Consider the following 288,358-nt stretch of genomic DNA (forward strand, 5'->3'; position numbering starts at 1 on the left):
GACTCAGAAAAACATGATGCTTATAAGATGGAAGAAGTTTGCAGGGGATGGTAAGAGGGGAAAAAAGGAAGAGGTCAAGTTGAGAGTAGAAACTAGAAGTTTGGTGGAGTGCAGTGAGGTATATATACACACCAAGATATGAACCTATTTCTGCAAGACATACAAAGTATTGTGAACCCATGGTGAATCAATAATAACTTTAATTCATTTTGGGAAATGGGTGGTTAGGGGCACATCCAATAGTGTTCTGGGACTTTTTCTGACTCAGTGCTTAGGGTTTACTTCTGAGTGGGGCTTAAGGGACAACAAGCATTGCTGAGGATTGAATAGACTGCATGCAAAGCAAGTATCTTAACCCTTGTCCTATATGTGCAACTCCAAACCTAAAGTAAAATATAAAGTATAAATATCATTGATAATGATAAAACTGAACTTTGAGAAGATGGGGAGCACAACCTTTGTCAGCTCCCTCACTGAAATTCTCTGAATATCTCAGATGAAAACTGGTCACAAGAAACAAAAGACATTAGATAATGTCTTTTACCTTGTACACGCTAAGCCAGGTTCCATTCCAGGCACCACATATAGTCCCTACAGAACTGCCAGGAGAGATCCCTGAGCACAGAGCTAGGAGTCAGCCCTGAGCAACATTAGGTAGTCCAACATGCCCCCTACCAAAAAAAGGAAAGAAAGAAAAGTCCTTCCCTGCTCTAAGAGAAGAATCAATGCCTTCGAGTCTGACCTTTTAGATAAGGTTGTTTGCTCAGCAGCCACAACTGGCTCTATGAAGCAAAAACCACAATGATGTTTGAAAGGAACAGAACCCAGAAAAGCCCAGTTACTCAAGCGCAGGAAGTGTCTCTGATTGCGAATAAACAAGCCCTTTTCTAAAATCTTCAATTCCATAGTAACTAGAATGGTGAACTTCTTGCTAATAGAGTTGGACCATATTTAAAGTGTCAATGGAAATAACACCAGAGAGAGTGTTATGAAAGATTTCACAGTGCTTCTTGATTAATTGGCTATAAGGAAATGGGACAGAATAAGTTCAGCAGAATGTTGTGAATACATAAATATATATATATTTGCCCAAACTAAAAACTGCTTATTTTTCTTTTTGGGTCACACTCGGAGATGCTTAGGGTTTACTCCTGGCTCTGCACTCAGGAATTACTCCTGGCGGTACTTTGGAGGACCATATGGGATTGGCTGTGTGCAAGCAAACGTCCTACCCACTGTGCTATTGCTCCAGCCCCTTCTTTTTTTTTCCAAACTAAAAAATACTTTACAAAGTGTAAATGCATATCATAAGTCTCTGATTCTTAAGGCAGGCTCTGAAGGATAAGTGAAAAATGTGTGAAATGTGGAATGAGAAAAATAGTACAGAGTATAGGGGGTTTTCTTTGCACACGGCCTTCTGACAGCCCATGTGGTCTTCTGAGCTCTGCAGCAGTGACTCCTGAGCACAGAGTACGAGTAAGGCCTGAGAGCTGTCAGGGGTGGCCCTAACCTCCCCCCTAAAAAGAGAAAAGAAAACAGAAAAAAAGCACTAAATGTAAAATAAATTTCTTACGAGTTTGTTAGATGTTGAATTTGGTCCATTCTTGCCCTCACCTATGAAATTTCTAAGGCTATACAATACATAGACATGCTAGCAAGTACAAGACCAAGTGTTAGAAGTAATCAGATTGATATTCAAACATTAACTTCACAACTTTACTTTATGACTTTAAAAAAGTTTTTTTTAATTAATTTATTCTTTTATTGAATCACCATGTGGAAAGTTACAAAGCTTTCAGGTTTAAGTGTCAGCCATACAATGCTCGAACACCCATCCCTTCACCAGTGCACATATTCCACCACCAAGAATCACAGTATACCTCCCTGCCTCCCCCCCTAAAAAAGTTTTTTTTTAATTTTATTTTTTTATTGAATCACCATGTGGAAAGTCACAAAAGTTTCAGGTTTAAGTCTCAGTTATACAATGCTCAAACACCCATCCCTTCACCAGTGCACATATTCCACCACCAAGAATCACGGTATACCTCCCCCCTTCCCCCCACCTCCCCAGCCCCCTACCCCGCATGTGTAACTGGTAAATTTCAATTTACTTTCACTTTACTTTGATTACATTCAATATTTCAACAAAAAATTCACTATTGTTGATTTGGAGTTCCTCCCCCCTAAAGTCGACCTGCTGAAAAGAAAGCAATTGGTAATTTGTTTTCCATTGCTGAGAATGAAGAGATATGAGGTCAGGAGGCCGCACTAGCAGCCGCACAGTTTTGGATTTCTGTATTTCAGTATTTTAGTAACTAAGTCCAGAGAAATATCTGCCAGAAATCGCAACATTGTGAGCTTGTATCTCTCAGCTACTTTATATTCCACATATGAGTGCGATCTTTCTATGTCTGTCTCTTTCTTTCTGACTCATTTCACTCAGCATGATACTTTCCATGTTGATCCACTTATATGCAAATTTCATGACTTCATGTTTTCTGACAGCTACGAAATATTCCATTGTGTAAATATACCAGAGTTTCTTTAGCCAATCATCTGTTTTCAGGCACTCTTTTTTTCCATATTGTGGCTATTGTAAACAGAGCGGCAATGAACATGGAAATGCAGATGTCATCTCTACTATACCTTTTTGCCTCTCCGGGATATATTCCCAGGAGTGGTATTGCTGGGTCAAATGGGAGCTCAATTTCTAACTTTTTGAGAATTGTCCATATTGTTTTCCAAAAGGGCTGAACGAGTCAGCATTCCCACCAGCAGTGAAGGAGAGTCCCTTTCTCCCCACATCCACGCCAACACCGGTTGCTTTTGTTATTTGGGATGTGGGCCAGTCTCTGTGGTGTGAGATGATATCTCATTGTTGTTTTGATTTGCATCTCCCTGATGATTAGTGATGTTGAACATTTTCTCATGTGCCTCTCAGCCATTCGGATTTCTTCTTTGGGAAAGTTTCTGTTCATTTCCTCACCCTTTTTTTGATCGGGTTGGCAGTTTTCTTCTTGTGGAGTTCAACCAGTGCATTGTATATCCTTGTTATTCAACCCTTTATCAGATGGGTACTGCGTAAATATCCTTTCCCATTCTGTAGATTGTCTTTGTATTTTGTTCACTGTTTCTTTTGAGGTGCAGAAGCTTCTTAGTTTGAGATAGTCCCATTTATTTATCTTTGTTTTCACTTGCTTGGCCAGTGGCGTGTCAGCTTTGAAGATACCTTTGGTTTCAATGTCGTGGAGGGTTTTGCCGACCTTGTGTTCAATGTAAAAAAGTTTTTTAAATGATCTGTGCTTCTGGAATAGAGAAGGGACACTAAGTAAATGATGCTTGGAGGGCTCGCTCGGGAGGGGAGATGCATGCTGAAAGTAGACTATGGACCAAACATGATGGCCACTTAATACCTGTATTGCAAACCATAACACCCAAAAAGAGAGAGAAAGAAGGAATGTGCCTGCCATGGAGGTAAGGGATGGGGTGGGGATGGCAGGAGGAATACTGGGAACATTGGTGGTGGAGAAGTGGCACTAGTGGAGGGATGGGTGTTTTCGATCATTGTATGACTGAAAAGTAATCACGAATGTTTGTAAATCTGTAACTGTATTTCATGGTGGTTCATTAAAAATTTTTTCTTGAGTGTAAAAAAATGATCTCTGCTTGTTCTTATGGGGGAAAATTGTAATACCTAAGAGCTAGGATGCTCTGAGGAATATTGAGAAAATGTATTTTAGTCACATAACACTATCTCTGACATACAGAAATAAACAATCCCTATTACTATAGCTAAATAAACAATCCCTATTACTATATAAATAAATAAACAATCCCTATTACTATAGTGTTAAGGAAGTATTATAGAAAAACAGAGGGAAAAATATTGATATGCCCAATGTGTTCCTCATGTTCTAGAAATAACATGTATGCTTTCCCAACAATTGGAGGCTCTTTCAGAGTCAGGGGAATGAGACCTGTTATTGTTACTGTTTTTGGCATATCGAATATGCCACGGGGAACTTGCCAGGTTCTTGCTGTGAGGGTGGGATACTCTTGGAAGCTTGCTGGGCTCTCTGAGAGGCATATATATATTTTCCTCTATGATTTCATGGAAAATGGATAGGGTGTGTCTTATGATGTGTCAAATTATGCCAGGAATATGTTCACTCATGCGTGAGGCTCGGCCTGAGTTTGTGGAAAGCAGCCTGGAGTGTGGTGGCAGTTGGGTAGTGGAGGTGGGCTACCAGGACTGGGTCCCTTGGGACAAGGAGGGCTCTCGCCCACCCACTCTGGGGCGTCCCAAGTGGAAACAGCCTCTGGTGTGAAGTCCTCTGTTCATATTATTTATTTTAAATTAAGTACATAAATCTAAGTATCCTGAATGTAAAAGTGCAATACAGTATCATAAAAGAAATAGATGACATAAATATAGTCAATTGATATTTTACTTTTAGAGAGGAATGTTATCAAAAGACCTTAGGCTTTCTGGATCTCATGCAACTACAAGACCTTTAGCCAACTCTAACACAGAACTATATAGGGAAATAAAAAAATAAATATTCACCCAGCTATGTCCATAAATGCCAAAACTAGAGAACCTAGATGAATAAAGCAGGGAAAAGAATTTTGGGAAATATAGTTCTGAGCTGAAAGAAATTCACAGAGAAATCTAATACAATAGAGCAGTTTATTAGTGAAATGAAAAAGTTTAAACATATTCCCTTTTTGTTTGAAAAAGTATTATCAACATGATTCAGATTTTATAAGCTTGTTATAAGATGTAAGCAAATACCCATACTGTGTCATCACTTCGCCAAATTCTCTGTCTGTCTGTCTCTGTCTGTCTGTCTGTCTGTCTCCCTCTCTTTCTCTCACACAGATACATCCACAAAGAGGAGTTTAGACAGATCTGGGACTTTACTCACAGTGTGCAAATTGTACAATTAGAAACAATACTGTGTAACTGTTAGGACAAATATCAAAAGTTTCTGTCCTTGGCTTTGACATTGCAAATTTTTGTTGATACCAAACTTTCAGGGGTGTTGTAATGATTAATGTGATAATATATGTACAGCACCTGGGGTTAAGAAAATAGAATGTTTAATTTAGGAATGATAGAAAATAAGTATTAGTGAGATTCCTTATGTCTATAAATAGAATTTTTAAAAATATTCTTGCTGAATCAGAATGGTTTAAATTAGTTACACATTTTAACTTGCTTAGTATTTTAATTTTTATCAAAATATTTATATCTGACATTACTTAATAACATGCACATAACTAAATAAGTTATAAACATAATCCTATATATAAAATGTTCAATTTTCTTAAACTTTTAAATTAAAATACATGGTCATTAGTTGACATAATGCCAAATAACTGAATAAAAGATTCTTAAACAATAAAGTTAAAGAAAGCATCTTATATTTTAAGAACAAAAATTAAGACAGCATTCTATTCCCCTCTATATAGTTAAATCTATATGTCGGCATACAATTCCTGTTAACTTCAGCTTTAAAATATGGAACTTTGCCTAAAGTTAATGTCAACACAGAAGGCTTTCTCTTCATTATTTCTTGATAATTAATTATGGTCTTCTGCCTCTGGCTATTCCTTTATTGACATTTGTCCTATATGGGACAATCATTCATCTTGCTACAATAAGTAAGATCCTGCAAATCATTGACCTGTCTCTCAAGTTATCTGGCATGACTTACCATTGTTCAGTTTTACACTCCCTCCTGTTTCTCTTTTTAACTAAAGTCCTGATTAAAATGAAACTCTTTTCTCCAGATCATTTATAAGATAGTTTAAAAGGAAAAATGCTGGGCACTAAATAGTTTGATAAGCATAAATGGCGTGCATATAAATTCACACTGAATATAAGGTACTTGTTGTCCTTAAAATTATTCTGATCAGAACGATTCACATTGGAATGTGATTTAACCTAATAAACTGAGTATAAATTCACTTACCAGAAATTTTTTTAACTTCGCAGTCATTCTGTTTGTACACATGGAGATATAGAAATATTGGTTGATTCTGTGTAGCTCATTTTAAAACATGACTCATATTTATTCATTTATATTACTCATCAAAGTGTAATGAGATTTAGGTTATCAATAGTTAAATATTTCATAAAAGGACAGAAGGTATCTGCCTACAACTTTCTTATAACTTGGGTAAGTCCTAAGCAGTTAATCAAGGGCTACCCAGTTTAAAAAGAAATTAATTGATACATATATGAATTATATAATTCAAGAAAGCAACATCAGTTAGCTAGTGTCAGTATGAGCTAAGATGTTCTGCTCTTTAGTTATAATAGCACTGTATCACTGTTGGCTACAGTTCATCGATTTGCTTGAGCAGGCACCAGTAACCATTGTGAAACTTATTGTTACTATTTTTGGCAAATTGAATAGCCATGGGTAGCTAGCCAGGGTCTACTCTCGGTAGCTTTTGAACCTGGGTCGGCTGCGTGCTTAGTTACAGTAGCCAGGGTAATAGGCCTGAAGCACAATTTTTCTGAAGCAATGCCATATGTGGGCAGTAGATGGCGCTCGTGACTGTTCAATAAACAAAGAGACAGAATCTTAGTGTAATTATTCGTCTTCCCGGGAAACATTAGATAAGTTCATTTTTGATCAGTGGAAGGGAAAAATAAATGGCCAAATGCTTAGAATTTTTTACCATATCCCAATTGCCTCTTAATATAAATCTGCTATTTATCTGAGTAGAAAGTTAGCACAATTGTTTTCTAACAATTTCTGTTTGAAGTCAGGAAATGTACCATTCATTTGACACAGATTGAGATAAATCATGAAAGCAGCTCTTGACTGGTAGTATTGAGGTCCAAAGGGACCACAAAGTGAAATATGCTAGCTGTATTTCCAGAAAAAAATACAGGATTCAAAATGCAATAGCTTGTAGTACTCATCCATTCTGCTAAAAAAACAACCACCACCCCCCCCCAAAAAAAAAAAAAACCAGTTGAAAAACAACCTAGAGTTCAAAATGCAAGGTTTAAATAGCAGATATTCTGGCTAGAAATAAAAAACTAAATCATAATTGCTTGAATTTTCTAGAAAATGCCTTGGTACAATTAAATCTTGTGTTATAAGCTGTTAAGATAAACATGTTTCCATGGGCATAAGGAGCAACTCCTGTTCTTTTAGATGTAAGAAGTCAAAGAGAGCTACTCCTGGGATTTAAATAATCTACCACCTGTTACTACCTCACTTCATTGGATGTAGTAAATACAGGTCTGCCCTTAAGAAAATATAATCAGTATAAAGTTGCTGTTCAAGCAGATCAGAAACCTTGAGCATGAGAGGTAAAAGATGAAAGTCATTCAAGAACCTATCAAAAAAGTGTAAGAAGCACCTGCAAGGAAAATCTTCATTGAGAGAGAAGAATATTTGAAAAAAGAGTCAGTGAAAAATAATTAGAGGCAAATTCAAGTGTCTTCTACAGAAAATTGGCAATGGTTTAGGAGTAGCCAGGACCTTATGAAAGTCAGCTCCTAGAAGACAGGTGTCTGTTCTCTGCTCTCCAGAGGGTAACAGTAAGCTTTCTACAGCAGTAATTCCAATTCCACATTAATAGTCTTAGAAACTCAGGACAGCAGATCCAGTGTCCCAAATTGGATACATAGCTTCAGATGTTTCAGCAGCTAGATGAGCACATCTTTCTGAAGTAGTTGTTGGACTTGATTGAGTTCTACTTGTGCACCTACAACCAAAAATACCTTAATAATATGCAGAGGGAAGGCAGGGGTTCACTATAATCTCTTTACATACAAAATTTCTATCTTCTCTTTACTGGAAACGTAAGCACGCACACACAAATTGGAAATTTTCCATTTGTTTATCAACAGAGCTCTATTAATGTGTTTTTCCAGTACTGTTCCTTTTTGGGGGCTGGAGTGATAGCACAGCGGTAGGGTGTTCGCCTTGCACAAGGCTGACCCAGGTTCGATTCCTCCACCCCTCTCAGAGAGCCTGGCAAGCTACCGAGAGTATCTCGCCCGCATGGCAGAGTCTGGCAAGCTACCTGTGGTGTATTCGACATGCCAAAAACAGTAACAACAAGTCTCACAAGGGAGACGTTACTGGTGCCCGCTAGAGCAAATTGATGAGCAACGGGATGACAGTGACAGTGACAGTTCCTTTCTGAATCATTGTGGACAAAATAACAGTCACACCACAGTTCAACATAGTCCATAGTGAGCACAGAAGATTAAAAGAGTCAGTCATCCACCTCGATCTTTATGTCTACATGACATTGAGAGCATTATTTTCTCTTTTGGTCCCAATTTATCCAAGCACAAACTAAGAACTTAGGCAAAATATTTTGTTCTGACCTTCATTGTCTCTGTCCATCTACTTTCTTTTTATATAAAGCAGCATCCAAAGCAGGAAAAGTAATCTCCCAGTAATGACATCCATCATATTTGTCATACAGGTAGAAAAGGTGATTTTTCAGTTAAACAATCACTTACACATTTACACAGTATGGGAAAACATAGATGATTAAAGGTTTAAAGGCAGGAACAAGCTTCTCCCTAATATCGTATATGTACCAAATTAAACTGATTTTTATAAACCATTAACCAGTCTAATTTGTAAAATTCAGTGTAATTTGATAGATACAAAGTATCAGCACTCACAATTTAATTGCCTACTCCTACAGCACCCACTAACCTGCCTCTCTTTCCTTCTCTCTAGTTTTTATTCTTGGATGCTGTATCATCAACCACTAAAAATTGTATGGTAGAAACTTTTATTATACATATAATGAGATGGTGAAAAGATTATTCTGCAGTTACCAATCTTGAGGCAAAACCAATTTCATTATTGAGCAATATTTTGTATTTGAACCTGGAGTTAGTATAATAAAACTTGGATGTTCGCCTTTCACGTGGCCTACCCGAGTTCGATTCCTCCGCCCCTCTTAGAGAGCCTGGCAAGCTACCGAGAGTATCGAGCCCACGCGGCAGAGCCTGGCAAGCTACCCGTGCATAGTGGATATGCCAAAAACAGTAACAATAAGTCTCTCAATGAGAGATGTTACTAGTGCCCGCTCGAACAAATTGATGAGCAATGGGATCCCTCAACCATGCTCAAATATCTACAAAGAAAATTTCTTGTTCTGCCTGGCAAGCTACCCATGGCGTATTTGATATGCCAAAAACAGTAACAATAAGTCTCACAATAGAGATGTTACTGGTGCCCGCTCGAGCAAATCGATGAGCAACGGGATGACAGTGATACAGTGATTTTATAAAAAATCCTAGTAAAATTCTATGAGTAGTTTATAATATTATTCTATTAATGTCTCAGAGAATCCCAATTGAAGGAAATATAATTGGGAAGCTGGCACCATTGGAAAGGACGAGTAAAAGGAGTCTTCTAAAATCTCACGGCTAGGACAAATGGAGATGTTACTGAGACTGCTTGAGAAATTCGACGATCAACAGGATGATGATGGTGATGATAACTGGAAAGAAGGAAGGGAAGAATAAAAGAAGGAATGGGTGCATTGAAAGGGAGGGGAGGAAGGAGAGAAAAAATTGGAGGTAGAACAGTAGGCCTCAAACACAACTAATGTTGAAGTCTTCCAGATGAAAAGTATCAGGCCAAAGAGATATTACAACAGGTAGGGCACTAGTCTTGCATGCAGCAGCCAAGGGTTCAATCCCAGAACTTCATATTGTCCCTATATGTAGCAATCCTTGAGTGCAGAGCCAGAAATAAGCCCTGAGCAACACTGGGTGTGGCCCAAAAAACACATAGGAAAGAAAAAGAGAAAGAAAGAAAGAAAGAAAGAAAGAAAGAAAGAAAGAAAGAAAGAAAGAAAGAAAGAAAGAAAGAAAGAAAGAAAAAGAGAAAGAAAGAGAGAAAGAGAGAGAGAAAGAAAGAGAAAGAAAGTAAGAAATGAGGAAGGAAAGAAGAAAGAAAGAAATGAGGAAGGAAGGAAGGAAGGAAGGAAGGAAGGAAGGAAGGAAGGAAGGAAGGAAGGAAGGAAGGAAACATTATTAAGAATCAAGTCTGCTTTAACAGATGTTAAAGTTTTCCATGATACTCTGCAATCAGAGTTGAATGTCAATATAATATAGCATCAACTTTTAAAAATTGATAACAATCTATCAATTGGAATCTAGAGATTCAAGAATAGTTTATGACTTCCAGAGAATTTCCTCCATCATTGGGGAAAATGGTGCCATGATCTTGAGTTCAAAAATCACACTTCTCTGAGAGTGGCCTGGATTCTCTTTATCAAATCATTCTCCTCTTTCACCTTCTAAACATATTACCAGGTTAAGGTTTTGGACTTAGTACAATCAAACCTTTTTCCTAATAATAAGATTGACCCTGAGTCTTTTAGCATCTGGAGATCATTCCCACAGCTCTTAGTAGATAAAGCTTTATTCCTTCACTATATGAAAAACTTTATAACTCCTGGCTAGTTAAAAAATACCCGAGGCAGAGTAATGAGTTGGAAATAGTACTGCACTGAGAATCTAAGGCACTGAATTAAGTTTCAGGTTTGCCTATTTTTACAGATGACCTGAAGCAAGTCACATAACCTTCAGAACTTCCATTTCCTTAAATGTAAAGTGAGAAAGTCGGTGAATGTTTAATATCGATGGCAATTCTTGAGATGCTATGCTGCATATTATCTTCCTATCTACTTTCTGGTAACAATGTTAATGGAGAGTAATGGATGAGAAAGTTAATGCAGAGCTAAAGCACAAGAAAAAAATGTTAATGATGCAGATGAGGAACAAGTTGCTTTCAAAGCATTGAAAATATCCTAAATTTCGTTTTTAAGAGTAAGATGACATCCTATGGCAGTAAAATTTGTAGGTTCTGCTTTCTGCTACTTCTCTGTAACAAAAGACCATTTTCACTCCCCTCACAGTGTGAAAACATTCTTACAAAATGAGGAAGTAATGATTTGGTTCTTTAGTTGTTAATTTTTTTCTAAGAAAATGATGAGATTTTAAAAGATTGTTTAATATGCCATGAATGTAGATATAATTGAATGAATGAAAGAGCTATGTTTGGAGTATCACATTTTACTCAAGTGAGAGAAGGAATCTGGAGTTCTGACCTCTGTTGACGATCAAGAATCAGGGACACTGTCGCTGTCTCGTTTGCCAACATGTCAAAGATCAGATAGGTCAGGCACGCAATGTGATTTAGAGATGACCTCTGGACTAGAGCTGTTACCAACTGGATTCCATGGGATGTCAAAAGACCACGTGGCCGCCCACCTATGAGATAGTCGGATTTCTTCATCAAAACCCTGAAGGAATGGTTTGAGACTCTTTGTGTTCCTGGAGCAACAGATACCATTGGGCTATACTAGCAAGCGACAGGGATGAATGGAGATGTTACTGGTGCCTGCTTGAGCAAATCGAAGATCAATGGAATGACAAGTGACACAAGTGTGAAGTGATACAATATGCCATGAAAGTTTTAAAATATTCCTACTTGGGGACAGAGAGATAGTATAGGAGTTAAGGCATTGCCTTGCACACAGATAACCTACATTCCATGCACTGGCACAACTTATGATCTCAGAGCACTGCCAAGAGTGATTCGTGAGCACAGAGCCAGGAGAAGGTCTGATCACAGCCAGGTCTGATTCTCAAAGAAATAAGTTAGTTTTTTAAAAAGAAATCCAAAGTTCAATTCACTGCTTATTATAGTTTTAGGACTTAAGTTGTCCCATGTTCCTTTCCTTACAACTGTTATGATCATTCCCTGTGCCCTCCTGAATTTCATCTTGCTTGTTATCACTACAAATATCTTTATGTCTCTTTATGTGGATTTTCTTTCATTTTCCCCAGAGTTTATGATGCTTTACTTCCTTGAGTGTAAATCTAGGGTGTTTGTCCTGGCATTCCCAGATTGCTACACCTTAGTGCAAAATTTACCTTTCCTCTCAATTGTGCTGAACATATTTCCTCTAGCCAATCCATTCCGCTTACAGTCCATCCCTTACTTATGTCTTAGGGAGTTCCTTAACTTCACTCTGCCTTTGCTCATGCCATTCTTCTCCTTGGGAATAACTTCCCCATTTTCTCCTAGGAAGACTAGTCTAGGCTATTCTCAGAAGCTGAGCAAGCTCACACTCCATGAATGATTCATACTGGCCAGTAATAATCTTTTCTTTCTCCAATTGTACCAGTCAGCGCTTAAAACTATACTTTCTCCTTATTGTCCAATTTGCTTTAATTATTTTATGCTTCCTGGTCAGACTGAATATTATAATGGACTGAGTCAATAAATTAAGTGTGTCCATGTATTTTTATGTTTGTCTCTTCACCTTCTTGTATCCCTCACACTTGTTTTCTTCCTTTGTCTTCCTCATACTACATACAACAAAATTCAGAGAGTAGAGTAACTTGTGTATTCCTAAACAGATCATACCAGACTTTACTCAATAGGGTCTGAGTGGTGTTTGGTGTTTCTCCTAGCTTTTGGCTTGGAACTCAATATCCCTTACTATACTTCTTTGTGAGAGTATTTGATTCTACTAGGACACACACTCAAGTTTAGCTCCCACTTATAAATTTTGCTTAAATTTCCCCAAAGTAGAAAAATATTTCAAGAAATATGAACAAATTGTGAAATATTCCAAAAATTAAGTCACTTAATGCTTTATTTTTATAGTGTGATAAGATATGCACACTTCATTTAGAGGGGTAGTGAGTGATAATACAATTGGAAACCACTAAATCAAGAAGAACTTCACCTTCTGGTTCTACACATGAATCAGCCAAGGCTTCCCAGAAACAGCATCTAAATAAGGTACTTCATCCTGCAAAGCTATTTGTCTTCCTTTCTCTTCTGACAGCACCTCTCCAAAAAGGAGTTCTGCTCTATCTTCCAGGAAGCCCCTCTTGTTTTGCAAAGATTGTCCATAAACAAAATACAATCCCAGGGGCCTGAAGTGGATCAAAACTTCTACTCTCAAATCTGTCCTCAGTATTTGGAAATTGTCTCATTTATGCTTTCAGAATAAAATAAAAATGGGCTTCACATCTCGGTAAAGAGAACTTTTATAGAGGTGAGGGATAGGATGAATGAGTTTTAGATTTAGAGAAACAAGTTGTGAATTTTTTTGTATTTAAGAATTGTCTTTGTTATTTGTATCAAGAAATAACAAAGTTTGAGGACTAGGAAAAAATAGGCCATTGCTGGTGCTTCCTATCCCAGAAGGTCCTATAAACTTGAATCCCAAACCCTACAACTTAGGCTCCCCTGCCTTGACACGGCTCGGAAGGGTGTGTGGCCCACCGTGGCCTGTCTCCCTACGCACAGGGAATGGAGTTGTATTCTGAGAGATCCTACACTTAAAGGACCAATATCCCAAGTCATGCTGGGAGCCTAGAATACTCTAGAATAACTTTCCTCCTGTTCTGTATCATCTTGGCTCACCTTGGGCAAGAAAAGATGGAAGCCTGCTATGTGATGGGATAGAGACCCATGTGCTTCAAGGGTCCATTTATTATCCCTGGACCTTTCCCCCCAACAACCCTTCATGCCTTTTCTGGATCAGAAGATTGTAAGAGAAGAAAAGATTCTTGCCTTATAACCCCAATCCAAACTTCACTTTGGGTTGTCTTTTTTTTAACAACAGTCAATCAGAATTCTAGCCTCAAGATGTTTTTCTTCCGGAAGTGGAACCTTTGCGTTTAGGGATGTGGGAGACAGTTTTGCCCTGCATGTTATGTTTAGCAGTTGCCCCAGGGTCATCCCTGGAGAATCAGTCCTCCCTGAATCCCTGAGTTCACCCCTCTAGACTTTCAAACTCCCATCTAGTCAATGAGTTGATCGACGACCTATATAAATTCTCATCCAGCTTAAATGTTGCGGGTGTTGACTGCCCAATTGCCCTTTGATTTGTCCACTCTGAGTGTTCCATAGGGAGGCAGCCAAAGGTGAAGGATCTCTCCAAGGGTGTTGTTAGCATGAGGACGAGGTTTATGGACAGCAGTCTTGCTGCCTCAGCAGAGAAGGAACCTCTTCTCAAGATTTCCCCATCGGGAGGCTCTGGCGGGGTTCTCCAATCTTTATTCCTCTGTCACCCGCGCCCGGGTGGAGGCTCCCCGCAATCTCATCTCTGTGGGCCTCCGGGACACAGACACCCCAGGTGTCTATTCCATCCTCCCGCCCGAGGAGGCCAGGACCACCAAAGCTCGCTGGGTTTCCCACAGCCCAGCTTTCACCCCTCCTGGAGATCCCTCTCAGCGCCCACTACTTTCCCTCTCATCCTAAGCCTCCCAGTCGCGCCGGCCCCACTTTGCGCTTTTTGCTGCCGCTGAATCGGGGGCTCTCTGGCAGGTATCGGGGGTCCTATCGCACCTCGCACCCCAGCCTTTCCTTTCCCCACACCCCTCACCCTCTATCTCAGGACCCTTCCCCTGCATCCACACTGGGGTCTCCCCCAGCGCACACCCTCCCGCACTCTTGCAGAGGAGACACACTCTCCGGATCCCCCACCTCCCCAGCCAGACGGAAGCAGGTCTGGGTGCGGGGCGCCCCAGCCCACCCACCCCAACCAGCCGGGCCGGCTTTTTGTGGGGCGGTGATCGAGGAGCCACCGGACCTCTCCGTGCTCCGACTCGCAGCTGCTCGGCGCGAGGGGGTCAAGAACGCTCCAGCGACTTCGTCCCTGGAACCCCGTCCGCCAGTGGCTGGCGTCGCAGTCGGAGCCCGGGACGCTGAGCGGGCGCTGGAGCTAGTCGCTTCAGGGTCGGTGCGCCCGCGGCCCAGCCGCACGTTCCTTCCCGGCCCCCTCCAGGAGGGGCGCGCGGGGACCGCCCCGGCACCTCCCGCCCGCCCTCATCGCGCCGCACTCGGATTCTGAGAGGGCAGCAGCGCGCGCGGTGTCCCCGGCGTCCTCAGTCCTGTCCCCCGAAGTGGAGATGATCGAGAGGCAGGCGAGGGCGCGCAGCTCGTGAGCCCCGTGGCAGCCGGCACCATGCGCCTGCGGCCGCTGCCCCTTGTCGTGGTCCCCGGCTTGCTGCAGCTGGTGAGTGGGGGGCCGGCCAGAGGCTGCACGGTGGCGGGGCGCGAGAGGTTGGGTGGTAGGCTCGGAATAAAGGGCCACTTCGGGCAGGTGAGGGGCGTAGCCGGGATCGGGGTCGGGGGCGAGCGCAAGTCGCAGAAAAGTGCTGCGGGAGAGGTACCGGGCAGGAGGAAGCAGCGTTTATTCGGAGCGATCAGGCACGGGTAAAGGGGGTCGCGGGAAGAGAGGGGAGCCCCGGAACCAAGGCGCCAGCCCTGACTTGGGGTGGTTTTTTTTTTTTTCACTTGCTGATTCGATCAGATGTCAACACTTCTGCCCCAGAGCCGCAGCGTCGCTTTCCCGTTCCCAGAGCTAACGAGGGACGTCCCTGTTTGGAGAAAACTTAGGCAGAGGCCCATCTTAGGGGGCGAGTGGGTTTCTGTTCGCTCTGCCAGTGTCGCTGGGTACAGGGAGGGGTTTTTCGAGTGGCGGGAACGCAGGGAGTAACTTTCGCGCCAGGGTCTGCTTGAAGGAGCTCCTTCCTGGCATCTCTAAGCGGTAGGTTCCCCCCGCCGGGTCCGGACCGTCCCGAGTCTGAGGACTGAGAAGGGGATTAGATGATGCTTGCGGATTCGCCAAAGACACCTGGGATAGAAGGGCCTTGTTCGCCTTTGGAACTCTTCTGGGGTCGCTTTTCCCGCGAGGAGCCGTGCTCTCCGCCTTCTGATATACACCACTATATTGCATACTTTGCTGGCTAATGTTTGAGGGATGCCCGAAGTAAGTCCATCAAGAAATAACTTTCAAAGTAAAATTGAAGAATGGGACTGCTTAGCTCAGTCGGCTGTGTGATGGATCTGACTGCTGGATCTGACTGCTCTCTTTTGGCACCTATTGATATGGCGCTGCTCAGAGAATTTTCTGCAGATGCGAGGGTTTCTGTGGTCCTCCACTTAACATTACTCAATTCACCCTAGGCTGCTAAAATAAGACTTAAAATCTAAGCATTATAGGATGGCAATCACTGTCTTCCTTCCTTCCTTCCTTCCTTCCTTCCTTCCTTCCTTCCTTCCTTCCTTCCTTCCTTCCTTCCTTCCTTCCTTCCTTCCTTCCTTCCTTCCTTCCTTCCTTCCTTCCTTCCCTCCCTCCCTCCCTCCCTCCTTCCCTCCTTCCCTCCTTCCCTCCTTCCCTCCCTCCCTCCTTCCCTCCTTCCCTCCTTCCTTCCTTCCTTCCTTCCTTCCTTCCTTCCTTCCTTCCTTCCTTCCTTCCTTCCTTCCTTCCTTCCTTCCTTCCTTCCTTCCTTCCTTCCTTCCTTCTTTCGTCCCCCCTATTTTTTTTAGTGTGTGCGTGGGTGGGGGGAGGGGATAAAGAAACTTATAAAAGTCACTTTTACTTAAATGATATTGTAAAGCCAGAGTAATTCACAAATTTTTATGATGGAAGGGACTCTAAAGGGTCTGAGTGAAGGGGAGAGGACACCCAAGGTCCAGTCCATTCTTGCGACAAGTAGAGGTAAGCCTTACCTGCACATTAATAAATTCTTCACTGTACCAAGAAGGAAATGCAGTGTTTCCACGTGCCCTTGAATTAGCCAGCACATACTAGCTATATACTCCAATTAAAAATAAAATTTGCATTTAAGGCATTATGCGTGCAAAAGATATGTAGGCACATAATGTTTACTATTACTTGAGTTTACAATGTTTAATCTGACTTCCAAGAAAAGGTAATCTGATTAAGCAGCATTTGTATGTCATGTGTAAGCACAAAATTCTGCATGGGAAGGGAAGAGAATGTTGGTGAAATCAGGTACAGGGGTTGAGAGGGAGCGTTATCTTCTAAATATCTTTTGGTTCATTTGTTTAATATCGTGCTTAGTTATCATGAACTGTATATCTGTTCCATAAGCATTATGTTAGTTACTTATAGAAGCCATTTATTCGGGCACATATTAGGAAAAAGTTCTATCCGCTGCTTGTTGGTAAGGATAAAATTTTTTTTCACACCATATACTCAAAAGGAATGAGAAACCCATCTTGAAAGGATTGTATACCCTCTTTAAGAGCTCAACTCTAATATTACAGCCAACACAGGTTGATTGATTTAAGGAAGTGTATGTCAAATTCTAATCCATTTTTGGATTGTGCTTGGGTTGTAATGTTTTTGTTGTTGTTTTTTCCCCCGGAGCACTTTATCATTGTAAGTGAGGTGGAGAGCTGTGGCTGTGTGATAAGCACACATTCCTCTCACTGCCATCCTTTTGAACAATGAAAGGCTGTTTACATTCTCCACATTCCTAGAGCTGTTTCCAATTTTATAACACAGGGGTTTAGGGTGTGAAAGGACAGCAGAGAAGATAAGCCAGACAGCCATCCCCCAATCTCACTGGGCACCCTACTTCAGCAGAAATCAAAATAGGTAGATCATAATTTGGCCCTGTGGATGGCTCAGTTTTGTTTTACCTTTCAAAAATCTGACATTGGACTTCTTTGTCAAAACTCAATTGCAAATTAATGAAATACTTTCTAGGAACCAGTCTTAATTTCCTAGTGTGTACTTAATACATTTGCCCCTTGGTAAAGGACTGGGAGGTTGGAAAAGAGAAGTTTGGATGTTGTCAAAATTAGATCTTATTTTTCCATCTAAACTTCCAGCCTGAACAATGTACTTTAAAAATTATCAATACATAGTACATTCATTTGAAAATAATAAAATTTTAAACTTTAGGAAACTTTCCCACTTTATCTGAAGGTGAGTTGGGTGAAAATAAGCTATTAATACATAACAATGACACATAACTATAACATGTTACAAGATATATCTATAACATGTTACAAGAAAATAGTAAGTTGTGTTAGTAAATCTTTTAAGTAGCTAATGAGGTAGGGATGTTTGTAATTTATGCTTGCCCAGTTTTTCTGGCCTTGTTCAGTGTTTATGACAGGTCACTACATCTATTTAATAGAAATAGTGGGCATTTGCACAATTTAATATCAATTCAAATATATTATGTTATTTGAAATTCTTACTTGGCAATGTATTTTTTATAAAATGCGTTAATAGTATTATTATGTTTTTTCTACAGTCCAATGAAGATAAAATTAACATTTGAAATTAATATAACATAATTAGTATTATTTCATGAAATCATGCAATGTAAAGACTTTGCCAGTTGATAACTTTGTACAAATTTGCTTGATAATTTATTTCTGTTGTAAGTGTGATTTTTGCCTTAAAGTAAAATGCAAATTATAAAATGATTAAATTTTAATTTAAATAAAGATTAGCTTGAGTTTAAGATTAAAATAGGGATGATTTTTAAAACAGGTGTATTATGCATTTTTCTTGTTTTTCTGTGACATAATCAATTTACAGAGTAAAATATAAAAGCAATGCTAGTTAGAAAACTTTTAGAATCTTATGCAATTAGAGTACTTGTGATGCAAGTAGAATTTTCTTTGGTTTTTTAGTTTTACAGTTATAAATTCATTCTCATTGTGTATTATATTCTCACATGAATTTATAATGGTCTCTCTGCTCATCTTATATTAATTTTAATATTGTTTAATACTGTATTCATCATATATATTTACTGCAAATTCTGAATTAAAGAAAGCGATTGCTCATAGCTATCTTCCATTCAAAAATTACAATTTTCTTTATACAGTGTGATCAATAAACATCAGAACAGTATTTCCTAGGCTAAGATCAATAATTGTCTGTTGGCTGGATGACAATATAGAGAAAAATATCCACTATTTTTTAGATCTGACTTGATTTGGCTGGGCTTGAAAATGAACTCATTAGATGCATTATTATCTTGTGCTTTTTTAAAAGTATGAATTAGAATTAGACAATTATGCCCTCTGTTTGAACCACTTATCTCCCAGTAAAAGTTGTGTACCCTTGGCCTATTCTGAGATTGTGTTATTTGGTTTAATTTCAGATGCCTTCCACACAAGAAGCCAATTTCTTTTGGGAACTTATTTTATAGCTTAACACTTATAAATGGAAAAGAAAGGCTTCTTAGCTGTCGTTCTCTATTTCTTTTCCTTAATTTTTGATTAGTGATAAAAATGTAAAATAAAGCAGAAGACTTTTTTTGGAAAGGTTTTTAAAGGTTTAACACTGTCAATTTAAAATGTATAGCTCTTGCAAATTGAATTAATTAAGAAATGTTGATTTTTCTAACATGTTACCCACCTTTTATCTATTAAAGAGCTAATCAATACATTTTGAATTATTTGGTAATTTAGTAGTAGTAATGAAGGAGGAATATAAATGTCTCACAGATTTGTGATTTTGTTAAGGCTCTGGGATTGTTTCTTACTGTTTATATATTCTATAGACTTCTTTACCTGAAGCAAAGCTTCAGGTAAAGAAGTCTATAGAGTAAGAGACTCTAGAGGTAAGATTTGAAAAAAGAATTATAGCCACATAATCAAGTGCCTACAGTTACTGCTGCATCAGCATTTCTGTTAAGAATCTCATTTCTATCTTAGCCATAAGCATTATTGTCACTTAAATGTTGGCATTTAGTATCTTTATTTTGGAACCAATCATTTTAAAGCTGCTACAAAAATTTAATCCGGATAATTTTGAACATTTATTATGTGAGATTATAGTATACAGAATGACAGTTTGGCAAATAAGTGTCTACGTTATTCTTTTGTAATTGAAATTGTAATATGTCCAAATCATTTTCAGTAACTTTTCATCAATTAACCTATTTATTGCTCTGCTGTAAAATTTTGTAACAACATTGCATTGCATTTTTAACTGTGTCAAATTCACATACTCTCGTCAGTGTTTGTTTGAATCTTAAATTTTTTTTGTTATCGAATGCCCAGTTGTGTTGATTACAACTCCATTCTTTATTTCAAAATCCTGTTAGATAAAAAAAGAATTCTAATGAACACAAAGTATGGATATTTATGTAATCTAAAAGAGATATTAGCTAAAAATAATTTTAAATTGAAAATTTCTATTTTACATTATTTTAATCTATGAAAACATGTATTAACCCACTCAAATAAGTGTTCAATTAATATGCATGATCCAAACATAATTTGGATTCCCTTGTAGAACTACCTTTAAAAATGGAAATTTTGTTACTTAACCCAAAAGCTATAGAAAGCGTTATCCTTTTTCCTAACCAGTTCATTAAGGAAATTTAAATAATTGTGTTCAAAATTGCCATTTTTATCAATTTTTCTTTCTAGATATATGGATATATTTATAGGGAAAGTACATTTTATGAGCTTTGACTGTAATAATAGCTATATAAATATATTTTAGATGTGTACTGCTACCTGTTTTCAAGTTTCTTAACAGTTTAGTCCATTCCATTCTCCCTATTACACTACAACAGAGAGGACATTTTAAATGAACTAGAAAAATAATTTAATATCAAAAGAACTGGATTATTTTAAAGTAAATTTCACATTGAACATATCTATAAACAGTTTTGACCTAGATTTTTCACTGATATTAAAGCAGAACAAGGACACATAAGCAAATAAAATAGAACAGGTAGAGAATGTGAATATGTGAGTGTGTTCAGGTGTGCAGGTATGTGTCTTCGGTAAGTCATGAAATAGCCTCAAATACCTCATCTACAAATGAAGTCATTAATGAAGTGTATAGACACTGCTTTTAATATCCCATTCCTTTATTAATATACCATAATAATGACTGATTTTTCTTTTTATGGTTTGCATCTCTGGATACTTTCACATAATAATAATAATAATTATTATTATTATTTGATTTGTAGCCTGCCATTTTATTTTACTATTTTTTTAATTTATTATTTTTATTAATGAATCACTGTGGGGGTACAGATACAGGTTTACATATTCTCATGCTTGTGTTTCAGTCGTATACAGCTTGAGTATCTATCCCTCCACCAGTGCCCGTCCTCCGCTGATGACCCCATCATCCCTCCCACCCACTCCCACCCCATCCTCCTCCCCACCCCGCCTCTTTGGCAGGTCATTCCCCTCTGTTCCCTCTCCCCATTTGGGCGTTGTGGTTAGTAATGCAGGTCTTGGGTGGCCAATGTATTCGGTCTATAGTCTGCTCTAAGCACGCCTCTCCCATCTCGAATGGGTCCTCCCACCACATTTTTGCTTGGTATTCCCTTCTCTATCTGAGCTGCCCTTTCCCCCAGCACCACATAAGTATTTTTAAGTATGTCACATTTGATGTATATATTTAGGAGTAGATTAAGAATACTAAAAGACTGCTTAACACATGCAATCAACAAAATCAATAAAATTTAAAAGAAAATGGTGCATTTAAGTTCTTTTCCCTCTACGCCATTTTAAAATTGTAGACTATTAGTACCTAGAACCTACTCATTGCTTTAATGTAAATAAAATGTAAATTGGCTTTCAGGTAAATTCTAATTTTATTACAATAGCGTTATTGTTTAGCTTTGTGCATTTTAGTAGATTCTACCCTATATAAATAAGTAACAGTTGTGTCAATGGTACAAAAAAAAATTAAAAGAAAACAAAACTTTGATATGTGAGACCTATCAAAAAAAGGAGAAACTGTTAATGGTACTAAAGTTAAGAGACAAGCCAACTTGAAACAAACTGTAATGAGTTCTATGGTTTGGTTCAATTAGACAATGTAAATGTTCCGGAAAATAAAACCTGACCTTGTGATACAGGTGTCTGTTTTATCTTTTTTTGTTGAAAAAAGTGATTCTCAGATTATAAAAATACTGGTAGTTTGCTCTTTCTGAAGGAATATGGGTGATTATGATTTTCAAGTACTGTCACATGTTCACGAATCATGAAATCAAATATAAAAAAATCACCGATTTCTCGGGCGGGCTCAGTAACATCTCATTTTATCCTTTCCCTGAGATCTTAGAAGTCCATCTCTACTGGCCCTCCTAACGATGTTGCACTGGGGGCTCTTTCAGGGTCAGGGGAATGAGATCCAGCTTGTTACTGGATTATGCATAGGAATACACCATGGGAAGCTTGCAAGGCTGTCCCATGTGGGCAGGAAACTCTCAGAAGCTTGCCAGTTTCTCCCAGAGGAAGAAGAAGGCTACAAGCGGCCGAGCGCGAGCGCGCTTCTGAGAGCTTGCTTTAAGTCTCTCTCTGGATGTCGGCCGTTAATAGGATTACACACACCTGGGTTCCTTTGCCAGTACCTTCATGCATGAGGCCTGTCCGAATGTGTGGAGAGGGGCCTCCAGCATGGCTGTAGCTAGGTTCCGGTGGTCTTCGGCTGCCAGAAGCTCTGCTCGGGGTGGGGAGGGAAGCTGGAGCCCATCCCCTCGGAGGGGCCCCAGGGATGACAGCCAGGCATGCATCAAGAAACACTCTGCATCACTCTGAGAGCTTGCTTTTAAATCTCTCTCTGGATGTTGGCCAATGATGGGATTACACACACCTGGGTTCCTCTGACCTTCATGCGTGTCACATTGACAAAAAAAAATTAAAATGTCACCAGTTATGTCTTAATTACGGACATCTTTATTTCTTCACTCAAAACCAGGAAGTATTTTAGGAAATAATAGATTATTTGATGGGAGAACCTCTAGGAGTACTGTGTAAGACTGTTAAAATTTCAGTTAATTTTGAGGCTGGAGCCATAGTACAACCAGATTTGATCCCTAGAACCTACATGGTACTCCAAATTTACCAGAAGTGATCCCTGAACATAGAGCCAGGAATAACTTTGATCACCCTTGGTGTGACCCCACAAAACAAAACAAACAAAAAAAGTTGGGTAATTATTTTACCAGAATTTTCTCTCTTTAGACCATCAAATTAGTCAAAATGGTTGATGGAGTACAATTAATGGGTTTTGTTGTTTTGCTATATATTTTTGGTACCAGGACTTGAACCCATAATATCAAACTAACTTGTACATTATTTTGAAAGGCATATCTATCTATCTAGATCTATTGTCTACCTGTATCTCTATCTATATTCTATGTATCTGTATATATCTGTATGTATATGTATCTGTATATATCCATATCTCTCTATATATGAGACTTGGGGATGTAGAAGAATCATTTGATATTTTGTAGTAATAATTTTTTGTAGTTATAAATGTTCCTATTTGTGTAACTCAATCTGAGGACAATTACAAGTGGTAAAAGGGAGATTCCTGTGAATGTACCATTTTCATTTACTACAGAAATGAAAAAAGGGATACAATTCTCAAGGCATGCTTTCCATAGTCATAAATTTACCTATTGTTCACTCCCTTGGTCACCCCCAAATTTGTTTCTCTGTTCCCTGAAAACCACTGATACGGTTTCAAGTCCATGTCTGCATAGTTTACTGTTCATTTTGACTTGGATATTTTACTAACCACTCATTCAACCTGCCCAAAGAACCAATGAGGCCAGAGAGATAGTACAGCAAGTAAGGGGCTTGCCTTGCCTGTGGCCAACCTGCTTTTGATCCCTCTCACCCCATATGGTCACCTGAGCCCTGCCAGGTGTGATCCCTGAGTGCGAGAGCTAGGAATAACACTTGAGTACCATGATGTGTGGCCACAAAACAATAAATAAATAAAATTATTTTTTAAAAGGTGGGGCTGGAGCAATAGTATAGCAGGTAGGGAATTTGCCTTGCATACAGCAGACCTGGTTTTGATCCCAGGTGTCCTATAGGGTTCTCATAGCTCCATCAGGAGTGATCTCTACATAGAGAGCCAGGAGAAAGTCCTAAGCACTGTGAGGTGTGGACCTCCCCACAACCTCCCCCCAAAACCCCAAAATAAACAAACAAATAAACAAACAAACAAACAAACAAGAAAGTCCTAAGTACGTGTCATTCAACATCCATGGTATCACATCTTGAAGCTCTCTCCCCTCTTCTCTTCTTTTAATAGGTTATTTTTCTGTGCAGGCAACTGACTACCTGGTTTACAAACTTCTTTCATGAAACTGGTCTCACGTTCTATCTTCACATCAGCTTTGTGAGATAAACTGAACAATAGTAGCACTGTAGCACTGTCATCTCATTGTACATTGATGTGCTGGAGTGGGCACCAGTAACCTCTCCATTGTAAGACTTGTTACTGTTTTTGGCATATCAAATTGCATCCAAACAAAACAAAGCAAATCAAAATAAAACAAACAACAACAAAACAATTGGTAGTTTCAAAGACTGTAGACCACATGAAACTGAAACTTGACTGCCCACCCAGCCCAGCCCTCAGATTATGGCAACATTCTTTTTGTAGAAGATTGTGAGAACCATCATTAATAGTTAGAAAGATGGGCATGAGGTACATTCCCAGAAAACATTCTTCTCAGTCATTCTATTTTCAGCTTTTCAGTAGAAAACAGAAAATTTCCAGTTGGAAAATACTTAGAAAATTTTAGCACGAGGTCAAACGAGTTAAACAGAATAAATGTTCTTGAATAATGTCACAATTGAAAAGTCCTGTTTAGAATTAAATCTCACAGTATAGTTGCCAAGTTCTTCAGCTTTTATGATGCTGTTAGGATTAAGTTGATGACAGAGTAATATTCTGAGTAATGCCTATGTAGTAACTGGGAGGATTTGAGTGATACTCTAATTTCTCAAGATCTCAATCTGTTACACTCAAATTACAAAAATAAAGATGAAAGAGAAAGGACCCCTTTGATCCTGGTTTCCTAATAAGAGTATAAGGTGTGGAACAATTGAGTTGTTAGGGAGGCGGTGTAAGGGAGAACCATTGTCATGTCCTTGGTGAAGGATAGGATGTACACTGGTGATGAGTATGTTGCTAGAATTATGTGCATGGGAAACCATTACTAACAGTACTGTAAACCACATCATCTCAATTAAAAGTGTGTGTGTGTGTGTGTGTACATATGTATAGTGTGTGGGGTGGGATGCTATTACAGAATATTGACTCTTAAATTTAAGCACATTTTTATATGTTTTGCTTTACTACTTGCATACTTACTCTTGCTCCCTCCTTTCCTTACTTATGTAAAAAAATATGAAGGGAACATACTGCAATAGAGGTAGTTGATTTTCCACCAAAGAAACTCTGAGTTTCTCTTCAGGGTTTCTATATCCCCAATCCCTATTTGTTTTCCATTCTAACACCACCAGGGATTAGAATAAAAACCAGCTTGTAACTATCCTTAAGAAATTCTCCCCGGGGGCTGGAGCAATAGGGTGTTTGCCTTGCGCGCAACTGACCCGGGATCGATCCCCAGCATCCCATATAGTCCCCTGAGCACCGCCAGGAGTAATTCCTGAGTGCAGAGCCAGGAGTAACCCCTGTGCATTGCCAGGTGCGACCCAAAAGCCAAAAAAAAAAAAAATTCTTTCCGATGTTGCCATTGGGAGACACTCAGAGCCAGGGTGCTGTTTGCTTTCCCTGAGAAGTTCTTAAGAAGTACTAGAAAGGAGTATGCACAGTTCAGTTCCTCACTGTATGAGGGAATCCTGTGGAACTGGCTAAAGCTGCCCTCTTCAGGACTCTGCCTGAGATCATATATATCCATAGATTTATTTTCTCTGACCTGCTGTCCCACTGTCAGTTTTTTCCCTTGACACTTCCGTACAAATCACTTGAAATCAAATACTTGTCTTAGCTTCTATTCCTGCAAACTCAACCTGAAATTTCAGTATAAATTTAAAAATAATAATTTAAACCTATTTTTAAATATGAAATGAAAGTTTCAGATTTTTAATATAAAATGATTTAAAGTAGCCATAGCCTGTTTTTCTGTCTTCTCACAGTAAAGGAAAATCACTATTAGGAGTCTACTATGAGCCTAATGTGCCTCTTCCCAGAAATGATGTTTGTGCTGTTATTTTAATGATAGCAAGCACTAACATTACTATACAAGCATTATCTATATAAGCATTATTATATACTATAACCTGCTTTGTAAAACTGCAATAATATAATGTGGACATTTTATATATTAAATACTTGTATTTTTCAGAATTCATAGTATTTTGTGGCTTTACTGTGTCATAATATATTTAGTAGTATTATGCAATATTTTTGTTATTTTGAAAAATTAAAATATTTGAGGTTATATCTAACTGAAAATGCTGGAAATGTACAATACAAATTTTGATAGATAAATTAGTATAATACCAATTAAAATACAGAACTAGTCACAATTTTGGTGCATGACTGTCTCCCTGCCCAGATATGATATATTTAAACTTTGGCAAATCTATTAGAAATAAAGCACCTTTTTTATATGTTACTTGTCAGGAAAGTGAAATACATCTTTATATTGAATAACTATTTTATTTCCTACTTTGTGATGTTCCTCTTTACTAAGTAATTGGTTGGTTTGCAGACCATATTCCGTGGTGCCACATAGTACCAACAAATTATAATAGATGTGGTGCTAGGGAATCTAACTGGGCCTCAGCATAAAGCATGAATTCAGCCCCAATTTTCCTTTTAAAATAATTCTCTATTTTCTAATTTTTTTCTATAGCCTTTTAACATTTTGCCAATTTCTCTTGCACAATTGCTTATCTTTCATTCTTGGATATTTCATTTTTATGAGGTTTATTGAGTGTATCATTCTTTTGTTATTTAAAAATGTATTTTGAGGGGCTGGAGCAATAGCATAGCAGGTAGGGCGTTTGTCTTACACGCGGCCAGTCTGGGTTCAATTCTCAGCATCCCTTATGATCCCCTAAGCACCGCCAGGGGTAATTCCTGAGCGCAGAGCCAGGAGTAACCCTGTGCATCGCCAGGTGTGACCCAAAAAGAAAAAAAAATATTTTGATATATTTATGCTTTTATCAGTTCTATTTTTGAAGTGCATTAGTAGTTTAAAAAATTTATGTGCTTTTCTTGAATTTTTTGGTGTATATTATCATATAATCTATAAATGATATTTCATTTGGTTCCTATTGAACTTTCATGCTTTTAAATTAAAATGTATTTGTGTGTATTGGGTAAAGCTTTCAGGCAATTTTTGAGTAACAGTAAAAACAAGAATTCATTTTCTTATTCCTATTACACTTCCTATTTCCTATTACACTTAAATGTACTTTGCTAAATATAATTTTTATGTCTAGATTTTAATTTTCTAACAAAATAATTTTTAGTTTATGACAATTAATTATAAAATTAATAGTATAGTAGTTTCATATTTAATATGAAAATAAATTTATGTAAATAGTAGATGTTTTCAGCTCCATGTTTAGAATCTGTCAAAGTTACATGTTTTTTATAAATGTTAACCTGTTTTTGTTTCTTATTTATGAGCATACTCCCTAGTACTTCTGTTGTTAAAACATAACTAAGTTGCCCATATATTAGTTTGCCAATATGTGTTTTTTAGTTAGAGTTTTTTTCAGGATACATGACTATATTAATATCTAAAATATTAAAAAATTAAACGTGACAACTTTACATGAGAATTTTTCTATGGTCATAATTATTAAGACTTCATGTCATCTTTGTAGTTTTAAGAGAAGTTTGAATTACTGAAAATTATTTTTGCCATGGAATATGTTGAGAATTATTTTTATCCTTCTGAGCCTGTTTGTTTTTAGGAGAGGAGATCATTTGAAAACTATTTGCTTCTTTATCATTGCTTATCTATCCCTGTTTTTTTTAACTTTTTATTAAATTCTTTTTATAATTTTCAGGTATTTCATTTTCTTTATTTAAGATATCATATTTGAGAGAACCAGAGTCAGAACCACAACTAATTTCTATTTGATTTGGTCAAGTTCTTTGGTTTGGAAAATATGCAGAACAGTTTGAAGAGCAGTTTCACACATCCTGTATAATCTATCTTTATATTCCTGTTAGAGAATTTGCAATCAACACGGCTGCAGAAGTTAGAGCCTCATTAATCAAAGAAATTCAGACACCTATAAACAGTCCGTTCCAGACCTTCATATTTATCAACATGAGTCTTTCACTCATTAAAAGACATACACAAAAAATGAGACTTTTAAGAGAAGTCATAGCAAATATTTAAATTAAAAAGAAGGACAAAAAGAAACAGAACTTACCCTGAAGAAAACATAAGACAGGAACAAATTACAGTTTTGAAGATCCCTAATTTAATATTCTCAGAAAGATAAGAGAATATTGCATCCAGCAAATAAAAGTAGGTTTATGTGAAGAAAAATTAGGTAACGTGAAATAATTATTAGAAATGGAATATATAATTGACAAATTAATGAGTCAGGAACAAGAGAATAGGCATAACGATACTGTTGCTGAAATAGGAAGGCCTAGGGAAGGTCTAGAAATTTTCCCTTGCTAGAGTCAAAAGGAGGAAAAACGGGAAATATAAGCAACTAGTGATACAGAGGATGCATTTGGAATGTCCAATAAGGAGGTCTAGAAACACATAACAGTCAATATGGAGAAGGAGGAGAAGCAAGTACTGTTGATTGTGCTAGTGAAAAGAAATATTGTGGTGTATTTTTTAGTCAAGGGAGAAAATAGATAATTCTAAGAACTCTGAGAAGAATCAGCTTGATTATTAAAAAAAAAAAACCTCCTATCTCATTAACCACTCTCAATGTTAGAAGCAATAGTAGACCTTCAGAGTTCTGATGAAAGAGTTATTACAGAAACATGAGAAAAGGAAAAATTAAGAGAGAATTTTAAAAAGAAATTTTAAAAAGAAATCTGGGATATGCAATGATCTTTTAGAATTTTATGCATTTCAAATAATAATTTCTCAGGGGAGCTTCAGTGAAAAAGGAATCTGGAACATACCTAGAATAGCCCCCAAATTACAAAACCATTAATTTGAAAAATAATATGCACGCTGGTATTCATTGCAGAGCTTAGTATGATAACTAATATATGTAAACAACCAAATGCCCAACCACAGATAAATGAATCAAGAAGTTGTGCTAGGGGCTGGAGTGATAGTAGAGGGGGTAGGGCGTTTGCCTTGCATGTGGCCAATCCGGGTTCGATTCCCAGCAGCATGCCAGCAGTAGGAGTAATTCCTGAGTTCAGAGCCAGGAGTAATCCCTGTGCATCGCCAGGTGTGACCCAAAAAGCAAAAAAAAAGAAAAGAGAAAAAAAAAAGAAAAAAGTTGTGCTGTATGTGTGTGTGTGTGTAAACAAAAGAATACTATGCAGGGGCTGGAGAGATAGCACAGTGAGTAGGGCGTTTGCCTTGCACGCGGCCAACCCGGGTTCAAATCCCAGCATCCCATATGGTCCCCTGAGCACGGCCAGGGGTAATTCCTGAGTGCAGAGCCAGGAGTAACCCCTGTGCATCGCCAGGTGTGACCCAAAAAGAAAAAAAAAAGAATACTATGCAGCTCTAAAATAGAAGAAAATAATTCAATTTGCTGTTACAAGGATGGAACAAGAGGATGTCATGTTGAGTCAAGTCCACAAGAATGAAGGGGATAAACACAAAAAGATATGTGAAACTTTAAGACTCACAGTAAAGGAGAAACAGGGGCTGGAGTGTTAGCACAGTGGGTAGGGAGTTTGCCTTGCAAAGTTTGCCTTGCAGCTGACCTGGGTTTGATTCTCAGCATCCCATATAGTCCCCCGAACACCGCCAGGAGTAATTCCTGGATGCATGAGCCAGGAGTAACTCCTGTACATCGCTGGGTGTGACCCAAAAAGAGAAGAAAAAACGGGAGAAACAAATGACATATTCAAGAGAAATGAAGAGTTTATTAATAGAACTCAGTTTATGGTATAAGAGGGTAGAATGGAAGGGAAATTTGGGACCTTGATAAGGGAAGTAGTTACCCCGGTAGTGGTGTCAAAATGATGTATGCAGGAGAATACCATTAACATTATTGCAACTAACAAGAATGAAAAATAAAACAAAGGGATAGCAAAGGGAAGACTAAAGGATAATAATGACAAAAGTTGCAGAGGCATCTGAGCATGACTCAGTAATGCAGCTAGAGAATGACCTGATAAGACTTACTTGAGAAAGTCAAGCTTTCATTTCTTTTCTGTGAACTTCACATTATGGCTCCTGAGAGAAATCCATTTTAGTTCATTCAACAGATTTTTAGAAAAAGAAATAGTAATGAAATTAATATGATTCAGTGGCAAAGCTAGTACAAGAGGTGAAGACAGGCAACAGGTGAAGAGATGGTAGCATTTTTTTTAATCTTTCTAATAAGAACATAGAACTATTTAATGCTAATACGATAAAAGCTCGAGCCCATCCCCTCCAGGGGACCCGGGGAAGACAGCCAGGTGCGCGGGTGAGAGACTGTTTGCATTGCTCTCTTCCAGGAGCTTTTTTTTTTTTTTACATCATATGAAAAATTTTAATACTTAAATTATATAAGGGACTTCATTTTTTTTCAGAGTATTATGGGAACTTTAATTTTTTTATGTTTACATAATTCTTTTTAAAAAATTTTATTTATTTTTTTAATTAGTGAGTCACAGTGAGGATACAGTTACAGATTCACATATTTTCGTGCTTGTTTTTCCCTCATGCAATGTTCAAGAGCCCATCCCTCCACCAGTGTCCATTCTCCGCCACCAATGAACCCAGTATTCCCCCCATACCAGCCCGCCTCTGTGGCAGGGCATTCCAGTTTGTTCTCTCTCTCTCCTTTTGGGTGTTGTGGTTTGCAGTAGGGGTATTGAGTGGCCATCATGTTCAGTCTCTAGTCTACTTACGGCATGCATCTCCCTCCCCGCGCAGGATTTCCAACCACATTTTACTCGGTGTTCCCTTCTCTATCTGGGATGACTTTTCCCCAGCATGCGAGACCAGCCTCCAAGCCATGGAGCCAACCTCCTGGTATTATATATTACTATTCTTGGGCATTAGTCTCCTACTCTGTTATTTTATATTCCACAGATGAGTGCAATCTTTCTATGTCTGTCCCTCTCTTTCTGGCTCATTTCGCTTAGCATGATACTTTCCATGTTGATCCACTTATATGCAAAGTTCATGACTTCATCTTTTCTAACAGCTGCGTAGTATTCCATTGCATATATGTACCAAAGTTTCTTTAACCAGTCATCTGTTATTGGGCACTCGGGTTTTTTCCAGATTCTGGCTATTATAAACAGTGCTGCGATGAACAAATTAGTGCAGATGTCATTTCGACTATACTTTTTTGTTTCTCCGGGATATATTCCCAGAAGTGGTATTGCTGGATCAAATGGAAGAGGAGCTTGTTTTTAAGTCTCTAGATGTTGGCTGTTGATGGGATTTCATGGCGCTGGGGAAGTCCCTGGGTGTGACCGCCTAGCTCCTGGAAAATGGGAAATCTGGGCAGAAGAGGCCCAGTGCCAGTCCGAGCAGGCTTGGAGGTCTCAGCCCCCGGCCCCATACACCTGGGTTCCTCTGCCAGTACCTTCATGCGTGAGGCTCGTTCGAATGTGTGGAGAGGGGCCTTGAGCATGGCTGTGGCTAGGCTTCTGAGGTCTTCGGCCACTGGGAGCTCTGAGGGCGTGGAGGGGAGCTGGAGCCCATCCTCTCCAAGGGGCCCCAGGAAGACAGCTAGGTGCAAGAGCCAAAGACCTCCGGAGCCTAGCAATTTTGGGTGCATATCTTCATATATATACATATATATTACTTAAGTAAATGAAATCCCTCCCTATGTGGGAATCATATATCTGCCATATCATATCCAACCACAGAGTAGGCATTCATTAAATAAGTAAATAAATGAGTGAATGAGGAAGTATGGAGAGAAAATCAGTTTAAGCAAGGGTAAATGAAAGCAGTAAGTTGAAATTGGAGAAAAAAGAGGAAAGTTGATATCCACAAATGTATTTTATGAGTAGTTGACATATAATTTTGAGGGTAGATTTGGTTTAAGTCAATCAAAGAAAGGTTCACTCCTCAAGCACTAGTTCCTGGCTGCACACAGCCAGTTTACCTGATTTTAGATGAAAGGTCCTAATATGCACTATCTTCTGTGTATGTGGTGAGACCGATGATCCTTACCTGACCCTCACGATCAGGATCACGATCACGAAATCCCGTTAATCGTACATTTCTCGAGTGGGCTCAGTAACCTCTCATTTGTCCTTTCCCTGAGATCTTAGAAGTCTCTCTCGACTTGGCCCTCCCAACGATGTCTCACTGGGGGCTCTTTCAGGGTCAGGGGAATGAGATCCAGCTTGTTACTGAATTTAGCATATGAATACACCATGGGAAGCTTGCAAGGGTGTCCCATGTGGGCAGGAAACTCTCAGAAGCTTGCCAGTTTCTCCCAGAGGGAGAAGTAGGCTACAAGATATCGCATGGCTACGCACTTCTGGGAGCTTGCTTTTAAGTCTCTGGATGTTGGCTGTTGATGGGATTACACACACTGTTAGGGTGGAGCAGATCTCTACCCACGGGAGGCGTGGAGGAACAGGCCAAGACAACTCTTTCTGCAACAGCAAGGGGATTTATTCAGACCAGCATGCTGGGGCTCTCACTCAGCTCTCACTCCTATGCAGAGGAGGGTTAGAGAGAGAGAAAGAGAGCCCCTTACACAGAATTCAGGCTCTTTTTATAAACCTCAGTAAATAAGATTACTTTGATCATTATTCCCATTTTTTTCATTTTTCCAAGGTTACTTTGATCAACATTTTCATTTTTCCCAGGTCACTGTGATCAACATCCTTATTTTTCAGGATCAAGGGAGGTATGACCATGTCTTTCCTGGACATTACCAGGCATCTGGTCAGTTTCATTTCCTGAAACAGGTTCTTGTTTTGTGTAGCTTAGATCATACTGCAAGGTATTGTTTTACAGAAAGTGATCAAGCAAGCTAGCAAGTTACAGAAAGCAATCAAGCAAGTTAGCAAAACATTAACCCTATCCTTTGCTGCTACATGGCCCAAACCGTTCAACACCTGGGTTCCTTTGCCGGTACCTTTGTGCGTGAGGACTGTCCGAATGTGTGGAGAGGGGCCTCCAGCATGGCTGTAGCTAGGTTCCAGTGGTTTTTGACCACCAGGAGCTCTGCTCGGGGTGGGAAGGGAAGCTGGAGCCCATCCCCTCCGAGGAGCCCCGGGGAAGACAGCCAGGCATGGGGGAAAGAGACTCTCTGATGATAAAATTATGATATTCAGTGCTTTTCTCCATTAATCTTGTTTGTACTCACACATGTTTGTGAAAGAACAAATTTAGCTTGTTGGTATTAATAGACTAAAAGCATTGTATTAACATAGCTTCATTGACTGTCTTTTTAAGTTGTAATCACTATCAGATTTTTATCTAGAATTATTTCATGATTAAGGTTAAAAATTGTTGGGATCTTGGGCTGGAGAGATAGTACATGAGTAGATCATTTTCTTTGCAAATCTGAACTGGGTTTGATCCTCAGCACTCCATTTGGTCTCCTGCCAGTAGTGATCCCTGAGTAAGCCCAGGAGTAAGCCCTGAGCACCACAGAGTGTGCCCCCCCAAATTTTTGAGACCTTTTTCATTTTAATAGTCATCACTATAAATAGCAAAAAAGCACTGTGACTTTAAAAAAAGAAAAATATTGAGCTATTATCAAACTTTTCATCTTATTTGTAAATAAATGTAGAATAACATAATGATGCATAAGATTAGGGAAGATGATACCTGAAAAACTAAGCAGGAGTTTATAAAGGTGCTTCTTCTTGTTCTACAAAACAAGCATATTTCTGGTAAATAAGAAAACTAGATCTATTATTGAAAGGTGTTTGTTTGATAAAGGTTTCCTCTACTTATTGACAGCATTCCAGCATAGACTTTTGGGGAAAGTGCTTGTTTATTTTCACCCAAGATCATCTTTCTCTGTGTTCATAACAGCAAAAAATGTAGATTATGATAAGTCTTTTTAAAATATTTACACTTGTTAGTAAAATATCCTTGACATAGCAAAGACAGGTGACCAGGTAATTAAGCAATTCTTTTCCTAAAGTTTGGTTTTGATTTGTTCAGCTGTGGGTGTAGAATGAGGTTGTTACATAAAATGTTTGCAATCAAAGGATAGTATTTTAAATATCTCTGAAGAAGGCAAAAACTGCCATCTCTGAATGTGATTAATGAAATACTTGAAGACTTTTATTTAAGAATTCCAGAATGCTAGAGGTTTCTGGGTGAAATGCAAGCTATGAGCAGACATGTGCCAGTGTTGGTGTGAAATCTAGTTCCTTTCATGATGTAATAGCTACAATGGCTTGTGGACTACTATTGTGTCAAGTTGAACTTATTAATGACATGAGAGTATAGGTCAAACTTCTCATCTCTAGCTATGCCTGTGATAGGCTACAGGATATGTTATGAAAGAAGCAAAAGTTAGAATTTTGTATTCACATCTACTACCTTATTCCTAGACATAACTTCTGCTTTGATCTGCTTTGGACAGAAATTCCTGCTATGCTCTTTCTGTGTGAGCTCACAATGTCCTGGCCTCTTCTTCCACAATATATTACGTTTCTCTGATCCAAGAAAGAAATGCTAAATTTAAGTGTGTCTTGTTCTACTCTGTATTTTAACATACCTAATTTAGGATCTTCACTTCTTATTCTCTGAATTATGACAGTGTTTTGTATGTTTAGTACTACTCCCATGACATCCTTTTTGAACACTTCCAAATGCTTTAAATGGTTAGCTTCAGAAGCATGGCTTTTAATTATCTAAAGCTCAGAGCGGTTGGGGTTCTTTTTAGTTGCATCTGCTAGCCTTCCTTTTTATTTTCAAATAATACTTACATTTGAATGTGTACAATGTATTTTGCTTCAGAAATATACTTGAATTGGAATCTTTGAAAGTTAAAGATACTTAGCAAGCAGCTGGCTATAAGAACTTTATTTATACAAATTTTATTTTAGTGAACTCTGAGTTTGAGAGTGGAGGGAAATGTACTTGGTTGGGCTCTAGAGCCAGGATCCTCCTTTATCAGCTTCGAATGGCACAGGAAATCCCCTTTTGATTTCCAACATAGTCTCAGAATAGTATCCACTCTGTGCCACAGAAGTGGTTCCTTGCTGAAAACCAACAGGAAGCATGGCAGATGTATTAGTAAATCATAGAAATTTCAAAACCATAAAGGATTTTAGTCAAATACTATTAAATGTCTCTATGTATAAATGAGAATAGAGAGGGCAATGTTCCCTGACATTAGCCAAGAAACCAAGTGTCAGTATTTCCTTGTGGCTTAAAGTAATGACAGCCTGAGGTTGCTGAGATGCCCTGTAGGGATAAGAGAAAATGTTGTCATAGGGGTTAGCCAACAGCAGCTTTACATCCGTTTCGAGATTACACTGGTCAAACAATTAATCGAATTAGGCAGAAGAGAGGAAGATAAGTCTGCAGTGGCTGGTTTAGGCTCAAATGGAGGAGGGGTGGAAACAGAAGTTTGAATAGGCCATTTATTAGGACAAAACTGTGGAGTTTTGTAGATGTCTGAGTTTCAGGTAGATCTAGCTTCATAATCTTGAAAATCCCTTTAGGATAGTTGTTTTCCTGACAGGGGTATTAATCAGTTGGAGGCTTGTATACACGTAGTTGTGTTGAATCAGAGAGCTGACCTTAAATGGATATTTGTGCTTGAAAAGAGAGCCCAGGTCTTTGTTCAGACCTCATTTCTGAAAAAGAATTGAAATTATTGTTCTTCCACTAGCATTTAGCTTCAGAAGGAAGGTCTAATTTGCCTCTGAGGGAGAGTTTAGTATGGGTGTAATAGGGTTCAAATGACAAGCAAAACCAGATAGTACCTATCTACCAGATAGATAGTAGATACATATACATATACATATATGTATAAATATATATGTATATATATACATACCTATATATAAACACACATGCATACACATATATACACATAAATATGTACATACACACAAGTATAGATAGATTGATAGATGAGAGAGGTATTTTATCTTTTATGTGAATCTGTTTGTATATATGTAAATGGAATCCTTATGAATTTACTGTCTTTAGAGTAAATTTGAGAACTCATTGTATACTCAATTCATAAATCTGTTATATTAATCTAAGAACATAGTTCTAAGTTTTACTTTGCAGCAACCCGGGAAGAATACTTATAATGCTAAAAATTCTCTGGAGGCATCCTGGGTGATAGACTGGGTGTTTAAGGTATTTAAGCCAGGAGACTGAACTTAAATATATTTAAAGGTTTTTTATCTCAGTGCTTAGAGAGGCTTTGAGAAATTGTATCCTGAAAGGATCCAATTCTACTTTTCTTTAGAAAATATTCTTCTATATATTTTATTATTTTAATGATAGAATATTACCTAAGAATTCTGATGTATTACTTCTCCAGATCAGGAAACAAAATCTTGGTGCGTGGAGCAGATGAAGTTCCCGTTTTCTCTATAATATATCAGGATTTAATCATTGGAGAGCTTATTGTTAACAGTTATTTCTGTTTGAAAGGGTCACACTGAATTGATAATTTCCTACCAGTAGTTGTAGTTCTTATTGCAGATTTGTCTAGATATTGGCTACATTTTTAAGAGTATAATTGGGATTGTTAATTTTGAGTTTTATTTGAAAATGAGCACTTCATACTTGAAGAAAAACTTAACTTTTGGATTTGGAAAAATGTTATGAATGGACTATGAATTTGAAGCTTTAAAAGAGCATTATTGTAGAAATACTATAAAATAGTGGTATTTTCTGACTCACAATTGCTAGGTAACATGTTTACTCTTTCTAGAGGTTTAGTTCAAGGTGTCATTAAAGACAAGTATTTAATTATAATTAATAATTAATTAATTAATAATTACAAGTATTTAATGGCATTGAGTGGAACTTTGCCACATGCTACTTCCAGGCAATTCTTTTATTTGTAGTTAAAAATAAGGATAAATTTGTCTATAGTGCCTTTTGCCCTTTTATCCTTTGTCCCTTTTAGATTAATGACTAATGGAACAACAGTCATCCAATAAACAAGAGGCATTATGACGACTGAGGGTCTCCTCTTGAGGATGGTAGGGCATAGTAAAGTAAAACATGGGGCCTATGACTTTGTCTAGCCTCTAAACAAGTCCTAGTTTGGTCTTTTTTTTTATGAGATATTTATTCTAGATTTATAAGATGATAGAAAAATTACCTAAAAATTTGAGTTTGAAAGCCTTATCTATTTCTCCCTGGTTCATTCTGTGTTTCTTTAATTCTGTCATCATACAGCTTGTTGGAAGTTTCATCTTGGTAATGATACTGCTAGGTCTACCATTTCTCTTACTTAGAAGCTTGACTCTGATGAGCTAAATATATTCATAGCTTTCTAAAGATGAACTCACAATACTACACACAAATGTACACATATATGCATAAGATATGCATATATATGTACAGATGAATATGTATAATATGTGTGATATATTTATATTTGTGTATAACAAATAAAATTATTATCGGAATTTGACTTTATTCAGTCAGTTGGTTGTAAGATTGTTGTTTCTGTATTTTAATGATGGAACTTGAAGTCCATGGGTGAGATTGTTAGAGAAGGTATCATTAGCAGGTTAGAACTAACAGGCATGAGCTACAATCCTGTAGCAGTAGAATGGAACCTTCCTTTCCTAATGTTGACTTTGACTTTGTTTACAAGGGTGTCCTGCAGACTCCACGAGTCTTTGTCATGGAAATAAGTGCACTAATGTGCGAGCATGCAAACACACACACACACACATACACACACACACACACACACCTGACAGAGGAGTCAGAAAAATTGGACAAGAACCCAAGAGAAGAAGAAATGGTTACATGTCCACTTACTAAACATGTCAGTGCATCAGATAAACAGCATTACAAAGAGTTATAAAATAGCTGCTTCCTATCTTCTTAGTCTTAACAATATATTTTGTGGCTCATATAAATTAAGATAAAATAAAGAAATTTCTGAATAATATAATTCATTCTAGCCAAATTTACCTGTTATACAACCAACATGATGGGGAATATGAAAAGAATGGAGTAGTTCTTGCCTCATATAATTTTGTAGATTGCATAAAAAAATGGGAGATCTCTATAAAAAGTGCTCACTATAATTTTTTGAACTATTAGTACTCTTCCCAAGATAATCTTATACTGGACTCAAACTTCCACAAAATGAAAAAAATTCTGTACTGCTAAAGAAAATAACCAGAATTAAAAGATGCCCCGAAGACTGGGAGAAAATATTTGTCTATCACTCTTCCTACAAAGAGTTAATATTCAAGATATATAAAATACTTTTAAATGTTAGAAACTCAGACCCTTTTCTCACACTGTGAACAAAAGTCATTTCAAAATGGGTTGATGACAGTCCTGAATCCATCAAGTATAATAAGAAAAATATATGCATAATTCTTCCTGATACTGAATCTTGAGGCATCTTCAACAATTTACTGTCATTGGCAAAGAAAGCAGAAGCAAATATAAATATGTGAGACTATAGTATTTGCAGTGGGGAACTTATCTGAAGTCTCAAGAGGCAACCCAGAAGTATTTCAAGTCAGGGTGGTCAGCATGGTTTTACCCAGAAAGATATGAAGACAGAAACCATCACCTCCCTAACAAGTGTGTCTGATTGAGTACAGACATCCACTCAGACTTAGAGAGAAGAACTTATTCAAGAAATAAAAGCTGGATCCATTGTACATAACTGCCCAATTCCAAGGACTAGTATCACAGGCCAAGTTTAGTTACCATAAACTATGAAAATGGAGAAGCTATGCTGGTTTGTACTGAAAATCTCAGCAATGGCCAGAAGCAACACAAACTCAGATTCATAGGCTCTGGGTAGAATTAGTGAAGAAGAGTTCTAAGCTGTCACTCAGGTCTGCCCAAAACCAGACCTTCACTCCCTTCCTCCAAAGAGAAATAGTTTGGGGGTTAAGGTGCTTGACTTGCAAATTCTGCATCACATATGATCCTCCCAAGGAACCCCGGAAGTGATACCTAAGAACACAGCAAAGAGTAGCACTGAGTGCTACTGCCAGAACTTGCCCCAAAACCCACCCCTCAAATTAAATGAACAAAATATAGCACTCATTATTGAAGACATACAGATCACCAAATATGAGAAGATACTCAAAGTTGTTTGTCATTTGGGAAACCCAAATTAAACCAATTATATGATAACTTCTTACACATATATCAGAATGCCTAGAATTTAAATCTCCGTGACAATTTCTGGTAACGTAGAATAATAAGAGCTCTCATTATGGCTTACAGGAATTCAAAATGGTGTAGACACATTAAAGAGGACTTCAGCAATTTCTTATAGCATTTAATACATTCATATTATATGATTCAAAAATTGATTTAGAATTTACTCTGAAAACTTAAGAAACTTCCTTGCATACAGAGACCAGCAAACAAGTGTCTAACATTGTTATGTGTAATCATCCCACACTGTAAGCACAATTTCCTTCAGTAAATGAAAAATTCAAATATAGCACATCTATATAGTAGAATATAATTTAATGATTAAGAAAGTGATTATTTTAGGTGGTTGTCCTGCATGTGACCAACCCAGGTTTGGTCTCCAGTAATGCAGATAGCTCTGTGAGTACCATCAGGATGATGTCTGAGCACAGTCAGGAATAAGCTCTGGACACTGCTGAGTGTGACACCAAAACAAAAAAGAAAAGAGAAAGAAAAGGAAAGAGAATGATAAGGGGAAAAATGAGATGCATAGAGGATAGTACAGGGGTTATTTCATACACCTTGCATGCTTCCAATTCTTGTTTATTCCCTTGTTACAGCACATGGTCTGCTGAACATTGTCAAGGTAAACCTGGCCATCCCCAGCACCACCAGACCGCAACAGTATCTCATCTTCCCTACTGTCCATAAGGCTAAAAATTATTGGAAAGGACACTTAGACCTCCTGAACACTGCTTGGGGAGCACCAAAGTTTTACTTGAATTACTAAATTATGAAATACATTATTTTAGAGATTGCACGTCCTTCTCTCATGGAAGTGAGCATAACATGATGCTCACCATAACCATGCCACTGGACCCTGTGCCAGACTGTTTCACTCGGGTGCCCTGGAGGGGGGCGGGTGAAACCCCTCCCTGCCCCAAGAGACCCAGCTCTGAGAGCTGCAAACCTCCAGAACCCAGCCACTGCATGCTCATGGCCTCTCTCCACACACTCGAGCAGAGCATCACCCAGGAGTGAATCTACTCCTGGACCAATACTTCAAATCATACACCCTACTCATACTCCAAGATTACTGTGCCACAGTTGATAGGTTCAAAGTAAGAGGCAACCCATTTTAGAGGAAAATATACATTTTTTACAGATAGAAATATAAAAAGCACACAAGGCTCAACCTTTAACAACACGTAAGTGATCTCTTATAGAATGGCTTAATGGCCCCTGAGTGAAATTCAACAATCTCCACACTCTTCCCTCTTTTTGTAGCATTTTTAGCAGTTTTTCGTAACAAACAATACAAAATATATTATTTCAGTTCTGCTCTGGAGCTGGGATTGTGGTTCGGGATGGAAATATCAGAAATATGGTGGTGGGAAGGTGTAATGGTTGTGGGATTGGTTTTTGAATATTAAATGTAATGAAATATTGTAAACTACTTTAAAAAACAAAAAAAAATAAAATATATTATTTTAAATATATGTTCCAAGTGAAAAATGAGGGAGCAGGAATTGACTTTAATGGAAAAATCCTGGCAAACATTCTCTCAAATTATCAAAGCTTCATTCAGCATTAATATCATGTTGGCGTTATATTAGTTTCTTGATATAATAAAATGAAAATGTCACTTAAACTCCATGATCTTCTTGAAAATTGTTGTCTAATGGTGAGAAAAACATCAGGCAAACCTCAGCGGAAGTATGGTGTATCACAAAATGTCCAATTAGGCCCCCATAAAATGGCCTGGGTCATCAAAAATGCAGAAAGCCTGAGAACTTATCACAGTCAAGGGGAAATTAAAGAGACCTGACAGTAAATGTACTGTATATCCTGCTTGAATCCTAAAGGAAAAGCAAGCAACTATTAACAACATTGGGCTTTGTCTAATCATATTGTATTATTATTCATTGCATAATTATAACATATATGCATAATTGAAATATGATGAAATATGTTAATAATAGGAATATGATGTTACTGAAATATGATGTTAATAATAGGAAATATGATGTTAACAGTGGGAGAAATCAGTTGGGATTGGGATTTAAAAGTTCACGGTTTTCTGTAAAATGTAAACAGATTTTGGTTGCACGAAACGATCATTAATAATACTGTATATCATAGTACCTGAGTAAAGAGAAAATAACTAAGTAAAATGTTTATAAAAACATCCAAGTCATATGCAATATGTAATGTGCTTGTCTTGGATAGAGATGTGTTGTTCTGAACTGAGATCAGCTTAATCTCAGTAGATAACAGACCATCTCCTGATATCTCTGCCATTAATTCAGTATGGGGAATTCCACAGATGCCTTACTTTTATTATCTCATCCAGTTCTTACCAGAGCCCCACAGGGATAGTGTTTTCCTTCCAATCTCTGAATAAGGAGACTGATACTGTGAGAAAATATGGGCTTGTCAGAATTCTGGATGTCTCGTAATAAGATTTGAGTGGAGAAGAAATCATATGTTTACATCTTCTCTTTACAATTCATTTTCACATTGCTATATACAGGAGGACTTTTAAACCTGTTTTTAGCTAGAATTGAATCATTTTTTATTGCTCGATTTTTAAAATTTATTTCTAATTCCTTCAGGCCTTCACTCCATAGTTTAATATATCTTTGAGACCAAACTCAAAGTAATTTAGGCACCTGAAATATTCCTAAGGTTATCTCCTCACAATCTCATTGATGTCTCTTACTCAATTTAGTAATGTGTTTTTCATGTCGAGTATTCAATTTAATATTTACTATTGCCATTTAAATTCAGTATTCCTCAGAACCTTTCAAGTAAGAATGTAAGATGGCCTAGAAAGAAAAATACAGTAAATTGATTTGAAAAAATATGAATAGAATTATGAGAAGATAAACAAATATTTTAATCATAAAAGTTTTATAGCTGTTAGATTTAATTATGAAACCTGCTACTATTTTATCTGGTAGCCCAGAAAAAAAAAACAGGGAAATTTGATAAATTTTATATCATCTTTGAAGAGGGAACATACCAATTTCTTTTTTTTTTGTTTTCACATTTTATTTTTATTTTTTTAAATTTATTTTTTTAATTAGTGAGTCACAGTGAGGGTATAGTTACAGATTTGCACATTTTTGTGTTTGTTTTCCCCTCATGCAATGTTTAAGAGCCCATCCCTCCACCAGTGTCCATTTTCCACCACCCATGAACCCAATATCCCTCCCACCCCCCCAGTCCCATCCCCCACCCCACCCCGTCTCTGTAGCGGGGCATTCCAATTTGATATCTCTCTTTCCTTTTGGGTGTTGTGGTTCCAAATAAGGGTATTGAGTGGTCATCCTGTTCAGTCTCTAGTCTACTTTCAGCACGCATCTCCCTTCCTGTGCAGGATCTCCAATCGCATATTACTTGGTGTTTCCCTCTCTATCTAGGATGACTTTCCCCCAGCATGTGAGGCCAGCTTCCAAGCTATGGAGCCAACATCCTGGTATTATATACTATTATTCTTGGGTATTAGTCTCCTACTCTGTTGTTCTATATTCCACAGATGAGTGCAATCTTTCTAGGAACATACCAATTTCTTTGAGAGACAAAACTTTCCCTTGTGCCATATTCTGAAAGAATAATTTAAGATAATTCAAGGTGGTAAAAATAGTTGTTAACAATAGTTTTAAGACCAATATGGAAACAAATTTTGTCGGCTGTACATCACAAAGACTAAAGGATTGAAACTATAATAAGAAATGTCAATTCAATTCAATCAGATATTTGAAATAACATAGTAACATAGTTTACATATACCACAGAATATTCCACATTCTCATTCACTTTAAGAATATATTAAGACAACTAAGAATAGTAATATAGCTTGAATTATTCTAGAATTAGCTTTCTAAGTATTATCTTTTTATATAAATATCTGGCTTTCTGTGACAGCATGGTATATTTCCTAACATGTGATCTACACTGATTCCTTTTTTAAAAAATTTTTTATTAGTGAATCACCGTCAGCTACAGTTACATACTTAAAAACTTTCGTGCTTGCGTTTCAGTCATACATTGATCTACTCATTGATTCCTTGTGCAAATATTTTTCTCAAGTGCTTTCTTTGTCCTAAGTTATTCTAGTTCATTTGGCAAATATACCTGCTCTTATGAGCATATGTTCTAATGGGGAAACTGAAAATAACAAATAAATAAACCATCAGGAGATTGTCACACAGTAAAATGAGCAATGCAGGAAAAATAAAAAAATAGAATAATGAAAAGGGGGCTGGATACTTGGCCAAGGGTCAGGTTTTACAGAAAGTAGTAACAAAAGACCTTTCCTAATAGCCCTTCAAACTGAGACCAGACTAAAGAGAAGTCAGACAAAAACTACCTACGGAAAAATCATCTGTTTCTCGGAAGAAGGAATCGAAGGTGTACTGATGTCCCCCTTTGCTTTTTAAAAAACTGTTTCAGGTGTCAGTCAGTGTGATAGCAATGTTAGAATAGTGTGATAGAACTTTTAAAAGAAAGATGTTAAGACTTCAAATAACTGGAAAATTATTTTTCTGTTGTTTCAGAAGCACACAGATAACCAAACAAGGTTTACATTTTTTTGAAGTGAATAATTTTATTTTATTTTATTTTTAAATTAATAGTTTATTTTTAATTAATGAGTCAACGTGAGGGTACAGTTACAGATTTATACATTTTTGTGCTCATGTTTCTCCCTTACAAAGTTCGATAACCCGTCCCTTCACCAGTGCCCATTCTCCACCACCAGTAAACCCAACATCCCTCCCCACTCCCCAGTCCCATCTCCCCCCACCCCACACTGCCACTATGGCAGGGTATTCCCTTTTGTTCTCTCTCTCTGATTAGGTGTTGTGGTTTGCAAAAAAGGTGTTGAGTGGCCATTGTGTTCAGTCTCTAGTCTATATTCGGCCCGCATCATCTTTCCCCCACATGACCTCCAACCACATTTTACTGGTGTTCCCTTCTCTGAGTTGCCCAGAATGAGAGACCAGCCTCCAAGCCATGGAGACAACCTCCTGGTACTTATTTCTACTATTCTTGGGTGTTAGTCTTATAGTCTATTATTCTATATTCCACAGATGAGTCCAATTTTTCTATGTCTGTCTCTTTTTTTTTTTTTTTTTGCTTTTTGGGTCACACCCAGCGATGCTCAGGGGTTACTCCTGGCTCTGCACTCAGGAATTACTCCTGGCGGTGCTTGGGGGACCATATGGGATGCCGGGGATCGAACCCGGGTCGGCTGCGTGCAAGGCAAACGCCCTACCCGCTGTGCTATCACTCCGGCCCCTGTCTCTCTCTTTCTGACTCATTTCACTTAGCATGATACTTTCCATGCTGATCCACTTACATGCAAACGTCATGACCTCATTCTTTCTAACAGCTGCATAGTATTCCATTGTATAGATGTACCAGAGTTTCTTCAACCAGTCATCTGTTCTAGGGCACTCGGGTTTTTTTTCCAGATTCTGGCTATTGTAAACAGTGCTGCGATGAACATATAAGTGCAGATGTCATTTTGACTATACTTTTTGGCTTTTCTGGGATATATTCCCAGCAGTGGTATTGCTGGGTCAAATGGGAGCTCAACCTCTAGTTTTTTGAGAATCGTCCATATTGTTTTCCAAAAGGGCTGAACTAGCCAGCATTCCCATCAGCAGTGTAGAAGGGTCCCTTTTTCCCCACATCCTCTCCAACAGCGGTTGCTTTTGTTCTTTTGGATGTGTGCTAGTCTCTGTGGTGTGAGGTGGTATCTCATGGTTGTTTTGATCTGCATCTCTCTGATGATAGTGATGTAGAGCACTTTTTCATGTGCCTTTTGGCCATTCGTATCTCTTCCTCAAACAAGGTTTACATTAAACAAATAATTAATTCATTAAAGATTTTATTTTATTTATTTTATTTTATTTTATTTTTTTTTTTTTTTTTGGTTTTTGGATCACACCCAACGATGCACAGGGGTTATTCCTGGCTCTTCACTCAGGAATTACCCCTGGCGGTGCTCAGGGGACCATATGGGATGCTGGGATTAGAACCCGGGTCGGCCGCGTGCAAGGCAAACGCCCTACCCGCTGTGCTATCACTCCAGCCCCTCATTAAAGATTTTAAAGAAATATTTTCTTACTTTCTTACTTGATTTTTTATGAGAGGTACACCAGTGTGTCATTTAATAGTAGGTTAAGTGTGGCACAACACAATTACATTATTTAACATTAGATCGTTCAGAAAGAACCTTATTTTCCCCCGATGAAAAGAGGATGGCAGTGTTAATACAGTGTAACTTTTCAACAAATACTTTCATAAAATAATTAATTGAATAATATCAATTATATGTAAAAAAGTAAAGCACGCCAAGAGGCATGTGCACTCGCGGGCTCTCCGGGCGGCTCTGTCTCACCACCCATGTTCGGTGCTCTGGGACCGCTGTGTTTGGGCTGAATTGGGATGGCCGGTGGTCAAGGACAGGCGAAGGAAGAATGAGGACCAAGCTGGTTGCTGATTAGTTACCCTTTATTCAATCTTCCATCTCTCTCATCTCCTGTACTCCCAGCTCTGGCCTCTCTCTGGATCTACTGCAGCCTGCACTCCATCTCTCTCCTCCCTTTTTCCTCTCTAGCCCTTGCCCCTAAGTTACACACTGCCAGGTAGCAAAATCAACATAATAAAGCCCTTCCTGAGGGCTGTCAGGTTCAAAGGGAACACAACCTAGGGGCATTCCAAAGCCCTTCCTGACTGCCTATAGGCAAAATACCTCTTAAGTGTTTTTTCTCCTCTCCCCATTCCAAACACTCACTAACATCTTAATACTAGTTATTTTTGTATGGACATAGCAAGAGAAACATTGAGGCTTGCAAGGCAGCTCTCCTGAGAACATCTTGCCACAGGCTCAGACCACAGCACTCAGGCCAGATTAATCACTCCTAACCCTAGCAGGGTCCAAATCTAGTTATCACTGTTTGGATCATGACAACATTTGTCCATGATCAAGCTCTTAACTTATAGTTAAGCATTAGGCACTTTGGCCAGGCCCATCTCGATGCCAGGGTAGCACGCAACTCACTGCTTGGCCTGAGTCCGTCTCATCCCTCGTCAGGACCCGGCTTTTGGAGGTGCTAGGAAGTAAGGGCAGCTGAGGCTTAGGTTGAGAGAACAGATGCCCAGGAGGAAAATATCATGTAGAGTCAAATGACTCCCAGGTTACAAAAGCATAACATTTGCTAAGTCTTCCTGTGCCCATACAAAAAGGACATGGCTCTGAATAAACTATGCAAAGGACTCAAGAAGAAGAGAAAAACAATATTTACAAGTCAACAAAACACTAAGAAAGAAGCTACAAATAAACACAGAGAAATGGGAGCACCATAATGGGAGTAACCCAATAAACCTAAACTACCTGAGGCTATGTTATCCTACAATTATAGTTATCATTTTCCTACTTTATCTTTATAACATAAGGTTTTAATCTGGCTTCTTACAGAAGTGCAGTGGAAGCACTTATCTTTCATATGCCTGACCCTGGTTCAATCGTCAGCACTGCATGCGATTTCTATGAGCACTGCTAGGAGTATGTGTCTTCCCTGAGAAGAAAGCTCTAAATACTGCTGGGTATGACACTCCCTAACCCCCACCCCCAAATATATGTCCATATAAGAAAATATATTAACATGAAAGCTATTTAAAATTAACTAAAAGGCCACCTAATAGTTTTGTGCCTACTATATTATTCCTCTGTATTCCCTGTAGTTCAAAAGTATATCCTAGGCCTCTTGATTTCAACCTGACTTCTAAGAATCTTTTTTTTTTAAATTTTTATTAGTAAATCACTGTGAGGTACAGTTACAAACTTATGAACTTTCATGTTTGTATTTGGTTTATATCCCTCCACCAGTGCCCATTCTCCTCCACCAATGGTCCCAGTATCCCACTCACCACCCCCACCCCAACCCCCACCATCTCACCTTGCCTCTGTGGCAGGGCGTTCCCTTTTGTTCTCTCTCCTGTTGGATGTTGTCATTTGCAATAGAGGTATCGAGTGGTCATCATGTTCCGTCTATAGTCTATTTTTGGTATTCAGCTTTCAATCCAAGTGGGTCCTCCCAACATTCTCTACTAGGTGTTCCCTTCTTTGATATGATACTATACTTAGAGAACCCTAAAACCTCTACCAAGAAACTCCTAGAAACAATAGACTTGTATAGTAAAGTTGCAGGCTATAAAATCAATACCCAAAAGTCCATGGCTTTCCTATACGCAAATAATGAGAGAGAAGAAAGCAACATGATAAATGCAATCCCGTTCACAATTATGCCTCAAAAGATCAAGTACCTCGGAATCAGCTTAACTAAGGAGGTAAAAGGATTTATATAAAGAAAACTACAAAATGCTACTTCAGGAAATAAAAGAGGACACGAGGAAATGGAAAGATATCCCCTGCTCATGGATTGTAAGAATTAATATTGTCAAAATGGCAATATTCCCCAAAGCATTGTCCAAATTCAATGCAATCCCTATAAGGACACCCTTGACTTTTTTCAAAGAAATAGAGCAAGCACTCCTGAAATTCATATGGAACAATAAGCCTCCATGAATAGCTAAAGCAATTCTTGGGAAAAAGAAAATGGGAGGCATCACCCTCCCCAACTTCAAACTCTACTACAAAGTGGTAGTAATTAAAACAGCATGGTACTGGAACAAAGGCAGAGACGCAGACCAATGGAACAGGGTTGAATATTCTGACACCCCCCCCCCCCCAAATATATGATCATCTAATCTTTGATAAGGGATCAAGAAATGTGAATTGGAGCAAGGAAAGCCTCTTTAACAAGTGATGTTGGCAAAACTGGGCAGCTACATGCAAAAAAAATTTGGCTCAGATCTCCACCTATCACCATGTACAAAAGTCAGATCAAAATGGATTAATGACCTCAACATCAGACCAGAATCCCTAAGGTACATTGAAGACAAGGTCAGCAAAACCCTCCACGACATTGAAGCCAATGGTATCTTCAAAGATGACTTCTAAGAATCTTAAAATATTTCACAACACGGGTGCTGGAGCAATAACACAGTGGGTAGGGCATTTGCCTTGCACGCCGTTGACAGAGGCACAGAGGTTTGATTCCCAGCATCCCCATACGGTCCCATGAGCACTGCCAGGAGTGATTCCTGAGTTTATGAGCCAGGAGTAACCCCTGTGCATTGCCAGGTGTGACCCAAAAAGAAAAACACACACACACACAAATTTCACAACAGTGGAATTTATTTTCCATTTTAGTTTTAGAATTTATTTGTCACAATTACAAAAATTATAATCATTTATTAACTTCTTGTAATTTTAAATGATAAATTTTCTCTCTATTTTAAACAGTTTTTCTCAAAATTGCAAATGTCTTTAGATTTTTATTTAAGAGAAGAAGTGGATCAAAGATTGTGTAGGAAAACCTCTAGTGCTTTAACTTACATCAAGTATTTTGCTTTTTAAAATAAAGTATTTCTTTAAAATTTGTTCAGGAGTCATCATTATAAATTTTGTATGAACTTTGATAATAAATTTATAAAGTAATTTTCTAAATATAAATACATATGTATTATCATTAATAATAACTTTCCTGATCAAACCTGAAAATTTAGGGCTGGATGAACAAACTGCTGCTATTGGTAAAAGAAGTAAAGGAATTAGAAACAAGAAGACAAAACTGCTTTTACTATAGCCCACTGTTTTCTAATACTTTACTTTCTATACTCATTCCTTTCACTGTATATTGATTCCTCTAATTCTTAGCTTTGCAGTAGTATGCCATCTTTGATTTCTAAAAGAAATCCAATAGGAAATACAAGTTCCTCTTTCCACTATTTAAATGCAACAATTTCTTCCTTCTCTCATAATAAGTACATTTTCCCACAACACTTTAGTATTTGTGTCTGTGAAATTGAAAAAAAATTGCAAACATATTTTTATTTCTAGTCCAGTCCAATTTCAGTTATAAATTTTTCTAGCTGTTACCATAATTTTTGTATGCTTTATTGTCATTTTTATTGCATTTCTTGCCCAAAGATTAAGCCATGAGAAAGAGGCAGATGCCTCATTGTGGTGCTGACATATTGAGGATGTTCTTTTTTTTTTTTTTCTTTGTGTGTTTATTACTCTTAATAGCAACATAGATTTTCAGTGTACAAGCCGCTTACATCCCTGTTAAGTTAATCCTTGAGCAAGTTTTTTTTTTTTTTATAATTTATTTATTTTTAATTAGAGAATCACCGTGAGGGTACAGTTACAGATTTATACACTTTTGTGCTTATACTTCCCTCATACAAAGTTCGGGAACCCATCCCTTCACCAGTGCCCATTCTCCACCACCCGTAAACCCGGCGTCCCTCCCACCCTCCCCAATCCCATCTCCCCCCCACCCCACCCTGCCACTGTGGCAGGGCATTCCCTTCTGTTCTCTCTCTCTAATTAGCTGTTGTGGTTTGCAATAAAGGTGTTGAGTGGCCGCTGTGCTCAGTCTCTAGCCCTCATTCAGCCCGCAACTCCCTTCCCCCACATGGCCTTCAACTACAATGTAGTTGGTGATCGCTTCTCTGAGTTGCCCTTTCCCCGGAACGTGAGGCCAGCCGCGAAGCCATGGGGTCAACCTCCTGGTACTTATTTCTACAGTTCTTGGGTATTAGTCTCCCACTCTGATATCCTAAATACCATAGATGAGTGCAGTCTTTCTATGTCTGTCTCTCTCTTTCTGACTCATTTCACTCAGCATGAAACTTTTCATGCCCATCCACTTAACTACAAAATTCTTGACTTCCTTTTTTCTAACAGCTGCATAGTATTCCATTGTATAGATGTACCAAAGTTTCCTCAACCAGTCATCCGTTTTGGGGCATTCGGGTTTTTTTCCAGATTCTGGCTATTGTAAACAGTGCTGCGATGAACATACATGTGCAGATGTTGTTTCGATTGTACTTTTTTGCCTCTCTGGGATATATTCCCAGCAGTGGTATTGCTGGGTCAAATGGGAGCTCAACCTCTAGTTTTCTGAGAATTGTCCATACTGTTTTCCAAAAGGGCTGAACTAGCCGGCATTCCCACCAGCAGTGAAGAAGGGTCCCTTTCTCCCCACATCCTCTCCAACAGCGGTTGCTTTTGTTCTTTTGGATGTGTGCCAGTCTCTGTGGTGTGAGGTGGTATCTCATGGTTGTTTTGATCTGCATCTCTCTGATGATTAGTGATGCAGAGCACTTTTTCATGTGCCTTTTGGCCATTCGTATTTCTTCCTTGGTAAAGTTTCTGTTCATTTCTTCGCCCCATTTTTTGATGGGGTTGGATGTTTTCTTTTTGTAGAGTTCAACCAGTGCTTTATATACCATTGATATCAACCCCTTATCTGATGGGTATTGTGTAAATATCCTTTCCCATTCTGTGGATAGTCTTTGTATTCTGGTCACTGTATATCTTGCGGTGCAGAAGCTTTTTAGTTTAATGTAGTCCCATTTGTTGATCTCTGTTTTTACTAGATTGCTTAGTTCCGTGTCACCTTTGAAGATACCTTTATCTTCAATATCGTGGAGGGATTTGCCGACCTTGTCTTCAATGTACCTTCTGGTTTGTGGTCTAATGTTGAGGTCTTTAATCCATTTTGATCTGACTTTTGTGCATGGTGTCAGAGGATGTTCTTGATGACTCTATGCTAATGATAAATGAGCTCTCACTCTCAAACACTGTGAGAAGAGTTTTATAACTAGTCTCACAATAGTCCTCTAAGATTAATAGAACAATCTCACTTTTGCATTTCAGGTAAGCATTTTGATGTTAGCAAGGATAATCAGATGTAAATTGTTCATCATTCCTCCTCCTTCCTCTGACAACCAGTACTATCATTTGTATTTAATGCAGCATATCTAAAATACTTGTGGAATACATACCTGAGTAACCTTGTCCTAGCAAATTACAAAGCCAGTTGAGGAGACTATAATATTTGAATCTAGACTTGTTCTCTAACTTCAAAAATCATGTAAAAGAGATTCAAATCATTTTAGAGAAATGACTGATACTGATACTGAACTGATACTGAAACAAGAAGACTCTTGACAGCAAGAAGATTAAAAGCTTGAGGAAGTATGGAGAGAAAATCAGCTTAAACAAGGGTAAACGAAAGCAGTAAGTTGAAATTGGAGAAAAAAGAGGAAAGTTGATATCCACAAATGTATTTTATGAGTAGTTGACATATAATTTTGAGGGTAGATTTGGTTTAAGTCAATCAAAGAAAGGTTCACTCCTCAAGCACTAGTTCCTGGCTGCACACAGCCAGTTTACCTGATTTTAGATGAAAGGTCCTAATATGCACTATCTTCTGTGTATGTGGTGAGACCGATGATCCTTACCTGACCCTCACGATCAGGATCACGATCACGAAATCCCGTTAATCGTACATTTCTCGAGTGGGCTCAGTAACCTCTCATTTGTCCTTTCCCTGAGATCTTAGAAGTCTCTCTCGACTTGGCCCTCCCAACGATGTCTCACTGGGGGCTCTTTCAGGGTCAGGGGAATGAGATCCAGGCTGGAGTGATAGCATAGCGGGTAGGGCATTTGCCTTGCACGTGGCCGACCCGGGTTCAAATCCCAGCATCCCATATGGTCCCCTGAGCACCGCCAAGGAGTAATTCCTGAGTGCAGAGCCAGGAGTAACCCCTGTGCATCACCAGGTGTGACCCAAAAACCAAAAAAAAAAAAAAAAAAAAAGGGGAATGAGATCCAGCTTGTTACTGAATTTAGCATATGAATACACCATGGGAAGCTTGCAAGGGTGCCCCATGTGGGCAGGAAACTCTCAGAAGCTTGCCAGTTTCTCTCAGAGGGAGAAGTAGGCTACAAGATATCACATGGCTACACACTTCTGGGAGCTTGCTTTTAAGTCTCTGGATGTTGGCTGTTGATGGGATTACACACACCTGGGTTCCTCTGCTGGTACCTGACCCTAATGGTTACAAAAGAGGACATTGCAGGACCTCTAATATCCCAGTGGTACCATAATCCTGAGAGAATCCATCAATACCTCCATGGTCTCACAACTGTGGGAAAGAGTAAAGGTCACAATCATGAGCCAAACATACCATGTAGGGCACCTCAGCATTCAGAGTTATTGTGGTACCTGTCGTGTTTCACACATTAGTCAATTGCAGTCTCAGAACTGCCCTCTATATCTCTCTGAGTGGGTCTCCTAATAAACTAGTAGCTCCTTGATCTCTGCCAAACAGTAATCAGCCCTTGGAGGTTATTTCAACAAGGTTCGCCAGGTAAGGGCAGATTTTCTCTTAGAGACAGTTTTATCAGCCTTAATGGGGACTAAATTGTCATAATCAGCTAACCCTGTGAACATTAGGTAAATGTTCATGAGGATTCATCACGAGACAGTTTATGATAGTAAATAATTAAGAGAAAAATGAATGTGTATCAATGGGAGAATATGCATATAAATCTCCACAGTCGAATATTTAACCCTGAGTGAACAGGAAATATCATTTACTGATGAAGTTTTCTATTTCACCTATATTTTTGCAAGGTCTAAACAAAATAAATTATGCAGGCAAGACACCACATCTTTTATATAGTCACTTGTCTTTGGTGTTGCCTAGTATAAAAATACTGGTTTGTCTTTGTTTTTATTCTGTAGGCTGTTAACTTGGAGGGAAAATAAAAATATGTGGTTTTGCTAGGACTTTTTGTGGAATAAAAATAATACTAAACACATAACTCTATTGCAAAATTGATTTTGGAAATTATTCAGTGATATGTCATCTTGATATTTTAAGTAAGCAAGTTCAGGGAAAGGTAACATATGAACAAATAGTCTTTCTTCCCTTTTGTTAATTGAAGTAGTTTTTAAAAAGAATGCCAAATTTCAAAGGATTAGTAAATTTCTAGGCCAAGGCCAGCCTTGACGGGGTGGTTAGCTGAGCTTACTGGGCAGTACTTGGCTATCAGAACTTACTCAGTGACGCTCTGATTTGTCTCCAAGCTGCCATTAAGGGACTCTCAACTTAGATACAGGAGATCAACTGGATGCAGTGAGAAAGTCTTGGCCATTTTTTCCTTAAGGAAATCTTAGAAATATCCCAGGAATTTTCAGACAAAGTGAATGACCTCTGACAGTACGACAGTACATGAGTGCCTCTTCTGCCTACAGGATTGGTTTTCTCGTGGTTCTTGATAGGGATAAGCAAGGGCAGATATCAGAGGGATTTTTAGGGGCCATGAAGCCATGAAGGTTTCTCTATCGGTTGCCAGAGGCATCACAGTTATTATGTCACAATGAACTAGACTGGAAAATTTGGAGGGTTTGTCTGCCACAACAGGTATTTTGTGCGATATACTCTTAGTTCTTCCAAAAATTAGCCCCAGGTGTCAGCTTAGCCCATTTAGGCATCCACACAAGGAGGAAGTCAGTTGTGTGATTTCACTTTCTGGGTTACCTCCTAGCTCTGTAGTTCTCAGCACCACTACAGAATTTCAGAATGTATATGTGACAACTTGACTATCTTTTGCCACTGACTGTCCTATTTGGGTAGAATGCCATCAGTTGTGAACCCACTTGTAAACTTGCTCATTTTGTAATTATAAAGTTTATAAAAGTTATTAAATAAAACATTATATATAAAAAGTTTTCTCCTCCTACCCTTACCTCCCCGCCTTGGGGCTCGAGTGATAGCACAGTGGGTAGGACATTTTCCTTGCACAAGGCCAACCCAGGTTCGATTTCTCTGCCCCTCTTGGAGAGCCTGGTAAGCTACCAAGAGTATCCCACTCACACGGCAGAACCTGGCAAGCTACCCGTGGCATATTTGATATGCCAAAAACTGTAGCAACAAGTCTCACAATGGAGACATTACTGGTGCCCGTTCGAGCAAATAGATGAGCAACGGGATGATAGTGATGACAGTGATGACTCCTAGCCTCAACTTTGTATTTTAGTTCCTTGTTACTCTATTTCCTATCTCAGATGTAATATCTTTGAAGTTGTAGAATAACTTTGCTTGGTGTATTCTGTCTTAATACATAAAATACACTTAGAATATTTAGGAGTGTTTTAGTCCCTGTATTAAAAAATGTACATAAACCACACACTAAACATCAATTTGAAAACTTAATGTTTGACCCTGTTTAGATCTCCAAATATTTTCTATTTTACTGTTAAAGTTGGTACTACTATTTTAATATGTTCTAATTTTGTTAACTATTCTCTTATAGATACATTTTCATGTTTCTCTTAAGCATTTTACAATTAACATATTTGCTTAAGTATTATTTTATTTTATTATAAGTTATTTACTTACAATGAAAGAAAGATAAAATTAACACACTTGTATAAAATGTTAAATCATAAAAAGTTCCAATTTAGTTTTTTTAAAAAAACAATGCATGTACATAGTGCAAAATAATAGAAATTTCAACACATTTGAAAGTATACACAACCTCACTAGTAGCCACTGCTAAATATTCTGTTCCATTTTCCTCTGTGCTAGAATATTATGTAAGTAGACACTATGCACAACCAGTGAAGTTATAAATTAGAATAACTTTAGAAGGCAATATAATGTTATCAAACACAAACACTATGATCTTCCTGGTTCTGTTTTATCAAATAAGCTCCACTCAACTCCTTTATAATGTAAAACAAGACAAGAATCATTATTCATTCCCTTTTTTCCCCAGTACTTTGCATCCTTGGCTTACCTAGTAACTAATCAATGAGAAGGGCAGTCATCAAGTGTTCTATGTTCATCTTTGAAACAGTAAGAGGTCATGTAATTTTCACAGCAGCTGCAATTTTCATAGTTTTTTCAGCTATACCTAGAAAGGTGACAGCTGAATGAATGTCTCTACATTGCACCTAAAAGCTGACATCGAAGAAGGAAGTCAAGAAAAGATGCCAGCAATTTTAGAGCATCAGTAACTGGGGGTGATCAGGTGGAGATAGACATCTCCCCTTCTCAAGGCACTAAGCTAAGCAAATTAATAGTGATCTTGGACATCAGCAAGAATAGGTTAGAAAAATCCTTTAATGTGAATTAGCAGGACCAGTACTAAATATGACAGTAAGTTACTGTCTATTTTTAACCTGAACTCCAGAAAGTCTTTCCTTCTCAATTTTTTATTCTTTAAAAAGAACATACAGACTAAGACTTAAGCCTGAAAGCATTGTAATTTTCCACATGGTGATTCAATAAAATAAAATTTTAAAAAATAACAATAATAAAAAAAAATTTAAAAAAAAGCAAAAAAAAAAATAAAAAGAACATACAAAAATTGATCCATATTAAGCCAATCATCAATTCACAAAAAATAGTGACCTATTTATGGAGACAAAATTATTTTTATAAACAACTTCTAATAGTCACAATAAATCTATATTTTATATAGTTAAATATTAAAAATAATTAATATTTAGCATGGCCAAGTTATTCCTCTACTAAGAATGTTAATTTAAAAAGTAGTATACAAAGATATGCTAAAAAATAACAAGATAGAAGATAATGTCACATTTTATGACAATGTTACTGATATAATTCATAGATAATAAGCCTTTTTTTGAATTCTACCATTTTAGTATATTGTAGTGTACTTATTGACTAATGCAATCATCAATGCTAATTTTATAATGATTTACATAAGGCCCACAGAAACAATGTTTGTAAGTGATTACTGTATTCTCCCTCCACATTTTAGACTCAAACAATCCTAACTTATTTTTTCATAAATTTGAACTTTATACTAATGGGACTATATTGTTCTCATTGATAATAGAAATAATATGTAGTTACTTTTGACTGATGTTCCTTCCTTAGCATTATCTTCTCAAGATAATGTTGTAAAATAATGTTGTAAAAAGATAATGTTGTAAAATTTATCAGTAGTTAATTTTTATGATCTACAATATCCTATGGTATGGATACTCCTCATATTTTGTTCATCCATTCACAAGTTGATTAGTTTGTCTCTTGAAATAAGATATGAGTCCTGCTCAGATGTCCATGCCCTCAAATCAATGTGATGTATATATGAATTATTTATATAAATTATAATAAAATGGATTATATATAATTAATACATACCACAAGTTGGGTGATATATCACATTCCTTGTCCTCAGAAAATCTATTTAATCAATGCAAGTTAATTTTGTCACAGTTGAAAGGACTATTTTGACACTATTATAACCCTCTTAAATAAATTTGGATAATGTATTTCAAAACAAATTCTTTTAGCAAACGTGAAATATGAGTCACACATAATCACTTTAAGGAATAACCCTGCAAGTAAAATCCACACATATCACGAATTTTGTAATGAAAATTTAAGATGAAATTTACTCTGTTTGCCATATCCAAGATCAAGCAACATTGCCATATCTCAACTGTGATATAGAGATAGCACATTCTGCTCAAGAAACTCAGTACTGCTCAAGATCAGTTACTATGTCTCCTAGATAGACACCTTTGGAACTTGATCTTCGAAACACTTAATTAAGGTTATAAGTCTTGATTCAGAATTTAAAATTTGGTCAGTTTCTTTTTTATCTGATTTCATAAAATAACAGAGGATTGCTTTGAATGCCTGCTTGTTGTGGCATTCAGAGTTTATATTGTCTAAATCTATATTCACAATATAGATTTAGACATTTGAGGAATTTGTATTGCTTATCTATGTGTTCTGGTTTCTTCCACTGTAGTACTACTCACTCATCATGGGATCCACTGTTGGATAGTCATTGCATGCCTAGGAATCTGCAGAAGAAATCTTACATTCCATTGTATCTGATGCTACAGTGATCCCAGGGATTTTTGAAATGAATTAGTGAGAAAATTAAATGATGCTTTCCCATTAAAAACATCCTCTTATCAAGAATCTATCACTCTTTTATTCAGTATGCTCTATTCAAATGTCCTCACATCATCCCAGGATTCCTCAATATTTCAGGTTTTTAAAAATTCCACTCCCCCTTCTAGAATACAGCCCCTTGCCACAGAAAGCAATAGAAGTTAGAGTCCATCCAGTATTACCGCAGAGGCATCTCATATCTGTGAAACTGTCAGATACCTTGTTATGAAGTTATTAGGGATAAATGGAAGTCTAAATTCTGAGAGCAAGACTGATTATTCCAAGAATTAATACCTTTGTAATGAACTGGTTCCTTTCCAGTCACATTTTGTGTTGATGTCTTTCATTTGGAATATTGACAGTTGTGGCAGTTATGGAAAAATGATAACATGAGATTAACCTTGCAAGTCCACTGAATAGAGAGCAATATGCACAAGCTTTTGATGAAGTTGGAGCCATGTGGTAGTGTGTCTTACTGTCATTCTCTCTACTCAAACCCGAATTGAGTGACAGGTGATGGGCTTTCTATGCTATGTGATCTTTTACTTCTGTCTGTTCTGCTTCTGTCTAATCATATAAGGCAGGAAAGAGAAGAAAGGAAATGTAGTTGATGTAACTTGTTTATAGTAATTTGCGACAATCTAAGAAGGAATTAAATGTGTTCACTATAGAAGTACATAGTGAACTTTCTCATTATGTTGCTTTCTCATTATTTTTTTGCTACCTTTGTTGCTTTAATCCATTATTTGTCTAATTAATCAGACCATTAGCATCTAGGTTATTTTATTTTAGAATTTTCTGCTTAAAGAAAAATCAATTAAATTACATGTGAAAATCAGATTATTTGTGTATCTTTTCCAGAAAGCTAGAAAACTGGAGCATTTAGTTATACCATTTTAGAATATTTTCTAAACCTTTTGAATGAGAAATATGAAAAATAAAAAGCAGGGATGCTTTACTGGTTTTTTAGAATTCTCATAAATCCCTTCAAAGAAGAGGCAAGCACTCATAAAATAATCTGGGAAATTCTATTCCAATAAATAATTGATGTAATAGTCAAACAAGGTGAGTAAATATGTAAAAGAGACTAAGAGGAAACATTATTAATGTGACCAAGGTTAAGAAAACAACATTTTACAATGAATTAAATTGAATTGAACTATGTTATGGGTAAGAGGTAGGAGAGGGAAAGAGGGAAAGGAAAAGAGAAGAGATATTTAAATGGAATACAGTGGAATGGAATATAGCTGGAATGCAGATGGAATATAGATGGAATATAAATGGAATATAGATATCTATTTAAATGGAATACAGAAGACCTATTCATGGGAAAATTGGAATGCTATATAATAGACCTGATTTATAAACAACACACACGTACATACACACACATTAAACACAACCATTTATTCATGGCACTCTTTAGAAACCTTATACATTTCATGATAATTTTAAGCCTAATGATTTTACTTCAAACAAAAGAAAAACAATAAACAAAGATAGTTCTTAGGGATTCCACTTTTTTAGCTGCCCAATATCAGCCATTTCTTACTAGCTGACTAAATGATTATTGGCAAAGCTGTGCACTGTTTCTTGGGCCAATGCTTTCCCTTTCTCTGCCAACTTTGTCTTACCCAGAGATAATGACTCCCACTGAACATCACATAGCTGTGGACTATTTTCCTTGCAAGCTTCATTCATTCCTGTTTACAACAAAGCAAAAACAACATTCATCAAGAATCAAGCCAAGTTGTTCAAATTCAAAGGTTTTTTCATTCTCTTTTTTCAGGAATCCTAAGGGAATTTCTGTTCTGTTATATTTTATTTTATTGTTTGTTTTGGTTTTGGGGCCACATTTGGCAATACTCTGGGCTAACTCCTGGCTCTAAACTCAGAAATCACTTTTTGAGGTGCTCAGATGACCATATGGGATACCAGGGATTGAATCTGAATGGGCTGCGTACTAGGCAAAAACCTTACCTGATGTACTATATCTCTGGTCCCGTTTTCTGTTACATTTTAAAACTTCTCACTGGAAGTTGACGAAATGCCTGTGACTTGCAAGGAAAATATTGAGGAGGAGGCAGGAAGCGTGAGGGTCTTCACAACATACTTCTCCATTTAAAACATCTATCTCAAGCTGTACTTTTCCCCATCCAGTACTCATTCACATCTCTTCATACATTGACAGTTACAAAGTTACAGGAAGAATCAAAGCTTGTTTCTAACACTGTTTCTAACAGAATTTGCAGTTTGGCATCATGCTTATCAATCACTTCAGGTTCATAGCCTCCCTCTCTCTCCTAAACCCCTTTATGAACTAACTCTTCCTATAATCTATAAAGCAAGCAAGAGACTTTAAATTTTACAATACAATAAGAATTAAAATTTTGGATGATAAAAGTTACTACACATGAGTGAGTTTGTCTCTCCAAATCAGGAAAGCAAATTAGGTTCCCTACTTTGTAGCATATGGTATCCTCAGAATTGCCTTCATATAATTATAACTCTGTTTATTAAAAAGAATTATGTAACAATATGGTTGATTTATTCTGATGTGATTGGCTTAGTAGCTTAATTGGATTAAGCAATATACCCAAGATAAAATTAATTTAATTAGCTGATTCAGTTCAGGATGACTACAGCCCCTCATCACACTTTGATTGGCTTCCGAAAAGGTGAACAAGCAAACAAGCAAAGTTCAGGAACAATTAACCACCTGTCTGGCATACTGATTAAGAGGAGGGAAAAAACAATATGTGCCATATCGTTGAAAAAGGCTTTAACTCAAGCAGCTCTTTTTTGCAGGGAAAGGCACGCTGCCATTCCTAGACCTTACTTCAGGATCTGTGCTGAGAAACAACTCCTGGAAATGCTCAAAGGAATTGAACCCAGTGTCAGGAATTGAACCCAGATTGCACAATGTATGCAAGAGCTCTACCTATTGTACCCTCTCTCCAACTCACAGTTAATTCTTAAAAAATGAACTTTTTTCAAAGATTTTAGTAGTTTTATGACTATCTTTCTTCTTAAGGTAACTATGACCAAATAACTTAAAGAAACTAATTCCTGACCCTTTTCTATATTTTCTACTGTGGTATTTCTATAACACTTTTTAGCTGGTTTATGTTCTCAGGTCTCTAACATAAAGCCCTGAGTATCAACTTGAACACAGAATTAGCCAACTTCTATGATTTGTATGATTCTCTATTCTGAATATAGAATTCCCTTGTGCATTGGGTCATTTCACACAACAGGATTTGTGTGTGTGTGTGTGTGTGTGTGTGTGTGAATAGATTAAGATGGATTATGGTACCATTACCACAACTGTTCTGAAAAAAAACTAAGAGTTCAAATTATCTAGAATCAAAACTTCAATTTTTTCACCAAATTCTACCTTTTATTTTTTTAAATTTTTCTATTCTAAAATATTTTGTATGAAGTCTAATGGATAGTTTATTTATGCATTTCTGATTTCTCTGTGTAAACATTTGGATCCTGCCTTACTCCAAGAAAAAAGGGCCTGAGGCAGATGCACCACTTTATTTTTAAATTTTGTACTGCATCTTTGATCATATGTCATATCCCTACTTGAGAGCAGATGGCTTTCGTTAACTAAACTGCAGAGAAAAGTCACAATTCCTCAACCTGGCATCCAAGTTCCTTTTGTAACCAACTTCTACCATGACTAACTTGTCCCACTATGAGTGCCCTTGTAGGCAGACACATTGTTCAATTGTTAACACATTGTCTTGCATTTCCTCCATCAGCCATTTTCTTCCTCTTTCTGGGTATTCTCCATACCTTAACTCATCCCGTATTCTATTCCCAGAACAGTTATCACCCTATTTTATCACTTATTTTTTCCTGATCATCATAGACAACAATCATTATTTTGTATTCTGAATGTGTGTACATATGAAATTTTAGTTTCAAATATTGGTATAAACTCTCTGCTAGATTCATTTACACATGTGCAGTAAAATTCCTTTACCCCCTTCACCCATCACACCTACTAATAGAACAGTCTTTTTTTTTAAATTTTTCAATTGAATCACCATGTGGAAAGTTACAAAGCTTTCAGGCTTAAGTCTCAGTTATACAATGCTGAAACACCCATCCCTTCACCAGTGCACATATTCCACCCACGAACCCCAGTATAACTGCCTCTCCCGTCCCCAAAGCCCCGCCTGTGTAGCTGATAAATTTCACTTTACTTTGCTCTTTACTTTGACTACATTCAGTATTTCAACAAAAAACTCACTATTATTGTTTGGAGTTTCCCCCCCAAAGTCAAACCTGTTGAAAAGGAAGCATTTGATAATTTGTTTTCTATTGCTGACAATGAAGAGTTATGAGATTTTGGATTTCTGTATTTTACTAAGTAAGTCCAGGGAAATTTCTGCCAGAAATTGCATCACTGCAAGCTCGTACCTCCCTTTTGTGGTCATCATAAGATGGCGGCCGGGGCTCAGTTCACAGTCTAGAGACATTTCTGCAAGAAGCTGCTGGTGCACAAAGTCGTTTAGCTGGCCTCTGGTGGTGCAGCAGCGGAGAGCCTAATAGAACAGTCTTGAATGGAGTCTAAGATGGGATTTAATGATTTCTTGGTACATGAGTGAAAGAATGTAATTAATAACATAATCACTGTTATTGTTGTTGTGGTGGTGGTAGTCGTTGTGCTTAGTCTTACTGTCACCCCTGTTTTTTTTTTTTTATTTTTTATTAATAGTTTATTTTTAATTAGTGAGTCAACGTGAGGGTACAGTTACAGATTTATACATTTTTGTGCTCATGTTTCTCCCTTACAAAGTTTGATAACCCATCCCTTCACCAGTGCCCATTCTCTACCACCAGTAAACCCAACATCCCACCCCCCCTTCCCAGTCCCGTCTCCCCCCACCCCACCCTGCCACTATGGCAGGGAATTCCCTTTTGTTCTCTCTCTCTGGTTAGGTGTTGTGGTTTGCAATAAAGGTGTTGAGTGGCCATTGCGTTCAGTCTCTAGTCTATATTTGGCCCACATCATCTTTCCCCCACATGACCAACAACCACATTTTGCTTGCTGTTCCCTTCTCTGAGTTGCCCAGAATGAGAGAACAGCCTCCAAGCCATGGTGACAACCTCCTGGTACTTATTTCTACTATTCTTGGGTGTTCGTCTTATAGTCTATTATTCTATATTCCACAGATGAGTGCAATCTTTCTATGTCTGTCTCTCTCTTTCTGACTCATTTCACTTAGCATGATACTTTCCATGTAGATCCACTTATATGCAAACGTCATGACCTCATTTTTTCTAACAGCTGCATAGTATTCCATTGTATATATGTACCAGAGTTTCTTCAACCAGTCATCTGTTCTAGGGCACTCGGGTTTTTTCCAGATTCTGCCTATTGTAAACAGTGCTGCGGTGAACATATAAGTGCATATGTCACTTCGACTATACTTTTTGGCTTTTCTGGGATATATTCCCAGCAGTGGTATTGCTGGGTCAAATGGGAGCTCAACCTCAAGTTTTTTGAGAGTCGTCCATACTGTTTTCCAAAAGGGCTGAACTAGCCGGCATTCCCACCAGCAGTGTAGAAGGGTCCCTTTCTCCCCACATCCTCTCCAACAGCGGTTGCTTTTGTTCTTTTGGATGTGTCACCCCTGTTTTTAATCACTGATCAAAGCTTTATAATTTCTGCCTTGTAGCAATAAAATATCAGCTTTGGTAGCAAAAATTCCAGTCTTTTTTTTTGTTTTTTTTTTGTTTTTGGGTCACACCCAGCGGTGCACAGGGGTTACTCCTGGCTCTTCACTCAGGAATTACCCCTGGCAGTGCTCAGGGGACCATATGGGATGCTGGGATTAGAACCCGGGTCGGCCGCGTGCAAGGCAAATGCCTTACCCGCTGTGCTATCGCTCCCGTCCCCAAAATTCCAGTCTTATTAACCAAAGTAATAATGTGGACTTTAACCTGCTGTTTTAAGAAGTTTCTCCTCTTTAAAAAATAGGTAATTTCCCAGGAGTTAAGTAATTATTGGAGACAAAGTGTGTCTATGAGTTGTAAGGAGACCAGATCTCTAGGATAATGTTATATAGGTCTGTTCACCCCAATGACCTTATGAGTAACAGAATTCCATTTCACCTAATGCTGCTCCTTTGATATTGCAGCACATGCTGTATGAGTGATAACATACTTCCCACAAACAGCAATAACTTGGAAAAGCAGAGAAGCAAATTTAAACAATATCCTCAATCTGACTCTTTGTTTCAGTTAGTTAGATCAGTGTTATACTGCATCACATTGAACTTCGGTGCTTTGATTTTCTTTGTTGTAGGAATAAAACTGCAAAGGAGAGAATAGAACAGAGGTGCTCTATAATGAGTATTGAAGTGACCAAGGAAATCTATATTGGACAAAAGGCCCATTTGTCAGTGCCATGACAATCCTCTGAATAACCACAGTATTTTTCTTTAAAATCTTTTGTCCTGTAGATAAAGGTAATAGGTATACTTCTGAAGATGAAAGGTTTTTGTACACAATGAGCAGAGATGAAAATATGCTTTACAAAATAAAATTAGAAATAGTAACTACTGTTTTCAGGTGAGTCCATTATGCTATCATTTACTTCAAGTGTTTTTTTCTTTATAATTATTTAAATTATAATGATGACGCTAGAAGCTACATAGTTTTCCCCATTTTATAGACAAATAAGTTTTAAAAACTAATTAATTTATATTTGGAACCCCAAACATAATCCAAAACCTGATTTATTTTCCTACTGGACTGTCATCTTATGTATTGGGTGTGCGCACTCGCGGGCTCTTCAGGCGGCTCTGTCTCACTGCCCGTGTTCAGTGCTCTGGAACTGCTGTGTATGGGCTGGATCAGGATGACTCTTAGCCAAGGACAGGTGAAGTAAGAATGAGGACCAACCGGGTGATTGATCAGTTGCCATTTATTCCATCTTCCATCTCCCACACTCCTAGCTCAGTCCCCTCTCTGGATCTACTGCAGCCCCCTCTCCTGTCTCTCTCTCCTCTTTCTCTCTCTCCCCCCTTGCCCCTAGGCTACACACAGCCAGGTAGCAAAATCAACATAAGAAAGCCCTTCCTGAGGGCTGTCAGGTTGAAAGGGAACACAAGTTAGGAGCATTCCAAAGCCCTTCCTAACTGCCAGTAGGAAAATACCTCTTAAAGGGTTTTTCTCCTTTCCTTAGTCCAAACACTCATTAACATCTTATCACAAATCACGAATCACAAAATCCCGTTAATCATCAATTTCTCCAGCAGGCTCAGTAACGTCTCAGTTGTCCTTTCCCTGAGATCTTAGAAATCTATCTCTACTCCGCCCTCCCAAAGATGTTGCACTGGGGGCTCTTTCAGGGTCAGGGGAATGAGATCCAGCTGGTTACTGAATTTAGCATATGAATACACCATGGGAAGCTTGCAAGGCTGTCCCATGTGGGCAGGAAACTCTCAGAAGCTTGCCAGTTTCTCTCAGAGGGAGAAGCTGAGGGAGAAGCAGGCTACAAGATATTGCATGGCTACACGCTTCTGGGAGCTTGCTTTAAAGTCTCTGGATGTTAGCTTTGTTGGGATTACACACACCTGGGTTCCTTTGCTGGTACCTTCATGCATGAGGCCTCTCTGAATGTGTGGAGAGGGGACTCATGTAGCTAGGTTCCAGTGGTCTTGGGCCACCAGGAGCTCTGCTCAGGGTGGGGAGGGAAGCTGGAGCCCATCCCCTCCGAGGAGCCCCAGGGAAGACAGCCAGGCATGCGGGCAAGAGAGTCTTTGTGGCGGGCCTCCCCTGAGAGTAAACTGCAGCCCCTCCTCAGGACAGCGTTAACATCTTAATACGAGTTATTTTTGTATGGACATAGCAAGAAATACATTGAGGCTTTCTAGGCAGCTTTCCTGGCAACATCTTGCCACAGACTCAAGACTACAGCACTCAGGCCAGATTAATCATTGCTAACCCTAGCAGGGTCTGAATGTAGTTATTACTTTTTGGATCATAACTGCATTTGTCCATGACCAAGCTCTTAACTTATAGTTACGCATTAGGTGCTTTGGCCAAGCCCATGTTGATGCCAGGGTAGCACACAACTCACTGCTTGGACTGGGTCCTTCTCATCCCTATTCAGGACCCTGCTTTTGGGGGTGCTAGGAAGTAAGGGCAGCTGAGGCTTAGGTCGAGAGAACAGATGCCCAGGAGGAAAATATCATGTAGAGTCAAATGACTCCCAGCTTACAAAAGCATAGCATTTGCTAAGTCTTCCTATGTCCATACAGAAGGACATGGCTCTGAATAAACTATGCAAAGGACTCAAGGAGAAGAAAAAAACAATATTTATAAGTTAACAGAACACAAAGAAAGAAGTTACAAATAAACACAGAGGAATGGGAGCACTGTGATGGGAGTAACACAATAAACCTAAACTACCTGAGGCTATGTTATCCTACACTGGGCTGCAACTGTATACAATAAAATGGAATAACTCTTGTATTGATCATAGGGTTATTTGCCACAAATTCAACTGGTGTTCTCTTTCAAATGATGACTCCCAACATAATGATAAGAAGTGTTCTGATTTTTATTTATCTGAAATCATGTAGGCATTTTATAGATGCTGAGTGGGATACCAATTTCAGAGACTTTAGAGTTCATCCTCTCTGACTAATCCTACACACCACTCTTCATTTGAGAATGTCCTAGAGAAGCCAAGGCTTTTCTTTTTTGCTTTATTTATTTTTGCTCTTTTGGGTTTTTTTGGGGGGTGACATCAAGTGATACTCAGGGGTTACTCCTGGCTCTGTGCTCAGGAATAACTCCTGGAAGTGCTTGGGGGACCATATTGGATGCTGGAGATTGAACCCAGGTTGGCTGCATGCAAGGCAAACACCCTACGTGCTCTACTATCGCTCTGGCTCCAAAGCTGAGGCATTTAGAGACGAGTTGACACATGAAAACATGTAGGGATTAGAGCCAAGCAAATATTAAAAACGTTTAGATGTTCTGAGATACATAGAAGGATCTAAAATGTTCTATATAGCTGTAGAGATAGCATAGTAGGAAGAGTGCTTGCCTGCCCTGAGGCGGATCTATCTGAGTTTGATTCCCATATGGTTCTACAGGACTCACTAAGTGTGATCCCTGGGCACAGATCCAGGAGTAAACCCTGAGTATAGCTGAGTGTGTCCCGAAAATAAAAATAAAAACATAAAATAAAGCTTCCTATAAAAAACAGCTTCAACTTTCAGCTACTTTCATGTTTACATAATCATGAAAATAATGACTTTTTAAGACATTATGAACCATTATTACATATTTTTTCAGAACAGTATGTTTATGTTTAAACAAACAAAGCCCTTTTGCAGTTCTCATATCAAGCTACTGACTTCACAGTTATATTGCCATTTAACTTTATGAAATATACGCTGCCACACTGCAAATAATATCACTCATAAGGTAACCCCAAAATGTACATCTCTGACCTTGAACATTTTTCTGATAACCTTCCTTCCTTCCTTCCTTCCTTCCTTCCTTCCTTCCTTCCTTCCTTCCTTCCTTCCTTCCTTCCTTCCTTCCTTCCTTCCTTCCTTCCTTCCTTCCTTCCTTCCTTCCTTCCTTCCTTCCTTCCCTCCTTCCTTCCTCCTTCCTTTCCTTCCTTGCCACACCAGTCAGTGTCAGGAGTTGCTATCAACTCTGTACTCAGGGTTCATTGCTGCTGATACATAAAGATCTATAAAGGAATAATGATCCAGCTGGGGTCAACCCCATGCAAATGTCTTAACACCTGTACTGTCTTTCTCTTTACCCCAAACTAAATTATCAGTCTTCACTTACCTCTGAAACTCCTCACTTACCTGATTGTCACTATTTGGTAATGGAAACTTAATCAAACAGAAACCCAAGTACAAATCCCTAGTATCATCCCAGATAATTTTTCTTCCACCCTTACCTTTCACTGTTAGTCATCAAACCGTATCATTCTACATCTTTATATAACCCCAAATTACTGTTATTTCCCTTTGGCTCATTCTGTCACCTCCCCAATGGATAGTCACTCCTTCTATTTCATATTCTATTCTACCATAAGTATATACTATAAGTAGACACTGAATTTTTATAATAAGCTTAATAATACTTTGTAGAACTTTGCCTAGTCTTACCATTTTGTCTGCTCTATCCCCAGAGCACATTAATTAGTCTAAAAAAGGTCATTATACTCTAAAATAGAAGTTCACAAGTATAGAATGAGCTTTATTTATCTTGTAATTCTATTTCTTAAAGATTATAGAAATTAAGATTTTATTACTGAATTTAATGTCCTTACATTTGTTTTACCAAATGATTTCCATGCATTTCATTCTTAACTTTTCAAACTATCCAAAGTATCTCATTCTTCTTTAAGTTGATATATATATATATATTTTTTTGCTTTTTTTTTTTTCGGTCACACCCAGCGATGCTCAGGGGTTACTCCTGGCTTTGCAGTCAGGAATTACTCCTGGCATGCTTGGGGGACCATATGGGATGCCGGGGATTGAACCCGGGTCAGCCGCGTGCAAAGCAAACGCCCTACACGCTGTGCTATCACTCTGGCCCCTAAGTTGATATTTTTTAAAAATTTACAAAAAGAAAATAAAAAAAAGAAAAGAAAAAAAGAAAGAAAAAAAAAACAAAACAAACAAAAAATAAGTAAAAATTTACAAAGGACATACTCCATACTTTTTAATAAAATAACCATTTTCGCAAAATTATTTTTCTAAATTTAACTATAATTTAAATACATAATTTTTCTCAATTTCAATTCTTTATTTCCTGTCTTCCAAGACTATTTCGACTCTTGGTTCTGAAATTCGATATATATCATGTCCTCGATGTTGGATATCATTGGTTTGTCCTTTCCCCCTTGCCACTAGGAGCTTAGGTTTATCAGTCACACCCATCAAAGTGCTCCCGAGTCACTCCCATTCCTTTGTTTATCTGTAACCATTTCTACCAGTTTATCTGCTCTTCCCTTAATCAAACTCTGTTAATTGGTAAGGTCAGAACTTCCTAGGACACTGAATATTATAACATTGCCTTTCTCTCCTCTTTATGCCTTTTGAATAATTTACTTTAAAGCTATGTCTTTTTTGTATAGACACAAGAAGACAATATTATGTTTTTATAACTTAAGACTTAATTGGCCTCGAATATTATTCCCTCCTGGGCATCTGCTTTCTCCACTTAAGCCTCAGTTGCCCTCAGTTCCTAGCACCCCAAAGTAGGGTCCCCGACGTGGGACAGGAAGGATCCAGGGCAAGCGGTGAGTTATGTGCTACCCTGGCATCGAGATGGGCCTGGCCAAAGTGCCCAATTCTTAACTATAAGTTAAGAGCTTGATCATAGACAAATGCTGTCATGATCCAATAGTAATTATGAGACTGGGACCCTGCCAGGGATAGGAAAGACTGATCTGGCCTGAGCACTGTAGTCTGAGATTGAGATGGCCCCAGGAGAGCAATTCTATAAGCTTTAATGCATCTCTTATTGTGTCCATACAAAATAATTAATATTATGAATTCTTATATGTTTGCTGGCTGAGGAGAAGAGAAACACATTCATGGGACTCTGCCCTTGGGTGGATCCTCCTGCTGGAAGAGAATTAAGTCCTAGGAGAAGCATCCCCTGAGGGAAAAGAACCTTACCCTATTGCTAGGTGTATGCCCCAACCCCCTCATGCTGTGGAGATTTAACTAGGCTGTAAGAGTGGGTTGGGGGCCAGATCCACGGGGCCAGATCCACGGGGGCCAGATCCACAGATCGAGAGAGAGACCGAGAGCCGGGAGAGAGGCAGAGAGAGAGAGAATGAAGTAGGAAGGGGGAGAAAGAAGCAGGAGGAGAATCAGAGGAGAATGGAAATGGACATGAAATAAACCGATCGAGCAACCAGTTTGGCCTTCTTCCTTCCTTTGCCTGCCTCGCTGCCTGCGTGCCCTTTCTTTTTATTTTTGTGCTTTACACACTCATTGTTGTGGTTTTGTTCAGTCATTACTTTATAGCGTTGTTGAATAAAAATAAATGTTGAAAAACTTTGAACACAATTGGTCTAAGGACCTATTTTGATTAACAGTTGTTTGACCTAAAGTTTCGGGAACCTCTGGATGATTTGGATTACAATTTGAGGATTTGCCATATTTACATTGTCCCCAGTCCAGTCCTGTCTGAAGTGATAGCACATCGGGTAGGGTGTTGGCCTTGCACGAGGCCGACCCAGGTTATATTTCTCTGTCTCTCTAGGAGAGCCTGACAAGCTACCAAGAGTATCTTGCCTGTACATCAGAGCCTGGCAAGCAACCCATGGCATATACAATATGCCAAATACAGTAACAACAAGTCTCACAATGGAGATATTACTGGTGCCCACTCTAGCAAATCGATGAACAATGGGAAGACAGTGCTACAGTGCTACATTGTCCCCAGCTTTAAGTTCACCTGCAGATTTAAAAACTTCATTTTGATTGATTTATCATCAGTTTATAATATTGTGGAAGTTCAAGGGCATAGCTTTATAGCTCAATGTTTGTTTAATTCTCACCACCACCACTGCCAAACTTCAAGTCTTATCATACTACCACTAAAAAATAAAGCCCCTCTACTCATTCTCCCTTTCCCTCTGCTCACCATCATAATTTTCACTGAGTCTAGGAGTTAATTTTGTTCCTTTTTGACAGTTTGCTTGATTCAGTTATATTTTGCATATGATTGAAAACATGGTTACTATTGCTTGTTTTTATTTCATTTAGCCTTGTCACCCTAAGATAAATCCACTTTAGGTCCAAAATAAGATGGCATATTTTATAAAAGAAAAGTATTCCATTCCATTAATGTATATAACATAGCAGTTTCTTCACCAAGTTATCTGTTCATGTATAAGTTACTTGAATACATAATTTGTATATGTATGGGCAGAGGTGACTTCCTCTGTAGCTTGAGAGGTTACAGGGCTCAGACAGTTGAGAGTGTGCCAATGAGCAAACCAAGGGTGTTGCAGGCATAAACATCCATGGAAGGGATCATGTTTGGTTTGTGTGAATAATGCTACTATGAAGATAGAGATGAAAATGTCTTGATAAATTCAAATTTTCATATCCTTGAGATAAAATTTTTATATCCTTGAGATAAATACCTAAGAGTTCACTTTCAGATTTATACAGCAATAAAATATATTTATATAATCTATATAATCTATATTTATACAGCAATAAAATATTATATATTTATCTATATTTATATCAATAAAATATTTTAATTTTAATTTTATTGAATCGCCATAAGATAGTTACAAGTTTTCATGTTTGGGTCGCAATCACACATGATCAAACACCCATCCCTCCACCAGTGCACATTCCCCACCACCAATATCCCAGTATACCGCCCCCTTTTCGAACCCTCCCCCTGTTCCATGGCAGCCAATATTCCCCATACTCTCTCTCTACTTTTGGGCATTATGGCTTGCAACACAGACACTGAGGGGTCTGAGTGTGGAAAGTAGATAATGTTTGGTCCATTATCTACTTTCCGCACATATGTCCCATCCTGACTGATTCCTCTAGCCATCATTTTCTTAGTGATCCCTTCTCTATTCCATCTACCTTCTCCCTTCTGCTCATGCAGCAGGCTTCCAGCTACGGGACAATCCTCCTGGCCCTGGTATCTTCTGTCCTTGGGTGTCAGCCTCCTGTGATCTTATTCTATACTCCACAAATGAATGCAGTCCTTCTATGTCTGTCCCTCTCTTTCTGACTCATCTCACTTAGCATGATACTCTCCATGTCTATCCATTTATAAGCAAATCTCATGACATCATCTCTCCTAACAGCTGCATAGTATTCCATTGTGTAGATGTTCCAAAGTTTCTTTAACCAGTCATCTGTTTCATCTGTTCTAGGGCACTTGGGTTTTTTCCATATTTTGGTTATTGTGAACAGTGCTGCAATGAATATATAGGAACAGATGTCATTTCTACTGTGCTTTTTTGCATTCTTGGGATATATTCCCAGAAGTGGTATGCGGGATCATATGGAAACTCAATTTCTAGTTTTGGAAGGACTGTCTATATTGTTTTCCAGAAGGGCTGGACTAGTCGGCATTCCCACCAACAGTAAAAGAGCATCCCCTTTTTCCCACACCCATGCCAGCACTGGTTGCTTTTGTTCTTTTGAATATGTGCCAGTTTCTGTGGTGTGAGATGATATCTCACTGCTTTGATTTGCAACTACCTGATGACTAGTGATGTGGAGTATTTTTTCATGTGCTTTTGGGACATTTGTATTTCTTCTTTGAGGAAACTTCTGTTCATTTCTTCTCCCCATTTTTTGATGAGGTTGGAGTTTTTTTCTTATACAATTCTACAAGTGTCTTGTATATCCTGGATATTCTACAAGTGTCTTGTATATCCTGGATATTAATCTGTTGCGTGAACGTTCGTGCGGTTGGAGGTGCTGAGATAAGGCACGCAGAAGAAATGTGTCTCATGGAGGACTAAGGCTCTCTCTGGCTCTTAGCAAAGGCAGAGGGCCTCCTGGATCTCCTTTTATTGATCATGGCACTTCTAAAGGGTGCAATACATTGACTTCATTAAAGGCACCAAAAGATGTTACAGGAAGAACATTGAGGCAACATTATTTCCTTGTATCTGCAGGCCAGTAATCTAGGCCTCCAGAAAGAAGATACAAAACCAAAACAGAAACCTTCCTTGGGCTTAAAGCACTTGGATTTACATCCCAAAGACTAGGCTGGGCTGCCACAGGAAATCTACATGTCAATTACAAACTAGGCAGCACCTGAAATCTATATCCCAAAGACTTGGCTGGGCCAGAGCCTATAATTTACAATATCAAAGGTCAGGCCTGGCTAACACCTGAGATCTGCATGTCAAAGACCAGCCAGGCTTTGTGAGAAAAGGAAAAACTGCCTCTTTCAATATACTGAAATTATTTTCTGAAGGCAGTTTGAAGGGGGAAAATGTTCCTGTCTGTAGTACAGTCTATGTGGGCTCGCCCTGGTAGCTCAGTCCATCCCCAACATTAATCCCTTATCAGATAAGTATTGGGTAAATATTCTTTCCCATTATTTGGGTTCTTTCTATATTTTAGTCACTGTTTCTTTTGAAGAATGTGTATTCAGCTTTTTTAGGATGAAGTGTCCCGTATATATCTACTAAGTCTCTTTCTTCTATTTCTTCCTTCAGATGAAGTATGTCCTTGCTAAGCTTGAATCTGGTTGATCTATGAAGAAGTGATAAAGTGGTGTTGAAGTCTCCCATTAGTATTGTGTTGTTATTGATGTCTTTCTTCAAGTCTATGAAGTTTTAAGTACTTTGCTGGTCTCTCATTAGGTACATATACATTTAATATTGTTAGTTCTGCCTGTTGTAGAGATCCGTTGATCAATAAGAAATGACCTTCACTGTCTCCTGTGACCTTCTTCAGTCTGAAATCAATGTGGTCTGATACTAGGATGGCTATCCCAACGTTTTTATGGGAGTTGTTTGCCTGTAGGATTGTTTTCCAGCCTTTGACTTTGAGCCTGTGTTTGCTCTGACTGTTGAGATGTGTTTCTTGCAGGCAGCAGAATGATGGGTTCAATTTTCTAATCTATCCTGCCACTTTGTGTCTTTTACTTTGTGCATTTAGCCCATTGATGTTGAGCGAGATTATTGTTATGGGGTTTTGTCCCATTTTTCTGCTGAAATTTGGTGTATTTGAGGGATCTGTCTTGTTTTAAAGTAGCCCATTCAGTTGTTCTTGTAACCATGGTTTTGAGTCTTTGAAGTTCCTGAACTGTTGTTTATTCGTGAAACTGTGCTGTTCCTTCTGTTATGAATGAGAGTCTAGCTGGGTAAAGTATTTTTGGTGAGGCATGTATTTCATTGAGTTTTTTTCACTATATCCCACCACTGCTTTTGGGCCGTGAGGGCTTCATCAGACAAGTAGGCTGTAAATCTTATGGATGCTGTTTTATAGGCAATTTCTTTCTTTGATCTTGCTGCTTTCAGAATTTTGTCTCTATCTAAGGTTTTGGCCATTTTTATCAGGATGTATCTTGGGGTATTTTTATTTGGACTTCTATCTAGTACCCTTCGGGACTCCTAAGTGTGGTCGTATGTTTTCTTCAGCTCTGGGAACGTCGTAGCAATGATCTTTGACAATTTCTTCTTCATCAGGGTTTTTTTCCTGTCCCTCTGGACTCCAATAATTCTTATGTTATTCATCTTGCCTTCATCACAATCTTCTCTTGCCATCTGTTTTTGGAGTGTGAGTCTCTTTTCCATTTTCTAATCTTTTCTGAGAGTCTCTGGACTTCATCGAGCTCACTGATTCTGTCCTCAACAGCTGTTACTCTGCTGACTTCCACTGAGTTTTAAAAACCTACCAGAGCCAAAATGTGATCCCGGGGGCCACACGCGTATGCGGCCTCTCTGCAGTTGCACGAGCATGACTCCAGATGCCAGCTAAATTTTTCAGCATGGGCAGCTCCTCACAGAATGTCTCCAGACTGAGAACTAAGCCACGGCCCGATACCTGCCCAGGAGGGGAAAGGTATTTCTCTCTTTCGCCTCTTCCTTGCCAGGAGTGAAGGGCGTGGTGACCGCCATATTATGAGGACCACAGATGGGATTTACGACTGCAGCAATAGGACTCGAGGGTGCTTTTGGGAAGGTCGGTGGCACCGGCTCCTCCTGCCGCCAAGATGTGATCCCGGGGGCCGCACGTGTGTGCGGCCTCTCCACAGCTGCATGAGTGTGACTCCAGACGCCAGCTAAATTTTTCGGCATGGGCAGCTCCTTGCAGAATGTCTCCAGACTGAGAATTAAGCTGCAGCCCGATGCCCGCCCAGGAGGGGAAAGGTATTTCTCTCTTTTGCCTCTTCCTTGCCGGGGGTGAAGGGCGTGGTGACCGCCATATTATGACGACCACAGACGGGGTTTACAAGCTTGCAATGATCCAATATCTGGAAGAAATCTCCCTGGATTTAGTTGCTAAAGTACAGAAATCCAAAACCTCATATCTCTTCACAACAGGTCTGACTCTAATGGGGTACTCCTAATGATAATAGTGAGGTTTGTGTTGAAATATTGAATGTAACCAAAGTAAATAGAAAGTAAAGTGAAATTTATCAGTTACATGGCGGGGGGGTGCGGGGGGGCAGGATGGGAGGTGTACTTTTTTTTGTTTGTTTGTTTGTGTTTTTTGGTGGTGGGATATGGGCACTGGTGAAGGAATGGTTGTTTCAGCATTGTATAACTGAGACTTAAGCCTGAAAGCATTGTAATTTTCCACATGGTGATTCAATAAAATAAAATTCTTAATAAATAAATAAATAAATAAAAACCTACCAGATTTTTCAGGTCTAACATTTCCTTTTGTAATTTTGTTTGCATTTTCCACATTTCTACCTTCAAATATTCTTGTATCTTATTGGCATTGCTTTCCATTGTTTCTTTTAGCTCCCTAAGCATCCTCAGTATCTCCCTTCTAAATTCCCTGTCAGAGAGGTTGTCTAGCACTTTATTGCTGTTGGGGGGTCTTCTGAGCTAGCCTCTTCAATAAGTAAGATTGGTGGGGTTCTGTGTGGCTTTACCATTATGACCTTTGTGGTTTAACCCTTCACTCTCACTGTTACTATTCTACTTATGATGCTGTATTAATTGAGGTGGGCTTAATGAGTTGTTGGCTAATGTGTTTCTGGTGGTTAAGCCAACCTAGTGAAAGTTCAAAGTAAGAGGGTAACTTATGTTTGGATATGGAGGGGATATGGAGGGGAAAATAACTCGGCTGCAGCTCCAGGAAGGAGCCCTGACATCGGGCGGGTACCTGGATGGAATGAGCAGAGGGTGCCTGGAACGTTGCAGCTTTGTTTGGGTGCATGCTGTTTGCCTCAATTCCCATCCCCACAGATCAAGGATGAAAACTGGCTGCCCTGGGGTTTAGTTAAGCAGCTCCAGGATGGAGCCCTAACACTTGCCAGATACCTGGATGGGATGAAGCAATAAAATATTTCAATATTCATTTGGTCTCTGCTGGTCAGAGTCTGTTTTCAAGTATCTGTAACTTTCCATTAATTTTGTTTCAGTACCCCAGCTAACTAAATTCCCTTTTATTTATCTTGATTTCTTTACAAAATGGACCCCTTTTAACTTGAGTTTTTATCATTGTATCATTCATTCTGAAGAATCTTGTTAAGTTTTATAACCAATAAAAATATTTTAAGGGAATTCTTTCTTCAGATAAGTTTATTATAGGCAATATGTATAGGGAATGAGAAAAATATTTTTAACATATACCATAGCTTACTTTTATAAATTTACTTTTCTCAAGTTCTCAAAGAGACAAAAAATATCCACTGTACAATATTTGAGTGATTTATGCTTGTCCAGCATTTAAATGATTTGTGCATGTCTAGCATGACTATAGATAATTTAACAGTGAAAGACACACACACATACACACATATTCACACACTCACACACATAAGGGGATGGTGTGAGTTTCTTATAAGTTTACTTTGTACTATACTGAATACTGCCTCAGAATTTTTTCTTTGAATATGGGGATTTTAGCTTTAAGTCAACTGTACGATGATCTATACAATAAGTGACAGTGAATTAAATTCTAAAATAAAATATAAAAATTATTTAGCAGAATCAGGGCCAGGCATTTGTTATTTGGCTCCAAGTTAAAAATTGGACAGACCGAAGAGTGCCAGCAAAAAGAGACCCAAATAAAAAGACTCCAAGGCATATCATAGTCAGAATGGCGGATGCTGTAGATAGAGACACAATTCTACAAGTAGCAAGGTCAAAGAGGGAAATCACATACAAAGGAGCACCCCTCAGATTTACGGCCGATCTGTCAGAAGAAACCCTCCGAGCCCGAAGACAATGGTGGGACATAGTGAAAAAACTCAACGAAATGAATGCCTCACCAAGAATACTTTATCCGGCTAAACTCTCACTCAAACTCGAAGGAACCATACACTACTTCTCGGATAAACAACAGCTCAGGTCCTTCATAGACTCAAAACCAATCTTGAAAGAAGGTCTAAAGGGGCTACTGTAAGACAAGGAGGAGCCCCATAAGAACAACAAATCCCACAGAAAGATGACACAAAACCACATCACAATAATCTCTCTCAATGTCAATGGCCTAAATGCACCTATCAAGAGACACAGAGTGGCTAAAAGGATCCGGAAATTAAACCCAACATTCTGTTGCCTGCAAGAAACACACCTGAACAAACAGAGTAAACATAGACTCAAAGTCAAAGGATGGAAAACAATCCTCCAAGCAAACAACCCCCTTAAAAAAGCTGGAGTGGCCATCCTGGTATCCGACAACATAGATTTCAGGATGAAAAAGATCAAAAGGGACAGCGAAGGTCATTTTCTGTTTATCAAGGGATATGTACAACAGGAAGAAATCACACTCTTAAACGTATATGCTCCTAACAAACGACCGGCTAAATATTTAAAACGACTCCTAACAGACTTCAAAGAGGACATCACTAACAGCACAATTGTAGTCGGAGACTTCAATACGGCCTTATCACCTCTAGATAGATCCACAAGAACAAAACTCAACAAGGAAACACTGACCCTGAATGAAGAAATTGAAGAGAGAGGCCTAATAGACCTATATAGGGCCTTACACCCCAAAAAGAAAGAATACACATTCTTTTCCAGTGCACATGGAACATTTTCAAAAATAGACCATGTACTGGGCCCCAGAACATACCTCAATCGAATCGGAAAAATAGAAATTGTATCAACCATCTTTTCAGACCACGATGCGCTGAAGATAGAAGCTAACCACCCACAAATACGGAAAATCAAATCAAACACCTGGAAATTAAACAATTCCATGTTGAACAATGAGTGGGTCAAGAAGGAAATCAAGGAAGAAATCAAAAGATACTTAGAAACAAATGAGAATGAAGACACGAGCTACCAAAACCTATGGGACGCAGCTAAAGCCGTGTTAAGGGGAAAATTTATAGCTCTCCAAGCATTCCTCAGGAAGGAAGAAAGGACCCACATAGATAGCTTGACTTCACGACTCAAGACCCTAGAAAAGGACCAGAAAAAGGACCCCAAACCAGACCGAAGGAAAGAAATAATAAAAATTAGAGCAGAAATTAATGACATCGAAACCAAAAAAACAATCCGAAAGATCAATGAAACAAAGAGTTGGTTCTTTGAGAAAATAAATAAGATTGATAAACCGCTAGCAAGTCTCACAAAGAAAGAAAGAGAGAAAACTCTAATAAATCGAATCAGAAATGAAAAGGGGGACATCATAACAGAAACCAGTGAGATTCAAAAGATCATTAGAGACTACTTTGAAAGTCTTTACGCCACAAAAAAGGAGAACCTAAAAGAAATGGATGGATTCCTTGATTCCTACAATCTCCCAAGACTGAAGAAAGAAGGCCTGGAATACCTGAATAGACCCATCAATGTTAAGGAAATTGAAACGGTAATCAAAAACCTCCCCAAAAACAAAAGCCCAGGCCCAGATGGTTTCACTGGCGAATTCTTCCAAACATTTAAAGAAGACCTATTGCCTGTTTTCCTCAAACTTTTCCAGGAAATTGAAAAAAACAGGAACTCTCCCAAACAGTTTCTATGAAGCACATATCTCCCTAATACCAAAAGCAAACAAAGACACCACTAAGAAAGAAAATTACAGACCAATTTCCCTGATGAACACCGATGCGAAGATCGTCAACAAAATACTAGCAAATAGGATCCAACAACTCATCAAAAAGATCATACATCACGACCAAGTGGGATTCATCCCAGGGATGCAAGGATGGTTTAACATTCGGAAATCAATCAACATAATCCAGCATATCAACAAAAGTAAAGATAAAAACCATATGATCATATCAATAGATGCAGAGAAAGCATTTGACAAGATCCAACATCCTTTCATGATGAAAACCCTCGCCAAAATGGGGTTTGGAGGAACTTTCCTCAAGATAGTCGAAGCCATCTATCACAAGCCTACGGCAAGCATTATCCTCAACGGGGAAAAACTAAGGGCCTTTCCTCTGAGATCAGGCACAAGACAAGGATGCCCACTCTCACCACTCCTCTTCAATATAGTACTGGAAGTACTTGCGATAGCTATTAGACAAGAAAAAGAGATTAAGGGCATCCAGATAGGAAGGGAAGAAATCAAACTCTCACTATTTGCAGACGACATGATACTATATCTAGAGAAGCCTAAAACCTCTACTAAGAAACTCTTAGAAACAATAGACTTATACAGTAAAGTTGCAGGCTACAAAATCAATACCCAAAAATCCATGGCCTTCATATATGCAAACAATGAGGCAGAGGAAAGGGACATGAAAAAAGCAATCCCATTCACAATCGTGCCCCAGAAAATCAGGTACCTCGGAATCAGCTTAACCAAGGAAGTAAAAGACCTTTACAAAGAAAACTACATAACGCTACTCCATGAAATCAAAGAGGACATGAGGAAATGGAAACATATAACCTGCTCGTGGATAGGGAGAATCAATGTTGTCAAAATGGCAATACTCCCTAAAGCATTATACAGATTCAATGCGATCCCTATAAATATACCCATGACATTCTTCAAAGAAATGGATCAAGCAATCCTAAAATTCATATGGAATAACAAACGTCCAAGGATAGCTAAAACAATTCTTGGGAAAAAGATGATGGGAGGCATCACCATCCCCAACCTCAAACTTTACTACAAAGCAGTAACAATTAAAACAGCATGGTACTGGAACAAAGGCAGAGCCGTAGACCAATGGAACAGGGTGGAATATCCCTACACACAACCCCAAATGTATGACCATCTAATCTTTGATAAGGGAGCAAGAGATGTGAAGTGGAGCAAGGAAAGCCTCTTTAACAAATGGTGCTGGCACAACTGGACAACCACATGCAAAAAAATGGGTTTAGACCTTGACCTGACACCATGCACAAAAGTCAGATCAAAATGGATTAAAGACCTCAACATTAGACCACAAACCAGAAGGTACATTGAAGACAAGGTCGGCGAAACCCTCCACGATATTGAAGATAAAGGTATCTTCAAAGGTGACACGGAACTAAGCAATCTAGTAAAAACAGAGATCAACAAATGGGACTACATTAAACTAAAAAGCTTCTGCACCGCAAGAGATACAGTGACCAGAATACAAAGACTATCCACAGAATGGGAAAGGATATTTACACAATACCCATCAGATAAGGGGTTGATATCAATGGTATATAAAGCACTGGTTGAACTCTACAAGAAGAAAACATCCACCCCCATCAAAAAATGGGGCGAAGAAATGAACAGAAACTTTACCAAGGAAGAAATACGAATGGCCAAAAGGCACATGAAAAAGTGCTCTACATCACTAATCATCAGAGAGATGCAGATCAAAACAACCATGAGATACCACCTCACACCACAGAGACTAGCACACATCCAAAAGAACAAAAGCAACCGCTGTTGGAGAGGATGTGGGGAGAAAGGGACCCTTCTTCACTGCTGGTGGGAATGCCGACTGGTTCAGCCCTTCTGGAAAACAATTTGGACGACTCTCAAAAAATTAGATATTGAATTCCCATTTGACCCAGCAATACCACTGCTGGGAATATATCCCAGAGAGGCAAAAAAGTACAATCGAAACAACATCTGCACATGTATGTTCATCGCAGCACTGTTTACAATAGCCAGAATCTGGAAAAAACCCGAATGCCCCAGAACGGATGACTGGTTGAGGAAACTTTGGTACATCTATACAATGGAATACTATGCAGCTGTTAGAAAAAAGGAGGTCACGAATTTTGTAGTTAAGTGGATGGGCATGAAAAGTTTCATGCTGAGTGAAATGAGTCAGAAAGAGAGAGACAGACATAGAAAGATTGCACTCATCTATGGTATATAGAATAACAGAGTGGGAGACTAACACCCAAGAACTGTAGAAATAAGTACCAGGAGGTTGACTCCATGGCTTCGAGGCTGGCCTCACGTTCCGGGGAAAGGTCAACTCAGAGAAGCGATCACCAACTACATTGTAGTCGAAGGCCATGTGGGGGAAGGGAGTTGCGGGCTGAATGAGGGCTAGAGACTGAGCACAGCGGCCACTCAACACCTTTATTGCAAACCACAACAGCTAATTAGAGAGAGAAAACAGAAGGGAATGCCTTGCCACAGTGGCAGGGTGGGGTGGGGGGGAGATGGGATTGGGGAGGGTGGGAGGGACACTGGGTTTACGGGTGGTGGAGAATGGGCACTGGTGAAGGGATGGGTTCCCAAACTTTGTATGAGGGAAGTATAAGCACAAAAGTGTATAAATCTGTAACTGTACCCTCACGGTGATTCTCTAATTAAAAATAAATAAATTAAAAAAAAAATTGGACAGAAACTTTGGAAGGCCCCTAACTCAGAAAAATGAGTCATAAAGAATTCAGCATAAGCTTGCAAAGCCAAGATTACAAGTCAGGAGAGAGAAGGGGGACCTAATGTGAAGGTTTGAAGCACAGTAAGTAGAAGGCTGAAACACATGTCTGAGATGTCCAGTTGATCTCTCCTGAATTAGAATAATAATACATAGCATTATAGGAGTGCCTGTGATGGAGCATCCACCTTAATAGTATAATACAGTGTTTTAACTGTTCACACTTATCTATATATTTTTCTGCCATTTGGGTGGGGCAATCAGAGCTGATAGTGCTTGGGAGCCAATGGTTATACTGTTCGTACCTAGAATTAAATCCTGGGCTCCCAAATGTTAAGACATATGCTCTAGTTTATTAAGCCATGTAGTTCTCGTCTATTAAATCATCCGTGTGGTTATCTTTAATTTTTTACTGAAAAACAAAATAAAGTATATTCATTGTTAAATGTCTATAAAATCCACATATAAGTTAGTGAAAATTTTGGGATAATTGCTTTTCTCAGAGATATCTAATGCAGTGATTTTTATAACTTGGTTTTATTCAGTGAAAAGCAGATGTGCACATTATCCCCTACCCCCACTTTTAAAAATCAGCATTCAACGTTATTTCATCGTCTTTTAATATTTTAATATTTGGTATCCTGGAAATATTAATCATGTCAGCTGGATTTCTTAAGGTGTTTAAATTAATCTTATTGTTTTATTCTTTAACTTATATGACTTCCATTGTTTCTGTAAGTAGGATTTTTTAATAACTTGTTATGCAGCACGATGATTATAGCTGCATAAAAGGTCTTACATTTAAGTAGTTCCTGACACAATGTTTTCCTTTTTCTGATTTGTGTGGGCCTGGAGCAATAGCACAGCAGGTAGGGTGTTAGCCTTGCATGCAGCCGACCCGGGTTCATTCCTCTGTACCTCTTGGAGAGTCCGGCAAGCTACCGAGAATATTCCACCCACACGTCCGAGCCTGGCAAGCTACCCGTGGTGTATTCAATATGCCAAAAACAGTAACAACAAGTCTCACAATAGAGACGTTACTGGTGCCTGCTCGAGAAAATCAATGAACTATGGGACAACAGTGCTATGACAGTGCTAAAGTGCTACAGTTTTTCATTTTCTCATGCATTGACAGGTAAGAAAAGGCTTAAGATATATATCTGTTTTGCCATAGATTGAATTTTCTTGAGTAACACTTCTCATTTTTTTCTATTCTTATTTTTCTCCTATTAAATTGTCCATACCAAAGATGCGATTACACATTGCACTCTGTTATGATGCTATGCATATGGCAGATTATTTGAGAAGCTTCCTGAGCCCCCCTTTTCTCAGTGACATTCTAGGGTCCAAATCTCTCTATAGGAGTCTAAAATCATTTTTTATTTCTTATGATAGTTATGTCCTAAACATAGAACACTCGCTGTTCAATATCATATTTATGAGATCAGCAAACTTTGAAAGCAATATAGTCCATCGTTTCTTATTTCCAGTATGATATATTCTATTTTTAAACCATGAGATCTGGAGAATAATCAGCTAGTTTCTTAACCTACTTTGCCATGTTAGTCACATTTTTCTTAATTTGGTTTTCTCTTTGTCCTTATATCCATTCACACCTTCCTACTTGTAGCAGCCTACACAGACATTTTGGCAAAGGCATAGGCATGCAGATTATAGGTTAAGACAACATATAACTCATGAAAACTGAAATAGATTGAAACAACTATGAAACTGTTGATGGGGGAGGACAATATTCTTTCATAAAGGAGTGAATTCTATGGATTTATGAAGATCTTATCACCTCCTCCTTTTGATGGTCGAGTTCTCTGTAAATCAGAATGCTGGCATTGATTCCAGTATCTTCAGTCTTGGCCTTTACCCCTAAATTAGAATTCTTTTGCAGGTTGACCTCACTTGCTTCTAAGAGATCTACCTATAAATTTGCTTAAGTCCTTGACTTTTCATATCCTTGGACTGTTAATGGCTCAGTCTCATATTTAAAGTAGAACTTGGAAACCTTACCAATCAAAAAAGTTCTAAAAGTTTATCCCAATAGTTTCATCAGTTTTGACTTATACCTAAAATTGCCAAAGCCCTTCACAGATTGTGCCATCAGCAGAATATTTATGAGTTGCAACAGTGCTTTTCTCTAGAGTTTAATGTTCCCTTGGTCAATATTAATCACAGTTTTTTTTTAATTCTTTTATTGATTCACCATGTGGAAAGTTACAAAGCTTTCAGGTTAAAGTCTCAGTTATACAATGCCCAAACACCCATCCCTTCACCAGTGCACATACTCCACCACCAAGAATCACGATATACCTCCCCCATTCCCCCCACCTCCCCAGCCCCCCACCCCGCATGTGTAACTGGTAAATTTCACTTTACTTTCACTTTACTTTGATTACATTCAATATTTAAACAAAAAATTCACTATTATTGATTTGGAGTTTCTCCCCGCTAAAGTCGATCTGCTGAAAAGAAAGCATTTGGTAATTTGTTTTCCATTGCTGAGAATGAAGAGATATGAGGTCAGGAGGCTGCACCAGCAGCAGCATAGTTTTGGATTTCTGTATTTTAGTATTTTAGTAATTAAGTCCAGAGAAATGTCTGCCAGGAATCGCAACATTGTAAGCTTGTATCTCTCAGCTACTTTATATTCCACATATGAGTGCGATCTTTCTATGTCTGTCTCTTTCTTTCTGACTCATTTCACTCAGCATGATACTTTCCATGTTGATCCACTTATATGCAAATTTCATAACTTCATGTTTTCTGACAGCTACGTAGTATTCCATTGTGTAAATATACCAGAGTTTCTTTAGCCAATCATCTGTTTTCGGGCACTCTGGTTTTTTCCATATTGTGGCTATAGTAAACAGAGCGGCAATGAACATGGAAATGCAGATGTCATCTCTACTATACCTTTTTGTCTCTCTGGGATATATTCCCAGGAGTGGTATTGCTGGGTCAAATGGGAGCTCAATTTCTAACTTTTTGAGAATCGTCCATATTGTTTTCCAAAAGGGCTGAATGAGTCGGCATTCCCACCAGCAGTGAAGGAGAGTCCCATTCTCCCCACATCCATGCCAACACCGGTTGCTTTTGTTCTTTGGGATGTGGGCCAGTCTCTGTGGTGTGAGATGATATCTCATTGTTGTTTTGATCTGCATCTCCCTGATAATTAGTGATGTTGAACATTTTCTCATGTGCCTCTCAGCCATTCGGATTTCTTCTTTGGAAAAGTTTCTGTTCATTTCATCACCCCATTTTTTGATCGGGTTGGCAGTTTTCTTCTTGTGGAGTTCAACCAAGTGCATTGTATATCCTTGTTATCAACCCTTTATCGGATGGGTACTGCATAAATATCCTTTCCCATTCTGTAGATTTTCTTTGTATTTTGGTCACTGTTTCTTTTGAGGTGCAGAAGCTTCTTAGTTTGAGATAGTCCCATTTATTTATCTTTGTTTTCACTTGCTTGGCCAGTGGTGTTTCAGCTTTGAAGATACCTTTGGCTTTAATGTCGTGGAGGGTTTTGCCGACCTTCTCTTCAATTTACCTTAGGGATTCTGGTCTGATGTTGAGGTCTTTAATCCATTTTGATCTGATTTTTGTACATGGTGATAGATGGAGGTCTAAGCCCATTTTTTTGCATGTAGCCGTCCAGTTTTGCCAACACAATTTGTTAAACATGCTTTCCTTGCTCCACTTCACATTTCTTGCTCCCTTATCAAAGATTAGATGATCATATATTTGGGGATGTATGTCAGAGTATTCAACCCTATTCCATTGGTCTGCAGCTCTGCCTTTGTTCCAATACCATGCTGTTTTAATGACAACCGCTTTGTAGTAGAGTTGGAATTTGGGGAGGTTGATTCCTCCCATTTTCTTTTTCCCAAGGATTGCTTTAGCTATTCGTGGGGGCTTATTGTTCCATATGAATTTCAGGAGCGCTTGCTCCATTTCTTTGAAGAATGTCAAGGGTATTCCTATAGGGATCGCATTGAATTTGTACAATGCTTTGGGGAGAATTGCCATTTTGACAATATTAATTCTCCCAATCCATGAGCAGGGGATGTCTTTCCATTTCCTCGTGTCCTCTTTTATTTCCTGAAGTAGTGTTTTATAGTTTTCATTATACAAGTCCTTTACCTCCTTTGTTAAGCTGATTCCGAGGTACTTGATTTTTTGAGGCGCAATTGTGAATGGGATTGCTTTTCTCAGGTCACTTTCTTCTTTCTCATTATTTGTATATAGAAAAGCCATGGACTTTTGAGTATTGATTCTATAGCCTGCAACTTTACTATACGAGTCTATTGTTTCTAGGAGTTTCTTGGTAGAGGTTTTAGGGTTCTCTAGGTATAGTATCATATCATCTGCGAATAGTGAGAGCTTGATTTCTTCCTTTCCTACCTGAATGCCCTTAATATCTTTTTCTTGCCTAATCGCTGTTGCAAGTACTTCCAGTACTATATTGAACAGAAGTGGAGAGAGTGGGCATACTTGTCTCGTCCCTGTTCTCAGAGGGAAGGCTCTTAGTTTTCCCCCATTGAGAACAATGCTTGCCATTGGCTTGTGATAAATGGCTTTGACTATATTGAGGAAGGTCCCTTCTATACCCATTTTGGCGAGAAATCAGTTTTTTAAGAAGAACAAGTTAGGAGTAAGTAGCTGATAAGAAAACACTGCCTACATTTAATCAAATTTATTTCTAAATAAATTAAAATATACAGATGATTTTGATGGCTAGTACCTAAATTTTGAGCAGTTTATTGAGATTTTACTCCTATTTTACTCCGTTTTCTGTCTGGTGTGTGGGTAGCATTAGGTGGGGCTGTGAATCTGAATATGTACAAGTGGCCTATATAATGTAGTATGCTAAATTATGCCTCATAACATGCTCATATTGAAGTCATATACTCTAGTACCTCAATATACAACTGAATGTGCACTATTTTCTTTGAAACCCCAGTTTTCAGTGTATTAATAAGTCTGCTGTAACTGATATGAGAAAATATCACAAAGACTATATGGTTTAAACAATAGAAATATGTTTACTCGTATTTCATGATTATGGTGCCTGCAGCATAGTTTACTGATGAGATTTTTCTTCCTCCTTTGTAAATACTCAACTTCTCCCCTTGCACACAAAGAATGAGAAAGATAGCGCTGGTTCTTGTCCTTTGCTTACAAGGACATAAGACTGTTATGCTGTTTTTATGACTTCACTTAACCTTGATTACGTCTTTACCATTTCTATCTCCAAGGTTATGGAGAGATCATAAAAGTGCATGTGAATGACCCAGGTGTGATTTCCAGCACTCCACATGGTCTCCTCAGCCCATCAGGAGTCATCCCTGAGTGCAAAGTCAGGAGATAAGCTCTGAGCACAGCTTTGTGTGACCTATATGATGATCACATACATCACAAAAACCAAATACAATAAAATATCTCCAAAACAGACATATTAGGAGTTAGGGATTTAATATATGAATTTAAGAAAACAGATTACTACCCATAGCAGAGATATTTAGAAAAATTCCCAGTATCACATGCGCAGAGAATATGAACCAAGTTTTGGATTCCAGGAAACCTGATTTCAGAGCTCCAATTACTATTTTATGTTTTCACTCACTTTGTCTAATATAGTAACATCTGTCTCTGTGTTTCAGAAATCTTGGCAGAATACACGAAGATTAAAAGTAAACAGTAAACAAAAATGTATTTGGGTCAAATAATATGAAAACAGATCTCACATAGTCAAGCAGTAGCATTTGTTACTGTATTGGAGATGTGTGATTCTGTGTGTGTGTGTGCCTGTGTATGTGTCACTGTATGTGTGTCTGTATATGTGTGTCTGACTTTCCTTTATTTCTTCATATTCATGTAAATTAAGCAATTTAGTTCAGTATGGAGAAATATTTTAAATCTTCAGAATCCTAAAATAAGCAAAGCAATATAATAATCATCAAATTCAGTAACATAATTTTTAGATCTGGGTAATAAGGGGAAATATATTAACATATTATATTAACATAATATTAAACATAAACATATTAACATAATATATTAAACACTAAATTGGTCATACCTTGGGAGATGTTATGACTAGTGTGAGACAAAGTTAAGATGCAATGATTACATTATCAGTATGCAGTCAGGAAATTGTAGTACAGGCAAGACAAATATATTTGAAGGAATATAAATGGAGATAATGTGAATGACAGCAAAATCTAGAAGCAGAGCCAGAGAAATATACAGTGGGCAAGGTATTTGCTTTGCATATAGCTAACCTAGGTCTGATTCCCTACACTGCATGTGGTCCTAGGAGCTGATAGCAGTGATACCTGAGCACAGAGCTAGTACTAAGCCCTGTGCATAGCCAGGTGTGGCCCCAAAGCAAAACAAAAATGCTTGAAGCAGGCATAGTGGAGCAATGATAATGCTTAGGCTATATATTTGAAAATTCTTTATGCACAGTAAATCGGTTCTCTAATATAGAAAGTAAAATAGTGTAAAGATCTGTTAGAGAAAGTCACTGATCATTGAATCTAGAAAATAAAATTCATTGTCAGAAGACTATTTGAAATACAAAGAAAAACAGCATACATAGCTTAGTGGGGAAAAATGTGCAATCAATTCAAGAACAGAGATCAGTGTATCTACAATGAAATGTTATGTAGCATACCCTATAACATTTTTTTTTGCTTCACTCTTGAATTAAAACTACCTGTGTTGATAAACAACAAAAATTTCCTTGAAGATTTACAAATGGACAGGAGGCCTGAGGTAAAGAGGTATTTTAAGGGGGAAAGGGTTGATCTCTGATTATTATCAAGATAATGTAAAGCAAAACAATAATGAGAGATTATTTCACACCAGTGAGAATTACATATATGAACTACTGTAAACACAATGTTGGTGGGAATTCAATGAAATAGGAATCCTCATTCAGTGTTGGTGGAAAGGGCATATGCTTCAGTCTTTATAGAAAACATGCAGATTCCTCAAGAAAAGTAAGATTAGTGGCTGGAGAAATTATAGAGATTAAGGTATTTGCCTTGTATAGGCCAACCGCAGTGTGAGCCCTAGCACTGCCTGGGATCCCCCAAGAACTTCCAGGAGTGATTCCTCAGAACATAGTCAGGAGTAAGCCCCGAGCCCTACTTAGTGTGACCTCAAAACCAAGAAGAAGGAAAAGAATAGAGCTCCTCTAGGACTCACTTCTTGGCATTTACCCTCATATCACAAAACTGTATATTTGAAAAGATATATGGAAAACTATGCTCACTGCAGTGTTTAGTAAAATTTCCAGGATATTAAACAATCCAAAGCCCAATGACAGATGAATGAACAAAAATTGTGGTGTTTATATGCAGTAAAATACTAAGCAGGTATAAGAAAAAATGAAATCATGTAGTTCATTGCAACCTGGATAGAACAGGAGGGTATCGTGTTAAGAGAAATAAGTCCAAAGGATAAGAACAAGTACCAGATATAGCAGATCTATATCTGTGATATACAGAGATAAAATAAGGGAATAGACAGTATTCAGTAATGAAAAACCCTTGACTTTGAGTTATTAAACAGAGGGGTAAATATGAGAGGTATGAAAGCAATAGAAGTTCAGTGGTAGGTCTTGGGCAGTTTGATAAGAATGGGGAACAGTAATTTTGTACATGAATACTGCAAATTTTAACAATATTGTAACCATATTACATAAATACAATGATTTAAAAACTGCCTGCAATAAAATTTTATTAGTGAACTTAATAAATGATTCACTGTTTAGCATCTAGTGAACTATTTGCCTTTAAGTCAGCAAACACTAACTCAGATAGTCATATCATAGAAGAAGTCACAGCTTCATTAATTTAAATATTCTCTTCTCTCCCTGCCTGCAACAGGGAGCTCATCTGTATCCCAGGTTGTGATGTTGTACAATCTGAATTCAGAGAATTGCAAAAATATAAGTTTCTTTTCTAGGAACATAGTGTCAATTTAATATATATATTTATTATATATATCATCAGATTAAAGATCCTAAAGTCATCCACTTAGGTAAATATTTGTGTGTGTTACATCAAACACCCGAACACTTTTTAAATGTGTAGAGTTTTTTAACAGTACAATAAAATATTCTAATATCTATTAACTGGGCTCTAAACTCTTATTATATAATACACATATAATATTAAACATTATATTATAATAACATGCAACATATAATAATAATAAATATGTGACATATTTATAATTCAGATTATATTTTCAAAGGAAATATAAATTATACTTGAATCATACTATTTCTTTTTTTCCCACTATTTTTATGTGCTAACATAAAATAGTTTGCCATCTATAATTTGGGACACCAAAGGATTCTGTGGTAGTAGTGGTGACAGTCACAGCAACTTCAACCACTGGTATATCCAGGCTTCTGTTCATAGTTTGATTTTCAACTATGATTAAATCTATTGTATTAGTTCTGAAGTTTAAAAAGGGCCTAGTTTCAAAGAAAGCATGAAATATAGTGTCAGTTACATACTAAATACTCAGTTGCTATTTGTGTGATTAATAATGTAAGTCCTCTTTAGCCACTCACAAACTAATTTGGACAATAAACACACAAAAGCACTCCTGAAATATGAGTGGAGTTTTGACATTTTACCTAACCACTTTTGCAATGAGAAAATCACATATCACAGGCTACTCATCACCATCTCCATCAGTTATTAAGGGAAGTTATACTTTCCCTTAATGCTATATAATACCATGGAGAAACAGGTATGATTATAGGAATAGATATCATACAATGAAGAGTAGTGCTGTGTCTGACAGCAGGAAGAAGCCAATTATAAGTATACCTACATACTTGCACATCTTATCAACCTGTTTGACAAAAAATGATCTGGTCAAGTTAGATTGACACGAGCTCGTTGTTTCCTATAATTTCATTACATACCACAAACTTTGAAGACATAGTTATAATTGGCAGTAAGCAGTCATGCTAATTTTGATGCTTAAATGTTTCATCTACCTAAAATTTCTCCTGATAAAATTATTAATAGCGGGCCAAGGAGATAGTACATAGGTTAGAGCACATGCCTCGTTTGTGTCTGATTACATGCTTCTCTGTACATCATTGTGTAGGCCTGGAGAGTTCTGAGATCTTCCAGAGTGTCCTAGATGGTTGCTAGCAATGCAGACCAGAAGTAGCACATAATCCTCAAACCGTCACCTTGAGCTGCCAACCAGTTGTCAAGGAATCACCGGAGTGGCCCCTTGGGCCCTCTAAGCACTGCTTGGAAGCACCCTAAAACAAAATTAGTAGATCTGAAAATGTTTAGGCTTAATGATGAAATAATTCAGAAAATATCCAGTCATAGAGGATGTTCTTAAAGGAAAATTATCAGAGACAAAAGAGGAGAGACCTTGGACTGTTTCAGGGAAATCAGACTCTGGCTTCATGATATCAGAACAGTGAGGTTTGAGGCAAGTGACCAGCATCTCTTAGTCTTAACTATCATGGTAAGTGATATGGAAAATGAAACTGGAAAATAAAAGTTATTATAGTCTACCTACAGTGGCAGAGTGAGGGCTAAACAGAGTGCCAAGGACTTAGTCACCATAATGTGGTGGCTAAGCAGGGGCAGATGTCATATTCACTAAAAAATGAAATTCTATAATATTGTACATACTAAATAATATATTATTAACATTGTTTTTTGTTTCTATAGTAGTTGCCAGCTGGTCAGCAAAATATTTCTCCTAATTTTCCTGGGTCCACAAATGGAAAAAATTGAAGAAAAGTTTTGTTTGTGCTTTTTTAATTTTTATGTTTCTATTAAAGCTTGATTCAAAATTTTTAATGCATAATGGTAGGAGAGGACAAAGCTCAAGTGTGCTATCTGCAGATAATGCTAAAAAAAAAAAGACATCTCTCTGAAGAGTTGGCTTAATGTAAAACCCCACCTAAACGGGGGTTGGAGCAATAGAACAGCAGATAGGACATTTGCCTTGCACAAATGCCTTGACCTCGGTTCCATTCCTGGCACCCTCTAGGGTCTCCAAGCCCTACCAGGAGGGATTCCTGAGTACAGAGCTATGAGTAAGCCCAGAGCACTGCTAGGAGTGACCCATGAGTAAACAAGAGCAAAAATTATCTAAACTTATGAACATAATATTAAAAAGGGACAGGTTTGGGTCGGATAGGTTGATTTCACCTGAAATTCTACACATTCTGATAGAAGACTTTTATAATGACTCTTTCATCCATTTTCAGTATTTATAATATTCAGTCTCTTTTTTATTTTTCATTATTTCCTTCTGGAACAAAATTTGCATCACTTGGTTGTTAGTCTCTTGGATTAGGGTTTGGAACCTTGAGAAACACCTTATTTGTTTATGTTGCTTTGCTATGCTTTATATCAAAGCCTACAATGAATTGCCCCTGTGTTACTTTGTGTAAGAAAATTTTCCAACCAGTTCTTGTCTCTGCTTGCCCTACTGACAGATTAAAAATAACCTTTTCATTATGTTCACCCAGGAAACAGGTAGCCAAGCACACAGGGGACAGTGGATAATAGCAGCAAATGTAGTCTCTACACTTTTCCCTTTTTTCCTCCTAATTTTGATCTTTGCTCCCTCGATCATGCATTATTTGGGCTTCTGCTAATGAGAAGTACACTTCTAGAGAAGAATCTCATCCAAATCTGGTTGACCTGGGATTTCATTTTCATCTTTTGTTCTCCCTTTCTGTGTACAATGAGCAGCTAGAGAGGCTTAAGAACTTTAGAGTAAGGTGAACAGGAATTCATGACTTTGAACAATCAAATTCTAGGCATCTTAGGCAATTAATTTTTTCTTAGAAGACCAGTTAAAATTCCTTGAGCTGGAAGTTATTATACTTCTATCAACCATCAGCAGGCCCTATGAGGAATATAAATATATTGTAAATATATTCAGGTTCTGCCAGTTCTTGTAGAACACATCTTCATGTTTCTGCGGGCACTAGTGTCTCCTCACTATTGGAAGGATCCCTGCTCCTGAAGCCCCACACAATCTGTTCTCCACACTGCAGTCCTAGTGACTCTCAGGCAAGGGAAATTGTGCCTCTGATTCTCTCAGCTTCACACCTCTCTGATCATGCAGAGCAGATGCTGGCCTGGAAGCCTCTCTGTGAATTCTGGGTGGGTCTCCCTGCTGTCTGTGAATCCTCAGATTTTCCCTGCAGTGCCCCCTGTTCACATGTCCACCACTTTTCCACCGCATATGTCTCTTTGTATTTCTTCATCCAGGCCCAGATTATTCCACAATAGGGCCTTTGTATTCACTCCTTTCTAGGCCAAGAATTCTCTTTTCCTGAAATATCTTCAAGCTTCACTTTGTGTATGTTTCCACTCAAATATGCCTTTCTTTTGAGAGGGAGGACGGGGTGTGTATATGTGCACAGTAGGAATCACGCATACAATTTGTATGCCCTACCACTGAGCTGTATCACTAACCACTGGAATGTAATTTCATCAAAGATGCCATCGCTGATTATCTGAAAAGCAATTCTCAGTTCCGTACTATCCCCATGTGCTGCTATCTTCCTTTACTACGTGTGCCATCTGTGTTATATATAATTTCTATCACTGTCCTATATGCTTTAACAAGTGTATAAATTGTCAGAGGAAAGCACCAGCAGATGATACTGAGTTTGTGAGAGAAATTGACTTACTTACCCAGAGCATAAGTAGAGCAGCCAGGGCACAACCTCTCCAGTCTGGCTGTCTCTGCAGCCTGAGCTCTTTCTGCTAAATCAAGTGGCTGACTGAAGCGAAAATAGATATGCTCCATCAGCAGCAATTGCTGGTCTGCACATTCAATAAAGAACTGAAAAGCACATCGCACTTTCATATCTACCTGCTGCATCTAAATCCTGCAAGTTTAAAAGTGTCATCGGTAGCTTTCACAGTTCCTTAGTCTAGCGAAGTGTAAGCCTGTGTCAGTCTTGGGTTTTCAGGAGAGACAACAAGGTAATAGAGCAAGATAGAGTTTAAAAAGGAATTGTGTAACCCCCAGAGTTTGTCAAGCCTTTATTACTTAACATACATTTTTTTAAAAAAACTAAGCTTTTTCTCTTTTTCCCCCTGAGCACACTCTATCTTATTTCTTTTTAAAAATAATTTATTTATTTATTTTTTTATTAGTGAATCACCATGAGTTACAGTTACAAACTTATGAGCTTTCATGCTTGCATTTTGTTTACATCCCTCCACCAGTGCCCAGTCCTTTCCACCAGTGTTCCCAGTATCCCTCCCACAATCCCACCCCATCCCCCCGACCCCTCTATAGCAGGGCATTCCCTTTTGATCTCTCTCTCCTTTTGGGTGCTGTGGTTTGCAACAGAGGCACTGCGTGGCCATCGTGTTTGGTCTATAATCTATTTTCACTGCGCATCTCCCATCCTGTGCGGGTCCTCAAACCACACTTTACCTGGTGTTCCCTTCCCTATGTGAGCTGCCCCTTCCTCCAGTCTGTGAGGCCAGCTTCCAAGCCATGGAGTCAAGTTCCTGGTACTTATTTCTACTATTCTTGGGTGTTAGTCTCCTGCTCTGTTATTCTATATTCCACATATGAGTGCAATCTTTCTATGTCTGTCTCTCTCTTTCTGACTCATTTCACTTAGCATGATACTTTCCATGCTGATCCACTTATATGCAAAATTCATGACCTCATTTTTTCTAACAGATGCATAGTATTCCATTATATAGATGTACCAAAGTTTCTTCAACCAGTCATTTGTTCTATGGCACTCAGGTTTTTTCCAGATTCTGGCTATTGTAAACAGTGCTGCGATGGACATATAAGTGCAGATATCATTTCAACTATACTTTTTTGCTTCTCTGGGATATATTCCCAGAAGTGGTATTGCTGGGTCAAATGGGACCTCAATATCTAATTTTTTGAGAAGCAACCATACTGTTTTCAAAAGGGCTGAACCAATCGGCGTTCCCACCAGCAGTGTAAGAGGGTCCCTTTCTCCCCACATCCACGCCAACAGCGGTTGCTTTTGTTCTTTTGGATGTGTGCCAGTCTCTGTGGTGTGAGGTGGTATCTCATGGTTGTTTTGATCTGCATCTCTCTGATGATTAGTGATGAAGAGCATTTTTCATGTGCCTTTTTGCCATTCGTATTTCTTCCTCGAGAAAATTTCTGTTCATTTCATTGCCCCATTTTTTTTGAATGTGGTTAGATGTTTTCTTCTTGTAGATTCCAACCAGTGACTTGTATATCCTTGATATCAATCCCTTATCTGATAGATATTGGGTGAATATTCTTTAACATTCCATAGATTTCTTTGTATTTTGATCACTGTATCTTTTGCAGTGCAGAAGCGTCTTAGTTTAAGATAGTCCCATTTGTTTATCTTAGTTTCCACTTGGTTGGTCAGTGGCATGTCATCTTTGAATATACTGTTAGCTTCAATGTCGTGGAGAGTTTTGCCAACCTTGTCTTCAATGTACCTTGTGGATTCTAGTCTGATGTTGAGGTTTTTAATCCATTTTGATCTGAATTTTGTGCATGGTGATAGGTGGAGATCTAAACCCATTTTTTTTGCAGGTGGTTGTCCAGTTATACCAGCACCATTGGTTGGAGAGGCTTTCTTTGCTCCACTTCACATTTCTTGCTCCCTTATCAAAGATTAGATGTTCATACAATTAGGGTTGTGTGTAGGGATATTCCACCCTGTTCTATTGTTCTGCAGATCTGCCTTTGGACCAGTATGATGCCATTTTGATTATTACCGCTTTATAGTAGAGCTTGAGGTTGGGAAGGGTGATGCCTGCCATCGTCTTTTTCCAAGAATTGCTTTAGCTATTTGTGGGCATTTATTGTTCCATATGAATTTTAGGAGTGTTTGCTCCATTTCTTTGAAGTTTTTCATGGGTATCCTTATAGGGATCGCATTGAATCCGTAAAGTGCTTTGGGGAGTATTGCCATTTTGACAATGTTCATTCTTCCTATCCATGATCAGGAAATATTTTTCCATTTCCTCGTGTCCTCTTTTAATTCACTGATTAGAGTTTTGTAGTTTTTTTTTGTAGAGATCCTTGACCTCCTAAGTTAGGCTGATTCCGAGGTACTTGATTTTCTGGGGCACTATTGTGAATGGGATTTTTTTTATGTCACTTTCCTCTGTTTTGTTATTTGCGTATAGGAAGGCCATGGATTTTTGGGTATTGATTTTATAACCTGCGACTTTACTGTACAAGTCTATTGTTTCTAAGAGTTTCTTGGTAGAGATTTTAGGTTTCTCTAGATATAGTATCATATCATCTGTGAATAGTGAGAGCTTGATTTCTTCCTTCCCTATATGTATGCCCTTAATGTCTTTTTCTTGCCTAATTGCTATTGCAAGTACTTCCAGTACTATGTTAAACAGAAGGGGTGAAAGTGGACATCCTTGTCTTGTCCCTGATCTTAGAGGGAAATCGCTAAGTTTTTCTCCATTGAGGATAATGCTTGCCATAGGCATGTGGTAGATGGCTTTGACTATCTTGATTAAAGTTCCTTCTAACTTCATTTTGGTGAGGGTTTTCATCATGAACGGATGTTGGATCTTGTCAAATGCTTTCTCTGCATCCATTGAAATGATAATATGGTTTTTATCTTTGCTTTTGTTGATATGGTGGATTATGTTGATTGATTTCTGAATGTTAAACCATCCTTGCATCCCTGGGATGAATCCCACTTGGTCGCAGTGTATAATCTTTCTGATGAGTTGTTGGATTCAATTCGCTAATATTTTGTTGCAGATTTTCACATCCCTGTTCATTAGGAATGTTGGCCTGTAGTTTTCCTTTGTTAGTGGTGTCTTTGTTTGCTTTTGGTATTAGGAGATATGTGCCTCATAGAAACTGTTTGGGAGAGTTCTTGTTTCTTCAATTTCCTGGAAAAGCTTGAGAAGAACTGGCAACAGGTCTTCTTTAAATGTTTGGAAGAATTTGCCAGTGAATCCATCTGGACCTGGGCTTTTGTTTTTGGGGAGACTTTTGATTACAATTTCAATTTCCTTGGTATTAATGGGTCTATTCAGGTATTCCAAGTCTTCTTGGTTCAGTCTTGGGAGGTGATAGGAATCTAGGAATTTATCCATTTCTTCTGGGCTCTCTAGTTTCGTGGCTTACAGACTCTCAAAGTAGTCTCTGATGATCTTTTGAATTTCATTAGTTTCTGTTGTGATAAGCCCTTTTCCATTTCTGATTTAGTTTATTAGGGTTCTCTCTTTCTCTTTCTTTGTGAGTCTTGCTAGTGGTTTATCAATCTTGTTTATTTTCTCAAAGAACATTGAGAAACTCTTGGTCATTGACCTTTCAGATTGTTTTTTGGGTTTCCCTGTCGTTGATTTCTGCTCTAAGTTTTATTATTTCTTTCCTTCGACTGGGTTGGGATTCCCTCTATTGATCTTTTTCTAAGGTCTTGAGCTGTGAAGTCAGGTTATCTATGTAGGCCCTTCTTCCTTCCTGAGGAATGTCTGCAAAGCTATAAATTTTCCTTTTAACACAGCTTTAGCTTCATCCCATAGGTTTTGGTAGCTTGTGTCTTCATGCTCATTTGTTTCTCGGTATCTTTTGATTTCATCCTAGACTTCCTTCCTGACCCATTCATTGTTCAACATTGCATTGTTTAATTTCCAGGTGTTTGATTTGGTTCTCCTAATTTGTATGTGACTAGCTTCTATCTTCAGTGCATTGTGGTCTGAAAAAATAGTTGATACAATTTCTATCTTCTTGATTTTATTGTGGTATGTTTTGTGACCCAGCATGTGGTCTATTTTGGAAAATATTCCATGTGCGCTGGAAAATAATGTGTACTCTTTCTTTTTGGGTTTAATGTCCTGTATAGGTCTGTTAGCCCTCTCTCTTCTATTTCTTCCTTCATAGCCAGTGTTTCCTTGCTGAGTTTTGTTCTTGTTGATCTATCCAGAAGTGACAAGGCAGTGTTGAAGTCTCCAACTACTATTGTATTGCTGGCGATGTCCTCCTTAAAGTCTGCTAGCAGTTGTTTTAAGTATTTAGCTGGTCCTTCATTAGGTGCATATACATTTAGAGTATGATTTCTCCCTGTGGTACATAACCCTTGATAAATAGAAAATGGCCTTCTCCATCCTTTCTGATCTTTTTCAACCTGAAATCTATGTTGTTGGGTACTGGTATGGCCACCCCATCTTTTTTGAGGGAGTTGTTTGCTTGCAAGATTGTTTTCCATCCTTTAGCTTTGAGTCTGTATTTGTTCTGATTGTCCAGATGTGTTTCTTATAGGCAGCAGAATGTCGCTTTTAGTTTCTGGATCCATTTTGCCACTCTGTGTCTCATGATAGGTGCATTTAGACCATTGACATTGAGAGAGATTATTGTCATGGGGTTTTGTGTCATCTTTCTATAAGGGTTTGTTGTGCTCATGGATGTTTTCTTTCTTGCCTTACAGGAGCCCTTTTAGTCCTTCTTTCAAATTTGATTTTGAATCTATGAAGTTCCTGAGCTGTTGTTTATCTATAAAATGGTGCTTCTTTCCATCGAGTTTGAGTTAGAGTTTGGTCGGATAAAGTTTTCTTGGTGAGGTGTTCATTTCATTGAGTTTTTTCATTATATCTCACCATTGTCTTTGGAGTTGGAGGGTTTCCTCTGATAGGTCTGCTGTAAATCTAAGGGGTGCTCCTTTGTATGTGATTTCTTTCTTTGACCTTGCTGTTTGCAGTATTGTGTCTCTATCTGCAGCATCCATCATTCTGACTATGATATGCATTTGAGTATTTTTATTAGGATTACTTTTAGCTGGAACCCTTCTTTCTTCTTGATCTGGATGCTTGCATTCTTTAACTCTGGGAACTTTTCAGCAATTATTTCTTTAACTGTGGTTTTTCTCATTGGGGTTGGCTCCCTGTCTTTCTGGTACTCTGATGATTCTAATGTTGTTCCTCTTGGAGTCATCTCCTAGGTCTCTGATTCTCCTTAGAGTTATTTTGAGGTCTTTTCACATTGTTCGTTGTTGCCTGTACAATCTTTCTGCTGCCCGTCTTCAAATTCGCTGGTTCTGAGTTTGGCCATAGACATTCTCATTTGAGGGCACCTATTGAGTTTTTAAGCTCATCTATTGAATCCTTAATTTGTGACATTTCTTTTTGTAGTTTTCTTATTTCTGTTCTCATTTCTTCCTGTATTTTCTCAGCTATCCATTCCCCCATTTCTTTCACTTCTTCCTTTTATTTTCTTTATGACTGTTCCATTGATTCTTGAGTTCCTTGAACATCCTCAGCATTTCATCTCGGAATTCTTTGTTGGAGAATTCATATTTGTGAGTACCCCCTGTTGAGGATTCGGGACTCTTTTCTTCATCCCCTACTCGTAATGGAGATTTGCGCTGTTCCTTCATGTTGTTGTGGATCTATAGAGGTAAAGCCTTTAAATCGCTGGCATTGTTCCCTCTTATTGCCAGAAAGAGTTCTGAATAAGATCGACGGTGGTCAACCTTTTCCTCATTTAAAGTATGTCTTTTCTCTTGGACATTCTGTGACTTATGATAGATATCTAGCGCAGCATTGGAAGAGATGTTATTTCCTATAGGGCTGTATGCAGATTCTTGAATACACTTGTTTTTTGGTGGAATTGGAGTTGGCCAGAAGATTGTCGTATTGTGTTTGAGGTAGCCAGAATGCTTTCCACAGAATTAGATAATGAAGGTTGGGATGGGAGTCAGAGTTGGGAGTGGAAGATATAACTGCAGCCCAGTGAACGGCCACCGGCCCCACAGAAGGCCAAGCTCATTTTGAAGAGGCCACGCACCCACAGGAGGCCACACCCTCAGCCAGTCCCGTTGTTAATGTACGGTCCACAGACACACATGCCCATTGCTGGCATGGTCCTGGCAGTGGGCTTTGGGGAACGCTGGGCTGCCCGGGAAGGGAGCAAGTGGCAGTCCACCAACCTGTTGAAAGGATCGGGGATGTTAATGCAGGCATAGAGGGGTCTGGTGAGGGCAATGGGGGCTGCCGGGATCTCTATCTTATTTCTGCACTACAAAAATGTTTCTTTGGGAATACAGTGATCCTTCAACCTACAGTGCTACTGTAGCAAAACCCCACTTCCAACTTCCTCCAGGACATCCTTTGTATTTTCTCCAGCTGAGGCTTTATGAATGGGGGTATCTTATTCCATTTTAAAAAATGAAATAGCATCCTAACATGTAAATCATGATTTCCTGATTTATAACACTTACACATAAGAACTTGTTAATAGAAATTCTAACAATTTTTTATTAGTTGGTTTTGGGCTGCAAGGAGTAACATTCCAGGGCTACTCCTGGCTCAGTGCTTAGGGCCACTTAAGGTAGCATTCAGGACATTCGATGGTACCAGGAATTGAACCCGGTATGCCTGAATGCAAATCCCTTTATATCCCCAGCCTAAAGTCCCCTTCTAATTGAATTCTTATGATCCTCTCCCCTTTGAATTCCACAATATAAATATATTAAATAGAACCCTATATACGTTATTCATTTTTACATGTAAGCATTTTGACTCTAGACATTCTGAACTACTCTCTTCCCTGCCCTGTATCTGTTCATTGTCCATTTCTGATTATCGTTAATGTTTAACATGAGAGCCACTTCTGTCTGGCATTGCTGGAGGTGCTTTTCATATTAATATTACAATCTTCTGCTTCCTCCTCCACCTTCTCTCCTCTGCCTTTTTCTCCTCATCTTCCTCCTCTTTTTTCTCCTCTTCCTCTTCTTTCTTCTCTCCCCCCACCTCCTGCCCCTTCTTTCTTCTTTCTTCTACTTCTAGAATATTCTGAGCCAGGCTAGTGGTTCAATGTAAGGGCCTGATGATGAGATGCTACTCTGGATCTCTGGAGCCAAATGGTCAATACTCAGGGGACTAGCATCAGCTGCATGTAAAGCATATAGTAGACACCTATTTTCTCTACACTCCCACTCACATTTATATCCATATATTACAGATATGATAAATAAAAATTCAGATAATCCAACATCCTGTGGGTAGACAGTGGGAGAAGAAGGGGAATCTCAGCTGCACTTTCTTGCCAGCATAGGTGACTTTGCATCATACCAGGTGCTGCACCTGCCCTACTTTTATGCCTTCTCTAAGAGCTCCAAGTTCCTCACAGGCAGAGCCTTTTTATTCTCTTGGTAGCTACATCAATGGGGTCATTAAAATTTTGTGATTAGTTGCGAAACGGACCATGAAGGCAAATATTTCCACACCAACTGTGTTAAGACTTTTAACCCTTATCTTGGGTTATGTGGCCTTGTACCTGGTCAGCCAGTAAACATTAAGGAAGACTTGCATGCCCCTGCAGTATATTTGTTCCATTTATGAAGATCACAGGCCCTGTGAGATTTGCCAACCATGAAAAATCATTTCTCTTACAGACTGCTTGTGAAAATCCATAGGCATAATTTCTTCACTCTTAGATTTTGTTGTAGGTATGGAAACCCAGTTCTTTAACCCTCTGTGCAGTGCTCTGCATAAAACTAGTGGGAGACCAACTTTTCATTGTCGTTTCCTGCCAGAATGGCTCTTTTATTTTTCAAAATTTTGTTACAATAATAATGCATCATGTTTCATGTAATCCTCGTAAATTTTAATAATTATTTTTTGTACTGGACTGAGTAACTTGAAAGTTCATATGGAAAAATAAATGCAACAATTCTCAAGAATATGAAAAGGAGAAAGAATAATTTGGAGTCACAGGTAGCTACCATATACTAGAATTTAATTTGAAGCTAATATCATTTTTAAAAGGTATTTTCACAGAAAAAGAAAATAGAGCAGTAAAATGGAATCAAATGGAGAAATATGGTAAGTAATGGTATAAGTAAAGAATGGTACTATCTGATATTGAGAGTGCTTTCATCATAGAATATAGAAAACTTATTTAACAAATAGTATTGGCATTATTCACCTATAAAGGCAAAGGTACAGTATAAGTTTTAATGTACTCAATGTTTCTAAGTAAAAAGTGTCAGTAGACATTTATAAATTTACATTAATCTTTTCAAACCACATAACCTATTATTACCTTTGTGATATAAAAATTAAAATTTACTTTTAAAATCACGATCACGAAATCCCGTTAATCTTTGATTTCTCGAGCGGGCTCAGTAGCATCTCATTTCGTCCTTTCCCTGAGATCTTAGAAGTCCATCTCGACTCGGCCCTCCTAACGATGTTGCACTGGGAGCTCTTCAGGGTCAGGGGAATGAGATCCAGCTTGTTACTGGATTTAGCATATGAATACACCATGGGAAGCTTGCAAGGCTGTCCCATGTGGGCAGGAAACTCTCAGAAGCCTGCCAGCTTCTCCCAGAGGGAGAAGCAGGTTATAGGATATCGCCCGGCCACACGCTTCTGAGAGCTTGCTTTTAAGTGTCTCTCTGGATGTTGGTTGTTGATGGGATTACACACACCTGAGTTCCTCTGCTGGTACCTTCATGCATGAGGCCTGTCCGAACGTGTGGAGAGGGGTCTCGAGCATGGCTGTAGTTAGGAACTTTTAAAATACTTACATATATTTTATATTTCTAACATTAAAACTGCCCAGAAGTTTTGAAGTAAATATTGAAAAATTATTTCCTTCCTCTGGTACCCTCAGTATAGATTAGTTTCTCTTTCAGGATGGCCCTTCTTTTTCTTTTTTTAAAAAATTTTTAATTTTTTAATTAGTGAGTCACAGTTACAGATTTACACATTTTCGTGCTTGTGTTTCCCTCATACAGTGTTCGAGAGCCTATCCCTCCACCAGTCTCCATTCTCCACCACCAATGAACCCAGTATCTCTCCCACCCTCCAATCTCATCCCCCCACCCCACCCCACCTCTGTGGCAGGGCATTCCATTTTGTTCTCTCCTTTTGGGTGTTGTGGTTTGTAATAGGGGTATTGAGTGGCCATCGTGTTCAGTCTCTAGTCTACTTTCAGCACATATCTCCCTTCCTGCACGGGCTCTCCAATCATATTTTACTTTACCCTTCACTATCTGGCTGCTTTTCCCACAGCATGTGAGGCCAGCTTCCAAGTCATGGAGTCAACCTTCTGGTATTATACACTACTATTCTTGGGTATTAGTCTCCTACTCTGTTATTTATTGCACAGATGAGTGCAATCTTTCTATGTCTTTCCCTCTCTTTTTGGCTCATTTCACTTAGCATGATACTTTCCATGTTGATCCACTTGTATGCAAAGTTCATGACTTCATCTTTTCTAACAGCTGCATAGTATTCCATTGTATAGATGTGCCAAAGTTTCTTTAGCCAGTCATCTGTTCTCGGGCACTCAGGATTTTTCCAGATTCTGGCTATTGTAAACAGTGCTGCAATGGACATATAAGTCATTTCGACTACACTTTTTTGCTTCTCAGGATATATTCCCAGAAGTGGAATCGCTGGATCAAATGGGAGCTCAATTACTAATTTTTTGAGGAGCATCCATATTGTTTTCCAAAAGGGCTGAACCAGTTGGCATTCCCACCAGCAGTGTAGAAGGGTCCCTTTCTTCCCACATCCTCTCCAACAGCAGTTGTTTTTGCTCCTTTGGATGTGTGTCATTCTCAGTGGTGTGAGGTGGTATCTCATGGTTGTTTTGATCTGCATCTCTCTGATTAGTGATATAGAGCATTTTTTCATGTGCCTTTTGTTGGCCCTTGTTTTTCTATGAAAAAATTTTCAGTTGTATTTTTAAACATTTCAGCAGAGCATGTTTAAGTTTTTTTTTATCTATACAAAAAGAGTTTAAATAGCCCTTTATTCATTTTAACCTCAAAAATCTTACTTTTCTTCAAGCAAGGTAATTTTTGCATCATTATTTCTTTTATAATAATCCCTTACTACCTATTTGTTTTCTTATAACTTCTTTTACTCAACTATTGAGTCTCCTAGAGCTATTCTTCGTGTTTTTTAAGCTTTGAAAAGACCCACACACACATAAATGGATTTTTCATAGTTCAGGAAGTTTAAGAAAATTCTGAAGAAATAAAGCAGGATAAGAAAAATTCCATCTGAAATCAAAGCAGTTCTTTTCAAGGTTTCTTCCAAAGAAACTCCCAAGTACAAACTCAAGTAGCACACAAAGCAAAATTAGATCATCAGATAACTTCAAGTTAAGAATTAACTGAGAATTCTTCTCAGGTCTCCCTAGGTCTCACTGCACTGTAGCACTGTCATCCCATTGTTCATCTATTTGCTCAAGTGGGCACCAGTAACGACTTCATTGTGAGACTTATTGTTACTGTTTTTGGCACATCAAATATGCCACGGGTAGCTTGCCAGGCTCTGGTGTGCGGACAGGATACTCTTGGTAGCTTGCCAGGCTCTCTGAGAGGGATGGAGGAATTGAATCTAGGTCGGCTGCGTGCAAGGCAAACACCCTACCTGCTGTGCTATCACTCCAGGTCTCACTACCCCCATCACATAGAGGCTGGCATTAGAAGTTTATTCTTTGTGTTGATTGAAGGATTTTTGTTCACTGAATAGATGGCAGGTGAGGTTTTAAAAAAGTCCAGTAAATGTTCTAGACATGAGAGAAATTAACCCGAGACTTCTATGTCAGAGAATGAATGTAACCTGAGAATTCCACGTCAGAGCAGGAATTAGAATCTCAGGAAAATGACTCTTTTCAGGAGTAAAAGAGAGGAGAGCCCTCCTTTATTCAATGTATTGCTCTTCCAACACCAGCCATTGTGGAATTCCCAGGGTTCTGCATCCACAGGCCTCACACATTCAGAAGATTGGTAGCTCTGGAGAGACAGCTTTTGGTAAGCAAACAAAAGGCATATTGTTGTGCTCTGTTACAGTTTTAGAAAATTTGTGCAATATATGTGTCATAGAAGCTCATTAAGTAACTGTAAGTTGCAATAGGAGTTGAGAAACCCTGCTCTTAACAGCTGAATAGTATTATGTGTCTAGTACAAAACAATATCTGTTCTTTTTATGGTCATAAATCAAAGTATAAATCTTAATATATTTGTGCCAAGAGAGCTGTTATGGTCAATAATAGTAAATATACAAGAACTCAAGTAAAAACAAAATGAGTTCAGGGGATCTATAATGAAACAGAATTATTTCCAGTGCATTTGGGTAAACATATCCTGTGTCTATATCATTGATGATTTACCCATATTTTGTGTTAGAGTTTAATTCTCTTTGTGTTCATTTTTTAAGCTTTGATATGTCTAATAGAATTGTCTAATTGTCCTCTTTGAATTATTATCTACAGGTTAATATAGTTCTTCAGTTACAGAAAATTGTCAGGCATTATTTTTTCTAGTAAATCACCTGCATTCTCTATCTTCTCTCCTGACATTTTAATGAGACGTGCTGAAAATTTTCACTCAATTTATATTTTTAAACATTTCTTTTGTATACCATATATCTCCTTCTTTCTCTATGTTGATATTTTTTTTCAGACCTATGTCCACTAATATCTCTATAATAGTACTCAAGTGACACTTTTACTTTCTCCTTCCCCCACAATATGTCCATTTTCAGAGTTTGTCTTTCATGCTTTTAGAAGTTGACAGTCATTTCTAACAATTCCTTATTTTTGATTCCTTTGTAATTCCTTCAATTTTCCACACATAGCTACTCTGTATTCTTTACCTGTCCACTGCAGCCTCTGCAGTCCTTCAACCGCATCTGTTTCTTGTCATTTTCTCGGAATCTGCCTTGTATAGCTTTTGCTTACTCTTTGTTTGGTAGTCTTGGAGCTTTTAGTTTGTACTTAAGCTGAAGATCTCCTAAAGGGTTGCTTTACAGAGATGAGGGAGCTGTTTCTTCTATGAAATAAGAATTGGCAGCAACCTGGGATCTGACTTGCTGAGAGTCACAATCCAGCATAGGATCTGCAGGCCCAGGATTTTTATGTAGGTGTGAACTCATAGCTCAATATCTGGCTCAAGAGCTGCTTTACTGATCTGTATTGGCCTTCAAAAACAGTTTTGGGCTGGAGTTATAGCACAGTGGATAGAGCGTTTGCCTTGCATGCAGCCGACCCGAGTTTGATTCCCAGCATCCCATATGGTCCCATGAGCACCGACAGGGATAATTCTTGAGAGCAGAGCAAGGAATGACCCCTGTATGTCGCCAGGTGTGACCCAAAAAGAAAAATAAGAAAAAAGAAAATACTTTTCCCCCCCGCTCTAGTATCTATTGTGAAAAGCAAGAAGTGTGGGTTATAAGGTCTTCACAAAGCATGCTGTAACTAGGGTCCGCTCTTTTTCGTGAGAGTCCCCACAGCACCACCTGCTCCATCAAAATTCTGGAATCAGTTACTTTTATGAAGTATTCTTAGAAATGTTCTGGGAATCTTTTAGTTATTATAGCCCAAGTAAATGAGCATAGGATCCAAGAATTTTTTGTAAATTAAAATAAATTATGATCAGCTGGTTATCATATTAATGTAGTGAAAATAACTTTCCCTGATCACTTTTGTATGAGTCCAGCATCTCTACAACATCTCAAATTAACTCCTAAGCTAATTTTTTGTGTTGCAGTGATTTTCATTAAAAAGTGTGAGAAAAATGTGCTAACAAGTTTTTAATAATTTTGCAAGTGAGTTTACTAGCTCTATTGCAATATGTAATGCTTTTTCTGATTTTTCTGATTTTCTAAATAATCACAAAACCAGTACTAAATGGGCATCAATGACTTAAAAAAGTTATTAGCATATATCATATCTTCCCATAGACATGTTATGCCTTAGGTATTATATTTGGTATGTAGTCAGATCATTTTTGCATACAATCTAATTTCTGTCAGGTGCTAGACTTTTGTTCTTATGATATTTGCATAAATCTATTAAGCAAATTAGATAATTTGAAGGGAGGACATTGTGGAAATAAAAGAATTCAATTGAATTAACACGATTATGCCAGAAGGTGGACCTAGTTCCTTAGTACCTTACTTCATGTTATTTATCAGACCATTAGCAGCAATGTGTGCTATTTCTAATTTGTAAGGAAATGAACAAAAGCTGCTTCCTGTCTGTGTTTAGAATAATTCAAAAACCTCTCCCCGCATATCATATTTAAGAGGACTCTGAAAGTGAAGAGAACAGAGAAGTTGTATTTGTATAAGGAGAGTTACTCCATTTCTGTAAGATATCATTGTTTTATCCTTTCTCCCTTGCCACAAAGAGTTTAGGTATATCTGGTAATAATCTCTAAACATTTGTTTTTTTATTGAATCACCATGTGGAAAGTTACAAAGTTCTCAGGCTTATGTCTCAGTTATACAATATTCAAATACCCATCCCTTCACCAGTGCACATATTCCACCACCAAAAACCCCAGTATACCTGCCGCCCCCGACCCCCACCCCCACCTGTATAACTGATGAATTTCATTTCATTTTCTCTTTACCTTGATTACATTCCATATTTCAACACAAAACTCACTATTGTTGGATTTCCCCCCAAGAAAGACAGCCCTACTACCAAGGAAGCATTAGATAATTAGTTTTCCATTGCTGAGAATGAAGAGATATATAGCCCCACTGCTCCGAGTACATAACTCTTTTTTTCTTTTTCCCTTTTTCCTTTTCCTTTCCCCCCCCCTCATCCCCCTTCCAGCACCTCATAGTATGGTGGATGCCACGCAGCGTTTCTCCCTGAAAATGGGAAACAACCGGGAAAGAGGGATATTTCCTATTCTCGGCCAGCGTGGGGCTGTTGCTTAGTTCACAGTCCAGAGAAATGGTTGCTACTTTGATTACCTTCAGTATTTCAACAAAAAACTCACTGTTATTATTTGGAGTTTCCCCCGCCCCCAAGTCAGACCTGCTAAAAAGGAACTGTTTCACATTGATGACAATTAAGAGATGTTAAGTCGCACGGCCGCAGCAGCGGCCGCACTGTTTTGGATTTCTGTATAAAGTCCAGGGAAAATTCTGCCAGAAGTTGCATAGCCCATCTCACAGTACCAGTGTATTGCTGTAAGAAGCTGTGCTGGATGCCCAAATGTGTTAGGTCTCTGAAATCAAAGTCTTTAGGCGCAGAGGGTCTGTTTCACTCTCAGCAGCTCTGGATTTATCTGGGCCGAGGGCGTGCCGGTTACACCCACTTCCCATGATTCCTTAGGAGCACCAAGTGTAAAAACTGTATACCTCTGGGTTAGGAGTCTTAGAAGATGGCTCCTGCCACGTGGATGTTTCTGCTGCCGCCATTTTCTGTGCAGAAAGACAGGGTGGAGAGGAAAGATCCATATCCGGGCAGCACAGAGTTGTAGCCCAGTTCACAGTCCCAGTGCATTACTGTAAAATGCTGTGCTGGATGCCAAAATGTGTTAGGTCTCTGGAATCAAAGTCTTTAGGTGCAGAGGGTCCCAATCTCTAAACATTTTAAGACAACATTGATATGTCCTGTTCTCCTTGCCACAAGGAGATTAGGTTTATCGGGTCACACCCGTCAAAGTTCTCCCGAGTCACTCCCATTCCTTTGTCACTCCACTTCTCTATGCTCTCTTCCCCAACAAGTTAATCCAGCTTTCCCCCCTAATCAGACTCTGTTAATTTGTAAGGTCAGATCTTTCTAGGACACATAACTTGTATTGTAAGTTAATATTGCCTTTCTCATCTCCTTGTGTCTTTTGAATAGTTTACTGTAAAGCAATGTCCTTTTTGTATGGACAAAGAAAGACAGTTGTTAATATGCTTTTATAATTAGGATTTAATTGGCATTGATTATTATTCATTCCTGGGCATCTGCTTTCTCGATTTAAGCCTCAGTTACCCTTAGTTCCTAGCACCCTGAAGGCAGGGTCCTGACAAGGGACGGGATGGATCCAGGGCAAGCGGTGAGTTATGTGCTACCCTGGCATCGAGATGGGCCTGGCCAAAGTGCCTGATGCTTAACTATAAGTTAAGAGCTTGGTCATTGACAAATGCTGTCATGATCCAAAAGTAAGAACAAGAATTGGACCCTGGTAGGGATAGGAAAGACTAATCTGGCCGGGGCCCTGTAGTCTGAGATAGTGATGACCCCAGAAGAGCAATTCTATAAGCTTAATGCATCTTACTGTGCCCATACAAAATGACTGATATTATGAATGCTTATATGTTAGTTGGATAAGGAGAGGAGAAACACACCCATGGGACTCTGCTGTTGGGCGGGTGTCCTGCTGAAAGACAATCTGTCCTAGAAGCAGCATCCCCTGAGGGAAAGAACTTTACCCTTATTGATTGTGACCACACCTATGTGTAAGCCCCAACCCCTCATGCTGGGGGATTTAAGGAGTCTGTAAGAGGGGGTTGGGGGGGGGGAGAAGCAGAGAGAGAGAGAGACAGGAGTGTACAGAGAGGAGATTGGAATAAACGGCAATTGAGACCAACCAACCTGGCCCTTGTTCCTTACTTTGCCTGCCTCGTCATCGCCATCAACCTCCCTGGGGTGGGGGAAGCGGCTTGAGACTACTGAACGAGAGTGGTGCAAGAGAGATAGAGTGCCGCTGCCCTGTGCCCGGTGTGCCACCCTTTATTTTGTGTGTTTAAATACATTTCCAGTGATTCAAAAAAAATTCAGTATATGAAGATCAGTTAAATAAGTACACATCCAGTGGCAATCAGTGTAAGAGGTGTATCAGGAACATATTAAATATTTGTTGAATGAATTTTAAAATGAGTTAATAAATAGTATTCAGTAACACAAAATATCACCACTATACTAGTGGTGATTTGATGGTATGATTTTATTTGTCTTTTTGCTTAGTATGCCCCTGCCACCCATCACATACATATGCATTTCAAGAGAGAAAAGCAAATATTGAACTTATTCCAGTATGAATTTTGAGGCCAGAGATAATAATTAATTATAGTCCAAAATAATGATCTGTTGCAATAGGACATATATTTAAGCTCCTACACTTTTATAACAAGCCAAAAGAAAGAAGCTCTTCTGTTGATTTTTCCAAACCATTATGTTCTCTGAACTGCAGCCTTTAAAAAAAAACTTAATTTGAGAGTAGTGCACTGAATAGGAATGTGCCTATAGGAACTAAAATTCATCTTGTGAAAAGATAGAATCAGTATCTGGAGGATTGTTTAGTAATTCACACTGAAAATAGAAAGGTTTGATAAGAAACACATTGGAGTCCCCTGACGGATACATTGTAAATTTGTACAAAACTAAAAGATCAGGAAGAGTCCCCTGTGCCCACAGTCCTGTCCCAGTTCTATTGTCTGGATCCACAGCCTCATCACAGAACACACATTGTGATAGCATTTCTCTTGGGATCCTGGACGAATGGAGATTTTGCTTGCACCAATCTTGCCTTTTTTTTTTTTTATGAAAGGGTTCTACAGTTGACTTTAAGTGCACTAGAGACAAGATTTAGAAAGGGTTTTAGGCCTCTCACGTTCTCCTTTCTTATTCACTCTGTTTTCCTCACTGAAGTCAGGAGATGAATAGTGAACACAGTGGATAACCCAGCATCATGTAACGATACTGTGAAAGATATCAACTTTGTTATTTGTCTCTTTTTCTTTGGAGGATCTTAGGATGGCAAGAGGGAAAATAATATGTGAATCTTAGAGTCTCTCTTAACACTGTCTCTCTAGACACCCTGTTCTGTAACTTCTGAAACTTGCTGTGTGAATTGAGGGGGCCACACCCAGTCAGAAGGGCAGCAATTGGGGACCCACTCCCAGCTCCAAGTAAGCTATGAGTGGAAGCAGATCTCTAATGGCCTCCTAATCTAGTGTTCTCAAAGAAAGCTTTCTCACCTTCCTTGAATTTAGCAAGAACTGTCTCCACAGTCAGCTATTTAAAGCCTGAGGACACTGATGATTTATTTACACTATATTTTCAATCAGAGCATTTTTATCAACAGCCAAGATATAACATTGCCTCAAGACAATTACTAATGGTAGACATAACTGAGAACCAGATTAATTGATGGCGATTGATCACAGAATATTTAATAGCATGGTCTCTGTTGTTCTTTTTTCTAAATTTTATTGGCAAAATACCTACAAATACACATATGTTCTAGGCATTTTGGGTATAGGAACACTTAAAACTTTGACCTATTCCTTAGGTTCTTTCACTTACATGTGGTAATAAGGGCTGAGCCCTTTAGAATGCAGTGTCTGAAGATTATGCTTAGTGCAAGGAGTAAATGGTATACAGTAGAATGACGAAGTAATAGCTAAGATCTTAGAAGGGAGTGGGGGGGCATAGCAAAAAGCTTTGCATTCTTGTGATTAAAACACAGAAGATATGCACTTAGACATATTCACAATGATTAATATTAGTGAGTGGACAAACCAAAAACAGTAGGGAAAGTAAAACTATATCCAGAGGTGTCTAAACAGTTCACTCTGTGTGTGTGTGTCTGTGTGTGTGTCTGTGTGTGTGTGTATGTGCATGCCTCTGCATGTGTCTGTGTCTGTATATTGGGTTGGGAGACAGGATAATATGGTGAATTGTAATTAGGCTGTTGAGTAAAATTGTTAATATGGAAGTCAACACATGGTAGTTAGTCCAAAATGGAGAGAACTCCAAAGTCCATTATCATTGGCCTGGAAATGAGCAGTTCATATCAGACCCTGTGACAGAAAAGTCCTCATTTTGGCTCACTGAGAAGCTGACATCTTTTGATTCTATATTCAATTACTATTCAGAGTGCAAAATGGTTATATAGTTCAGTTCTGTCAATCAGGAAGTTACTCCTCTACCATGTGATACTGGTGAATGTCTCATCATGACCTTATTGAGTCCATTTGGCACCAAATATATGCCCTCGCTTATGCCATTTAATTTGGCTGGATGATTTTCAATTCAAACTAAAGAAAACCAATTTTTCCCACTTGTAGAAATTATAGAAATTAGCAGAGATTATGCATTTCACTAGAATAGTCACAGAAACTATTCTTTAACAAAATATAGAGATTCATTAGGTAAAATGTGAACCTAAAGATCAAGTCGTGATTCTGGTATGAAGAGACAGGCAAATCATGAACAAGCAAAGCCCACCAGATATGACAGCAGATAATGGTTAAGGTAAGTGGAGTATCATGGGAGTTCTGAGTTGCCACAACCAAGTGTTTTCTTCAGACTATGTGAAAACTGTCACTGTCACTGTCATCCCGTTGCTCATCAATTTGCTCGAGCGGGCACCAGTAACATCTCCATTTTGACACTTGTTGTTACTGTTTTTGGCATATAGAGTACACCACAGGTAGCTTGCCAGGCTCTGCCGTGCAGGCGAGATACTCTCGGTAGCTTGTCGGGTTCTCTGAGAGGGGCGGAGAAATCGAACCCTGGTGAGCTGCATGCAAGGCAAATGCCCTACCTCCAGCCTGCGTGGAAACTAAGGAACAATTTAAGGGTTTCAGTAAAATAATCTGAGCTGTAAGAGATAATAAATAGTATGATTTCAGTTGATTCAAGTTAGGTTCAACACAGGTACAGTGAGAGGCAAACAAGCTTGGGTTAGTTTGAAGGTTGTCCTGCTGAGGTAAGCTATAGTGTTAACCAGGATTGAGGTAGATAGATGACTAAAAAAAAAGTAAAACTAAACATAGAAATACCATATGATTCAGTGATTCTACTTCTAGGTATTGAAAAAAAAGAAAGGCAAAAATAATTGAAAACAGGAAATTAAACAGATGCTTGTATGCCAGTGTTCACTGAAGCATTGATACATAATAGTTATAGGTGGAAACAACCCAAGTGTCCCTCCCCATATGAATGAACAAACTAAACAAGGAATATGCATATAATTGAGTATTATTCAGCCATACAAGGAAAAGATTATATATATTATACAAGATGAATGAATCTTTAAAACATAAAGTTAAAATAAGCAGAACATCAAAAGATGAGAGCTGTATGAGTCCACTTACATAAAATGGACATTTTAGAATTTCTAAAGAAGCAAAATATTTATAAGAAGCAAAATAAAAATTAAAATGATGGTTACAAGAACCTGGGGATGAAATGATTAATTGTTACAGCACATCTGTTTGGTATAATTAAAAGCTTTTGTAATAAGACATATAGTTGCCCAATAATTGGAATGTAATTAATACCACTAAATTGTACACTTAAAAATGAATATATGGTGGAGCCAGAGGCACAGAGTTTAAGCACTTCCCTTGTGTGCACCCTGCTGGGGTTTAATCTCTGGCACTGCGTAGGACCCCCCCAAATCTTCCTGAGCACAGAACTAGAAATAAGCCCCACGGATCATTGGTGTGTCCCCAAAGCAAAAACCAAACACAAAAAAAGATCATACGCTAAATGATATGCTATAGAGTTAGTTTTACCTTGATTTAATATTTATGAAAGTGAGAAGTTGCAAAACCTGCTTATGGAGAGAGAAAATGAGATCAAACCCCACAAGTTTCAGAGAAGCCTTCCCTCTGGAAGTTTATGGAACCATAGTCTTCCCTGCTGCTCTGTGAGGATGGAGGGACCACTGTACCACCACAACCAGAACTGCCAGCCCACATCCTAGCTAACCCCTAGTGACTCCCAGAGTCATATCTGTGATGTCTAATAGCTTTGTCGTTGATTAGAATTAGCTCTGCTGCCAGTGTCCCTGCTGCTAGAATACACATGGGGATCAGAATACTGGAAGTGCTAGTTTCTGCAGCTTTTTACTTGGCAGAATGCCAAAGAACACAGCTTTTGCTGTCATAATTTATCTAGATATAAATGCTCACTTGTTTTTGTTTCAAGTTGGTTTGTGTGTATATATGGACAGAGCCTCGGTTTGTGGGCATAAAATATATTTTGTCAACATGGAGAGAGTAAATCAGAGATTTTTTCTTCTCTGAACCACTACTTGTTTTCTGCCTTCATTCTCTATGCGTGGTGAATGTCCTCTAGCCATTGAGTCAAGGAGAGGTTGGAATCCAACCACTTAATTGGAGGTTTTCCAGTTCACAGTAGTTAACTTTTCCACAACTTGTCTTCTTAATTTAGAACAACATGCAAAGAATAATAAGTACAATACCTCATGTTAGTTTCAGCCAATTTTTAGACTGCTATTTAGAATATTTAGAACTAAAAGACATCAATTACTTTAAGCGTTTTCACTAAGACATGAAAGAAAAGATGTTACCTCAAATTTTATTGGTGATTTTCAATCAAATTCTAAATTGGGCAGTTTAATATTTTTCACTGAATGCAGCATTAATTTGCATATTTAATTGTATTACATCTGACTCCCATAATGAAATTATTTTTAGCTTTAAGCATTCAATACAGTATTTTGCAGTATTTAAATCATGGTGGAAGAAAGAGTGCAGGTTCAATTGTACATTCAGATGCTTTCTAAAACATCTTAATGTATTCATGCTTTCTTCTCTTAAGTTTTAAATTCATGGCTTTGGTGATAAAGTGGTGAGAGTCTATGATGACTGATGACAATAGCAGGTGCTTTTGAATTTGTGTGTATTTTAATGTACTTCTGTAACAGAAAAAGACGAAATTCCCTGATTTAAAATCATTTTTAACTTCCTATCTTTTAGGCTAAATGTAGTTGGGGATGATACAGACACAGTGCTACCAGGAGGTTCTGCAAGAAGACAGCCTGACATTTTGGGAAAACCAGAGCTGTGACTGTAATCTCAAACTATTTCTGTGAGGGAGAAATGGAAAATGTACCTATAGTGCTCAACTTGACTACCAAGAGACTCTTCTGACAATGTCAGATTTTAAAGGGTAGATACAAGTCTTACTTATTAAATTAGCTGATGACATGAGACCCAGAGAGGGAAGGGAGGGATATGCTGGCAGGCAGAAGTCAGAAAAATCTCAGCAAGCTAGAATGGTGGACCAAATCCACAAAGGCAATCTTAAAAGGGATCATTTAAGGTCTAGCACTTCGATACAGAAAGAACACTATCAACAAAGGATAAAGGATATATGGTTAAGAGTATGAAAAAGTTTTAGTTGAAAATAAATTAAATTTGTGAGTCATCAATATGGCGACAGCTTTCCAAATGTGCATAAGCTTTTCAGAACGCTTATGCAAGCCTAGACAGTATTAATAGACTATGGTATTTAGTAAGAAAAAAAGTGATATATCATAAAGAACTTTCAGGCAATATACACAGATGTTAAGCAAGTGCTACGTGGGGGTCAGACAAGTATTTTTCAGATTCCACCTCCAGATCTTTATGGAGTAAGAATGTCCCTCCAAGCAAAACCAGAAATGAGTCGTAAAAGTGTACAGTGAACTTTTTCACTCTGAACGTTATTCCTGTTTTAAATTGTTTCAATTTCCAGGAGTAATCTCCTATCAGGAAGTGACCAGGGAAACATAGAGAGCATGCAAAGAATTGTAATGTAGTTTAGTTTAGTAAGCAATGTACTAAATCAGAACAGAGTCATGACATAGAAGCCTAAAGCCGCTGAGAAGTTTGTAAGTTTATAATGAGATCATTTATATTGTTTCAAAGGTAAACATAAATTTTTTTTTTGGGTCACACCCGGCGATGCACAGGGGTCACTCCTGGCTCATGCACTCAGGAATCACCCCTGGCGGTGCTCAGGGGACCATATGGGATGCTGGAATTTGAACCCGGGTCGGCCGCGTGCAAGGCAAACGCCCTACCCGCTGTGCTATCGCTCTAGCCCCTAAACATAAATGTTTTAAAGAACACAATGAGTACCTAAAACATTTTCCAATGACACTGCATATTTTTACAATTTTTACTTGTTCTTTCTTTTTTCTCTTACAAATTTAATTTCAACAGCAATACTTGGGGGCGGGAGGGAGGTGGCTCCCAAGAGTGATCAGGAGACCTGAACATCTCATTAGAGTTCTCCACTGATTCAATGCAAACACCTGGGGATGTGATACTGCTTATGCTGAAAATTACCAATGCAACCATAGTGGTGCCACAGGTCCCCAGGAATGCACCCAGCAATATTGGAGACTGGAAAAACACATGGTGTGAGGAATCAAACCCAGGTTGAGTGCTTGCTTGGTATGAACCCTAACTGCTGTATTACCTCCCAGGTCCAATAGCAATATTTTAAGAATCTGCAACAGCTCTCTTCAAGCATTCAAGTTAACTATCATATATGTATATATAGATGATCATTTTCGTTCCTTGCTTGTATTTCATTAGATAGCATAAATTTACTAAATTATATCATTAAATATTCAATATAACTGATATAAACAGGAAGGGAACAAATAACTATTCCACATGGAATTCAAGAATAGTGGATGCAGTCTGAGAGATAGTACAGTTGGCAGGCTCTTGCTTGCAGGAGGCTTACCCAAGTTCAAGCCCTGGTACCACACATGGTCCCCTAACCCACCACTAATGATCCCAAGCACTATTCTACTCTGAAGTCAGGGCTTTCTTGGAAGATACTTGTCACTGGACGTGTTTAAACACAGGCAGGATGGCCAGTTTGGCAGTGATGCATGCTTAACAAATTCAGTATGTTTATGGAATCTAGTTAGATAGTGAAAATTTTCCTTGCATTGTAATGGCAATACAGAGAAATCAGTACTTTCGAAAATATACTGAGATAGGTTAGGCAGTAGCAGACCTTTGTTTTTCAGACTGATAAAATCAGGCCAGTCCTAAATGATGTGGCATCATCTCAAGTTTATAAACATACTATCTTTTTTAAAATAATGATGATTGTCTTTAAAGTTCATATTCTATTGTCTTAAAAAGGAAAGGCCTGCATTTTTATACTATTTAAGTCTTCAACTGAATGACCATAGCCAACTCACTTTGGGGAACACAGTTTAGTTGACTAAGTCTGCCAATTAAATGTTAATATTATCAGAACACAGTAATTAACCTCGTGTCACAGTCAAGTTGACCAGAAAATCAACTATCACACCATAATGCATAGAAAATGTTAGACCTCAACCAACTATGCCATATATCAGATATTTTCTAAGACTCTGCAGATGCAAAAAGATTCCGAATCCAGATTTTTTCCATGAGTAATCTCCTATCAGGAAGGGACCAGGGGAACATAGAGAGCATGCAAAGCATTGTAATGTGGATTAGTTTAGTAAACAGTGTACTAAATCAGAACAGAGTCATGACATAGAAGCCTAAGGCCGCTGAGAAGTTTGTAAGTTTATAATGAGATCATGTATATTGTTTCAAAGGTAAACATAAACATATCCCCCATCAGCATCTGTCAGCATGTGATTTCAATTAGGACATTGCTTACCGTGTGATTTTTCTTTTTCCTTTTTTTCTTATAGCTATAACATCATGCTTACATTCCATTATGCCTCCATTACACTGTATATATTCACTGTCATTTTGTATTTAATTATATTGTCCCAATTCAGATTTAGTCAGACCATGCACCTAACATTGTAAGTAATAAGAGTAGAACCCTTCAGATTTCCTTATGCCAGAGAGTAACAATAAATGCTGTTGCTTTCTTTTTTCTTAGCAACCTTGATTTATAATTTTGTCAATACTGTCAATAGTAAGATTTCATGCCTACAACATTTCAATACCAGACCCTATACCACAGCGCCTATTTCCCTCACCTCTACCTGCCGCCCCAATACCCACAACTAGATGGCCTGGTAAGCTCTGTTCTTTAGACCAATTCATGGGTTCTGTTGCTTTGGGCCATCTGCTGTTCCATAATAAGAGGACATCAGTAAAAGCTGTTCTTATTTAAAATGGTAGTGTGGTTAGTGTCTGTTGCAGGTTTCAGATGTATTCAATTTAGATGCCTACTGGGTTGCTAAATATTCACCCCCAGTGACTGTGTTTCACTTGTCTTCAAGTGGCTGGAAATAGTTTGCTGTGGTACCTCTGCCTTTCAAAGGCACTGGGGACTTATTATTTTAATCCTTGTGCATCCTGATTTATCCCTTCAAACATCTGTCACTGTCCTTTGTTTTGAAATTGGTACGATTCTTTAGCAGCTCCTGGGAAACGTTCGTTAGACTCTCAGAGGGTGTGTATGGATGTAATATTTTCTTTTACTAACGATCTCTAAAGCATTAAATATGATGCATCCCATAACTACAGGAAATCTTGAACTTTTATTTCCCTGCCTTAAGAGTTGAAACATTATGTTTTACTCAATTAGCTAAATTATTAACACCCTAGTCCCTGAGTCCTAAAGATATGAAAGAAAAATGGAGTTTAAGTTCTTGGGTTAGATGACTGTTATGTAATACAAGAGAGAGAATATGGCCCATTCTCTGCAGTAGATATAAATGAGATCAAAACCACAATTTTGTAAATTATATTTAAATTCATCGATTGGTGAAACATTCCTTGATTTCACTCTCATTATGCTTGACCTAGCTTTCATTTGCCTTACCATTTTCCTTTGCCTTCCTATACTTCCCACTCTTCCATCGGGTTGGCCATTTAATAAAACTCTTATTAATCTTCTCAAAGATTTAATTTTTTTTACTTTGTTTGTGCTCGGCTCATTAGCAACTTCTAAAGAAAGTTTCAGGTTATACAGTATTTGAGGCATTAAAATAATCTGCCCTAGGCTATAGAATAAATACCCAAAAGTCCATGGATTTGCTATATGCAAATAATGAGAGAGAAGAAAGTGACATGAGAAAAGCAATCCCGTTCACAATTGCGCCTCAAAAAATCAAGTACCTCGGAATCAGCTTAACAAAGGAGGTAAAGGACTTGTAAAATAAAAACTACAAAACACTACTTCAGGAAATAAAAGCGGACACGAGGAAATGGAAAGACATCCCCTGCTCATGGATTGGAAGAATTAATATTGTCAAAATGGCAATTCTCCCCAAAGCATTGTACAAATTCAATGCGATCCCTATAGGGATACCCTTGACATTCTTCAAAGAAATGGAGCAAGCGCTCCTGAAATTCATATGGAACAATAAGCACTCACGAATAGCTAAAGCAATCCTTGGGAAAAAGAAAATGGGAGGAATCAACCTCCCCAACTTCCAACTCTACTACAAAGCTGTAGTAATTAAAACAGCATGGTACTGGAACAAAGGCAGAGCTGCAGACCAATGGAACAGGGTGGAATATCCTTACACACAACCCCAAATGTATGATCATCTAATCTTTGATAAGGGAGCAAGAGATGTGAAGTGGAGCAAGGAAAGCCTCTTTAACAAATGGTACTGGCACAACTGGACAACCACATGCAAAAAAATGGGCGTAGGCCTTGACCTGACACCATGCACAAAAGTCAGATCAAAATGGATTAAAGACCTCAACATTAGACCACAAACCAGAAGGTACATTGAAGACAAGGTCGGCAAAACCCTCATGACATTGAAGGCAAAGGTATCTTCAAAGCTGACACGCCACTGGCCAAGCAAGTGAAAACAAAGATAAATAAATGGGACTATCTCAAACTAAGAAGATTCTGCACCTCAAAAGAAACAGTGACCAAAATACAAAGACAATCTACAGAATGGGAATGGATATTTACGCAGTACCCATCCGATAAAGGGTTGATTACAAGGATATACAATGCACTGGTTGAACTCCACAAGAAGAAAACTGCCAACCCGATCAAAAAATGGGGTGATGAAATGAACAGAAACTTTCCCAAAGAAGAAATCTGAATGGCTGAGAGGCACATGAGAAAATGTTCAACATCACTAATCATCAGGGAGATGCAGATCAAAACAATAATGAGATATCATCTCACACCACAGAGACTGGCCCACATCCCAAAAAACAAAAGCAACCGGTGTTGGCGTGGATGTGGGGAGAAAGGGACTCTCCTTCACTGCTGGTGGGAATGCCGACTCATTCAGCCCTTTTGGAAAACAATATGGACGATTCTCAAAAAGTTAGAAATTGAGCTCCCATTTGACCCAGCAATACCACTCACTCCTGCGAATATATCCCGGAGAGGCAAAAAGGTATAGTAGAGATGACATCTGCATTTCCATGTTCATTGCCGCTCTGTTTACAATAGCCACAATATGGAAAAAACCAGAGTGCCCGAAAACAGATGATTGGCTAAAGAAACTCTGGTATATTTACACAATGGAATACTACGTAGCTGTCAGAAAATATGAAGTCATGAAATTTGCATATAAATGGATCAACATGGAAAGTATCATGCTGAGTGAAATGAGTCAGAAAGAAAGAGACAGACATAGAAGATCGCACTCATATGTGGAATATAAAGTAGCTGAGAGATACAAGCTTACAATGTTGCGATTTCTGGCAGATATTTCTCTGGACTTAGTTACTAAAATACTAAAATACAGAAATCCAAAACTGTTCAGCTGCTAGTGTGGCCTCCTAACCTCATATCTCTTCATTCTCAGCAATGGAAAACAAATTACCAAATGCTTTCTTTTCACCGGGTTGACTTTAGGGGAGAGAAACTCCAAATCAATAATAGTGAATTTTTTGTTGAAATATTGAATGTAATCAAATAAAGTGAAAGTAAAGTGAAATTTACCAGTTACACATGCGGGGTGAGGGGCTGGGGAGGTGGGGGGGAGGGGGGAGGTATACTGTGATTCTTAGTGGTGGAGTATGTGCACTGGTGAAGGGATGGGTGTTTGAGCATTGTATAACTGAGACTTAAACCTGAAAGCTTTGTAACTTTCCACATGGTGATTCAATAAAAGAATAAAATTTTAAAAAATTAAAAAAAAATAATCTGCCCTGATGTAAAAAATTCAAAGACACACACGGGAGGGCGTGGTGTGTGTGTGTTGTTCGTGGGCTCTCAGGGCGGCGCTCTTTCTCTCTCTCTTGCCGCTCGAGTTTGGTGCTCTCAAGCCGCTGTGTCTGGACCGGATCAGGATGGCCCTGCCTTGTGTTCTGTTTCTCTGTGTGCCGCTGTGATGTCTTCTGTATGTCTCTCTATGTCTGTCTCTGTAGTCTCTCCTCTGGTCTCTTCCGACCTCTCTCTGTCTCTGCTCTGTGTCTTCTCTCTTGCTTCTGTGTCTTCTCCTGTGTCTTCCCTCTTACCTCTGTGTCTTGTCTCCACTTCTGTCTCTTCTCCTTGCTTCTGTCTTACCACTGTCCCTTTGTCTTCTCCTCCACTTCTGTGTCTTCTCTCCTCTGTGTCTTGCTGCTTCTGTCTTACCTTTGCCCACAGTCTTAGTTTATATAGCAATCATATAGGTTGGTGACACAAAGGTGGGTTGAGCATTAACAAATCAACAAAGAATGGTAAGACCACTTCTCCAGGAGATTAACAAAATCTTATCTAAGGACATTACTCCAGATTACTAGGAGATCCACTCAAGGGTAGGATCCAAACAAGGGTGTGTCACTTTTTTCTTCCTCAGTTAGTAATCCACTTAAATAGTTGTAGTAAAACTACTTCAAATAAGGGATCAAATAAGAATGTTAGGAGGACTCACTCCGGTTGAAAGCTGCGTGCCGAAAGTAAACTATAGACTGAACATGATGGCCACTCAATGCCTCTATTGCAAACTACAACATCCAACAGGAGAGAGAACAAAAGGGAATCCCCTGCTGCAGAGGCAGGGTGCGGTGGTTGGGGTTGGGTTTGGGGTGGTAGGAGGGATACTGGGAACATTGGTGGAGGAGCATGGGCACTGGTGGAGGGATGTAAACGAAATGCAAACATGAAAGTTCATACGCTTGTACCTCACGGTGATTCACTAATAAAAATTAAAAAAAAACTACTTCAAATATTTCTAGCAGTGTCATTCTGTATGAACACAGTAAGAGTTATAAACTTAAAGTTTGGTTCTTCCTGAGGATGTCTCACTATATAGACCACAGTCCTCAGGTCAGGTTAGTCTTCCTAGCCCCAGCAGGGTCCTAGTCTCATCATTACTTTTGGATCATGACAGCATTTGTCTATGACCATGCTTATAGTTGAGTATTGTGGTGCTTTGGCCTGGCCCATTTAGATGCCAGTGTAGCTCACAGCTTGCCCTGGGTCCATTCCGTCCCTTGTCGGGACCCTGCTTTTGGGGTGCTAGGAACTAAGGGCAACTGAGTCGAGAAAGCAGATTCCCAGGAGTAAATATTATTGGAGTTAATCACCTCCCAAGTTACAAAGCATGTAATGAGACCCATCATTGCCACCTTCTCTGTATCACTGAAATATTGAAGTCCAGCATCATGTCATGATAAATCATAGATGATGGAGTTAAATAGCCAAGATCTAAACCTAGATTCTCGTTTCTCCAAATCTATTCTCCTCTTTACATGCAGATATAGCCCATTGACCCTCTCCATGATTTTTATGCTATTCAATCAGAGGGCTTCACCAAATCCTGTTTCCCTCCTTCTCAGTAATCTATGAAAGTCAAATGGTAATAACCTCACTTTGCAGCTGATCATTAAGCACATATATATATGCATATATGTATGTGTATATATATGTGTATATATACACATATACATATATATATCATAAGCACTCAGTGAAAGTTTCTTCTTTTTTAACTACCCCCTACAGATATGGGTACATTTGGTGGTCAAAACCTATTGTTACTCCTTCCTTGGGTGTGTTTTTATTTCTCCTCGATTTATTCCTATTCCATCCATCATTTTTTTATAATAAATTTATTTATTTTTAATTAATGAATCAACATGAGGGTACAGTTACGGATTTATACACATTTGTGCTTATGTTTCCCTCATACAAATTTCGGGAACCCATCCCTTCACCAGTGCCCATACTCCACCACCAGTAAACCCAGCATCCCTCCCATCCTCCCCAATCCCATCTCCCCCCACCCCACCCTGTCACTGTGGCAGGGCATTCCCTTCTGTTCTCTCCCTCTAATTAGCTGTTGTGGTTTGCAATAAAGGTGTTGAGTGGCCACTGTGCTCAGTCTCAAGCCCTCATTCAGCCCGCAACTCCCTTCTCTCACATGGCCTTCGACTACATTATAGTTGGTGATCCCTTCTCTGAGTTGCCCTTTCCCCAGAATGTGAGGCCAGCCTCCAAGCCATGGAGTCAACCTCCTGGTAGTTGTTTCTACAATTCTTGGGTGTTAGTCTCCCACTCTGTTATTCTATATGCCATAGATGAGTGCAATCTTTTCTATGTCTGTCTCTCTCTTTCTGACTCATTTCACTCAGCATGAAACTTTTCATGCCGATCCACTTAAATAAAAAATTCGTGACCTCCTTTTTTCTAACAGCTGCATAGTATTCCATTGTATAGATGTACCAAAGTTTCCTCAACCAGTCATCCGTTCTAGGGCATTCGGGTTTTTTCCAGATTCTGGCTATTGTAAACAGTGCTGCGATGAACATACATGTGCAGATGCCATTTCGATTATACTTTTTTGCCTCTCTGGGATATATTCCCAGCAGTGGTATTGCTGGGTAAAATGGGAGCTCAATTTCTAATTTTTTGAGAATCGTCCATATTGTTTTCCAGAAGGGCTGAACCAGTCGGCATTCCCACCAGCAGTGTAGAAGGGTCCCTTTCTCCCCACATCCTCTCCAACAGCGGTTGCTTTTGTTCTTTTGGATGTGTGCTAGTCTCTGTGGTGTGAGGTGGTATCTTGTGATTGTTTTGATCTGCATCTCTCTGATGATTAGTGATGTAGAGCACTTTTTCATGTGCCTTTTGGCCATTCGTATTTCTTCCTTGGTAAAGTTTCTGTTCATTTCTTCGCCCCATTTTTTGATGGGGTTGGATGTTTTCTTTTTGTAGAGTTCAACCAGTGCTTTATATACCCTTGATATCAACCCCTTATCTGATGGGTATTGTGTAAATATCCTTTCCCATTCTGTGGATAGTCCTTGGATTCTGGTCACTGTATTTTTTGCAGTGCAGAAGCTTTTTAGTTTAATGTAGTCCCATTTGTTGATCTCTGTTTTTACTAGATTGCTTAGTTCTGTGTCACCTTTGAAGATACCTTTATCTACAATATCGTGGAGGGTTTTGCCGACCTTGTCTTCAATGTACCTTCTGGTTTGTGGTCTAATGTTGAGGTCTTTAATCCATTTTGATCTGACTTTTGTGCATGGTGTCAGGTCAAGGCCTACGCCCATTTTTTTGCATGTGGTTGTCCAGTTGTGCCAGTACCATTTGTTAAAGAGGCTTTCCTTGCTCCACTTCACATCTCTTGCTCCCTTATCAAAGATTAGATGATCATACATTTGGGGTTGTGTGTAAGGATATTCCACCCTGTTCCATTGGTCTACGGCTCTGCCTTTGTTCCAGTACCATGCTGTTTTAATTGTTACTGCTTTGTAGTAAAGTTTGAGGTTGGGGAGGGTGATGCCTCCCATCGTCTTTTTCCCAAGAATTGTTTTAGCTATCCTTGGACGTTTGTTGTTCCATATGAATTTTAAGATTGCTTGATCCATTTCTTTGAAGAATGTCATGGGTATACTTATAGGGATCGCGTTGAATCTGTATAATGCTTTGGGGAGTATTGCCATTTTGACAACATTGATTCTCCCTATCCACGAGCAGGGTATATGTTTCCATTTCCTCATGTCCTCTTTGATTTCATGGAGTAGCATTTTGTAGTTTTCTTTGTAGAGGTCTTTTACTTCCTTGGTTAAGCTGATTCCGAGGTACTTGATTTTCTGGGGCACGATTGTGAATGGGATTGCTTTTTTAATGTCCCTTTCCTCTGCCTCATTGTTTGCATATATGAAGGCCATGGATTTTTGGGTATTGATTTTGTAGCCTGCAACTTTGCTGTATAAGTCTATGGTTTCTAGGAGTTTCTTAGTAGAGGTTTTAGGCTTCTCTAGGTATAGTATCATATCGTCTGCAAATAGTGAGAGTTTGATTTCTTCCTTTCCTATCTGGATGCCCTTAATCTCTTTTTCTTGTCTAATAGCTATCGCAAGTACTTCCAGTACTATATTGAAGAGGAGTGGTGAGAGTGGGCATCCTTGTCTTGTGCCTGATCTCAGAGGAATCCATCCATCATTTTTTAAAAAATTTTATTTTCATGAATCACAAATCACGAAAATCCCATTAATCACCAATTTCTTGTGCGGGCTCAGTAACCTCTCATTTCGTCCTTTCCCTGAGATCTTAGAAGGCTATCTTGACTCGGCCCTCCAAACGATGTCACACTGGGGGCTCTTTCAGGGTCAGGGGAATGAGATCCAGCTTGTTACTGGATTTAGCACATGAATACACCATGGGGAGCTTGCAAGGCTGTCCCATGTGGGCAGGAAACTCTCAGAAGCTTGCCAGTCTCTCCCAGAGGGAGAAGCAGGCTACATGATATCGCTTCTGAGAGTTTGCTTTTAAGTCTCTCACTGGATGTTGGCCATTGACGTATGCAGAGAGTCTTTTGCCCGAACGCCTGGCTGTCTTCCCCAGGGCCCCTCTGAGGGATGGGCTCCAGCTTCCCTCCCCACCCCGAGCAGAGCTTCTGACCACCGAAGACCACTGGAACCTAGCTACAGCCATGCCTGTCCAGACAGGCCTCATGAAATTTTATTTTATTATATTGAATCACCATGAGAAAAAAAATAACAAGGCTTTCAGGTTTAAGTCTCAGTCATACGATGATTGAACCCTCATCCCTTCACCAGTGCACATGTTCCACCACCAAGAACCCCAATATACCCCCCTTCCACCCAGCCCCCATCTAAGTAGCTAATGATCTTCATTTTATTCTCTGTAATTTGAATATATTCAATATTTCAATAGAGAACTCACTATTATTGCTTTGAATTTTCCCCCAACAATCGGGCCTGCTGAAAAGGCATCATTCAATAATTTCTTTTCATTGCTGAGAATAAAGATTCTATGAGCTTAAGCGGCTGCTGTTGCGGCCGCGCAGTTTTGGATTTATGATATTTTAGTTCAGTTCACAGTCTAGATGCATGTCTGTAAGAAGTGGCTCTGGGTGCCAAAATGGGTTAGAAGACCTCTTGGATCATAGTCTGTATGAGCAGAGGGTCTGTTTTGTGACAGCAGCTCCAGATCTTATCTGGGCCGAGGGTGTGCCGGTACTGCCCCCATCCCCTGATCGCCTATGAGCCACAACATTGCAAAGTTCCTACCTCTGGGTGGAAGTCTTAGGGGGTGGCTCTCGACACGTGGATGATGCCTCTGCCGTCATTTTCCATGCAGAAAAACAGGGTGGAAAGGGAAAATCCCTCCCCGGTCAGCACATAGTCGTAGTACAGCTCACAGTCTAGATGCATGTCTGTAAGAAGCGACTCTGGGTGCCAAAATGGGTTAAAAGACCTCTTGGATCATAGTCTTTACAAGCAGAGGGTCTCTCCATCCATCATTTTATTACGTGCTCAGGCCTTACTTCTGTCTGCCCTCAGGGGTAACTCCTGACTGCGTGCAGGGAAACTTATGCTGTGCCAGGGATGGCATCTATGCCTCTGTATACAGTGCAAACAGCAAACACCTTACTCACTATACTATCTCTGGCCCGTTTGCCTTTTGTTCTTTCCACTTACTAAAACCTTAAAATTGAGAGTGGGACTAAATTTACCCAACCAACAAGTATTCCCATGTCTGACTTATGCCATTATAGGGCAACTACCACTGGCCTTTATCATAAAAAAGAAATAAATCACCCCACACATTTGGTCCAACATATTGAAAAATTTCCAGGTTTTTATCAATAGGTTTTCATCTGCTGTGCATCCCATTTAACTGCTTGATTTTTGTCCCAGAATGTATCATTATGAATAATTTTACAATTCAGTCTGTTAGGCATATTTACAATTCTTCCCGCCTATGTTGCTTTTAAAGAGAGAGAGAAAAAAAACATAGTTCTCTACATCTCTTTCAAGCTGCCTTCTTTTGAGTGCCAAGGTAACTTTTGCTTGAGGCACCAGGGGATGAGAACAGATGTGAAATTTTCCTGCAGTTAGAAGATATCAGCGCCACTGTGGTTCAACCGCCGATATGAACCAACAGATAATTACAGTTTAAAATTAGTATTTTAATGAACCAGTCTTAGTAAATTTAAAGTGAAATCTCCCAGGCATTCAAGAATTGAGCAGGAATGGCAGGGGAGGGGTTGCATATTAAACAAGAAGAGTCCAACAGACGGTTGGTCAGCAGGTGCTGCTCAAATAGTCGAACATTTGCCTTTATGTGCCATACATGGCAGGAAAAATTCTATATTTAGGAATAAAGAGAAATGTCTAAATGAACATTGTCAAATTCTAGGCAATCATATCTGAAGCTTTTACTCAAGAAGACAAATTACTAATCCAAAATATAGGGAAATAATTCCTTATCTATTTAAACCAAATATTAAGGTTTTTTTCCTTTTAGATACTAATGGCATCATTAAATATTTATGGGACGTGCTACCCAGCAGTAATTGTTAGTCATATATAAACTGTTTCAGCAAAACAAAAATGTTGTGAACCAGGTGTTAGCAGGTAATACAATTCTAGTATTATTATTTTTGAAATGTTTCTACTAATAAACATGTAATTTTATTAAAGACTTGGATGCTGTACAATCTAGTCAATTAAAGAAAAATTTGTAGATAATATTAGAAATGTTTTGATTGAAGAACTAAAATGGAGCATTAGATGCATCCCTGTAGGAGTTATTAAAGGAGTTTGCCTCAATTTAGTTTCCAGGGCTCACTTACTTGGGCAATTTGCATGAATTGCTTCAACTCTCTGTGTTCTGATCTCTCACCTGAAAAGTGAGGTGATTGATATTTGCCTTTCATGGATTACTGAGAAGAGGGAAACTGAATTCGGTGAAGCATTCCAATTGAACAGGTAAGCATAGGAACATGTCTGGTATGTGAGTGGAGCAAGGGGCATAATTACATGGAATGTGCATGGAAGATATCCACTACATGTTAGCACAAGGGCCTCGTTTTTTTCTCTATAAAACTTATTTTATTAAAGCACTGTGAGTTACACACAAAACTTGAGTATTTATATTCTTTTTTTCTAATTATTTAATTAGTGAGTCACCATGAGGGTACAGATACAGATTTACACATTTTTGAGCTTGTTTTTCCCTCATACAATGTTCACAAATGCATCCCTCCACCAGTGCCCATTCTCCACCACCAATAAACCCAGTATCCATACCACCCCCCAATCCCATCTCCCCCTCACCCCACCCTGCCTCTGTGGCAGGGTGTTCCCTTTTGATCTCTCTCTCCCATTGGGTGTTGTGGTTTGCAATAGGGGTATTGAGTGGCCATTGTGTTCAGACTTTAATATACTTTCAGCACCCATCTCCCTTCCTGCGCGGGATCTCCAACCACATTTTACTTGGTGTTCCCTTTTCTATCTGAGCTGCCTTTTTCCCCCAGCATGTGAGACCAGCTTCCGAGCCAAGGAGCCAACCTCCTGGTACTTATTTCTACTATTCTTGGATATTAGTCTCCTACTCTGTTATTTTGTATTCCACAGATGAGTGCAATCTTTCTATGTCTGTCTCTCTCTTTCTGACTCATTTCACTTAGCATGTACTTTGCATGTTGATCCACTTGTATGCAAAGTTCATGACTTCATCTTTTCTAACAGCTGCATAGTATTCCATTGTAAAGATGTACCAGAGTTTCTTTAACCAGTCATCTGTTCTCGGGCACTCGGTTTTTTCCAGATTCTGGCTATTGTAAACAGTGCTGCAATGAACATATAAGTGCAGATGGAATTTCTACTATGCTTTTTTGCTTCTCCGGGGTATATTCCCAGTAGTGGTATTGCTGGGTCAAATAGGAGCTCAATTTCTAATTTTTTGAGAATCATCCATATTATTTTCCAAAAAGGGCTGAACCAGTCAGCATTCCCACCAGCAGTGTAGAAGGGTCCCTTTCTCCCGAAATCCTCTCCAACAGTGGTTGCTTTTGTTCTTTTGGATGTGTGTCAGTCTCTGTGGTGTGAGGTGGTATCTCATGGTTGTTTTGATCTACACCTCCCTGATGATTAGTGATGTAGACCACTTTTTGATGTGCCTTTTGACTATTCGTATCTCTTCCTTGGGAAAGTTTCTGTTCATTTCTTCACTCCATTTTCTGATGGGGTTGAATGTTTTATTCTTGTAGAGTTCAACCAGTGCCTTATATACCCTTGATATCAACCCCTTATCTGATGGGTATTGGGTGAATATCCTTTCCCATTCTGTAGATTGTCTTTGTATTCTGGTCACTGTCTTTTGTGGTGCAGAAGCTTCTTAGTTTAATGTTTATCTCTTTTCCTCTTGGTTGGTCAGTTGCGTGTCATCTTTGAGGATACCTTTAGCTTCAATATTGTGAAGGGTTTTGCCGACCTTGTCTTCAATGTACCTTATGGATTGTGGTCTGATGTTGAGGTCTTTAATCCATTTTAATCTGACTTTTGTGTATGGTGTCAGGTCGAGGTCTAAGCCCATTCTTTTGTATGTGGTTGTCCAGTTGTGCCAGCACCATTTGTTAAAGATGCTTTCCTTGCTCCACTTCACATTTCTTGCCCCCTTATCAAAGATTAGATGGTCATACACTTGGGGTTGTGTGTAGGGATATTGCACCCTGTTCCATTGGTCTGAGGCTCTGCTTTTGTTCCAGTACCATGCTGTTTTAATTGTTACCACTTTGTAGTAAAGTTTAAGGTTGGGGAGGGTGATGCCTCCCATCGTCTTTTTCCCAAGAATTGTTTTAGCAATCCATGGGCGTTTGTTGTTCCATATGAATTTCAGAATTGCTTGATCCATTTCTTTGAAGAATGTCATGGGTATCCTTATAGGGATCGTGTTGAATCTGTATAATGCTTTGGGGAGTATTGCCATTTTGTCAATGTTGATTCTCCCTAATCATGAGCAGGGTATGTTTCCATTTCCTCATGTCCTCTTTTATTTCATGGAGTAACGTTTTATAGTTTTCTTTGTAAAGATCCTTTACTTCCTTAGTTAAGCTGATTCCAAGGTACTTGAATTTCTGGGGCACAATTGTGAATGGGATTGCTTTATTCATGTCCCTTTTCTATGTCTCATTGTTCACATATAGGAAAGCCATGGATTTTTGGGTATTGATTTTATAGCCTGCAACTTTACTGTACAAGTCTATTTTTTCTAAGAGTTTCTTAGTAGAGGCTTTAGGATTCTCTAGATATAGTATCATATCATCTGCAAATAGAGTTTGATGTCTTCCTTTCTTATCTGGATGCCCTTGATATCTTTTTCTTGCCTAACAGCTATCGCAAGTACTTCCAGTACTATATTGAACAGAAGTTGTGAGAGTGGGCATCTTTGTCTTGTCCCTGATCTTAGAGGAAAGGCCCTTAGTTTTTTTCCCATTGAGAATAATGCTTGCCATAGGCTTGTGGTAGATGGCTTTGACTATCTTGAGGAAAATTCCTCCAAAACCCATTTAGGTGATGGTTTTCATCATAAATGGATGTTGGATCTTGTCAAATGCTTTCTCTGCATCAATTGATATGATCATATGGTTTTTATCTTTACTTTTGTTGATATGATGGATTATGTTGATTGATTTCCGAATGTTAAACCATCCTTGCATCCCCAGTGACTGGAAGAGGCGCACCTGTATGAGGAAGCAGGAGGTGCAGACTCAGCAGCGGTGAAGGTCCCTGTCCGCTGGACGCTGGCTGGAGATCAGGTCTGGGGGCCGCACGAAGAGCACGCGGGCACCAAGGGCTGGGATGCTCAGTGAGGGGAAAAGCCTCATTTTTATCTTGAATTTGTTTGGTATCTTATATAATTTTGAATTAAAGGTTACTATTAGTAAGAAAATAAACATAAACTTCTGTCACTGAGGCTAGCTATGCCCCTCAGCATGACCCTGAGTATGACCAGATATAAAACATGCTTACAAAGAGTTCTGACAATCTATCCCTGCAGAAAATGCCAACTCATACTAATATTATCCCACTCAGAAACCAGGCACAGGAAGATGTGCCTACACTTCTACTACCAACTAGTCTAGTTCCAACAATCTTCTTAGATCTTGAACTCTTTTATCTGTTCTTGTTGCTGTCTTATAGCAGCTATTGGCTACTTTTCTAACAGGAAGTATCACTGTCATCCTGTTGCTCGTCGATTTGCTCTAGTGGCACCAGTAACATCTCCATTGTGAGACTTATTGTTACTGTTTTTGGCATATCAAATACTCCACGGGTAGCTTGCCAGGCTCTGTCATGCAGGCAGGATACTCTCTGTAGCTTGCTGGGCTCTCTGAGAGGAACAGAGGAATTGAACCAAGTGCAAGGCAAATGCCCTACAAGTAGCTCCTAGAAAAATCAGTTAAAAGGGAAGTCCCCTTCCTTAATAAAAAAATCACTTTTTATTTCTCACATCATTATACTTTAGGGTAACATAATTAAAATAGTGCAATGTTTATGGTTTTGGTACACAATCACTGTATCTCACGAACATCAAAATGCACAAGACTTTACCACAGTCACTTCTACTCTACTTCTTTATTCTCCCCTCTGTTATCAGTTAATAATCCAAAATCAAGGGATTGACATTGCTCACTATTGTCTATTCTTTTGTTTTGTCTCTTTACACAACAGATGAGTAAAATCATTCAGGAATTGTCTTTCTCAGTCTTATTTTGTTTAACATGATAACATCCAGTTACATCCAGGTTGCAGAAAACTGCAAGATTTCATCTTTATTTCATAATATTTCATTGCATATTTATACCATAATTTCTCCACACATTTGAGTTGTTTCCATATCCTAGAAATTTTATTAAGTGCTGCAAAATATGTGTTCATGTTGAGTTAATGTTTTTGTGGCTGACAGGGGTAGACGTAAGAAGTGGAATGTTGGTTCATTTCATATGGAAGCTCTATTAGTAAAATTTTGAGAAATCTCCATGTTGTTTTCCATTGACACAGAGCTAGACAGCATTACTATCAATAGTTGGGGGCTCTGATTTCAGTACATCCCCAGAAACAGATTGTCGTCCATTTTTTGATATATATTGTTCTCATTGCTGTCAGATATCTTATTGTCATTTTGAGTTGCATATTTATGATTATAAATTATAATTAGGCACTTCTTTACATGCCTATGGGTCATATACCCTCTTCAGTAAAGTGTATATTAATCTCTTTATCCAATTTTTCTTGGGGTTAGTGGTTTTTTTGAGATTCCTGAATATTTTATATATTTTGGATATCAGCATATTACATATTTTCCTAGATATTGTATGCAACTATTTTCTACCATTGAATAGGATGTCTTTTATAATAATTTCTAATTATTCAAAAAGTAATAACTGATAGGTCTTGATTTATAGTTTTATTCCTTTTATTTCCCAGACTTTCTCCATGGTGGACTGACTCCACCATGTCTTGTTGAATAATGAAAACTTTTTCAATCGCTCTCTCTCCTAGGGCACTAGGACAGCACTTGGGCCTTTCACAAGTTATTTCTACTGCCCTCAAAACATTAATATTTTTACTTTATTGGCAAACACAGAATGTATTGGCATGCATTCCAGGTTTTTTGGATAGAATAGCATTGGCTTAATGTAGAAATAAAAGATTAAAAAAAGGAAGACCAAGAATCTGTTATTCTATAACAAACAGTAACTATTTTGGTATATTCTGCCACTAGTTCTTTATGCATATGGGTAAACTCGCTCTCTCTTTCTCTCTGTTTTTTTTTAAATAGAAATGTACATCATTTCCCCCACTTAGCAATATTTATTTTTGTGGGATTGTGGGGATGAGGATAACACCTAGTGGATCAGGGACTGCTCTCAGCAATGTGCTCAAGGTTGCTTCTCACAGTGCTTCGAATACAATGCAGTGACAAAAATAAAATCAGATTACACTTCAGATAAGTCAAGAACCTTAATCCCTCTACTGTCTCTTCTACCTTGAGCAGCATTTCATTTTTTATGGTATTCTATGTTCTGTATTTACATTATTTTAATGGTTGCACAGTAAATTTTCTTTTAATGCTTCCATTAACTGCATATTGTTTATTTTGCCACTATGAATAGTCATATAATTAACATGCTTATACACACATTGTGTACATCATTCAGACTTTTATTCAGCTTTGCAGAGGTTGAACCACACACTATAGTATTCAGGCTTATTCATAGCTCTGCATTCATAGATCACTTTGGTCGTGTTTAGGAGGTACCAGGAATTGAACCCAGACCAATTATATGCAAGTCAAGCATTTTATTTATTTATTTATTTTTATTTTTTTTTCTATTTTGAAAAGAGATTTTATTTTTATTTTTTTTTAATTTATTTATTTTTAATTAGAGAATCACCGTGAGGGTACAGTTACAGATTTATACACTTTTTTTTTTTAAGTCAAGCATTTTAAACCTTTTATCACTACCTCTCAGGCACCTTTGTTAATTTTTAAGAGAATAATTAGCATATAATAGATAAAATTCAATATCAACAATTTTGACAAGAGTTACACACATGTATAATCAAAACAACAATCAAGGTATAGAATTTTTACCTTAAAATGTTTACCAAATCCTCTCGAGCCACCACTACTATCACTCTGTTAAAGAAAATCATTGATGTGCATTTTAGTTTTGCCTGCTCTGGAAATTCTATAAAATAAATTATACAATGTATATTTGTATGTAGGCATACAATTTTCTTTTATGCAATAGTTTATATAGTTACTAGAGGAATATTTTAGTTTTTTTACACTAAAAAAATTCCATTACAAGAACTTATTCATTTATATTCCTCTGTAGAAAATTACTTTCTAATCTTTTAGTGTTATTATATTTTAAACGTCAGAAGCCATTATTTTGTTTGATCATCTTCTATTATTAAATGATCCTTATTTGACAATTATTTGGACATTTGAAATGATTTCTATTTTGGGACTATTATGAACAAAGTGACTATAGATATGCAAAAATGGGGGCTGGAGTGATAGCACAGTGGATAGGGTGTTTGCCTTGCACTCGGCTAAACCGGGTTCAAATCCCAGCACCCCATATGGTCCCCTGAGCACCGCCATGGGTGGCTCCTGAGTACACAGCCAGGAGTAATCCCTGTGCATCACCAGGTGTGACCCAAAAAGAAAAAAAAAGAAGATATGCAAAAAATGTCTTAACAAAAACACTCTTTTCTCTTACACAAAGATCTAAGAGTGAAATTGTTGAGACTTAAAATAAGTATATCTATATGAAACTACCAGGACCCATTTTCCAAAATTGTCTTTTACATTTTAATTTTCTACCAGTAATGTACAACTTTTGTTAATCTACTTCTTCACCATCATTAATTACTGTCATTCTTTTTCATTTTAACCATTTGAGTGGTTATGTAATTCTATATCATGTGGTTTTAATTTTCATTTACCTTAAGACTAATGGGATGGAACATTTTATAAATATTTTAATCATGTATGGATTTTTAGTGAAATATTTTTTTTGCTTGACTATTTTTATTTTTAAAAATAGATTTGTCATCTTATTATTAGTTGAATGAGTTTTTAACTATATTCTGGATACAAATCCTTTCTATGAACAATGTATTTAACTATTTTCTTTCTTTCTTTCTTTCTTTCTTTCTTTCTTTCTTTCTTTCTTTCTTTCTTTCTTTCTTTCTTTCTTTCTTTCTTTCTTTCTTTCTTTCTATCTTTCTTTCTTTCTTTTTGGGTCACATTAGCTCAGGGATTATTCTGGTCCTGCTCTCAGGCATTACTCCTGGCGATTCTTGGGGGATCATATGGGATGCCAGGGATCGAACCGTGGTCAATCCCATGCAAGGCACACACCCTGCCCACTGTCTTATCACTCTAGCCCCCAATTACAGTGTCTTAATTCAAAATAAATAAATATTTCAAAAAGTATAATTAATTATTGTAAATCCAAGTATTCAATAAAAATGTTTTTTAAATTTAATAAAGTACTTATAAAATAAAATTTAAATTATTATTTTATATTTCTTTATAGCTTTAATATGTATATTTATACCTGTTATCTAATACATGTCATAATCGATCTAGGTCTAATGTATCTAATTATTCTACAAAGTTTAAGAGGTTTATATTTTTCATTCATGTATTTAAATGTTTCAGCATAATTTTTTAAAAAGACTGCTCCCCTATGTCCTTTCCCATTTAATTGTTTTGGCACTCATGGAAAAATCATGGATTTTCATGCATGTAGGTTTATTTTCATACTTCTATTCTATTTTATTAATTTCTGTGTCTTTTCACATGTCACTACTTTGATAAGCTTGCCTTGGGGTAAATTTTTAAAAATGAACTATTTGTTTCAAGGGCATATGTTTTTAAGAGTATTGATTCATTTGTATACATTTCTCTCTAGAAAAACTGCATCTGATTATTTTCCAGACACCTTCTCAACCTTCAGCATTGATTGACTTAAAAAAATTGTCGCAGGTTTTAGCAGACAGTGTATCATTATTTTTAAATGAATATTAATATTTATCATAGCATCAGTTGGCTACTTGCATGTCCTATAAATTATGTTTTTATCCTTTGTGTATGATTTCACTGTGATTTTTATCTTAGTGATAATTAAAAAAATTTATGTCAAAAGAGCATGAAGGTTTATCTTCATATTTATTCTAAATGGTTAATCAGTTTCCTAGTATCTAGAAGTGTTTATTACTTTATTTCTTAGTGGACTTAAATATGACATTTCTGGTTTTAGAAAAGCTGTTAGTATTTTTAAATCAGAGTATATCATATGTTTACATTTATCAGTACAGAAGTAATATCTTCATGCTATATTCTTTCCAGTGATCCTTATTATGTACCTGCATGTACTTAAGAATTCCTTTGTTTCTCATGGTAGAGTTCTGTAAATTAACACATTTTGAAACGTTGGACATTTTATATTAAGGTCCTTTCTACATATGTTAAACTGCATGTTGCTACTCTAAACAATATCTTTTATCAATTACATATTAGCTCTGTCACTGTCACTGTCATCCCATTGCTCTTCGGTTTGCTCGAGCGATCACCACTAACGTCTCCATTGTGAGACTTGTAACTGTTTTTGGCATATTGAATATGCCACAGGTAGCTTTCCAGGCTCTGCCATGGGGGCGAGATACTCTCGGTAGCTTGCCGGGCTCTCCGAGAGGGGAGGAGGAATCGAACACGGGTCGGCCGTGTGAAAGGCAAACGCCCAACCGGTGTGCTATAGCTCCAGCTCCCACAAAATAATAATAATAATAATAAAATCATGAAATGATTACAATCAAGACTCTATATTACCTGTCAACCACATACCACCAATTGTTGGAGGATGCTTCAAGAGAAGCTAGGTTTTTGAGTTTTAAAACATCATCAGCTCTTTCAGAAGACTGCCCCTAATTCTGATGACTCACAAAGCATTTGAGTTGATCTTCATTTTACTGAACCCAACCTTACCAGAATTCTTCAATATATCCTTAGCCTGATCAAAGGCTAGTATTAGAGACTCTTACCCTTGATTTGAGTGAATTGTCTCCTAGAGGTGCGTAGTTGGTGATCAAAATGTGTAACTAGCATTTCTATTTTTTTAACCTTCTTTTAATTGACCATGGAGGCCCGAACAGATGGCTGATCTGTTTCAGCTACACTGACAGATATACAAAACGAAAAGCTTATGTACATTCACAGGACAAACCATGAAGGCAAATTAAATAAAAACTTTAAAAAATAAAAAGAGCCAGAGAAATAATACAGTGGGTAAGGCACTTGCCTCGGACTAGATTCAATCCCCCACACACGACTGCTCTCTTGAACCACAAATGGATCCCTGAGCTACCACAAGTGACCCCTAACTGAATTCAGACCTCAGAGTAAGCTCTAAGCACCACCAGGTATGGCTGCAAAAGCAAACTAAATAATTAATAAAACAACTTTAAAAAGTAGATAATATGCAAATAAGACAAGCAGAACATACATGTTATTAATATTAATTCCTTGTTTGAAAATTATTTTAGGCAGAGAATAATGCATGAAGTGTAGATAAACTGTACTGGAACCATCTAAAGATGAGAATATTTAATTTAGTTTTTAAAGGCTTTTATGAGGTTTTGACAACTTGACTTAAGCCAGTCTTCTTCAAATTATTTTCTTCACGATTGATATAAATCCCTGATAGATATAGCATATCTCCAAATATTCTGAAGTACCCATTTTAATATTGGATCCTGCAAAAATGAAAAGTAATATAGATATCAATAAAATATGCTTTGCATAAAATATATTATGAACATATTTAATTAACAAAAAACAAGTGTTGAATTTCATCTGATGGTTCTTTTGTTTTTGTTTTTGTTTCAAATTTTATTGAATCACTGTGAGAGAGTTACAAGCTTTCATGTTTGAGTTACAATCACACAATGATTAAACACCCATCCCTCCACCAGTGCACATTCCTCATCACCAATATCCCTGGTATACACCCCTTTCCCACCCTCTCTCTGCCTCCATGGCAGACAATATTATCTATACTCTCTCTCTACTTTTGGGTGTTATGGCTTGCAACACAGACATTGAGAGGTCATCATGTTTGAGCCATTATCTACTTTTGGCGCACATCTCCCATCCCGATTGATTCCTCCAGCCATCATTTTCTTAGTGATCCCTTCTCTATTCCATCTGCCAACTCCCCTCTGCTCATGAAGCAGGCTTCCAGCTATGGGGCAATCCTCCTGGCCCTTGTATCTACCTACTGTCTTTGGGTGTCAGCCTCATGTGATGTTATTATAGACTCCACAATGAGTGCAGTCCTTCTGTGTCTGTCCCTCTCTTTCTGACTCATTTCACTTAGCATGATACTCTCCATGTCTATCCATTTATAAGCAAATCTCATGACTTCATCTTTCCTAACAGCTGCATAGTAGTCCATTGTGTAAATGTACCAAAGTTTCTTTAACCAGTCATCTGTTTCATCTGTTCTAGGGCACTTGGGTTGTTTCCAGATTTTGGCTATTGTGAATAGTGCTGCAATGAACACATAGGTACAGATGTCATTTCTATTGTGCTTTATTGCATCCTTGGGATATATTCCCAGAAGTGGTATTGTGGGGTCATATGGAAACTCAATTTCTAATTTTTGAAGGACTGTTCATATTGTTTTCCAGAAAGACTGGGCCAGTCAGCATTCCCAGCAACAGTGAAAGAGCATCTTTTTCCCCATATCCACAGCAGCACTGATTGCTTTCGTTCTTTTGAATGTGTTCCAGTCTTTGCAGTGTGAGATGATATCACATTGTTGTTTTGATTTGCATCTCCCTGATGACTAGTGATGTGGAGCATTTTTACATGTGCCTTTTGGCCATTTGTATTTCTTTTTTGAGGAAATTTCTGTTCATTTCTTCTCCTCATTTTTTGATGGGGTTGGAAGTGTTTTTCTTGTACAGTTCTATATCCGAGATATGAATCCCTTATCAGATGGGTATTGGGTAAATATTCTTTCCCATTCTGTGGGCTCTTTCTGTATTTTGGTCACTGTTTCTTTTGAAGTGCAGAAGCCTCTTAGTTTGATGTAGTCCCATTTGTTTATGTTTGCTTCCACTTGCATGGTCAGTGCTGGTTCATCCTTAAAGATGTTTTTAGCTTCAATGTCATAGAGAGTTCTGCCTACATTTTCTCCTATATACCTTATGGATTCATGTCTCATATTGAGGTTTTTAATCCACTTTGATCTGACTTTTGTGCCTGGCGTTAGACAGAGGTCAGAGTTCATTTTTTTTTTTTTGCAAGTAGCTATCCAGTTTTTCCAGCACCACTTATTGAAGAGGCTTTCCTTGTTCCACTTCTTTTCTTGCTCCTTTGTCAAAGATTAAGTGGCTATATATTTGGGGGTCTATGACAGAATATCCAACTCTGTTCCATTGGTCTGCAGGTCTGTTTCTAGCCCAATACCATGCTGTTTCAATTACTACTGCTTTGTAGTAGAGTTTGAAGTTGGGGAAAGTGATGCTGCCCATCTTCTACTGCCCAAAGCACTGTACAAATTTAACGGGGTCCCTATCAGGATACCCATGACATTTTTCAAAGAAATAGACAAAACACTCCTGAAATTCATTTGGAACAATAACCCCCCACGAATAGCTAAAGTCATCAAATGCTTTTTTACCTAACTTAAGTACATATTTGCTTATTTTCATGTCTTTGGGAGGCCATTCGGAATTAAATTTTAAGGGCAAAATGTGCGTAATTAAGATCTGAGAAAGATAAATTCTTAGGCAAAGCAAAATGGAGACAGTTACTTTACATTACAAGAGAGTAGTTTCAAGATTAAACAGATATGTACAGATTCTCTTATACATACCTCTAATATCATTGATGTACATAAATTAGCCAAAATTTTACAGTGGTTAATGGGGAACTACCACTGCTCCCCAGATAGTTTAATCATAACCTTATAAACTTATGCAACTCATATCACAATCTAATCTCAGGGTATCATGTTCAAGGAAATCTAGAGATTGTATCTAAAAAGTGCCTGCATCCGACAAGACTGAACTCTTAGAGGTAAAATTCAGGCAGATTTAAAGTCTCTGTGTAGGGTCCATAAATAAGAATGAGTTTGTGCTGAACCACGGAGGCTGGTCACTCTACATATTGGATAACTTGCATATAGGAAAGTATCTGATAATCTCTGTAACTAATCTCTTTAACCAACACATTGCAATTGCTGCATCATCTAGTGACTCATGCCTGCCAGTTTTCAGTTATTCACTGTATTTTTGAAAACCAAAAACTCTTCAAAATGTTATCTGAAAGAAATAATCACATTATTACATTAATTTGGACAGGGTTTAATTGGTTGGTTTTCTTTTCTAAAAGGCATTCACTGGAATCACTTCTGGGTAAGTGGCTGGCAGGTGAATTGAACTGAACAATTCAAGATGATTTTATTAACATGCCTAGGTTCTTAGAAAGCATAGCATAAAGTTTGGATTTTACTGTCTCGTTTCCCTCCTTGCATTATTTTATGGTCCCTCCACATAGTCTCATGTTTGCTCAGGTTCCAAGAATGCATGTGTATAACTAGGTCCCTCAGGATTGAAGACTAGCTTATCTCATGTAGAAAACATAAAGAATAATTAGACAGAACAGAGTTTGGAGACGAGGAAGGCAGCATTTATACAGCGAGCAGTGTTTGCCTTGGAATGGAGATGGACTTGGGAAAGCTCTCAAGAGCGTAGACACTTTTTGATAAAGACTGTCAGTTAGTATATTTCAATTATGTTCAAACTGTACATAATCGAAGCTGACAAGGTCCCCTTTAGGTGCTGAGTCATTGCATATCAACTCCTTTTCTGGGTCTTCATTTGTATTCATAGTCAACATTAATCCTAGAAAGTGCCTCCACTGGGGATGTGGAAACCTCAATTCTAAATTGTTTTCTTCATTTTAATGGTCTCTATTTCTTCATCTGTATATTTTAATTGTATTGTATTAGTCTCATGAAAACTCAACAAAATACTTATTACAACAAGTGAAACATTCAATTATATGCCCCTGTGATCTGACCCTCACCTGTGTCTTCATCATCTATAAGTACTCTTTCCCCTAGCCCACTCTTTACCCTTACTCTTAGAATTCACCTTTACTTTCTCACCCTTCTCTATACCCATAAAACTACTTCTAAACTCTCCCTAGAGCAGGCTCTTATTAAAATATCTCCCCAAATGATTCGAATGCAACCTCTTTGTGGTATCACTCTAAAGTCACACACCCGGGGCTGAAGTGATAGCACACCAGGTAGGGCGTTTGCCTTGTATGCGGCCGACCCAGGTGTGATTCCCAGCATCCCATATAGTCCTTTGAGCACTGCCAGGACTAATTCCTAAATGCATAAGGCAGGAGTAACCTCTGTGCAATGCCGGATGTGACCCAAAAAGCAAAAAAAATAAAAAAATAAAGCTACACACCCTAATCTCTTATCAGTGAATCTTTTAATAGACTTCCTTCTGCATTCACTACAATTTATTTTATTTTGAAAATGCATTTATTGAGATTTTTCTGTTATTTCCCCGCACTAGATATTATATTCCATAAAGCAAGATTCATGACTTTATTACTCACCATTACATCCCAATACCCAATACAATGACTGGAATGCAAAAGCTTCCACAATAGCTGTGTAAAATGCATGTTATGTAAGTTAAAATAACATGCAGTAAGAGATAATACACAGTAGAACACAAATGTGCCATAAGAGTGTTATAAGCATTGCTATCTGGTTATTTCTAAGAGGTATTGTAAGAAATGCACCTCTAACCCCATCAAAAATGGGGAAAAGAAATGAACAGAAACTTACTCGATAAAAGAAAGATATACAAATGGCCAAAAGCACATGGAAAAATGCTGTACATTGCTAATCATCAGGAATCTGTAAAACAAAACAACAATGAGATATCATCTTACACTACACAGACGGCACACAGCAAATAGAACAAGAGCAACCAGTGCTGGTGGATGCAGGGAGAAAGGAACCCTCATTCACTGGTGGTGGGAATGCCAACTGCTCCGGCCTTTTTTGAAAACAATATGGGCTTTCAGAAAAACAAAAACAAAAACACCTAGAAATTGAGCTTCCATATAACCCAGAAATATCACTTCTGTGAATATATACTGGGGGTGCAAAAAAAGCACAGTAGAAATGACATCTGCACTTGTATGTTCATTGCAGCTCTGTTCACAACAGCCAGAATCTGAAAACAACCCAAGTGCCCAAGAACAGACAACTGGTTAAAGAAACTATGGTACATCTACACAATTGAATACTATGCAGCTGTTAGTAAAGATAAAGTCATGAAATTTGCTTATAAGTGGATAGATATGGAGCACATCATGCTAAGTTAAATTAGTCAGAAGGATAGAGACATATAATAACTGCACTCATTTTTGGAATATAAAATAATATAGTATGAAATTGACACCCAAGGACAGTAGAGACGAGGACCATCAGGAGAATTGTTCCACGATTGGAAGCCTGTCTCATGTGTTGGGTGAGAAGGCATTTTGGGATAGGAAAGGGACCACTAAGTCAATTATGGTTGGAGGGATCGCTCAATATAGGACATGTGTGCTGAAAATAGACAAAGGACCAAACATGACGGCCTCTCTGTATCTGTATTGCAGACCATAATACCCCAAAGTAGAGAGAGAGTAAGAAGGAAAGTGCCTGACATAGATAGGTGGTGTGGCATGGGGGTGGCAGGAGGTACACTGGCGATATTGGTGGTGGAAAATGTACACTGGTGGAGGGATGGGTGTTCTATCATTGTATGATTGAATCTCAATTGTGAAAGCTTTGTAACTGTATCTCACAGTGATTTAATCCCATTGCTCATTGATTTGTTCGAGCGGGCACCAGTAATGTCTCTCATTGAGAGACTTATTGTTACTGTTTTTGGCATATCGAATACACCACGGGGAGCTTGCCAGGCTCTGCCACGCAGGCTCGATACTCTCAGTAGCTTGCCAGGCTCTCCGAGAGGGGCGGAGGAATCGAACTCGGGTCGGCCGCGTGAAAGGTGAAAGCCCAACCGTTGTGCTATTGCTCCAGCCCAGTAATTTAATAAAATAAATAAATAAATAAAAAGTATTTAAAGGATGTCACTGAAAGCTACTGCATAGGACTGAGTCAGGTGCATGTTTTTAAGAACATAAGTCTCTGTAACCAGGAAAATCTTATTTACCATTTGAGTTTAAATTTCATCCTTAGTGCATTGAAATAACTCAGAGTTTGAGCAGTAGAGGAACAAATGGTAACTAAATAAAGGTATTCTGTGGAATAAGAGCAGATTAAAGGACAAGACGGGGCACAAGGAGTTTTGAATGTGACCAGGATAGAGATGATATTGTTAAAAGCGGAGATAATGGAAGTAAAGAAGGCAGCCAGATTTAAAATAGATTTAGGAAAAGAATATAGGGCTTAGTGATCTCTTGGAGGGAGGTAAAGTAAGGCAGGGCTAGAGAATAACCCCAAATTCTAGGTTACAATATTGGCAAGTGAAGAAATACAGTAGAAGAGTTGCAAAGGGAGGAAATTTTACAATTGCAAAAGGGATATCAAGAAGAATATAAGCAAAAGTAGTCTTTTACTGTTTTATGAGGTATAGGCATTGTTGAAGACAAGTTTACATTTAACAGTTGATTTTCAATGTAAGTCTCTATTGCTTTGCTTTCTGATCAATTCTCTCTCTGCCACCATTCGCAATTATGCATTGCACAGGAAAACCATCCATTCTTCTGCAGTCTTAAAGATCTTACTCATTTGAATTGTACATCAACTTTATGCAATAAGTAACAATCACTATATCACTGACATCCTGTTGTTCATTTATTTACTTGAGTGGACATCAGAAACGTCTCCATTTGTCCCAGCCCTGAGATTTTAGCAGCCTCTCCTTACTCATCTTTGCCAACTATTGGAGGCTCTCTCAGGATCAGTGGAATGAGACTTGTTATTGTTACTGTTTTTCCTTTTTAAATTTTTTATTAGTGAATCACTGTGAGGTACAGTTACAAACTTATGAACTATCATGTTTGCATTTCAGTCATACATTGATAGTTTACCCATCCCTCCACCAGTGCCCATTCTCCTCCACTAATGTTCCCAGTTTCCCTCCCATCACTCCCACCCCATCCCCCACCACCCTACCCTGCCTCTGCGACAGGGCATTCCCTTTTGTTCTCTCTCCTTTTGGGTGTTGTAGTTTGCAATAGAAGTATTGAGTGGCCATCGTGTTCGGTTTATAGTCTACATTCAGCATGCATATTTCAACCCGAATGAATCCTCCCAACATCCGTTATTTGGTGTTCCCTTCTCTATCTCAGCTGCCTTTTTCCCCAGCAGGTAAAGCCAGCTGCCAACCTGTGGGGCAGACCTCCTGGTCCTTATCTCTACTACTCTTGGGTGTTAGTCTCCCATTCTATTATTTTATATTCCACAGATGAATGCAATCTTTCTATGTCTGTCTCTCTCTTTCTGATTCATTTCACTTAACATGATACTTTCCATATTGATCCACTTATGTGCAAAGGTCATGACTTCATCTTTTCTAACAGCTGTATAGTATCCTATTGTGTAGATGCACTAAAGTTTCTTTAACCAGTCGTCTGTTTTTGGGCACTTGGGTTTTTCCAGATTTTGGCTATTGTAAACAGTTCTGCAATGAACATACAAATGCAGATGTCATTTCTACTATACCTTTTAGCATATCCGGGACATATTCCCAGGAGTGGTATTGCTGAATCAAATGGGAGCTCAATTTCTAAGTTTTTGAGAATTGTCCATATTGTTTTTCAAAAGGGCTGAACCAGTTGGCACTCCCACAAGCAGTGAAGGAGAGTCCCTTTCTCCCAACACCCACGCCAAGACCAGTTGCTTTTGTTCTTTTGTATGTGGGCCAGTCTCTGTGGTGTGATATGATACCTCATTGTTGTTTTAATCTGCATCTCCTTGGTGATTACTGGAGTAGAGCATTTTATCATGTGTCTTTTAGACATTTGGATTTCTTCTTTGAGAAAATTTCTGTTGATTTCCACCCCCCGTTTTCTGATGGGGTTGGATGTTTTCTTCTTGTAGAGTTCAACCAGTGCCTTGTATATCCTGGATATCGACCCCTTACCAGATGGGTATTGGGTGAATATCCTTTCCCATTCTGTAGGCTGTCTTTGTATTTTGGTCACTGTTTCTTTTGAGGTGCAGAAGCTTCTTAGTTTAAGATAGTCCCATTTGTTTATCTCTGTTTTCACTTGCTTGGCCAGTGGCATGTCATCTTTGAAAATACCTTTAGCTTCAATGTCGTGGAGGATTTTGCCAACCTTGTCTTCCATGTACATTATGGATTCTGGTCTGATGTTGAGATCTTTAATCCACTTTGACCTAACTTTTGTACATGGTGTTAGGTAGAGATCTGAGCTCATTTTTTTGCATGTAGCTGTCCAGTTTTGCACCATTTGTTGAAGAGGCTTTCATTACTGTTTTAGGCATATCGAATATACCATGGGTAGGTTGCCAGGCTCTGCTGTGTGGGTGGGATACTCTCGGTAGCTTGCCTGGCTCTCTGAGAGGCACATATATACATATATATATATATATGTGTGTGTGTGTGTGTGTGTGTGTGTGTGTGTATGTGTGTATCCCTCTATTCCCTCTATGATTTTATGGAAAATGGGTAGGGAATGTCTTATGATGTCCAGAAATATGTTCACTCATGAGTGAGGCTCGGTCTGAGCTTTTGGAAAGTGGCCTAGAATGTGGTGGCGGTTGGGTAGTGGAGCTTGGCTGCTGGGGCTGGGTCTTGTGGGGAGGGGAGGGTTCTCACATGCCTTGCTCTGGGGTGTTCTGAGTGGAAACAGCCTCTGGCACAGAGTCCGGTGGCATGGTTATTGGAGTCTCAATTTATGTTCCCTTCTGGGAGAAGCAGCCATGAGTTCTGGAGGGTGGCCGATGAGGAGATTATCTGGCGCTCTCAGGCGGTGGTTATGGGTGTGACCTCCAGAACTCACGGCTGCTTCTCCCGGAAGAGAGCATAAATTTGGGCTCCCATAACCATGCCACCAGACTCCACACCAGACATTGGGGGCTCCACACAGGGTTGCAGGTGGGAGCCCTCCTCACCCCAAGAGACCCAGCCCCAGCAGCCGAACTCCACTACCCAACCTTTGCCACACTCCAGGCCACTTTCCACATGCTTAGCTTGAGCCTCAAGCATGAACAAAGTAATATGGACCCAGTTAATATGGAACTTTGTGATCTTGGACTCTGGGCTCAACAGGACCCAAGAGCAGAGATCCTCTGCCTTCTTCCCCCAGTCTCTGGCCACCCAGGGATCACACCCATAAGCCACCTCCTTCCAGTGCCAGATATACTCATAAATCGGCCACCTTCTAGAACTCATGACTGCTTCTCCTGGAAGGGAGCATAAATTGAGGCTCCCATAGCTATGCTATCGGAAGTAACAATATAAACTGAAATTTGTCAACTGGTTTATTGGTTCTTATTTTTATTCTTCTCTATACATAAAGACATAGTGAATCTGTGTTGTTCCATTTTCCAAGGAACTCTAGGAAGATTTTTCATTGGTGATTAAGTATTCTGCATTATCAGATTATTAAATCTTTCTGCAAAAGCCAATAGGAGTACAGTGAAAAATGGAACTTATACTTACAATATTTAGGTCCATAATTCTTGTAGCTTTCTGGAGGGTATCCTCCAATGTAGTGTTCAGTGGACCTGAAGGGCACTACTGAAAATCCTCTGCTAATAGGCCAATGATTTAATGCAAGCATTCAAAATGTAGAAACATAAGCCATACCCTTGGTGCTTGAGTCCTCCAGAGCTGAACCTACTGATGCTTGGGGGATAATGTGGTGCCAGAGATGAAACCAGTTCCTATGCAAGGTATGTGAACTGACCCCTGCTAACTCTCAACCTCCAGAACTCTTTTAGTGTAAAATAATCAGATCTCTACTCAATAGTGACATAACTGAATAATTTTTTTTTACTGCTTTATTTTGACATGAACACTCAGAGGAAGACTTACTGTTTCATTGGCAAGTTAAGTAGATACTGTTATTTTTATCCTGTATGTATGGGTATGGAGAAAGACACTATTTAAGTATTCCTTTCTTCCTTTCTGGCTTAAATAGGCCATGAATTTTATACCAATAATTTTAAAATATTAAATGGCCATTTGAATACAGGCCAGAAGTGACTTTTTAGTATATAAAATCTCAGAGATATATTTAACCAAATTGTTCAGATAAGACTAAAATTACTTTAGAGTTTTATGAAAAAATACAGTTTTTCAGCAATTTGTGCTTCTAAACATGTTTATTTATTTTAGACATTGTTGTGAGACTTGGGTTACACAACCAAACATAAGAGACTTTCCCTTTCTTTAAGGATTTCAACCTAACAATTTGTAAGCACTATATGATAATAAATGTAGGAAGTTGATAGGATCTTCAGATTGTCAGTTCTCTTTATAAAGCAGATAGCTGCTGCTATAAGATATTTTGAATTTGATATGATTGCAACAATATTTTATTACATCTGAATTCAAGATTACTTTTTGTTTTAATATTATTTCTTTAATTTGTGTAACTTATAATAATAATTGTTAAATTTTAACTCATATAATTTTTTATTAATGAATGGCACTGGTATCTCTTGTGCATGGATATTCTCTAAAAGCTTAGCTGAAGAGGGAAATGGCCTCGAAAATGTGAGGACACTGCAGTAGGGAATCAATAATTACTTAATGCCTTACAATCAGATAACTATCAGATCTCAGAAAACTTCATTGGATGAGATATGTAATGGATGTGCCTTACCAAGAAATGTTTGCAAACTCAGAAATTGCCAAGAGAATGGAGAACCACAGCTGCCCAAAAGGGGAGTGTAGTGGGGTGGGAGAGAAGTTCATAAGGACTGTGGTGGAGGGGCAGTGGATGTGGTTTAGTAGCACTGTAAGCCTAAAATAGTAAACAGTAATATAGTTATCATTACAAACTAATATATCAAAACTTGGCTGAAAATAGTATTAGAAATATTTGCAACATAGAATATGACTGTGCCCTCACCTATCATTTTAAACTATCACTAATTTTAGGACTTTCCTGTTGAACTCACCTAAGACTTTGGGACTGACGTGGAAAGCGAGAAGGAAGATGAGGCAAAACAAAAATACCTATCTTTAATTTTCATCATTTTTTGGAAATAAAGTGCACATATCAAGCAAATAGCCACAATCTTAGTCAAGTATCAAATGACTGAAAGAGTGTTCCCTATTATGTGTAACTAGGAATACCATCTGTTAACAAGGTACAGAAATTTTTGGGGTGATGCAGGCAGGTCAGCCAGTAGTGTTTATATGATGAACTGTTGCAGTTAGTTGAATAAAAGCATAGAGTCCATAGAGTTCAGTTTCCCTCTCCACATTCTTACATATCTCTCTCTCTCCCATTTCTAACCAATGGTTCAATGTACATTTTAAACATAAACTATCACAGGGGTATCATATTGTCTTACAAGTGCAAGATTGGTATTGCTTTCTTCTTATGGTTCCATTAAAGTGACAATGTCCATTAGATAGCTACATGTATAGATATTAGACTGCAAATAGTCTGAGCAAAAATTAGAGCTCTGTGTGTCATTATCAGCTTACTGAATGGTGGATGAAGTTAGAAATGATTGCCCTAAAAGTAATAGAATTCAGGAGAGATAGTACAGTGGGTAAGGCTCTTGGCTGACCCAGGTTCTATTTCCAGCACCACATGTAGTGGGTCCCCTGAGTCCTGCCCAGAGAGATCCTGTCATGCAGGATCAGAATTAAGCATACATACATACACACACGCACACACACAACACCCAGTCACTGCTTAGATGTCATACACACACAAAAGAAAGCGAACAAATAAAAAAGTAATTTAATCTAGCCTTTTATATAACATTTTATGAATTAATGTGATAAGCATGGAGACATAAAGATGAACAAATTATAGTAATCAGTAACTATTATCAAATATCTATTATTACCAGAATCTATTACTCTTTCTCTTATCAGCTACTTGGTACTGAATAGTTGGTACCAAGTAGTTGATAAGAGAAAGAATCCTTTAAAAATGATAATAAGATGAGAGAGTAATGTGACAAGTGCAGAATTCTAAATTTCCATGGATTACTCTTGGGAAAATATGGAAACATTTGAGGCTTAATCTGAAGTTGTAGTTAAGTCATGATCAAGAATTTCTGTATTAGATTCTATGGAGAAGATAAGAATTTGAGGCATAAAATCTGGGAGCAACCAAGGGCCCTAGAACAGACGACTTGTTAAAGAAACTTTGGTACATATACACAATGGAATACTATGCAGCTGTTAAGAGAGATGAAGTCATGAGATTTGCTTATAAATGGATAGACATGGAGAGTATCATGCTAAGTGAAATGAGTCAGAAAGAGAGGGACAGACATAGAAGGACTACACTCATTTGTGGAGTATAGAAAAATACCACATGAGGCTGACACCCAAAGACAGTAGATACAAGGGCCAGAAGGATTGCTCCATAGCTAGAAGCTTGTTTCATGAGCAGAGGGGAAAAGGCAGATGGAATAGAAAAGGAATCACTAAGAAAATGATGGGTGGAGGAATAAGTCGGGATGGGCGATGTGTGCTGAAAGTAGATAATGAACCAAACCTGATGACCTCTCAGTGTCTCTGTTGCAAGCCATAATGCCCAAAAGTAGAGAAGGAGTATGGAGAATATTTTCTGCAATGGAGACAGGGGGAGGATGGGAAAGGGAGGGTATACCGGGGATATTGGTGGTGGGGAATGTGCATTGGTGGAAGGATGAGTGTTTGATCATTGTGTGATTGTAACCCAAACATGAAACTTGTAACTATCTCACGATGATTCAATAAAATTAAAAAAAAGAATTTGAGGCATAATTGGATCATAAAACTAAGATATTCATATGGCAACATAATAATCAAAATCAAAATCAATTACATGACTGCTCTATGGTATCATAGATGATAGACATATGACTATCATCATATAGCTCGGATTGGGACTGGGCCTTCTCCACCCAGACCCCCCATTTTCCAGTAGCTTGGCAGCCACCTCACAAACTGTCCCCGGCACTGTGTAATCCCATCAACAGCCAACATCCAGAGACTATAAGACCAAGCTCCCAGAAGAGAGTGACACAGAGTCTCTTGCTCCCCGTGCCTGGCTGTCTTTACCGGGGCCCCTCGGAGAGGACGTTTTGCCTTTCCCTCCCCACCCCAAGCAGAGCCTTGACAGTTGAAGAATTCCAGAACCCAGCCACAGTCATGCTCAAGGCCACTCTCCACATGTTTGGATGAGCCTCACGCATGAAGGGACCAGCAGAGGAACCCAGATATGCAGAACCCGGGACTGAGATCTCCAGGCCTGCTTGGATTGGGACTGGGCTTTTTCCACCCAGACCCCCTATTTTCCAGTAGCTTGGCAGCCACACCCACAAACTGCCCCCGGCTCCATGTAATCCCACCAATAAACCAACATCCAGAGACTATAATACCAAGCTCCCAGAAGACATCTAATAGCCTTGTCCTCCCTCTTAGAGAAACTGACAAGATACCAAGGGTCTATTGCCCACACAGGAGAGCCTTGCAAGCTCTCCATGGCGTATTCATATCCCAAATACAGTAAAATATATATACATACCTTTTAGAGAGCCCAGCAAGCTACTGAGACTATCCCGCCTGCATGGAGAGCCTGGCAAGCTACCCATGTCATACTTAATATGCCCAGATAGGTCTCATTCCCCTGACTCTGAATGAGGTTCCAATCTTTGTGAAAGATGTGTAAGGAGAGGCTGTTAAAATCTCAGGGCTCTATGTAATAGAGACATTACTGGTGCCTGCTCGAGTAAATTGACAAACAATGGGATGACAGTGATACAGTGATGATACAGACATATATGACTAGTATCACTACATCACTGTATCACTGTCATTCCATTGATCATCAATTTTCTCAAGTGGGCACCAGTAACGTCTCCATTATTACTAGCCCTGAGATTTTAGCAGCCTCTGTTTACTCATTATTCCCAGCAGTGCCGCATTGTAGGGTCTTTCAGGGTCAGGGGAATGAGACCCATCATTGTTACTGTTTTTGGGATATCAAATATGCCACAGAGAGCTTGTCAGGCTTGGCCGTGTGGGCAGGATGCTCTCTGTACCTTGCCAGGTTCTCTAAGAGGGAGAACTAGGCTATCTTATACATTGTTTTATAGTCTCTGGATCTTGGCAGATGATGAGATTACACAGCTCCGGGGGCAGTTTGTGAGTGTGGCTGCCACGCTACTGGAAAATGGGGGGTCTGGGTGGAGGAGGCCCAGTCCCAATCCAACCAGGTGTAGAGATCTCAGTCCCGGGTTCCTTCATGCATGAGGCTCATCCGAACGTGTGGATAGGGGCCTTGAGCATGACTGTGGTTGGGTTCCGGAGGTCTTCAACAGTCAAGGCTCTGCTTGGGGCCGGGAGGGAAAAGCAACTCGTCCCCTCTGAGGGGCCCAGGTGAAGACATCCAGGCTCGGGGGGCAAGAGACTCTGACAAGTCTGGCCAAGACTAGTTAAATGGATAAATATATAAATTGTTTCTTAAAGAATTCTGTTGCAAGAGATTGACTTTTGCTATTGTGACTGGCAATTCCAGCATTTATTGACAGGCCCCAGAAATTCAGGGCAATGTTCAGTGTTGCTTAGTCTTTTAGAATTTCTTCTTCCTCAATATAACCTAAATTTTGCTTTTGATACTGTTCAATTGATTGAATAAGGTACATCCACACTTATCCCTCACTTAGTGTCAAATTGATTGTTTGGAGAAAACACCAAAGGTGGTTTTGAACAATTCTTGCTAAGTCATTATATTTGTGTCAGAGGAATCCAATCATGCAACTCAGCAGAAACCTGAAACAGAGATGTGATCCTTCAGAAAATGTGTATGGGAGACATTATTGCTGATGGACTTCACCACCCTGCCTATGCGCATATGTGCATGCAAACATACACACACGTACACACACTTGCACAGAGACAAACACACATACACACAGTGAATTACACAAATTGACAAGGTTTCTAGAACCTTATGCCATCAGAGTTTTGCCAGCCTATACTGAAATACCCAGAGGGGAAAAAAAAACCAAAATGAATAATTTTGAGGATGAAGCCAAAAAGCCAATCTGAGATTTCCTTAGGTTCCAAGTACAGGGAACAGCCAGAAGACACAGAACCTGTTTGTGCCTATATAGAACCATCCAAGATCCTTCTAGTTTGTACTTTAATAAAATACTTATAATGTCCTTCAAGAACTTTGGAGGAGGGGCTGGAGCAATAGCACAGTGGGTAGGGCATTTGCCTAGCACATGGCTGATCCAGGTTCGATTCCCAGCATCACCCAAGCACCACCAGGTGTGATTCCTGAGTGCAGAGGTGCAGAGCCAGGAGTAACCTCTGAGCATCTCGGATGTGACTCAAAAAAAAAAAAACAAAGAAGATCTTTGGAGGAGTCTTACAAAAAATTGGCTCATATATAAATTTTTATTTTACTCTTTCTTCCACATTTGTCCTATGAATGTAATATATTTTAAATAAATCTTACATATTAAATACATCATTTATATTAAATGCATGGGTACATATTTTATATGTCACACAAATAGATATATGAAGAAAATATAAATTAATATTAAAATATTGTTATCAAGGCCAGGCAGATAGAACAGTGGGCAAGGTGCTTGCCTTCAAGTAGTTGACACAGGTTCAATCCTCAGCACCACATGTTATGTCCTGAGCACAGTCATATTTGCCCCCAAGCCAAAATAAAAAAAATTAAAATATTGTAAACCACACTTTGATTTTCCTCAGTTTTCTTCACCTTATTTTTCTAGAAAAACTTTTGATTATAAAATAAAAACAATCTAATACTGAAGAAAAAGATAATTACTTAAATTATTTACATTGTCCTAATAGGTTTTGGGTTTTTTTCCCTTTTGTGTAGAAAAGGCAATGACAATACAAAAGACCTAATTTCTAGATTTAATGCTGATTCTCAATCCATAGGCTTTAAACACAGCTTTGAAGTTCTCTAAGGCTCTTTCCTGTTCTCTTTACCTCCAAACTAGTTTTAAGAATCAAATAAGTTTACTTCCAAAGACATAATTTTGGTATAAATAGACATCAATAATAGTATAAATAGACATCAATTAAAACAAAATCAGTGGTGGGGAATGTAATCTGGTAGAGGGATGGGTGTTTGATCATTGTGAGATTGTAACCGAAACATGAAAGCTTTCAACTATCTCACAGTGATTCAACAAAATAAAATAAAATAAAACAATTTCAAAAATTACTAGTTTTATTTATACAAGTGATTTTTATATATATTTTTTATTAAGTAGACTGTCATAGTTTGGAAACTATAGCTGATTTGCAAAACATATTCAACGTGACTCATAATGAAGCAGCACATTGGTGTTGGATCCAATAAAAATTCTAATAAGTGTGAATGTTTATGTTTAAGTGAAATATCATACCATGTATCTAGGACAGTTGAAAAATCATTTCAAATTGACAAATGTCAAGTTTGGTGAAAGAATGTAACCAATAAGTGCTGACATTTTGAATTGAAAAAAACTCAAATAACTGTACATGTTACCACATCAACAGAATACCTTCCCAGCAACATCTAGATTAATGTTTTAATAACAATTCTGCAGCTCAGCCAAGATGACACTTTAAACAAACTTGTCAATGTATGATAATCACTAAATTAATAATTTCCAGAAACTGAAATAACAAGTAGATGTGATGGTAAAATACATGCATTCCTCCTAACCCTTGGCTCCTGCCCTCAGTCTCTATATATTTCCTAATCCCTCATTGGAACCATGCCTAAAAGGGCATAAAAATATAATATCTGGCATTTCTATTCCTCACTCCCATTAAAACTTTCTATTTAAATGCCAGCTTTCAGAGGTCAAGGAACAGAATCATGTTATCTGTCCCAGGGCATTATATTTCAGAAGTATTTATGCGTTCCAATCCTGTGAAACTCTTATGTCTCATTCAAAACTTGGATGGGGTTTATAAGTGCACAAGGGTGAAAATAGACCTTGCCATTTGTCATGCTGAGTCATTTATTCCTTAACATTGAAGAACTGCTTCTTATATTATCAAAAGAATATTTTGTTTGAAAAATACTTGCACATTTCAAGTCTACAATATGACACTGTTTTCCTTTGTGTGGACATATCATAGCACTTATCAGTCACAGACCATAAAATATCTTTAACATTTGTTGTTTATTATTTGTTAAAGATCCCTTTCATTCATCTTGCCAATATAAAATGAGATCTAAGTTTTCTTTCATACCATTCCTCTTGTTTGTAGAAAGTATAGCATGTGCATGAACATGTGTGTTTAAACACATGTGTATTGTTTCCTTATGTCAGAATGTGTGTGTATGACTTCTTGCAGAGTTTGTACCATTGATTTTCCAGATTACTGTCATCAAGATAAAATAAGAATTGCCATATTTAACCTTAGCAATTAAACTTCTGCCAAGTACTGCAATCTAGCTTTTTGGCTCTTACTGCTAAGACTTCTGTCTTCACATTTATGTTTCCTGTTAGTTCCTGTATCAATTTAGAAAAATGTAAAGGGTAGGCTATTAAAAGACATCTGGAAAGTAAAATGAATTTGCTACTCTCAGCAGAAAGAGTGACCACTGTTTTACTTTTTTTCCTAAGCAATCACTTGTTTTTTCACTGCAAAGTAAATTTTGAAACAATGCCACATTATGCCACAAAAATATTAATAGGTACAATTAATACTTTGATATATGTTTGATACTGTCATCCTTCATTTTGTTTATGCTGTCCTTCTTTTAATCAGCTGTGACAGTTCTGTAATGGAGCACCAGAAATATGACTTCAGGGCAAGCCATACTACTAATCATCAATAGAGTTTTGGATGTTGTCCAGTAACTACTTGATTCTGTTTCATCAGCGGGGATGCTATTCTGTAAAATTTCTACTCAGAGAAAAGGTTTTTTCCTTCCAACATTCTCTTATAGGCAAAAAATTTAATGGAATGCTGAGTTTCATCATAGCATGTTTTGTTTTGATTTGATTTGATTCTTCCTATGCAGGTTTAGTTTCAACCAGAGTACAGCACAGAACTGTTCAAGCATTCCAATTATATGAGTTAATATAAGCAACAAAGATGAAACTTTAGACCAGCTTTCATTATTGTTTCTGTAATTCTGCAGTTGTAGTGTGACCTGCAAACCACCTCCCAATTGTGTAACTTTAGGGGTTCTTGGCTTAAACAGTTACCCCAGTAATAATTTATGGCTAGCTATAGGATTTTGTAACGAGTAACATTATAAAGAGACTCATTAAACAAACTGATTCTTCTTCAAAACTGGCACTGAACAATGATTGTTATCCTCAAAAAAAATTAATAAACGCTTCCAGGGTATCAACAAGGGAGTAAGCCAGATGCTTTAAAAAATATTTGTACAGATTTGTATCAATGGATCTCTTGTAGCACATGCCAGTCCTTTTATTGAGATAAAGCCAACTGTCCCAGCTTGTAACAAACCTACAGGTTGGAACATTTGGCTCATTCTGCATGATCCTGGAAACTCATGAATTTTTAATATGGTGAATAGAAAACTTAAATTTTATTTACTATAAAATAGGGGTGTGGCCTTCCTTGTTAATAGTATGTGATATGTATGCCATCTATGTACTGCATATTATATATAAGTTCAAAATGTTCTTCTTTGGTGAACTGCTGTAATCTGTAAATATTATATATTCTGTGTAAATAATGAAAATGAAAACATCCTTGAGATATAGATGCCTGTTTAGTATTATGATTATGGAAAAATATTTAGACTGTTTTAGAATATTAATCAGTTTTTATAGGAACTGATTAATAGCATTAGACAGCTTTCTTGCCCATTAGCAGACTTTTAACATGCCCATAAAACAGACCAACATTAATATGAAGTAGTCTGACCTATTCAGAGAATAGTTGTTTATTAGGTAACATGAATATAACATCTATCAATTGGATAAGAAATTTTGTCAAAGAATTGTTCCAGAAACCAAGAATATTGCTATAAACCTTCAGCAGCTCCAAGGAGGCTTAAATCTGAAAGATAAGGCCTGCTAAAGTTGTTGCCACCTCAGACCAAACCTGCAGGCCAGGAACTTAGCATGTATTGAACATTGGGGCCTGCGGTTAGGAGATATGGACTTGTACTTCAGGTATAAGATGAATAAGTTCTTAGAACCTCTACATAGCATGGTGACTATAATTGATGACACTAAATTCTATAATTGAAATTTACTAAAAGTAAAGCTTAGCATAAGTGCTCTCATAAAAAAATAAGGTTAATTGTGAGTGAGGTTATTAATGTGTTAATTAGCCCAATGGTGGGAATCCATTCACAATGTAAATATGTATCAAATCATCACATTGTACACCTTAAATGTACTGTAATTTTAAGATTCCAGCAAGATGGTGAAGAAGATGATTTTTTTTTCCTTTTTTGGGTCACACCCGGTGATTCTCAGGGTTTACTCCTGGCTTTGCACTGCTGGCAGTGCTTGGGGGACCATATGGGATGCCAGGGATCGAACCCAGGTCAGTCATGTGCAAGGCAAATACCCTACCTGCTATACTATCACTCTGGCCCCAATGGTGAACAAGATGAAATGTTTGTCCCTTTCCGTTTTATTTTCTGGTTTTGTGTTTGCTTTTTTAATGTTTTTATTTTTGGTTTTAAGTACTGGTGCCACACTTGGCAGTGTTCAGGACTTAATCCAAGGCCTTTCCCCTCAGGGATCACTTTTATTTTTAAATTTTATTGAATCACTGTGAAATATAGTTACAAGCTTTCATATTTGAGTTACAATCACACAATGATTAAACACCCATCCCTCCACCAGTGCACATTCCCACCACCAATATCCCTAGTATACCCCCCTTTCCCATCCTCCCACTGCCTCCATAGCAGACAATATTTCCCTTACTTTCTCTACTTTTAGGCATTATGGTTTGCAATACAGATATTGAGAGGTAATCATGTTTGGTCCATTATCTACTTTCAACACACATCTCTCAGGGATCACTTCTGATGGAGCTTGAGTGGATCATATGTGGTGCTGGCGATCAAACCTGGATAGACCACATGTGAGCCATGATGCCTGCTATACTGGCACTTTGTGCTCCCCACTCCCATTTTTAACCAAAAAGTGAAGAAATAAAATCGAGATTCTGAAAGATAGATGACTATAGGAGCATTGTCCCGTAGAAACCCTGGAGGGACCTAGAATAGGAATCACAGTAAACAAACCACCCTTGTGCTCCCTGGGTATGATTACTAGAAGAAGGCAAAAGTGAGACAACGTTTTCCTGCAAAGAGTGGCAGGATATTGGGAAGCAGAGCCCTAAAAGCTTACACTTGAGCAGACAGACACTGGCAGCTGCTAACACAGGGCAGCCAGGAAGCAACCAGGAAGTCAGCACCCCTGGTTCCCACAACTCTGCTACTGGGGCTGCCTGAGGCCATCTGGTAGTTCCTCTGGCAGCCCTTGGTCCAAGATGGAGATGGATGGTTTAGCCTGTGATCCCCAACTATGGGAGCTGAAGTTCAAGCCTAGCCCTTTCCCCCATGTGAAGCTTGTTGGAAAATGAGCAAACTCCACTTACAACCTCTCACGAGCCTCTTCTGCATCTGACCTAAGATAATGCAGAACACCTATTCTATCCAAACTTGGGGCTGTCACTAGGACTGTGCTCACCACAGAGCCTGATGCCTCTCATCAACACCATGAGCACCTGAACAAAATGAGGCCTCCTATAGCCTTTTATAAATCCCCCACACTCATCTGCAAGTGATTGTGGCCTGACAAAAGTCCAAACCCGCAGTTCATACATCACTGTCCACCTGGTTCACCCACTGAAAAAGCTGAAAAAGTGGTTGGCAGGATCTTCAAATCAGGGCAATCCTGGAGTGGAATGATTAGTGATAATCTGAAGCAGCAGGGAAAGCCTGGACTGCAGTGCAGCCCCGAAGGAAGCAAGGTTGCAGATAGCCTCTTTACTGCTCCATGGCTGCTAGCAGCCTCTTGAGAAACGTACACAGGACCTTCTACAGCACTTACTCTCTGCTATCTTAGTTTTGACCAATATACTGGGCCTCTAATCCTTTCAACAAGTATGGGTATGTTATATAGAGAGCAACAGACACCTGGGTAAATAGCCTTGGATTAACATTCTGCAGTCTAAAACCACACAGCAAACCATGGGAAGACAGCCACTCAAGTCAACTCACAGTACTTAATACTAACAATAAAAAAAAAAAAGAGGAAACACAGGAATTTGCCACAAATAATGAAACCAAACAAAAATCTGGTGGAAAACTCAAATGTAGAACACAGTAACTGCCTAAAGAAGAATTCAAAACAAGTTTTAAAAATGTCACATAAAATGAGAAAAACTATCAGCAAACAATATGAGATTTTTAACAAGGACAGAAAAACTATTAAAGAGTTTCAAACAAATAATAGATTTAAATATATTGCCATTTCTACTTGACAATTATGCCTCAATAAGACCAAGTGAGAGAAAGGAAAGAAAAAAATAGCCCTTTGCTAGAAAATACATAACAATTCTCTTATAATGTTTTCACACTCTCATTAGTAATTATAAGCAAATCAATACACAATTTAGAACAAGGGAGTAAAAAGAATTTAAATGCCAAGATTGATTTGTTTTCTTTTCACTAGTTCATTTGTTACAACTCTAAACCTGTAAATCTTGGAAATTTTATTTCTGTGATCAGAATGAGTCACTCAAGTCTATTCCCTCCCTGAACCACCAATCTCCTCTTCCCGTTAAGAATTAGCATTCCCTTTATTCTTGTTATTCTAACACAGTATGAGGTCAGGATATATATTTCCAGGACCTTATGAGAACTGTAAGTCAATTGACATTTATGTATGATTACTTAATATCTCTTTTTCCTGTGTTTCTGCAAAACTCATGCAGATGAGAACTGTCCTGCCCTTTTTAGCAGTGTCCCGAACCTAGGAATGGTTTTGAAATACTAGTCCACATACTAGTGCTTGTCCACATAATTGTGGACCCACTGATCTACTGTAGTGGTTCATAAATGCTTAATCCTTGGACCAGAGCTCAAACAGGTGCTGGTCCTTAGTTTTTAAAATGCTGAAAAACATTGGTCTAAGGTGCAAATGCTGTTTCGGAAAGTGTTTGATAAACCCTCGTTGATTTACTAATTTTTATTGAAAAAGAACAGTAATAATTAAACCAAGTTTAGAAGCTTATGTATTATAACATGCACCATCCTTTTCTCATCTACATGTAACATGCTTAATTGACTTATTCCATTTTTCTCCAGGTCTAATATTTGCAAGTGCAATGTGTATGTACAAAGTGGCAAGCACAGGCAAATATATATATATATGCATGAATATATATTTGCCTATGGTTTTAATAAAATACATATATTTGTATAACTATTTCTAAGCTTTTTCAGGCTCTCCACTGTTTTAAACAAGGTGTATTAATGTTATCTAGTCTCTTCTTGATATAATGGGAAAGCTAGATTTGAAGTGCTAAGTTTCAATTAGGAATCTTAAGCAACTCCTCCTCCTTTGGTGACATATACATAAATAGTCAATAAGTGCTAAATAAACATGCCAATTAGAATTGTTAAATGTTGGTCTAGATGACAGGCTGATAGTTTTCTTCCATGTGTCTTCAAATAAAAACACCACCCATAAATCTTGTTATACACTGGAAATACGTAATGATAGCTATAACTAATGGCAAGGTATATCTTTATGAATTTGGAATTTGAAAAACTGAAAATTGTAGATATAGTTTACTTCTGTCATTCACTTAAAGAATATCCTTTATTGCCTGTGTATCTCCTATATTCCTGAAGCCCGAGTCCAAGCCCCATACACAGCTACAAGGGGGAGGCAAAAATTGATAATGGTGCAGGAGGGATGTAGAAAAAGATTATCCCTAGGACACTCAACTGGTTCAACTCTATGAGAAACAGTATTGAGATTTGTCAAAATATTAAGATTGATCCTCCATACTACCCAAGAATTCACTCTTTGACATCTCCACCTAGAGCCAAAATATACTATTTTAAAAAGACATTTGTGCTCCTCTCTTAATTGCAGCACAATTGAAAATAGGAGACAACTTCCCCCATACTTCCATGGAGGCAGTGGGAGAGTGGGGAAGCCGGGGTATACCGGGGAGATTGGTAGTGGGGAATGTGCACTGGTGGAGGGATGGGTACTTGATCATTGTGTGATTGTAACTCAAACATAAAAATTTGTAACTGTATCTCATGGTGATTCAATTAAAAAAAAGGAAAAAAAGAGATCTGGAAATGACACAGTTATCTAAGAACAGATTAGTGGATAAAGAAACTGTAATATATATGCTAGATAAAATACTACCTGGTTAAAATAAAATTTATGCAGTTTGCCACTATGTCAATGAAACTTGAACATATTATGCTGAGTGAAGTCATTCAGAAAGAGCGGGTCAAATGCAAAATGCTTTCTCTTACATATAGGATATAAAGAAACTTGGTAAACAGGAAAGGTAGTGTAATGTGGCACTTTGCTGGCATGCAGCGACCTGAAACTTATCCCTGGCACCACAGGAGTGATCCCTGGGTGCAGAGCCAATAGTAAGTCCTGAGCAATACCAGGTATAGCAAAAGGACAACAAAAAGGAGAATAAAGAAAGTTAGTAAGGCAATTACAAATAATCAAAGATTATAGAACCTAAGAATTGGCCTCCAGAACTGAACTTACTAATGAGAAGGGGAAGGAAGGGAGATGGCCAAGATATATTGGTGGACGGAAGTTGACACACTCTGGTAGTGGGTGTAGTTTTAGAACACTGTATACTTGGAGCTGCATCATTAACAGTATTGTAAAAGTTGTGCCTCAGTAAAAACAAGATAAATAAGAAATGATAAAAGGCTGTCGCATAATTATGGCAAATATCTGACTGTCCTGAAATCAAGAGAAACCAAACGGTCCTGCACCACCCTGTATGAGGGTTTTCTTTGTTAGCTGCAGTCCTTTTGGTAAATAGGCTGACCTGCAAAAAAATCCCATATAAAGATTTACACTGATTTACTGTATATACACAATAAAGCAGTATAGACTTCCTCTAAAACTGAAATGAGATATATTTAAACCGAAATGGTTAGAAAGTAATTCCAACATTTTGTAAGTTCTCTTTACAATGAGCATGTCTTTATTATGTTATCAATAATCAAATGGACTATACACAGTTAATATTAAGCAAAAATTCATGATAGTGACATAAATACATTTATTATGATAGATGGATCTAATATGGCTTTCTTAAACAACTAAGGTTATTTTAGATAATTTAGTGATATGACATAGTGTTAGAAATAGAAATTCTGCAGAGTTCTTTAAAAATAACATTAAACCAATAGAATTAAAATAAATTTAAATTTTACTTTGATTATGATGACAAAAGTATAACAAATGGCAGTGAAAAATTTAAGGCAAACTTTGAAAAATAATCTTTCTTCCCTGAACCAAAAAAGTTAAGATTAGCATCAAAAGTGATGCATGTACTGTTAAGAAGAAACAATGAAAATAGCACCTTGCTTCTGTATGTTTCCTACACAACCCCATAATCCCAAACTAAAAATAACAAAAACATAAGGCAAATTACAATGAATGGACATTCTACAAATGTCTAATCAATAGTATTTAAAATATTCAAAACCATCAAAAACAAGAAAATTAGCCCAGTCAAACCAAAGGATTCATAAAATATTATGGAATAAAAGATCTATTTACTTTCTGTTCATAGGCAAATAAATATTTCAGAGCTAAGAGTTGTTTCAAGGAGACTTTTTATTGGTAGCAACTTGAGAAGACAGAGATTTATTACCAAACCATCTTCCAAACTGAGTGGGATTTGGGTTTAAAGAGGGGCCAGTGAAATAGTAGAGCAGTTAAGGAACTTACCTTGCATACCACTGACCCTGGTTCAATCCCAGGCACCACATATGTTCCCCCAATTCCCGTAGGAGTGATCTCTGAGTGCACAGGAGAGGTAGGAGTGAGCCCCACTAGGTGAGCCCCCAAAATTAAAAAAAATACAAACCTTAACCTTTAAAAATGTTGGTGGAGAAAGTGGGCAAAAGTAGAAAAGGACAGTGGGCTGGTGGAGGGGAAAGAGTCCAGTCAATAATAGCATTCCGTAAAAGCTATGTCAGCGGTTTGATCAAGTTCTGGGACATGTCAAAGCATTCTTTGTAAACTTTAAGCAACACCAGTATGCAAAGTTGGCCTCCACTGGTCTATTTTATGCCATCAAGACCTATTTGTTCTTTTACTTACATTTGTGATTGTATTATAATAACAAACTCACAGTTTATGGAAATTTCCACAATTTATGGAAATATTCCTTAGCATTACAGGGAAGACAAAACAAGAGGTGAGTGAAAGATTTAGAAGTTCTGTGTAATAGAGGTTTTAGTACCTTCTCACTTATATAAAGACAAAGTGAAATATGGGATCCAAGATGGGATCCTGGAGCAGATAGCTAAATGCATATTTAAACAAGGACATTTTAATAAATTATGTACTTTATTAACAATTATGTATCAATATTGGTTAATTAGTGTGATCAGTGATCTGTAATATTAGGTGCAGGGTATATGGACATTCTTTGTACTAGATCATTTTTATAAGCTAAAATTAAAATAAAATGTTGAGAATACATAAAAGACTGGTGAAAAAAGATATTCAATATAACAGTTGCAGATGAAGATGCTCTTGAGTTTATAAATTATTTCCATAACTCGTGACAGTTCTCACATCTGCTACTATAAAATTCACTGCAGCTTCTCTGCCTGTTGGGAGAAAATGCATTTAATTATCAGTAAAATTCAACTCCGGCTTGTTATGATGAATGATTTGAACCTGTCAGCTTTTTCCCCCCTAAAAACAATAGAATTGAAATGAATACAGTCTTTTTATCCTCTACCCCCTTTCTTCCACCTGCTTCTTTTAATTGATGAAGGTTTAGGCATTTATTAATCTTTTTGAGCTCTTCCATAAGATGCAGAAAAAGCTAATATGATATCATTGTATCTTGCTAATGTGCTTGCTTTGTGAAATTGATACACCCTGCCAAGACATAAATTACTTAAGTTTTGATAAATGTGTTGAAATCAGGGAATGTTCAAGCAGATAAAGCACAGCAATTCCTCTTTTCTCTTTCTTTTTTAGCTCTATTTCATGCTTGCCACTAAATGTTTTTGCATTAAGATTGCAATATGATGGGACAAAAGACAGTTGTAATACTGATATTAGCATAGAGAGCCCCAGTAAGTAAAAAACTAACAGGTGCATACATATTTGTAAATAATATCTAGCAGTCCTGCCTTGGACAGTGTAGTTTGACTACAAGTGCAGAGTGATGTACAGACCTTTCCAGGATATTGTGTCACATAACTCGTTTAGGAGTCAGGGTGCTTGCCAGATACTTTGTGTTTCAGCAGTCTTTGCTGACTCATTTCATAGATCAGAATAAAAAATCTACAGATTTTTTTGGCTAAAACAGTTCACCTGTGCCTGTGCTCTGAGTATGACTCAGAATCCAGAGAGAATGGAAATACGAAGCCACTTTTGATTAATGTTCTGGAGTTCAGAAGGTGGCTGTCTATTTAATCATTAATTTATAATATGGCACTCAACAAGTTGCTTGATTTACTCTTAATAAGGTTTCCTAAAGTCCAAAGGGTTCACGTAATACTTTGAGAACACACCTTGAGTAGGAACCATGGGACTATCTGTTCAATCATGCAAGAGTCATCAATCACTGTATGTGATTTTCACCCCAGAGATTAGACTCAATACTTTTCATTCATTCTTTTACTTAGTCCTCCATAACACCAAAAAATATGATAGGGATAAGAAAGTTGTGGTCCATGCCCAGCATTCATGTGAGGAGTTATTAAGAATACATTCCTAAGCATTTTCTTTTCTTTTTTTTTTATTAGTGAATCACCATGAGGGTACAGTTACAGATTTACATATTTTTGTGCTTGTGTTTCAGTCATACAATACTCGAGTATCCATCCCTCCACCAGTGCCCATTTTCCACCACCGATGATCCCAGTATCCCTCTCAACCCCCTTCCACTTCGTCCTCCCCCACCCCTGCTTCTGTGGCAGGGCATTTCCTTTTGTTCTCTCTCCTCTTTGGGTGTTGTGGTTTGCAATTAGAGGTACATGGAAAGTATTGTGCTAAGTGAAATGAGTCAGAAAGAGAAAGACAGACATGGAAAGATTGCACTCATCTGTGGAATATAAAATATCAGAATGGGAGACTAACACCCAAGAATAGCAGAGATAAGTAGTACCAGGAGGATTGCTCTACAGTTTGGAAACCGGCCTCACATGCTGGGGGAAAAGGCAGCTCAGATAGAGAAGGGAATACCAAGTAAAGTGTGGTTGGAGAACCCGCTCAGGATGGGAGATGCATGCTGAAAGTAGACTATAGATTAGACACGATGGCCATTCCTAAGCATTTTCCAATAGGCGATTTTCATCTTAGGAGAACAGGAATAAGAGGGGACAGTGACTCAGCCAACAGGATTGTGATCATCCAACCCCAGAGATCTTCTAAAGTTATTAGGTCAGACATCCATTTATGCAGAGTTAACAAAGAGAGGATAATCTCTCCGCACTGATTGATGCATTTGAAGAAAATATATTGAATAGCCAGATCGGATATCAAATATGGCACATGCCTTGCCATACTGGTTCTATCCATGGAACTGCAGAAGGTTCCCTGAGCCAGCTCAAAGAGATCCCTGAGGGCAGAGCCATGAATATGAGGTGGGGGGGGGGAGGAGAGAGAGTGAGAGAGAGAGAGAGAGAGCAAGAGAGAGAGAGCGAGAGAGAGAAAGTGTGTGTGTGTGTGTGTGTGTGTGTGTGTGTGTGTGTGTGAAGAAGGAGCTCTGATCCCCATACAGTCAGAAATGCACAGATAACTTCTTTTTTTTAATTTTTATTGAATCACCATGTGGAAAGTTACAAAGTTCTCAGGTTTATGTCTCCGTTATACAATGTTCAAACACCCATCCCTTCACCAGTGCCCATATTCTACCACCAAAAACCCCAGTATACCCCCTGCCTCCCCCACCAACTGTATAACTGATGAATTTCACTTCATTTTCTCTTTACCTTGATTACGTTCCACATTTCAACACAAAACTCACTATTGTTGCTAAAGTTTCCTCCCAAGAAAGACAGCCCTACTACCAAGGAAGCATTTGATAATTAGTTTTCCATTGCTGAGAATGAAGAGATATGTAGCCCCACTGCTCCAAGTACATAACTCTTTTTTTTTCCTTTTTCCTTTTCCTTCTTTTTTCCCCCTCATCCCCCTTCCCGCACCTCATAGTATGGTGGACGCCACGCCGTGTTTCTCCCTGAAAATGGGAAACAACCGGGAAAGAGGGATATTTCCTCTTCTGGCCGGCGTGGGGCTGTTGCTTAGTTCACAGTCCAGAGAAATGGCTGCTGCTTTAATAACCTTCAATATTTCAACAAAAACTCACTGTTATTGTTTGGAGTTTCCCCCCCCCCCAAGTCAGACCTGTTAAAAAGGAACCGTTTCACATTGCTGACAATTATAGATATTAAGTCGGTTTTGGATTTCTGTATAAAGTCCAGGGAAAATTCTGCCAGAAATTGCATAGCCCAGCTCACAGTCCCAGTGCATTGCTGTAAGAAGTCTCTGGAATCAAAGTCTTTAGGCGCAGAGGGTCTGTTTCACTCTCAGCAGCTTCGAATTTATCTGGGCCGAGGGCATGCCAGTTACACCCACTTCCCATGAGTCCCTAGGAGCCCCAAGTGTAAAAACCGTATACCTCTGGGTTAGGAGTCTTAGAAGATGGCTCCTGCCATGTGGATGATGCTGCCGCCACCATTTTCCATGCAGGGAGACAGGGTGGGGAGGAAAGATCCACCCCTAGGCAGCGCGGAGTTGTAGCCCAGTTTACAGTCCCAGTGCATTGCTATAAAAAGCTGCGCTGGATGCCCGAATGTGTTAGGTCTCTGGAATCAAAGTCTTTAGGTGCAGAGGGTCCCAGAAATGCACAGATAACTTCTTAACTACTCATAGTCTGCTGTTGGCCCCAAATATTAGCATGACATAAATGGTCTTTAGCAAATTTTATAAACTACGTGTATTACAAGCTATATTCTTACAATAAACTAAAGTGTTACAAAAGTAGAAAGAAAAATACATTTGTGACACTGTACTGTATGTTTATCTATCTTTTCACAAGATCAAATCTTGTTTTCACAGATCAGCTATATCCTTTAAAGCAATCCTACCAATATATCACATGAAGTTTTTGAGATTTGGGTTCACATTTGTAAATCATTAGATTTGAAAAGTATTCTTGTATTTAAAAAAAAAACAAATAGGCTTAAACTTAGTTTTTCTCAACATGGGTGCATAATGTCAAAGCAAGTGGAAAATGTGGTGGTCTTAGGCATAGCAAAAAAGTGATTTTGTAATATAATTTACAAAATCATAATGTAATCAAAATGTCTCCACCACTGTGGCTCACACGCCCCCATGCTAGGGCAGTTAACGGAAGGCATGCAGGCACGCGTCCAGAACATGGGAGCCTTCCCCGTCCACCCCCACGTCAGCTGCAAGGGGGCAAGGGTGGGCAACCCCTCGACAAGATGACCAGCTGGCCCCCTGGAAGGCCAACACCACCGAACAAGGAGCCTGGGAAGGACGGGGAACGACACCACTGACTGGGCTTCTGGACACCTGGCAGGACAACCTGAAGTGCTCTAGGGGCACCACTGAGAGCCCGGTGAGGAGGCAACGGGCACCATTGCCGGGTGGCACCCCACAGCTAGAAGGGCCCTGCTCAGAGAAGGGGACCCCAGGGGTCCCACAGAGAGTTGTGTGCTCCATCAGACGACCCCGAAACAAGCAACTGTCAGTGAGTGTTTTCACTGGATAAAATACAATCATATATCTGTGTTACTGGTTTTTGTTATTTTTAGATGGACTAACTTTAAGCTCAAGGACTTCATGAGCATGTTTGAACCTGATAAATTATGTGCTAGAATGTCTTTAGAAACCAAATTTTATTGAAATTCTAATGATTATAATATATTCTTTCTTTTTTATTTTTATGATTTTATACATTTTATTTTCATAAAATAGTTCTCAGTAGTTCATTACAGATAATATCCAAATACCACCCAACCAGGAGCACCTTCCCACCACAATAAGAGAGAAGTGTTTGAAGGTTGTTGTGTTTTACTCTGGGGCCATTAATGCCCGTATATATAAGAATACCAGAAAGTATGTTAAAACCAAACACACATGTGCTACTTTAGGTACATCAGTGGGCTAGAGTACAAGATATTCCATGGCCTAGAATGCAGCCACACGTTCCAGGAAATACTGCGTCTCTCTCTTCCAGGAGCTTTATTTTATAGTCTCTGGATCTTGGCCATTGGTGAGATTACATGGGGCCGGGGGTTGAGGGGGGTAGGGGCAGTTTGTTGGTGTGACTTCCAAGCTACTGGAAAACTGGGGATCTGGGTGTAGGAAGCCCAGTCCCAATCCAAGCAGGTTTGGAGATCTCAGCCACAGGTCCCGCATACCTGGGTTCCTCTGTTGGTTCCTTCATGGGTGAGGTTCCTCTGAGCATATGGAGAATGGCCTTTAACATGGCTGTGTCTGGGTTCTGGAGGTTTTCGGCTGCCAGGGCTCTGCTTGGGGCAGGGAGGGAAACTCAACACCCTGGCCCTCCGAGGTGAAGACAGCTTGGCTTGGGGTCTTGAGATTCTGCCGTAGAATATTTTCTTTTTTTGTTTTTGTTTTTGCTTTTTGGGTCACACCTGGCGGTGCTCAGGGCTGACTCCTGCCTCTGCACTCAGGAATCACTCCTGGCAGTGCCTAAGGAACCATATGGGAATTGAGCCTGGGTCTGTCGCATGCAAGGCAAATGCCCTACCCACTGTGCTATGGCTCCAGCCCCCCGTAGAATATTTTCTAAAGAGAGTTTGCTTTTTTGTTTTGTGACACTATTGTAAACCAACAGTGCCAGAAGTGCCAAAAGTTATATAAAAATTCAAAGTGCCTCTCATAGAAGCAGGCTGGCTGATGGATAGGGGCAACATGAGGGGTGGCAGGGAGGTGGTATTAGGAGAGAAATGAACAGTGGTGAAGTGATTGGTGTTGAAACATTGTATTTCTGAAATGTAATCATGTATAACCTGTAATTTATGGTGAGTTAATGTTTTAATTTTAAATTAAAATATTTTTTGAATTGAGATAGCACTGATTCATATGATTATATATTATTCAAAATGCTGATTTTTCTTCCTTCTTCTCTTCCTCCACATGCCTCACTTCCTCTTCTTTTTTTTCTCCTCTTAATGAATTTTATGCACTCTATAAACAGTGCTTATTATTGTGTTCTTTGTCAATGTGTGCTGTGCAAATATTTTGTCATTCAATAGAATGTCATTTTGGTTTTTTTATATTTTTGAAGATCATTTCTAAAAATTTAATAATAACATGCAAGTTATGCTTTTGATAAGCTTTGATTTTCACTTGGTACTCTTATTTTTTTTTCTTTTTGGGTCACACCCAGCGATGCTCAGGGGTTACTCCTGGCTTTGCACTCAGGAATTACTCCTGGCGGTGCTTGGGGGACCATATGGGATGCCAGGGATTGAACCCGGGTCGGCCGCGTGCAAGGCAAACGCCCTACCCGCTGTGCTATTGCTCTGGCCCCTTGGTACTCTTATTTTAAGGTTGTCATATGTTTTGCTCAAATTGTTACAACATAAAGTACTACCAATAAAAGTTGAGCTTTCTTAAATTTCAGCAAGTAACCAGTAACCAATATTATTATTATTGTCGTTTAGTAGTCTCAGAACCATTACAACAGATGTCTTAAAGAGAAGAAAGGGATTTCACAGTGTCTCTTACGAACTAGTGAGAGTTCATATTGTTAAATGCACTGAAACCAGCTAACAAATTCTATATTACTGCAAACTTGCTTGTTATTAAACTATTGGCTTAACATTTATAGGTTTTGGGGGTAAAAAATAATATTAAAAAATTTTAAAAGCAGGGGTGTAGCACTGTAGCACTGTCATCCTGTTGTTCATTGATTTGCTTGAGCAAGTAACAGTAACATTTCCATTGTGAGACTTGTTGCTACTGTTTTTGGCATATAGAATACACCATGGGTAGCTTGCCAGGCTCTGCCATGTGGGCAGGATACTCTCGGTAGCTTGCTGGGCTCTCCGAGATGGACGGAGGAATCAAACCCGGGTTGGCCATGTTTAACAAACGCCAATATAACAAACACCCTACCCGCTCAGGGATGAAGAAGAAAACATCTAAGAGGCATTCTCTATTTAAAAAATAAAACAAAAAAGAGAAAGATAGGCAATAGTGAGGGAAGATACATGGACTTTCTACCAAATATGGGCGTAGATATCAGAAATAAAGGAGTTTATGTGTCTAAATATTTTCAACAAGTAGTTGTTTGTGTCAGTATTGGTCAAACAGCAAATTTATCTCATTAAATAATGGAAAGAAGTGAAAAGCAGACCATATGCTGTGGGAAACAAGAATAATAATCTCATGGAACAGAAATTGAAGCTTGGTTAGGGAGGGGCATATTATCTGCTCATGAATTTATGGTCCTCTTGCTGGAGAGAGGCGAGGACATATCAAATGAGCCTCGTTATGTCAGCAGATTCAAGTTGTAAGTGGAGCCAGTAGTGAACAACATGGGCCCTTATTGCTAATTGACAAGAATGAAGTTTGTGCATATTGAAAAATGAAAGATATAAAGTTATAAAATCAGAAGTAGCTCAAATGTTTTGGGCTAAAATTAAAAGTAGTAATTCTTTTTTTTTCCTAGTGAGTATGCCAGCTATTCAGCACAGAAGTATCAACTCAGGATGAATGAGCACCTAAAAAGAAAGAGTGAAGATTCAGGTTCTCAAAGAACTAAGGATATAATATATTGTGTTTCCCTTTAGACAAAGGGAATTTGTCTAAATTAATTAAAGTGATGAAAAATAAATTTTAAACACACTAGAAATAAATGGTGGATGTCTTCAAGAAATTGGTGTCTAGGAAATGACATATTGGCTTAGAGAGTTTACAAGATTGCATAAGATCTCTGAGATGCACAGTATACACATTGTAATCTGCAAGAAAACATTCATACATTTATTCAATTTTTACTCATTTAAGTCCTTGTATTCATAACCCAACATGATCCTGGGGACAAGTTCTAGATGAAAACACATTTTGCTCTATTGGAACTTCTGGATTTGTGTGAATGCATAAAAAAGCTTGTTATTAAACTGCATCATGTAGTAAAATTGTAACATAGCTACAAAATAAGGTAGACTTACGTCTTAGTTTTTCAAAATTTGATTAAAATAAATAATTTTTGTAATAATCTGAGATTACTTTTACAGATGCTTTGCAAATTTTTTAAAGGTTTTAAAAATAATACATATACACAGTCTCACTTCTTTCTCATTTTTTATCATGCTTTCAGTTTTCTTGAGAATTATTACAATAGTAAGTTGTACCACTAAAGATAAGAGGCTATCTGTATTCTCTCTAGATTCCTCTGTTCTCCAGTCTAACTCGTCCATAAACATTCACTCTAAGAAAGTTTTATATATAAAGATTATCTCTTTCAAGATCCATATTATCTAAACTAATTTTAGCAATCATGGAACTTCAACACTACAAAAGAAATACTAAGTAAGAAGAAAAGCAAATAATGTTCTGCATTTCAATTTATATTTGAAATAAATATGTGAGCACTTGAAAGAACTTTTAACAATTCTTTCAGAATACCTGTTCCAATAAAATTTATTAAATCAAATGGCAATCTACATTCAAAATATAAATTTGTCTCTATAATGACAAATAAATTTGAAAATATATATTTTAATAAAAACATTTTTATCTTTTGATATTCGATGTGTTTCATTTAATTAACTTTGCATTTTAAAACTATAAATTGCAGGTGGGAATCATTTAAAGGTAACCAAATTTTAAATTACACATTCTCAACTAGAACTCTGGCAGAACTTTCAGATACTATTCATGCTTCTTTTTTGTTGCAGAGTTTAAGGATGGAATTCTATAAACATATGTGAAGTCATATGATATAAACATTTAACTATAATAATATCCTGGACATTTCTAAATGTATTTAATATACTTCTCTTAATCAAATGATTTTACTCTCCTTTGTACAAACCTTCAACATTTAGAATTGTCTTCTACTTGAGAAGAAAACTCTCATAATGTTTGGTTTGTCTTTTTTAATTAAATGAGAGACTAAAATTTACTACTTCACCTAGTCTGGAAAGTAAAATTGTTTTTTAAATTTTAGAAAGATAAACATATGCACAGTATATTGGCCCGAGATCTCCAAGGCTGCTCGCATCGGGACTGGGTCTCTTCCACCCAGATCCCCCATTTTCCAGTAGCTAGGCAGTCACACCCAGAGACTGCCCTGGCGCTGTGTAATCCCATCAACAGCCAACATCCAGAGACTATAAAACCAAGGTCCCGGAACCGAGTGGCCGCAATGCCGCTGCGTGGTGTCTGATAGCCTGGTTCTCCCTCTTGGAGCACCTGACAAGCTATGGAGAGTCTTTTGCCCAGTTGGGAGAGCCTGGCAAGCTCCCTGTGGCATATTCATAACCCAAATACAGTAACAGATATATACAAAACTCTCAGAGAGCCCGGGAAGCTACTGAGAGTATGCCACTCACACGGCAGAGCCTGGCAAGTTACCTTTGGCATGTTCAATATGCCAAAAACAGTAACAGTAGGTCTCATTCCCCTAACCCTGAAAGAGCCTCCAATTGTTGTAAAAGATGAGTAAAGAGAGGCTGTTAAATCTCAGGATTGAGTGTAATAGAGACATTACTGGTGCCTGCTTGAGTAAATTGATGAACAACGGGATGACAGTGATACAGTGAAAGATAATGGACTGGAGCGATAGCACAACGGGTAGGGCATTTGCCTTGCACATAGCCGACCTGGGTTCAATTCCTCCATCTCTCTCGAGAGCCTGGCAAGCTACTGAGAGTATCCTACCCACACAGCAGAGCCTGGCAAGCTATTAGTGGCATATTCGATGTGCCAGAAACAGTAACAAGTCTCACAATGGAGACATTACTGGTGGCCACTTGAGCAAATCAATAAACAACAGGATGACAGTGTTACAGTGCTACAGTGCTAGAAAGATAACAGAGACAAACTAAATCCAAACAACCCATTTAAAATAAAACTATCCTTTATTAATCCCATCATTTTAAATTTAATTTTTAAGATTAAAGTTTTTCATTGCTTGAAATAAATGCAGCTTTTGTCTTACTGTTGGCCCTAAAAGTGTGAAATATTCTTTAACAAGAATAAAACTAACATAGCAATAATTTTCCTTACTCTTTAACTTTAAGATGTGTGCACTGAAAGTCTAACCTAAAGTTTTTCTTCTTTTCAAACAGCTATTTTATAGTGACAACAAACAGGTGGTACATGCCACAGAAGGGCTGGATTGGGAAGACAAAGATGCTCCGGAAACATTAGTTGGAAATGTGGTTCACTCCAGAATCATCAATCCTCTGCGCCTGTTTGTGAAGCAGTCTCCAATACCAAAGTCTGGACACCTGTCGTACACAGACAGCATGGAAAACTTTTGGGATTGGCTGGCCAACATCACAGAGGTTCAGGAGCCATTGGCAAGAACTAAACGAAGGCCAATAGTAAAAACTGGAAAATTTAAGAAAATGTTTGGTTGGGGTGACTTCCATTCCAATATTAAAACTGTCAAACTCAACCTTCTCATCACGGGGAAAATTGTTGACCATGGAAATGGCACCTTCAGTGTCTATTTCCGACATAATTCCACAGGCCTGGGCAATGTTTCGGTGAGTTTGGTACCCCCTTCCAAAGTGGTGGAGTTTGAAGTTTCCCCTCAGTCTACCTTGGAGACCAAGGAATCCAAATCTTTCAATTGTCGTATTGAGTATGAAAAAACAGATAGGGCAAAGAAGACTGCCCTGTGCAACTTTGACCCGTCAAAGATCTGCTATCAGGAGCAGACTCAGAGCCACGTGTCTTGGTTGTGCTCCAAGCCCTTCAAAGTCATTTGTATTTACATTGCCTTTTACAGTATTGATTATAAACTTGTACAAAAGGTCTGTCCTGACTACAATTACCATAGCGAGACCCCGTACTTATCATCTGGCTGAATCTTTCCACAGTATCAGAAATGAGAGACAAGTGTATATTTATTTAGAATGACCAAGAACCAAGCACAGTTCTTCATGGCAAAAGATCCTGTTTATTTCTGGCAGTGAACTGAGTGTCCAACAAGGTTTCCATTAAAAAAAAAGAAAAGGAAGAAGAAAATGAGCATCTTTAAATGTGAAATGTGTTTGTTTCTATCACAAGTACCTTAGTGTAATGAAACTGGTTATGAAGTCATCTCTTACAACCAAGATGGCTAAGTCTTGGAAATATTTTTGTTTCTCCAAAAGATGCATCAGTGGTAGCAACACAAGAAAACAGGAAAGATTATGCATGTGAAAAACATTGCTCTTTAAATGAGCCTGCCTTTGAAATATGTTTTGGAAGGTTACATTAAAAATAGCAGTTTCAGTAAAGTAACTGAAAAGATTGTATTTGATAGATGAGTCACATTTCTGACATCAAAAAAATTTCTTTTTTTATTGCTATCTTTCTCCCTACATCTGTGCTGTTATTGATATGAGAGATGAAGGGGCAAAATTTGTTTCAAAACTTGTGTGTAAAGTTACAATGCCACAGTAGAACTAAATGCATTATTATTTGAGCTAGAGTTTAATGGAATGTAATTTAAACACAACCCTGTTCTTGTCACCATCATCAAGATTCTCATCTGAATAGTAATTTTAGTGTATTGGCAAAGCAAATCTGGATATGTCAGTTCAACAAAAATGAAGATCGTAATACTTTTAGATTTTTTTGTGAACTGCAATGCTATAAGAAAGTACAATCTATTTTATATCTGTTTTCACCTTATTACTCTGCTTTATTCATTTGATAGTGTGATTTTATATATACATATATATAACAACTCTGAAATTGAAAGAATGTGATTTTTTTCAGGCTATAATGGGAGGAAAAATATAATGGGAAATGAGAAATTCCACAATTATAATTCAAAATTTATAGCTTCCTAGATTAAGTTCTTCTTGCATTAAGAAGTTAGCTATTTGAGTAAGGGATAAAATACTACATGAAAATACACTAAAGGTTAATAAGCATTATCAGGTGCTTTTAACCAAGGTACCTGAATCTCCAAACTCAGACCTCCAAATTTAGCATCGCTTCATAATCAATATCCTTCCTATCTTCTCTGAAGGGAACCATAACCCTTTTTGGTCAAACATAATGATTTTGATTTTCACTAGAAATAAGGTCTGATCTACCAGCAGAAAGGTTTTTAGAACCTATAAGACTCATGGAACATTACTCTTTTTTACAATAGATGTTAACTTTTTCCTCCTGTATCTATAAAGCATCAAAGTAAAACATTAAATTGAAGACTAAATGAAAACCAGTCCTAAAAAACAAAAATTCATACCATAATGTTTAGAAAACCAACTACTCTAGTCTCTATTTTCCAACTCCATTCTTTTACTATTATGGTGATATCTACAGTGTTTGAGTTTGTCTTTTGTAAAAATCGTACTTGGATTAGTGTGTGGTAGTATAGGTAGTATTGAAATTTTTGCTCTGAGTTCATCACGTGCTTTAGTAATTTTGTGGTTGGTGTGAAATACTTCGAGACATCTTTTTACTTTCACCTAGAAAAAAAGATTAAGATGCTGTTTATTTTAAATTATGTGAGAACCATATATGTGTATATATACTTAGAATTTTCTGTGTACAGGGAATGTATGTGTACACATTTCTATGTAAATAAAAATAATTTCCTAAATCTGTCACATGACTTCAGGATGGCCTTTTTCTACAGACTTCTTTAAGAGCTTAAGATGTGTGTATGCATAATCTCAAGTTGACATTAAAATTTTTCCTATGTAAATATTAAAGAAGCTTGCCTATGAAAATATAAGGTAAAATATACATCGAAATGAGATATACAACTATCTAGTGTTCAAAAATTGAGAGATCCAAACATTATACTCACACAAAGAATAAAGAACTGTAAATCAATTTACATGAATCTTAGATGTTAGCAGTTTTGTGAAATTAAAGGGAAAGTTTCACTAGGCATATTTTTAATTGGAGTAGAACATATGCCACATACATTTTAAGGCATAATTTCACTTCAAAGCCCACATAATTGTCAGTAATGGTACTGACACAATATAAATCAGATGCCATTTAAACATGCACTCATTTCTATAAAACCATTTTTGTCTTTGAGTACTGTATTTGAGGAAAAGGACATTCATGGAAGCTAATTTTTCATCCACATTTAAAAAAATAGACCCTTTGAAATCTGAAAAGTGTACAATGAAGTAAGAAAAGTAAGCAACCCAATACCCATATAAAGAGGGGAATTATTTCTTTTTTTTATTATTAAATTTTTTATTGTGGAAAGTTACAAAGTTTTCAGGTTTAAATCTCAGTTATACAATGCTCGAATACCCATCCCTTCACCAGTGCTCATATTCCACCACCAAGTATCCCAGTATAGCTCCACCCCGCCCCCTCACACCCCAAACCCCCCCTCGCCCCTAGCCCCCCCACCCTAAGCCCCCCCCGCCTGTGTAACTAATAAATTTCACTTTACTTTCACTTTGATTGCATACAATATTTCAACAAAACTCACTATTATTGTTTGGAGAGTCTCTCCCCTAAAGTCAGACCTGCTGAAAAGGAAGAATTAGATAATTTGTTTTCCATTGCTGAGGATGAAGAAGTATGAGGTCGAGTGACCACACATAGCAGCCTCTCAGTTTTGGGTTTCTGTAATTTAGTATTTTAGTAACTAAGTCCAGAGAAATATCTGCCAGAAGTTGCATCGTTGCCAACTTGTACTTCTCAGTTACATTATATTCCACATATGAGTGCAATCTTTCTATGTCTGTCTCTTTCTTTCTGACTCATTTCACTCAACATGATACTTTCCATGTTGATCCACTTATATGCAAATTTCATGACTTCATGTTTCCTGACAGCTACATAGTATTCCATTGTGTAAATATACCAGAGTTTCTTTAGCCAATCATCTGTTTTCGGGCACTCTGGTTTTTTCCATATTGTGGCTATTGTGAACAGAGCGGCAATGAACATGGAAATGCAGATGTCATCTCTATTATACTTTTTTGCCTCTCCGGGATATATTCCCAGGAGTGAGTGGTATTGCTGGGTCAAATGGGAGCTCAATTTCTAACTTTTTGAGAATCGTCCATATTGTTTTCCAAAAGGGCTGAACCAGTCGGCATTCCCACCAGCAGTGAAGGAGAGTCCCTTTCTCCCCACATCCACGCCAACACCGGTTGCTTTTGTTTTTGGGGATGTGGGCCAGTCTCTGTGGTGTGAGATGATATCTCATTGTTGTTTTGATCTGCATCTCCCTGATGATTAGTGATGTTGAACATTTTCTCATGTGCCTCTTAGCCATTCGGATTTCTTCTTTGGAAAAGTTTCTGTTCATTTCATCAGCCCATTTTTTGATCGGGTTGGCAGTTTTCTTCTTGTGGAGTTCAACCAGTGCATTGTATATCCTTGTTATCAACCCTTTATCGGATGGGTACTGCATAAATATCCTTTCCCATTCTGTAGACTGTCTTTGTATTTTGGTCACTGTTTCTTTTGAGTTGCAGAAGCTTCTTAGTTTGAGATAGTTCCATTTATTTATCTTTGTTTTCACTAGCTTAGCCAGTGGCGTGTCAGCTTTGAAGATACCTTTGGCTTCAATGTCGTGGAGGGTTTTGCCGACCTTATCTTCAATGTACCTTAGGGATTCTGGTCTGATGTTGAGGTCTTTAATCCAGTTTGATCTGATTTTTGTACATGGCGATAGATGGAGGTCTAAGCCCATTTTTTTGCATGTAGCCGTCCAGTTTTGCCAGCACAATTTGTTAAACATGCTTTCCTTGTTCCACTTCACATTTCTTGCTCCCTTATCAAAGATTAGATGATCATATATTTGGGGGTGTATGTCAGAGTATTCAACCCTGTTCCATTGGTCTGCCGCTCTGCCTTTGTTCCAGTACCATGCTGTTTTAATGACTACCGCTTTGTAGTAGAGTTGGAAGTTGGGGAGGTTGATTCCTCCCATTTTCTTTTTCCCAAGGATTGCTTTAGCTATTCGTGGGGGCTTATTGTTCCATATGAATTTCAGGAGCGCTTGCTCCATTTCTTTGAAGAATGTCAAGGGTATCCCTATAGGGATCGCATTGAATTTGTACAATGCTTTGGGGAGAATTGCCATTTTGACAATATTAATTCTTCCAATCCATGAGCAGGGGATGTCTTTCCATTTCCTCGTGTCCTCTTTTATTTCCTGAAGTAGTGTTTTATAGTTTTCATTATACAAGTCCTTTACCTCCTTTGTTAAGCTGATTCCGAGGTATTTGATTTTTTGAGGCGCAATTGTGAACGGGATTGCTTTTCTCAGGTCACTTACTTCTCTCTCATTATTTGCATATAGGAAAGCCATGGACTTTTGGGTATTGATTCTATAGCCTGCAACTTTACTGTACGAGTCTATTGTTTCTAGGAGTTTCTTGGTAGAGGTTTTAGGGTTCTCTAAGTATAGTATCATATCATCTGCGAATAGTGAGAGCTTGATTTCTTCCTTTCCTACCTGAATGCCCTTAATGTCTTTTTCTTGCCTAATCGCTATTGCAAGTACTTCCAGTACTATATTGAACAGAAGTGGAGAGAGTGGGCATCCTTGTCTCGTCCCTGTTCTCAGAGGGAAGGCTCTTAGTTTTTCCCCATTGAGGACAATGCTTGCCATAGGCTTGTGATAAATGGCTTTGACTATATTGAGGAAGGTCCCTTCTATACCTATTTTGGCTAGTGTTTTCATCATAAACGGATGCTGGATCTTGTCAAATGCTTTCTCTGCATCTATTGATATGATTATATGATTTTTATCTTTTCTTTTGTTGATATGGTGGATTATGTTGATTGATTCCGGATGTTAAACCATCCTTGCATCCCCGGGATGAATCCCACTTGGTCGTGGTGTATGATCTTTTTGATGAGTTGTTGAATTCTATTTGCTAATATTTTGTTGAGAATTTTTGCATCTGTGTTCATCAGGGATATTGGCCTGTAGTTTTCTTTTTTTGTGGTGTCTTTGTTTGCTTTTGGTATTAGGGAGATATGAGCCTCATAGAAACTGTTAGGGAGGGTTTCTTTTTCTTCAATTCCCTGGAAGAGCTTGAGAAGGACTGGCAAAAGGTCCTCTTTAAATGTTTGGAAGAACTCACTAGTGAATCCGTCTGGACCTGGGCTTTTGTTTTTGGGGAGACTTTTGATTACCATTTCAATTTCCTTGATGTTAATTGGACTATTCAGGTACTCCAGGTCTTCTTGGTTCAGCCTTGGGAGATTATAGGAGTCCAGGAATTTATCCATTTCTTCTAGATTCTCTTGTTTCGTGGCATAGAGATTTTCAAAGTAGTCTCTGATGATCTTTTGAATTTCATTGGTTTCTGTTGTGATGTCCACCTTTTCATTTCTGACTAGGCTTATAAGGGTTCTCTCTCTCTCTTTCTTTGTGAGTCTTGCTAGTGGTTTATCAATCTTGTTTATTTTCTCGAAGAACCAGCTCTTGGTTTCATTGATCTTCCGGATTGTCTTTTGGGTTTCCATGTCATTAATTTCTGCTCTAAGTTTTATTATCTCTTTCCTTCTGCCTGGTTTTGGCTCCTTTTGTTGGTCCTTTTCTAAGGTCTTGAGCTGTGAAGTCAAGTTATTTATGTGGGCCCTTTCTTCCTTCCTGAGATATGCTTGCAGAGCTATAAATTTTCCCCTTAAAACGGCTTTAGCTGCGTCCCACAGGTTCTGGTAGCTCGTGTCTTCATTCTCATTTGTTTCTAGGTACCTTTTGATTTCTTCCTTGATTTCCTTCCTGACCCACTCATTGTTCAATATCGAGCTATTTAATTTCCAGGTGTTTGATTTGGTTTTCTGCATCTGTCCACAGTTAAGTTTTATCTTCAGTGCATCATGGTCTGAAAAGATAGCTGGTATAATGTCTATCTTGTTGATTCTGTTGAGGTATGTTGTGTGGCCCAGCACATGGTCTATTCTGGAAAATGTTCCATGTGCACTGGAAAAGAATGTGTATTCCTTTTTTTGGGGATATAAAGCCCTGTATAGATCTATTAGCCCTCTCTCTTCTATTTCTTCCTTCAAAGCCAGTATTTCATTGTTGAGTTTTAATCTTCTAGATCTGTCCAGAGGAGACAGTGCGGTGTTGAAGTCTCCAACTACTATTGTGTTGCTCGAGATGTCCTTCTCGAGGTCTCTTAGCAGCTGTTGTAGGTATTTAGCTGGTCCCTCATTGGGTGCGTAGACATTTAGGAGTGTGATTTCTTCCTGATGTACACATCCCTTGATTAATAAAAAGTGGCCTTCACTATCCCTTCTAATCTTTTTCAACCTGAAGTCTATGTTGTCCGATACTAGTAAAGCCACTCCGGCTTTCTTGAGGGAGTTGTTTGCTTGCAAGATTGTTTTCCATCCTTTGACTTTGAGTCTGTGTTTTTTCTGGCTATTCAGATGTGTTTCTTGCAGGCAACAGAATGTTGGGTTGAGTCTCTGAATCCATTTTGCCAGTCTGTGTCTCTTAATTGGTGAATTCAGACCATTGACATTAAGGGAGATTATTGTTATGGGATTTTGTGCCGTCTTTGTGCAAGGGTTTGTTGTGCTTGTAGGGGTTGTTCTTGTCTTACAATAGCCCCTTTAGTGCTTCTTTTAGGTTTGGTTTTGAGTCTATGAAGTTCCTGAGCTGTTGTTTATCCCCAAAGTAGTGTATGATTCCTTCTAGTTTGAATGAGAGTTTAGCCGGATAAAGTATTCTTGGTGAAGCGTTGATTTCATTGAGTTTTTTCACTATATCCCACCATTGCCTTCGAGCTTGGAGGGTTTCCTCTGATAGATCTGCTGTGAGCCTAAGGGGTGCTCCTTTGTATGCGATTTCCTTCTTGGACCTTGCTGCTTGGAGTATTGTGTCTCTCTGGAAGATGTCCATCATTGTAACTATGATATGTCTTGGGGTTTTTCTGTTAGGATCTCTTTTAGCTGGCACTCTTCGGGCGCCTTGAATCTGGATGCCCGCATTGTCCAGCTGTGGGAAGTTTTCTGCAATGATTTGTTTGACTGTGTCTTTTTCGTTGGGGTTGGTTCCCTGTGGTTCTGGTAGTCCAATGATTCTAATGTTGTTCCTCTTGAAGTCATCCCCTAGGACTCTGATTCTGGCTAGAGCTATTTTGAGGTCTCTTGCCATGGTTTGTTGTTGCCTGTAGGCCTCTTGCAGCTCATCTTCAAGCATACTGATTCTGTCTTCGGCTGCAGTCATCTTATTGTTGAGGGCAGTCAGAGAGTTTTTGATTTCATGTACGGAATCCTTCATTTCTTTTTGAAGGTTTTTTATTTCTGCTCTCATTTCTTCCCGTATTTTGTCGGCTGTCTGTTGTATTGTTTCCACCAGGTCTTCCTTGAAGTTGTCCATCTTTGCATTGAGTTCATTGAACATGTTGAGGATTTCAAGTCTGAATTCTTTCTCAGAGAGGTCAAGTTTGTAGGAAGCGCCCATTGAGGTTTCCGGACTCCTTTGATCGTCCTCTGGTTGCACTGGGGATTTTCGCTGTTTCTTCATGTTGTTTGTGGTGATATGAAAGAGGGCCCTTGATGATGAGTGTCCCTGTTTCCTTTTCTTGCGAAAAAGGATTGTGGATAGGCTCAGTTAATAGTGGTTGGCTTTTTACTTGCCGGTTGTAGAACCTGGTCTCCTATTGAGATGTTTCCTTCAGTTCTTATGTGAAGTCTTGTGTTTTATTGTCCTACTGCTTGCGACTAGCTAGGATGTTAGTCTTGGATAGGATGTTGAGGAAACTACCTGCCGCCGCGTTAGCGGTGGCCGGACAGCCACGAAGCCACGCCCACTTTTCTTAGGCCACGCCCCTGGTGGTTAGGCCACGCCCCTTTCCCACAACCGGACAGTGGTCAACGTGCTGGGGGTGGTGTGCCGGCCACTCGGCCGGCAGTCCGGAGGGGAGGGAAGCCCGGGGTGCTCAGGGCCGCAGAGCAGGCTGGGTCCGGAAGGGCGGGTCGAGGGAGCGTCACAGACCTTTGCCGGAAGACAGGATGGCGGCGGTGCTTGGGGTCGGCGTGCCGGCCACTCGGCCGGCAGTCCGGAGGGCAAGAGGGGAATTATTTCAAAGAGCACTATCTATACAATATTCTAGTCCAACCTCCCCAATTTGACTGAAAAATAAAATAATATCTTTCAGTAAAATTGTCACTTGCCCTGTAGCAAGTGACAGACACAACTGAAATAGAGATCTAACTCTGGGCTTTATGTCACATATATAAGATAAGTGAAAATACATGCTCAAGGAAAAACAATTTAATGCAATTTAGTGATTTTATAACACCACCTGATTCATAAATCAAACTAAATATGAGGTAATTTAAAATGTTGTATGCCCCTACCACCACCCTAGGGGCTAAAAATATTAAGTGATGAAATTTATTCATGAAAATAAATTTTTTTTGAACTAAACCTACAGTTTGATGATTGTGCTGGACAATATCTGAGGGTTAAAAGTAGGTAAAGAGATATTCTTGTTAGGCTTTTAGTATCAATATTGCAAATCACAATGCCCAAAAGGAGAGAGAGAGAGCAGAAAAGTGCATGTCCCCCCATAAACAGTATAATCCATTCTCAAAAAGAATGAGCTAACTTTATTATTATTATTATTATTATTATTATTATTATTATTATTATTATCGAATCACCATGAGGTACAGTTACAGACTTACAAACTTCCATGCTTGCATTTCAGTCATACAATGGTTGAGTATCCATCCCTCCACCAGTGCCCATTCTCCACCACCAACTGTCCCAGCATCCCTCCCACCACCCACACCCTGTCCCCCCTCCCACCCTGCCTCTGTGGTGGGGCACTCCCTTTTGCTCTCTCTCTCCTTTTGGGTGTTGTGGTTTGCAATAGAGGTATTAAGTGGCCATCATGTTTGGTCTATAGTCTACTTTGAGTGTGCGTCTTCCATCCCGAGAGGATCCTGCTAATACCCTTTGTTGGCGTTGATGTGGGGAGAAAGGTACTCTCCTTCACAACTTGTGGGAATGCCGACTGGTTCAGCCCTTTTGGAAAACAATAAGGATGATTCTTAAAAAATTAGAAATTGAGCTTCCATTTGACCCAGCAATACCACTTCTGGAAATATATCCCAGAGATGCAAAAAAGTATAGTAGAAATGACATCTGCACTTGTATATTCATTGCAGCACTATTTACAATAGCCAGAATCTGGAAAAAACCCTAGTGCCCAAGAACAGATGACTGGCTAAAGAAACTTTGGTACATCTACACAATGGAATACCATGCAGCTGTTAGAAAAGATGAACTCATGAAATTTGCATATAAGTGGATCAACATGGAAAGTATCATGTTAAGTGAAATGAGTCAGAAAGAGAAATAGACATAGAAAGATTTCATTCATTTGTGGAATATAAAGTAACAGAATGGGACACTGACATCCAAGAATAGTAGAGATAAGTACCAGGAGGATTACTCCACAGCTTAGAAACTGGCCTCACGTGCTGGAGGAGAAGGCAGTCCAGATAGAGAAGAATGAGTTAATTTTTTATATCCTCTTACAGTACCTGGAATCTAGTATAAACTTAATCTGTCCTAACAGTAACCTTATTTCCCACTTCATTAAAAAAAATTCCAGTGTAATGCGGGAATAGTTCCCATACTCATTCCACCTCTGTACTTACTGTACATCATTTCAAAAGATAATAACTTACTACAGCTGAACTTAATATTCATTGAATATTAGCTCTCAGAATTATACTTAGATAAAAATTTAGAATTTTCTAGAATAAATTTTATCATACAAAAAAATGGAAACATTTTGTGACTTAACTGTCTATTGTTCTTATTAATCTTTTTGCCTGGTTAAGGCCATTCTTTCTCTTCTTCCTCTATCATTGATGGTCCTTATTGGTGACTGAAATTGCACAACAGCGAATGAGCCTTCTCTCATTAAATGAAGGATCAAGAGATTGCATTCCACCGCCACTAGTTCAGTAAGGTGTGGATGCCTGGTTGTAGAGCTATTGTTAGTGGACTCTTAGAGAAGGATTTTAGGCCTTTAAGAGAAGACATATATCAAAGTTTGCTCATGTTTCTCTAACTCTTTTCCATTGGCTACCTCACATACCGTGGAGAAACTAAAACACTGCACAGCAAAGAAAGCAAAACAATGTCCATAAGTATGCCTTGCCAATCACAAGAGAGAAACACCAAGTAAACAAAATTTTTTCTTAGTTGCCACATGACTAGAATGGAAATATATTAACAACCAAATTATTATGATCTATTTGTTGCCACATGATCTAACTAATACAAACATTGTGTAAAACCTCTATGTGCTCTAATGTATTTGAAATCTGATACCATCTATTGCTTCTTTCAGTCAATACCACGCATTACAGAAATAACTTTATATGCAACTACTTTCACCTTGCATTATTATTTGTAGTTCCCTATATATTCTATCTTCCAGAAAACATTCATAGCCCAAGATCACAGAGATCAAATTTTATATACATTTTGTTTAGTTTTATATACTTCTTGCCTGTTATGTCCAGGCAAATCTATTGCCTTTTAAGTCACATAGAGTTGATATTAAATTGCATTAAAGCAGAGGAAGTTACTCAATTTAAAACATTTGTTTTACAAATGACCCAACAAAATAGAGATGTAAGATACTTAAAAAATAATAAACAAGAAATTGAAGAATAATCAAAGTTATGCTTCACCAACAAAAACAAGGAAAAGGGGGTTGGAGCGATAGTACAGCAGGTAAGGCTTTTGCTTTGCACATGGCTGACCTGGGTTTGATTCTCAGTATACCATATGGTTCCCCACGCACTGCCAAGAGTAATTTCTGAATGAATGCAAAGCCAGGAGTAACCCCTGTGCATCACTGGGTGTGACCCAAAAAAACAAACAGGGGGCTGGAGCGATAGCACAGCAGATAGGGCATTTGCCTTGCACGTGGCCAACCCAGGTTCAATTCCCAGCATCCCATATGGTTCCCTGAGCACTGCCAGGAGTGATTCCTGAGTGCAGAGACAGGAATCAGCCCTGAGAATCGCTGTGTGTGTTATTTAATACAAATAATCACAAAAGCAAAGTTCCAATGACAAAAATTATGTCCAAATGTTGTGAGCACCTAGTATAGGATCTTCCAGTCTCTCTTTCCTGTCAGATTCACTTCAGTATAATCAATGTAGTGGCTTTACTAGAGCCTAGCTATTTGTTCAATATGGCCTTCTTCACTGTATTCTTTCCAGTGCTTTTGGAATGAGCATCTTCTGTACATTTGGTAAGTAAGAAGCCTCTAGAAATATAGAGTAAAAGCCAATATAATAGTGTAAAAATATACTAGAGATTGTTTGGTTATGTTTCTAGCACCTTATAGTGAAAAAACAAATGAAACTATTCTAAAGAAATAAATAGAGGGAAAAAATAAAGAGATAGATGAGAAAAGCCAAGTCCTAAAGGTAATCAAAGTTTCACATTCTGGTTCTTTTCCAGTAAGTTTGGTGTTTGGGTCCTACAGTGAGACTACTCTGTCTATCATGTATAGGTATAGGTGTACTTGATATAAAGGATACTCAGTCTGGGAGTAGTAATATTTGCACTTATTTGACTTTCAGTTGATGGCTTTGATGCCTTGCAACTTGTTTGTGAGTACTAATCATTTTATCTTCTCTGCTACTTTCTATTTACTTCCCTCTTTCTGTAGGACAGCTTCATTTGATTCTTTGGTTTGGGATTTCTCTTTTTATTTTATGTTCTGAGAACAATATACTCAGTCTGGGATCTAGAACCAGAGAACAAAATCTGAGCCACAGTCTCCCTGTTGTAGAAACAAAAGCTCTATTGTCTATTGTATTAAACTCCTAAAACCTTGTAGTTTTGTTTTAACATTAAGATATAACAAATATGAGGGTCAAAGTGTTAGTATAGAAGGTAGGACATTTGCCTTGCATGAAGCCAACCAGGACTTAGTCCCCAGCAAGACATATAGTGCCCCAAGCTTGCCAGGAGTGACCCTTGAGCACAGGGTCAGGAGTAAGCTTTGAGCATTGCTGGGTGTAGCCCCAAAATAAAACAAAAAATGTTTAAATATTTAATAAAAATGGTGAATGTCCTACAGTTAAGTAAAATCTGGAAGTATTAAGCATACAACTGAGAGGTAGTAAGACTGAAGTAGTAAAGAAAAGGAAGCCTAGCCAAAAGGGGGCTGTAGTCAAAGAAATGCAATTATCAACTAAAGAAGAACAGTGGAAAGAAATGAACATCTAGATCACTTTCTTCTTGTCTTTAGAGCAGGCTACACCTCCCATGCAGAAGTCAATCAATAAGATGTTCCAAGAGTCAGAGTAATTCACAGAGTTTGCCATCCTAGATCACAGAGCAGCACAGTAACAAACCCCAGTTACTAGCCAAAATAACAGTGAAAGGAACGAAAGCAGCAAGGACAATATAGTTTAACCACCTAAAGTATCTCAGAAATAATATTATGTTACATGCAAGCAGGCATCCTTTCAACATGCAAGTTAAGTTTGACTTACGCAGAAAGTGATCAAGATAAACAATGATTTGAGAAAAATATTCTCAATAAAAAAACTCAGTGGCCATATAATAAAAGTAGACTATAAATTTCAGGTATCAGGAAAAACTTCATAAGAAGAGGAATCACATCTTATTAAGAAGATTCTATGGTATCTGGTGCTGTTCTAGCTAATTTATATGTTATATTAGTACTTGATCAGGACAATAATGTTGCTGGTAAATTGATTTGTTTCTCTTCTAGAATTAATTTAATACTTACAGTGTTGTTTCTCTGATAATAAACTGTAGGCAGGAAGTTTTACTAGAGTTCTCAAAGATTTTAGGTAAAGAAAAATGAAGAGTATTATTTTGCAAAAGACAACTCTGAGCTGTGGGATTCTCCAAAAGATTTATTCTACTATATCACAGGAAAATAAATGCTCCTTCCAACTGACTGGGACTCTTTTCATTTGTCAACTATTGATCCCCACCCACAACCTCTTTTCTTAGTTCCATGATTCTTCCAGAGGTTAAACCAATGGAGCCCAGTCCCATTTATTATTTCCTACTTTATGGTGTGGTATCACAATCCATAACTTCAGTGCAGCCAGACACTTATAATCAGGTAGTAGCACCAATGCAGACACTAGCTTGAGGGAAGATTTTGGAGGTTGTCTAGGCATTTCCTTTCAGGGCACAATAAATTAAATAATAAATTTAATTAAATGAATTAAATCCTGAATGTCAATATGCAATGCACATGTTTAATTTTTTCCCTTTAATATTATGTGTTTTTGCAATGCCCCTTGATATGCCAGTCTAATGAGAAAGCAACAAGAAAGGTTACAAGAGTCATGAGCATAATATTATACTTTAAATAGGACTAAAGTGGGTTACAAAAGGAAAAAGGAGAGAAAAGGACCAATTGGAGATTAAAGGAAAATCTCCACTCCCAAACATTGTGCTGTTAATTATTTAGGACTTCTAGGCTCCACAACCAATGCCTGCCCCCCCTCCCCGCCCACACACACACCCCAAAATTAGTTCATCAAATCCTGCTGCGGAACTTGTTAAAATTTACTTATCATAAAATATTATGAAATGTTAAAGGTTTATTTTCACATCTCCAGATGCATATGATATATTCACTAAACCTACCACCAAAGAAGTAGTGTAATACCACCCTCAAATATACCACCTGTTCTGGGATGCTGTGCATGAAGGTGACCAAAGTTTGATCCCTGGCACCACATATGCAGTCCCCAAACTCTTTTTTATAATTTATTTATTTTTAATTAGTGAATCAATGTGAGGGTACAGTTACAGATTTATACATTTTTGTGCTCATGTTTCCCCCATACAAATTTCGAGAACCCATCCCTTCACCAGTGCCCATTCTCCACCACCAGTAAACCCAGCATCCCACCCACCCTCCCCAGTCCCGTCTCCCCCCACCGCACACTGCCACTATGGCAGGGTATTCCCTTTTGATCTCTCTCTCTGATTAGGTGTTGTGATTTGCAATAAAGGTGTTGAGTGGCCATTGTGTTCAGTCTCTAGTCTATATTCGGCACGCATCACCTTCCCCCGCATGACCTCCGACCACATTTTACTTGGTGTTCCCTTCTCTGAGTTGCCCAGAATGAGAGACCAGCCTCCAAGCCATGGAGACAACCTCCTGGTACTTATTTCTACTAATCTTGGGTGTTAGTCTTATAGTCTATTATTCTATATTCCACAGATGAGTGCAATCTTTCTGACTCATTTCACTTAGCATGATACTTTCCATGCTGATCCACTTATATGCAAACGTCATGACCTCATTCTTTCTAACAGCTGCATAGTATTCCATTGTACCAGAGTTTCTTCAACCAGTCATCTGTTCTAGGGCACTCGGTGTTTTCCAGATTCTGGCTATTGTAAACAGTGCTGCGATGAACATACATGTGCAGATGTTGTTTCGATTGTACTTTTTTGCTTCTCTGGTATATATTCCCAGCAGTGGTATTGCTGGGTCAAATGGGAGCTCAATTTCTAATTTTTTGAGAATCGTCCATATTGTTTTCCAAAAGGGCTGAAACAGTCGGCATTCCCACCAGCAGTGTAGAAGGGTCCCTTTCTCCCCACATCCTCTCCAACAGCGGTTGCTTTTGTTCTTTTGGATGTGTGCTAGTCTCTGTGGTGTGAGGTGGTATCTTGCGGTTGTTTTGATCTGCATCTCTCTGATGATTAGTGATGTAGAGCACTTTTTCATGTGCTTTTTGGCCATTCGTATCTCTTCCTTGGTAAAGTTTCTGTTCATTTCTTCGCCCCATTTTTTGATGGGGTTGGATGTTTTCTTCTTGTAGAGTTCAACCAGTGCTTTATATACCATTGATATCAACCCCTTATCTGATGGGTATTGTGTAAATATCCTTTCCCATTCTGTAGATAGTCTTTGTATTCTGGTCACTGTATCTTTTGCGGTGCAGAAGATTTTTAGTTTAATGTAGTCCCATTTGTTGATCTCTGTTTTTACTAGATTGCTTAGTTCCGTGTCATCTGTGAAGATACCTTTATCTTCAATATTGTGGAGGGTTTTGCCGAACTTGTCTTCAATGTACCTTATGGTTTGTGGTCTAATGTTGAGGTCTTTAGTCCATTTTGATCTGACTTTTGTGCATGGTGTCAGGTCGAGGTCTAAGCCCATTCTTTTGAATGTGGTTGTCCAGTTGTGCCAGCACCATTTGTTAAAGAGGCTTTCCTTGCTCCACTTCACAACTCTTGCTCCCTTATCAAAGATTAGATGATCATACATTTGGGGTTGTGTGTAGGGATATTGCACCCTGTTCCATTGGTCTTCGGCTCTGCCTTTGTTTCAGTACCATGCTGTTTAATTGTTATTGCTTTGTAATAAAGTTTGAGGTTGGGGAGGGTGATGCCTCCCAACATCTTTTTCCCAAGAATTGATTTAGCTATCCATGGGCGTTTACTGTTCCATATAAATTTCAGGATTGCTTGATCCGTTTCTTTGAAGAATGACATGGGTATCCCTATAGGGATCGCATTAAATTTGTATAATGCTTTGGGGAATATTGCTATTTTGACAATGTTTATTCTCCCTATGAATGAGCAGGTTATATGTTTCCATTTCCTCATTTCCTCTTTTATTTCATGGAGTAGCATTTTATAGTTTTCTTTGTAGAGGTCCTTTACTTCTTTAGTTAAGCTGATTCCAAGGTATTTGATTTACTGGGTCACGATTGTGAACGGGATTGCTTTTTTCATGTCCCTTTCCTCTGTCTCATTGTTTGCATATAGGAAGGCCATGGATTTTTGGGTATTGATTTTATAGCCTGCGACTTTACTGTACAGGTCAATTGTTTCTAAGAGTTTCTTACTAGAGCTTTTAGGCTTCTCTAGGTAAAGTATCATATCGTCTGCAAATTTCTTCCTTAATATCTTTTTCTACCCTGATGGCTATTGCTAATACTTCCAGTACTATATTGAAGAGAAGTGGTGAGAGTGGGCATCCTTGTCTTGTCCCCGATCTTAGAGAAAAGGCCCTTAGTTTTTCTCCATTGATGATAATGCTTGCCATAGGTTCGTGGTAGATGGCTTTGACTATCTTGAGGAAAGTTCCACCAAAACCCATTTTGGTGAGAGTTTTTATCTTGAATGGGTGTTGGATCTTGTCAAATGCTTTCTCTGCATCTATTGATATGATCATATGGTTTTTATCTTTACTTTTGTTGATATGCTGGATTATGTTGATTGATTTCCGAATGTTAAACCATCCTTGCATCCCCGGGATGAATCCCACTTGGTCATGGTGAATTATCTTTTTGATGAGTTGTTGGATTCTATTTGCTAGTATTTTGTTGAGGATCTTCGCATCGGTGTTCATCAAGGATATTGGTTTATAGTTTTCTTTGTTAGTGGTGTCTTTGTTTGCTTTTGGTATTAAGGAGATATGTGCCTCATAGAAACTGTTCGGAAGGGTTCCTGTCTTTTCAATTTCCTGGAAAAGCTTGAGGAGAACTGGCAACAAGTCTTCTTTAAATGTTTGGAAGAATTCGCCAGTGAATCTGTCTGGACCTGGGCTTTTGTTTTTGGGGAGACTTTTGATTACATTTTCGATTTCCTTGATATTTATGGGCCTATTCAGGTATTTCAAGTCTTCTTGGTTCAGTCTTGGGAGATTGTAGGAATCAAGGAATTCGTCCATTTCTTTTAGGTTCTCTTGTTTCGTGGCATACAGGCTTTCAAAGTAGTCTCTGATGATCCTTTGAATCTCCTTGGTTTCTGTTGTGATGTCCCCCTTTTCATTTGATTCAGTTTATTAGGGTTTTCTCTCTTTCTTTCTTTGTGAGTCTTGCTAGCAGTTTATCAATCTTATTTATTTTCTCGAAGAACCAGCTCTTTGTCTCATTGATCTTTCGGATTGTTTTTCGGGTTTCCATATCATTAATTTCTGCTCTAAGTTTTATTATTTCTTTCCTTCAATCTGGTTTGGGTTCCTTTTGCTGGTCCTTTTCTAAGATCTTGAGCTGTGAAGTCAAGCTATCTATATAGGCCCTTTCTTCCTTTCTGAGGAAAGCTTGCAGAGCTATAAATTTTCCCCTTAACACAGCTTTAGCTGCATCTCATAGGTTCTGGTAGCTTGTGTCTTCATTCTCATTTGTTTCGAGGTATCTCTTGATTTCTTCCTTGATTTCCTTCGTGACCCACTCATTGTTCAATAGTGAGTTGTTTAATTTCCAAGTATTTGATTTGGTTCTCCGCGTCTGTGCGTGATTAACTTCCATCTTCAGTGCATCATTGTCTGAGAAGATAGTTGATACAATTTCTATCTTCCCGATTCTATTAAGGTATACTTTGTGACCCAGACGTGGTCTATTTTGGAAAATGTTCCATGTGCGCTGGAAAAGAATGTGTATTCTTTCTTTTTGGGGTGTATAGCCCTGTATAGGTCTATTAGCCCTGAATCTTCCATTTCTTCCTTCATAGCCATTGTTTCCTTGCTGAGTGTTGTTCTTATCGATCTATCCAGAGGTGATAAAGCAGTGTTGAATTCTCCTACTACTATCGTGGTGCTAGTTATGTCCTCCTTAAATTCTGTTAGGAGTTCTTTTAAGTATTTAGCTGGTCGTTCATTAGGTGCGTATACGTTTAATAGTGTGATTTCTTCCTGTTGTACATATCCCCTGATGAATAGGATATGACCTTCGCTGTCCCTTCTAATCTTTTTCAGCCTGAAATCAATGTTGTCAGATACTAGTATGGCCACCCCCACTTTTTTGAGGGAGCTGTTTGCTTGAACGATTGTTTTCCATCCTTTGATTTTGAGTCTGTGTTTGTTCTGACTATTCAGATGTGTTTCTTGTAGGCAGCAGAAAGTTGGGTTTAGTTTCCTAATCCATTTTGCCACTCTGTGTCTCTTGATTGGTGCATTTAGACCTTTAACATTAAGAGAAATTATTGTCATGGGATTTTGTGCCATTTTTCTGTAGGGTTTGTTGTTCTTATAGATTTTTTCCCTTGTCTTATAGTAGCCCTTTGAGTCCTTCTTTTAAATTTGGTCTTGAGTCTATGAAGTTCCTGAGCTGTTGTTTCTCCGTGAAATAGTGTATGGTTCCTTTAAGTTTAATTGAGAGTTTAGCCGGGTAAAGTATTCTTGGTGAGGCATTCATTTCATTGAGTTTTTTCACTATATCCCACCATTGTCTTCGGGCTTGGAAGGTTTCTTCTGATAGGTCTGCTGTGAATCTAAGGAGTGCTCCTTTGTATATTATCCCCTCCCTTCTTTGATCTTGCTGCTTGCAGTATTGTGTCTCTATCCATAGCATCCAACATTCTGACTATGATATGCCTTGGGGACTTTTTATTTTGGTCCCTTTTAGCTGGCACCCTTCGGACTCCTTGGATCTGGATGTCCATATTTTCTAGCTCTGGGAATTTCTTAGCAATGATGTCTTTAATTGTGTTTTTTTCATTAGGATTGGTCCCCTGTGGTTCTGGTACTCCAATGATTCTTATGTTGTTTCTCTTGAGGTTATCCCCTAGGACTCTAATTCGCTCTAGAGCCATTTTGAGGTCTTTTGCCATTATTTGTTGTTCCCTATATGCTTTCTGCAGCTCGTCTTCAAGATCACTGATTCTTTCTTCGGCAGTAGTCATTCTACTGTTAAGAGCTCCTACTGAGATTTTTAATTTCATCTATCAATTCTTTTAATTGTGTCACTTCTGTTCGTAGCTTTGAAATTTCTGCTCTCATTTCTTCCTGGATTATCTTGTTGGATCGTTTCAATGCTCCCTTAATTTATTGGATGTTCGCTCCATAGTTGCTTTAAGTTCTTCAACCATCTTCCCGATTTCCTCTCTGAATTCTTTATGAGAGAGGAGACTGTATTTCTGGGGAGTCATTGCTGGGTTTGCTGAGACCCTCCCTTCCATCTCTGCTGGTGGTGGGGATTTTCGCTGTTTCTTCATGTTGTTTTGGGTTTTACTGTTAGGCACTCTCCTTAGCTTGAGAGGACTCTCAAGAGAAAGCGTGGGGCTATGATCTTTTTACAAAGGACTTTATGTGCAGCTTGATGTATTCACTGACAGTTTTTGTAAAACTAGCATAGGCTAGGTCAGTTGACTATTAACATATAGTGACTAAGATGACCCAGGTTTTCTTCAGAGGGATAGATTCTATTGATTATGGCCATAGCACAATGCAATGAGTGGGAAAAATATCTTCGGCCACGTAAGCGGCTGCCGCTCCAGAAGGAGGCCACGCCCCTTTTGAGACCACGCCCCCTCATGTGTGGGCACGCCCCTGATAGAGAGGGAGTGGTCAGGGCCGCTGGAGGGAAAGTGAGAGGCGCGAGAGGGGCCTGGAGGCTCCCGGCCCCAGATCGTGGGCACAGGGGAGATCGGGGGCGCTCTTCCACAGGGGGCCCCCAAACTCTTGAGGTGTGGTTTTTGAGCACAAACCCAGGAGTAAGACTTGAACACCACTAGTTGTGCCCCCAAACAAACAAAAGAAACAAACAAAAAGAACCCTCTGATTATTCCTTTCAGCCGCTATCACCTTTTCCTCCAAAATCTATCAACTTTTAACCAAGTCTAGTTTTTTTCCTTCTGCTTGCTTCAGTTATTCATTTTCAATTTATATACAAGTAAAACTATCCAGCAATTTTCCATTTTTCCTTTACTTATTTCATTATTTCTCTTCAGCTATTTTTGCTCTCTAAATACTTGTACTTGTTTTATTTTTGTTTGTTTTTATGCCATACTTGGAAGTCCTTGGAGGATACTCCTGATTCTGTGCTCAGTGGTACTCAAGGGAGCACATGGTACCACGAATTAAACTAGAGTAGATCGCATGAGTCCTTAGCCACTATTTCCCTAAAATGCTTACTGTTTGGACTTAATGAATAACTACTTTCAATTTTTAAGCGACTATTTAGAGATCCTCATCTCCCCTTAACTTCTCTGAATTAAATCAGTATGGTCTCAACATACCACAAGATCAAGATTCCTCCATGCTTAGAATACCCAAACACTATTCTAGATTGCAGAAATAAGCAAAATAAAATGTATCTGTCTAAATAATTATCTAAATAAATGTTGATTCCTTTAGATTTTTGCTTTGAGGAATATCATCATTTGAGTAACTTTAAATTTTACTATATAATTTTAAAGATCTGTAATATTTTTCTGTCTGAAATAGCAGTTGTCTGCCCTTAGGGGTGTCTTATAAATATTATTAAAGTTACCAATAGTTGATATGTCTATGTCTATATTTTTCTATAACTTTTCCAGGAAATTATTTAAGGTTACTTGTTGGAATAGAATTTTTTTTAATAAAAAACCATAAAGCAAAAGTGGCAAATGAATTTTGTGCTGCATGCTTAAGAAATATTGCTTAAGGAGAATTGTGTTGAAAAACATTTACACTCTATTCAGGTGCTCACTAAGAATGATTGAGGATGAACCGAGAGCCGCGGCACGAGAAGCAGAGCCTCCGCGCCTATTGACTGTGATCCTGAGGTCTCCTAACCCATTTTGGCACCAGAGCGGATTCTTGCAGCCATCCATTTTGACTGTGATCTGAGCTAAAATAATAGAAACCCAAAACCGTGCGGCCACTATTGCGGCCGCGCAGACTCAAAGTCTTCACTCTTACCAATGAAGAGAAATTATTAGATGATGCCTATTCAGCAGGCCTGATTGTTGGGGAAGATTTCCAATCAATAATAGTGAGTTCTGTATGGAAATATGAAATGTACTCAATATATATAGGGAATAATGGGAATATCATTAGCTACTTAGATGGGGGGTGGGGGGGAGGGGGGTGTATTGGGGTTCTTGGTGGTGGAACGGGTGCACTGGTGAAGGGATGGTGGTTTAATCAGTATTTGACTGTGACTTAAACCTGAAAGCTTTGTATTTTTTTTGTTTTCACGGTGGTTCAATAAAATATTTCTTTAAGAAAAAAAAAAGAATGATTGACACAATCAATTAGCAATATCTACCATGAGTTTGGCAGTGGAAAAAAATTGATATGTCATCTTAGATTTTTTAATTCAAAACTAAAAACCAAGTTTTGAATGAACCAAGTGAAGGTTTTTCCAAATAAGGCAAAAAACACAAAATACTGATGAAATTAGTGACTAAATTTTTTAATATTAGAAAAGAACACAAAAATATGGAAAGAAATAAAAACTGGAAAATATTTGTTGACACTTATTAAATAAGGTGTTCATACCCTTTATGTTTGTCACTGTCACCCCGCTGCTCATCAATTTGCTCGAGCGGGCATCAGTAACATCTCCATTGTGAGACTTGTTGTTACTGTTATTGGCATATTGAATACACCACGGGTAGCCTCTAGGCTTTGCCATGAGGGCAAGATACTCTCTATAGCTTGCTGGGCTCTCTGAGAGGGGCGGAAAAACACAGTTTATCACAATTCAATATAAGAACAGTCTTCACTTAGTGGTATCTGTAGAAAGGTCAAATGAAAATAGCATGAGCAAGTCCGTGTTTCATTGTCATGTAAAATAAGTCAGAAGGTAAGTTATTGGGCCTGTTGTAGGTACAGCAAGATTTTACAACAAGTTTCTGGTTCTCAGTACTGCTCATTCTCTCAAGCAAACAAGAGTAAGAAGAATATCACTGACCAAAAACCAAAAATGAAACAAGCTAGCTTATTTTAAAGAAATTGCCTCAAAATTCCACCTAGCAACTTCCACAATATTCTCATTAGCCAAGACCATAGCATAGGGCCAACCACTCTGCAAAGAAGATTTCAAAATAAAAATTTAGGTGGTGTTGTTTTAATTTAACTTGGCAGATCACAGCCCTGAATAAAATTAAAATTGTTTCATTGAAAAAGAAGGTGATTATGTTATGAGAGCCAATTACAGTGTCAGCACAAGCACAAACCAACAATTCAAGGAAAGCAGGAGGAACAAAGAGGGACAAAGAGAGAAGGAAATTAGTTCAAGTGACAGAGGAATATTTGGGAAAATAAACAGCTTTTGATTAGATTTTTATCTTGCTCAGGCCATGAATCTATTGTTCATTATGCCTCCCCAGCCCTTAGTGAAATACCTGGGCCCCAGAATGAAAAAAAACAAAACATGTGTTTAATTCAATTGAGAGCGAGAGACAGGCAGGGAAAAATAGTATAGTAGGTAAGATGCTTGCCTTGCACATAGCTGATTTGGGTTGGATCCCTGTCACCACATAAAGTCCCCAGAAAAATGCCAGGAGTCATTCTTAAGTGCAGAGCCAAGAGTAAGCTCTGAGCACAGGCTGATATGCAACCCCACCCTACCCTCAAAAAATTAAGGAGGAGAGATGAGAGATATTTTCTTCTGGATCCATCCATTCAAGGCCATAACTGCAGAATTATTAGAATTCCACCTTTTAAAATCATTCCTTAAAAGCTTCAGTGATCAGTGAGTATTCTAGCTGGAACCAGAAGACACCCTGGAGAAGTATTTTGTAGGAACTATTTATAGAGCAAGCTACAAGAATGAAGGAAGTACCAAGAGATGTTGGGGCAGCAAGAGAAGGTATCAGTGGGGAATCCCTCTTAAGTCTGTGCCTGAGGGGATGGGGAATGAAATAGTGCCACAGAGACCCAGTTGCTGCAAAAAGTATGTTTATCAAGAGCTGGAGTTGTAGAGAGTGAAATCAAAGACAAAATTAAGCTAGAGAACAGAGTCACCAGCTTATATCTAGTGGCACCTTTATTCTTCCACCAATTTTTCCAACTGAAGGTCCAAGATCAATGCAGACTGAATGGTACCATAAGCACAGGCCAGATTCTGCACAAAGCAGAGCAAAGAAGAGGTTGATTTGGGGTGGCATAGTAAATGAAGACCAACCAGCACTTTGGAAAAACTGACTTTTAGTTTTTCTTGGACTTGAGGTGTCTTCAGAGTTTAAGGAATCATTACTAAAGTTAGATCTTAATAATGAGACTATCAGATGGGTTTAGATTTCTTTTCTCTTTTTATTCTTTTTCTTTTCTTTTCTTTTTTTTCTTTTTTGTTGGGGATTGAATCCGAAGCCTCAAACATGCATGACAAGGCAATTAGGCAACTGTTCTAACAATGAGAGGCCTCCTGGCCCATGGGGCTGATTTCCTCACATTATTTACTAGGGCCAATGTCTTTTCTAATCTTTATTGCTGCCTCCACTAAACTTGAATTCTCTGTAGGATTTACTTGATCTTCAAAGAAAAAATTCATAACATTTTTTGAAAATTTCCAAAATTCTCTGTGATTACTTCTATGAGTAACAATTTTGTTTTGGTATATGTATGTGTGTGTGTATATATGTGTGTAGTTTGATCCACAGAACCCCAGGAGTGGGCTATGAGTACAGAGCAAGGAATAAACCATAGGCACCTCCGGGTGTGACCTTAAAAACATAACAAACAACTAAAAACAACATAGAGCTCAAGGAATGTGGTGCCAGCATAAAGATTAATTTTTCCTTTATTTACTTGTTTTTAATTTTTTAGTGAATCACCGTGAGACAAAGTTACAGACTTACAGGTTTTCATGCTTAGGTTTCAGTAATACAATGATCGAGTACCCATCCTTCCACCAGTGCCCATTTTCCACCACCAATGGTCCCAGCATCCCTCCCACCACCCCACCCTGTCTCCTTCACCCCACACTGCCTCTGTGACAGGACATTCCCATTTGCTCACTCTTTCTTTTTGGGTGTTGTGGTTTGCTACAGAGGTATTAAGTAGGCATCTTGTTCAGTCTATAGTCTATTTTCAACCCATATCTCCCATCCCTAGTGGGCCCGCCTAGCACCCTTTGCTTGGTGATCCCTTCTCTATCAGAGCTGCTTCTTCACCCAGCATGTGAGATCAGATTTCAAGCTGTGGAGTACTCCTCTTGATACTTATCTCTACTATTCCTGGGTGTTAGTTTCCCATTCTGTTACTTTATATTCCACATGAGTGCAATCTTTCTATGTCTGTCCCTCTCTTTCTGACTCATTTCACTTAAAATGATACTTTCCATGTTGAACCACTTATATGCAAATTTCATGACTTCATCTTTTCTAACAGCTGCATAGTATTCCATTGTGTAGATGTACCAAAGTTTCTTTAGCCAGTCATCTGTTCTTGGGCACTCGGGTTTTTTCCATATTCTGGCTATTGTGAACAGTGCTGCAATGAGCATATAGGTGCAGATGTCAATTTTACTATACTTTTTTGCATCTCTGGGACATATTCCCAAGAGTGGTATTGCTGGGTCAAATGGAAGCTCAATTTCTAATTTTTTGAGAATTGTCCATACTCTTTTCCAAAAAGGCTGAATCAGTTGGCATTCCCAACAGCATTGAAGGAGAGTCCCTTTCTCCCCACATCTGTGCCAATACTAGTCATTTTTGTTCTTTTGGATGTGGGCCAGTCTCTGTGGTGTGAGATGGCATCTCATTGTTGTTTTTAATCTGCATCTCCCTGATGATTAGTGATGAGGAGCATTTTTTCATGTATCTTTTAGCCATTTGGATTTCTTCCTTGAGGAAGTATCTGTTCATTTCATTAACCCATTTTTCTGATGGAATTGGATGTTTTCTTCTTGTGGAGTTTAACCAGTGCCTTATAAATCCTTGATATCAACCCTTTATCTGATGGATATTGAGTGAATATCCTTTTCCATTCCGTAGACTGTCTTTGTATTCTGGTGGCTGTATTTTTTGAGGTACAGAAGCTTCTCAGTTTAAGATAGTCCCATTTGTTTATCTCTGTTTCCTCTTGCCTGGTCAGTGGTGAGTCCTCTTTGAAGATACCTGTAGCTTCAATGTCTTGGAGGGTTTTGCCAACCTTGTCTTCAATGTACCTTATGGATTCTGATCTAATGTTGAGATCTTTAATCCATTTTGATCTGACTTTTGTGCATGGTGTTAGGTATAAGTCTGAGCCCAGTTTTTTGCATGTAGCTGTCCAGTGTTGCCAGCACCATTTGTTAAAGAGACTTTAAAGAAAGTCTCCACTTTACCTTTCTTGCTCCCTTACCAAAGATTAGATGATCATATATTTGAGGTTGTGTGTAAGGGTATTATACCTTGTTCCATTGGTCTACTGCTCTGCCTTTGTTCCAGTACCATGAAGTTTTAATTATTACCACTTTGTAGTAGAGCTGGAGGTTGGGTAAGATGATGTCTCCCATCTTCTTTTTCCCCAAAATTGCTTTAGCTATTCATGGGGGTTTGTTATTCCATATGAATTTTAGAAGTGTTTGGTCCATTTCCTTGAAGAATGTCATGGATATCCTTATAGGGATCACAGTGAATCTGTATAATGCTTTGGGAAGTATTTCCATGACAATGTTAATTCTCCCAATCCATGAACAGGGGATGTGCTTCCATTTCCTCGTGTCCTCTTTTATTTGGTGAAGTAACGTTTTGTAATTTTCTCTGTACAGTTCCATTATTTCCTTAGTTAAGTTGATTCCGAGGTACTTGATTTTCTGAGGCATGATTGTGAACGGGGTTGCTTTTTTCATATCATTTTTTCTCTCTCATTATTTGCATATAGGAAAGCCATGGACTTTTGGATACTGATTTTATAGCCTGTGACTTTACTATATGAGTCTATTGTTTTGAGGAATTTTTTGGTAGAGGCTTTGGGGTTCTCTAAATATAATATCATATCATCTGCGAATAGTGAGAGCTTGATTTCTTCATTTCCTATCTGGATGCCCTTAATGTCTTTTTCTTGCCTAATTGCTATTGCAAGTACTTCCAGTACTATATTGAACAGAAGTCGTGAGAGTGGGCATCCTTGCCTTGTCCCTCATCTTAGAGGGAAGGCCCTTAGTTTTTCCCCATTGAAGATAATGCTTGCTATAGGCTTGTGGTAAATGGCTTTGACTATATTGAGGAAGTTCCCTTCTATGCCCATTTTGGTGAGCGTTTTCATTATGAATGGGTGCTGGATCTTGTCAAATGCTTTCTTTGCATCTATTGATATGATCATATGGTTTTTATATTTTATTTTGTTGATATGGTGAATTATGTTGATTGACTTCCAAATGTTGAACTATCCTTGCTTCCCCGGGATGAATCCCACTTGGTCTTGGTGTATGATCTTTTTGATGAGTTGCTGGATTATATTCGCTAATATTTTGTTGAGGATCTTTGAATGCGTGTTCATCAGAGATATCGGCCTGTAGTTTTCTTTTTTTGTGGTGTCTCTGTTTGGTTTTGGTATTAGGGTGATATGTTCCTCATAGGAACTGTCTTGGAGTGTTTCTCCTTGATTTCCTGGAAGAGCTTGAGAATAACTGGCAATAGGTCCTCTTTAAATGTTTGCAAAAATTCACTGGTGAATTCATCTGGACCTGGATTTTTGTTTTCGGGGAGACTTTTGATTACAGTTTTGATTTCCTTGATAGTAATGTTTCCTTTATTCCTGACATAGTGCCACCTCTTTGAACCATTTCTACAGCCTCAAGTAAATCAGTTTTAAATTTTTGTTTCATTAAAGAAAGGAAATCTGACAGGGAGTGTGGCTCAAATGGTAGAGTACAGACCTCTACATACATGATTTTTGGGTTCAATCACCAGCACTGCACATAACCACATTAACAAACAAACCAAAAAGAGTAAAGAAAGAACTGGAGGGAAAATTTTACTTCTAGGAGCACCAAATTTTATATCATAATTAAGTCTATTAAAACTTAATAGTGCATCCTGCTCTGCAGCAGCTTACCCTCCTTGGACTGCTGCCTGCTCAATTTTCTCTAATAATATCCATGACTAAAACAAAAGGCACAGCTTTCCCAAACCAGTTTATCTGACTGCCTACGCATCATCTCCATGTGGATGCCAAAAATGTATCTCAGAACCAGTAGGTCCAAGTAGTCTGCTAATCCTCAAAGCTGCCTTTTCCTGAGGCTTCCAGCATTTTTCCAGCTGCTCAGGCCCAAATACTTTGAAGTCACATTTGACCTTTCTGTTTTTTCACATCTCAAATCCAGACCCAGTGCAATTTCTGTTGGAGCTGCCAGTTTAACTTCACTGGCATATTCTAAACCACATTACTTCTGGTTTGAATTATTGCCTGCTAACTTGTCCTCCTCCATCTGTCCAGGCATCTTACAGTCTCTTCCCATGTAGCTCGCAGAGCTCTCCTCTGAAGTGTAACCCAGATCACACTATTCTTCTACCCTCCAAGATCATCTTCTCATTCAGAGAAAAAAGCCAAAGTCCCTACATTCACCCACACCTCATCATCTGGTGCGGGAGTTTAAAATTTATTTTCTCACTTTGTCTTTCCACGCTACTCCATTACTCATTCCACAACAGGTGTATCCTTCTCCCTATTCTGCAAGCTCAACAAGCAATCATGTGAATTAGGATTTTGCCCTCTTCCCTCCGCAAGGCTTCCGCTCAAAGAGCCATTTGGCCCTTCACCTACTCCAGGACTCAGTTCAAGTATCTATCAAGTGAAGCTACTACTAATCACCTGATTTTAAATACCCACTTTCTGTCATCTTTTTCTATTGACTTTTCTTTATAGCATATATACACACCAATACTTGATTGCTCTGTTGTTTTAATTTTTCTTCCCACCACTGTTTCCTTACTTCCAAAAATAAAGCTTCAAGCTCATGGGAGATTTTTCTAGACAATCCTCTAAAACTACATCCTACAAACCAATCTACATACTATACTATGGCATATAGCATGTATTTGATAAGTAACTATTAGTTAAAAGATTGGATGAATAGTACTCACTTGCAGTAGTACTGATGTGAACAGAATTTTATTAGATTTTTATCTACTTACTTAACTCCTCAAAGTCTATTGAAAACTTTTTAAAATATTGTTTTCATTTAATCAGTTTATCTCTCAAATAATGTCATATAGGGAAGTAAGCTTTTCAATTCTGTTTCTCTCCATCAGGAATCAGCATTTTTTCCTTAAAGTGCAAGACAATAAATATATGTTTGCAGATCAAAGGGTCTGTTGCAAATACCCAACTCTACAATTGCTAAACCAGGATGGACAATGCTAAATGAATGGAGTAGCTATGTAGCAATGAATCTCTATAAAAATAGGGTGCAGACCAATTTTGGCAAACTACAAAGCTATATGGTTTGCCAACCGAAGTTTAGATGAAATCGCAACTGATCTTAGATATATATTCTTACAAATACTAGCTCTTCCCAAAGTTGCACATGTAATCAAGTTTTTAATACAATAACTCAATAGAGTTTGAGGAGAAACCAACTTGACTTTCTTCTCTAGCTTGCTTTATGAACTGTTTTCCTTCCTCAAAGATGAAATCTTGGGCTTGTTTCAGAACTTTTTCAATCACTCTGAGATTAAAAAAATGTTTCTGCTTACTTTGAGACAGAAAAGATCTACTATAATATTTTAATAGTGCAATTACATCACCAAATTATCCTATTCTTTCAGAGAAGTGCCCTCCCTGAGGTATTTTTCTGGTCATTACAGCCTCCAGAGCACTCCCCTCACCTTACCCTACTCCCACTGCAGTGTAGTGTAGTGGTTTAGGCTACTAATTTTGTTAATATATCTTGCTATACAGTTGCATATTTCTTTCAGTGTTGAAATAAGTTGGAAATCTTATAAACCCCACCAGACTCAGAATTCTTTGTTTTTTCTATCCACTGGAAAGTCTAATTTTTTGTTTATGTTTATTTTGTTTCTTTGTGGTGCTTGAAAACTAGAACAGGTGGCATCTGGAGACTCTTGGCTCTGTTCTTGAGAGTCACTCCCAAGTACAGGAGATCATGTCATGCCCAGAATTGACTAGCATACAAAGCAACATTAGCCTCTGTACTACCTCTCCCACCTTTTTTAAAAAATTTATTTATTTGTAACTAGTGAATCACCGCGAGGGTGATTCACTAGTTACAAATAACTGCACCGTGAGGGTACAGTTACAAATTTATACATTTTTGTGCTCATGTTTCCCTCACACAAAGCTGAGAACCCAACCCTTCACCAGTGCCCATTATCCATTACCAGCATCCCTCTTACCCTCCTCAATCCTATCTCCCCCCACCCCACCCCGCCACTGTGGCAGGGTATTCCCTTTTTGTTCTCTCTCTCTAATTAGGTGTTGTGGTTTGCAATAAAGGTGTTGAGTGGCCACTGTGTTCAGTCTCTAGTCTACATTCGGCCCGCATCACCCTTCCCCCGCATGGCCTCTGACCACATTATACTTGGTGATCACTTCTCTGAGTTGCCCTCTCCCCAGAATGTGAGGCCAGCCTCCAAGCCATGGAGTCAACCTCCTGGTCCTTATTTCTACTATTCTTGGGTGTTAGTCTCCTACTCTGTTATTCTATATTCCACAGATGAGTGCAATATTTCTATGTCTGTCTCTCTTTTTCTGACTCATTTGTCTTAGTATGATACTCTCCATGCCGATCCACTTATATGCAAAATTCATGACCTCCTTTTTTCTAAAAGCTGCGTAGTATTCCATTGTAATAGATGTACCAAAGTTTCTTCAACCAGTCATCTGTTCAGGGCACTCAGTTTTTTCCAGATTTTGGCTATTGTAAACAGTGCTGCAATGAACGTATAAGTGCAGATGTCATTTTGACTATACTTTTTTGCTTCTCTGGTATATATTCCCAGCAGTGGTATTGCTGGGTCAAATGGGAGCTCAATTTCTAATTTTTTGAGAATCGTCCATATTGTTTTCCAAGAGGGCTGAAACAGTCGGCATTCCCACCAGCAGTGTAGAAGGGTCCCTTTCTCCCCACATCCTCTCCAACAGCGGTTGCTTTTGTTCTTTTTGGATGTGTGCTAGTCTCTGTGGTGTGAAGTGGTATCTCATGGTTGTTTTGATCTGCATCTCCCTGATGATTAGTGATGTAGAGCACTTTTTCATGTGCCTTTTGGCCATTCGTATCTCTTCCTTGGTAAAGTTTCTGTTCATTTCTTCACCCCATTTTCTAATGGGGTTGGATGTTTTCTTCTTGTAGAGTTCAACCAGTGCTTTATATACCATTGATATCACCCCCTAATCTGATGGGTATTGTGTAAATATCCTTTCCCATTCTGTAAATAGTCTTTGTATTCTGGTCACTGTATCTTTTGCGGTGCAGAAGATTTTTAGTTTAATGTAGTCCCATTTGTTGATCTCTGTTTTTACTAGATTGCTTAGTTCCGTGTCATCTGTGAAGATACCTTTATCTTCAATATAGTGGAGGGTTTTGCCAACCTTATCTTCAGTGTACCTTATGGCTTGTGGTCTGATGTTGAGGTCTTTAATCCATTTTGATCTGATTTTTGTGCATGGTGTCAGGTCGAGGTCTAAGCCCATTCTTTTGAATGTGGTTGTCCAGTTGTGCCAGCACCATTTGTTAAAGAGGCTTTCCTTGCTCCACTTCACATCTCTTGCTCCCTTATCAAAGATTAGATGATCATACATTTGGGGTTGTGTGTAGGGATATTGCACCCTGTTCCATTGGTCTTCGGCTCTGCCTTTGTTTCAGTACCATGCTGTTTAATTGTTATTGCTTTGTAATAAAGTTTGAGGTTGGGGAGGGTGAGGCCTACCATCGTCTTTTTCCCAAGAATTGTTTTAGCTATCCGTGGGCGTTTGTTGTTCCATATGAATTTTAGGATTGCTTGATTCGTTTCTTTGAAGAATGTCATGGATATCTATAAGGGATCTCGTTGAATCTGTATAATGCTTTGGGGAGTATTGCCATTTTGACAATATTGATTCTTCCTATCCACGAGCAGAGTATATGTTTCCATTTCCTCATTTCCTCTTTTATTTCATGGAGTAGCGTTTTATAGTTTTCTTTGTAGAGGTCTTTTACTTCCTTGGCTAAGCTGATTCTGAGGTACTTGATTTTCTGAGGCACGATTGTGAATGGGATTGCTTTTTTCATGTCCCTTTCCTCTGCCTCATTGTTTGTGTATAGGAAGGCCATGGATTTTTGGGTATTGATTTTGTAGCCTGCAACTTTACTGTATAAGTCTATTGTTTCTAAGAGTTTCTTAGTAGAGACTTTAGGCTTCTCTAGATATAGTATCATATCGTCTGCAAATAGCAAGAGTTTGATTTCTTCCTTTCCTATGTGGACGCCCTTAATCTCTTTTCCTTGTTTAATAGCTATCGCAAGTACTTCCAGTACTATATTGAAGAGGAGTGGTGAGAGTGGGCATCCTTGTCTTGTGCCTGATCTTAGAGGAAAGGCCCTCAGTTTTTTTCCGTTGAGGATAATGCTTGCCGTAGGCTTGTGGTAGATAGCTTCAACTATCTTGAGGAAAGTTCCTCCAAACCCCATTTTGGTGAGGGTTTTTATCATGAAAGGAAGTTGGATTTTGTCAAATGTTTTCTCTTCATCTATTGATATGATCATATGGTTTTTATCTTGACTTTTATTGATATGATGGATTATGTTGATTGATTTCCGAATGTTAAACCATCCTTGCATCCTCGGGATGAATTCCATTTTGTCATGATGTATGATCTTTTTGATGAGTTGTTGGATCTTATTTGCTAATATTTTGTTGAGAACCTTCGCATCGGTGTTCATCAGGGATATTGGTCTATAATTTTCTTTCTTAGTGGTGTCTTTGTTTGCTTTTGTTATTAGAGAGATGTATGCTTCATAGAAACTGTTTGGGAGAGTTCCTATTTTTTCAATTTCCTGGAAAATCTTGAGGAGAACTGGCAACAGATCTTCTTTAAATGTTTGGCAGAATTCACCAGTGAAACCGTCTGGGCCTGGGCTTTTGTTTTGGGGGAGATTTTTGATTACAGTTTCAATTTCCTTAACATTGATGGGTCTATTCAGGTATTCCAAGTCTTCTTTGTTCAGTCTTGAGAGATTGTAGGAATCAAGGGATTCATCCATTTCTTTTAGGTTCTCCTGTTTTGTGGTGTATAGACCTTCAAAGTAGTCTCTAATGATCTTTTGCATTCCACTGGTTTCTGTTATGTCCCCTTTTCATTTCCGATTCGATTTATTAGGGTTCTCTCTCTTTCTTTCTTTGTGAGTCTTGCTAGTGGTTTATCAATCTTATTTATTTTCTCGAAGAATCAGCTCTTTATTTCATTGATCTTTTGGATTGTTTTTTTGGTTTCGATGTCATTAATTTCTGCTCTAATTTTTATTATTTCTTTTTTTCAGTCTGGTTTGGGTTCCTTTTTCTGGTCCTTTTCTAAGGTCTTGAGCTGTGAAGTCAAGCTATCTATGTGGGCCCTTTCTTCCCTCCTTAGGAATGCTTGGAGAGCTATAAATTTTCCTCTTAACACGGCTTTAGCTGCCTCCCATAGGTTTTGGTAGCTCGTGTCTTCATTCTCATTTGTTTCTAAGTATCTTTTGATTTCTTCCTTAATTTCCTTCCTGACCCACTCATTGTTCAACATTAAGTTGTTTAATTTCCAGGTGTTTGATTTGGTTCTCCGTGTCGGTGAGTGGTTAGCTTCTATCTTCAGTGCATCGTGGTCTGAAAAGATGGTTGATACAATTTCTATTTTTCCTATGCTATTGAGGTATGTTCTGGGGCCCAGTACATGGTCTATTTTAGAAAATGTTCCGTGTGCACTGGAAAAGAATGTGTATTCTTTCTTTTGGGGGTGTAAAGCCCTGTATAGGTCAATTAGGCCTCTCTCTTCAATTTCTTCTTTCAGAGTCAGTGTTTCCTTGCTGAGTTTTGTTCTTGTCGATCTATCTAGAGGTGATAAGGCAGTATTGAAGTCTCCGACTACTATTGTGCTGTTAGTGATGTCCTCTCTGAAGTCTGTTAGGAGTTGTTTTAAATATTTAGCTGGTCGTTCATTAGGAACGTATACGTTTAAGAGTCTGATTTCTTCCTGTTGTACATATCCCTTGATAAATAGAAAATGACCTTCGCTGTCCCTTTTAATCTTTTTCTTTTTTTTTTTTAATTTTTTATTGAGTCACCATGTGGAAAGTTACAAAGTTTTCAGGTTTAAGTCTCAGTTATACAATGCTCGAATACCCATCCCTTCACCAGTGATCATATTCCACCACCAAGAATCCCAGTCCTTTTAATCTTTTTCAATCTGAAATCTATATTGTCGGATACTAGGATGGCCACTCCATCTTTTTTAAGGGAGTTGTTTGCTTGCAGGATTGTTTTACATCCTTTGACTTTGAGTTTATGTTTGCTCTGTTTGTTCAGGTGTGTTTCTTGCAGGCAGCAGAATGTTGGGTTTAATTTCCGGATCCATTTTGCCACTCTGTGTCTCTTGATTAGGTGCATTTAAGCCGTTGACATTGAGAGAGATTATTGTGATGGGGTTTTGTGTCATCTTTCTGTGGGGTTTGTTGTTCTTATGGGGCTCCTCCTTGTCTTACAATAGCCCTTTTAGACCTTCTTTCAAGTTTGGTTTTGAGTCTATGGAGTTCCTGAGCTGTTATTTATCTGAGAAATAGTGTATGGTTCCTTTGAGTTTGAGTGAGAGTTTAGCCGGATAAAGTATTCTTGGTGAGGCATTCATTTCGTTGAGTTTTTTCACTATGTCCCGCCATTGTCTTGGGCTCGGAAGGTTTCCTCTGACAGGTCTGCTGTAAATCTGAGGGGTGCTCCTTTGTATGTGATTTCCTTCTTTGACCTTGCTGCTTGCAGAATTGTGTCTCTATCCATAGCATCCATCATTCTGACTATGATATGCCTTGGAGTCTTTTTATTTGGGTCTCTTTTTGCTGGTACTCCTCGGACTCCTTGTATCTGGATACCTGCCTTTTCCAGCTCTGGGAATTTCTTAGCAATGATGTCTTTGACTGTGTTTTTTTTCATTGGGGTTACTTCCCTGTGGTTCTGGTACTCCAATGATTCTAATGTTGTTCCTCTTGAAGTCATCCCCCAGGGCTTTGATTCATTCTATAGCCATTTTGAGGTCTTTCGCCATTATTTGTTGTTGTCTATAAGCTTTCTGCAGCTCATCTTTCAAGTCGCTGATTCTGTCTTCGGCTGTAGTCATTCTACTGTTGAGGGCATCTCCTGAGATTTTTAATTCATCTACCGATTTCTTTATTTGTGTGACTTCCGTTCGTAGCTTTGAAATTTCTGCTCTCATTTCTTCCTGCATTTTCTTGGTAGACCGTTGCAGTGCTTCATTCATCTCCTCCCTTAATTTATTGGATGTCTGTTCCATGGTTGTTTGGAGTATGTCGACTCTCCTCCAGATTTCCTCTCTGAATTCTTTATCTGAGAGGTCGTAGATGTGAGTAGCCTCTGTTGATGTTTCTGGAATCTTTTCTTCTCGCTCTCTTCGTGGAGGGGATTTTCTCTGCTTCTTAATATTGTTACAGAAGTGTAGACTTGGAACTTTGTAGTTCCTATTCCCTCTTGTTGTGGGAAGGAGGGGCTCTGGTTGTGCTAAACTTCCCTTATTCACTGATAGCTTTTATAAAGTTAAACTAAGCTAATGGGTATTTTGCATAAGTGGTTGGGATGGCTAAAGTGATTTTCAAAGAAATAGACAATACCTATTGTGCTAAGGTAAAAAATAATAACTGTGGCCGCGTTAGCAGCCGCAGCTCTGACAGAGGACCATGCCCACTTTGAAACCACGCCCACTGAGTTACAGGCCATGTCCCCAGTATCTTCCTGGCGGGGTCACGGGACGTGGGTCGGGGCGGCTGCAGGACGTCGGGAACCCCAGGGGCTTCGGGAAGCGGGGGGACCGAGGAGGCGTGGCTGGGCGTTGGTCTCCATCTTTGTTTTGTTTATTTATTTATATTATCGTTTCATTTTCTTTGCTTCCTAAGCAATGATTAGGAGGACTGGTGATTCATAGACAAATAGATTATTAGAATCAAATCCAGGCAGATGCATGCAAGCCATGTACATTAACCACTTTACCATCTATCCAGCCATAGACTAATAGATTTTACTTTTAAATGGTCTATCTTAACTATTTTATTATTATTTTTAAAAATTTTTATTCAATCACTGTGAGATAGTTACAAGCTTTCATGTTTGGGTTACAATCACACAATGATCAAACACCCATCCCTCTACCAGTGCACATTCCCCACCACCAATATCCCTGTTATACCCCCCTTTCCCATCCTACACCTGCCTCCATGGCAGACAATATTCCCCATACTCTCTCTCTATCTTTGGGCATTATAGCTTGCAACACAGACACTGAGAGGTCATCGTGTTTGGTCCATTATCTACTTTAGGCACACATCTCACATCCCAACTGGTTCCTCCAGTCATAATTTTTTAGTGATCCCTTCTCTATTCTATCTGCCTTCTCCCATCAGCTCATGAAGCAGTCTTCTAGCTATGGGGCAATCCTTCTGGCCCTTGTATCTACTGTCCTTGGGTGTCAGTCTCATGTGATGTTATTCTATACTCCACAAATGAGTGTAGTCCTTCCATTTCTATCCCTCTCTGACTCATTTCACTTAGCATGATACTCTTCATGCCTATCCATTTATACGCAAATTTCATGACTTCATCTCTCCTAACAACTGCATAATATTCCATTGTGTAGATGTACCAAAGTTTCTTTAACCAGTCATCTGTTTCATCTGTTCTAGGGCACTCAGTTGTTTCCAGATTTTGGCTATTGCAAACAATGCTGCAATGAATATATAGGTACAGATAGCATTTCAACTGTGCTTTTTTTTGCATCCTTGGGATATATTCCCAGAAGTGCTATTGCGTGGTATTTGGATAAAAACAGACCTGCAGACCATTGGAACAGAGTTGAATATCCTGTCATAGACCCCCAAATATATGGCCACTTAATCTTTGACAAAAAAGCAAGAAATATAAAGTGGAACAAGGAAAGCCTCTTCAACAAGTGGTGCTGGGAAAACTGGATAGCTACCTGCAAAAAAATGAATTGTGACCTCTGTCTAATGCTAGGCACAAAAGTCAGATCAAAGTGGACTAAAGACCTCAATATCAGACATGAATCTTTAAGGAACATAGAAGAAAGTGTAGGCAGAACTCTCCATGACATTGAAACTAAAAGCATCTTTAAGGATGAAACAGAACTAACTATGCAAGTGGAAACAAAAATAAACAATGGGACTACATCAAATTAAGAAGCTTCTGTGCTTTAAAAGAAACAGTGACCAAAATACAGAAAGAGCTCACAGACTGGGAATGAATATTTACCCAATACCCATCTGATATGGGATTAATATCCAGGATATACAAGACACTAGTAGAACTGCATAAGAAAAAAACCTCCAATCCCACCAAAAAATGTGGAGAAGAAATTAACAGAAATTTTCTTAAAAAAGAGATACAAATGGCAAAAGGCACATTAAAAAATGCTCCACATCGCTAGTCATCAGGGAGATGCAAATCAAAACAACAATGAGATATCATCTCACACCACAGAGACTGGCACACATTCAAAAGAACAAAAGCAACTAGTGCTGGCATAGATGTGGGGAAAAAGGATGCTCTTTCAGTGTTGGTGGGAATGCCGACTGGTCCAGCCTTTCTGAAAACAGTATGGACAGTCCTTCAAAAACTAGAAATTGAGCTTCCATATGACCCCACAATATCACTTCTGGGAGTATCTTCACTAATTTTGTCATGGCCTAGTGATCTCCATTCCTGTATGCATTGTCCTGGCCCTAGGCATATATCATAATCACTCTTAAGTTTATTCATAACTCTACAGTGAGAGTAATCTTTCTATTTAAAATATAAATAACTACTGAATATCAAACAATTAAGGTAAACAATTAGTCAAACAATTCTACTTCTTACCAATACTTGCAGTCACTTGGAAAAACACACTAAGAGATAAAGATCCCAAAACTTAGTTCTCTGGGCTTTGAGACCAAGAGAGGCTTTTCCCAGAAATCCCAGACTAAGTCCTCAGGTCAGTTCACCTTGTCCTTCCCCAGAGGGTGCTGTCTCTTAACTCATAACATCTTGCATCAAGACCATGCATTTATGCTTTCTAGACCATCCCATTCCGGTGCCTGCCTATCTTTGCCATTTGCCACAGCTCCATCCCAGTTGCAAAGTGGGACCTCTCGGGGTTAGAAACTACAGCATCCAAAGCCTGAGCCAAGTAATTATGAAGGATGCCCAGGAATACATATATTTCACAGTCAATCAATAACTACTGAATTTTTTCAAATATAAATAACTACTGAATTCAGTAGTTATTTATGTTTGAAATAGAAATATTACTCTCACTGTAGAGTTATGAATAAATTTAAGAGTGATTATGATATATGCCTAGGGCCAGGATAATGCATACAGGAGTGGAGATCACTGGGCCATGACAAAATTAGTGAAGATACTCTCAGAAGTGGTATAATAACTACTTGAGGAACTGTAACAGTGAGCTGTAAAACACGAAGGAATGGTTAAAGATAAACTTGGATTAGAATGTGTAAATCAGGCCATTATTTTATGTTAATTGGGGAGTTGTATATTAATTTTTAGTGCAAATGGCAAATTATTGAAGGGTTTTATTTTGTTTTGATTTGCTTTTTCAGCCACATCCAGAGGTGCTGTGGTGTTGCTCCTGACTCTGCACTATGGGATCACTTCTGGCAGTGTTTTGAGGACCGTAGAGAAAGCTGAGCATTGAACCAGGGACAGCTGTGTGCAAGGCAAATGCCCTACCCATTGTACTTTCTCTTTGTTACAAGTTAGTGAAGGTCTTAAAGAGAATGAATTTTCATTTGCACTGATAATTAATACAGCTCTCTGTCACAGTTCCTCAAGTCAATCTTGGTTACTTATAAGCCAAAACTTTCTGGTAATTCTGGATTTTGTATTTGTAGTGAATTACCTGCTTTTCTATCTCCCCTATAGTCCTTTCATATTTTACTATCGAGCAATGTTCTTTGCTTAAATACAGAAAGACCTTAATACTATGCTCTTAATATTTGGGAGTTTGTTGACTGTGAAATATATGTATTCCTGGGCATCCTTCATAATTACTTGGCTCAGGCTTTGGATGCTGTAGTTCCTAACCCCGAGAGGTCCCACTTTGCAACTGGGATGGAGCTGTGGCGAATGGCAAAGATAGGCAGGCACCGGAATGGGATGGTCTAGAAAGCATAAATGCATGGTCTTGATGCAAGATGTTATGAGTTAAGAGAGAGCACCCTCTGGGGAAGGACAAGGTGAACTGACCTGAGGACTTAGTCTGGGATTTCTGGGAAAAGCCTCTCTTGGTCTCAAAGCCCAGAGAACTAAGTTTTGGGATCTTTATCTCTTAGTGTGTTTTTCCAAGTGACTGCAAGTATTGGTAAGAAGTAGAATTGTTTGACTAATTGTTTATCTTAATTGTTTGACATAAATATGACTAGAGGGAAAGAGAAAAGTCATATAGATATCCCTTGCAGGCAGAGTATCTTTTTGAGTTTATCTCCACCAGAGTATTGCCTCTGCTGGAGTGTTTTACCTTTGTAAATCACACGGACATGCAGTCCTATACCTCTGACCCCTTCAGATGTTCTATACATATGATAGCAGCTCTGCATTAAGTGGATCATTTTCACCATCAGGCTGTGGTCCCTGGCTCTCTGTCTCTCTGCTGGGGAAGTCTGGGGAAGATGAGAGGAATCTCTCAACCACCCAACGCATGTATAGTCATGCAGCACCCACAGAAAATTTTGAACTCACAGGTGACCTCCCCATCTCTCTCTGTTCTTCCGGTAGCCTGGAGGTCACACTCAGGAACTGCATCTGACACCATATAAGCCCATTAACAGCCATGACCCAGAGACTCACAGACAAATCTCTCAGAAGAGAGCAACATGAGAGCAACTAACCTCAGTTGTATCATCATATTTATTTATTTATTTACTTTGGTAAAGAATTAATTTTTTATTGAATCACCTATAGATACAGTTACAAAGGTTTTATGTTTGAGTTTCAGTCATACAGTGATCAAACAACCATCCAACCACCAGTGCACATTTTTCACCACCAATGTTTCCAATATTCTCCCCCATCCCACCCCCCCCTCCCGTATCATCGTATTTAACATTTTAGAATTCCTGGAGTTGTGGCTGCATTTTGTTGACAGGAGACATCTCATACTCAACACCACTGATTGCTCCTGGGTGAAATACAACAATCTTCACATATTTTCCTCTAAGAAAGCTTTTTTGGATAATTTTTAGTGGTTTTTTCATAACAAGCAATACAAAATAAATTATTTTGATCCTGCTCTAGGGACAGGTTTTTGGGGTTGGGGTGGAAACATTTGAAATATAGTGGTGGGAAGGTGTAATGGTGGTGGGATTGGTGTTGGAATATAAAATGTAATAAATTATTGTGAACAACTTTATAAAAGTTAAAATATTTTAAAATAAATAATGATTGTGAGGTAGTACTAACCCTTGAAAAGGGGAACTATGAGTACAGATTGATCGAAATGAATGAGAATCACAAATCACAGTTTGACAGTGTCTGGTTCACCACTGTGGAAAACAGATGGCAGATAGATGAGGTTATTCTCTCTTCCTTCTTGGGAAAGTTCATCTTTCTCTTCATTGTGTGTACTTTATTTCTTATTCTGGATATTTTTTGTCAGTATCATTTATTTTCCCACCCTCTTATAGTTATTTTTCAGTCCTTGAATATGACCTCTTTCCAGTTGGTTAAATGAGACTTGTTCCTCCGGGCTACACTACCATTTTTTCCCATATGCATCCCTTCCATCATGTGTCTGACCTGCCTGTGTTCCCTCATCTCCAACCACACCACACCCTAAATAAAGAGCTCTTAGACAAGGCAAAGTCAAATTAACTTCTGGATCATGATCTAAGGACAATGCATACTCTTTTCCCCTCCTTCAACAATTCATTCTACTCTCCCCCCACATACACACACACAATTCATTTGATATCTATTTCTAGTAGTAAGTGCAATTCAGTTATTCCTCTCAGTTTTATTTTTAAATAATGTGAACATCAACTAATACCCATTCTTCCATCCTTTCATGGAAAGTAGAGTACACTAATGAGAAAGGTGAAGAGCCCTTATGAGTGTCAGACATCCTATCCAACATACTTTACTCCTTTTCTTGTCCTTTAAAGTTAAGAATTTCTGTCTCTTGTCTTTCACTACAGGCATCATTATTTTGATTGCAAAATAGAATAAGAATTAGTTGGTAAGTAGCCCACAGCTGTAAATTTTAGCTGGATTATGTGATCATTAGTGAAAGTTTAATCATTTGACTCTGATTCTTCACTGAAAAAAAATAAGGCCTTCAGCTCTGAAGAGGGTAAGGTGCAAATTTCTCTTGTCACTCTGAATCCAGACTCATCTGACATCAGTTTCCTCTACCATTCTGTTCAAAGTCAATCCGGATAACATCAAAATTGTGTATGAGGTGTGCCAGTGGATAACTTGGTGCCACATCTGCCTTGCCCCCCACGATAGCTTACCTTGGTTTTTCTTTCCCTCCCCCTCCTTGGTTTTTCTTTCATAAAATCCTGGTGATGGCATTTCCAAGAGAACAGGTGATTGGAGGGATCTGAGGATTGTGGTGAAGAGACAGGTCTATATTGCAATGACACTTTCTGCATCAGCCCTTATCATCAAAGTCTGCACGGAACTTCCAGGAGACAGAAAAAAGCAGTATGTTGCTTCTGGCAGTGCATACAGTCCCCTGAGAAGTCAGAAGTATCCATGAGCACAGATTCAAGAGTAATCCCTGAACACAACCAGATGTAGTCCAAATCTCCACCCCCCATTTCTACTAAAATAAGGAGTTTTAATTAAGGACATTATTTCTGAGTATCTGAGCCTGATTAGAGTTTTAAACATTGATATGCGCCTTAGCACTATCCTCAAAACCCTTCTTTCCTCTCCTCACATTAAGTGAGCCCTAAACCTTCTTGGTTTCATTCTTAATCAAAAATCCTGAAACCACCTATCTGTAAAACTTTGGCTCCAATACATCCTTACTTTCCACTATGAGCTTCCTATCCATAACTACCTATTTCATATCTTTACTTGGTTGTTTGACTACAAAAGTAACACATAGAATAGAGTTCTTAATTTCTTTTCCCTTCTTTTCCATCTCAATAAATAGTACAACCAATTAACTTTTCAGACACACAAAAATAGCAGTGAATTTCACTGATTCCTTTATTTCTTTCACATTCTATTCAATATAATAGTAACTCTTGTTTGCTTTCTCTTCAAACTATATTTAATCAGATCCTTCGCAGCACTTCACCTCAGCCATCACCTATTCTGGCTATTACTGTCTCCCCTAAAAATTATTACCATATCCTTTATTTTCTTCTACTTTATTGTCTCCAAAGAGATTTGTGGAAAGACATTTATCATCTCTAAATTTTTTCAACATTGAAATCCAAACATATCATTCTTTGTTTAAAACCTTCCAAGGTAGCATTCCAGTAGACACAGGAAAATAATGCAGTTTTTAGTAAAATCCCCAAACCTTACCTATCCTTGAGAAGTCTATCTCTCAAAGTCCTTCAATGTCCTCACCAACAATCATGTAATCTCTCTACTCTGTATACATTGTTATGAAGAGTATGGTTAACTACTTACTAAACCTGGATCCTATTACTCAGAACCAATTGCTAGGTTGCATTTCCAACCTCCCTTTATGTCAGGGATGTCATCTGACTAATTTCTGGTCAGAATAAGAAAATTAGTGACATATGCCAGTTCCAGACCTCCCATGCAAAAATCTCTCTATATCATTTCCTTCATCTGCCAATGGGATTAAGACATTTACAGAGGACTTAGCACCTCAGGAATGATAGGGCCACCCAAGGGAGGAATCCTGGATCTCTGAAGCAACACTTGGAAGCACATTCATTAAATCCACATGAGTACCTGCTAAGAACAAGAAACAAGGTTTTGCATATAATCACTGAGTTTCCATAGTGAGATTGGAAAATGTTTATTTAACCTAAATATTTTAGTTTTCCAATTTGTTATTTCTGTTCTTAAATTTTCTAATTTATTTTTTGCTAAAATTAACATTTTGTACAATTGTATGATTGTACTTTCTTTTTCTACAATACTTTCTTCGGATGAGCCTCACACATGAAGGGACTGGCAGAGGAACCCAGGTGTGCGGGACCCAGTGCTGAGATCTCCAAGCCTGCTCAGGTTGGGACTGGGCCTTCTCCAGCCAGCCCCCCAATTTTCCAGTGGCTCGGCAGTCACACCCACAAACTGCCCCCAGCGCTGTGTAATTCCACCAACAGCCAACATCCAGAGACTATAAGACCAAGCTCCCAGAAGAGAGCAACACAGAGTCTATTCCCCTCCATCCCCGTGCCTGGCTGTCTTTACCGGGGCCCCTCTGAGGGGACGGATTGCCTTTCCCTCCCCGCCTCAAGCAGAGCCTTGACAGTTGAAGACCTCTGGAACCCAGCTACAAACCATGCTCAAGGCCACTCTCCACATGTTCAGACGAGCCTCACGCATGAAGGGACCATCAGAGGAACCCAGGTGTGCAGGACACTGGTCTGGGGCTGAGATCTCCAAGCCTGCTCAGATTGGGAATGGGCCTTCTCCAATCAGCCCCCCCATTTTCCAGTGGCTTGGCAGCCACACCCACAAACTGCCCCTGGAGCCATGTAATTCCACCGATGGCCAACATCCAGAGACTATAAGACCAAGCTCTCAGAAGCTCTCACAACATGAAAGAACCTTGTTCTCCCTCTTGGAGAACCTGACAAGCTACCAAGAGCCTATTGCCCACATGGTGAGCCTTGCAAGCTCACCATGGTGTATACATGTCCCAAATACAGTAAAAGATATAAACATACCTCTCGGAGAGCCCGGCAAACTACTCGGAGAGTATCCGGCCCACATGGCAGAGCCTGGCAAACTACCCATGGTGTATTTGATATGCCAAAAACAGTAACGATTGGTCTCATTCTCTGACCCTGAAAGATCCTCCAGTCGTTGGGAGAGATGAGTAAGGAGAGGCTGCTAAAATCTTAGGGCTAAGTGTAATAGAGATGTTACTGGTGGCCGCTCGAGTAAATCGACAAACAATGAGATGACAGTGATACAGTGATACTGATGTGAAAATTTATACTATCAATTTGATAATTATCCTTTTAAAGTTTCTGTCTCCCTTCTCTCCTTTCATTTTTCTAGTTGTTACAAACAAAGACTAGGGTTGCGCATTTGCTCGCTATGTTACTTGCACAGCTGTGGTGCTCATTGAAGGTCACACATTATGTTTGCAGCACAATAGATCATGTCACTCACTGGGATTTGCAATTCTTTCATTGTGGCGCTTGCACATGTGTTTGCTGGGGGTTGTGCTCTTAGTTGAGACAAACAAGTCCTAATTTTAGGGCTCACTGAGAACTGCTGTGGTTCCCTTTTGATGCTACTTACTCACCCCTGGCTCTGTTGTTGGGAACTCTGGTGAATTTTGGCTGCAGTGCTCCTACACATTATTTGTTCACCAGAGTTCCCAACAACAGAGCTGTCTATAAGAAAGTTCCTTTCTTTAAAAAAAAAATAAGCATCTGCACTTTGAATTTTTCTGTAAAAATCTCATTCAAGGGGCTGCAGAGATAAAACAGCAGGTAGGATGCTTGTCTTGTATGTGGCCAATTTAACTTCATGGTATGTATTCAGAAAAATTTGTGGTATTTTACTTTCATTGTTTTCAGTTTAATTCTACAATAATTAGAAAATACTTTGTAAGGATTATATTTTGAGAGAACATCAAAATAAATAAATACACTCAAGATGGAAGTTCAGTAATTTAATAATCTATCCCTACTTCTATCCCCAACATTCTTTTATCTTAATACTAATTTTCTTCAAAGTGCTTACTTTTTCTTAATATATTTATACTTATTTATCTGTTATTTCTCTCACATTATAAGACCCATGGGGACAATTTAATCTGTTTCTTTATTCATTATTGTACATTTTATGCTATTACAAAGCCAATTTCAGAATAAAGACTATGCCAGTGTTTGAATGAATGAATGTATAAACTTATAAATGGTGTTTTAGCTATCACTACAAATCCAATTTATTTTTGCATTCTTAATTTTCAGACATAGTGCAGTATACATCTCAGCATTCTTTTTTAATTACATTCTGACATAGCCAAATAGTACAGGAGATAAGGTATTTGCCGTATATAAATGTAGCCAACCCCAGTTTGATTCCTGATACCACATATGATCCTCAAAGCACTGACAGAGATAACACTTGAGTTGACAGGCATTAGCTACTGAGCACAGTGAGGTGTGCCCACTTTGAAACAACAGTTACTACTATAATTAATCTCTCATTTTCTTTATCTTAATAATTCCAAATAAAGCCATAAACCTTCTGTCACAGGTTTCAAAGGTTGAGATAATTAAAAAAACAAAAGTGATCTCTAACAATAATATGATACAAATATATATCAGTTGTGAAGAATAAGAGCACAGCAGCTCCTGGACACTTGATTGAGTGTCTCTATTGATTGACAGTGACTCTATCCTTATGTAGTCACTGTCCAGCCTTGCTTAAGTAAGAACATTTTTCTTGTAAGAGGGAGGCTTTGTGGGTCACACCTGGTGATGCTCTGGGGTTAGTCCTGGCTCTGCGTTTACTCATAATTTGCTCCTGACAATGCTCAGGGGACCATATGGGATGCTGGTGGTTGAATCTGGCTCTGCTGTGTGCAAGGCAAATGTCCTACTGGTTGTACTATTGTTCTGGTCCCCCTTATGAACATTCTTAGTTGCTGAGACTTCTAGTCCTCCAACTCCCTGGAAGGCTTTTGTCTCCTTGGTTTTAGACTGGGTATCTTCAGGAAAATGGTGGTAGAGTTGAGGGTTGGACAGAGAAAACTAAAATACAGTCTCTCAAGATCACTATTAAAATGACATCATAGTTACTAATTCAATAGTGACATTGAATACAGTCACTATTATCAAGTCTTTTCTTTAAGCAGCACTATTTTAACAGTCCTATGGAAAAACAGTCCTAACATTAGTATCTAGGATAATACCTCAAAGAGCTTGCAACCTGGTAGTAAAAATTGTATGATTACCACTGTGACAAGCTCCTAGACACAGGAAAAACACGTATGTGTGTGTATATATATATGCTATACGTATATGTATGCACATATATGTATATATATGCTATATATACATATATACACATAAATATATATACATACACCATATACGTACACAATATACAATACACATATATAATCCATATATACATATATAATGCATAAATACATATATAATGTATTTATATGACTGACCTGAAATGTAAAGAATGAAAAATTGATAAAATTAGCAGCCAGGCAAGAGATAGTAAGAGTGTTCAGGTTGAGCTTGGGTGGTGCCTGTGTAATTCAAAAACATCACCAGGCCAGAGTGGATAGGATACAGTGATTAGAGTGGATGAAAATTGGTAAATAAAGTGAGAATTAGATGTCAATGTATCAAGGGTCAAATTTAGACTTGGGTATGCTTTTAAGAACAATGAGAAGTCATTAAAATAGTTAAGTAAGGGAGAGAGGGTAGGGTATAATCAGCTCTGCCTTTTGTTAAGAATTGTTCAGGTTTCTGTGAAAAGAATGGATTACTGGGTGCAAGCATAAAAAAAGGAGTCAACTAGGTAGTGAGCTATTGCAAGACCCAAGTGAAAAATAATGTTCCTTAGACTAAAGTGTTAACAATAAAGATGGAGAGGACATGAGAGATATTTAGGAGGGAAAATCAATAAGACTCCATGATAGATTGAACAGAGCCAGTCAGTGAGGGAGAAAAAATGCAACCACGTAGACTCCAAGGTTTCTCATTTGAACAACAGGGAAGAAGCTGTTGACATTCACTGACAGAGAATTCATTGGCAGCAAGAGGTGCTGGGGCTGAAGATCAGAATTGTGATTTTTGATAGAGTGACTTTTCAGTGACAGCAACTTATTGTCTGAGTCTTGACCTCGTGTATACAATAGTGAGAACAGGACCATCCTAAAGTGTAATGGTGATGCCTAGTACAAGACCTTGCAGTAAATTCTCAGCACTGAGATCCTTCTCACTTCTTTCTCATCTCTGGCATTCATTCATTATTTCAATGCACGTCAATCATTTTCCTAGGTACATGCATGAACTCATCATTTCCCAGTTCTTATGAGTATTTTTTACTAAGAGGTAAATAGATAATAGAATAGGTAATTCCATGCTCTGCCTAATGCTACAAAGGTGAATGGAGCAAGGTGAAGAGACAGAGTTGCTGAGGTGGTGCACTATTTCACGTAAATAAGCTAAGAACATCTCTCAAGGGGTGATGTTCAAACACAGACTAGAGTAGTGAGGAAGCAAACATTTCTTGCAGAGATGCAAAAGAAAAATGTGGACAGATTGACTAGGACTTAGGCGACTGGACTCAACTAAGCAAGGAGAGCAAGATAGAAGTTAATGCCTAAGAAACTACCAGGGTTATACCATGGAAGATGTGTTCTTTGGCTTATACTCTGAGATGAAACCACTGAAAAGTCTTAGGGAGTGAAAAAGAATATGCTCTATAGCCCAGAATATTTTAGCACAAACCAAAAGCTTTTGTTGACAGTAACAACTCCCTCCCTCTCCCTCTCCCTCTCCCTTTTCTTTCTCCCTCCCTTTCCCCTCTCCCATCCCTTCCCCCCCCCCTCTCTCTCTCCCTATCTTTATTTGCTTTGGGGGCTACATCAGATAGTGAACAGGGATCTACCCTCAAGAATTACTCCTGGTGGTGCCCAGGGGTCAAACCTATGTCTAGTCACCTGCCCACCACATTATCACTCTGGTCTCAACATTAAAGCTAATACCTCAACTTAGTCAATTAATCTACAACAGTTCTAGAATCTTATCATTTTTTAAATGACAGGGAGAATTATTATAAATCTTTTCTGGAATGCATATATGTTGCAAGAAGTTCAAGAAAGTAAGGTATAGCTTACTTTCCTTGTTTTATTGCAGAGATCAGCCGCACAGCTAACATACTAGTATATTATGTCATTTGGTGTTCAATACCTAAAGAAGTGGAATTTATTGCCTCAGTTTGACATGTGTAAAACCGAGGCTCAGAGAAGTCAAGGGACTTTTGTACAATCACACAAGTAATAAGTAGTAGAGTCAACATCCACCCACAAGTGCCCAGAATTTCCAGACCATCTCCATAACTTTCTGACAAGCTCTCTCAGAGGCACATAATTTACTCAACATGTTTTATAGATTATAACTGTTTTGTAGATCCAAAATAAACTGAGAAAGTACACATAAGAGTTTTTACACTCAAAATTATTTATAAAAGAAGTATCAGTTTACCAACTGAAATTTTAAAAATACAGCAAAAAAAGTCAAAATGAAAATAACATAACACTGGTCCTTTTTCACAGATAGTTTGAGGGACACAAGGTTCAGTGGGACTTATTTATTATTTACATACACTTAACCTGAGCCATAGGAATGTTTGATGACTTGTCTAGAGATTAGCAAATGGGTATATTGTGGGACAGGTATAAAAACTGAGTTTTATAGATCTTGACCTGATGTTCTCTAATTTATCCCTCCTACTAATAAATTTCTTCCCTTTATCAGGGAAATATATTGTGCTACTTAACTTAGTTCTTACAGGTATGTGACTTGTTGACCTTTTTTGATCAACAAATTATGGATAATTTTAGCTGAGTCATGTGTGTTTCAATATAAGTGACTAACAAAAAACCTTCACTTTGGATATTTTTCCAACTCATCTTTTGTCACAGAGTTTGGGCTTATCTGGTAATAATCTCTAAACAATTCTAGGCTACATTGGTATGTCCTGCTCCCCTTGACACTAGGAGCTTAGGTATATCAGTCATTCCCATCAAGGTGCTCCCGAGTCACTCCCATTCCGTAATCACTTCTATGCTCTCTTCCCCAACTAGTTAATTAGCTTTTCCCCTAATCAGACTCTGTTAATTTGTAAGGTCAGACCTTGCTAGGACAGTGAACTTGTATTGTAAGGTAATATTGCCTTGTTCCTCTCCTCGTGTCTTTGAATAGTTTACTTTAAAACAATATGCTTTTTGTATGGACAAAGAAAGACAGTTGTTAATATGCTTTGGTAACATGGGATTTAATTGGCTTCGAATGTTATTCACTCCTGGGTATCTCTTTCTTGACTTAAGCCTCAGCTGCCCTTACTTCCTAGCACCCCCAAAAGCAGGGTCCTGATGAGGGACAGGATGGACCCAGGGCAAGCTGTGAGTTATGTGCTACCCTGGTATCAAGATGGGCCTGGCCAAAGTGCCTAATGCTTAACTATATGTTAAGAGCTTGGTCATGGACATGTCATGTCATGATCCAAATACAACGATGAGACTAGGACCCTGCTAGGGATAGGAAAGACTAATCTGGCCTGAGCACTGTAGTCTGAGATCTAGATGACCCCAGGAGAGCAATTCTATAAGCTTAATGCATCTTACTGTGCCCATACAAAATGATTGATATTATGAATGCTTATATGTTAGTTGGAAAAGGAGAGGAGAAACACACCCATGGGATTCTGCTCTTGGGTGGGTGTCCTGCTGAAAGAGTATCTGTCCTAGAAGCAGCATCCCCTGAGGGAAAGAACTTTACCCCTATTGATTGTGACCTCACCTATGTGTAAGCCCCAAGCCCTCATACTTGGGGATTTAACTAGGCTGTAAGAGTGGGCTGTGGCCGGCCAGTCCCAGTGCCAGATCTGGAGAAGCTAGATCGAGATCCAGATCCAGAGTGAGAAGGAGAACGAAGTAGCATGGTTGAGGAAGAAGCAGAAGGAGAATTAGAGGAGAATGGAGATGGGACTAGAATAAGCTGCAACTGAGACCAACCAGCCTGGCCTGGTTCCTTCCTTCGCCTGCCTCGTCATTGCCAATCAACCTCCCCATGGTGGGGGAAGCGGCTGGAGACTACCGAATGTGGGCACTGGAGAGATACAGCGCTGCTGCTTTGTGCCTGGTGCGGTGTGCCCCCCTCTACTCATATTTTGTGTGTTTACACAATCCTTCAGTGTAACAAATGACAGCCCAAAAACTGTGCTGAAAGAGTGAGCTTCCGTTCCTGAGTTTTGAGCAAAGGCCACATTTTCATTAGTACTAAATTAGCTTACAAAATAAACATGCATACTTAGTTTTAATATACTGAGCCTTGCTTCTATTTAGAACCAGATTAATCTGTCAATCATGTAGCCCATATTTTATATTTTTTCCTCTGGGCAGAGGCATGTGTGATGTTACACATGTCTCATAAATAAAAGAGCCCTTTGGATTGAAATCTGTTCAGGATGTATAGCAAGATGTCAAATTAATTGTAGTGAAATAATGAGTTAGCACCAAATGCTAATTAAATATTGATGAAAGTCATACTTTCAATTATCTTCAATATGGCCCCACGAATTACGTAGGCATTAAATGCTTGCAGTATGGCTATGTCTGGTAATTAGCGTTGCATGATAAAAAGAAAGTCCAAGTTATTGGCCTTCATATTAAATGCACATAGAAACCACTTGGAAAACAAGGACTCTGAGAAGCAATCCAAGTATTTTTTCTGAAAAGATTTGAAATTCAATTAATTAAATATTATTTCTGTAATTCCTGTTTGTAGGATTGGATAACATTGTGTTGCATGGAAAGATTGAAAGTCAGAGAGCCCTTAAAGTTCCTATTGAGTTCTGCTGAGTCGAGACTTTCCCCATCAAGTTAACTTTTGCAGCCAACTCTCAATCACCTGCACTGCCTTTTACCCTTTCCCTGTCAATAGATCAGCTGACTGCCTCTGGCAAACATGACCATGATTACCATTCATTGAGCAGCAATTAAGATTGTTTTCAGAACACAGTTCTTACACCCTTTGTACCAGAATCACTGAGATTACTACATTATATGTAGGTTTGTCAGTCACCCATTAGGTGAGTCACCAAAAGAGAAATAAACAGAGATGTGGGTAACTAAGTTTGACAATAAACTTCAAAACAATTTTTTTATTAGTGAATCACTGTGAGGTACATTTACAGACTTACAACTTTTCATGCTTGCGTTCCAGTCATACAATATGCAAGTAATAATCTCTCCACCAGTGCCCATTCTACACCACCAATGATCCCAGTATCCCTCCCACACCACCAGCCCATTCCCCCTCACCTCACCCACCTCTGTGGCAGGGCATTCCCTTTTGTTCTCTCTCTCCTTTTGGGTGTTGTGGTTTGCAATAGAGGTATTGAGTGGCCATTGTGTTTGATCTATAGTCTACTTTCAGCATGTATCTCCCATCCCCAGCGGGTCCTCAAATCACACTTTACCTGGTGTTCCCTTTTCTATCTGAGCTGCCTTTTCCCCCAGCATGTGAGGCCAGCTGCCAAGCCGTGGAGGCAACCTCCTGGTACTTATCTCTACTATTCTTGGGTGCTAGTCCTCCATTCTGTTACTTTATATTCCACAGATGAGTGCAATCTTTCTATGTCTGTCCCTCTCTTTTTGACTCATTTCAATTAGCATGATACTTTCCATGTTGATCCACCTATGTGCAAAGGTCATGACTTTTTCTAACTTTTCTAACAGCTGCATAGTATTCCACTGTGTAGATGTACCAAAGATTCTCTAAACAGTCATCCGTTCTCGGGAACTTGGGTCTTTTTTCCAGATTCTGGCTATTGTAAACAGTGCTGCAATGAACATTCAAGTGCAGATGTCATTTTGACTATATTTTTTTGCCTCTGCGGGATATATTCCCAGAAGTGGTATTGCTGGGTCAAATGGGAGCTCAATTTCTAATATTTTGAAAAGCGTCCATACTGTTTTCCAAAAGGGCTGAACCAGTCTGCATTCCCACCAGCAATATAGGAGTTTTGAGGTCTAAGTCAAGGTCTAAACCCATATTATTATTATTATTATTATTATTATTATTTATTTTAATAGTTTATTTTTAATTAGTGAGTCAACGTGAGGGTACAGTTACAGATTTATACATTTTTGTGCTCATGTTTCTCCCTTACAAAGTTTGATAACCCATCCCTTCACCAGTGCCCATTCTCCACCACCAGTAAACCCAACATCCCTCCCCCCCCCAGTCCTGTCTCCCCCACCCCACACTGCCACTATGGCAGAGAATTCCCTTTTGTTCTCTTTCTGATTAAGTGTTGTGGTTTGCAATAAAGGTGTTGAGTGGCCATTGTGTTCAGTCTCTAGTCTATATTCGGCACGCATCATCTTTCCCCCACATGACCTCCAACCACATTTTACTTGGTGTTCCCTTCTCTGAGTTGCCCAGAATGAGAGACCAGCCTCCAAGCCATGGAGACAACCTCCTGGTACTTATTTCTACTATTCTTGGGTGTTAGTCTTATAGTCTGTTATTCTATAGTCCACAGATGAGTGCAATCTTTCTATGTCTGTCTCTCTCTTTCTGACTCATCCACTTATATGCAAATGTCATGACCTCATTCTTTCTAACAGCTGCATAGTATTCCATTGTATAGATGTACCAGAGTTTCTTCAACCAGTCGTCTGTTCTAGGGCACTCGGGTTTTTTTCCAGATTCTGGCTATTGTAAACAGTGCTGCGATGAACATATAAGTGCAGATGTCATTTCGACTATACTTTTTGGCTTTTCTGGGATATATTCCCAGCAGTGGTATTGCTGGGTCAAATGGGGGCTCAACCTCTAGTTTTTTGAGAATCGTCCATATTTAAACCCATATTATTGCATGTGCTCCCCACATCCATGCCAACAGCGGTTGCTTTTGTTCTTTTGGATGTGTGCTAGTCTCTGTGGTGTGAGGTGGTATCTCATAGTTGTTTTGATCTGCATCTCCCTGATGATTAGTGATGAAGAGCATTTTTCATGTGCCTTTTGGCCACTCATATTTCTTCCTTGAGAAAGTTTCTGTTCATTTCATCGCCCCATTTTCTGATGGGGTTGGACGTTTCTTCTTGCAGATTTCAACCAGTGCCTTGTATATCCTTGATATCAACCCCTTATCAGATGGGTACCGGGTGAATATTCCTTCCCATTCTGTAGATTAGCTTTGTATTTTGGTCACTGTATCTTTTGTGGTGCAGAAGCGTCTTACTTTATTATAGTCCCATTTGTTTATCTCTGTTTCCACTTGGTTGGTCAGTGGCGTGTCATCTTTGAAGATACCGTTAGCTTCAATATTGTGGAGGGTTTTCTAGAACAGATGACTGGTTGAAGAAACTCTGGTACATCTATACAATGGAATACTATGCAGCTGTTAGAAAAAATGAGGTCATGACATTTGCATATAAGTGGATCAACATGGAAAGTATCATGCTAAGTGAAATGAGTCAGAAAGAGAGAGACAGACATAGAAAGATTGCACTCATCTGTGGAATATAGAATAACAGACTATAAGACTAACGTCCAAGAATAGTAGAAATAAGTACCAGGAGATTGTCTCCATGGCTTGGAGGCTGGTCTCTCATTCTGGGTAACTCAGGGAAGGGACCACCAAGTAAAATGTGGTTGGAGGTCATGTGGGGGAAGGGTGATGTGGGCCGAATACAGACTAGAGACTGAACACAATGGCCACTAAACACCTTTATTGCAAACCACAACACCTAATCAGAAAGAGAGAACAAAAGGGAATTCCCTGCCATAGTGGCAGGGTGGGGTGGGGGGAGACGGGACTGGGGAGGGGGGGGAGGGATGTTGGGTGTACTGGTGGTGGAGAATGGGCACTGGTGAAGGGATGGGTTATCGAACTTTGTATGGGGGAAACATGAGCACAAAGATGTATGGATCTGTAACTGTACCCTCACGATGACTCTCTAATTAAATATAAACTAATAAAAAAATAAAAAAAATATTGTGGAGGGTTTTGCCGACCTTGACTTAAATGTACCTTATGGATTCTGGTCTGATGTTGAGGTCTTTAATCCACTTTGATCTGATTTTTGTGCATGGTGTTAAGTCGAGGTCTAAACCCATATTATTGCATGTCTAGTTATGCCAGCACCATTTGTTAAATAGGCTTTCCTTGCTCCAATTCACATTTCTTGCTCCCTTATCAAAGATTAGATGATCATACATTTGGGGTTGTCTGTAGGGATATTCTACCCTGTTCCATTGGTTTGTGGCTATGCCTTTGTTCCAGTACCATGCTGTTTTAATTGTTACCGCTTTGTAGTAGAGTTTGAGGTTGGGGAGGGTGATGCCTCCCATCATCTTTTTCCCAAGAATTGCTTTTCTTATTCGTGTGTGATTGTTTTTCCATAAGAATTTCAGGAGTGTGTGACCCATTTCTTTGAAGAATTTCATGGGTATCTTTCTAGGGATTGCATTGAATCTGTTTAGGGCTTTTGGGGAGTATTGCGATTTTGACAATGTTAATTCTTCCTATCCATGAGCAGGGGATATGTTCCCATTTCCTCATATCTTCTTTTATTTTGTGGAATACAGTTTTGTAGTTTTCTTTGTAGAGGTCCTTTACCTCCTTAGTTGGACTGATTCCAAGGCACTTGATTTTCTGAAGCACGATTGTGAATGGGATTGTTTTTTTCATGTCACTTTCCTCTGTCTCGTTATTTGCATATAGGAAGACCATGAAGTTTTGGGTATTGATTTTATAGCCTGCATCTTTACTGTACAAGTCTATTGTTTCTAGGAGTTTCTTGGCAGAGGATTTAGGATTCTCTAGATATAGTATCATATCATCTGCGAATAGTGAGCACTTGATTTCTTCCTTTCCTATGTGGATGTGCTTAATGTCTTTTTCTTGCCTAACTGCTATTGCAAGTACATCCAGTACTGTAGTGAACAGAAGTGGTGAGAGTGGGTATTCTTGTCTTGTCCCTGATCTTAGAGGGACTGCCTTTACTTTTTCCCCATTGGGGATAATTCTTGCCATAGGTTTGTGGTAGGTGGCTTTGACTATCTTGAGGAAAGTTCCTTCTAAACCCATCTTGGTGAGAATTTTCATCATAAACGGGTGTTGGATCTTGCCAAATGCTTTCTTTGCATCTATTGATATGATCATATAATTTTTTCTTTACTTTTCTTTTTTTTTTTGCTTTTTGGGTCACACCCGGCGATGCACAGGGGTCACTCCTGGCTCTGCACTCAGGAATCACCCCTGGCGGTGCTCAGGGGACCATATGGGATGCTGGGAATCGAACCCGGGTCGGCCGCGTGCAAGGCAAAAGCCCTACCCGCTGTGCTATCGCTCCAGCCCCTTCTTTACTTTTCTTGATATGATGGATTATGTTGATAGATCTCTGAATGTTAAACCATCTTTGCATCCCGAAGATGAATCCCTTTGGTCATGGTGTATGATCTTTTTTATGAGTTGTTGGATTCTATTTGCTAATATTTTGTTGGGGATATTCACATCCGTGTTCATCAGGGATATTGGCCTGTAGCTTTCCTTGTTAGTGGTGTCCTTGTTTGCTTTTGGTATTAGGGAGGTATGTGCCTCATAGAAACTGTTTTGGAGAGTTCCTGTTTCTTCACTTTTTGGAAAAATTTGAGGAGAACTGGCAACAGGTCCTATTTAAATGTTTGGAATAATTCGCTAGTGAATCCATCTGGGCCTGGGCTTTTGATTTTGGGAAGACTTTTGATCACAGTTTCCATTTCCTTGATATTAATGGTCTATTCAGGTATTCCAAGTCTTTTTGTTTCTGTCTCGGGAAATGATAGGATTCCAGGAATTTATCTATTTCTTCTAGGTTCTCTTGTTTTATTGCATACAGACTCGCAAAGTAGTCTCTGATGATCTTTTGAATTTCATTAGTTTCTGTTGTGATGTCCCCTTTATCATTTCTGATTCGGTTTATTAGGGTTCTCTCTCTCTCTCTCTTTCTTTGTGAGTCTTGCTAGTGGTTTATCAATCTTATTTATTTCCTCAAAGAACCAGCTCATGGTTTCAGTGACCTTTCGGATTGTTTTTTGGGTTTCCATGTCGTTGATTTCTGCTCTAAGTTTTATTATTTCTTTCCTTTGCCTGCATTGGGGTTCCGTTCGTTGATCTTTTTCTAAGGTCTTGAGCTTTAAAGTCATGTTATCTATGTAGGGCCTTTCTTCCTTCCTGAGAAATGCTTGCAAAGCTATAAATTTTCCTCTTAACACAGCTTTTGCTGTGTCCCATAGGTTTTGGTTATTCGTGTCTTCATTCTCATTTGTTTCCAGGTATCTTTTGATTTCTTCCTTGACTTCCTTCCTGACCCACTCATTGTTCAACATTGAGTTGTTTAATATCCATATGTTTGTTATGGTTCTCTGAGTCTGTGTGTGATTAGTTTCTTTCTTCAGTGCATCATGTTCTGAAAAGATAGTTGATACAATTTCTATCTTCTTGATTCCATTGAGGTATGTTTTGTGACCCAGTATGTGGTCTATTTTAGAAAATGTTCCATGTGCACTGGAAAAGAATGTGTATTCTTTCCTTTTGGTGTGTAAAGCCCTGCATAGGTCTGTTAACCTTCTCTCTTCTAGTTCTTCCTTCAGAGCCAGTGTTTCCTTGCTGAGTTTTGTTCTTGTTGATCTATTCAGAGGTGACAAGCGGTGTTGAAGTCTCTGACTACTATTGTATTGCTAGCAATGTCCTCCTTAAAATCTGTTAGCATTGTTTTAATTATTTAGCTGGTCCCTCTTTAGGTGCTTATACATTTAAGAGTGTGATTTCTTCCTGTTACACATAACCCTTGATAAACCAAAAATGGCCTTCAGTGTCTCTTCTAATCTTTTTCAACCTGAAGCCTATATTGTCGGATACTAGTATAGCCACCCCAGATTTTTTTTTAGGGAGTTGTTTGCTTGCAAGATTGTTTTCCATCCTTTAACTTTGAGTCTGTCTTTGTTCCCATTTTCAGATGTGTTTCTTTTAGGCAGCAGAATGTGGTTTCAGTCTCTGAATCCATTTTGCCACTCTCTGTCTCTTGATTGGTGCATTTAGACCATTGACATTGAGAGAGATTATTGTCATGGGGTTTTATGACATCTTTCTGTAAGGGTTTGTTGTATTTATGGCTCTTTTCCTTGCCTTGCAGGAGCACTTTTAGTCCTTCTTTTAAGTTTGGTTTTGAGTCTATGAAGTTCCTGACCTATCTATAAACTTATCTATAAACTGGTGTATCGTTTCATCAAGTTTGAGTGAGAATTAGCTGGATAAAGTATTCTTGATGAGGTGTTCATTTTATTGAGTTTTTTCACTATATCCCACCATTGTCTTCGGGCTTGGAGAGTTTTTTCTGATAGGTCTGCTGTAAGTCTAAGGGGTGTTTCTTTGTATATAATTTCCTTTTTTGACCTTGCAGATTGCAGTATTGTGCCTCTATTTAAAGCATCCATTATTCTGACTATGATAGGCCTTGGAGTGTTTTTATTAGGATTTCTTTTAGCTGGCACCCTTCTGGATCCTTGGATGTGGATGCTTGCATTCTCTAAATCTGGGAACTTTTCAGCGATGATTTCTTTAATTGTGGCTTTTTCATTGGGGTTGCCTACCTATCCTTCTGGTACTCTGATGATTTTAATGTTGTTCCTCTTGGAGTCATCCCCTAGGTCTCTGATTCATCTTAGAGCTATTTTGAGGTCTTTTCCCATTGTTTGTTGTTGCCTTTAGAATTTCTATTGTTCATCTTCAAGTTCACTGATTCTGTCTTCAGCTATAGACATTCTACTGTTGAGGGCACCCACTGAATTTTTAATTTCATCTACCGAATACTTTATTTGTGACATTTCTTTTTGTAGCTTTCTTATTTCTTCTCTCATTTCTTCCTTTATTTTCTTGGCTATCCATTTTACCATTTCTTTCTTTTCTTCCTTTGATTTTCTGGATGTCTGCTCCATCGATTCTTTGAGTTCCTTGAACATCCTCAGCATTTCATCTCGGAATTCTTTGTTGGAGAAATCATATTTGTGGGTAACCCCTGTTGAGGATTTGGGACTCTTTTGTTCATCCTCTCCTCAGAGTGGAGATTTGTGCTGTTTCTTCATGCTGTTGTGGTTGTATAGAGGTAAAACCTGCAAGTTCACTAGCACTGTTCCATCTTATTGCAGGAAAGGATTTTGAATAAGCTGGTCAATGGTGGTCAACCTTCTCCCCTTCTAGGGTACGTCCTTCTTCTCAGACATTATTCTGTGACTTATGCTAGGCATCTAGTGAAGCATTGGAGGAGGTATTCTTTTATATTGGACTTTGTACAGCTTTTTGTGTACACTGGTCTTTTGGTGGAATTGGAGTAGGCCAGTGGATTATTGTCGTATTGTGTTTGAGGCAGCTAGGACTTTTTCCACAGAATTAGGTAATAAAAGTTTGGATGTGAGTCGAGAGTGCTGAAAATGTGAAATATAACTGCGGCCACACTGAAGGCCATGCCCACTTTTGAGGAGGCAATGTTTCCTACATTGGAGGCCACACCCCCAGCTGTTCGGGATGCTAATGCCAAGGTTGACAGACTACTAAGAAGAGCAGAGGGTATTTGGGCAGGTGCTGCAGGCAGAATTCAAGGCAGGTGCCCCCAGGCCTGGTCTCTGTGGCTGGCGTTGGGGTGCGAGGGGCTGGACGGAGAGGGGCCGCACAAGGGGATTCACAGACTTGTTGAGAAGAGCAGCAGGTAGTTGGGCAGGCGCTGGCTGCAGAAGTCAAACAAAACAAATTTTTTTTTAAATAATAAATTTATTTATTTTTAATTAATGAATCACCATGAGGGTACAGTTACGGATTTATACACATCTGTGCTTATGCTTCCCCCATACAAAGTTCGGGAACCCATCCCTTCACCAGTGCCCATACTCCACCACCAGTAAACCCAGCATCCCTCCCATCCTCCCCAATCCCATCTCCCCCCACCCCACCCTGTCACTGTGGTAGGGCATTCCCTTCTGTTCTCTCCCTCTAATTAGCTGTTGTGGTTTGCAATAAAGGTGTTGAGTGGCCACTGTGCTCAGTCTCTAGCCCTCATTCAGCCCGCAACTCCCTTCTCCCACATGGCCTTCGATTACATTATAGTTGGTGATCCCTTCTCTGAGTTGCCCTTTCCCCAGAATGTGAGGCCAGCCTCCTAGCCATGGAGTCAACCTCCTGGTAGTTGTTTCTACAATTCTTGGGTGTTAGTCTCCCACTCTGTTATTCTATATGTCATAGATGAGTGCAATCTTTCTATGTCTGTCTCTCTCTTTCTGACTCATTTCACTTAGCATGAAACTTTTCATGCCGATCCACTTAAATAAAAAATTTGTGACCTCCAAAAAAAAAAAAACAAATTTTTAAAACTCAGAATTTTAAGTCAGGGTTACACAGTGTTTTCATTTTTCTATTTCAAAGATAGACTTAATTTGTCTTAAGTAGAATCTCAGTAGATATGCATATATGTAGGAGCACCACAGACAGACAGACACAAACATACCCACACTCTTAGGTGTTCTGAAGTACAGTTAAGGTGGTGAACCATTAAAAGAGGAACATTAATATCTGAACTTGGTTATCCACAGCTCTGTAAACCAACGTGAACAAATTTTAAGAAATAAAATAAAATGAGGAAAAAATCTGTGAAATAATAGGCGTCCTTTCTGAAGACTTAGAAGCAGATCTTCATAAACATTTGGCAGTGACAGTTCATTATTATGTTATAAAACATGATTTTTTTCCTGATAATACTGTTACTTCGAATGCATTTAAAATACAATTAAGTGAAAGTACAAATTAATGACTGTAATCTTGCTTGCTCAAAACGAGTAGAATTTCAGCTCAATATCTACGTACATTTTATTGGTAAATTTACATTTTATGTAAATGTAAATACATTTACAATTGGTAAATTTTCTTTTTATTTCCTTAATAATTTTTTCAGTTTAAGTTTGTCAAATATTCAAATGGGAGCAGAAAAGCTACACTTTTCAGAATGAACCCCAAAAAATTGTATAAGGATTAGTAAAAGATCAGGCAAAATGCCATTGTGTGGTAATATCACTGTCACTGTCACTGTCGTCCTGTTGCTAATTGATTAGCTCAAGCGGGCACCAGTAACATCTCCATTTTGAGATTTGTTGTTACTGTATTTGGCATATCGAATATGCCACGGGCAGCTGGCCAGGCTCTGCCATGCGGGCGGGATACTCTCGGTAGCTTGCCGGGGCTCCCCAAGAGGGATGGAGGAATCAAACCCGGGTTGACCATGTTCAAGGCAAATGCCTTACCCGGTTTGTGGTAATATATCTCAGAAAAATTAATACATTGAAAATTTCTAAATTAGTACATGTTTATTTGTTATTTTTAGTAGAAACAGAACTTGATAGTTGATCAAATGTGAAAAGAAGAGGAAAAAGAAAACAAAACAAAAATTGAGAAGACAGAGCTAAACATACACAGTCAAAAAGATGCACTAATAACTCAACTACAATCTGTTCCTCATTAATGAATAGCAGAAAAATTACATTCAAAACAGCAATGAAAATCTCTTTACATCATGAAAACAGCCTATATTTAAAATATCTAGAAATGACAAATGATTTGGGGATATGAAGAAATAGGAACTCTCATTCACTCTTGGTGGAATTGTAAACCTCTTTGGCTTCTATGTAAAACACTAGGAAGACCTCAAAAAATTCAATGTAGAACTGCTATGAGTTCCAACAATTTCACATTTAGATAGTTTATCCCAAGAAAATAAAAACACTTATTGTAATATATATACATATGTATATGTACATATATACACACACATATATATGTATACTTATGGTCATTGTGACACTATTTATAATAACTAAGCTGTGGAAACAACCCAAAGACTCAGTAACATAAGACTGGATAAAGAAATTGTGATCTATGTACACAATGACATGTCACGCAGCAGTAATAAATGACAAAATGTTGCTTTTAACTACAACATAGATGAACTAGAGAATTTTGTATTTGGCAAAGTGAATGAGAAGGAGAAAGACAAACACCAAATAATCTCACAGATAGGTTGTAAGGAAAGAAAGCGAGGGAAGAGATAATGCACCCTTAAACAACAGAGCTGAGTTTATCAAGTGTGGGTGTGAGTGGACAAGAAGGGTTCTACAGAGGGCTATTGATACTTCAAAAGTGAACCTAATATGGCAATATTGCCTACTGTTTGCTGACTACTGCACAGAAAATCCAAACATCTCTCTCCAGTCTTACACAGAAGAGGCAATTTATAAATTATTTGGTTCCTACTTAGAGGACACAGACTTATAGGGAGGCCGATATTTTTCAGGGGAACTTCATTCCTATAAAAATAGGAATGGGGCTGGAGCGATAGTACAGTGGGTAGGGCGTTTGCCTTGCATGAGTATTGGAGTTCAATCCCCGGCATCTCATATGGTCCCCCAAGCACTGCCAAGAGAAATTCCTAAGTATAGTTGGGTGTGACCAAAACAAAACAAAACAAAACAAAACAAAAAGACAAATATTATCACTGTATCACTGTCATCCTGTTGCTCATCGATTTGCTCAATATTACCTATAAAGAATGTTGATTTGCTGGTTCTCATTAATATTGCTGTATGTGTAGTGCTATTTTAATGTAATTAATTTTTTTAGATTATAGTAACTGTCCTGTAACATCCGATAGTTTTTCAATCAACTAAAACTGTAGTGCTTATAATGTGAGGTACTTTAAAATATTTTGATACTTAAGGAGGTTTGCTTACTCAAAGGAACATAGAATGCCTAGTTTTTTAATGCCTTAAATAATTTATAATTATCAATATATGAGTAAAAAAGCTTCAGATAGTAATTTTAAACAATGATTCTTAGTCTTGGCTGCATACTCAAGTTACAAGGGAACCTTATAAAACCCAATGCCAGTTACACTCTAGATTGGCTAAATCAGAATCTGTAATATAAGACACCAACAACAGTATATCTAAAGCACATGCAATTCAACTTTAATTTTGTTAAAAACTGAAAATATATACATGGCAAAATTTCTACTCATTAACAAAATATACATGAAAAGCTATCTCTTTCCTATCACTTGCAGCCTAACTTAGCATATTTAATAAGTATATGCATACTAAAATACTATTATAATATAATATACTAGCAGTCATCCCTATCAAACACATACTAGACTTCTGTGTATGTGTAGATGTAGCATAAAGCCGTATGCCGATGGGTACACAAAGATCCAAGCTGCTAACCTAAGCACATTGATCAGTTGCTTCTAAAATTTGCATATTTCTTTACTCTATGTTTATTAATTTTGCCATCTGTTAGATTGCAGTGATAGACAAGCAGTAGTAGACACCAAGGCTAAGAAATTCTTTGGAAGAAAGATTTTACTTTGAGAAGAGTCATACAATTATCTTAAATTCCCTGCCTGCCACTGTTAAAATTTTAACCTTGAAACTAGATTAAGAGGCATCACCTTGAGGGACCTGGAGTAGTGCTTAGAGTAGAGAAGACAGAAAGGCACTATGGAATGGAGAAAAAGTATTTGCCCTGACTGAAGCTGTTTAAATATGTAAACCATACCCACCAGCACCCAATCCAGAGCACCGCCAACAGAGCTTCCCTGGGGTGGTGCTGGATTCTGTCTGCAGCACTCTGAGAGCAGCCCCTCCAAGTAAATTTATGACATAGGCCCTTAGAAAAGGCCCTAGTCATATCTTTATCTTTTCATTTCCTGTCTTAGAGTTTCCCCCCTTAATAACACACAGTGCTCTGCATGGCAGTCAGTGTCTTGTCACCAGTGTATTCCGGTTGCATGGCATGTATTACATGTGCATGCAATAGGAGAGTAACTGAACCTTAAAGACAAAACACACACACAAATTACTGCAGCCTTGCTAGCAAAAGCAGGTGTTTGTGAGAAGTGTGAGTGATTGGGCATGAGGCACAGTGAGAGCCACAGAGGCGCCAAATAAAAATGTTGCAAAAGTTTTCTAGGACAGAAAAATTACTATGGAAATCAGAAGGTCTAGGCTCATATTCAGATACCAGAATGATCTGTGTGGTATGGTCTTCAGCTGGGCAAACTTTCTAAACGTTGGACCATGTCTTTTGAAACCTGGACTTCCTTGCAGAATGTAGGGTAGGTGGGAATTACTGTGAGAAATTGGATGTGTGTATCAGACTTGAACATCATTTCACTCAGAACAGTTTTTTTTTATATGGTTGTTATTTTATTTTATATTGTTAGGGTTTTTCATAACATCTTGTTTGAAGAAAGTATCTTCTTGATCTAAATTTAAACTTATAGACAGATTGTGTCTGAGATTTCTTACAGCTAAAATATTCTAAGATTCAAGCATCTCTAGATTTATAAATTATACAATTAATATTTAAGACTCTAGAATTTTTAAATTCATTTCTTCTTTGGCCTGGACTGAATAATTTCCTAGATGTACTATCTGAAAAACACTGACATTCTCATATAGGCACTCGTAATACATTTAGACATAAATGCATTCATGACTTTTTTTATTATTTCTCAAGAAAATCAATAATATCCTTTTCTGGCCAGATTTGTAGAACATCAAATAGGATTTTCTAGGACTATGATTGGCTCACAAATACTTATCTCTTCCAGTTAAAATTTCCAGTGAAAATGAAAATGTGGGAAATATTTTTCCTTCCCCCAAACATCCCACCACACTGAAGAAGAAGCACCACTTTTCTGAAGCTCCAACTTCACTTCACTTAAAGATAACAAATGAGAGAGACTCTATCCTAATAGGAATCAGAGGCTTGCAGGATTAATGATTTTCCCTACAGCTGACTGCCCATGCTGGCTGAGGACCGATTCGTAGTCCCAGGGTCTCTCCCACATAGCCGATAATGCTTCATAAGCATTGAAACAGTTGCAGCTGCACTCATCAGTCTAAAGTTTCAAATTCTCAGCACTCAAGACTTAGAAAAACTTAGATTCTAGAGTGTAATGAGTAAGGAGTTGGACTTGCATCTAGAAAAAATGAGTTCTGAACTTGGATTCACCGTGTCAGTTTTATATCTCAGATTTCTTATTGGAGAATGATGACACTTGTTCTATAAATCTCAGGGGATCCTTATGAGACAAGATGCCTCAAGGTTCTTTGTGCAAAAAAGTTCCATAATGGTTTAATCAACACAGACTACTATAATGAAGTTCCAGAAACTGTCACTTAGAAATCAGTATTCGACATCTCACAGTTCTGAGTTCACTGAGTCCAAGATCTGAGCTCTCTTCTGGCTTCAGAAGGCCACCTTCTCACTGTGCCCTCACATGCCTGAAAGAAATTTTGGAAGAAGTGGAAGAAGTTACTTTTATGGAGAACATCACAGGTTTCATGGAAAAGTAAAAGTGTAGTTAGAAAACCACAAGAGAGAGATAAAGGAGAGAGAATGGAAGAGAAGCAGACAGAGACAGAGATAAAGACAAAGACAGAGACAGCATTAAATGACAGAGACAAGACCGCGAGAGCAAACACTTGTTTGTTCTTATATGAAATTAGTTCCATCATGGGGCCTTGACCTTCTGACCTCATCTAAATTGGATCACTCAGCACTCCCCAAAGTCACATTTATTTGACTTGTATCGATATATAAATATGAATGTGTGGGTGAGAAGTCCACAAATAACCAGTCCAAAAACCAAGGAAAAGCACTATAGAAATTAATTAACAATGTGTTAGAAAGTATGGAATGATCTAATCAGGCGAAAACAGTGTCATGCTTTTTACTGAAGGTTATTGCTGACCTAATTAAACAGAGTTAAAAATTTTTATTATAGTGAATATTGTCCACTATAGCTGTAAGGGGTGTTATTGATTTCCCAACTCTATCCTAACTTGATCCAAAAAAAGCAATAAAATGTATACTTAAATAGTAGGCTTTCATTTGAGTCTGAAATTTAGCCACATGATATCTTGCTGGAATTCACTTTAGATTCTGTAATTTATAGAGGACAGCAAACTCTCCCATACATTTTGTGAAGCAAATTGCCATTCCTGACTTTAGTGATCAGTTCTGATAAAGTAGTAAGCTCATCAGTTCCCTGTAGTAGTATCTTACCAAATTCAATTTGAAAAGACAACAGCTTTATAGTCATTTCTTTTAATATTGTTTGTAATATTGCCCATTAAATAGAAGATGTAGGCCAAATCTGTCTACTTTAAAGCAAATTATAGGAGGTGACTAAATTGTGCACCAAACCAAAGAATCCAGTGTTTCACCAGCAAGGCCACAACATCAGACATCTGCTTTTTGATAAACTGACAGATCCAAAGAATTGAAACTTGATGAGTGTTAATGCTGTCTGTCATATACCACAATGTTCTTCAATTATTTCTTTAAGAAAGAGTGACTAATGATAATTCCTACTACAGGATAATTTGCATATTTAAGCTCAAGTGTTGTATAGAGAAGAGAATGTTAATTTGTTGAGAGGGCAAATGCCTTCCCTCCAGATTAAATCGCTTCTTTCCTACACACTGTAATATTAGGCTTGCTATTGAAATCCAGGGAGAGATCAAATAAAATTCTGGAACAGAATCCAAATTCTTCTTTTTCATTTCCAAGAAATACAAAAACAGTATTTTTTTCCTCATATTTTGGACTAGGTCTTTCAAAAAATGTGCTCTGCAGCTGCTATTGTTCATAGGGGGGAAACAATCTGGATACAATTGGCCCAATCAACTCTTAATCTCAGAGCATAAGTGGATGATTACACTTAGTGCTACCCATACATACAAGCAGCTGCTGACACCAGGGTCTGTTTGAAATTTCTGTTCCTGACATAAATGCCAGATAGATGGCACTGGAGACTTCAGAACTCAGAGACTCAGAGGGGAATTGAGCCATTGAATCTAGTAGACAACCAGCAGAGCCAAAGGTCTCCCGTATTCTTCAAAGGGAGTATTAAGAGACCTCTTACCTAGATCCTGAGGTGCTGCTGGTCAAGTGTTCCACTCTCCGAAAGAGTGGAGTTGGGAGAAATCAATTACTATTGTTTACCAAATTTCTGAGTCTGGTTTGGTAAACAATCTTGATACCAAGAAATTATCAGGAGAACTTGGTATTGCTATGAGACTGCACATGGTTCTTTCCAATTGGCGGGGAAAGACAATAATATGATTCAAAGCTGGAAGCAGCCACTTCTTCCTGACCAGGTTTTTCTTTTTAGTTGATTTTCTCTTACTACATACAGCCAAACCTGCTCTGGACTGTCAGTAAAAGAGGCTAGAAAATGGTGTGTGCCATGAATAGGAAGCACCCAAGAGAACATGTTGTACTCGGTATTTATGGTAGAAAGAATCTGCTGAGTCTGACCCTCAGGCTTGAAACTTACATTTGCATCCAATTCCTGGGGCAACCATAATAAAGAACTGCTGAGTTGGTGGCTTAAAAGTATGAAAATTTATTGTCCTGTCTGGAGGCTAAAGTCTAAAGCTATAGTGTCATCAGAACCATGTTCCCTCTAAGTCTGGAGAGAAGATTCCTTTCTAGCCTCTTCTGGCTTCTAGTGTTTCTGGTATTCCTTGGATTCTGATAGCGTATCTCCAGTATCTGTCTCAGCTATCACATACACTGTGTCTCTAATAAGTTCCTTTTTTGTTTGGTTTTTTAGTGACCCACCATGACATAGACCATTATAAAGCTGTTCATGATTAGGTTTCAGTCATACAATGTTCTAACACCCATTCCTCCACCAGTGTACATTTACCAGCACCAATTGTCTCCAGTTTCTCTCCCATCAACACCAAACTCGCTCTCCCCAGCCTTCCTGTATGTCATACACTTTTCTTTTCTCTCTCTTTCTTTCTCCTCCCCCTCCTACTTCTCATTACCCATATAATTAGCCTCCCCAGTACAATCTCAGGGCTCAGGATATAAATACAAATGGAGACCAATATAACATAAACTTAATTATTTCAAAGTCATGGTTCATGCTACAAGTTGTTAATTAAAACTTGTTCTGCTGTCTCATTTTGACAACTATACCTTGATTTCTACAAAATTTTAAAAGAAATTGGAAAGCTATGGATTTGATTTAACAGAAAGTTGGAAAACTATCAAAGATAATCTGCCTGAATGTTCTGTTGAAGAGCTGGTGATGTTAGAATAAGTAATAAAATATATACATAATTCATAAATTGAAAATAGCATAATTAGTATGTTTTCTAAATTAAGACAAGAAAAAATTAATTCTATGGAATAAATATATGGTTTTTACCATATATTTTATGGTATGTCTTTACCATATATTTATTTCATAGAATTAATTTTTTCTTGTCTTAATTTAGAAAACATACTAATTATGCTGTTTTCAAGCTTTTCACATAAGAGTTTATTGATAGTATTGCCAAATTAGACCACATTTCTTGAGTGATTTTTATTCTTAAGTAGTTTTGCAAATTTTACTCTTAAGAAACTTTACTTTGCAAAATCAAGAGAAACTAGTATTTTAAATAAAATGCTTAAAGCAATGACTAGATTCAAGTATGAACCACAAATTTAACGGGTCATATTCGATCATTATAATTTACTTATCAAAGTTATTATAGCCACTAAAGAGGACAATATATTTAATTTCATCATAATAATGTTGTTACTAGTAGTTTTGGTTATTACTGAAAACAGGATATAAAAAACATTCCATTGTTTGGTGGCAGTGCTATCAATTGAACTAAGGACCTCACAGAAGCTAGACAGGCACTATATCACTGAGCCACAGTTCCATCTCCACTTCATATTTCTTAAGTTTTACTTCCTATTACTTCAATCACGGAAGAGCCTGGCAAGCTCCCTGTGGCATATTCGATATGCCAATTACAGTAACAATAATAGGTCTCATTTCCCTGACCCTGAGAAGAGCCTCCAATTGTTGGGAAAGACAAGGAGAGGCTACTAAAATCTCAGGGCTGGGACAAATGGAGACGTTACTGGCACCCACTCGAGTAAATAGATGAACAACAGGATGGATGACAGTGATACAGTGATTACTTCATTATTGACATGCTTTCAAAGAAAACTGAAAATATCTGAATGTAGTAAGATTTGTTCAAAATTCAATCTTTAAAGACAATTTTATCTTAATCTAAAATCACAAATCATGAATCACAAAATTCCATTGATTGTCGATTTCTCTAGCAGGCTCAGTAACCTCTCCATTCGTCCTATCCCTGAGATTTCAGAAGCCTCTCTCCACTCCATTCCCAATGGTGCCGCACTGGAGGCTCTTTCAGGATCAGGGGAATGAGATCCAGCTTGTTACTGGCTTTAGCATATGAATACGCCATGGGAAGCTTGCAAGGCTGTCCCATGTGGGCAGGAAACTCTCAGTAGCTTGCCAGTTTCTCCCAGAGGGAGGTTATAAGAAGTAGGTTATAAGATATCTTCGCGGCTGCGCGCTTCTGGGAGCTTGCTTTTAAGTCTCTGGATGTTGGCCGTTGATAGGATTACACACACCTGGCTTCCTCTGCCGGTACCTTCATGTGTGAGGCTTGTCCGAACACCAGAGAGTCTCTTGCCTGCATGCCTGGCGGTCTTCCCCGGGGCTCCTTGGAGGGGATGGGCTCCAGCTTCCCTCCCCGCCCAGAGCAGAGCTCCAGGTGGCCAAAGACCACCGGAACCTAGCCACATCCATGCTCAATCTAAAATAGCCAAAAATAAAGGTCTAAATAAGTTTCAAAATGATTTGCACATGTTTCACCTGAGTTTTGTTCTAATTTCTAATTTATTTTCTTATATTTTATTGAGTCACTTTTTTTCTGCACAACTCATAATTTTTTAATTATAAATATCCTTTATAACTTAAATATATAGATATAGACATGTATGTGGCATGCATAAATTAGTTAGGCTATTTTATATTATAAAATGTTATTTCATGGGACCAAAGAGATAGTACAGCAGGTAAAGTGTTTGCCTTGCACTCATTTAGCCTGAGTTCAGTTGATGGCACCTCATATGACACCTCCCTACCACCTTCAGGAGTGATACTAAGTGCGGAAACCAGAGTAAACCCTGAGCACAGCTAAGTATGCAAACCCCACCAAAACAAACAAAAAATGTTATTTTGACACCAGGTGGATTTAGTGTGATTTATGGGAACCTCCTGAAATACAAATTTGAACACAAAGAGAAAGAAGAAATCCTAGATGCTAGATGCTAATATGATAAGGCACTTGATTAGGCAAAAATTGAGAGCAGGGCCAGAGAGACAACTCAATGGAATGAACACTTACTTGTTTTGCATGCAGCTGTGCAAGAGGCCTAGGTTTAATCCCTGACATTGTGTGGTTCCCCAGCACCTCCAAGAGTGACCTTGGAGTGAACCAGGAGTAGCTCCTTGGTACCAACAGTCTAGCTCAACACACACACACACACACACACACACACACACATACACACACACACACACACACACACACTAAGGCATTTATGTTATTAAAAAAGGGAAGATTTGATCCATTACTTTGCCTCTTCTCTCATTAAAGTGTCATTACAACCCAAACCCTCCTCTGAAAATGTATTTCCCAGACTTGTAGTGCTACAATCTCAAAATCTTGTCAAATAGATATTCTGTCAAGGATTTGAGGTAATGAATTTGTTGTCCTATTATGTGAGCTTAAAACAAAGAAGGCTTAGAGAGGAGAGAATCCCATTGTTTAAGAATAGGGGCAACAATGCAAACAAACAAACTGGGACTTTGTTCAGTTGGCCTTTGGACTCAATACTCTCAGAACTTGACAGACAAGAGCAACCATTAAAATCACATTCATAGGAGCCAGAGAAATAGCATTAGGGTTAAAATGTTTAGCTTGCACACTGTGGAACCTGGTTTGATCCTTGGCATCATTTAAGTTACCTGAGTTTCTCCAGGAATGATCTCCTAGTACAGAGCCAGGAGGAATCCCTGAGCACTACCAGATGCAACTGCAAGAACAAAATTAAAAAAAAAGAAAGAAAAAAAACCCATCACATTCATAAATATCAGTATGCATATAGCTACATACACAAACCGACATGATGACTTTGAAAAGTCTGTATTTTCCCCTTTATTCATTTTGTAATAGAAATAGTATTAATAATAGAAAGGGAAGGAAAGCAAGCAAGCTATGATTTGTCAAAGAACTCTTTTGCACCAAACATTGGGCAATATGCTTATGCATATTCTCATTTAGATATTATTATACTTATTCAGAAAAAATGACAAAGACTGAGAGAAGTCAACTAACTTAAAATTACTGCTGGTAAAAATTAGAATTAAATTTGTTCACAAATTCAATTAATTTAATTTAATTCACCCATTCATTTAATTTCACTGTATCACGGTCATCCCATTCTTCATCGATTTACTCGAGCTGGCACCAGTAACTCCTCTATTCCTCCCAGCCCTGAGATTTTAGCAGCCTATCCTTACTTGTCTTTCCCAATGATTGGAGGCTCTTTCAGGGTCAGGAGAATGAGACCTGTCATTACTGTTTTTGGCATATTGAATACGCCATGGGTAGCTTGCCAGGCTCTGCCCGTGTGGGCAGGATACTCTCGGTAGCTTTCCAGGCTCTCCAAAATGTATATATATTTTTATATAAAATGAATATATATTCATTTTATTTAATTTAATCAATTTAATCCGTGAGCTGTATTACGGATTCACCACCAGGATCTCACCATTCTACAAGAAAGTGATCACTGATGTAAAGAGAGGGGTTCATCAGGGTGATACCACTTCACCGAAACTCTTCAGTGCCACCCTCGAGAACATCATGCGACAACTGGAATGGGAAGAAATGGGAGTGAAGATAGACAGTCAGCCACTACACCACCTCCACTTCGCTGATGATAGCGTTCTCATAACACCAAACATTAGCCAAGCGGCACAAATGCTGGCTGACTTGGACCGAGAGTGTGGAAAGGTCAGACTGCAGCTGAATCTCAGCAAAATGATGTTTATGAAAAACAAACTAGTCCCTGATGGTCCATTTGCTCTCAATGGAATGAACATCTCTGAATGCAGCAGCTGTGTGTACCTGTGTCGAGAAACCAACATGAGGAACGATTTAGCACCAGAACTGCGCAGGAGGAAGAGAGCATCGTGGAATGCCTTCAAGAACATCAAAGAAGAGGTTAAGAGGACAAAGAATCTTCGGCTCCGGGCACATCTTTTCGATTCCACCATTCCATTCTTCCTGCACTAACATACGCTCCAGAGATCTGGGCCCTACATAAACAGGAAAAGAACGCTATTCGGGTATTCCAATGAGGAATCAAAAGAGCTATGCTTGGAGTATCATATTTCACTCAAGTGAGAGAAGGAATCCAGAGTTCTGACCTCCGTCAACAGTCAAGAATCATGGATGCTGTCTCGTTTGCCAAGGCATCAAAAATCAGATGGGCCGGACATGTAATGAGATTCAGAGGTGACTGCTGCACTAGGGCTGTTACTGACTGGATTCCACGGGACGTCTAAAGACCCTGTGGCCACCCACCAACGAGATGGTTAGGCTTCTTAATCAAAACCCTGAATGAAAGATTTGAGGCTCTTCTTATTCCTGGAGCAAGCAGATGCCATTGGGCTACACTAGCACGTGACAGGGACAAATGGAGACATTACTGGCGCCCGAAGATCAACGGGATGACAAGTGACACAAGTGATACATTTAATTTAACAAAAACTCAACCATTACTCTTTGTTTTGTTTTTGAATTTTTAGGTCACATTGGTGTTTCTCAGGACATACTCTTGGCTTTATGAGTTGGTTTTTATGCCTGGTAGTTCTAAGGATCAATATGTGGTACCCTGGATCAACCTAAGACTGGCTATGTGCAAGGCTTTGTGCTCAAGGATCATTCTTAGTAGTATTTGGGAAATGTAATCAGAGTCAATGGTATGCAGTTGAAATGTCTTACCCAATATGCTATTGCTCTCATCCCATGTTTTAAAGTGTCAGCTTCTGGTAATCAGAGTGATAGTAACACAGTCAAGTATGCAACGCTCAAGCAAGTACTTCAGGGAAAACTGCTTGACCACCACAGCTGAAGAGTACAAGCATTGAGGAAAAAAAAAAAGAAAAGGACAGAAAATAGAAACTAGAAACTAGAATAATTCTATCTTATTATTCTGATTCTATCTTCTGATAATTCTACTAGAAAACAGAAAAATAGTCTAACATATTTCTAATTTAAGGCCTAATAAACCTCTTTTTTTTTTTGCTTTTTGGGTCACACCCAGCGATGCACAGGGGTTACTCCTGGCTTTGCACTCAGGAATTACTCCTGGCAGTGCTCGGGGGACCCTATGGGATGCCGGGGATCGAATCCGGGTCGGCCGCGTGCAAGGCCAACGCCCTACCTGCTGTGCTATCGCTCTGGCCCCTAATAAACCTCTTTAATCAACATATTTCTAATTTAAGGTCTAATAAACCTCTTTAATAATATATATGAACACTGCCTAGTAAACAAATACCCAAACCAAAAAAAAAAAAAAACGTACAAGCATTGACAAGCACCACAGCCAAGTATGCAACCCCAATCATCACAGAACAAAAGGGGGCAGAAGAGGGGATATTTTTTTTAAATGTTTCCTAAGCTAGTTGTCAGTGCAATAAAAGATAACATTTTTGTGTTGAGTTTATAAACATAAAACTATATATAGTAAAAAGCTAAAATTATCTTTTATTTTCTATCAAGTTCCTCTTGTCCTTGCTAGATAAGCACAGGCTATAATTTAGTGAATATAGACACAAATATCATTTTCTTTCACATAATTAAGTCAAGAGCTATCGGGGATTAGGGCACTCCCATAAGTGCTCAGGTGGCATGGGTTGAGCCTGAGACCTCACATACACAAGGCATGTGCTCTATCACTTGAGTCACTCCCCTTTTCAAAAATATGTGTGTGTTGAAATATTTTAACATATATAGTTCTGTGTAAATCATATTATTTTCCTGGGTAGGATTTTAACTATTCTATTAATTGGAAGTTAAACCATTTATACTTTTTTTGTTGTTACAAAGTGCTGTGCCTCGTGTACATATCCCAGTGTTTACAGTGATTCTAAAGAATCAATGGGTGATACTTGAATAGCTAGGTTATAAAATATATTCATTTTTAGTGTATTGATTAAAATTGCCAAACATTTCATCACTACAAATTCATACTCACACCAAGATCTCACATGATATTTTCTACGAAGGTGGTGTTTGTAATCAAAAAACTATATTTATAAACCTATATGTAGTTAAACACTAAACACTGAGATCTCTATTCAAATAGTACCCACAGTTTTTTTTTTAAATTTATTTTATTGAATCACCAAGTGGAAAGTTACAAAGTTCTCAGGCTTATATCTCAGTTATACAATGCTCAAACACCCATGTCTTCACCAGTGCCCATATTCCACCACCAATAAAAACAAAAACAAACAAAAACAAAAACAAAAACAAAAACAAACCAGTATACATCCCACCCCTCACCCCCCAAAACCCCACCCCCCGTGCGTGACTGATAATTTCACTTCCCTTTCTCTTTACCTTGATTACATTCCAGATTTCAACACACAACTCACTATTGTTGTTGGAGTTTCAACACAGACTCACTATTTTTGTTGGAAGTTATCCCCCAAGAATACAGCTCTATTGACAAGGAAATATTTGATAATAAGTTTTACACTGATGAGAATGAAGAGATAAAAAGTCGCGTGACCTATTGGCCGCGCGGTTTACAATTTCTGTATTATAGTAATTAAGTCCAGGGAGATTTAAGTTCGAAAATGAATCATTTACCTTCCTGGAACAGCATGTAGCAAAAGCTTAGTTCACAGTCTGCATACATGGGTGCAAGCACTTGCTGGAACCCCAAATCCTAAAGCTGTCTCTGGTTCCTGCTCGTTCCACATCCACCGGCTGTGCAAAGGCATGGCCACCCGGGTCCAAACTCGGCTGGAGCCGAGCTCCGGCCCGGGCTGAGACTTAGTACCCACAGTTTATACATCTGTTTGTAGATCCAGCTATCAGTAAATAGGAAAATACTATTTTTCATAAACACCTCTCTATACACAAACCTTTACTACAACTTAGAGCTTGTGACTTTTTCTTCCACAAGAACAAATGCCTGAATCAATTGCTAATGCAATTTGTATTTGGTTCTTTCAAGCTGAGGAATGGTGATAATAAACCTTTTATTAATATTGTGAATTTTAAAAAAACCTTTCTTGAGCTGAAGCTACAGCACCGCCAGTAAGGAGCTTGCCTTGCACATAGCCAAGTCAGGTTAGATCTCAAGTAGCCCCCCCCACACACCCAACCCCCTAGAGGAATGATGCCTGCATGCAGAGCCAGGAGCAAACCCTGAGCACTGCCAGGCATCTGATACCAAACAAACCCCAAACTTCTTCTTCCCGTTTTATTGAGGCACGGTTGACAAATAGAATTACATGTATTAAGTGTACAATTTGATGACTTGGTTTATATATGCATAATGAAGTCATTTCCACAATCATTTAAATTAGTAAACTCTTTGTGGATGCAGCTGTTGGTGACACTTTCTGACCAGGCTGAGCCTCTTAATCAGAGAGAATTCTAATTTGAGGAGAGGAAATAGTTCTCTCAAGAGATATCCAGGAGCTCCAGGGACCGCTAACCAGTAATTCTTGGCCAACTAGGTAGGCAGTTCAATGTGAGGACCCCTGGATGCTATGTTGCTTGAGATGTGCAGTGTTGGAAATGGCCTACACCACCTCAGTGGTACCCAGAGTCTCCATAGCTACACCAATAGTGATTGAAACTTCCAGACTGCACCCAGCGATGCTGAGAGGATCATTTAGGTTGGTGACTGAACCAGGGTTTGGGCATGCATGACATGTTTTTTAATCCCTTTACTATCTTACTAGCCCTTCATTATCTTTTCACTTAAAAGTTTTTACTTCCAGTTAAAAGAATTTACTCTGGTCTAAAAGATACCAGAATCTGGGGACCAGAGAGATAGTACAGCAGGTAGGGTACTAGCCTGGCACATGGCCCAACCATATTTCATCCCTGGCATCCCCTGTCATCCCCTGAGTCCACCAGGAATGATTCTTTAGTGCAGAGTAAGGAGCAACCCCTGAGTACAACCGGATGTGGCCCCAAAACAAAACAAAAAGATATCAGATTCAGAAAATAGGTATCATATCCTTTTCTGGGAGAGGAAATCAACATCAGTAATGGGAAACTCTCACATTCTCTGGTACATCTGGAGATTTAGGAGGTTTAACCACTGCATTTCCCAAATACTAAAGTAGTGAGCCTGGTACAATCAAACATGATTAAATCATGATTCCCATCCTCGAGAGAATTTTTTCAAGTTAGCTATGCTGTGCCTTTGAATAATAGTGTGCACACCATTAAAATGAGATCAATATCTTAATAAATTCTAAGTATCTCAGAGAGAAGAATTAATTCTAACCACAGTATCTAAAGAAAATATCAAAGAGTGAGGGAAACACTCGTCCACTACTGCCACATGTGTTCCAACCTTCCCCAGAAACCAACACACATCATCTCTCAGGAGTATAGAGCATTATACTTACTACAAACCTAAAGGGATGCTCCAGTTCAAAATAGCACATTCTTCCAAGGGAACAATAGTACAACTTAATTAACAGTTAAATCATAGAAAGATTCTAGCACTGCAGATAATATTATTTTCAGGGGTTAAGAGCAATTCAAGGGAATTCAAATTACTTGATACAGACTAAGCATTTGTTTGGTACAAATTATAATTTCTCTAGAAGTGAACTATCCCTGAGAAATATATTTTTAGTGATTTATTGCATACTCAAGGTGCTGTTATTGGATTTCAGGTGTCGACTTAAATATATATATAATCATTTTATAATATAGGAAAATACATATATGAAAAGTATGATGTGTAGGAATGTGCTAGGAATCTATAGAGAAGCAAAGATGAATTACAATATTTTTCTTGAATTACATCAGTTCAGAAAATATGATACTATAAATTATTGGTGGGGTTAGTTCTCCAGTTCTCACTAGAGAACTGGTGTATCTGACTCCCCCAAAATAATACATAAAGCAAGCATAGTGTTTGAGTTTTGTAAATTGGCATTTCAAATGGGTATTAAAGTAATTTGCTATGCATTTTTTAAAACTTGTCCCCTGCCTAGGGTAAAGATCCTTACCCTAAATAAAATTTATATATATATGATTTCTATATATAACATAAATACATATAGAAATTATGAACAGACAATATGTCTGGCATGTACCATTTAATAGACTAACATGTATTAAACAGTACATGCCAGACATAGAATGCTATACTCAACATTGCAGATATACATGGAATATTTAGCAAAATATATTTGTGCCAGGCAATAAAACAAATCTTAATAAATTTCAAAGATCAAAAGCACATAGAGTCTGTTTATTGATAACAATGGAATTAAACTAGAGGCAAAAAACAAGAAGACATCTACAAAATATCTAAAGATATAATTAAACAACACATTTCTAATTAATACTCATTTCAAGAATCAACTGCTAGAAATAATAAAATAATCCATATGCAATATGACAATAACTTTATCTGTCAAATCTAATGGAAGACAACTGAAATAAGGACATGAATGTTAAATGATTTGCATCTGAAAATACATTATAAAATAAATTATCTAGGCTTCCACCTTAAACAATAAATAAAAGAGAAAAACTTACTAAAGTAAATAGAAAGAAATGGAATAGAAGTAGAGGAAACCAAAACTAAGATAGAAGAAAAAATAAAGCTAAATCACTGAAATGAAATATAGTAAGAAAAATAAAATCAAAAGTATGGTTTTAGAAAAGGTTATGAAAATTACTAAAAATTAGTGAGCAGAAGGGCCAAAGAGACAGTATGGGTTTAAGATTCTTGCCTTGCTAGCAGCTGGCTCCACTTTGATTCCCAACACTATATGTGGCCCCTGAGCACTGTCAAAGGTCACTCCTAAGGAAAGAGACAGAAATAGCTCCTGAGCATAACTAGATGTGGCCCAGTCTCTACCCCACAAATTGCTAAGCAAAACTGAATTGAGATAAGCAGAGACAAAACGCAAATGACCAATATTTTAAAATAAAGGGTGGATATTCTTACAGAGCACAGAGAGACAAAAAAAAAAGGATGTTATACATTATACATACGGTGGGTCTCTGGAGTCCCACCCCAAGTGAATCCTGAGCCAAGAGAAAGGACTGAACACTTCTGGTTGTGGACCAAAAACAAAAATTTCAACATTGCAAAATGTATAAAAAAAATAAAAGGTCCATAAGGGGTATATGTTTACATTAGAAATTATGTTTTTAAAATATTCCCACAAAGGACTCAGGGAGATAGTTAAAAGGAATGGAGAATATTCCTTGCACACAGGTGATTCCTGGGGCCACCAGTAATACTGGGTTCAGGTGCTGAACTGTGAGTCACACATCACTAAGCAGAGCTTTGGCAGAGTGACCACCTCCAACAAACTGAGCTCTGCTGGGAGGGCCCATCATGTAAGTGAAAAAACAAAACACACACAAAATTTTAAGCACAAATAATTTTACAGGTGAATTCTATCAATTGTTTAAAAGATTGCACACTCTTTCAGAAAAGAGAGGTATAATAACTCTTCCTTGTTCGTTTATTTACAAGGCTAGCATAATTCACATTTCAAAGTTGGACAAGGACATTACTGGATTAGCAAATTGCAAACTAAAATTCTTCCCAAAAATAGCCTTAATAAGATGTTTGCAAATTATATCTCTCAGTAGAAAAGGTAAAGTAGCAAACAGGATTTACCTTGGAAAACAATCAACATTAGACCAAAGAGATAGTTCCAGGGTCTGAGCACATGCTTTGAGTCAGGAGGCCATGGTTTATTCCTTAATATTACATGGTACCACAAACATCACCAGAAAGAACCCCAGGCACTGAGCTGAGGGTAGTTCCAAGCACCACTAAGTGTTACACAAATACTAAAAAAGAAATTAATTGTTATTTGTCTTTTCATACATCAGTATTGAACAATCAAACACTAGTTTTTTATGTAAAATTTAGTCATTTGCATTGTAAGGTGAGGTAAATGTGGTAGTTTATAATTAAAGGTAAAAATTATCATTAATTATGCTTTGCAAAGAGAAATAAAGAACACTAAAAATGAATCTTTAGATTTAGTAGTAGATTTGTAATTATTGATGTGAACTTATATTTAAAATATTCAGATGTACAGAATATAGGAAGTACATATATATAAGTAAATATTCATGTACTTCAATATACTCACTTACTCTGACCATTAAATGGAGCAAAGAACAGAGTTACTCCAGTAGCACAAGTATAAAAAATGTCCACATCTGTCTTTAACCACCATTTTTCATTCAAAGAAATGGGTTACTTGAAGAAATGACTGCTTCTAGAGCTGAGGCAGAAGCACTGCATCAAGAAGTGACAGCTGCACTGTTAGAAAAGATGAAGCCAGCCTTTCCACTGCTGCACGAGCATGATCCCAGAGGCCAACTAAACTGCTTTGGGCACCAGCAGCTTGCAGAAATGTCTCTAGACTGTGAACTGAGCCACTGCCCCGTGCAGCGCCAGGAGGGAAGGGTTTTTCTCTCTCGGCTTTTCCATTTTATGAGCACTGCAAAAGGGAAGTAAAAGCTTGCAGTGATGCAATTTCTGGCAGAAATTTCCCTAGACTTTGTTACTTAAACACAGAAAAATAAAACCACGCAGCTGCTGCAGCCGAGCGACCTCATATCTCTTCATTGTCAGCAGTGTAAAACATTATCAAATGGTTCCTTTTCAACAGGTCTGACTTTTGGGGGAAACTCCAAACAATAATAGTGATTTTTTTTGTTGAAATATTGAAGGTAATCAAAGTAAAGTGAAATCTATCAGCTACACAGGCGGTAGAGGGGGAGGTATACTGGGGCTCCTGGTGGTAGAAAATGTGCACTGGTGATGGGATGGGTGTTGAGCATTATATAACAGAGACTCAAGATTGAAATCTCTGTAACTTTCCACGTGGTGATTCAATAAAATAAATAAATAAATATAAAAAAGAAAAGATGAAGCCATGAAATTTGCATATAAGTGGATCAACATGGAAAGTATCATGTTAAGTGAAATGAGTCAGAAAGAGAGAGATAGACATAGAAAGATCACACTCATCTGTGGAATATAAAGTAACAGAATGGGACACTAACACCCAAGAGTAGTAGAGATAAGATCCAGGATGTCTACCCCACAGTTTTTAAACTGGACTCACATGCTAGGGAAAAGGCAGCTGAGATAGAGAAGGGAACACCAAGTAGAGGATGTTGGGAGGACCCATTTGGGTTGAAAGATGCATGCCGAAAGTAGACAATAGACTGAACATGATGGCCACTCAATACCTCTATTGCAAACTACAACACCCAAAAGGAGAGAGAACAAAAGGGAATGCCCTGCCACAGAGGCAGATTGGGTTGGTGGGGTATGGGGTGGGGGTGGTGGGAGGGATACTGGGAACATTGGTGGAGGAGAATGGGCACTAGTGGAGGGATGGGTAAATGATCAGTGTATGACTGAAATGCAAACACGAAAGTTCATAAATTTGTAACTGTACCTCACGGTGATTCACTAATAAAAATTTTTTTAAAAAGAGAGACTAACATCCAAGGATAGTGGAGACAAGGGCCAAGATGATCATTACATGGTTGAAAGCCTGCCTTATGCTCTGGGGGAGAAGGTAGTTGGGATGGAGAAGGGACCACTAAGTCTATGATGGTTAGAGGAATTGCTTGGGATGGGAGATGTGCGCCGAAAGTAGACTAAGGACCAAGCATAATGGCCTCTTAGTATCTGTATTGCAAGCCATGATGCCCACAAGTAAAGAGAGATTAAGAAGGAAGGTACCTTCTTCTACCACAGAGGCAGCGGGATAGGATGGCATGGGGGTAGTAGGATGAATACTGTGGACACTGATGGTGGAAAATGCACACTGGTGGAAGGATGGGTGTTCAATCATTGTATGACTGAAACTCATTTATAAAGCTTTGTAACTATATCTCATGGTGAATATATATATATATATATCATATATATATCATTTTATCACTGCCACTGTATCACTGTCATCCTGTTGTTCGTCGATTTACTTGAGGGAGCACCAGTAACATCTCTATTCCTCTCAGCTCTGAGATTTTAGTAGCCTCTCCTTACACATCTTTCCCAATGATTGGAAGCTCTGTCAGAGTCAGGAGAATGAGATCTATCGTTACTGTTTTTGGCATATTGAATACACCATGGGCAGCTTGCCAGGCTCTGCCGTGTGGGCAGGATGCTCTGAGCGGATTGCACGCCTCTCTGAAAGGTATGTATGTACTGACATATTGCCAAATATTTAAAGAAATTAAAGCTATTCTTGAAATGAAACAAATTTCTTTAAAAACTAAAACTACCAATTTACTTGAAATCATCTCAACAATTATTAAGTATTAGTCCAAGTTATCATAAATATTTGAAACAGAAAGATGCTCTATACCTAAATATGAAAATTTATTTAAAAAAAACTGACAAAGTAATCACCAAGGTTAAAGAGAATCATCAGTCAATTCTTCAGAACTTAAGATTCTGTATCTTTATATGAACAATTGTTTTGTACATAGAATTTATAAAGCACCAAAGAATAAAAAAGCAAAGTATTGCTCCAAAGAAATACTGATTTTTAAATAGGAGCTTTTATTTCTCAAGAAGGAGAAATTTATCTTTAAATGTTGAGTGCATTTATTTCATGACAGCCAAAGAGAGCACCTTAAATTCAAAAAAGCGATTCTGCAGTTTAACTATATGAAAAAGAAAGAGATATTTACAAAAATACTTTTCCTTTTCTCTTCACAGAAAAGGGGTACAACGGTGACTAAAATCATTCTGGAAGAACCCTAAGTTCTTTTATGAATTGATATAACTTAAATGACTTGAGGCATTTATTCTCTAAAGTCCCATGTAATATATTTCTATGAGTAGAAAAACATGTAATTCAAAGAAAAACTGCTTTATAGAAGCAGAAAACACTGTGCTATATGAATACATTATTTTAAATAATTTTTCTTTTAAATATAATAATTAACAGATAAAAGTATCTTTTATACTAGACAAAGGGAAGAAAGACTTTGCTTAAAAAGTATACTTAGACAAACCTGGTGGGAAAGGTACATAAAAGAGATAGATTGTGTCTTTCTTTTTAAATTGTTATTAATGACTTTTCAGTTTAAAATTAAAATCTGGATTAAAAAATTAAAAAGAGAAATTCTGAGCATCTTTCACCAAACGTGCTGTAGTTCACATTCACCCTTAGCTTTCCCTCCTAGATTCCAAGTAGGTGAATTTCTCTCAAAATTACCATTCACTCAAATCCAAATTTTAAAAAACCCACAATTTATCAGTGAGAATATTATTAAGTAGTGCAAAAATGTTCATTAGCATCCATTTCTAAAATATCTTCTTTATTTAAAAGGCCGTGAAAAAGATTACTATATTTTCGCCAAAAATAAGTGACTTTCTGAGGACAAAATTCTTCCTGTGACTCCTTCTATTCCTTAATCTTAAACAGAGAAGAAACTTCCTCATTCATCTAGACAGGTATTTGCTTATTCTCTTTATCTCTGAGGCAGACTCATATTCATCAAAGGTCCTCAACAATTAGTTCTTTCTAGGAAAGGTATTCCTTCAAAAGGTCCTCAGTTGGCTTTTGATAAGAAAAGACACATGATGGGAAAACTAACCCATGCCAACTTTCTTTAAAAACAGAATGGTGGTTACTATATAAAGACTGAAAATTTAAGATTTCTTTTTAAAAATAAATTTTTTTTGGTTTTGGTCCACACCTAAAATATCAACAATGATCTGGACTTACTCCTGGCTTTGTGCACAAGGATCAGTCCTGGTGGGCTTCAGGGATCATACAGGATGCCACGGGTCAAATCCGGGTTGGTCGCGTGCAAGGCAAGTGCCCTACCCACTTTATTATCGCTCCAGCCCCTAAGACTTCATTTTCTACTGTTTTCCACCAAATTGTTGACAAAGATGACTGATACCTAAGTCAACTGATTACAATTCAAAAGTAAGGTATGTATATACATACATATATAATAAAGAGTTGAGTATCACTGTATCACTGTCATCCCATTGCTCATCGATTTGCTCGAGTGGGCACCAATAATGTCTCCATTTGTGAGACTTGTTCCTGTTTATGGCATATCGAATACGCCATGGGTAGTTTGCAGGCTCTGCCATGAGGGCAAGATACTCTCAGTAGCTTGCAGGGCTCTCCAAGAGGTCAGCCACATGCAAGGCAAATGCCCTACCGATGTGCTATCTTTCCAGCCCAAAGAGTTGAGTATGGAGTCTCGGGCCGGGGCCGGAGCTCGAGCTCCAGCCGAGATTCGACCCGGGTGGCCATACCTTTGCACAGTCGTGTGGATGTGGAACAAGCAGGAACCAGAGACAGCTTTATGACTTGGGGTTCCAACAAGTGCTTGCAACCATGTATGCAGACTGTGAACTAAGCTTTTGCTCCATGCTGTTCCAGGAAGGGAAATGATTCATTTTCGAACTTAAATCTCCCTGGACTTAATTACTATAATACAGAAATTGTAAACCGCGAGGACAATAGGCCGCGCGACTTTTTATCTCTTCATTCTCATCAGTGTAAAACTTATTATCAAATATTTCCTTGTCAATAGAGCTGTATTCTTGGGGGGATAACTTCCAACAAAAATAGTGAGTCTGTGTTGAAAATCCAACAACAATAGTGAGTTGTGTGTTGAAATCTGGAATGTAATCAAGGTGGAGAGAAAAGGAAGTGAAATTATCAGTCCCGCAGTGGGGGGTTTGGGGGGTGAGGGGTGGGATATATACTGTTTGTTTTGTTTTGTTTTTGTTTTTATTGGTGGTGGAATATGGGCACTGGTGAAGGGACGGGTGTTTGAGCATTGTATAACTGAGACATAAGCCTGAAAACTTTGTAACTTTTCACATGGTGATTCAATAAAATAAACTAAAAAAAAAAGAGTTGAGTATGGAAAAAAAGTAACAGCTGCAGTTTTATGAAGAACAGCTGCAGTTTGACAAAGCTCTCATTGGACAAATCAGGGATAATTTGGCCACCAAACTAAATAATCATAGTATTAAGTTACAGTCTATTGAATAAAACATAAAATTAGGTTTATTCAAACAGAACTAAAAGCAAACAAATTAGTAAAACGTTTGGTAAAGAGTACAGTACTTAACAAGGTTTCAAATCAGTTTCACACAAAATGCTAACAGAAATATTAAAGAATATCTTAACAGTAAAAAGAAGTCAGAAAGACAACACATCTTAATTGGGTGATAAAACTGAATGAAATAATGGGACAAGTGAAATTTGGGTGCCATCAGATAAAATATAATGAGATTTTCTTGGTATTGCTGATGGTGTATCCCTGTGTGTCACATGATTATAATCACGAAAGAAAACCTAAAACAATCCAAACTGAAGGATATTCCACAAAATAAATAGCCAGAAACCTTCAAAACCTGTGAGTGCCATAAGAACCAAAGAAAGACTGGAGGATACAAAGGAGACAACTTTGATTATGCTCTTCACAGGATGATGAACTGAATCCTTTTTACACTATGAAAGCTATTAAGACAACTGTCAAAATAAGACTGTGATATAGCCAGTTTTAAAGTACTGATGTTGATAAACTGAATTTTATGATTCTATTAATTTGTGTAAGAATTCAGAGTTTTCTTTGAAGGTGAGAAATTCACTTTAAAGTATTCTGGGCTGTTTGTCAAATCAATTATTTCCTCTTGAATAATTCAGGAAAGTAAATTCTTCATTTTTTTACTTGAAAATTATGGTCCACTTGTGACTGGTCCAAATAACATTTTAAAATGACAGCCTGCTTTCAGAACACTGCACTGCAAACCATAATGCCTAAAATAACAGAGAGATGGGTGAGGAAGGGGAAGAGAGAGAAAGAGAGAAAGAGAGAGAAAGGGAGAGTGAGAGAGGAAAAGAGAGAGAGGGAGCGAGAGAGAAGTCTGCCTGCTATAGAGGCAGGCTGGGGAGTGGGGCGATGAGGGGTGGAATATAGGGGATCTTGGTGGTGGGAAATGTACAGTGGTGGAGGGATGGATATTAGAACATTGTAAGACTGAAACCCAATCACAAAAGCTTTGGAACTGTGTCTCAGTAAGATTCAATAAAAAAATAAAATAAAGACATCCTGTAATATAATCAAATAGAAAGATTACTAGAAACAGAAATACAGAAGTAAAATTATGCGTAGAGTTACATATACACCTATGAGTTACATAAAATTAGGGAAATGGTTGGGAACTTTTAGGAGTATTCTTGTTACTCAAAATATTTTTGCATTTTTTATATTTTTATACAATGATGATATATTCAAAAGTGCTTAGAGAAATAAGGAGGATATAAAGCTGTCACTATTTGCAGATGATAGTTGATATGAAAAAGAAAATAAACAGAAAAATGACTACTTGCAGAAAAAGAATTCAATAAGGCAGCAGAGTAGAAAATTAATATATTCAAATCAATAGATTTCATATATACCAAGAACAAACTAGGAAATGTAGTAGAATGGAAAATTTCCATTTCTAATTGCAACAAAAATGACATAGCTTCTGATGGAGGGGAAAAAAAGGCAGATGACATTTTCCCTAAATTAATTTAGAGATATAATGCAATCTGAAAAGAATCAATACGCTACTTGAAAAAAATAATAGAAATTTTAAACCCGAGGACCTCAGAAATAATACAGAGATTAAAGCACTTGCTTTTCATATATAAATCTAGCACCATGTAAGATCCCTTTAGCAGTACCAGGAGTGATTATTGATCACAGAAACAGGAATAAGCCCTGAGCACTGCAAGTGTGTCCTATAAAGCAAAACAAACAAACAAAAGACCTAAAAAATGTAATTCCAAAATTGAAAATGAAAAAAACAAGCAAGAAAAATATATTTGAAAGTTCTGGCATTGAATAAAAGCATTAAGACGCTCTAGAACTATCAAGTGTTAGAACAGATAATAAGGTATTTATAATTAAATCAGTGAGGCATAGTTCTAAGAAAAAGAGTAGAAGAAAACCAATAACCATAGATAGGCTAAACAAAGGCGGCATCTAAAATGATGGGAGTAAGTCAAACTTTCCAACAAGTGCTGTCGGAAAAACTAGACACAACAAATACTGCTATTACAAACTTTAGGTTTTTATTTTAAAAACCTGCCCTTTACTAATTTTAATAATTATTAAATAATTTTAAAATATTAATACTTTAAAAATATTATTTAAAATATTTTTAATTTATTCTTTTATTGAATCGCCATGTGGAAAGTTACAAAGCTTTCAGGTTTAAGTCTCAGTTATACAATGCTCGAACACCATCCCTTCACCAGTGCACATATTCCACCACCAAGAATTACAGTATATCTCCCTCCCTCCCCCCCACCAACCCAGCCCTCCACCCCGCATGTGTAACTGGTACATTTCACTTTACTTTCACTTTACTTTGATTACATTCAATATTTCAACAAAAACTCACTATTATTGATTTGGAGTTTCTCCAGGCTAAAGTCGACCCGGTGAAAAAAAAGCATCTGATAATTTGTTTTCCATTGCTGAGAATGAAGAGATATGAGGTCGAGAGGCCACACTAGCAGCCGAACAGTTTTGGATTTCTATATTTTAGTATTTTAGTAACTAAGTCCAGAGAAATATCTGCCAGAAATTGCAACATTATAAGCTTGTACCTCTCAGCTACTTTATATTCCACATATGAGTGCGATCTTTCTATGTCTGTCTCTTTCTTTCTGACTCATTTCACTCAGCATGATACTTTTCATGTTGATGCACTTATATGCAAATTTCATGACTTCATGTTTTCTGACAGCTACATAATATTCCATTGTGTAGATATACCAGAGTTTCTTTAGCCAGTAATCTGTTTTTGGGCACTCTGTTTTTTTCCATCTTGTGGCTATTGTAAACAGTGCTGCAATGAACATAAAAATGCAGATATCATCTTTACTATACCTTTTTGCCTCTCCAGGATATATTCCCAGGAATGGTATTGCTGGGTCAAATGGAAGCTCAATTTCTAACTTTATGAGAATTGTCCATATTGTTTTCCAAAAGGGCTGAACAAGTCGACATTCCCACCAGCAGTGAAGAAGAGTCCCTTTCTCCCCACATCCACGCCAACAACGTGTTTTTTTGTTTGTTTGTTTTTTAGGATTTTTTTAGGATTTTAGGATTTTTTTGTTTTTTAGGATGTGGGCCAGTCTTTGTGGTGTGAGATAAAATCTCATTGTTGTTTTGATCTGCATGTCCCTGATGACTAGTGATGTTGAACATTTTCTCATGTGTCTCTTCAGCCATTCGGATTTCTTCTTTGGGAAAGTTTCTGTTCATTTCATCACCCCATTTTTTGATCGGGTGGGCAGTTTTCTTCTTGTGGAGTTCAACCAGTGCATTGTATATCCTTGTTATCAACCCTTTATCAGATGGGTACTGTGTAAATATCCTTTTCCAGTCTGTGGATTGTCTTTGTATTTTGGCCACTGTTTCTTTTGAGGTGCTGAAACTTCTTCGTTTGAGATAGTCCCATTTATTTATTTTGTTTTCACTTGCTTGGCCAGTGGCGTGTCAGCTTTGAAGATATCATTGGCTTCAATGTCTTGGAGGGATTTGCCAACCTTGTCTTCAATGTACCTTAGGGATTCTGCTGTGATGTTGAGGTCTTTAATCCATTTTGATCTGACTTTTGTACATGGTGATAGGTGGAGGTCTAAGCCCATTTTTTTGCATGTAGCTGTCTAGTTTGCCAGTACAATTTGTTTAACATACTTTCCTTGCTCCACTTCACATTTCTTGCTCGTTTATCAAAGATCAGATGATCATATATTTGTGGGTGTGTGTCAGAGTATTCAACCCTGTTACATTGGTCTGCAACGCTGCCTTTGTTCCAGTACTATGCTGTATTAATGACTACCGCTTTGTAGTAGTGTTGGAAGTTGGGAGGTTGATTCCTCCCATTTTCTTTTTTCCAATAATTGCTTTAGCTATTCGTGGGGGCTTATTGTTCCATATGAATTTCAGGAGCGCTTGCTCCATTTCTTTGAAGAATGTCAAGGGTATCCCTATAGGAATCGCATTGATTTTGTACAATGCTTTGGGGAGAATTGCCATTTTGACAATATTAATTATTCCAATCCATGAGTAGGGGATGTCTTTCCATTTCCTTGTGTCCTCTTTTATTTCCGGAAGTAGCGTTTTGTAGTTTTCATTATACAAGTCCTTTACCTCCTTTGTTAAGCTTATTCCGAGGTACTTGATTTTTTGAGGCACAATTGTGAACGAGATTGCTTTTATCATGTCGCTTTCTTCTCTCTCATTATTTGCATATACGAAAGCCATGGACTTTTGGATATTGATTCTATAGCCTGCAACTTTACTATACGAGTCTATTGTTTCTAGGAGTTACTTGGTAGAGGTTTTAGGGTTCTCTAGGTATAGTATCATATCATCTGCGAATAGTGAGAGCTTGATTTCTTCCTTTCCTACCTGAATGCCCTTAATATCTTTTTCTTGCCAAATCGCTATTGCAAGTACTTCCAGTACTATATTGAACAGAAGTGGAGAGAGTGGGCATACTTGTCTCATCCCTGTTCTTAGAGGGAAGGCTCTTAGATTTTCCCCATTGAGGATGAAGCTTGCCATAGGCTTGTGATAAACGGCTTTGATTGTATTGAGGAAGGTCCCTTTTATACCCATTTTGGCAAGAGTTTTCATCATAAACGGGTGCTGGATCTCGTCAAATGCTTTTTCTGCATCTATTGATATGATTATATGATTTTTATCTTTTCTTTTGTTGATATGATGGATTATGTTGAATGATTTCCGGATGTTAAACCTTCCTTGCATTCCCAGGATGAATCCCACTTGGTCGTGGTGTATGATCTTTTTAATGAGTTGTTGAACTCTATTTGCTAATATTTTGTTGAGAATCTTCACATCGGTGTTCATCAGGGATATTGGCCTGTAGTATTCTTTATTTGTGGTGTCTTTGTTTGCCTTTGGTATTAGGGAGATATGAGCCTCATAGAAACCGTTTGGGAGGGTTTCTGTTTCTTCAATTTCCTGGAAAAACTTGAGAGGTACTAGCAATTGGTCCTCTTTAAATGTTTGGAAGAACTCGTTAGTGAATCCATCTGGACCGGGGTTTTTGTTTTTGGGAAGACTTTTGATTACCATTTCAATTTCTTTGATGTTAATTGGACTATTCAGGTACTCCAGGTCTTCTTGGTTCAGCCTTGGGAGATTATAGGAGTCCAGGAATTTATCCATTTCTTCTAGGTTCTCTTGTTTCGTTGCATACGGTTTTTCGAAGTAGTCTCTGATGATCTTTTGAATTTCATTGGTTTCTGTTGTGATGTCCCCCTTTTCATTTCTGATTAGGCTTATAAGGGTTCTCTCTCTCTTTCTTTGTGAGTCTTGCTAGTGGTTTATCAATCTTCTTTATTTTCTCAAAGAACCATCTCTTGGTTTCATTGATCTTTCAGATTGTCTTTTGGGTTTCCATGTCGTTAATTTCTGCTCTACATTTTATTATCTCTTTCCTTCTGCCTGGTTTGGGCTCCTTTTGTTGGTCCTTTTCTAAGGTCTTGAGCTGTGAAGTCAAGTTATTTATGTGGGCTTTTTCTTCCTTCCTGAGATATGCTTGAAGAGCTATAAATTTTCCCCTTAATACTGCTTTAGCTGCGTCCCACAGGTTCTGGTAGCTCGTGTCTTCATTCTCATTTGTTTCCAGGTACCTTTTGATTTCTTCCTTGATTTCCTTCCTGACCCATTAATTTTTCAATATCTAGCTATTTAGTTTACAGGTGTTTGATATAGTTTTCTGCATCTGTCCATGATTGACTTCTATCTTCAGTGCATAATGGTCTGAAAAGATAGCTGGTACAATGTCTATCTTGTTTATTCTGTTGAGGTATGTTGTGTGGCCCAGCACATGGTCTATTCTGGAAACTGTTCCATGTGCAGTGGAAAAGAATGTCTATTCCCTTTTTTGGGGATATAAAGCCCTGTATTGATCTATTAGCCCTCTCTCTTCTATTTCTTCCTTCAAAGCCAGTATTTCCTTGGTGAGTTTTAATCTTCTTGATCTGTCCAGATGTGATAGGGCGGTGTTGAAGTCTCCAACTACTATTGTATTGCTCACAATGTCCTTCTCAAGGTCTCTTAGCAGCTGTTGTAGGTATTTAGCTGGTCCCTCATTGGGTGCGTAGACGTTTAGAAGTGATTTCTTCCTGCTGTACATATCCCTTGATTAATAAAAAGTGGCCTTCACTATCCCTTCTAATCTTTTTCAACCTGAAGTCTATGTTGTCCGATACTAGTAAAGCCACCCCAGCTTTCTTGAGGGAGTTGTTTGCTTGCAGGATTCTTTTCCATCCTTTGACTTTGAGTCTGTGTTTGTTCTCGCTATTCAGATGTGTTTCTTGCAGTCAGCAGAATGTTGGGTTCAGTCTCTGAATCCATTTTGCCAGTCTGTGTCTCTTAATTGGTGAATTTCGACCATTGACATTGAGGGAGATTATTATGGGATTTTGCGCCATCTTTGTGTAAGGGTTTGTTGTGCTTGTAGGGGTTCTTCTTGTCTTAAAATAGCCTCTTTAGTGCTTCTTTTAGGTTTGGTTTTGAGTCTATGAAGTTCCTGAGCTGTTGTTTCTCCCCAAAGTAGTGTATGATTCCTTCGAGTTTGAATGAGAGTTTAGCCGGATAAAGTATTTTTGGTGAAGCGTTCATTTCATTGAGTTTTTTCACTATATCCCACCATTGCCTTCGGGCTTGGAGGGTTTCCTCTGATAGATCTGCTGTGAATCTAAGGGGTGCTCCTTTGTATGCGATTTCCTTTTTCGACCTTGCTGCTTGCAGTATTGTGTCTCTCTGGATGACGTCCATCATTGTAACTATGATATGTCTTGGTTTTTTTCTGTTAGGATCTCTTTTAGCTGGCACCCTTCGGGTGCCTTGAATCTGGATGCCCGCATTGTCTAGCTCTGGGAACTTTTCAGCAATGATTTGTTTGACTGTGGCTTTTTTATTGGGGTCGGTTACCTGTCCTGGTACTCCAATGAGTCTAATGTTGTTCCTCTTGAAATCATCCCCTAGGACTCTAATTCATCCTAGAGCTATTTTGAGGTCTCTTGCCATGGTTTGTTGTTGCCTGTAGACTTCTTGCAGCTCATCTTCAAGCATACTGATTCTGTCTTCCACTGCAGTCATTCTATTGTTGAGGGCTGCCAGAGAGTTTTTTTTTTATTTCATACCGAATCCTTCATTTCTTTTTGAATGTTTTTTATTTCTGCTCTCATTTCTTCCCGTATTTTGCCAGCTGTCTGTTGTATTGTTTCTGCCAGGTCCTCCTTGATGTTGTCAATCTTTGCATTGAGTTCATTGAACATCTTGAGGATTTCAACTCTGAATTCTTTATCAGAAAGCTCAAGTTTGTAGAAAATGCCAATTAAGTTTTCTGGACTGCTTTCATCGTCCTCTGCTTGCGGTGGGGATTTACGCTGTTTCTCCATGTTGTTGTGGTGGTATGGAAGAGGGACCTTGAAGATTAGTATCACTGTTTCTTCTTGTTGTGAAAAAGGATTGCGGGGAGGCTCAGTCACCATTGGGTGGTTGCCTTTTTACTTCCCCCTTGTAGAACCTGGCCTCCCACTGAGATGTTCCTTCAATCCTTATGTGAAGTCTTGTGTTTTATTGTCCTACTGCTTATGAATAGCTAGGATGTTAGTCTTGGACACGATGTTGAGGAGAGTATCTGCCGCTGTGTAAGTATTGGCCGGCTGGAAAAGAGGCCACGCCCACTTTGCCTAGGCCACGCCCCTGGCGATTAGGTCACGCCCCTTTCCCACAACCCGACAGCGGGTCAAGGGGTCTTGGTTGGCTGTGTCGTGGAAGGGCGGGTCGAGGGGACGTCACACACCTGGGCCAGAAGACAGAATGGCTTGGCGCTTGGGGTTGGCGTGCTGGCCAGTCGGCCGGCAATCCGGAGTGGCTAAAATATTATTTTTAACGTGAGGGCTGGGAGGTATTTAGAACTCTTATGTTAAGCACACTGTTCACTGTTACTTTTCCTAAAAGGAACTTTCTGGAATTTCTTAAATGAGACCACTTCTAGAAACAATAATAATAAAACTCATATCTGAAAAGAAAAAAAAAAGAAAATCTTTATTAACAAAAAGTTTCTTAAATGAAAAAAGTCTAAACTTTATTCATATTACCAGAAATACAACTTAAAACTTTACTAAAATGCTAATTTTTTCTATCATACCAGCAGAAATTCCAACCATTTAATAACATATATTAGTGAACTTGTGAAGAAACGGTGATTTTATTCATTGCTTGGTGGGAACACAAACAGCTCCTACAGAGCAATCTAGTGTCAAATATCAAAAGTACAAATATAATAACCATTATTGAGTTGTATTTTAACCATGCCTCTGTACACAGTGGGCATAATGTCAGTGTTCTTCATGATCACATTATTTATTATAGAATTTGCTTGATGATATCAACAATCATATTTAAAAATATAAATTGAGACCAATAAGATAAATTATATGCTTTCTTACAATAGAATATGTACAGGGTTTTTTTAAGGATGGAAAATACAAAGCTATGGAATTGTTAAAATGACTAGTAATAATGTGGAAGTTATTCCCACTCACACCACCTCTAGAAATCCTAATGTCCCTCTTAATGGTGTATGGTATCTCCTTCCAGAAGTATATTTCTAAAGATATAAATATGCTTTTTATGATATAAATAAAATGATTATCTTTTAAATTTTAATACTTATACATTTGATAGTGCATTTTATAATAAATATAGATTTGGTGCTAATTCTCATTCCTAGCAGAGCTTCTAAAACGCTTGAAATTTTTTAAGTGATAAGTGTGTGTCTTTCCTGCAAGGCCTTTTGAAACACATGAATTTGTTAATGTAAAGACTTTGGATTCCCGACGTACTCTTGTGCTGCTAATTGCCAGGAGAACTAGCTGTGTAGATATTTGGAACTTTCTCTCTCTTGCAAGACATTCAAGGATGTGAGTTAGGTTGAAAGTTGAATCAATCAACCATGACGAATGATTTAATCAATCATACCTATGCAATGAAACCTCCCAATAAAAAGCCATAAAAGGTCTGGGTTCAGAGAATTTCTAAGCTAGACAAAGCAGAATACATCAGAAAGCCACCGGTAGGGATTCCTAAGATCCACAAAGAAAGAAGCTTTTTTTGTTCATGCCCATTTTGTAACTCTTTCTTTCCTATTGCTTTCCATCTTTTTAAAAAAGCAAGTTATCTAGAAAGGGAAATGGTTTCCTCAGTTTTATAAAATGCTTCAGCAAAAGAATAGAACTAAGAGGGGAATCTAGGTATTTCTGATTTACAGCCAGTTGGTCAGAAACATAGGGGACAATCTAAACTTACAATTGGCTTGTAAAGTCAGGGTCTAAAGCTTTTGCTAAAGTTTTTGCCTTTGGAATGCTGTTTAAGTGGCTGAGCATATTCGAGGACCTGGGGTTGAAACCTGAAACTTCATGCTCCTTTGAGAACCATTGGGTGTGACTCTTCAAAATATAAAAATAACTGTATCTCACAATTATTTTGTGTGCATGGCATTCTCCATCATTTAGGGAAAATGAAAGACTTAGTTTGTATTCTGATATATCTGATAAATTAAGCCTCGAGTTCACATAGTCACATATAAGATATTGTAAGTCACTGAAGATACTCTAATCAAAGATAAAATAAACTGTCACTGTAACCATCCCATTGCTCATTGATTTGCCGGAGCGGGCACTAGTAACGTCTCCATTGTTAGATTTGTTGTTACTGTTTTGGGCATATTGAATACGCCATGGGTAGCTTGCCAGGCTCTGCCATGCAGGCGAGATACTCTTGGTAGCTTGCCGAACTCTCCGAGAGGGGTGGAGGAATCGAACCCAGGTCAGCTGCATGCAAAGCAAATGCCCTACCAGCTGGAGAGATAAAATAAACACAAAAATAATTTTACCACTTAAATTTCTGAAGGACTGGAGCCATAGCACAGTGGGTAGAGCTTTTACCTTGCACACAGCCGACCCGGGTTCAATTTCTCCGTCCCTCTCAGAGAGCCTGGCAAGCTATAGAGAGTATCCCGCCCGCATAACAGAACCTATCGAGCTACCAGTGTCATATTTAATTATGATATGCCAAAAACACTAACAAAAAGTCTCACAATGGAGACATTACTGGTGCCGTCTTGAGCAAATTGATGAACAATGGGATGGGACGACAGTGCAGTGCAGTGCTGCAGACTTCTGAAGTATTTTTCTGGTCTTTAGAGTAAGGACAGGAAAATAGAGAAGACAAATCATGAAGGAGAACCCCCAAGCACTGAGTAGTATAGATTAGACATCATAAAAACAGAATTTAGGCTCAGAGGCTGGAGGACTATAATTTACTCCAGATTTCTGTAGATTTTCTGTGCCATAATTGAACATTTTCTAACATAATTAGCAGGGTTTGTTGAGAGAGGTAGCTCTTATAAAAGGAAAAAGTTACAACTCCTTCTGGGATTTGTAATCATCATCGTCATCATCATCTTCATCATCATCATCCCATTGATCTCGAATTTCTCGGGCGGTCTCAGTAACAACTCCATTCTTCCTAGCCCTGAGATTTTAGAAACCTCTCTTTACTCGTCCTTTCCAATAGTGCCACATTGGAGGCTCTTTCAGGGTCAGGGGAATGAGACCCATCATTGTTACTGGTTTTGGCATATGACACTATGGGGAGTTTGCGAGGCTCTCCCATGGGGGCAGGAAATTTTCGGTAGCTTGCCAGGTTCCCCCAGAGGGAGAACTTGGCTGTAAGATGTCGCTTCCGGGAGCTTGGTTTTATAGTTTCTGGATGTTGGCTGTTGGTGGGATTACATGGTGCCGGGGGCAGTCCCTGGGTGTGACCGCCTAGCTACTGGAAAATGGGAAATCTGGGCGGAAGAGGCCCAGTCCCAATCTGAGCAGGCTTGGAGGTCTCAGCCCCGGGTCCCACACACGTGGGTTCTTCTGCCGGTACCTTCATGCGTGAGACTCATCCGAACATGTGGAGAGGGGCCTTGAGCATGGCTGTGTCTGAGCTCTGGAGGTCTTTGGCCTCGGGAGCTCTGCTCAGGGCGGGGAGGGAAACTGAAGCCCACCCCCTCCAAGGGGCCCCAGGGAAGACAGCCAGGTGCGGGGGCAAGAGACTCTCTGCCGGGATTTGTAATATCCAATATAAATTAATATCCATTCACATAATAGATTAGAAAGGAAATATTCTCCTCTCTAACCCTATGCTCTCTTTTATTGATTATTTATAAAATTTCCTTATTGTGATGTACCAATTTTATCTGTAGTTGCAACCTATTCTTAGATCCATGTGGTGTTTAGGGAAAAAAAACCCACCTTTTTTGCTTGATGTCTTCAGTAGTCATATTGTTGAGGTAGTCTATTTCAGGTGTCACTAGAGCACATGGGAACCAGCAAATAATTTCTCCCTATTTCATTTGGATGACTCGGAGGTCAGGGGGAACAGGCCAGAAAGGAAAGGAAAGGATAAAATATAGCAAAAACGAGTAGAGTAGCATTGCTAAAAAATTCATTGGACAGAAATTTCTAAGTAGTAAGTCATTCAACCTGAGAAAATTTTGTGACATGCTTATAAACATTATTTTCAATAACAATTTTTTAAAATCACAGTAAGATACATAGTTACATAAAAAATTTAAAAACCACAAAGGCACAAAGTATCCCCCAAGAAGATAGAAACTAAGTTTGTTTGTTTAGCTTATTATTTATTTGCAGTACAGGGTTCAAACTCAGGCAGTCATGTGCTCTACCTCTGTTACATTCCCAGACTTGAAGTCACTAAGTTTAAATGTTGACATGATCCAGAACTGCATGTATGTATATATTTTATTAACCAAGAGCTATTGTGTGAGTGTGAAGAGGGAGAGTGATCACTTAAAGGCTTTTCTTGTATTACTTATATCATTTGTCCCTTTGATCTTCGATTTGCTTGAGCGGGCGCCAGTAATACTGCCATTTGTCCCTGTTGCGTGTTAGTGTAGCCCAATGATATCTGCTTGTTCCAGGAATAGGAAGAGCCTCAAATCATTCATTCAGGGATTTGACGAAGAAATCTGAGCATCTAGTTGGTGGGTGGCCACACGGTCTTCTAATGTCCCGTGGAATCCAGTCGGTAACAGCTCTAGTCCAGCGGTCATCTCTGAATCACATTATATGACCGGCCCATCTGATTTTTGATGTCTTGGCAAACGAGACAGCATCCATGATTCTTGATCATCGATGGAGGACAGAACTCTGGATTCCTTCTCTTACTTGAGTGAGATGTGATACTCCATGCATAGCTTTTTCAATTCCTCTTTGGGATACCTGAATAGCATTCTCATCCTGTTTGCTTAGGGCCCAGGTCTCTGAGGCATATGTTAGTGCAGGAAGAATGGTGGAATCAAAAAGATGTGCCTGGAGTGGGAGGTTCTTCATCCTCTTAAACACTTCTTCAATGCTCTTGAAGGCATTCCACGCTGCTCTCTTCCTCCTGCACAATTCTGGCACCAAGTCGTTCCTCATGTTGATTTCTCGACCCAAGTACACATAGCTGCTGCATTTGGAGATGTTCGTTCCATTGAGAGCAAATGGAGCTTCAGGGGCTAGTTTGTTTTTCATGAGCATCGTCTTGTTGAGGTTCAGCTGCAATCCGACCTTTTCACACTCGTGGTCCAAGTTGGCCAGCATTTGTGCCGCTTGGCTAATGTTTGGTATTATGAGAATGATGTCATCAGCGAAGCAGAGGTGGTGTAGTTGCCGACTGTCTATCTTCACTCCCATTCCTTCCCATTGCAGTTGTCGCATGATGTTCTCGAGGGTGGCACTGAAGAGTTATGGTGAAATGATATCACTCTGCCGAACCCCTCTCTTTACATCAATGATCACTTTCTTGTAGAATGGTGAGATCCTGGTGGTGAATCAACAATACAGCTTGAGGAGGATTTTGATATACTGAGTTTGAATGCCCTGTTTGGTTAGGGCTTCAATGACCACTTCAGTCTCAACAGAATCGAAGGCCTTCTTTAAGTCGATGAACGTTAGAGCGGCATCTTGAACTCTCGCGAAACTTCAATGAGTTTGGTCACTATGTGGATATGGCCTATCATGCTGAATCCCCTTCAGAACCTGGCTTGCTCAAATGGTTGTCCTTCATCTAGTGTTCTGCCTATTCTATTCAGGATGACACAACTGAACAACTTGTAGACGACAGACAGCAGGCAGATTGGGCGATAGTTGCCGATATCGTGGATGTCTCCCTTCTTGTACAACAGAACAGTCCTACTGATTTTCCATTGGGACAGAACTTTGCATTCAGACAGGTAGCGTGTAAAGAGCTGAGCCAGTGTACTGATGAGTACTGGCGGCAGATTCTTCAGGTGTTCGGGTCTGACCTTGTCTGGACCAGGTTCTGTACTCGTCTTTACCAACGAAATGGTGTGTCGGATTTCAAAAGGGAGGATGTTGGGAATTACATATCCATCCTGTGGGATTTGGTATGTGAGCTGGTGGACATAGCTGTCAAAGAGATCTGAGTAGAAGTCCTGAATAATCCTCTCCATTGCTTTCTGGAAGATGTGATAGATCCATCAAGACGTTGGAGGGCAGGCATCTTGGTCTTGTAGTTGGCGAAGGATAGGCAAGCATTGTGAATACTTTTCCTGGCTTTTGCCGCATCAGCCAAACTGCTGCTCTTCTCTCTTTGAGATCTTTCTTTATCACATCTCTGCACAACTTGGTGAGCTCGGATGTTAACTTGTGGTTGCCTGAGGCTCGCACCAAACCATATTGATGAATGAGCTTGAGAGTTTCTGAAGACAGGTGTCTGTTTGTGGCTTTCTCACTCTTGGCATTCTTTGTACAGTCATGGAGGTGCTGAACTAGTCGATCGTATTCCTCGTTAATATTGTCAAGGACAGCATATTCCCACATTGCTGCAATAGTGCCAAAGAGCTCCCAGTTGGTGGTCATTCTGGGAGTTGCCTTCTTAGACTTAAATTTTGCAGAACTTTCTCCCCGCACTGTGAAGTAGAATTTTGTGCAAAGGACACGGTGGTCCGATCCTGCGCGTTCCCCTGGAGATCTCTCCGGCCCGCGGAGAGACAACAGTGGAAAGCGCTCCTAATTAGGTGGATTCTGTGAGGGTCCCGATCTGAAATAAGACTAGTGAGGATAGTAAACAGGGGGCCCAAGACGACACATGCCGATCAAGGGCAACTTTATTAACTGCCACGCTGGTTTTATACTTTTCTTAGCAGGGGGTTGGTACATACGTTGTCAATCATCAGGGAAGTGTCTTCTCAGACCAAATAAGGAAAGGTTCGGGATGTATTAGGTGGACTTACAACATTCTTCAAGAGTAGATTGAGAAATAGTGGGGAGGGGAAGGCAAGGGTTTATCTGGCAGGAGCATCTGGCAGGAGGAATACACAAGGTAGAGGAAGGTATTCTACTTTAGGGCTTTATGGCGTCTCTTAGTTAACTGCCCTGGGCTACTTTTACCTCTTGAGTTTGGCTATTTCCTTTGTCACAAGGGCACCTTTGCCTCAGGTCAAGCAAAGCTGGTAATGGAATTTTCCGGTTTGTCCAGGGTAAAGGTTTCGGGGTCCTCTTTTGTTCAGGGTCCTGAGCAGTCCCCAACACGATCCCATTTGGAATTTTGGGACAACAGCAACATCGGTCAGGCAAAACCTTTGATTGAATATAATGTGGTTGATTTCATTGCGGAACTGTCCACCAGGAGACTCCCATGTCCACCGTTTAGATTTGGTCTTCTGGAACTGTGAGTTACCAAGGATGGTCTTGGTTGACATGATGAATTCAGACAATCTCTCACCCTGATCATTCCATTCTAAGGCATGGGTCCCAATGTGGAGTTCTTCGGGTGACCTTCTTGGACCTATCTTGGCATTAAAATTACTAACAATGATCTTGTAGAAGGTGTGGTCTTTTTTATAGAACTTCTCGAGTTCCATGTAGAACCTCTCGATTCCTTCTTCATTGTAGTTGGATGTTGGTGCATTGATGATGAAGATAGAAACTGCAGGCTGTGAGCCACATCTATTCAAGCGTAATTGTCCAATTTTGGTTGTTAGGCATTCGAATGAATCAATGCTCATGGCCAAGTTTGTGTTGACAAGGACACTGATACCACCGATGCCTCTGTTGTCACATGTTCCGAGGAACAATTCTTCTCCAATATCAAAAATGGCGTGATGTGATTGATGTTTTCTCATTTTGGTCAGATCAGTGATGTCGTACTTGATCTTCTGCGCTTGTACCATCAGGTCCTCGATGGATGCTTCTGATGCCAGTGTACGTGCGTTGAAAGTACAGACAATCATTTTAGTCTTTCTTCGTTTTGGCAGTCAGATTTTTTTCAGCCTCTTCTTGCTAATCTTTCTTAACACTATCGTATTGGGGGCTCTTTTGGTGTCAGGTGAATAAGGACAATTGTTTTTACTGTTGTTGGCATATTAAATATGCCATGGGTAGCTTGCTATGCTCTGCCATGCGGGCGGGATACTCTCGGTATCTTGCCAGACTCTCGAGAGGGAGTCCTCCAATCCCCCTTAGAGGTGTTACCCAACCTCTACAGGCTTTTCTACAGAGCTGAAAATAACTATTTTGGAGAGAAAGGAAGGATGAAACATTGCCTTATTGGAAGACTCAAATAAGCAGATGTCTGATCCACAGAGAAGGAATATAGAACATATGAAGCACATTTAATTTACAGATTAACAAGATGCCACAGCCTCATCTATTTGCTCTGCTGGCTTTTCATTCCCAAGACATCTGGCTCATGATGCTGATTCAATGTGCATTTATGAGAGTTGAAAAACCAAGCATAGATTTTCCCATTAAAAGTGGTAGATCACTGACCTCACCCTGTGCAGACAAAGGACAAAGATGAGTAAAGAATAGGGGATGTTTATTTGGGTGTGCTCTAGGGCAGACCCTACCTACCACTGGTCAGGAGGCTGGGGTAGAGCCCCGCCCTGGGAGAGAATTAAGCAGGATTTTAAGACCCAGAGACTGACCGGTGGTACTGGTATACTTTGTCTGGCCTCCTGATACCTGTAGGGGGTCAATGTGAGGAAGCATAGAAAGCTGCCTGGTGGCTTTCTGTCCCCAGGTAAGTGTAAATTCTGTATTCTGTGTTGGGGGGAGTGAGGAGAGGGGCAGGATGATATTTGATTCTGGGAGTGTCATATTTCATCAGCCAGCTGCCATTTGATCCATGCAAACCTTACAAATCAGTGGGTTTGCTTATATAAAAGAGGATGGCAAATATCTCTCCTTAGCTTCTTCTGATAAAAATAGGTATGTTATGTTAGAGGAATGGTTCACTCTGGGGGCATCAGTTGGCAACTAAGAGTATGGATAAGGAGGCAATTGATTTAAAGTGATTCTGGAGATTTCCTGTACCTGCCTAGATGAATTTCAGGAGGTATGGTGCTAAGAGAAAACTCAGACAGATTTTGAGGTAAAAGGAACTTTTATTAAAATTAAACTGGTGGGGGTGAAAACCAGACTGTTGGGCTTATTAAACCCTATTTTAATCAATCCTATTTGAATACATTTGTTCAATCAATCTACAGGACTAGAATCTGATTTCTACAGAGAGTAAGTTACAAACACACAGTTTTCTCTCCACCTTCACTTGAAATTTGCCAGATGGTTTAACAATCCTGGCTTGTTCTTTAGCATAAACACATCCAGATTAGAGAACTCTCTATTTGGAATACCCCTTTATTCTGAGAAGTCGTGGAGGTTGGTTAAAGAGAGCAGGATATCCACCTATATGGCATTAATATTTTACCTGTCACCTTAGGGTTACCTAGGCTTAGCCATTGTGAAGATATGAAGATCCGGTCCCATAATGATGAGTCAGAGGTTGCCTTGAGCCTGCAGGGAGAGCTGCAAGGTGACTTTGGGCCTCTCACTTTCCACAGGAATGGCAGAAAAGAATCCCTCTCAACCCATCTTCAACACTAGAAGAGATCCTGGTTTCCAGGTTTTTCTTGACGCTGAAAGCAGGGCCCAGGCTGTGGTCAGTCATTTTGAATCTGCAGACTCCTTACTTTTCATAGCAGAGATGATTCTCGTTTCTTTCTTGAATTGGCCTGCTCTAGTACCCTTCAGTTTCCCTCAAGTTTGTAGGGTACTGGTAACAGTACCTGTCTTATTACTAAACCTGCTCCTGTCATTTAACCAATCCCTTTGACTCTGTTTCCTGGAAGAGAATTTAGGAGTCCCATAGCTTGCTTTCCTATCTGTGTGAGAAGGAGACCTTACTACAGAGAGTAAAGTTTTATCTGGTTTTATGCAAACCAAAAGTTTTATCTGGATTTATGCAAACCAACATAATGCCATGTAACATCAAAAACGCACTGAGCATGCAAGGAAGAGAAAAGTAAATGTTTCAGTTTATCCAAAACAAGATCAATATACTTGTTTGCTGTGAGTCTTAGTTAAAAGAACCACTAGGCTCTGGAGAGGGAGAGAGAGAGAGAGAGAGAGAGAGAGAGAGAGAGAGAGAGAGAGAGAGAGAGAGAGAGAATACACTATAACATCATATTTAATTCATTTGGTGCCATGTTGAAAACTTCATTTCCTATAACTTTTTTTTTAAAAAATCCAATTATTTAAGAGCACTGTAACAGGAATCCAAAACATCCGTCTGATATCTTTTCCATAGACCTTGCCCAAAAAGGTATTAGAACAATTTTGCAGACATGATTTAAATGACTGGAGCAGTAGCACCATGGGTAGGGCATTTGCCTTACATGCGGCAGACCCAGGTTTGATTCCTCTGTCCCTCTTGGAGAGCCCAGCAAGCTATCCAGAGTATCCCGCCTGCACCGCAGAGCCTGGCAAGCTACCTGTGTCGTATTCAATATGCTAAAAACAGTAACAAGTCATCTCACAATGGAGACGTTACTGGTGCCTGCTCAAGCAAATCGATGAACAACGGGATGACAGTGCTACAGTGCAGTGCTACCTATGATATTGAAGGTCACATTTTCTTCCAGAGAAACATGATTGGATTTGGTTTTAAGGAAGTAAATTGACTGTTGCAAAACCTAGAATAAAAGAGATTACAATAAACTACACAGCTGTCCCTCATATGAGAATTTGTAAGTAAAACTATTGAACTGGTTTGCTCTTTATAATTCTTTGACCAAAAATCAATCGCAGTGGAATCTTGCTTATTCTTTACAACTTAATTATGCATTTATAACTGCATAATAACATACAAAATATGAGCTATCATCTTTGAACAATTTCACAACCCCATAAATTCTTAAATGATAGTAAAACAGGGTAAGTTAAATAAATTCCTAACAGAAATTTTCACTTTAAGTATTACATGGGTGAATATCCAATGATCTCAATATTTTATGTCTTTTCACTGCAACAAAAAAGTAACTTTTTAATCTGAGGAAAAATTTAGGTATCATTTTTTATCTGAAAGATATTAATAAAATCCCCTATTTTTGAAAGGAAATAAAAAGTTAACAAAGAAAATGAAAAAATTTAAAAGGAAATGAAAAGTTAAGATATACTCTATTTTTGAGGCACATTCTGTGCTCCTGGAAATTCTCAGGGGACCATATGTGGTAGCATGGATCAGCTACATGTAAGACTTACTTGCTGAACCATATCTCCAAACCCAAGAAAAACTCTTCATGTAGATCAGTAGCAGAGAAAACGTTATAATCTTTTCTTTTGGATTCTCAAAATCCTATGTCCTAGCTGTCCCATTTTGCTGAAAGGAAACAAGAAGACTTGAGAGGCCTCATGCTGATTTGAAGGAGAAAGTCATTAAGCACAAGGACACTCAAAGGCTTTGGTCAACATCTGCTCTAGGATATAGCAGATCTATTATGGAGAATTAAAGTCCATAGCTAGATGCTAAAAGCAAAGTCAATTTCTGAGATAAGCCCTACCTGTGGAATGATTCATTCTAGTTTACTGATTAACTGAATACTCTTAGCAGTATTAGAAGTAATCAAATGTCACTATTTAGAAAAATTCTATCTGACATTAGCTCACTATACAGTTTGTTGCAACGGTTCATGAAGTCTGAAACTTTTAGAGTCAGGTTAAGGGCCTTTCCTGAAAAAAATATATTGCATTTGATGGATATTTACTTCAAAGAAAAAATTATCACAACTTATAAACTAAGAACTGACAAATACAGATATTACAAAATCAATATAAACAACAGTTTTTATTAATTTCCTGAAACAATATATAAAAATATATATTTTGGATGCTGTCATCAAATGGATGTTATTTGGTTTATCTTTAACTAACTTCCTAGATACACACTATACTTTTTTGTTCTAATACAATTTGTTTTGTCTACATAACCTTTGAATATGTCCTCATAGTGACAATTTTTGCAATATATTTTCTCTAAAATGGTAGCAGAAACATAATTCACCTTGGAAAATGGCTGATGAAATTTCTGTTATAGCACCGATAGTTTAAAAAATGTTGCTTTATAACTTGTTATTGGTAATGAGATGCATTTTGCTGGAATGCATAAAACATGACTTCACACTCAGCAGTACGGTGTTTGAATTACTGCCACAGGTTCTATACTCCATATACACAGAAATTTGTATAAAAAAGGAAAAAATTATCGTGCACTTATAGTTACAGATGGAGTATTACTGACTATTCTTACAGAATATAAGTTCCATTTTGTATAGGGTTGGCGTAATAGCACAGTGGGTAGGGCATTTGCCTTGCAAGCAGCAGACCCGGGCTCAATTCCTCCGTCCCTCTCAGAGAGCTCAGCAAGCTACCGGTTAAAATCTCCTACCAATTAGTCATCACAAATTGACCTTCATTAATTTATTTTCTGATTATTTCATTTGTCATTTTTTAAAGTGTTGTTGGACCAAAAATATGAAATAAATTTGCTATATGTCTGCAAACAGGGGCAGGCTGAGGGATGAGAGGGAACCTGGGGACAATGGTGGAGGGAGGGGGACACTAATAATGGGATGGATGTTGGAATATTGTATGCCTGAGACAAAGCTATTACAAACAATTTTGTAAACCACATTGTCTTAATAAATATCTTTTGAAAATAAAATAAGTAAAACTTTTTGTCAGAAGGGGCAAAAATTTACATAGAGGGTCAGAGAGATAGTAGCACTGTAGCACTGTCATCAAGTCCCGTTATTCATCGATTTGTTTGAGTGGGCACCAGTAACATATCCATTGTGAGACTTGTTACTGTTTTCACCATATCAAATACACCACAAGGAGCTTGCCAGGCCCTGTGGTGCGGGCAGGACACTCTGGGTAGCTTGCCAGGCTTTCTGAGAGGGACAGAGGAATCAAACCCGGGTCTGCCACATGCAAAGCAAATGCCCTTCCTGCTGTGCTATCGCTCCAGTCCCAGAGGGATAGTACGGTGGATAAAATTCTTGCCTTCAGTGCTGCTGATCAAGACTTAATAGCTTGCATTCCATATGGTTGCCTGAGACCATCAGGAGGAGTGGTTTCTGGGTACAGAGCCAGAAGTAAGCTCTAAGCACCACTGGGCGTAGAACAAAGCAAAATAATGTACAAAGAACATTTTAAAACATATACAAAAACGATTATAAAATTTTGAAAAATCAGTAGAGTAATAAATAAATGAATGCAGAAGCATCTAAGTATAAGATTAGAACAACTGTATATCTTAGCACTGCACTGCACTGTAGCACTGTTCATCGATTTGCTTGAACAGGCACCAGTAACATCTCCATTGTGGGACTTGTTTGTTACTGTTTTGGGCATGTCAAATACGCCACGGGTAGCTTGCCAGTCTCTGCCGTGCAGGGGGGATACTCTTGATAGTTCACCAGGCTCTCCGTATATCTTAAAGGCAAAGAAAAAAATACTATGATTTCCACTTTAAATTAGTATTAAGATGATTGTAATACATTAAGATGGTTGTAGTATTAAGATGGTTGTAACTTACAACTTTTACTCTAAATAACCAACATAAAGCAGAAAAGTTTGAAATTCATTTGAATAGTTCAGATGGAAAAAGAAAAACCTAAGGAAACTTTATAAAGTGACTAGCTCTTCTTCCATAAAAATAAAGTCATAAATGTTTTCATCTAGTGAAGAGCAGGATAAAGCAGAATTTACACAGAAATGAAGCAAAGAAATAAAGCAAAGAAATTATAAACTATGCACAAACACAATGACATTGTGGACAAATTAGCAACAGCAGTCAGATATCAATGTGCTGTACCTTTCCTGTGGGACATTATAAAATAATATGAAGAGCATACCAAATCTGAAGACAGGGCAGGAATAACATCCCCCAACGATGCCACTCCAAATCTAATGAACTGGATGGGCAGAGTAGAAGAAATGAAAAATCAAATCAAAGTACTTAGGACTTGTGTCTACAAAGACAAGCGGTTAGAGCTAAAAAACAGAGAGAGGGACTGCCGGCCGAGTGGCCGGCACGCCGACCCCAAGGGCCGCCGCCATCCTGTCTTGCGGCAAAGGTCTGTGACTCTCCCTCGACCCGCCCTTCCGGACCCAGCCTGCTCTGCGGCCCTGAGCACCCCGGGCTTCCCTCCCCTACGGACTGCCAGCCGAGTGGCCGGCACGCCACCCCCAGCACATTGACCACTGTTGGGTTGTGGGGAAAGGGGCGTGGCCTAACCGCCAGGGGGCGTGGCCTAAGAAAAGTGGGCGTGGCTTCGTGGCTGTCCGGCCACCGCTAACGCGGCGGCAGGTAGTTTCCTCAACATCCTACCCAAGACTAACATCCTAGCTAGTCGCAAGCAGTAGGACAATAATGCACAAGACCTCACATAAGGGTTGAAGGAAACATCTCAGTAGATCAGGTTCTACAAACGGCAAGTTAAAAGGTAACCACTATTAACTGAGCCTATCCACAATCCTTTTTCACAACAAAAGGAGTCAGGGATACTCATCTTCAAGGGCCCTCTTTCATATCACCACAAACAACATGAAGAAACAACGAAAATCCCCAGTGCAACCAGAGGACAATCAAAGGAGTCCGGAAACCTCAATGGGCGCTTCCTACAAACTTGACCTCTCTGAGAAAGAATTCAGACTTGAAATCCTCAACATGTTCAATGAACTCAATGCAAAGATGGACAACTTCAAGGAAGACCTGACGGAAACAATACAACAGACAGCCGACAAAATACGGGAAGAAATGAGAGCAGAAATAAAAAACCTTCAAAAAGAAATGAAGGATTCCGTACATGAAATCAAAAACTCTCTGGCTTCCCTCAACAATAGGATGACTGCAGCTGAAGACAGAATCAGTATGCTTGAAGATGAGCTGCAAGAGGCCTACAGGCAACAACAAACCATGGCAAGAGACCTCAAAATAGCTCTAGCCAGAATCAGAGTCCTAGGGGATGACTTCAAGAGGAACAACATTAGAATCATTGGACTACCAGAACCACAGGGAACCAACCCCAACGAAAAAGACACAGTCAAACAAATCATTGCAGAAAACTTCCCACAGCTGGACAATGCGGGCATCCAGATTCAAGGCGCCCGAAGAGTGCCAGCTAAAAGGGATCCTAACAGAAAAACCCCAAGACATATCATAGTTACAATGATGGACGTCTTCCAGAGAGACACAATACTCCAAGCAGCAAGGTCCAAGAAGGAAATCGCATACAAAGGAGCACCCCTTAGATTCACAGCAGATCTATCAGAGGAAACCCTCCAAGCTTGAAGGCAATGGTGGGATATAGTGAAAAGACTCAATGAAATCAACGCTTCACCAAGAATACTTTATCCGGCTAAACTCTCATTCAAACTAGAAGGAATCATACACTACTTTGGGGATAAACAACAGCTCAGGAACTTCATAGACTCAAAACCAAACCTAAAAGAAGCACTAAACGGGCTATTGTAAGACAAGAACAACCCCTACAAGCACAACAAACCCTTGCACAAAGACGGCACAAAATCCCATAACAATAATCTCCCTTAATGTCAATGGTCTGAATTCACCAATTAAGAGACACAGACTGGCAAAATGGATTCAGAGACTCAACCCAACATTCTGTTGCCTGCAAGAAACACATCTGAATAGCCAGAACAAACACAGACTCAAAGTCAAAGGATGGAAAACAATCCTGCAAGCAAACAACTCCCTCAAGAAAGCCGGGGTGGCTTTACTAGTATCGGACAACATAGACTTCAGGTTGAAAAAGATTAGAAGGGATAGTGAAGGCCACTTTTTATTAATCAAGGGATGTGTACATCAGGAAGAAATCACATTCCTAAATGTCTATGCACCCAATGAGGGACCAGCTAAATACCTACAACGGCTGCTAAGAGACCTCGAGAAGGACATCTCGAGCAACACAATAGTAGTTGGAGACTTCAACACCGCACTGTCTCCTCTGGACAGATCTAGAAGATTAAAACTCACCAAAGAAATACTGGCTTTGAAGGAAGAAATAGAAGAGAGAGGGCTAATAGATCTATACAGGGCTTTATATCCCCCCAAAAAGGAATACACATTCTTTTCCAGTGCACATGGAACATTTTCCAGAATAGACCATACGCTGGGCCAAACAACATACCTCAACAGAATCAACAAGATAGACATTGTACCAGCTATCTTTTCAGACCATGATGCACTGAAGATAAAACTTAACTGTGGACAGATGCAGAAAACCAAATCAAACACCTGGAAATTAAATAGCTCGATATTGAACAATGAGTGGGTCAGGAAGGAAATCAAGGAAGAAATCAAAAGGTACCTAGAAACAAATGAGAATGAAGACACGAGCTACCAGAACTTGTGGGACGCAGCTAAAGCCGTTTTAAGGGGAAAATTTATAGCTCTGCAAGCATATCTCAGGAAGGAAGAAAGGGCCCACATAAATAACTTGACTTCACAGCTCAAGACCTTAGAAAAGGACCAACAAAAGGAGCCAAAACCAGGCAGAAGGAAAGAGATAATAAAACTTAGAGCAGAAATTAATGACATGGAAACCCAAAAGACAATCCAGAAGATCAATGAAACCAAGAGCTGGTTCTTCGAGAAAATAAACAAGATTGATAAACCACTAGCAAGACTCACAAAGAAAGAGAGAGAGAGAACCCTTATAAGCCGAATCAGAAATGAAAAGGGGGACATCACAACAGAAACCAATGAAATTCAAAAGATCATCAGAGACTAATTTGAAAAATCTCTATGCCACGAAACAAGAGAACCTAGAAGAAATGGATAAATTCCTGGACTCTTATAATCTCCCAAGGCTGAACCAAGAAGACCTGGAGTACCTGAATAGTCCAATTAACATCAAGGAAATTGAAATGGTAATCAACAGTCTTCCCAAAAACAAAAGCCCAGGTCCGGACGGATTCACTAGTGAGTTCTTCCAAACATTTAAAGAGGAGCTTTTGCCAATCCTTCTCAAGCTCTTCCAGGAAATTGAAGAAACAGAAACCCTCCCTAACAGTTTCTATGAGGCTCATATCTCCCTAATACCAAAAGCAAACAAAGACACCACAAAAAAAGAAAACTACAGGCCAATATCCCAGATGAACACAGATGCAAAAATTCTCAACAAAATATTAGCAAATAGAATTCAACAACTCATCAAAAAGATCATACACCACGACCAAGTGGGATTCATCCCGGGGATGCAAGGATGGTTTAACATCCGGAAATCAATCAACATAATCCACCATATCAACAAAAGAAAAGATAAAAATCATATAATCATATCAATAGATGCAGAGAAAGCATTTGACAAGATCCAGCATCCGTTTATGATGAAAACACTAGCCAAAATGGGTATAGAAGGGACCTTCCTCAATATAGTCAAAGCCATTTATCACAAGCCTATGGCAAGCATTGTCCTCAATGGGGAAAAACTAAGAGCCTTCCCTCTGAGAACAGGGACGAGACAAGGATGCCCATTCTCTCCACTTCTGTTCAATATAGTACTGGAAGTACTTGCAATAGCGATTAGGCAAGAAAAAGACATTAAGGGCATTCAGGTAGGAAAGGAAGAAATCAAGCTCTCACTATTCGCAGATGATATGATACTATACTTAGAGAACCCTAAAACCTCTACCAAGAAACTCCTAGAAACAATAGACTCGTACAGTAAAGTTGCAGGCTATAGAATCAATACCCAAAAGTCCATGGCTTTCCTATATGCAAATAATGAGAGAGAAGTAAGTGACCTGAGAAAAGCAATCCCGTTCACAATTGCGCCTCAAAAAATCAAATACCTCGGAATCAGCTTAACAAAGGAGGTAAAGGACTTGCATAATGAAAACTATAAAACACTACTTCAGGAAATAAAAGAGGACACGAGGAAATGGAAAGACATCCCCTGCTCATGGATTGGAAGAATTAATATTGTCAAAATGGCAATTCTCCCCAAAGCATTGTACAAATTCAATGCGATCCCTATAGGGATACCCTTGACATTTTTCAAAGAAATGGAGCAAGCGCTCCTGAAATTCATATGGAAAAATAAGCCCCCAGGAATAGCTAAAGCAATCCTTGGGAAAAAGAAAATGGGAGGAATCAACCTCCCCAACTTCCAACTCTACTACAAAGCGGTAGTCATTAAAACAGCATTGTACTGGAACAAAGGCAGAGCGGCAGACCAATGGAACAGGATTGAATACTCCGACATACACCCCCAAATATATGATCATCTAATCTTTGATAAGGGAGCAAGAAATGTGAAGTGGAGCAAGGAAAGCATGTTTAACAAATTGTGCTGGCAAAACTGGACGGCTACATGCAAAAAAATGGGCTTAGACCTCCATCTATCACCATGTACAAAAATCAGATAAAAATGGATTAAAGACCTCAACATCAGACCAGAATCCCTAAGGTACATTGAAGACAAGGTTGGCAAAACCCTCGACGACATTGAAGCCAAAGGTATTTTCAAAGCTGACACGCCACTGGCTAAGCTAGTGAAAACAAAGATAAATAAATGGGACTATCTCAAACTAAGAAGCTTCTGCAACTCAAAAGAAACAATGACCAAAATACAAAGACAATCTACAGAATGGGAAAGGATATTTATGCAGTACCCATCCGATAAAGGGTTGATAACAAGGATATACAATGCACTGGTTGAACTCCACAAGAAGAAAACTGCCAACCCGATCAAAAAATGGGCTGATGAAATGAACAGAAACTTTTCCAAAGAAGAAATCCGAATGGCTAAGAGGCACATGAGAAAATGTTCAACATCACTAATCATCAGGGAGATGCAGATCAAAACAACAATGAGATATCATCTCACACCACAGAGACTGGCCCACATCCCCAAAAACAAAAGCAACTGGTGTTGGCGTGGATGTGGGGAGAAAGGGACTCTCCTTCACTGCTGGTGGGAATGCCGACTGGTTCAGCCCTTTTGGAAAACAATATGGACGATTCTCAAAAAGTTAGAAATTGAGCTCCCATTTGACCCAGCAATACCACTCACTCCTGGGAATATATCCCGGAGAGGCAAAAAAGTATAATAGAGATGACATCTGCATTTCCATGTTCATTGCCGCTCTGTTCACAATAGCCACAATATGGAAAAAACCAGAGTGCCCGAAAACAGATGATTGGCTAAAGAAACTCTGGTATATTTACACAATGGAATACTATGTAGCTGTCAGGAAACATGAAGTCATGAAATTTGCATATAAGTGGATCAACATGGAAAGTATCATGTTGAGTGAAATGAGTCAGAAAGAAAGAGACAGACATAGAAAGATTGCACTCATATGTGGAATATAATGTAACTGAGAAGTACAAGTTGGCAACGATGCAACTTCTGGCAGATGTCTCTCTGGACTTAGTTACTAAAATACTAAATTACAGAAACCCAAAACTGAGAGGCCGCTAAGTGTGGTCACTCGACCTCATATCTCTTCATCCTCAGCAATGGAAAACAAATTATCTAATGCTTCCTGTTCAGCAGGTCTGACTTTAGGGGAGAGACTCTCCAAACAATAATAGTGAGTTTTGTTGAAATATTGTATGCAATCAAAATGAAAGTAAAGTGAAATTTATTAGTTACACAGGCGGGGGGGGCTTAGTGGGGGGGGCTTGGGGTGTGGGGGGGGTTGGGGTGTGAGGGGGTGGGGTGTAGCTATACTGGGATTCTTGGTGGTGGAATATGAGCACTGGTGAAGGGATGGGTATTCGAGCATTGTATAACTGAGATTTAAACCTGAAAACTTTGTAACTTTCCACATGGTGACTCAATAAAAAATTAAAAAAAAAAACAGAGAGACTTTCTCCTGTCACCCTAATCTACTTGTTCTAGCCTCAGCTCCCAAATACCATGACATATATGAGTGCGTGTGTGTGTGTGTGTGTGTGTGTGTGTGTGGTGGCGGTGGTAGTGGTGTGGGGGGTGTGTGTGCGTGTGTGTGTGTGTGTGTGTGTGTGTGTGTGTGTGTGTGTAAGAAACACCTTCCAAAGCATTCTAGAGGAAAAGAGATCTTGTAAGAAAATGAATGCTTGGAACAAGGATAAAGTGTAAATGAAATGTCTCTGCTAGCAGTTTAGCTGTAAAACACAAGATGTAACTGGAATATAGCCATTGCTGGAAGGAAAAATCTTGATCTTCAAAGTATCTGAAAGAATAGAAACACTCCAGGTCATATTTATTCAGCTGTACATTATTAGCATTAACACAAGAAAGAACATGCACCTTTTTGGAAAGCAGAAATTTAGTTTCTATTATTGTCTGTTCATATGTGACATAAAAGCAAACATTTCAAGAGAAATCCAGATGATAGAAAATGTGACTCAGCCACATCTGCCCACCGTCTACTTATGCTCCCACATGACCATGATCAAGAGAGACACACAGGAATCTCGGACAGGAGCAAACTGTGGCAACAATTTCTTCAGACCCTAATTATTAATATCTTAGAATTCCTAAAGCCTGCGGCCGCTTTCGCAGCCACACAACATTATATTATATCCATAATAAGCAATACCAAACACGTTGTCTAAAATAATTCTGAACTATAAAATAATTCTGTATTTTCGGCAGATATAATGGGAGGTAGGATTGGTCTCGAATTATCAAAAGTAACTAAAGTAGAGAAAGAATACCTTGCAAATTGTCTGCCACACAAGCAGGGGGAGGTATGGAAAGGGGGCAGGTGGAATACCGGGGATTTTGGTGGTTGAAAATGTGCACTGGTGAAGGGATGGGTGATTGAATGCTTCAAAGTTCAAACATAAAATTTTTGTTACTGTATCGCATGGTCAATTAATAAAAAAATAAAATTTTTTAAAAAAAGAGAAACTCTATCCTCTGCTATTCCCATCTGCCTGAAAACTGGCAACCATTATTTCATTTGCTTTCTACAAATTTTCGTATTCTACATACCCCATATAACTAGATTCACACAATATTTGCTCTTTGTGTCTGGCTTATATATCACATAGAATGATATTTTCAAGGTATATTTATGTTCGCCTATGTATCCAAAGGTTATTCTTTTAAAAGAGTGGATAATATTCTATTACCCATGCCTGCCACATTTTTTTTATTCTTTCACAGTTGATGGACATTTAAACTCCTTCTGCCTCTGAGGGCATTGTGAATTATGCTATTATAAATATAACTATGTAATAATATGTTTGTCCTATTTTCTTTTGGGTATGTGTATACTCATAAGTGGGATTTCTGAACTATAAAATAATTCTGTTTGATTTTTTCTGGAACTATCAATTTACTTTCCACTATACTATTTTAATTTTGACCAGCAATAATACACATTCATTTTAATATCTCTACTTTCTTATCAACTTTTGATTTTTGAATAATAGCCATCTCAATGGGTGTGAAGTGTTATCTTATTGTATTTTTGATTTTTATTTCCTTAATATCTAATGATAATAAATAGTCTTCCATGTGAAAAAAATGTGACTCATAATTAAAACCAAATAATCCATAAAAAGACATAGTATTAGCTAATAAATTTTTATCATCAGATACTTGAAGTTATAACAAATTCTCACAAAATGAAAACATAAACAATAAACATGAGAACAAGAAACTTCAGAAAAGATATTGAAGCCTAAAAAGGATAAATAAAAATTCTCCAAGTGAAAATTACATTAGACAAGACGAAATCCATATAGGAAATAATGTGTGTATTTGAAAACAGGTCAAGAGATATGAAATTTGAAAGACGGAAAAGAAGAGCAACTGAAAAACAAATGATCTAACACACATATATAACTGGAGTCAGAGGAGGTAGAGGCTAATGAAATAAAAGAATTCTTCAAGTAGATTAAAGATATCATCTCTATGATCAAGCGTTCAAAAAAATTAAATACCAGTTCCAAAGAGCATTATCTTTTGCGTAAGGAGAGGTGCTTGAGCCATACTCAGAGGTGCTTAAAGATTACTTCTAGTTCTATCTATGTTCAGGTTTACTCCTGGTAATGCTCAGGGAATCACGTATGTACTATGCAAGAGATCAAAGTTAGGTCAATTATGAGCAAGACAAGTGCCTTAATTCCTGTACTATATCGCAGGCCTTCATTTATCAATTTTTAAGTTTTACATCACAATTTATTTTTTTTCTTTCATCATAAAATTTCAGGCTTTTTCCTCCTTTGTAGAATCTCTTCCATCCCAATCTAACATAATTCCCTACCCTTTGCTTTTTAATTTTAAAATGTGATTGAAATTTCTTACAAATGGCTTCTACTTCCAGAAATTTTATTAATGAAATTAAAGTTCAATTTGGGTCTTCTAGAAAAAACAATTTTTAGATGTAGACTAATTTTCCTCTATCTATATTGCTTATGACAGTGAATTTTTAAAAAATTGTTGTTATCCATATTTTGATTTAAACTTTATTGGAACTGATGCGAATTTATTAGCATTACATGATTGTTTGCTAATTGTATTTGAGAATGCTATTCTCAAATATCATTAGTTCCCATAATTAATTCCCAGAATTAGTTCCCAGAATTAGTTTCCATTAATTAGTTAATGGTTCCCAGTTAATTAACTAGTTAATTAGTTCCCAGAATTAGTTTCCATTAATTCCCGGAATTAGTTCCTATATCTGGTTTTTAAAAATACCATATATGGGGCTGGAGCAATAGTACAGCAGGTAGGGCATTTGCCTTGCACGCGGCTGACCAGGGTTCGATTCCCAGCATCCCCTATGGGTCCCCAAGCACCGCCAGGAGTAATTCCTGAGTGTAAAGCCAGGAGTAACCCCTGTGCATCACCTGGTGTGACCCAAAAAGCAAAAGAAAAACAAAAACAAAAAGAAAAATGCCATATGCAAAGTTGATTTAAAATTTGGTTGATTATCATAAGAACCAGGAGGTCTGCCCACAGCTTGGAAGCCGGCCTCACATGCTGGGGGAAAATGCAGCTCAGATAGAGAAGGGAACACCAAGTAGAGGATGTAGGAGGACCCACTCAGGGTTGAAAGATGCGTGCCGAAAGTAGACTACAGACCGAACATAATGGCCACTCAATACCTCTACTGCAAACTACAACACCCAAAAGGAGAGAGAACAAAAGGGAATGCCCTGCTGCAGAGGCAGGGTGGGTGCTGGGATTTTGGGTGGGGGTGGTGGGAGGGATACTGGGAACATCGGTGGAGGAAAATGGGCACTGGTGGAAGGATGTAAATGATCACTGTATGGCTGAAATGTAAACAGGAAAGTTCATAAGTTTGTAACTGTACCTCACGGTGATTCACTAATAAATTTTTTTTAAAAAATTTGGTTGACTCAACTAGATGATCAAGGCTTTTGAATAACCTGTTAATATTTTATAGAACTTATATCATAATAGAGAATTAGCCTCAGTCTTGAGTTGCCTTTAGATCACCTGGCTTTTCTTTTATTAAATTTTAGCAATTAACATTTTATTTAGGATTTTATGTTTCATTCACATAATAGAGATGTAAATCTATGTTTAGGGTATTTGCTTACAAAAAGGCAGGCAAGGTAGTAGGTGCCAACCATTTTCTAGAATACTTGTTACCTCTTGGATATTAATGTCTTTATGATTTTAAATATATTTTTTGCAAGTTTCCAAAGTTATCTGTAAGTGCAAATTTGGTTTATACTTAATTTATTAAAATATTTACTGCAATTCACACACCATGGGAAATTTAAAATAATTTCCACATAAATTTAACTTTCTTTCAAATCTTTTGTTGAAATAATTACCTCATTATTGTTTCTATTTTTACCTTGATTGTTAATTTAGGGAACTTAGGGCTTAAAACAGCATTCCTTTAGCACAGTAACACTGTAGCACTGTCATCTCACTGTTCATCGATTTGCTTACGCAGGCACCAGTAACGTCTCCATTGTGAGATTTTTTTTGTTACTGTTTTTGTTATATCGAATATGCCACAGGTAGCTTGCCAGGCTACCGAGAGTATCCTGTGCGGGTGGGATACTCTCGGTAGCTTACTGGGCTCTCTGACAGGGATAGAGGAATCGAACCCGGGCCAGCAGGGCAAATGCCCTACCCACTGTGCTATCGCTCCAGTACGTTAGCACAGTAAGATGAGAATTTTTCTGAATATTCTTTATCTGAAAAAAAATGACCCAAGAACTCCTAAGTATGTACTGATTCATTCCTAAAGTTAACATTGGAATTATAGAAGCATACTAATATGGCACCCGAAGCATGGGCAATGTTGATCAAAAGTAGAGCAAGCCTGGAAAGTTGAAGCTTTTCAGGCCTGACAATGAATATTAAACTATTAGAGGGAAGTTTAACTTACTGTATTATTGTTTACAAAAAAAAATGTAAAAACTTTAAAGTGACTATAAACTCCTGCTGTCTGCTTGCTTGATCTTCATCCCACTTCTAAGAATTACTTACTAGAGAGCTATGAGCCTCCTTGTAGGGGTCCTTTTGCCTCACCACTGAACCCTGACTGGTTTACAAATATAAGCTATTAAATATAAAAATATAAAACTCACAAATATAAAAGTGATCATCACTGTATCACTGTCATCCTGTTTATCGATGTGCTCAAGCGGGTGCCAGTAATGCATCCATTCGTTCTTGTCACGTGCTAGTGTACACTAATGATGTATTGGGAGCTCTTTCATGATCAGGGAAATGAGGGCCATCACTGTTACTGTTTTTGGTTCTTAAATCTTTGAACTCAGCGAATATGGCACAAGGGTCAAATGCAAGTTTCTATCTTTTTCTGTAAATAGTTCTGCATTCTTGTTCACATATTCTTTTGATTGTTTTTACATACTATTGTATGTAAAAGACTGACTAGTCATTTACAAAATAAGCTTGCAGACCCTTGCTCTAAGGTCATTACCTACTTCTTAGTTCTTAATAAATGATTTCACATGGAATGAAAGGCATGAAATGAATATACTAATATGTGATCCAAAAAATGCAGGGGCCTGAGCAATAGTAGGTAGGGCACTTGACTTTGACATGACTGACCTGGGTTTGATTCCCAGCATCTCATATTTTCTCCTTTGAACAGCCAGGAATAAAAGAGTAATTCATAAGTACAAAGCCAAGAGTAAGCCCTAACCCTTAATGATTACTGAGTGTGATGCAAAAAGCAAAAATAACTAAATCAACAAGAATATAACAACAACAACATAGCATACATTTGGGTCTACCCATGCAAACTTATTTTTTTTTTAACTTTAAAACTTGGAGGTATTAGGGGCAACCTTTTCATTGTCTTATTCTATTTTTCTTCTAACTGGGATCTCAGTAATTTTATACACATTTCATTTTCTAAACTATCATTACTATACTGACATTTTCTTCACTATAAAGGAAAACAAAGAAAAATGAGAAATTTAACCAAAACGCAATCTGTGAGAGATCCCACGTTTGTTTCTAGGGGACATCCATTTCATCACTCCAATTTTCCTTCCTTTATCATTCAGAAACATTTCATTTCCTTACTCAAAAACAAAAATTTCAACTCAACTTCCTATTTAATTAGTCAGCAGTAGCCAATACTTGTAAGTTGTCATTCTATAACATTTCATGCTCACTTCTAGAATGGATGCTTGTATTTACTTCTGTCCATGCATCATGCTCTTTTGCAAACCACTTATTTTTGGTTCACCTAGCTTTTCTTTCAATGACTTCTACCTTTTGTGCACACACCACACACACACAAACACATACACACATACACACACACTGAATATTATCAGTGTATTGAGGATTCCTGACTATATAACTAAGATTAAAGTTAATGTTTATGAATTGCATTTCCAGAGTATACTATAAGAAACTTAGACTAAAAATGGAAAGAAAAAAACCCCTCTAAGTTAAAAAGATTGGATTTTGTTCCCTCTCCCCTAAATTCTTCTACTCCTGTGATTACAGCATTGGTTAATGGTATTACTTGCTATGCAGCTGCTCAAAAATAAAAGTTGGGAGTTACTTTTGGCTCCTTTCTCTGCTTTCTACAAGATGCAAATGCCTTCTCAGAAGTTCCTCTCAAATCTCACTTTCTCCAACCCAGTCCTCTTCTACTCCCCATCCCATTAAAAAATATTTTAGGCATACTCGCAACAAATACTGCTAATGCTAGGGCTTCATGCATAAAACACTACAATCCTACATGATCAACCAGAGTGTCCTCTTCCTCCACCACTGTCTCATTCTGTTTCTCATCCCCACCCAAGTCCCAGAAATACCCTCTTTTCTGCCATTTCCCTTCCATGGTAAGCTCAATTCTGTAGGCGAGTTCTCCGGTTCTATTGCCTCTGGCCATTTGTTATTCCTGGACATTGTTCCTTTATATCTGGCATTATTCTATGCCTGTCTCTCTCCTTCTGGTTAACTTCATTAGCATGATACTCTCTAGTTCCATTCATGTAGGAACAAATTGCATGACTTCATCTTTTCTTGTAGTAAGTAGTACTGCATTTTCTGTATATGCCATAGTTTATCCAGTTATCTGTTCTTGAACACCTGGGCTGTTCCTAAATTTTGGCTACTGTGAACAGTTGCTAATGAAAAGAGGAGCACAAGGATCTTTTTGAACTAGGAATTTTGGGCCTTGAGGTAGATGCCAAGAAATCTACCTCAACTGCTGAGTCATATCAGAAAGCTCAATTCTGAGCTTTCTCAATATCTATCTTGTTTTCCAAAAAAGGCTGAACCAGTAGAGAGTCCCACCAGCAGGAAAGGAAGGTTCATTTACCCTGACATCCATATTATCACTAGTTGCTTTTGTTATTTTTGATGCTTGCCAGTCTACTGGTATGAGGTGGTATCTCATTTTGATTTGCCTTTCCCTGGGAAGTGATGCAGGTCCCCCCCCCCCATATACCTACTAGTCATCTGCATGTCTTCTTAAAGGAAAATTTCTGTTCATTTCTTCTCTCCATTTTTGATGAAGTTAACTGATTTTTACTAGTTAGATCCTTAATCTTAGCAGTCTTAACCAAGATGCAAAGAACTGACATTCATTATCCCTAAAGATAACTGACAACTTCCCACTCAGAAGTTTAACTTCACTAATTAAATTATATCACTGTCACTATCATCCCATTGCTCATTGATTTGCTCGAGTGGGCACCAGTAACATCTCCATTGTGAGACTTGTTGTTACTGTTTTTGGCATATCAAATACACAACAGATAGCTTGCCAGGCTCTGCCGTGCAGGCGAGATACTCTCGGTAGCTTGCCAGGCTCTCCGAGAGAGGCGGAAGGATAGAACTCAGGTCAGCCACGTGCAAGGCTCCAGCCCTATTAAATTATATAAAGTCATTAATTTCATCTACTAATTTACAAAATTAGCCTCCCCTTGACAAACTAAGATGAGGCCATATTTACATTCCTGTACTTTATATG

The 288,358-nt window shown here is 38.5% G+C and overlaps 1 protein-coding gene across 1 annotated transcript; it reads left to right on the plus strand.

Annotated features, from left to right (window-relative positions):
* Window positions 1-14,753: 14,753 nt before the first annotated feature.
* Window positions 14,754-172,985, plus strand: NXPH2 (neurexophilin 2). The gene is made up of 2 exons (XM_055121792.1): window positions 14,754-15,051; window positions 170,501-172,985. The coding sequence occupies exons 1-2, from the start codon at window positions 15,001-15,003 to the stop codon at window positions 171,245-171,247; spliced, it is 798 nt and encodes a 265-aa protein (XP_054977767.1). The 5' UTR covers window positions 14,754-15,000; the 3' UTR covers window positions 171,248-172,985.
* Window positions 172,986-288,358: the final 115,373 nt, after the last annotated feature.

The sequence above is a fragment of the Sorex araneus genome, chromosome X, assembly GCF_027595985.1.
Source record: "Sorex araneus isolate mSorAra2 chromosome X, mSorAra2.pri, whole genome shotgun sequence".
In the NCBI taxonomy this organism is placed as follows: domain Eukaryota; kingdom Metazoa; phylum Chordata; class Mammalia; order Eulipotyphla; family Soricidae; genus Sorex; species Sorex araneus.

Excerpts from the sequence above, each read along its gene's own strand:
- NXPH2 (XM_055121792.1), top strand. The coding sequence starts at position 15,001 with ATGCGCCTGCGGCCGCTGCCCCTTGTCGTGGTCCCCGGCTTGCTGCAG. Across the intron at positions 15,052-170,500 it reads TCCCCGGCTTGCTGCAGCTG|CTATTTTATAGTGACAACAA; the intron begins GTGAGTGGGGGG and ends CTTTTCAAACAG.